We start from the raw sequence: 288,358 nt of genomic DNA, 5'->3' as shown, positions 1-288,358 counted from the left end.
GCTCGGTCACCTGCTCTCTTCGCCCGACGTCCCAACTACCGCTGCTGCATCGGACTGCTTGCTCGATCCCCTACCTCTGCATATAATAAACGTGTCTCCTTGAACTACCTTGCATTTTCCGAGTCCTGCATTTGGGTCCTACTCTCGTTCCGATGGGACGTGACAGTAATACAGATGCTGTGGTGGTATTTGCTGATTGGAAGACCATCATCAGAGAGGCGCCATGGCCGGACCAGGGAAGACCGAGGGCCCAAGAGGTGGCAGTGTCGTCTGCTGGGTCACGTGTATCCTTGTCCTTGGTGCCATGGTCCAACTCTGCTGCGCAATGACGGAGGGTGACAAATTGGAGCAGATCCAGCGGCTCCACATAAGATGGAAAAGCAGTACCCAGGACCGTACTCAAGGAGACTACACCTGTCCAGCTTACCAAGCTTGCAACGTGGTAAACGTCACCAGCAATTGTCAGATGTGGAAGTGCAAAAGGTGCCTTGGAGGAAAGGACATCCCGGTGGTGGAACAAGGATGCAACTTAACCGTCACTTCAGTAGTCCCCATGTGCCACTACAACAGGACGACCGAGACCTGCAATGAGCACAACTGGACGAGGTGGACGATTACCGTAAAAGAAACCATGGGTTTTTTTAACAGCACTGAAATCTCGGGACGGAACACAATTTTGTATATAATATGGGTGTTACCTGGGAAACCTAATGCTACAAGAACACACATAGCACCAGTATTAGATACCTGTACACACATGGCACAAGCCAGGGTTAAAAACCTAGTGTACTGGGAAATAAAATTCCCCGATATACCACACTGTACACGAAGACGTAGAGCTTGGTATGATACTCTCTTAGGAGGAATGGGAACACTGTATGGTGTAGCTCATGCTGCAGATAATGAAGTAACCAGAACAATTTTATCTAACACAGGGCAACATGCATCAGAGGCTATACATCAGGTAGGGGTATGGCTTCCAAAAGCTATGATAGGGCAATTGGAAAACACAGGTGTTTGGAAAAAGGCATTTACATGGGAGTTAAAATTATGGAATGAAACGTATGATGCGTTAAAGAATCTATCACATATAGAAAATTGGACAACCTGTGCATTGCAAATGATACATACGGAAGCTCAAAAAGAGCGATTCCAGAGAATAATGACAACGGGAAATTATCACGAATGGAGATGGGTTTGGAATATTAGTAGCAAACTTTGGTTACAGTTACACTCGGAGCGAACAAAATGCAACAGTACATATTGTGCTGGGTATTGGACTCAGTACAATGTGTCTACTGTTAAAACGATATGTAAGTATCAAGTATTACCGGTGATTACTACCACAGGATTTTGGTTTCTACATCTGGATGGAGAGTGGATGGATGTGGGAACAAATACGACTTATGAGATGAAAATGTGTGACGAAACAGACGGAGGAATGGTGTGTACATTACAACAGGGACACAGCAATCCATGTTTAACCGACTCAGAGGCTGTACTTTGTGATTGGACTAGGGAGCCACGAAGGGAGATGTTGTGGCAAATCGGACCACATGCTCTATGTGTGGCAACAATGCAAAATAATTCACAAGTACCATTGGTTCCTGCTTATTTAGCAATTGCTCAGAGAGCTCGTTTTGTCAGTGTTCTCGCAATGTCTTTAGGTCTGAAAATTATTGTCCGTCATTTGACTGTGTTGTCCTACTAGACCGGCTACAACTGGAGTGAAATTCCTTGTGTGTTTTTGATACACTTGGCAAAGTAAAGATGATTCTTATTCTGATTCATTCCAAAATTAACCACGGTGAACAACTGTTTAGCGCATCTGCCTCACAGTTCTGACGGCCAGCGTTCAAATCGCCTGTGTGCTGTTTGCATGATCTCCCTACGCCTGCATGGATTTTCTTCAGGTCCCACATTTTCCCACATTCCAAAACCATGCATGATCGATTGAAGACTCTAAATTTCCCATAGGTGTGAATTTGAATGTGAATGGTTGTTTATATGTGCCCTGCAGTTGCCTGGCGACCAGTTCAGAATGTACCTCGCCTCTTGACCAAATATAGCTGGGATTGGCTGTTGAAAATCTAAATTGTTTGCGGGCGTTAGCAAATTGGATAACGGGAAGGTACCGGATATATCCAAGATTACATCAGGCACCAATGAGATTCCTAATTCTTTATTTTCCCCTTGATCAAGGCTCGTGTGGACTCACATGCCTGAAAAATCAGTTCACACCATCTCAGGATGTCAAAATTACTGGTTACCGTTTCAACAGCAAGCAAATAACTCTGTGAAAATGTATGTATGTATGTGCCACACATATCATGTTATCTTGTAGGAGGAATATGTGCATGTAATTACTGAACACACGGAACCCTGTTTTGGATGGCGTTTTAGTATAACCTGAAAAAAAAATGCATTGTAATTTAAATAGATGAGTATAATACACACACACATACGCACACGTTTTATTCACAAAAGAGATCTTTACCACACAAGCTTGTGTTGCTGCGCTACTCAATGATAAGAGCCATTACCGTGGCAACACCAAGCATTAAGTGTCTTTTCAAAGGCTGGGCTGCTCTGCCCTGACACCCCCGCCCCCCACCTTTTTTTTTTCTGTCTTTTATCAGCTCTCAAACCATTCTACATAATACAGCTGCAACTGTCACGACCCAAATGCAGGATTCGGGAGATGCAAGGTAGTTCGGGGAAAAACATTTATTATTGGAAGGTCGGGGATCGGTCAGGCAGTCAGGTGCAGGAGCGGTAGTTGGGACGTCGGGCATAGAGAGCAGGTCAGCGGGCAGGCAGGAGTCGGTACACGGGACAACGAGCAAAGCAGGCAGGAGTATCAAGGGAGTCAGACTTACGGGGTCAGTCGGTACACACGGGTTGACGATCAGGGATACTAACTAGAGTGCTGGTACGGGACATGAACCTCAACGACCTGACGGAGAACCAATCGTCATCGGGGTCCTATATATACGGGGAATAATCAGCCCGCATGAGGCGCAGGTGTGTGCCTCCCAATCAGCGCGGCTCCGCAGGCACTCGCACAGCCCGGGCTGGAGCAGCAGGATCATGACAGCAACAGTCATTTGGGACAGAGTTACCACAACATAGGGACTTCCGTCTTTATATCTTCCAGGCTGTCAGTGTGACACAAGACTTTTGGAGAACAGTACATTTTGTCATTTTTACTGCTGGAGGATATCGCTACACACCACAGCATCTGCATCTAGACAGATGTCTTCTGAACAAAAGATTGGGAATCTGTTCACCGATGCCGGAGACCTTTTTTCTGAAGAGCATAATTGGATACAGACAGCCACGCTTTCACACAGTAAATTGAATTATTTTATTTCTTAAATATACAGTAAACTCAAATGGCAAACATGAGATGTGAACAAAAAAAAATCCATTCTAGCGCTGTTGACAGAAGAAGAAATGAGGGAGTCCAAGAAGAAATGCTGAAGCATTTGTTTAAGCATCAAAATGTCAGGGCTGACCTTTTCTCACAGAGAAAAGAAATGCATTGAGAGGGATATTACAAGTACACTGAGCATTTGCAGGACTTCTCCAGATGTCCTGCTTGTAACAAGGACAATGACGAAACCCTGATTCTGCCCTGTTCGCGTACCATGTGTATTCAGTGGAAATCAACGGAAGGGGAGAAGAGGTCAGGGCCATCTCCTCACTATGATCCAAACCCACGTGTCTGCTCTGTGTTGTGTCTGTATGATGTGGAGCTGCCATGTAAGACATGCTCCACTGCTCTGTCCTGCCTCCCAAAATACCCTACTCTTAAGTCTGAATATGTTAGCCAGAAGACTGGCAGACATGAAGCAGCATCAGAATCACACCAACTACTACCACCTATGCAAGTGCAAGTAAGAGTTTTCACTGCCTTGAATTAGTTCTATGTCACATGTAAAACACTATCTGCAGTAATTATTGTCAAAAATCCACTTCCACTGTCAAATTCAGGGGGATGACTACGCTGTGACTGCAAATGAAGAGGATGCACAATGGAGAGTTTATTTACACGTATACGTCTCCAATGCAAGAGCTGCCTCAGGAAGTTTGCCTTTACTGTCCAAAGACAACCCACCCTCATTTAGATTCACTTGGGGTCACCTTTCATACAAAATGGGTTTTCAGGCATGTTTTTTATTTACAGTTGAACCTGTGAAGTTGAAAGCCCCTGAAGTTGTTTAAATCAAGCCAAATTTTTGAGGAAAAGCCTTTAAAAATTGCGCAAAACATGCACAAATTTCAATTCAGTAGTCAAAATATTTATACAACAGTGTAAGTTACGTAAGAAAAAGGCTGATCATTTGATTATTACCTTGAATGATGTCTTATGAATGTGGCATGTTGGTGCAGCTGGAAAGCGTTAGCTTCACAGTTCTGAGGTCCAGGGTTCAATCCCAACATCGCCTGTGTGTAGTTGACATGTCCTGTCCCATGTGATTGGCTGGCAACCAGTTCAGACTGGTCGCCAGTCCTGGGTGTACCCCCCACTCAACCAGTCACTTGGGATGGCTCCGGTTGTCCAGGGCCTGAATGAGGACAAGCACTGTAGAGAATGGATCGAGAATAAGTTACCAGCTATCAAAAAGACTCAAATTTTGTTGCTACTGCTGATGAGGACAGCAAATGGGATTAAATTGTTGACTGATGCTTATAACGGCTGATTTTTGTTGTTGTTTTTTGTCATTTATAGTGTTTTATAATTGATAGAATTGAGACTCAGCGGTTTCTACATCTGCCTCAACATTCTGAGATCTGGGGTTTAATGCTTGACACCTTATATGGAGTTTGCATCTGTGAGGATTTTATCCAACTATTCCTCCCATCTTCCAAAAACATGTCTCCTTTTTTAACTAAAGACTAACCTTTGATAGGTGTGAAGGTTCATCTATACGTGATTGGCTGGCGACCAATCCAGGGTGTGTACGCTGCCTCTCCCCACGGAGCTGGGATAGGCTCAAGCTCACCTGTGACCCAAATGAAGACACGCACTGTCGAAAACAAACGGATTACAGAACGATTTTACCATTGACGTGGAAACAAGTCATGCTGTTGATCAGACTCAAGTGGTCGCAGTTCCACCATATCACCAGATGAGAGCAGTATAGAACTACAGGAGGAGGCAATGGAGCAGTCAGTTTTTGGTAAGAAATCATTGTGATTCTCAAACGTAGACTGCAGTAGATTTATGTATGTGGATTCTGTTGTCGGAAACTGCTGTCATTCAACACTTTTCTTTCAAGGTTTAAAATTTTCTCTGGATCAAGCAACAGCCCCCCCCCCCCCCCCCCTCCTTGATTCCAACTTATGGCCCCGTCACACCATGATGTTCTGGTCAGCGTTCTATAGCGTTTGAGGAAACGTTGGTAGTCGCCCATGGTCGCCGGGATAGCTCCAGAAGAGCGCTGTTTGAACGCTAGTGAACGTCAATGATCGCTGGGAATCGGCAGAGAACGCCGGCCCGAAAAAAAAAAAGTTTTGAACATGCACAAAACGCTGCAGAACGTTCAAGAACATCCGTAGAATGTTTTACTAAGGTTCGCCGAGCGTTGCACGTGTTTGCCTATCGTTAGTCATTCGTAATTCTAGCTTTACTCGGTTGTTACTTAATCGTTTGCTTTGCAGTGAACGACTCACTGGCGACCTGTCAACGACCACTGAACAATCCCCTAGTGCACACAGCGTGTAACTAAAGTGAAACGAACGTCGTTTGGCGTCCATTGAGCGTCATTCGAGCGTTTCCCAAACTTCCATGCTTATGGGTATATAAACCGATGCTTTGTAAACAAGGTGCATTTAATATTAAGCTCCAGTAGAGAGCACCTACTATGGAAGATCCAGAAAACAGCAGTTCGTTTTCGCAGAAAAACTCCACCAGACTATCCTCAACAGCCCAGTCCAAGATCCAGCAATCCTTTCTCTGCTTCTTTTGTCTCTTTGACCGTCCTCACTGGGGTTTGCAAGGTGTTTAGGGTTCCCAGGGGGTGTCACATGGTGTGTGACTTCGTGGACGTGCTCTTCCTCCTGCTCTTGTTTTTCCTCCAAACACATTGTTCGTGATGAAAGAGGCTTAGCTTTCTTACTATCAGCGCTGGTTGCTGAAGTCCGCGCCCAAACTTTTTTTCTTCTCGGCGGCATGATGCTCACTGTTCTAACTCACGACAACAACTGAAGTGACTATGAACTTTCCAATGTTTTAGTGCCGGTTCCACTGTAAAAATTACACACCAGCAAAACGCTTTTCTGTCGTTATTCACCCATTGGTCACACGCTCAACACGCTTGTCTTACATTGACAAATCGCTCGTTGTGCCCCAATGACGCGTTTGCACACGCTAATGGTTTTTAGGGGTATCGTATTTGGTCGCTGTTACAGGCTTTTCGTGCGTTAGACACACGTTAAGTCATGCGTTAGACACACGTTAATCACACGCCAGATGTGTCATCCGCGTTTGAGAACGCTGAAAAATAGAACGATTTAAATGTTCAGAGGACGTTGACCACAACGTCATGGTATGACAGAGCCTTTACCAAGAAGCGATTTCTTTTGGTCCACTTCCAAACAACATCAAAAGGCTAATGACGACCTCTGACGCCCGGGTAATGGTTTACCTCCATCAAGTTCGCGCTGATGTAGTCATTCCACAGGGCCAGTACTTCTGGGAGGTGGAGGTCTACAACAGTTCTGTCTACAAAATTGGTAAGACGGTTTTGTCATTTGTGTTGATTCAGTTTTACTCCATAATCATCATTTGCATACTTTGGGTCACTACTAAAACAACGACAACCTGAGTTTAATTTCTCCTTTGAAACAATAATGTTAGGAGTATCTCAAACTACAGTATCTCAGCAAACCCAAATCTTTATCCAATTGATATTTTTAAATAATATTTTAATTGTAAGTCTACAATCAAATTGATTTGAAATGTAAAAATGATTTTTAATGTGCAACATAAACACATCTGCCTTTTTACATTCTGGATGTTTCAACTACATCGATGAACTCATCTATTATTGGGGATCATACAAGCAATACATCACAAGTTTCCTTCACCTAATAAATAAAAACCTAGCTGTAGTACTACTTATCATCATATTATGAAAGGAATTAACTGTAAAGTCTTATTTTGAGGGGGCATAAATGTCAGCAGTAGATGCTCCTGCAACCTATTCATTGTGTTTGGAACGCAAAACAAGAAAATGTGAAAAATTATGACCATAATTTTCGATCCATCCATTTGGTATACCGCTTACCTTCATTAGGATCACAGTTTACCTGGAGTATGACCTAGAAAAGTCACCAGCCACTCGGAGAGCAGTTATAGACAACCAACCGTTCACACTTCCATAATAGAGGAATTTAGTATTTTGTGAAACTAAGAAACATGTTTTGGTAATGTGAACGGAAACAGGAAGCTGAAGCCCCGATTCGGTGCTCAACCTCACAACTGTGAAGCATAAATGCTAACCACTCCTTCACCGTGCCTGATTGGAGAATCTGAATTTAGTTAAAATATTAAAAAATATTTTACCTTTTATTTTTCCCAATGTTAGATGGAGAGTCAACACTCACATATTCCCCATTTGGCATTTGCAAATTCACTTCCCCGTTCATATTTTCTGTTTTACTGTGCTTCTCAGTCCAGTTTTTCACATTTTAGAACATTTTTGTGCGCAACCACCTCATTATATGACGGTCCCTTGAGATGTGAGTTTAATTAACTCCGTGACCATAATTTTAACTCAAATGAATGAATTATATTGGAAATAATCCTTTACCATTAAATGCATGGAAATTCCATTAATCCGTTCCACCACTCTATAGTATTGTACTTTCATAATAACATACATTAACTACATAATTCCATCCATCTATTTTCTTTGCCGCTTATCCTCACAAGGGTCACAGGGCGTGCTGGAGCGTATCCCAGCTGTCAATAGGCAGGAGGTGGGATACACCCTGCACTGGTTGCCAGCCAATCCCAGGGCACATAGAGACAAACAGTCGCACTCAAAATCACACCTATGGGCAATTTAGAGTGTCCAATTAATGTTGCATGTTTTTGGAATGTGTGAGGAAACCGGAGTGTCCAGAGAAAACCCACACTGGAACACACTCCTCAGAACTGTGAGGCCAACGCTTTACCAGCAGATCCATCGTGCCGCCCAACTACATAACTAAATAGAATAAAAACAGTTAACAGTTTTTGTCACACATCAATAGAATATTTTGTTACTCATTATGGTGTGCCAGCTCTGGCCACCTGGGGGCAATGTAAGACAGATTGTTTTAGACAGCGACAGCTACAGTGAAGAGCTTCTCGGACAGAGCATGGCCCTATGATTTTTGCAAAAAGCTAACTGAACAAATTATGTAGCATTTTGTACCCCAAAAAATCATACAATAATTACTGTAAATTACAATTAGAATAATAACTTATTATTATTATTATTGTACATCCATTTTCTTAGCTGCTTATCTTCACAAGGGTCGCGGGAGTGCTGGAGCCTATCCCAGTTGTCAACTGGCAGGAAGCAGGGTACACCCTGAACTGGTTGCCAGCCAATCGCAGGGTACATGGAAACAGACAACAGTCACACTCACAGTCACACCTACGGGCAATTTAGAGTGTCCAATTAATGTGTTGTTATTATTATTATTATTATTATTATCAATCCATCCATCCACCCATTTTCTTTGCCGCTTATCCTCACAAGGGTCGCGGGGAGTGCTGGAGCCTACCCCAGTTTTCAACGGACAGGAGGCAGGGTACACCCTGAACTTTTTACAGCCTGAAGCCACAATCACACCTAGGGGCAATTTTGAATGTCCAATTAATATTGCATGTTTTTGGAATGTGGTTGGAAACCGGAGTGCCTGGAGGAAACCTACGCAGGCACGGGGAAAACATGCAAACTACACACAGCCAGGTCCGGATTGAACCCAGGACCTCAGAACTGTGAGGCCAACGCTTTACCAGCTGCTCCACCGTGCCGCCGATTATTATTATTAATAATAATAATAATAATAATATGAGTTCATCTCAGATGACACGCTGTGGCGACCCCTAACGGGACAAGCCTAAAGGAAAAAAAGAAGATGAACGCTCTGTCCGAGGACACATTAACTGCCCACTATGGTATCTGACTTAAAATGCACGCAATAAGCAATACATGCACAAATGCAGCAATAATAGGGAATGAATCACTTTGTATGTATTTTACTTCCTAGAATATTTCTGTTCTGTTTGATATTTTCATTAAAAATGCAAACAGGCTTCTGTGATATAAGGAAACAATAGCAATCATCTGGCATGGCCAAACTGGAGGAACCCTTACCTGTCATGCTCCTGGCGACAGGCTGGGCAGGGCCAGGCAATCAGCTCTCACACACCTGCACCTCATGAACACTAATGACTCTCAGTACATATAGGACTTCTGTACGTTTGGACTAACTTGCTGGTAACCGACCTCAGAACAAATAAAAACCCCCTTTGTACTGCCTGCCTGCCTCTTGAGTCGTGCATTTGGGTCTGCCCTCGACCCTCATTCGTGACAGAACGATTTGGCCACAACATGGACCCAGCTGACTCAGAAGCCATCCGCTGTTCACTACAAGTCCAAGGCAGATGCCTGGTTGAGCAGGAGCCTGGTTTCCAGGTAACCAATCAGAGGCTGCATGAGATCTGCGCCCAGCTGGAGCCGTGGTTAGCCTCCCAGGCTAGCGCGGCCACTCCGGCGGTGGCCACTCCGTCTGTAGTATCAGCTCCACCCGTACCACTTGCCACGGAGCTTCCCCGTGCCTGTATAACCCCGCTCTCCCAACTGGAACGATTCTCAGGCAACTCAGGGAACGTCAAACCTTTCCTCGCCCAGTGCGACCTCCATTTCGAGCTGCAGGCGTCTGCCTTCCCCACGGACCACTCCAGAATCGCCTTCGTCATTTCCCTCATGACGGGAAGGGTGGAGGCATGGGCCACGGCGGAATGGAGGCGCAACTCAGAGACCTGCCATTCCTGGACATCATTCGTCTGCGCACTCACCCAAGTGTTCCAGTATGTGGCGCCGGAACGCAGGGCGGCGGCTTCACTCATTACGCTCCGCCAGGGTCGTCGCCGCGTTTCAGAATACGTCATCGAGTTCCGGATCTGCGCAGCCAAGAGTCGTTGGAACAAGAACGCCCTGCAGGACGCCTTTTTCCAGGGGCTCTCTCCGCAGATCCGTGGTCTTCTCATCGCCATGGATCTCCCTCCTTCGCTGGACGCTCTCATAGCGTTGGCCCTCAAGGTCAACCAGCAATTGTTCATGCAGGGGAAAATAGACGCTATGACCGAGGGGGAGACGGCTGTGTCCAGTTCGGTTGCTGCCCGGCTGTCCACGCTGCCTTTCATGGTCGAACTCATGCAGGTGGAGGTTCTCGGCAGACCATCGGAGGAGCGCCTGCGCCGTCGACGGGATGGGCAGTTTTTCTGCTGCGGTCGTCTGGGACACTTGATCGCACTCCACCCGGTTCGACCAAAGCGCTCCGACATCAAGATCTCCACTCCGCACCACACTCAGACTTTTCGTATGGTCTTTCCAGACGCTCAGACGGAGCGCATTAGCTTCCACGTTTTAGACTCACATAGCAGCGATGTTATCTTGGGAAGCCCGTGGCTCAAGGAACACAATCCACACATGGATTGGGCCACGGGTCAGATCAAGGCATGGGGCGAGGACTGTTGTAAATGTTGTTTCGCTGTTCAGGAAGAGTGGAGGGTTCTCGTCGCGCCGGTACGACTTGAGGAATAGAGTACCGCTTCGGCGCTAACCACGGTGCCTGCCTGCTATCACGACCTACGGGAGGCGTTTTCAGTGACTAAAGCAAGATCTCTGCCGCCGCATCGGCTGTATGACTGTGCCATTGAACTCCTCCCCGGCACCTCACCTCCTAGAGGGAAGTTATTTTCCTTAACAGGACCAGAGCACCAGGCCATGAGGGAATACGTGAAGGAGTCGCTGGCCGCCGGCCTCATCCGTCTGTCGTCCTCACCAGCCGGTGCAGGGTTCTTCTTTGTCAAGAAGATGGACACTACGCTACGACCCTGCATCGACTACTGAGGACTCAACGAAGTCACAGTAAAGAACAGGTATCCTCTGTCGCTGATCGCCACGGCCTTTAAACTTCTCCAGGGAGCCCGTAGCTTCTCCAAGTTGGACCTGCGCAGTGCCTACCACCTGGTGCGGATCCGGGAGGGGGGCGAATGGAAGATGCCGTTCAACACCCCGACGGGACACTATGAATACTTGGTGATGCCGTTCGGGCTGACGAATGCCCCGGCAGTTTTTCAGAACTTCATTAACGATGTTCTCCGGGAATTTCTGAATAAGAATGGTTTTTGTGTATTAGGATGACATTCTGATTTTCTCGTCAGACCTGGCCTCCCACATCTGACAGGGCAGAGCGGTGCTCCAGCTCTTGTTGCGACATCAACTGTTTGTAAAAATGGAGAAATGTGAATTTCACCGAGCATCCGTATCCTTCCTGGGCTTCATCCTGGCGGAGGGGGAGATACGTATGGATCCCGGGAAGGTCGACGCAGTGCTGCGGTGGCCCACTCTCACCTGTAGGAAGGACGTTCAGAGGTTCATCGCCTTCGCAAACTTTTACTGGAAGTTTATTCGAAACTTTAGTTCCGTTGCCGCCCCTCTGCACGGTCTTACGTCCCCGCACAACACCTTTGAGTGGTCCAGGACCTGCCAGGAGGCTTTTGACTGGCTATTTTCACCGCCGCACCCATCTTCATCATGCCGGACCCGGAGCGCCAGACCGTGGTGGAGGTCGACGCGTCTGACTCGGGGATCGGAGCCATCCTATCACAGAGGAGTCCCAAGGATGGAAGGATCCACCCTTTGCACCTTCTTGTCAAAGAAGTTGTCCCTAGCCGAGCGACATTGGAGACCGAGAGCTGTTGGGGGTCACGACGGCAATGGAGGAGTGGCGTCACTGGGTGGAGGACTCACAAGTCCCGTTCGTGGTCCTCACCAACCACAAGAACCTTGAGTACCTGACCGGACCACGAAGCGGCTGAACGCCCGCTAGGCGAGGTGGGCCTCTTCACCCGCTTCCATTTTTCTCTGGCCGTCTGCCCAGGCTCCAAGAACGGTAAGCCTTCACCCTCTCACAGATCCAGGAGGGGGTGCGCGCGGAGTCGGCAGGCGCCTCCATCCTATCAGAGGTGTGCTTCGTGTCCGGCTTCACCTGGGCGGTCGAGTCGCGGGTGAAGGAGGCCCTGAGGGAGACGCTGCCCCCCGCGGGTTGTCCGTCTGACCGCCTCTTCGTCGCGCCGTCGGTGCGGGGAGACGTCATCAACAGGGCCCTTACCAACAAGACGGTCTGACACCCGGGCATGGCAAACACTTGTTCGGTAGTCGAACAGGGATTCTGCTGGCCCAACCTTAGTAAATGCGTGGGGGAATTCATCAACACCTGCCCGATGTGTGCGGCCAATAAGACGTCTCACCTACGGCCGGTTGGAGAGTTGCGGCCTCTGTCCATCCCGTCCCGCCTGTGGTCGCACATAGCACTGGACTTCGTCACCGGCCTACCACCCTCACAAAGGAACACAGTGGTGCTGTATATAGTGGACCGGTTCTCAAAGATGTTCCACTTCGTGCCGGTCCCGAAGATCCCTTTGGCCAAGCAGACAGCCCAACTGTTATTAGACGAGGTGGTTCGCTACCACGGGTTCCCTTGGGACATCGTCTCGGACAGAGATCCGCAATTCGTGGCCGTTTTTGGAGGGAATTCTGCACCTCAGCAAGTCTAACATCGGGCCATCACCCGAAGTCCAAAGGCCAAACGGAGAGGGGCAATCAAGACTTGGAAACCGGACTTTGATGCTTGGCATTCAGGGACCAGAGCATGTGGAGCCAGCACCTCAAATGGGTAGAGTACGACGCCCACAATTCTCTACTCTCCGCTTCGATAGGTATGGCTCCACTCCATGTCGTGCACGGCTACCCTCCCTCTCTGTTTCCTTCATTCGCTACGGACTCCACGGTGCTGTCGGCCCTGGCGGTGGTACGACGCTGCAAACGGACCTTGGAGGCAGCTCGGAGGACGCTGCTGCGCATGGGTAGCATCTACAAGTCCGCAGCGGACCGCAAAAGGAGAGTTGCACCAGAACTCAAGGTGGGACAGCGGGTGTGGCTCTCCACCAAGGACCTGTCGCTGCGGATGGAATCACACAAAGTCGCTCCCCGGTTCGTTGGTCCGTTTCCGGTCACCAAGATTGTTAACCTTGTTGCCGTGTCGCTCATATTACCCAGTTTCGATGAGGGTGCACCTGACTTTCCACATCAGCAGACTGTGTCCGACCCGTCCATCTCCACTGGTTCCTCCGGCCAAGCAACCCCCCACAAACCCCCACATGGTGGATGCCGGCCCGGTGTATACAGTGCGCCGGTTGCTTTTCTCTCGCCGCAGAGGAAGGGGGGTCCAGTATCTAGTGGACTGGGAGGGATATGGACCGGAGGAGTGCTCCTGGAACCCTTCTCGTTTCATCATGGACCCTTCTCTCATCAGGGACTTTCACGTAGCCCATCCTGACGCTCCTGGGCCGTCCAGAGCCGGCTGTTAAGGGGGGTTACTGTCATGCTCCTGGTGCCCAGCCTGGCTGGACGGGGCCAGGCAATCAGCACTCACACAATGCACCTCAAGAACCCTAATGACTCTCAGTACATATAGGACCCAGGGGACGACTAGTCCTCCGCCAGATCGTTGCCTTTGCCTCATTCCCGCACTCCTGTTTGCCTGACATCTACCTTCTGTGTACCAACCCTCACCTGTCCCCTGACCACCCTTGTAAGCCTGCCGCTACTAGTACTTCTGTTCGTTTGGACTGACTTGCTGGTCACCGACCTCGGAACAAATAAAGACTCCCCTTGTACTGGCTGCCTGCCTCTTGAGTCGTGCATTTGGGTCCGCCCTCGAGCCTGGTTCGTGACAAGCTACCTAACAAGGTGCCTGATGTAAAACGAGTAATTCAGCATTTGGGCAAAGCACAACAATAACATTACTATCATAATATTCACCGCAATTGCCTCTTCTGAGGCGCCACAGTGGATGACTGGTTAACACATCTGTCTCGAAGTTTTGAGGTCCTGGGTTTAAGTCTGACCTCCCCTGTGTCGAGTTTGTATGTTGTCCCTCTGTATATTTTCTACAGGCGCTTCCGTTTCCTCCCATATTCAAATACATGCATGGTCAGTTAACTGAAGACTCGAAATCGCCTGTATGTGTAAATTATTGTTATTGTACCCTGCATTTTGCTGGAAACCAGTTCGGGGTGCACCCAGAGTTAGCCCTGATAGGAGAGATCACACCAATGACCCCAGTAAGGATGTATGGTACAGAAAATGGATAGATGGACACCACTTAAGAATGCATCATTTTTTTCCCTAGCTTTTTCTGGCTATCCTTTGAAATACAAGAAAGATGATGTACAATCATTACATACAAGGGGATTCTACATCAGTGAAACGTTTTGTGTTGATGTAATACCGAATTCCAGCCTCGGGGGCAGCAGAATTTATGGATTACAGCTTTAAGGCTTCAGTTACTTACTGCACACCTTTGTTGTTCTAGGTGTGAAATCTCCGGATGGCCATAAAGGCTAGTGGCTGGAAAGACAGGGTTTGTCATTTTGTGCACTTTATGATGGGAGAAGAGAGATCCTCAACACTGTTCCTCCCCAAATCAAAGCTATTGGACTGTTTCTTAATTTTGGAGGGGGAGATCTTACCCTCCATAATCCTGTGACCCTGGAACACCCCGTCACTCTGCCTACCCGCTTCAGTCCGTCAGGAGTGTTGCCAACTCTGGGTCTCGGTCAGGGTTGACTACGATTGCGTTGTGGCCTCCCCCCTCCTCAATATGTTTTCCACAGTAAAAACTCCGCCTATAGAGGGGTGTGTGGAGCAAGTAGAGGCCGCTGGCATGAGGATATTCCTTTTCAGTCAGTGCGTAAAATTATACAGGTGTTTGAGGCGATAACTACGTCAAACTGTGCTTTGAAGCCCAAATTTGTGATTCCCCCTGCTCCTGCGGATTCTCTGGAACAAAACCTCCCGGGCAGCACACAGGACAGGAAACTGGGGTTGAAGAAGACAATCCTACTTTACAATAGAGACATGCACTGACAGACCCACAAATCCTCAGAAAGGTTTGAACTATGGGTGCTAGTTGAAAGGCAAATGCTCCATTTTGAATGCCTTTCGGATGCCTCATTCCATTCTCTGTTGACCCCAGACCTGTAATTGTCTATCCCCAGGACACAATTCTTTCGCTCAATCAAACCTCCCACTGCTGTGGGCTTGGATCAGAATGAGTCCTCAATGTTGTGAAGTGTAAGGGAAAGGGTGGGCTTTTACTGGTGTGACTTTTTAATTTGTCTCACTGTGACAGTTGTCAGACAGTAGGGATCCTTACACTCTCAACGGATCCCTGAGTACATTGGAACGACCTCTTCAAATAACAGTGTGTGCTCTTGCCACTTCACTCCAACACTGCTGCTGTGTAAACAAGTGGAAATAATTTGTAATCAGTGAGAGGTGTGAGTACAGTGACACCAATGGTGTCAACTCAGAGCAAAAAGGACAGGTGGGACTAGATGTTTATCCCATGCTCTGCCTTCGATCAGACAGTAGGCTGCCCCTTTCTGACCCTTTGAAAGCCACAGGACTCCTGAAAACTTCAAAAGCAACAGCAGAGCACAAGAGAACAGAGAGGGGGGAAAAGAGAAAACAGCATGCATGAATTAAAGACAGCAGGTGATGGTGAAAATAAATGAGCTGAGGGAGGACAACAGCTTCCAAGCCAAGAATCCCTGAAAGGATCAAATGTCTTTCCCTGAGAATGTATTTTAAACCAGCACTGACTTTGGTTAGTCATTAAATTACATTAAAAGTGCTGTGGGAGCTGTCGGTCTTTATACTTGAGTGTTTAAACTACTCATTTGTAGGTTGTAATTGAGTTTTCAAATATATTCATGTCTGTGGGGGAATACTTATGTCATCCTTTTGAAAGGTTGCTTCATTTTAACATGCCAAAACCTTTATGGTTGATTCTTGATGTTGACAAAAGACAGAATATCAGTTAAAAATCCATCAAACGCACAATTAAAATGTGTGCATTTTATTATGTGTTCATTGCATTATAGTTAAAAGATAAAACGTAAGCTAATGAGCTAGGTCACAACCAGTTAGCGTAGAGTAAGTGCAGTAACAGTTAACCTAACTTGTTCATGCCAGGAATGTGTTTTTAAATTTTTTAAGGACCCTACAGTTATGTGTTTATGTAAAATGTTTTTAAGAGTTCTCTCTGTTTAATGCTATGAATGTGTCAAGGCTAAGTCATTATTTAATTTGATGACAAAGCCAGGGACCATGCGCAAGTGGAAGAAGAAAGGGTATCAGGGTCCAGTAGGCAATTAGAGCAGACAAAAATTAATTGTTGTTGTTTTTTCCAGAGACAAAGATGCTTTTCTTTCAAAAACAACACAGATGATACACTATATTGAAATTGCTGATATAAAACTGTAAACAGGAAAGGCACAGTTTTGAGCCTTGGTCAGATCCTTTATCATGAAAGTCGAGTCTTGCGTAAGTTTTAACCAAGCGAGTGGCATGCCCAAAAAAAAATTGGCAACTTGAATCTGAATTGAGTCAAGTCATGTGGCTCGAGTTTCCACCCGGTGGCAATTAGAACATCAATCACCCACAAGATGGTTGATAAGCTTTTACCATAATATGACTGTAATGCATTTCCTGCAAGGTCCCCCTAGAAGCCTGCCATTAGCTTTGATAATGAAGATATGAGTAAGAGTGTGTTGTGGTCGGACGAAACCAAAGTTGAATAATTTAGGTGAAACTTCTACTTCGGAAAAAATTCCCAGATGAATGCCAAGTTAAAGAACATCTTACACGCTGATCAAAAATTGTTGTGTTTTTGTTGGCAGGATTTGCACTTGATTACAAGGAACTGAGACAACCGCATCATTGTCTCAGGAAAGATGTGTACAAACAAAGGTTTGGGCAATATCTGGTAATCTATCCACTCTGGAATTCTGTTAAAAAATAATAATAATTATATTCGGTCCCTAAACGCCGGCTGCATAGTAATGAAATCTTGAAACCATAAAAATACCTTTTGCAGATACACTATAACCCATTTCTATGTGAACCTGCATCAGGTGCAAATACTGAACGGGCATGGTAAATTTGATCTTCTCGCTCTCACACTCTCTTATACTGATCACTGGAAGTTCAGAATGGCACCACATAGAAAAGAACTCTCTGAGAAAAGTTTGAAGATGGCGTAGGCTATAAAAAGATTGCAAAGAGCGTGGAAGTGAGCATAGTGGGCAAGACCATACAATGTTTTAAAAGGAAAAGTTCCACTCAGACGTCATATCCGAAGATGGTCAAAAAAGATTAGTTTGTGACTCCAGTTTGATCTGCAATATCTGTGGCCTAATGAACAATAAATAATGTGAACACTTATTTTTTTTTACCATTTTTGGGGTATACATAATTACATTTACATTTGGTAGCATTTTCACATGTATCTTTTATTTGTTGAACAATCTCAAATGTCATAAAAATGTATATTTACTACAACATTATAAATCAGATTTAATTTACAGCCTCAATTTACAGATCACAGTAAATTTATAAATATATTTGCCATTTATAAAGCATCTTATTTAAAAAGAATTTTAAATTTACATGAATTTCCATATCCGTCTGGAATTCCTTAAAGGCTCATCTGGTTCATCACAACCTTACAGACAAAGGTGGGAATCTTTCGGAATGAAAGTGCAGTTATCGTCCTGCTTTGTGAATTCATACAGGTTGATTGACAGAGTGAAAGTAAAAAAATGAAAACAAAATGAAGGCATGAGTTACTATTAGCATGCATCAGATTAGCTTGTTACTTACGTCTGACCAAAAAAAGTAACTTTTAACTTTTTCCCCGTTAGCACGCCTCCACAACATGTACATTTAAAATTAATTCACACACACACACACACACACACAAACATGAAATGATACATGTAGGCGCTTCACACACTTACTGCATGTGATTCAGGGCGTGGCCCCGCCGCACTGATTATTTTTCATGTCAAATCATCCAACTTACAACAATTCTGGTTCTGTGTTGCTTGTGTCAAAATAAAAACACACGTTTCAAAAATAAGAGTCTATATGTATAAATGAACCAAAACTTATTTCAAGGGCAGAACAATGTACACAGTCTGGATTGGACCCCCTGGTGAGCCAGTCCTGGTTTGTGATCCATATGTTTGACACCCCAGGTCTACAGCACACCCGTGACCCAAATGAGAATTAGAGAAAATGGGTGGATGAGTTCAAATGGTGGAGAGTGTGTGGCGGCAACTAGGTGAAGAATGTAAAGACAAATTTGTCTTGTCTACATCAAGCCAGGTGATGGAAGCGTGACGGTCAATGAGGAATGACAACATTACAATGACATCCTGAATAAGCGGTTGCAGTTGTCCAACAAGATACTTTAATGACCCCAAACGCACCCTGAAGATGACCAGTTTCTTGCTTTTATTTGTGGGGGGACAGTGCTGCTGCACTTCAGCATAACGACTAGCGTATCTTGATTGTAACATCTCAGAAGTCACTTTTGTGACCAATGGTTTCGTTAATAATCAATGTATGTTGACCTATTTTGAGCGCACAGTGAATTTACTTTTGTTTTACAAGCTGTACATCCAGGGCTGGCGGGTTTAGCAAATGCTAAGAGCGCTGCGGCCTCATCAAGTGCCCGGCAAAAATCAGGGGAAAGAAATTTGGGGAAATCATTTTTTTTTTGAAAACTTTTTGTGGTTTTATTGAAAAAAAAGTGTGGGACATTTTTGGGTGGGTATTCACCTTTAATACCATTATATTAAAGTGAAATTAGAAAGAATTTAATGAAAGAAGAGGAGCGATCCTCACCCGGAAGTTCTCTCCCATTTTTTCCCACAATTTGCGGAGCGATGCATTCAAACCCCTTTGGTATTACCAGTGGAGCCCAACAGGAAACACTCCTAAAATCTGAGGCTGGAGCTTGATATTACAGTTATAAAGTTGTGTATTGCGTTTCTCCACTTATGCTTATTTGCAATAGCATACAGTACGTGCGCTTGTTATTTTTATAGGTATTTCCCAAAATCCTAAATATAAGCAAAATGCATATACCAATGCACCTAGAGCACATCATTCCTAGAGACAAATGTAAGTACTTGTACTTCTTGAGTAACTTTAAATCTTACTTCATGATAAAAGAAAATGAGACAACAAGAAAACATTTCTTGGTCTTTGACTAAAATTCTGATGAAATCTTCCGTCGCTGAATCACTTTCAATTGGGAATGCTGCACATATTTGCAAAAAAACTTGACAACTCGCTTTTAATTTGGAAAACATAGACAACATCCATTCAAATGAAATGGTTGTTGGAGGGGGCACCGTTTAAAATCTCGCCTTCTGCTCCACATTGGCTAGGGCCGCCCTTGTGGACTTTGTACTCTGACTACTTTGAAGCAGTGTCATTTCTTCAGCGTTGTCCTATTAAATTGTATAATACAATAAATTACACTATGAGGCCTCTAGTCACTTTTGTCAGATAATGCTGTACTGTATGTTGATCATTTCATTATAAAGTTCATTTTATTTAGTATTCCAAACAACACACAATCAACTTTTAGTGATAATAGTAAACATAAATGTTAATAATCAACTATTGCTGAAAAGCTCAGAGTCCCCAATTTCTGATACTAAGTAATGTGTGTATTTTTATATTGGACAGTTTTCACATTATCATTTATCACTATTTTTTTTTTCCTTCACTGATGTCAAGTCCCTTCTGGCTTGTTTTGTTTTATTGGCTTTTGTTTTGCTGTTAAAATTCAACCACAGACTTATTTTCTGATGAACAAATGTTTGGTTTAAATGAAAAGCTGGTGCTGAAAAATAAGAAGTCGATTTTGGCCAGTTATCAAGTGAACATCTTCCAGTTTGTGCACAGACCAGGAGACTAGATAATGGCCAATGAGTCAAACAGGCTCTTATTAGAACATCGCCTGGGCCGCCATCCGTCAGCGCGACCGTGTGTTGATGCTTCACGCTCAGCCGACTAAAATGTATGTCTGCCGTGACCGCTTTGGGGATAGTGCGCTTTTATCAGCTTGGTGAAATGCGTAGAAAGCGTGTGCAAGCAATTTCACTCGTGTAAACAGAAATGCAACCAAGTGAAAAACTGTATGGGCTGGTGTGGGGTGGTTGGGGGTCTCTGCCTTACTTGAAAGGTCGCTGAGCACTGAAGATATCATTCTGAATGGATATAAAATACATGAACTCTTTTATTTGTAAAATCAAATGTAACTTTACGTAGGCTATTGCATCTACAGTATGTATCTGTGGACCTAGAAGGTACAATATCCAAGTTTTCATACAACTAGCAATATTTTAATGTAGTCTCATTTCATTCACATTTTTCTTTGGTCACCCCGCCTGTGACTGTAATCTCTAATTCGCTATTTTTGTCTAACCTTGCCCAGTTGTAAAATATGAATTAAAATCCATTTATGGGCTAGAGAGGGGTTATTTTTCATTAGATCATTTTAATAATATAACAGACATTTAAAACATATGACATAAAGTGCAAAAACGCAAATTGTCTCTTTGTGTATGTATTCAGTAACTATTGGAGTGTAGATCTGAATTGTTTTTGTTTTAATTGATCAGTATTTTTCCAAACACTAATCAAATCAGGTCAAGTTAATCAATGCGAGCGACTAAATAGACAAAAATAGAAGAGGATAATTTAAAAATCAAGCGATGACAAAAGATGTGAAAGTCAGTTTCTACTTTCTTCTCTTACATAAAATGTGTTTTGATTTGAAACTCAAAAGTAAGACTTAAAGCAACAATGATTACTTTCACTTTGCATTTCACAATTTGAAAGAAGCATCCATGTTTTTTTTTTTTTCTTGCGGTATGTCACAATCTCATGATTTAATTAATATTCCATTCATGGTATTCATGCAGTACCTGGAGAAATTTTTAACTGTTGTTCCAACAGTATTAAAATGGACCAAGAAGGTCCAAACAGCACGATACATTTTATTTGAATATTGCTGATTCCTTCCAATATCGCCACAATTACACCACTGACAGAAAGCTTTTCAACTGTGAGCAAAATTATAAACTGATGTCTTTTTTTTTTTTTGCTTTCCTTCTCATTGAATTAGAATTATGAAATCACTAACCAGGTTAGAGCCATTCAGTGACTTCCATCGATCCAAAAATAGCTGAGATAGTTTCCAGCATTATTTATTAAGGATTTATTAAGGATTAATACAAAGAGTCAAATTGACCCCACATATGACTCAACAAAACAAAAGCATTAAATTGATCAACTCGACTACATTAAAAGCATTTAGTGAAGACTTGTACAGTTTCCAATTAGATAATTGAAGAAGAAAAAAACATTTAGGGTGGAGTTCAAAGAATTTTGACTTCTGCATCACAAAATAATGAACCACGTTTTCGACCCCTATTCCTCTCCATGATGCTTCTCTTCGGTGAGGAGCGCCATATAGAAAGCTTACCAAACCAAGTCCCTCGACTGCGTCTGTAAATGGATGCCATTTGTATGAATAAACATAGCATCGGCAAGACTCGTTGGATTTGCATATTGAGAGAGGAAAGGCCCATTCGCTTCTTCCCGCCGCATGAGCATCGCCCAAATTAGCTTTACAAGTCAGCAATCCGCCTCTTATTAGCATCATTATTGGCATCAGCATAACAGTGGCTGCAAAGCAACATGCCCCCCCCCCCCTCCCCGCATCCTGCTTGTGATTGATATGCATGCAACGATGGGGTCGGATGAAGGACTGTGGCTCCATGTTGTGATCGGACCGAGCGCCGGACATATTTTTTAATGGCCTTATTCTTAACATTCTTCATACGCCGCAATCTTATCAAAATCAGAGTCAGAAATACTGTAATTACATAAAATTGAATTCCAGGCAGCGAACGTGCCCGCCAGTCTCTTTAGCACCTCAAATGAAGCATTTAGAACGTTAATTGTTTCCCTTTTTTAACTTTTATATTCACAAAAACACCTCTGCGTTCTTTTTGGAGACAAACTTTGCACCAAGAAGCATAGGACAGGGAACAGGTGGTGCCTGAGTCAAGCAGAATCTGGAGGATGGGGGAGGGGCTGGGTGGGTGGGTGGTTGGTTGGCTGGATGCTTGCGCATCTGCCAGGCTATTATACCGAATTCATTGGTTTAATATTCACACCTCCACGATGGAGCAACAAACAGGATGCGCTCCCATGTGAGTGCTGCAAACCGAGCAGCTTGAGGGGAGGCGGCTGGGGTGGGTGGTGATGCCATTAAACAATCCCTATTAACGGCCCCGCAAGCGTCTGTCAGACACTGGCAAATACACAACACGGCGATTGAGAGTGTGTATTCATTCAATGGCACCATTACGCACCATTACGGATGAGAAACCGCCCACCCACGCATGCACACGCGCTCCATTATGTCCTTTTAATTTCCGCGTGGAAATCTTTTGCTACTCCTGATTTCTTGAATGGAACGCTTTTCGATTCATAGATAGATACAGCAGTGTTACAGCAGTATTTCTATCTATCTATCTATCTATCTATCTATCTATCTATCTATCTATCTATCTATCTATCTATCTATCTATCTATCTATCTATCTATCTATCTATCTATCTATCTATCTATCTATCTATCTATCTATCTATCTATCTATCTATCTATCTATCTATCTATCTATCTATCTTTGGCTATTTTAACCAGGGCCCCATAAAGTGTTAACCTCCCTCGCACGTTAAAAAAAAAACCTGAACTGGCCTTCCTCCAATACACTCGATGGTCCTGGTGCTCCGAGTTGGCTGTTTTTTGTTTTGTTTTGTTTTTTGGCCAATTTCGGTGGCCGTCTGTCTAATGAATGACTTTGTGCGAGGAAGGAGAAAAGCGTCGCTTAGCACCCAATAATGAAGTGCAAAGAGGCCATCATCGACTCTCATTGAGGGGGCGGAGGGGGGGGGGCAGCGTGAATCCCAACACCCGGTGGGAAGTGGCTCCCACGGGAGACGTTAAGTGACATATACATTCAGATAACACCTTGCGCTCACACTTCGCCCTGCACTTTTGGCGCACAAAACTCAGTAAAGTGACACATTTGCGCGGCGTTGCAGTTTATAAAGTCGCTTTTTGGAAATATTTCACACAATCCCTTACGTGAAAGATGGAATTATATGGAATGTTGATGTACGGCAGCAATTGCACTCACATCCAGAAAAGGTGTTTATTGATTTTGGTTCAATATGAACTGATGTGACAGATCGTTGGCTCTTTTGAAAAAGACCATTTCGGGTTAAATGGCAACGAATTTTAGGAATATAAATAATAATCCTGCAGATAAATTACACATGCGTCGTGCACTCCACTGAATGACATCATGGCACCTGGGATTTGGACTGCAAAGTGTCCAGGTTTGAGCTCCTGGGCAAGCCAAAAGAAACAATTGGAGGAAAGAGTTACGCAGAGAGTCAGTCCAAATTCAAAACGCTGTCTAGCTATTCCAAATATTTTCATTGGTTTCTGTTAAGTCACTCGGGTCTGAGCAGTTGAAGGAGGTGTGGGGGTTCAGACAACTAAGAGCACGGAATACACTACATGAACTGGAAAATCTCTGATCGCATATTTGACCAGTCATTTGTGTTTTCAATCTTGCCGTTGACGTAGTCGTCTAAATCAGTCATATTTTACACTTTTCGTTTCAGCCACCAGTCAATGTTAACCACTGAAAGGACTAAAACACTGGTTTGGTACTCTGTTTATTGTACATGCAACAACCAATCTCAAGTTCTTTGTCCAATACACATAAAACAGTTGGAATGCAAGTTTGTTTCTATTGTTAATCCAAATATTAGTAAATGGGTCAATAAAATATTCTGACAGAGATTTAAAACTCCAAGTAGACTACACCGAAACCACACTGAAAAAAAGTACTTAATTTTGGGTCGCACATGATTAAACCGTGGTAATACTAACATACAAGTTCTCCTTAAAAATCAACAAATAATGTTGGTTTTAACGCATTTCAATCATCTTCAGAAAATTATTTTCATTTTATTCTTTTTAAATTTGTGGACGATTGGACCGACTTTTAAAGTAGTCCACGTTTCTATGAAATTTGCAGGGAACCAAGGCACTACAGGACATTAATTGCCGGACTAAATTTGTCCTTTAGGGGCCCCTAGCGGTGGAGTGGGCTGCAATTGGTAAATCAGCCCAGACCCACCCCCACCCTCTACCCATCCCACCGATGATCTGCCCCCCTCCTTCCCATCCCAGCCGGTGGCTGCCTGCTTCAAGCTGTCAGGGAAGCAGCCTATAAAAGTGAGAGGGACGCCACTTTGGAGGCTTTTGGTCCACACTGCAGTGAAAGTATCACAACTTTGTTTTAATTGTAAAACGGAGAACTGCCATTGGGCTTGAAGGTAACTTAATATCTACTTGCAGAGATTGCGACTATTATTATTGATAAGAATTTGGCGGAGGGAATCGAGCAAGGACCACTGCGATGCTGCTCGCTGCACGAGTGCTGTGCGTGATCAGCTGCTTGTTTGCGTGCGTGGAGGCCGCCTCGAAGCTCAAGCCTCACTCGCTCCCCATCCAGTCCGAGAGAGAACCTATGCCTTCTAAAGGCTTGTCAGGTAAACGCTTATTCCAATATTATAACTTTATTTCACTGTGCTCATGAGAGGAAAAGAGAGTCGTTTTTTTTCTTTTCCGCTTTTTTGGGGGGCAAAAAGAAAGCCTTTCTTTTGCTTTTCTTGCCAGTCGATGTCCAAGTTTCTTTGTCGCGAAACCCTCTTGTGTGTTACTTCGTGCATGTGTAAACTTTAGGCAAACATGTGAGTCATCACCACATTTGATGCATGTGTGAAATCCCCGTGCGTTCAAAGCCTTTTGCGGCTTTTTTTTTTTAACGACCCGGGAGAGCGCCTCAACGTGTAATTCTGCAATGGAAACTCTAATCAATCGTCTTTCCATTACAAGTCCGTGCTCCTTGCAGATGATTCACTTCAGGCTGAAGTGGCTCACAGTTTTGACTAGATGAAGAGTGCAATTATTTTAACAGGGGACAATGGAAACCGGTTTATTCTCAGCGTGGACAAAACTAAATCAAGATGTCAACATAACAATAATAAAAGACAATAGCACTGAGGGAAAACGTTCTGGCCTCCAACTTGACCCGTTCTCAGATTCTAAGCCTTTTTGTAGTTATTTTGTCCTGTTTTACATTTGAATCCAGCATGTCACAGCAACCCAGAGATAGAAGATGATACTAATTACTACCGCCCATAAAAAACTGCTTTTAAGATCCATGTTATATAAAAACTCGGATAATCGCTGAGGGGAAAGTTGAATGGCTCACATCCAGTGGCAATTGTAGACGAATTTTAATGGGGTGGCAGGGGGGGTTGTGCTGGTGTCAGGGGTTTTGTCAGAGTTTTGAACACATGTCCAAGCACAGACACATACACAATATGTTTGTTGAATATTAGTCGTTTTTATTAATTTTATTCAGTAATGATATTTTTACTGCATTAAGTATAGTCTTTCAATGTAGTCTAAACCCTGACCAGGGACTAATTATTTCAAGTCAGCACGTGATGCACCAATTATAGTGACGTAATGGAACAATTTTTTTCTACAGTCCTGCATTTTAACTGGACAGAGGGGGGTTACAGTCTCTGTGTCACAGAGCACTGCCCCAGCTTCACTCACCCCAAGCGTATATCATTGCAATCAGGTAGGATACAGGAGATACTCAAAACTTGTGGGACATTCTGGGAGTTTCAATCCTTTCCAACATGCCTGGGCATTGAGCTGGGCTAGATCCAACATTAACTAACGCAGGTGTGTTGGATACTTTATGTGTCACACATTTCTTGCACTAAAACATCAGGGACCATGTTGAAAGTGGTGGTGAAGGCGAGCCAAATAGTTAATGTTCTAGCATTACTCACAAATACTTACTTTTCAGGATGCGCATTTGGGGGTCGGTTCTATTCCCTGGAGGACACATGGCATCCCGATCTGGGGGAGCCCTTTGGTGTAATGCATTGTGTCCAATGCCACTGTGACCCTGTAAGACCTCAATAACTTCTTCTTTTTCTGTATGAACCCAATTTGTAATCAAATGTGCTTTGCCTACGTATTGATTTCCAATTATGTGCAGCAAAAGAGTCGCCGTGGGAAGGTCTTCGGCAAAGTTAACTGCAAAAACATAAAGCAGGACTGTCCGGATCCGGAGTGTGATGATCCCATTCTGCTGCCAGGGCAGTGTTGCAGGACCTGTCCAAAAGGTAATAGTGTACACATGAGTGTTTTGTCTTTCAAAAAATTTCTTCAATTACTCTTCTATCATCCAACCCCATCTAATAATAATAATAATAATAATAATAATAATAATAATAATAATAATAATAATAATAAAAGCCTGGCAGCACGGTGGACTAGCGGGAAAGTGTTGGCCTCACATTTCTGAGGTCCTGGGTTTGATCCTTACTGCGCTTGTTTGGAGTTTGCATGTTCTCAGCATGCCTGTGTGGATTTTATATGGCCACTGCGGTTTCCCCCCACATCCCAAAAACATTAATTGAACACTTTAAATTGCAAACTGTGATTGTGAGTACAGCTGTTTGTCTCTATATTCCCTGCGATTGGCTGGCAGCCAGTTCAGGGTGTACCCTGCCTCCTGCCCATTGACAGCTGGGATAGGCTCCAGCACTCCCGCGACCTTCGTGAAGATAAGTGACAAAGAAAATGGATGGATGGATGACAGCCTCCTGGTGTTGGCTACCTTGCCAAGGACCACTGAGCACACACTCACTTACAAAATTCCATTTTATTGCAGGATTCCTCCACTGACACACAAACAAATACACACACTATGTGGATGTTTCTACTGCTCTCATTCATTAGATTGGGCGTTTCTTTTCTGTGTCTTGTAATGGAATGGAAAGACAAGGTAAAGCATTGCAGCCTCAATAAGTAGGAAACTGTGTTTAGTGTGTGTGTTTAATGTTTGTGCACATGTGTTTGTGTGTAAAATATATGTGTGGGTGTGCATGCCATGTCATAATCAGGAGAGGATCAAGACTTTCTATGTGTGTGTGGTCACGTTTTAAGGACAAGGGTGAGTGTGTTTGTCTTAGCTTTGGCACAGAGGCAACTTGTATGTTTGTGCAAGTGATGGAAAAGGTGTGTGTGTGTGTGTGTGTGTGTGTGTGTGTGTGTGTATTTCGTACACATTGGGATTCAGTAGGGAGAAAAGAGCAGAGTGTGACAAAACACAGAAGCAAACAGGTGTTCCCTGAAAATGCATTGAGGAATGTATGTGAGCAAATAAGACGTCAAGACAAAGTGCAAGTCCATTTCCAGGCCGCTTATCCTCACAAGGTTCTCAGGAGTGCAGGAACCCATCCCATTTGATTTCAGGCAAAGGCAGACTACGCCCTGAACTGATCGCGAGTCAGTCGCAGGGCACATATCAACACAATCAATGACCAGGAACCAATTGTCACAAACGAGGCTCGAGGGCGGACCCAAATGCACGACTCAAGAGGCAAGCAGGTAGTATACAGAAAGCCTTTATTTGGTCCGTGGTCAATGATCAGCGAGTCAGTCAGGAAAAGCAGCAGTATCACAAGAGGCAGGCTTACGAGGATGGTCAGGGAACAGGCGAGGGTCGGTACACGGTAGGTCAGGTATACGGGAGTGCAGGAACGACGCATGGAAATCAACGATCTGGCGGAAGACTAGTTGTCTCCCGTGTCCTATAAGTACCGGGTGTAATCAGCCAAAAAGGGGTGCAGGTGTGTGCTGACTAATTGGCTGAGTTTAAGGTTAAGTTTATTGAAGGCCTCCTGGCAGGTTCAGGACCATTCGAAAACATTGTGTGGAGAGGTGAGAGCGTGCAGAGGGGCGGCCACGGCGCTGAAGTTCTGAATGAACTTTCTGTATAAATTTGCGAAGCCAATGAACCTCTGCATGTCCCTCCTGCTGGCGGGGGTGGGCCACCGAAGCACTGCGTCGATCTTCCATCCATATCTCCGCTTCTGCCAAGATGAAGAGCAGAAAGGCCACGGATGCTCAGTGGAACTCGCACTTCTCCCATTTCACGAACAGTTGGTGCTGCAAGAGACGCTGGAGCACCTCTCTGACCTGTCGGATATGGGAGGTCAAGTCTGCTGAGAAGATGAGAATGTCGTCAAGGTATACAAATACATTTTTGTTCAGGAACTCCCATCAGTACGTCATTAATAAAGTTTTGGAAGACGGCCGGGGCATTGGTCAGTCCGAAGGGCATCACCAGATACTCTTAATGCCCCGTGGGAGTGTTGAAAGCCATCTTCCATTCGTCACCCTCCCGGATCCGCATGGATTGCATGGGTTCCCACGTAGTAAGCAGCGTGGGCGGCTGGGAAACGACCGGGCTGAGCCTCTCCATCTCCTCCTCGGTCATGCCGTCCATCTGCCCCTGCACGGCCAAGCGCTGAGCTACCTTGAAGGCCAGTGCGATGAGAGCGTCCAGCGAAGGCGGAAGATCCACGGCAATGAGGTGGCCACGGATCCGTGGGGAAAGTCCCTGGCAGACGGCGTCATGGAGAGCCTCCTCGTTCCACTGGCTCTCGGCGGCCCAGATCCGGAATTCGATAGCATAGTCTGACACGCGGCGACGGCCTTGGTGAATTGTCATGAGTGAGACCGCCACCTTGCGTTCCGGAGCTGCGTACTGGAATACTTGGGTGAGCGCGCAGACGAACGTCGTCCATGAGCGGTAGATCTCCGAGTCGCGACTCCACTCTGCAGTGGCCCACGCCTCTGTCCTCCCCGTCATGTGGGAAATGACAAAGGCGATCCGGGAGCGGTCTGTGGGGAAAGCGGACACCTGCAGTTCGAAATGGAGGTTGTACTGCGCAAGGAAGGGCTTGATGTCGCCTGAGTCGCCTGAGAAACGTTCCGGTCGGGAGGGCGGAGTTATGCTCGCATGGGAGGGCTCCGTAACAGGCGGAATGGGTGGACTCGGAGCGACAGGCGGAGTGACCATCGTCGGCGTAGCAGCCGCGCTAGCTTGGGATCCTAGCCATGGCTCCAGCCGGGCACAGATCTCATGGAGACGTTGATTCATTACCTGGAGAGCAGCCTCCTGCTCAGCCAGGCATCTGCTCTGGAACTGTAACGATCGGCGGATGACTTCGGTGTCGGCTGGGTCCATGTTGTGGCCAGATCGTTCTGCCACAAACGAGGCTCGAGGGCGGACCCAAATGCACGACTCCAGAGGCAAGCAGGTAGTTTACAGAAAGCCCTTATTCAGTCCGTGGTCAATGATCAGCGAGTCAGTCAGGAAAAGCAGCAGTATCAGAAGAGGCAGGCTTACGAGGATGGTCAGGGAACAGGCGAGGGTCGGTACACGGTAGGTTAGGTATACGGGAGTGCGGGAACGACGCATGGGAATCAACGATCTGGCGGAGGACTAGTTGTCCCCCGTGTCCTATAAGTACCGGGTGTAATCAGCCGAAAAGGGGTGCTGGTGTGTGCCGACTAATTGACTGACCACGCCCAGCCTGAGGAGGATGCCAGGAGCATGACACCGATCCCACATTGCCTGCACCCTAGTCAGGGGTGTGTACCACTACACCTTCAGTCATATTTTTGCAAGTCTATTTAATTTCTTTAAAAGAAACAGAGAGAATTGACCCGGCAATTGAGTAAAACAAATATTTTAATGTCAGTGCATTTGCATTTCTTCATGTTGATGGATATAAATACATGGTAGTATACCATAATCCCTTGCGATACCACAATTCACTTAATGTGGTGCAGTTACTCAGCTGCAGTGATCATTATTGCAGTTAGTATTTTTGACTGTTTGACTATAATGCAGTAACAATTAGTTACATAAAAATGAATGGGGTCTTTACTCTCCAGGGAAAGAAACCTTACTCAGCAATTTCAACTCACACATTTGGTAAGTCACCATGTCGTCATGAAAATGGCAGGAATGCCACTATTTGGCGAACGAGCCAGTCAGAGTTTTGTCAAATAAATTCACAATTACCCACGTAGGGTTCAAATCCGACCTCGCTTGTGTGGCATTTACATGTTCTCCCCGTGCCTGCTTGGGTTTTCACCAGGTACTCTGGTTTCCATTCATAATCCAAAAAGGTGGATGGTGAGTTCGATTGAAGACTTTAAATTAAATGTTGTCAGTAATCTAAGCGCTAATGGTTGTTTGTTTATATGTGCCCTGCAATTGGCTGGTGAGTGGATCAGGGTGTCCCCTGTCTCAACCCAGTGATAGCTGAGATAGGCTCCAGTACGCCTGGGGCTAGAGTGAGGATAAATGGTACGGAAAATCAATGTGTGAATAATACTATACATAATTGATCGCTACTTTAAGGATTCTATCTAATGCAGTTTTTTTAATAACCCCCATGATAAATGACACAGTATATACAGTAATTCCTCCAACAAAAAATAATCATCGATATATCCATTTCTTATTAGGGTCGTGAATCCACTTGAAACTAACCCATATGACTTTGGATAAGAGTTGCTTTAGTAGTTATGTAGTTATTTTTAGTTCAGCTATAGAGACTAGCTTTCCTATGATCAACTCAAAAAATATAAATAACTAATCTGAAAAGAAACAATGGATATGAAATGATCTTTAAAAATGGGCTTGTAAGAAAAATAAGTTATATAAGAAAGCTATTAGTTATCATTGCATTCCATTATCTAAGCCGGTTATCCTCACTTGGGTCGCGATAATGCTGGAGCCTATCCCAGCTATCCTCGAACAGCATTAAGTTAACTTCAAACCAGGGCAATCAATTACTAAATTTAAAGCAAACTTCACTTGCTACTCCTGTTGAGATGCTTGGAAAGGAAGGGGCTCTTTGTGATCAAAGAAACATTGGTGAGGGCTTTATTTATTTATTTATTTATTTAGTTATTTAGCTATTTAGTCATTCATTTATTTATTGTCAATAGGTACCCCACTCTGGCATCTCATATAAAGGGTTTTGACGTTAACACGTGTAGCTTTGTAAAGGGTCCAGTAGCTCCTCCATCTGTTTTTGATCCTTCTAGTGGTGATGAAGTGTATCAAATAATCAAGAACTTGAAAATTTCCACGCAAAATTTTAATGGTATTAGAAGCAAATAAACTACTATTTATACAATATGTCCCCCAAGTTACATTTTCACTTTATCATTACAGTGTGGTACATTACAGTGGTTACCATTTTCAAATCTGGTAAAACATTATTAGGGTCTTTGACCAATATCTTATTCATCCTGTTTATTCAAGATCTTTGAAAAACTTGCCCATGGAAGGGTCTTACAGTCTATTCTACTTGTGACATCGTAGTCATCAATATGGCTTCCAAAATATTCTGCCAAGCACGCTTTACTGCAATTGCTTAATCACATGTCTTCGGCATTAGCTAGAAAAAACATGCTGTTGTTGTTTTTCAATATCTAAGTAAAGCATTTTATAATGTGACCATCCAATTCTCATATGATATGGAATCCAGGATATTGCCTTTAAGTGGTTAATGAGGTGCCTCCAAAATAGAGCGATTGTTGATGTGAATGGTGTTTCATCCAGCAATTCTAGTATATTTTTCAAGGGTCCCACTGGAATCAATCATGAGGCCTTTATTATTTTTACTTTATATTAATGACCAGCCTGTGATGCATTGGTTTCCACCCAGATTCCAAAAACATGTATGATAAATTAAATAAACACTCTCAATTGCAGTTTTTTTCAAAGTTGTGCTATATAAATAAACCAAACAATAACTAAGAGTGGCGGCACGGTGGCTCAGCTGGTAAAGCATTGGCCTCACAGTTCTGATGACCAGGGTTCAATCCCGGCCCCACCTGTATGGAGTTTGCATGTTCTCCCCGTGCCTGCGTGGGTTTTCTCCGGGCACTCCGGTTCCCCTCACCCCACAGCCCAAAACATGCAACATTAATTGGACACTCTAAATTGCCCCTAGGTGAGATTGTGTGTGCAATTGTTTGTCTCTATGTGCCCTGCAATTGGTTGGCAACCAGTTCAGGGTGTATCCTGCCTCCTGCTCATTGACAGCTCGGATAGGCTCCAGCACTCCCCACGAACCTTGTGAGGATAAGCAGCAAAGAAAATGGATGGATGGATAACTAAGAGTCCAATTCTTCAGAGTTGTTTGTCAGCCAACTGCACATGTAACCAAACATTTCACAAAGAGTCCTGAAAATGTTTGAAATGTGGGAGATAGTCAGACTCCCCTTTGTATTTTTATTGGAGTTGGAGCCTCTTTCTGAAAGTTCTGAACTTCTGTTTTGATTCAGGAAAAATGGTTTTGGAGTTGTGATACAGCAACAGGATGCACGGTGCCCTACATTCTTAATCCTCTTTTCAAAAGTAAATGAAAAAGTGTCTGATGTCCAAAGTCTCTTAATGCACCTTGTTTTAATATATCTGGCTTTTATTCTTTGTCACGTGTTGCCACACTTCCTCTCGAGCTGCCCATGTTCACATATTTCATGCTCAAATGCAAATAAAGGAAGAAAACAAACAGCTGACACTGTAGTCTCATCTGTCCACCAGACTTTGGGGAACATGTAGCAGGATGTGCTTTGAGAAGTTTATTTGGGCTTGTCAGACAAAAGAATAACAGTGTTCCAATACCCAAATGAGACACAACTATACTGTAATGGATTAAAACTGGGGTTGTGGGAAATTCAGGTGAATTCATGCAGCATTTGTTTCTTCTGTAAGTGCAGGTGAAGAGGAGAAAAAACAGACCGACCAAATACTGGACAGCTTTGAGTATTTCCATGAGAAAGCCAAAGGGAAAGAGGACGACTTGCACAAATCTTACAATGACAGATCCTACCTGAGCTCAGAAGACATGGGCCCGGAGGAGAGCCGGACTGGTGAGCAGGACTGCCCACAAACGGACCACCAGTCCACACAAAAAATACTTAAAAACTGACATCACTCACGGCATATTCATTATGAAAAACAAAACTAAACAGAACAGTATGATGATTTAAGCAAGCGTGTGTTGTTGACTAAGTTCCTGACACTCCATGCAGACTTTGTAGCACTGTTGACAGGAGTGACGGAGTCATGGCTGCCGAGCTCAAGTGCAGTTGCCAGAGCTCGCTTTTCTCTGACCAGGAGCAGCCTGGCCTTCTCCATCACGTACCAAAAGTAAACAATTCCCAAGAATCCGCAAAACGAAATCGTAAATGGTTGCTATGATTTCACTTGTAAAATGAATATTCCTTCTTATTTCAGGATGGCCCGCCCCAGTAAAATCATTTTCCTGGGTACAGATGGTGCCACTGCTTTTGAGTACAAAATCTCCAAGGGACAATCAGACATGGTAAGACTTCATGTGGAAAAAGGAATTCATCTTGCTGTTGCTGTTAGCAGTGTTGTTTTATGACGTACGCATGGCTATGTTATTTCCTGAGAGAGAGGAGCAGTTCTCTTCCCCCCATGATGCATGTGCATTGACTCCATGACATTTTCTGCCATAAGTCACGCTGCAGGAATAAACAGCAGCACACACATAAAAGTCTCTGGTTTCAAGGCATCCCTCAAACACGAGACATCTTGTTTGCAAGCAACAATTACTTTACTCGCTCAAACGCGGATGATGGATGGAACATGTCAGGGAATCTGCTTCAAGTTTCTGACATTGAGTTGCATTCAAAAGACTGAGACCATCCTCATAAATCAGTCAACCGTAATATATGTGTAAGAGTTGTAGCCTTCCATGTATTCCCGCATACTGCCTGATGTTTCTCGGTATCACTAAATCTCACTTCCTGCCAAAATACACGTATTGCCACATTCCATTTCAGGCTAAACACACAGCTCCGTAATGCAGGAGCCCCTTAAACACAGGTCCCAGAAATTGGCCTATTATTATTTTTAGATAAATATCAGTGTCAAACACCAGACAGCCATAGAGAAAACACTCCGGTGGATAAAAGGGGACGAGGGTGTTCGTCGGGGCAAAACTTTTGATGAGAGGATTTTTCACATGTTACATCACTGCCTAGGAAGGGGACGAACACCTTTGCAAATCGGAATGGAGATCCCCCCTGAACTCTGAGTTCTGAAAAGCCAGCACGCGCACACATTTCTTCACTTGCAGTTTGCAGTTGAAAGAAAAGTCACTTGTTTGAAACGTTGTCTTCATGTCTCATTGGATATGCTTAGTGTTGGAAAGATTCCTCTGGAAATGTAGCTGTTTGCAATTGCAAGTTATCCTGTTGAAAATAAGTCATGGTAGTCTATTTCAATTACTTTCTCAAAGTACTATAATAATATTTTCTTACATTTTGATTATTGTCCTAATTTTGAATGAATTCATCATCATGACCTCAGGATATGTCTTATTATAATAGTGGATTAAAACCAGAGATACTGTAATTATTTTTGGATTTAACCATATACAGTAAAACGTGACGAAATGTAAATACATCACCAAAAAATATCTTTGGTACATCATGTGTTTGTGCCATACTATGATAACCTAATGAAAGATGTGCATAATCGAAGGTGGTGCTTTAAAGTTCCATTTAAAAAAAATATGTCACGTTTGAGGCTACGTCGGTAGTAAAGCACATGATCACAGAGACAATCACAAGGTATTTGATTGGTGAAGAAATTTCATGAAGGGATGGCATCCAGGCAGGGGTCGACATCCGTTAAAGCCAGCACTGCCAATTACATTATCTCATGACATACTGGGCTTACGGCTATGCTACCCGAGAACGCCCGATCTCGTCAGATCTCGGAAGCTAACCGGGTTTGGCCTTGGTTAGTACTTGGATGGGAGACCGGCTGGGAATACCAGGTGCTGTAAGCTTCTCTCCCTGGCTAAAATGCGGAGGGGTTGCGTCAGGAAGGGCATCCGGCGTAAAACTGTGCCAAATAAATATGCATTCATCTCAGATGACATGCTGTGGTGACTGACCCCTAACTGGGACAAGCCAAAAGGAAAATAAGTTGGAGAATATCATTATATACTGTATAGTGTACTATACAGTATATATGTATAGTGTATGGTCAGTTGTCTCAGTCAGCTTCAATACGGAGAAAACTGCAGACTTGACATCTGGCCAGAAAACCATCAGTGATACCCTCCATAGAATGGGTAAGCCACAAAGGTTGGCGGTTCACGTGTAGAAGCGTATCAATGGAAAGTCTAGTGGAAGGTCAAAACGTCTCAGAAAAAGATGCACCAGCAAAAGAAACAGCTGTGGGCTTCAGCAGATTATCAAAGTGAAGATTCAAGACTCTAGCAGATATCCAGAAAGAGTGGAATGAGGGAGTCACACCTTAAAAAACCACTACATTCAGACGCAACCGGGAGATGGGCTACAACTATTAGATTCCTCGTGTCAAGCCTCTCCTGACCCTGAGTTAACATGGGAAGCATCTCAACCGGGTCAAGGCGAAGAAGGATTGGATTTTTTTGTCCAGTGGGCCAAAATCGTCTTTTCCGATGAAAGTAAATTGAAGAAAGAACCCAAGCTGCTTGAGGTTCAGTGTGAACTATCCAAACCCAAACTACTTGAGGTTCAGTGTGAACTATCCACAGTCAGTCATGATTTGGGCTCCAATGTTGAGTGCAGGTGTTGGTTAACTTTCTTAAATCCAAGGTCAACGCAGCGGTCAACCAGAATGTTTTAGATGACTTCATGATTCCTTCTCCTGACAATCTGTACGAAGATGCAAATTTTATCTTCCAGCAGTAACTGGACCCTGGCCATGTGGGTTTTGACTAAATTATATAAAAAAATAAACAAACAGGGAGGCCGGAGAACACCCACACAGGTACCGTGAGAACATGCAAACTCCACAGAGGTGGGCCGGGATTTGAAGCCCTGTCCTCAGTTACGTATACTTATCTATAATCTATAATATGAGTCTATAATATATGAAAATTTACCTTTTTCAATGGAATTATGGAAATGACTAACCTTTTTCCTGATATTCAATTTTTTTCAGAAAGGATCTGTTCTGGATAAATAATCCCAGTTTTAACCTTTTCTTCTTTTTCTGTTTTGTTGTCGTTTTGTGTGTATAGATCTGTGGCGTATGGAAAAATGTAGCCAAGCCTCTACTGCGACAGTTGCACAATGAGCAGTTGCGCATCAGCATGAGCACGTCAAGCGGCCGACAAGAGGAAGTGGAAGGGAAGATCATCAAACATAGGGCTCTGTTTGCCGGTGAGCCAATTTTGGACATCATTTTGTCATTTACACTTACCGGTCTCAACATTAGTACACATCCATTTCTGAAATTTGACAATGTCTGTCATAACAGGATGTACCAAAAGTCAAGCATTCTTGAAATGGAACAGAAAGTTAGCTACTTTGATTTGATGCAACTATTTTGAGTGTATTTGTATGTTGTCGAACTCTGACCAGCAATGAGCCAGCCCATCCCACCCACAACCCCCTGATCAGACCCCTGTATCTTTGACAAAGAGCAAATGTAAAATTGCAATATTTTTTGGGCCGATGCCATCTATCTTGTCATGGCAGAGCATTGCAAGTTTTTGGGGGGAGGAAGCCCACTCGTAACTACTTGTAGCTTTAATTATGTTTTGTTGTGTACATAATAAAGTGACCAAAGCACGGGTTAGCATGCTGTTTTCATTTCTGCACTGTAGTTCCTAGTCATCTCAGTATTTATAAAAAGGAAGAATTGTTTGTAAATTTCAAGGGTCTGTCAAAGAGTACAAATATTGAGTTTATGTTTTTCGTTCATCATGAACAGAGACATTTAGCTCCACGTTGACGTCAGAGGAGGAGAACACAAGCATGGGCGGTCTTGCCATGTTGACGCTAAGCGACACAGAGAACAACCTCCACTTCATCCTCATCCTTCAAGGCCTCATCAAAAACAAAGACAAAGGTACGAAAAGACGGTCCAGTAAACCAAAAAGAAAACCCTGTTCATTTTGTTTGGAAAAATAAAGACTCTTATGTTGTTGTTTTCACTCCATTACTAATTCTGTCACATCATTTACTCTAAATATGGGGATTGATTATACTTTCTCTTTATTTATTTATTTATCTATTTATTTATTATTTATTTATTTATTTATTTATCTATTTATTTATTTATTCATTCATTTATTTATCTTTTTATTTATTTATTTATTTTACCACAGAACACCTTTTGGTTCCCATTCGAGTCCAACTTCTTTACAGACAACATACCCTGAGAGAGATCCAGGCCAACATCACATCTCAGGTGAGGAATAGTCACACAACTGATCAGGATTAATTTGACAAATAATACCAAAATATAAATTACAAGGGTGCATTTCAAACTTTCATGACTGCCATGACTGCCACTTATACCCATCTTTTCTCATTAATATTCATGCAATGTAAATTAAATGTTAAAAAGGTGGAGAAAGCTTAATTTATTCATATATTTGTAAAGTAATGGATTCATCCTTGACTTATGCCATCAACATTTTGGAAGCTAACCCCCTTTGCGTTATGTAATGAATGGGGTACTTTAAGGGTTTAATCTCATCTCGAAAATTATAGTAATTAAAGAACAAAAGATACAGCGAGACGCCCTCCCCTTTCCCCCCAGGATTGATGTGGTCTGACCACCACATCACAGCGCTGTTCTCGTCATCACGCTGATCTAAACTAACTACTCTGACACATGATAAGAGGGTAAAAAAATGGATGGAGGCGTGAGAGAAAACAGGAAAGAAGAGAAACAGTTTTCTGCAAGAGTGGGTCTCTTTGCTGGAGACAGATGTGAGGCCAAGATGAGAGACGGAAGACAAGAGATGGACTGCATCCACACTTCTCACACATGCCAGTGGTTAACGGTCTGTGGACTGGGATGGATGGAGAGAAGAAAAGGGGGGAGGAGAATCCATGAAAAGAGGGCCTGGTTTGAATTGTGCCTGGAATGGCGTGAAGGAGCGACGCGTCTCTTTCAGGCCTGTCATCGAGCGTGACCATCTGAAAAGCTCGCACTCTGCCACTTCCACATGACTTCATTTACTGTCCTTGAGCTCCAGCCATAAACGCAGTTCCCTGACTCATTGTGTCTTAAGATAAAGAACTAAGGAATCTAAAAACATGTTGCACCCAAGCCTTCTTTCTCCTGTAATGGGTGTTGTCACCATTGTTTTTTATGATGTGTGTGACGCAACAACAACAATTCACCCAGTTTTCTGTCAGACTTATTGTGCGCATTCCTTCCAGTACATATTAAATTCTTTTGTCTCCTTCCTGCACAACTTTTATCTACATGTACATTTATACTGAAGCGTGTTTATGCTGAACTGAGGTCCCAGGCTCATAAAAGTTACATTTCTTCAACACTTAATGTCATTTGTGTTCTTAATGATATCCGAAGTCTTGATGGACGTGTTTACCAAATTTCTCCTTGGAGATTGTACTGTCCGCTCACTGTTTTGCTTGGCTTGGCTGCCCTCAGTTCATCTTTGTGAAATGTTTTCAAGTTGGAAACAGTTGGTCGATACTTGATATGTTGATAAAGGAATTGATGACTGCGGTTGTATAACAAGTGGAATGCCTTCAACTGTTTGTTGAATCAGCATTTTCGCGTCTGCCAATCTATGCAGGATCCAGACTTCGCAGAGGTGCTGACGGACCTGAATAGCCGCGAACTCTTCTGGCTTTCGCGTGGGCAGCTGGAGATTGCCGTGGCAACACAAGGTCACAATCCCCAGCAGATCTCTGGATTCATTACTGGCAGAAAATCATGTGACAGTAAGTGTAACTAAACCAACCAGTGTACATACTGTAAATTGACTCATGTTGAAACCAGAAGTGTCAATTCCATTTTCGATCAGAGCCCACATTCACCCCAATTTGATCTAAAGTTGACCAAACAAGTTTATTTGTGGACTAATAAGCTACATATATTGAATTTAAATTCTTTCTTTCTTTCTTTTCTTTTTCTGTTTGCAAATTCCCGGAATTAGAAGTATATTTAGAAAATGTTGACATTTTTGGATTGTGATCTTTTTGCCAGTCTTCTTTCAAACTACATAACTGATGTTAAATTTCTCTACAGAAGTTACTGAAACTTCAATATTATAAAGCAGTGTTTTTATTTACTGTTGTACAACTTACCGAACATATACCTTATTGTATGGACCTTTTATGAAACAACCTATTTAGAAGTCATTTAAAATTAGAAGTTATTTGAAATTAATATATATTTAAATGTGCATGTATACATACATGTTCCATCAAGTGGAACTCCAGTGATAGATAAAAAAAAAAATAAACAAAACAAAATTCTTTGACATTATGCTCGACTTTCTTTCCACCCCTATTTTCTACAGAAAGGTCAACAGTTTCAAGAATATTTTGGACAGAATGATTGTCTGTCACTCCACACACATGGTCAGTCATATCAAAATGCACAATATGAACATTGCTCTTGCCACGGTGTGAGCCCCCTTAATTCCCCCCAAATGCTCCAACCTCAAAACACATAGACAGAGAGACACACCTAAAGTTGGCTCCCACACTTAAAGGTTAGTCTGCTGGACCTGATGGCCCACGTCGCTTGTTAATGTTCGTGCTGTGATGTAATGTGTAAAGAATTCAAAGCTAGCACAGTATTTTCACCACTTTTCTCTTTACTTCCTCTTCTTCCTTCTCTTTCAGCATTTTTCTGGCCTTTTTTTTTTTCATTTTCTTACAGTGTTATCCCCCCTCCGCTCCTAATTCCTCTCAATCCTTTTAAACTCGCTGCATTCAGCAAGGGTTACCTCATACCAAAACTTTACCTTGGGTGTGTTTTTGTGAATGCTCCAGAATGTGCGACCACATATTCTATTGTCATATGGGTCTGCAAGGTTTCACGTACAATCACATGTTGTAGGTCACATGTAAAGTAATATGTGCCCTCATTGACTTCATTGGATATGTGTGATAGCGCATGTGAGCATTACACACCCCTCATTACCGTCAACTAAGCAACAAATTTGACAGTAATTATTGCCTCATTGTGCACGCTGTCAGACTCTGTAGCAGTTTTAAGGGAGGATTACTTTGTGGGGAAAGTGTGTCGAACCTCAGAAATGTGAGGGGAAAAAGACTCTTAAGCAGAATTTGATGAAAGTCACTTTGTATGTGGTTCAGCCATCCAAAGCGTGCTGTCCAGCGGTGATGCACTGACTCCGGGAAAGACTGGAGGCATGGGCTCTGCCGTCTTTAACCTCTACGATAACGGCACACTGGATTATCAGGTATGGATAAAATGTCTACAATTTGAATTCACCCTATTTTTCATAGTACACATTTATGATGTTACAAATTGAAAGTCTACCACTAGCTTTGTTGCTTCGATGACATTTTCAACATCTTTTCGATACAATAACATTTTGAAAAGCAGTGCCTGACCAATTAATCGGCCAGCCCATTTATATTAGCCCTTTTCAAACCGGTCACAATTGGCCATTTTCTCAACCCCCCCCCCCCCCCCCCCCACACACACACACACACACACACACACACATTTACACATTACAACATAAAGTCATTCAAACAAAGATGCCCATTGTTATCCCTGTAGGAAAGTTAATCAAATACTATGTGACAAAGTATTGTTAAACAGTCAAATTTTCTGTCTGCAATCCATCCATCCATTTTCTGAGGCCCCTATCCTCACAAGGGTCACAGGAGTGCTGAAGTCTATCCCAGCTGTCAATGACCAGGAGGCAGGGTACCGCCTGTTTACAATTCACATCTTTATTTTTGTCGGTGTTCATAGACCAGAAACATTATTGATTCTATATATTTTTTATTGATCAGGCAATTAATCATTTTTCAGAATTTTATTCTGGAAAAAAGCAAAAATAAGCATCAGCCTTGGCGGCACGGTGGGCCATCTGTAACGTATTGGAGTCACAGTTCTGACAACCAGGATTGAAATCCCAGCCCAACCTGTGTGGCGTTTGCATGTTCTCCCCGTAGCTTGTGTGGCTTTTCTCCGGGCACTCTGGTTAACGCGCACATCCCAAAAATGTGTTTTAATTGGAGACTCTAAATTGCCCCTGTGTCTGATTGCTAATGCGACTCCTGTCTGTCTTTATGTGTCCTGAGATCGGCTGGTGGCCAGTTCAGGGTGTATCCCACCTCCTGCCAGAAGATAGCTGGGATTGGCTCCAGCACTCCCATGACCCTCGTGAGGATAAGTGGCTCAGAAAATGGATGGATGAAAGCGTCGGCCTCAAAAGATACATATCGACCGGGTCCTATTAAAATGTGTTGACTTGAGATTTTTACTCAGCACTGAAGCAATATAAACTAGTCTAATGGATACTTGTGAGAAAATGAAGCTATATTTGTATTTCAACAAAAATTGCAACCCTGTTCCTCACATTCAGGTTCAAGTTGCGGGTCTTACCAGTGACATGGTCGGCCTCACTATGGAGCTAAAACCGCGGCGGCGAAACAAGCGGTCAGTTTTGTATGACTTGACGCCGGAGTACAACAAGGCAACAGGCAGGGCAGTGGGCAGCTGGAATCGCTTGGAGGCCCGAAACATTCACATGCTGCTGCAGAACGAACTCTTCATCAATGTGGCAACAGCTCAAAACCAGGAGGGGGAATTGAGGGGCCAGATCAAAGCTCTGCCCTATAGTGGCCTGGAGGCCCCAAGACATGGTAAGAAACACTGGGTGATGCAATTTCAGCCGTTCTACATTTTCATCCCATTCAATTGTTTACTTCCTCCTTCAGAGTTGCCCATCCCTCTTGCCGGCCACTTTGTGTCACCCCCTATTAGAACCAGTGCTTCTGGCCACGCTTGGGTGTCGGTGGACAAATATTGTCACCTTCACTATGAGATCGTTGTGGCGGGCCTCAACAAGGCCGATGACCTTTCAGTAAATGCCCACCTGCACGGGCTTGCTGAGATCGGGGAGCTGGACGACAGCAGTGTCAATCACAAGAGATTGCTGACCGGGTTCTACGGCTCGCAGGTACATCATCACAAACACTGTGGACAAACGCAGATTTGGGTGGAGGCAGAATGCAAACTCAATCTGTTTGAAACCCTTTCTCATCTCCTCCAGGCTCAGGGAGTGTTGAAGGACATCAGTGCTGAATTACTGCAGCACTTGGACCGAGGAACGGCCTTCATCCAAGTCAGCACAAAGCTCAACCCAAGGGGAGAAATTCGTGGACGGGTATGTGAAGAAAAGTCTTCTTACTTAGTCCATTCTTTGTTTCATGCTTGTTTAGTGGTCTCTGAATGTTTTTACGTTTTTTTATTTGGAAGTCCGTCATTAAATAGAGCTTGACATCTGATTTTTTTTTTCCTTCTGTATTTTCTCAAATATTTATGCTCTATCTTTGCCTCATGGATATGTTAGTATATTGAAATGTAAAACTGCATACTAGAAATGCATGAAACCTTTATTTGATCACTAGACGCATAGCTGCAGTATGTTGTACTTATCAACACAAGTACTCTTGAAAAACAACTATATGATATACTTCACAGCTATGTTTGCTCGCAAGCGCACTCTAGATCACAACACAACATAGCAAAGAGGGAATAGATAGCTTTTGACTGCAATAAACTTTTTTTTGCAAATATTAACTGGCTACGTGTGCAGGTTGTACCCTCTACAACAACATTTAAAGAAATAAGCATGAACAAAGTAGTTATCTTAATATTTATTGACACCATTCGAGACATTATTTTGAAACTCTGTTTATTGTGTTTATGGTTGCGCAGTAGTCAATAACGTGAACCATAGAAGTGCAATTACAAATTTTGGGCATTAAACCACTGCTAAATAATGCATTGATGAATGAAATTCATATGATAGTTAAGAATCAGCTTTAGTGGCCAAGTGTGAAAAACACAGGGAACTTTTCTCCGGCAGTCGGTGCCGCCCTGGTACGACATTCAGAACAAAGAACACCAAAGTAACAGGAATGAAGAACAAGAGACATTTCTGTTTACAGGAACTATTCCTCATAAGAGTCACAGATGTGCAAGATGTAAAATCTTCATTTAGAACAGTTCCTAATGAAGTGGTGGTAGTATCTACTATAAAGTAATGTCTTCGTACCAGTGTAAATGTTTGTATCTCTGTGATAGTTAATTTAGAACTCATAAGCCCAAATGCTCACAACAACTCACTTACACTGAAAGCATCTGATGTAATAAAGTGTTTTTATTGGGGCTACATGCACACACATTCATGTATGCACTCACAAACATCCACAATCACGCCTCTTTTGACTATAAGCCCATTGGCAAGTTTAATGATTTCTTCTGTTAAAAAGAGCACCAGTTGAGTCCACCTGCTTTAATATCAAACAGGCGCAACAATAGTTCGCCATTTGTGGTCGGTGAAGCTCCACTCAGAAGCAATTCACACGTTTCCGGCAACATCTCGCTTTCCTTTCTTTCTATTTTGCAATCAAGTTACTGTGTTTGTCCAGGTCCATGTGCCCAACAACTGTGAGTTTGGGACCACGGGGGACATAGACGAGGCCGAGTTTGATGATATTTTTGTCAAAAATCCTGAGGCACTGAAGAAAGACCCTCATACCTGCTTCTTTGAGAACCAGTACCACACTCACGCATCGCACTGGACTCCCAAATATGATAAGTGTTTCTCCTGCAGTTGCCAGGTAACTAAAAACGCACTGAGACTGCGAAGGATGTTTCTTCTTCTTTTACAAGTCTGTAATTGGGAAATCCCAATTTTCTTTCTTTGTAGAAGCGAACTGTGATCTGTGATCCAGTAATCTGCCCGGTGCTGACCTGTTCCAAAACTATCCAGCCTGATGACAAATGCTGCCCAATTTGTGATGGTGAGACCTCTTTTTCTTTTTTTAACTACATCATGAATACGGAGTTTGCATGTTCTCCCCGTGCCTGCGTGGGTGTTCTCCAGGCACTGCTGTTTCCTCCCACATCCCAAGAATGTGCAACATTAATTGGACACTCTAAATTGCTCGTATGTGTGATTGTGAGTGCAAACAGTTGTCTGTCTCCATGTACCCTGTGATTGGGTGGCAACCAGTTCAGGTTGTACCCTGCCTCCTGCCCGTTGACAGCTGGGATAGGCTCCAGCACTCCTGCAACCCTTGTGAGGATAAGCCGCTAAACAAAATGGATGGATGGATGGATGGATGGATGGATGGATGGATGGATGGATGGATACAGTGTATCCTCTGTTTACAACAGACTTCTGTTCCTTCCAGTGCAATGTAACTGAAATCTGTACGTACTTTAAATCATCTTTTGCCATGTGACGATGTATTATTACATTACTGTGCAACCAATTTTATTGTGCACCATTCTTATCCACAAAACGGCTTGTGTTTATTTCGCTGTAAGCTCAAAGAGCCAATGTAGAGATTTTTTTGTGGGGTTATAAACAAAATAAAAAGGTGACCCCTTTTTATAATGTTGGATCACATTCAAATATGTTGGGAACAGTACTTTAGAAGTGCAAAAATAGCATCTTTTAATTCAAGTTTGATTTCCTCACAGATTTGATTCAAATTAAAAGACTGTTACCAGTTTAAATTGAGTCAGCCTTTTTGTGTAAGGGTATTGTTTTGTTGTACAGCTCTTATAGTACATGCAGTTTATATTGTGGTCACCTTAGTCCATGCCTTTCTAGTGTTTATCTTTGCTACTTTTAGTAAGCAATCATATCATGTGTCTCCATTCCTTTCTTCCCTTTCAGAAAAGAAGGAAGCAAAGGACACAAAAGTTTTGGAAAAAGTGGAGGAAAATACCGAAGGTGGGTGTTTTCTTTCTCTCGTCTGGATTTTGTTTGTGTCACTGGTCTGTTTGCAAGTACACTGCAAATCATTTGGGGATTTTCCTGCCAGCAATGCTCAAGGTAACAATCCAATGTTTTTCTCCTAGGTTGTTATTTTGAGGGAGACCAGCAGATGCACGCCCCAGGAACGACATGGCATCCTTTTGTACCTCCCTTTGGTTACATTAAATGTGCCGTTTGCACTTGCAAGGTACACATGCACCAGCACTCACATCTGGCTTTACTTTGGAAGGCCCCTAATGGCTCATTTAAATTGCGTTAGCTCCAAAAAAAAAAAAAAAAAAAAAAAAAAAAAAAAAAAACAGGCATCTCACTCCTTCATTTCAGTTAAATGTGGAATTACAATGAACATTTTCTCAGAAATGGCAGACTGAGAGCTGAAATGCAGAAGAAAAAAAATAACTGGGGTCTGTAATTGTGGTTAATATGCAACATATCATGATAAAAGCCAGCTATCATGAAAATGGGTACACTTGGGCTGTGAACAGCATCGAAAATGTGATTGTATGCTCAATGTTGTAGGTCCTTGTTTTCTTAAAGTCCCACTAAACGATGCTTCGAGGTGACAAACAACACGTGATGAACTAGTTTGCGCAGTGGCATAGGAGGCCAGACTCAATTATCATCAGACTTATTGTTTAATGTGAATGTAACATATTGATGGCCTAGAAGTGTTATTTATTCAAATGTTTGCAGTAATTGTAACTGTCAAGGGAAAAACTTAACTATTAGTAGGCAAGAGACAACAAGCGCCTTAGGAATAATGAGCGATGCAATGTGATTCAAAAGTTGCCTGCAAGGAGACAATTCAAATGCACCCTGACGGCTGCTTTCAAGTGTATGGTTGTTTCTCCTTTGGCAAGTTAGGTTTGTAATAAATGTGGTGTGCTCTGACTGTTCTAATTTGGTTTACGCTGCAGCTATAGGAACGGAAATTTGTCGTAAACTAAGGTTCACCCGTAATTCCCCTGATTGTCCTGATGCCATCATCGCCACTTTGTGTTTGTCATTTGTTTTCTTGCATTGACTCATCTGTCAAAACAACGTGTAGTATTTCAAAGCTACAACAAATATGCTCATTATTTTAAGGCACGATGTGAGTATAAAGCCTGGATTCTTAAACCGCAATTCTTGAAGTGGCTCATAATTAATTTCACTTCTCACAGGGTTCAACTGGTGAGGTACACTGTGAGAAGGTGACTTGTCCATTGTTGACATGCAGTCATCCAGTGAGACGAAATCCCTCGGACTGCTGTAAAGAGTGTCCTGCAGAAGACGAGACCCCCAGAGACCTGGAACACACTGACATGATGCAGGCAGATGGACCGAGACATTGCAAATTTGGCAAGAACTATTACCAGAACAGTGATAACTGGCATCCTTGGATACCCCTTGTGGGAGAAATGAAGTGCATCAACTGCTGGTGTGACGTACGTATTGTCAAAACTAAAAGATAATGAACCCAGTACATAAGCACAAACGTTAAGGGACTTACTTGTTCATTTCTCATCAGATGTTTGACTAAATGCCGCTGAATCGGGATTCAACTGGACAATTTTATGCCTCCATCTGTGAGAACACTTTGGGGCACAAAGCAAGGTCCACAAACGCATGCTCGGACGAATTTGGTTCAGCATACCTGTCAAACAATAATAGCGGCACCAAACTTTGAAATAATATACATCTCTTTACCACATTTTAATCACGTTCATCTGACATTCATCTTCGATTCAAGCCAGTTGAAAGGAGTTAAATAATTTTTTAGGATTCATCAGAAGCTATTAACATTGCCAACGATTAGAGCAGCTTTTTAATTCCTGTGGTTGCAATGGCCAAGGGTTGGCAAAATGCTTGTCCAAGATCTAGATTTAATACCATGTCAAAGTTATGCTCGTCTTTTTTTCCCACATAGACATCTAAACCCGTTGATGTAGTTTAAGCATTTTCCGATCCAACTCTTGGCTCTGTCTTACATTTCCCATTACCGACGGTTCAGTGAAAGATGAAGCAATATTGGCACAATATTGTGTGCTCCAACATGTGGTTTACACTGTAAGGAACTCAATTCCAACCAAAGCCATCAACAGTGTGGTAGTTGAACGAGTTCAATGAACAAAAGCTCATGAACTAGTTTATATTTTGGGTGAACGTGAACTGAACTGAGTTCATTTCCACCTGATGAACGTTATTGAGATTGCCCTCATTCCTGCATCTGGGAACGGTTTTTGAGCAAAGGTTCATTGTCATTCAAGAGTGATAGGTTATGATGGGGACTTGCAGGACAACAGGGGTGAACACACTACACGACCCTTCATATGTCATGGGGATAAACATCTTTTTTCGCAACCGATATGGTGCGGCCAAGGCCACCGTTCATGGCAGCCACATTGCAGCTGCGTGAGAACACGAGGTTTCGTTCAGGGACATTGCGTAGATGGGTCACTATGTTTTTCCATTGTTCCTTTGGAAAGCAGTACATTTGTATTGCACTGTAGAGTATTGTAAAAACTGAATGCTCCAGTTGAACCTGATCGTAATGTTAGAATATGCGATTGTGTTTTGTAATATTCTATGAGAGCGGCACACTTGGAAAACTGGTTAGCACATTTGCCTCACAGTTTTGAGGACCGGGGTTCAAATCCCGGGCCCACATGTATGGAGTGTGCATATTCTCCCCTTTAATGTATGGGTTTTCTCCAGGTACTCCAGGTTCCTCCATATCTTAAAAACATGCGTGACACTTGATTGAAGATTCCAAATTGGCCAGGGGTGTGAATAGTTGTTTGTTTCCATGTGCCCTGTGATTGTCTGATGACCATTTCAGCCCTGAAGATAGATGGGATGGGCTCCAGCCCTCCGTTTTTCGAGCCACTTATCCTCACGGGAATGGTGGAGCCGATCTCAGCTATAACTGGGCAGGAGGCGGTGTACACCCTGAGCTGGTTGCCAGCCAATCTCTTTCAGACTATCCATCCATCCAATTTCTTAGCCGCTTATCCTCACGAGGATGGCGGGATTGGTGGAGCCTATCCCAGCTATCAACAGGCAGGAGGCGGGGCACACCCTGAACTGGTTCCCATCCAATCGTAGGGCACATCAAGACAAACAGTCACACTCATGATTACACCTGGGGGCAAATTAGAGTGTCCAATTAATGTTGCAGGATTTTGGGATGTGGGAGGAAACCAGAGTCCTCGGAGAAGAACGACACAGGCACCGGGAGAACATGTAAACTCCACACAGGTGGGGCAGGATTTCCTCAGAACTGTGAGGCCAACACTTAACAGCTGATCCACTGTGCCGCCTCTATAAGAATAAGGTTACATAAAACATTTTATTTATATGGTCAGACAGCATTGCGCGCAATGCAGTGTGTTCAGTGTTCTTACACCATCGTTACTGTCACCCGGTGTTGCATGTTTTTGTTTGCAGATTAAGATCAAAAGCAACAAGTTTTTCCTCAGGTTTTTGAGATTGGAGGGTAAAAACTGGAGGTGGCTAACTAGTGTGGACTGAATGAGTGTCAACAATATGGAAATGGGGTGCCAATAATTTTAGGGTACTAGCACTTTAGCAAAATATAGAAAAAAAGAGAACTATGAACTAGTTTTATTTTGCAACAGCGAACTACTTTGCATAGAAAAGGAACTTTTCCAACACCGATCATCAACCAGATTAGTGCACAAGATTTACAGCTATAGCTTCATCCTGTGCACTGTCATAGGAAAGAAGACCTGCTGTATATGTTTCACAAAAGTAGAGATGTCTGGTGCATGAGATAATCTAACAGGGAGAAATTTCCCTTGAGAGCTGTTTGGCATCAAAAGTGAACTCATCGCGCTTAGATTCTTCAGATATCCAATGTATTAGATTGTGCTTTGCTTCTGCCAGATGTGTCGACAACGTTTGCTTGTGTTTGCTATATCAACTTTAATAAATAATAGTGTGTCAGTGTTTTGTTTGGGAACCATGGCCAGTTCCTATGGGTATAATTTAATAAAAGTGAAAAAAGAAGCAAATTTACACCCCCCCCCGGAACAGTTCCAACAAATACTCCTCTTTTATTTTCAACAGCACGGTGTGACGAAATGTCAGCGTAAGCAATGTCCGGTGCAGACCTGCTCCAAGATCACTCGCAGAGAGGGCGCATGCTGCCCTGACTGCATCAGTAAGTGCGAAACACACGTCCAAAGCCTGGTACATGTATAGTTAGGTCTTTTTAAACATGTAACTGCCCAGGTGGCACGGTGGATCAGCTGGTAAAGCGTTGGGCTCACAGTTCTGAGGTCCCAGGTTCAATCCCGGACCCGTCTGTGTGGAGTTTGCATGTTCTCCCCGTGCCTGCGTGGGTTTTCTCCAGGCACTCCGGTTTCTTCCCACATCCCAAAAACTTGCAACATTAATTGGACATTGTGAGTGTGGTTGTTTGTCTCGATGTGCGTGCGATTGGCTGGCTACCAGTTCAGGGTGTACCCTGCCCTGGGATAGGCTCCAGCACTCCCCGAGATCCTTGTGAGGATAAGCGGCTAAGAAAATGGATGGATGAAACATCCCACACGTGATGAGAAAAAGCCCTGTTATTGTGTGACACACTCATAACAATTGTGAATCCCCCCCATCCCCAAAGCAGTGCTCATAGGCTGTTCTGTGAGAGGCAGCATGAAGTATTACTGGGACATTATAGTCACCGATATTGTAGTGGTTTACTCGCCTGACTTTGGAGCAGGCATTGTGGACTCTGTTCCCGCTCAGTGATGGTACCAATATGATTAACTGGGGATCAGTTCGGGGTGTTGTCCACCTTGGAAAATGAATGGGTGGATATGATTGGGACAATAAAGCTGCACTTTTCCCAGCATGCATTGCGCCAAGCAATGTTGAACTGTTACAGTACTAGTATTGAAGTACTAATTCCTTATTGTTATAGTTGTGTTATTTAACTGTCAGGTCACAATTACTCCATGTAGTACTTTTTTGTTTTGCTGTCTGATACAGTGACATTCCAGTCACTTCCAAGATTAGCTAAGCAAAGTTAAGACAAACAACCATTACCTGATGACTTATCAGCCGATGGAGCAGTAATGGTGTTCTTCCTGGAAGCACTCAATTAAGTCTTCTACTTCTTTGGGACAAAAGAGTTTCTTCTTTTTTACACAATACCATATGATTTCATTTTTAATTCAACAGAAGCCACAGCAGTAGGACGAAAGACATCTGACTCCATAGACATGGGTTGCCAACCTCTGAACTAGGCTGACTGTTAGCTTTGTTTATAACATTGCAAACTTGTCACATGGTCACTTTTTACTCCTATCAAAATTCTTGCACTTGAACTTAGCAGCAATGCAATATGCTGACCTCACGCATGATGCTGTTTCAAATAGCATCTGACAACCGCGGTTATTTGTCATATTTGAACTGGAAATGAAATCGTCAACATTTTTTTCTATAGATTTGGGAGATGAAGTTGACCCGAAGATGAAAGCTGCAGACAAACGGCCAAGCCAGAGACCCTGACCAAATACAGAACACTCAAATAAACCTGATGACAACTTTTTTTATGATGACCCCCATTACCCAAACCCAGGACTGCACACTGGGCCAATTAAATTCCACCCCTAATCCCACCCGCCCTTCCACCATTTTCCACCCCTAATCCCACCCGCCCTTCCACACCATTTTCCACCCACCTTGTTGTCAGCTTCATGATTGTAAAGGACAGAGAAGAGCAGAGGTGGAAAATTAGAAGATGAAAACTTGAACGAATGAGAGCATTTTCCTTGCGATTGGTGACCTTGGAGATGATCAAACAGTGACTTCAAACCAGCAGCCTCCTGCTTCCTGCCACGATTTTTTTCCTGGAAATATTTGTTTGCTTTATAGAGAAAACTTATTCAGCAGCTTCACAAGGCAGCTTTTGAATGGAAGCTTTGCATTTCAGATGAACGTCACTGACAGGTCTTCTGTTTTGGACCATACCCTTAGCTACATTTCAAGTCCTCTCACTGGACAACGTAAAGACACATGAATGTGTGAATCTGTGTGAGCCCAGGTGTGTGTGTGTGTGTGTGTGTCTGTGTGCGTGACTTTTGTTTTCCAGTACAGCTAAACAGCTGTACAGACAGACGTGACAGTTAACCATCTGTGTCGCAAGATGAAGTTGAACTTAAAAAAAAAAAGGGGGGATACGGACAATTTTTGTTATTGTTCTTTTTTTGTTTGCAGTCTTTAGCCAGTTTTTAAAATGATTCATAGCCACTCACACAAGTTATCAAAGTCCATTTTCCCCCTCTTTTTTTTTTTAAATAATTATTGAGATCACACCGAGAATCTCCCAAGATGCCGAGTTGCTTCGTCTTCCATGCTAACCTTGAGTATCTTGTTGGTCTCAGTTTTACTCTGCTTCACTTGTTTCTATATTGTCATGTGTCTATTTGTTTTGATTAAGTAATATTGAATGACTTTTTAAATACTGTTGCTTAAGAACATGGAGCCGGTTTGTATTTGTATTTATTGGTGACGTGGTGACAAAATAAAATGGAGATGACGGTAAAATGCAAATTTGTTGTTTTGTTATTGAGGCCTCTAATCCCTGAATGTATCATCATGTTTAATTTATTTGTCATTTTTATGTGGGATATTTCTTTTTAATGTTACCATTCATTGTAGCATACAAGGTGGCTTCATTGTAGAATATATTTAACAGTAGAAAATCAACATTACTACAATAGTTCCATATAAGGGGAAAAAATCTGAACATTGTGAAATTGAATATAAAGAAAAAGTCTAGACAAGACTTTTTTTCTTTTTCAAGCATAATAATAATATAACAAGCATAAATGTGTGTGTTAAAATGGGGACTGTTGTGGATCGTGACAAGTTACACAGTTTCACAAAGGAATCCTTCCTATTTTGTCACATCAAAACCATCATTAGTATAAACAGTTTACATTAGATTTGGAGAAAAGATGTATCCTGTATATCAGAAGTCTAAAATATATTTTTGAAATTGAGGGACAAATATGAAAGGCTGCATGTTTGAAACACACATTTGTTGTAAAATAACACATTTGCTCAAATGGCCTTTGATGAAGTGATAATAATAATAAAGAGTAATAATCGATTATATTTGTCTGTAGAGATAGAGAACATAATTTACTGATTACACAATATGTAGTATATTAACAATGATTTGCAGTTTAAAAGAAATCTGTCTAAAGTTACAACAATCAGGATCTTACAATATTGTACCCACCATATCAGCACTTTTGATAGCCTTTCCTATTACAAATTACAGGTCACATTTATTTTTTTTCACAGGGTCGTGTGTCATGAGCTGTGCCTTGCACTTCTCTTCTTTGAGCTTGGGTGGCGGTGGTGCAGCTGTAAAGTGTTGGCCTCACAGTTCTGAGGACGCGGGTTTGATCCCGGCCCTGCCTGTGTGGAGTTTGCATGTTCTCCCCATGCCTCTGTGGGTTTTCTCTGGGTACTCTGGTTTCCTCTCACATCACAAAAACAGGCAACATCAATTGGAGACTAAATGGCCCCTAAGTGTGATTGTGAGTCTGACCGTTGTCTGTCTCCATGTTCCCTGCGATTTGCTGGCAACCACTTCAAGGTTTACCCCGCCTCCTGCCTATTGCCAGCTGGGATAGGCTCCAGCACTCTCCGCAACCCTAGTGAGGATAAGCGGCTCAGAAAAGCAATGGATGGATATATGTGTGTGTGTGTGCACTCGTGCTCTCTGCTGGTCAAGTGACACATCTGCACTCCACGTGCCAAGTAAAAAACAGCTGGCACCTTGTCGACCTGAGGGATACAGAGGTTTTGGAAAGTCATCAGGACAGCAAGGAGAACAGCAAGGGGTCAGATGCCAAATGGGGGAGGTTAAGCAAAGGTCAAAGATTAAGCATTCTGTGGTAGAGGCTGTGGCAGACCATAAACAACCATAAAACATTTACTGTCCTGCCCCTGCAAGTGTGAGGGTGTTCTGACAGTGCAGTGGACTGGACCAACTGGATTCTCTTGATTTACCGTGTGAAGATTGCACATGAAAAATAAATGATGGGGAATCACTTAATATACATTATTTTTAATTATGTGCTTTTTGTCATCAAATTTTCGGCAGGCTTCAATGAGATTTTAAAATCGTTTTCCTTTGCTCATTTGAATCATTTATTGCAAAATGTACATTTCAATAAAAACTTGGGAACCAATGAACTGTAGTGATGCTTTGTTTTTTGGTGTCAATATTTTATTGTATCGTTCCATTAATACAGTACAGTAGAGTAATGCAGTTTTTCTCCGTAGTGGAACAATGCCCTCTATTGGATCATGATGCATTACATTCTACTTGTGTGTCTGAAACTTTAATCCAGCTCCTGTAAATTGGATCTCATGATGCAGAGACCAGGTAACTCATAAAAATGGATGTTAAATTACATGTATATGTATTTTATTGTGAGATTGCGCTTGTATGTGTATGTATTATGGGAGCCAAGTAGGACACGGTGATTTCTACTCAAAGGAGGACTTTGTCCAAAATTCATATGTACAACAAATCCTTCAATCTGAAGTAATATTATTATACATATATTTTGGACATTAATTTAAAAAAAATGAAAATAAAGAACATTTTTCCAGACATTATTTGAATATGTGCCAACTTTTAAAGCCACACCCTGAAAAAATGTCCTTGACCCCACCATGTGACAGACCATTCGTTCTCGCTAGGCCAAGATGCTGACGTGTTGTGCATCAAACTGCAACAAAACTGAGAAAACACACCCACATTTGTCGCTCTTTAACTTCTCGTAGGGTCAACCTGACAGGAAAGAGCTGTGGCTATCACAGTTGAGGCTCATTCATTAGCCGGGGAAATTTGCCGCCTAGCTATAACGTCTCGTTTCGGTTATAAGCAACAAGATACTTTATGAGGCGGCATGGTGGTGCAGCTGTAAAGCGTTGGCCTCACAGTTATGAGGACCCGGGTTCCCTGTGTGTAGTTTGCATGTTCTCTCCTTGTCTGTGTGGATGTACCCTGCCTCCTGCCCGTTGACAGCTGGGATATGCTCCAGCACTCCCGTGACCCTCGAGTGGATAAGCGGCTAAGAAAATGGATGGATGGATATATATACACATGTAATCACTTTAGCAAAGTCCCTTTTTTTTTTTTTTTTTTTTTTTTGCATTTAATGTTCCGGATATAAATAAACCATTAAATAGTCCCACGCCGTACTCAGAAAATAAACTCGCATTTTTGATAAACTTTGGACATAGCCCATAGCATTCATATAGCTCACATAGCATTCACATAGCATTCCAAGACCGTTAAAAATGTGTACTCACCGATTTTCTACTGGATGTTCAAGTGGTCCTTTCATCAAACTGTCATGGATCATAAGTAAATTGATATGTAACACGTCTTCGTCCAAACAAACAACTTCTAGTATCTATATTATGCAGACATGTTGATTATGATCCATGTTCGTTCCGATCCGCTCCATTTTTTGTTCGACCTTTTCAAACTCATGACAACACTGGCATTCCGCCACAGTTGGCATTAGGTCACAAAGAGAACACGAACATCAGCCTTTCGAAACGAGCCTGTCTGGAACATCTCCGACGTCCATATTTTGTGATCGGTGTGCTCCTTCGTCAGCGTCACGCACCCTCTCCAACATGCCAGGTTCCGCCTGTGTGTATTCTGGCTCAAACGCATAGGTTTGAACATTGTACATTATGTTATATTTGACTTGTTGGTTTGTAATTATTTTTCACAAAAATCGGCCACGAAATGCCAGATAGTGGACGTTCTCTCTTCGGTGAAACATATCCACGAGCAATGGAGGATCAGAACAGGAAGGACTACAAGCGTCGCAAACATGGATTGGGTGTTAGTTACCCAACCAGGGTCAATGTAATGTCTGACCAAGAGAGGAATTTCGATAATAATTTTCCAATTTAGATATGTTTCTTGGTGAAAGCTGTGGATGACTTTAGGATTAAAAGAAACACTGAACCCTTATCTACTAACTTTTAATGTGTGCTCCCATTCCTATGATTTTTAACAAAGTCCTCCTTTAAAAAAAATCACCAGACCAAGACATTTTTTTTTCACAATACTATAAACAAAGTGGCAAGGTAACCAAGTGGTCAGAACGTCAGTCTCACAGTTCTGAGGCCTTGGTTTGAAAATCTGCAGTTTGGCGTTTGCTTGTTTTCTCTGTGCTCATGTGGGTTTAACTCTGTCCCTGCAACATTCTAAAAACATGCACATATGGTTAATTGAAGACTCTAAATTGTTAATATTTTGTCAATATGTCTGTGAGTTTATCTAAATGTACATTGCGACTGACTGGTGACTTGTCCAGAGTCAGCTATTTTTAAGCTCCAGCTCACCTAGAACTCTAATGATATATACTATACTGAAGAAAATGAATGGATGGATAGAAGAAAGAAACGGAAGCTCAATTGCCAAGTGTCTAATTCTAACACGAATGATGATGTCAGCAATGAAAGAACATGTATGATCAACATCCATCCATCCATTTACTGTTAATTTTCATGATAGTCACTTTTGAGCTGGAGCCCATCTTAGCTGACCATGGGTGGAGTTCATCCTGGACTGTCACCGAGTCAATAACCTGAGCTCATCAAGACAAACATCCATTCCCACTCAAATTCAAACATATGGAATTTTGAGTTTTCAGCTAAGCTAACATACATGTTTTCAGGTTGTGCAAGGAAGCTCAGAGAAAACTCACACAAGCAATAGAAGAGTATGCACACACCACACAATATCCAAGATTTTCTCCGGGCACTCTAGTTTCCTTCCACAGCCTAAAATATGCATTAATTGGAGACTCTAAATTGCCCCTAGGTGTGACTGTAAGTGCAACTGTTGTCTGTCTCCATGTGCCCTGTGATTGGCTGGCAACCAGTTCAAGGTGTACCCCGCCTCGTGCCTGATGACAGTTGGGATAGGCTCTAGCACTCCTGTGACCCTTGTGAGGATAAGCACCTTAGAAAATAGATGGATGTATTTATTTACTTTTTATTATCGTTAATTTATACATTCATCACCCATACATACATCCCATTTTGGTGTTTTTCTTAGTTTAGTTTATTTATCCTACTGTCTTTTAGTCATTTTAACAATGAGTTAATGTTTTCATGGAGTAAAACTCCAGCGTCTCCTCCTGGGAGGCTCTACATTGTGAGATGTCCTTGGTCTTCCCGTGGGGACATCATTTTGCAGTTTCCTCATGACCTGGGGGGCTCTGCGCAATGTGGGGTCAAGATGGTCTCTGTGGTAGGATCCTCTTTGGTTGAAGACTGCAAGACTTCCCGGTGTGGATGGCTCCCACTGATTGTTTTTCTCATTTGGATTTCATCCATACATTTTCTGAGCCGCTTATCCTCAGAAGGGTCACATGAGTGCTGGAGCCAATCCTAGGGGGGACTGAAATTACACAACAGAAAAGAGTAGACATATTTTCTAGTTTGGTTGAAAGATTTCAGAGTACTTCATTTTATAGTGCTAAAACCTGATTGTGAAAGTCTGTGACTAAAACGCCATGACTCTTCTTCTTTTCCTTTCAGCTTGTCCCGTTAGGGGTCGCCACATCGTGTTCTTTTTCCATCTAAGCCTATCTCGTGCATCTTCGTCTCTAACACCCACTGTCCTCATGTCCTCCCTCACAATATCCATCAACCATTTCTTTGGTCTTCCTCTCACTCTTTTGCCATTCAGCTCCATGCTCAGCACCCTTCTACCAATATACTCACTCTCTTGTCTCTGTCATGTCCAAACCATCGAAGTCTGCTCTCTCTAACCTTGTCTCCAAAACATCCAACTTTGGCTGTGCCTCTAATGAGCTCGTTTCTAATCCTATCCAACCTGTTCACTCCAAGCGAGAACCTCAGCATCTTCATTTCTGCTACCTCCATTTCTGCTTCCTGATATCTCTCCAGTGCCACGGTCTCTAATCCGTACATCATGGCCGGCCTCACCACTGTTTTATAAACATTGCCCTTCATCCTCGGGGAGACTCTTCTGTCGCGTAGAAGACCAGACCCCTTCCACCAACTGTTCCACCCCGCTTGGACCCGTTTCTTCACTTCTTTACCACCTTCTCCATTGCTCTGTATTGTTGACCCCAAGTATTTGAAGTCCTCCACCCTCACTATTTCTTCTCCTTGGAGCTTCACTCCTCCTCCTCCTCCCCTCACATTCATGCACATATATTCTGTTTTACTTTGGCTAATATTTATTCCTCTTATTTCCAGTGCGTGCCTCCATCTTTCTGAAACATCATGACTGACAAAGTTTATTTAAATGGTGAGCCACGACAAAAGAGAATATATAAAATTTATTAAACAAACACTTGGTAGATCAAGTCACTGATGGTGAAGTGGTAAACGTGCCAGAATGGTGCAGGTAGCATGTGATTGGTTCTGCTCAATGTTGATATGTGCCCTGTGATTAACTGGTGTAGCCTACCTACTGGCCCAAGTTATCTGGCATAGGCTGCAGAGCTCCTGTCACCCTAGTGAGGACAAGCATTTGGAAATGGAATGGAGGATTTTGTATGTAAACCAGTTTGTGTGCTCCATAGTAAAAGTAGCTTCATCTGCTGGTCGTAACTTAAAATTGACAAGTAGATTAAATTGGACTTTTGTGGATACTTTATTTAGAATGCTAATATATCTGGAGTTACAATATTAATGGTATGAGACCTAAGACATGAGACATGAAACATAAAATCACATTATGGAGAATGACTTAGCCTCCAGCAATTCAATGGCAAAAGGAAGCAATCTGTTGGGATATCTGCTTGTTTTAGTTTGCATTGATCAATAGCACATACCTGAGAGATGGAGCTGGAAGAAGTGGTTACAAAGATGTGGAGGTTAGTTCTGCCAACATGCAAGTTCTCAAGGGTGTTTCGGAGTTTACCCACGTTTTGCCCAGCACTCCTGATTGCAGTCAGAGTTTACCCTTTTTTGTGGCAGGACCAAAACAGACTGCTGGGTGAACCCAGGCCTGATTCGATGACTGCTGTGTACAACTGCCTCAGCAACTCCTGTGGCAGGCTGTGCTTCCTCAGAAGCTGCAGTAATTACTTTCTCTGCTGGACCTTTTAAAAGATGAAGTTGATGTTGGTCTCCCACTTATGGGCCTCAGAGACTAATTTCCAGGAACGTGAAGGTTTCAGCATTTAACACAGGGCAGTTGGACAGTATGAGGCGCTGTTGTACAAAAGGATGCTGCCTGGAGTCAATGATCATCTCTACAGTTCAGTTTCAGATTCCATCGGCTACACCCAAGTTCCATGTTCTCTACTTCTTGTCACCATCTTTGATGAGGTCGATGACTGTGGTGTTGACTGCAAACTTCAAGAGCTTGACAGCTGGGTGGATTGAGGTCATTGACGAGTGCTCGTGTAGAGAGATAACAGCAGTGGAAAGAACACATCCTTGGGGCGACCCAGTACTGATGGTGCATGTAGAGAAGGTTGTGTCTCTAGCCTTAACACATCAGGAAGCTGTGAATCCACCGGCAGATGGCTGGTGAGACGCTAAGCTGGAGAAGCTTGGTGGAGAGGAGCTCAAGGAGGATGGTGCTGAACACAGGGCTGAAGTCCATGGACAGGATCCTCGCATAGTACCTTGCGCCATCGAGGTGTTCTAAAATGGTGTTCAGTCCCATGATGACTTCATCATCCAAAGACCTGGTTGTTCCATAGACCAACTGCAGGGTCCCTGTAACAATCCTATGATAGTTCAGCACGATCAGTCAATCGAAGGATTTCATGACTACAGATGTCGGGGTAGCATGTCTGCATTCTTTCAGACCTGAGATTGGGGCTTTCTTGGGGACTGGGATGATGGTGGACCGTTTGAAATAGGATGGTACTTGACATAGTTTCAGTGTATTATTGAAGATCTGTGTGAAGACCGGAGAAAGTGAACTGATCCGCGGTAGACTTTGAATGGGGACACAAGGTCTGGGCCCACCACTTTGTTGATCTTTTGTAGTTTGAAGATGCAATCGAAGGATTTCATGACTACAGATGTCGGGGTAGCATGTCTGCATTCTTTCAGACCTGAGATTGGGGCTTTCTTGGGGACTGGGATGATGGTGGACCATTTGAAATAGGATGGTACTTGACATAGTTTCAGTGTATTATTGAAGATCTGTGTGAAGACCGGAGCAAGTGAACTGATCCGCGGTAGACTTTGAATGGGGACACAAGGTCTGGGCCCACCACTTTGTTGATCTTTTGTAGTTTGAAGATGCAATCGAAGGATTTCATGACTACAGATGTCGGGGTAGCATGTCTGCATTCTTTCAGACCTGAGATTGGGGCTTTCTTGGGGACTGGGATGATGGTGGACCGTTTGAAATAGGATGGTACTTGACATAGTTTCAGTGTAGTATTGAAGATCTGCGTGAAGACCGGAGCAAGTGAACTGATCCACGGTAGACTTTGAATGGGGACACAAGGTCTGGGCCCACCACTTTGTTGATCTTTTGTAGTTTGAAGATGCATCTCACGTTTTGTTCATGAATAGTCAACGGAGAAGTCAGGGGTGCGATGGTGGTTGGTGGTGCAGCTGGATGATGGCTGACGTGAATCCAATTTATTGCCACTTTCATCAGTCTCCTTTTCTCACAGAAAGAAGATAAAAACAGTTTACAGTACAACGCTAATGCTCAGTTTTGATTGACACTTTGGAGAGATCAATTAAACTATGTACTACGTTAATTCTTGTGGCTGTTGTTTGCTGTCGTGTAGAACTCAGCTGCATTCGTGAACATGAGCCTGATGTATATAATGATGAAGAGCAGTCAAATTGAAAATTGTCCCTGTAATCCTCCCATTTATTTAATTTGTGTTTTTTTTTCCCATAAAATCTAAGTTCATTTTCACAGTGTGATGTTACAGAAATATAAGTCAAATGCCAAAGAGCTGGCAGAAAACACCTTAGTGTGCAAACTATTGCCACGTGTGTCTGTATCCATGACGTCCACAGTCACACTCCCAATGCGCCACTTTCATCGCTTAAGTTTTCTCTTCCACCACCAAGACTCTAATCTCCAGTGAGGCCCTCGAGGTCTTCAGTAGTTTTCGCCACACTTCAGTCACTGTGTCTGTTCCCTACATCCTTTGGGTCGCACTCATGAGCCAAAATTTTGGCTTCCTGCTTCCCATTGGAACAACTCAATATCCTCATTGATATAACACAAAGCATCAGTATTGCATGACAAAATGGTTTTAACATTGTGGATGCCAAGAAAATCAAGTCTGACTGACTGACTGACTGACTGACTGACTGACTGACTGACCGACTGACTGACTGACTGACTGAAACGTACGCATAGATGGATTGTTGTCAAGGTCAGGAAGCTTGTGTGCGGTGGTGCATGTGGTCAGAAAGAATACTCCTTGATAGAATTTCAACTGAGTCCTTCTTGTGTTCTCTCTGTGATTTTGTGGTTTTTCTCTGGGTACTCCAGTTTCCTCCCAGTCCCATTGGAGGCTAAGTTACTTGGAGACTCTAAATTGCCTCAAGGTGTCAATTTGTCAGTGTGAATGATTGTCTGTCTGTATGATTTTGAATCTCTGGGGCTCTGGAGCATTTTCTTGTTACCCTTCCATATTTACATTATTTATTTAAGCATTTTCCTTCAAAAACATGAACAAATCCAAGTCAAATTATTGAAAGAACCACAGCTGTATCAGTATTTTGCTAGTCATAGTCTCGATCAGTTATTCTCGCTTAAAGCATAAATAGTGTTCTTATGTGTCTCTAATTTGTCACCCTTTGGTCCTATAAATCAGTATAGAAGCTCTTTGTTTCCACTGGCATGAGTCCTCCTAAAGTTTCCTCATAGCAATGTTGTATAGCTATGGTTGCCTTTTAATAAGACAGAACTAATTGATGTAGCTGTTTGGAGTAAAAAAACATTTACAGTCATTTTACAAGCAAGTCATTACGCTTGCAAGTAGCAGAAGAGTACTTTGTTTGTATGTTTATTCAAAGAAAAGCAAAGTAAATTTATTTGTATAGCGCATTTCATACATAAGGTAACTCAATATGCTTTACATGATTAAAAGGATTTGAGATAAAACATTCACAATGAGAATATAACAATAAAAATTACAAATATATATATATATATATTAAAAAACAAAAATAAAAGTACAATTAAAAATATCATACAGTGTAAAAACTATCATTGAAATGTATAATGTTTTAAAATTAATACATTTGTATTTCCTATTTTGTACTACAACAGTAATAATGATATCCATCCGTCCATCCATCCATTTTCTTAGCAGCTTACCCTACAAGCGCCGCAGGAGTGCTGGACCCTATACCAGCTGTCATCGGACAGGAAGCGGGCGGGGTAACAACAACCTAACAACAAAGAACATTGATAAACATCCATCCATCCATCCATCCATCCATCCATCCATCCATCACTTTTCCGAGATGATTATCCTCACAAAGGTGGGAGTGCTGAAGACAATTCCAACTTTCTTCAGGCAGTAGGTGGGGTACACCCTGAACTGGTTTCCAGCCAATCGCAGGGCACACGGAGACAGACAACTGTTTGCAATTTAGAGTCCTTCAATTACCCTATCATGCATGTTTTTGGATGTGGGAGGAAAGCGGAGTGCCCGGAGAAAACCCACGCGGGCATGGGGAGAACATACAGACCCCACAATTGTATCCCAGATTTCAGAACTGTGAGGCCAACAATCTAAGCAGATGCCCCACCATGTCACTGGTGCTTAACTAATGTTAGCTAAAAATGTGCAGTAAACTTCTTTTTAACACTGCTTGTCCTGGTTAGGGTTGCAGAGCGCTGGAGCCTCTCCCAGCTGACTGACTGGAGGGCAGAAAAATGTAGGATACACTTTAACAAACACACTAGCTTTCGCAGCCTGATGGAAGGCAATCATGGAGTCAATAAAGACAAACATTGCCGAAGTATAGAACAAGGCAGAAGGAATTATGACATCATTGGAGTGGAGAGAGCCTTGATGATAGGCAGCCATTTGATCAGCCTCGGGGTGTTATGATGAGAGCTACAATAAAGTTAACTAAAGCCAGTTAGGGTTTCCTGGTCATTTTCACACTCCACTACAAACTAAAGTTACATGCACCTGAAATCACCTTCCCTTGCTAGATTCACACTCTTCAGGAGAAAAGAATGACAGAGGTGGAATTGCCAAATTCATATACATCACAGTCATATCAGAAATTTTAATTGGCCAATAGCCAAGGAAGTGAGGAATAATTGCTGGCTGGTCTAACCCCAGAACCAAATTACTGTATGTTGCGTTTGTAATGTCTTCGGCTGAAAACAGGGCTAACCTTTTATCGAAATTAGGACCAACATGTGCCCATTTTTTCCAATAATGTCTTCACCACCTATGTAGCCGGGGCACTCCGCACACCCTGACTACACTGCGTTGTGCTCTGGTGCATAGAAGGAGACTGGACACAGAGGGGCGCTGGATGCACAGAATGCTGTCTGACTGGTGTTTTATTCCTGCATCATTTGCATCATGTGAAATGAAATCAAAAGCAGAGTGTGTGGTTCATACCATCCAAAAGGCCACCTCTCGCAGTCAGAGTTAAAGCAGATTCACATTGTGCTCTGCAACCTTACAATTTTATAAAAAATAAAAATATAATTGTATGAATAAATTGTATATAAAATTAATGAAAAATGATAAGCCAGTGATTAATTCACTGAACTGTGGTACTGCATGCGCAAGTCTGGTGTGGCGGAGAAAAATGTTAGAATAGTAGAGGACATGCATGAGGGCAGAAGAACAGCGGTGAGATGTCATGTCATGACCCATCGGTACGGAGGGAGGACCCAAATGCAGGACTCCAGAGACGCAGAGGCAGTTTGGGAAAAGTGTTTATTTGGTCCGAAGTCGGGGATCAGGCAGACAGTCAAGTGGAGCAGCGGTAGTCAGAACATCAGGCGTAAAGAGCAGGTCCGCGGACAGGCAGGGGTCGGGAGATCGATCAGAGAAGGCAGGATTATCAAAGACATCAAGTTTACGGGGTCGGTCGGAGGACAGGCGGAGGTCGGTACACCAGGGTTGATGATCAAGAATACGGGAGTCCAGGAACGGGCTATGAGTTGCGACGATCTGGTGAAGACCAGTCGTCCCCAGAGTCCTATAAATACCGGGGTGAATCAGCGAGGATGAGGCGCAGGTGTGCGCCTCCTAATCAGCACCGGTGTGCTGGGACCCCCCCCCCCCCCCAGCAAGGGCTGGACCGGCAGGACCATGACATGTCAGAAGAATTTAAGGTGGAGATGGGACTGCATCAGGGTTCCTATCAGGTTCACCAATCAGACATTCATTAAACAGGACAAAAAAGGAAGCAAAGACACCAGTTCAAGTCTCGAGAGGAGAGAGGAGAGGAACTGTCTCGTACAATTCACCACTGCACTCTCTGATTATCCTCTCCTCAGCACCTCTATTTATTTAGTTTTAAGATGCCCCTTATTTACATGGATGTTACAAAAAGGAGACGACAAGCAAAACATTTTGAAACAAGGTGTACATGTTTGTTCATGTGCGTGTGCATGTGTGGAAGATTCCTGAATACATGTGTGGTCATCATTTCTTTAACAGGCAGCAGTTCTAACAGTTCGCATGATTAGATGTTTTTGTTCTTGCTATCTCCTGCTAGGAGGCTGCCACATTATCTAGGGCAGAGCAAAGCATTTCTTTATTGGAAGCAAATGTATGATCATTATGATCACAATTATTCCTACATTCCCCCCCTGTTTATCCTACATTTGCTACCACGTTTTCTAGAGCAGAGCAAAGCATTCTTCATTGCAGGCAGAGACAGTAACTGAATTGGAGCAGAGCAAAACATTTCTTCATTGCAGGCAGAAACAGTAACTGAATTGAAGCAGAGCAAAGCATTTATTCATTGCAGGCAGAGACAGTAACTGAATTGGAGAAGAGCAAAGCATTTCTTCATTGCAGGCAGAAACAGTAACTGAATTGCAGCAGAACAAAGCTTTTCTTCATTGCAGGCAGAAGCAGTTACTTAATATTATTTACAATTATTTCTATATTATCCTCCTGTTTAGCCTACATTTGCTCAAATCCTTAAATCATCTAATAGATCACCCTTTCGGCTTACAGTCGGAGGAAAATATAGCACTAATTACTTGGAATCTTCTGGATCAGAGAACAGGTCTGGAAGAGAAGTCAAAACGTCATCATCCTGGTCAACAATATCACTGTCAATACTCTGTTGTGCCAATAGTGGATATATTTCTGCAAATTTTGAATTTGTCGGGGCAATAGCAGTGGTTATATGTTGGTTAAGTGATGCCTTTATGCAGGGAATACAACAACATCCACAGAATGCAAGAATAGCTGCAAACAGCAATAGAAACTAGGACAGAGAACACAAAATTTTTAGATTTGTCAAACGTTTTTTTTTTTCCACCACTCAGACCTGACTGATGTGGTTACACCAGAGTGCTCCTTCATCTTGTGGTTCAGGGTGCGGAGGCCTTGAATGGCCCTTGTGCGTGAGCCATCAGGTGCTTTGATATTTCGAATAAACAACACTGGTCACTGAACATTGAGCAGTCGCCACCCTTCTTGGCCGGGAGTATGTCGACCGCTATGTGAGGTTGCAGCTGGTTGTTCCCTTATGGCAATAAAGCCTGCTTCCGTATAATTACCTAGTTTCTGTACATTGTAATGTATGTAGTTGATTCTGTCAACGTTTTTATTTAGAGTTATCCATAGCAAGATGGATTCCCATCCTGCAGCAATCCCGTTAACCAATTTATACTCATCTGGTATGCAGTTGGGATGCCATTTGCATCAATGTATGTCAGATCTCCATCTTTCCAAGAGGACCTTCGCCTTCGAGAGAACCCAAGGGGAGGTCCAAAGATGGATGCGGCCTATTGTATATCCTCTGCTTTGAATGGAAACACAGTCACAGATAAGAGCAGTGATACCAGTGTACACGTTCCTGCTGCATTTATCAGTGTGTCATACAACTTTTGACCAACACACCACCACAACAAATCACTGCATGGGAGCAGTGGGGCAGTTTGCAGATGGATATCATGACACCATGTTTTGTAGAGACTTCCCACTTTAAAATCTGTCCCTGTAAAGCTAACACAGGAGATATTAGCCAATGCAACATTAGTAGAAAATATCAGTTTATCATTTACTGCCTTAGTTGTTGGATAAACACTTTTCCATTTCTGACAAGGGGTTTTAGGAGTTGTTTTAGTCATTACCTCCAGGGTACATTGTGTTGGGATTTCTGTTGGAATTACACGTATTAGTGGCCCAGGGCCCATGCATGTGATGTAACTATAGTTTACCTTGTTAGCTGCATTCTACATTAATAACAACCAGTTTTGTTTCCAATTTGTAAAAATGATAATCATAATAATGAAAAAATGTTCCTCAGGCTTTTTCGGTTAAAATACTCCCTCCATAGTATACGTACTCTTTTGTGTGGCATTCGGGTTTAAGGTAGCATTAAATTGGCAAATGGTGAGAAGAAAGTGGGGGTTTCATTTAGCATAAGCCCAAGGATGGAATCCCCAGCAATTAGACTCTGCCAAGGAATTGAAAAAGTGCTGAACTGATTCACTGGAAGGCACACATGGAGTCCTCCTCTCATGCCTCATGCCTCCCGTATAGTTGTTTACCAAAGTAATTTGAAATGAGGTTGCGCTTCTTTATCTTATGTGTAGTAGGCATAGTTGACTGAGTATAATTATTGGTTCTGTTGTTATGTATTTTTGTCAGCTTTACAGGTGTCCAAAAGTAGCATATGAACAAAAATATCATTACGGCTGTCAATGTTGCAGCCCAACATGCTATCATATTATTTAGCCATTTTGAAGTCATGTCGACCAAGTCACCCCTAAATGAGTCAAGTGTCTTTTAAATCTTCACCAGCCTTCAGGTATTTTCAGATACTATAAATCTGCACCCACAGTATGCTGGTCTTTGCTCACCTTTCCCCTTGGGTGACTCAGCTGAGATGACCTTTTACCGTGTGTAAGGTGTATCCACATGTTTCTTTCTGCTATTTTGTCCATGTCATTCAGCTCTTGCTCAGTCTATGCCAGTGTTCGGATAAAACTGCATGTACAGTAGATGTTAATTGATAAACAGACATAGGATGAATAAACAAATGGCAGTAATAAGGTTATTAAAGCACAGTAACTTGTTACTTTTTTTTTTTTTTTTTTGATGGTGTAGTGGAGGGATGATGCACTGATTGGAGACGGTGGCACTAAAGAAACAACAGGAAGCAGAACTGGAGGTAGCAGAAATGAAAATGCTGAGGTTCTTGCTTGGTGTGAACAGGTTGGATAGGATTAGAAATGAGCTCATTAGAGGGACAGCCAAAGTTGGATGTTTTGGAGACAAGATTCAAGAGAACAGACTTCGATGGTTTGGAGTGAGTAAATTGGTAGAAGGGTGCTGAGAATGGAGCTGAATGGCAAAAGAGCAAGAGGAAAACCAAAGAAAAGTTTGATGGATGTTGTGAGGGAGGACATGAGGACAGTGTGTGTGAGAGAGGAGGATGCACGAGATAGACTTGGATGGAAAAAGATGACATGCTGTGGTGACCCCTAACGGGACAAGCTGAAAGAAAAAGAAGACAATAATACACCTGCATCTGTGACTGGATTAGCAGAAATAAAGTAAATACAAAAAAAAACCCACATATATACAAATAATAAAAAAATCAAAAAGACATTTCTCACAGGAACACTTCCATGTTAGTCAGCAATAGATTTTAAATATGAACTCTAATAATTGTAATCTCTGAATCCAAACAATGGTGCACATACCTGCATCATATGAAATGAAATCAAAAGCAGTGTGAGCTTCATGACATCCAAAAAGCCACCTAGCTTAAAAGTTACAGGAGAGGTGGATGTTTCATCTGTAATTCCATGTGCTTCCATAGTTGGAGGGAAAATACTTGACGCCTTCTCTTTCTTTATATATAGATATGTTTATTTTTGGAATAGACACACAGCGAACAGAGTAACAGTCTTTCCAGTATAAATCAATACATCCCATAATGCATCAGAACAAACAGAAACGCGCCGTTACAGCTTATTGGTGTTAGTGGATCACGTGACCACCCCACTGCATATCTAGTTTCAAAACAAAATCCATATAATAAAAGAAAATATGAGAACATAATTCAACAACCCACCATTTATTACCCATTTATTTTCCCTTCATTGAGCATATTTCTTATAAAATGGTATTTCACATCAATGTGTTTAGACCTGTCTATTCTCTGGATTTTTGCACAGTGCTATAGCACCCTAGTTGTCTCCATGAATCGTAGTACTGTCACGTAACGGGGCTCAAGGGTGGACCCAAATGCACGACTCCAGAGACAGCAGACAGTACAGAGGAAACCTTTATTCGGTCCGAGGTCTGAGATCCGGTAGACAGTCCAAACAATCCGAAGTACTAGTACGAATGGGCTTACGAGGGTGGTCAGTGGACAGGCGTGGGTCGGTGCACGGAGAGCAGAAGTCAGGAAAACAGGAGTGCGGGAACGAGGCATCAAGCACAACGATCTAGCGGAGGACAAATCGTCCCCCAAGTCCTATATATACTGGGAGGCATTAGCCGGGACAAGGTGCAGGTGTGCGCTGACTAATTGGCTGGCCAGGCCCAGCCTGTACAGGAAGCCCGGAGCATGACAGTACCCCGCCCCCCCTCAACGGCCGGCTCTGGACAGCCCAGGAGCATCAGGGTGAGCCGCATGAAAGTCCCTGATGAGGGAGCGGTCCACGACGAAGCGGGAGGGGATCCAGGAGCACTCCTCCGGGCGATATCCCTCCCAGTCCACCAGGTACTGGACCCCCCTTCCTCTGCGCGGGAAGACAGCAACCGGCGCACAGTATACACCAACCCACCGTCGACCATGCGGGGGGGCGGGGGGGACTTGAGCGGAGGAGCCAGCGATTCGGGCGAAGTCTGCTGACGTGGAACGTAGGGTGCACCCTCATCGACCTGGGCAGTTTCAGCGAGACGGTCGAATAAGTCCTATTGCCAGGGACTTCTCGATGTACTCCCTCATTGCCTGGTGCTCCGGTCCTGTCAACGAGAACAGTTTCCCTCTGGGTGGTGAGGAACCCGGGAGGAGTTCGATGGCACAGTCGTAAGGCCGATGCGGCGGCAGAGCTCGTGCTCTAGACTCCGAAAAAACCTCCCTCAAATCATGGTAGCAAGAGGGTACTGTGACTAATTCGGCCGCGGTGCTAAGCTCGGCAACTTGGATCCCTCTGTCCTCCCCGGCGACGCCACACTGCTTGCGACAGTCCTCACTCCAGGCCCTAATCCGACCCGTGACCCAATCAATGTGCGGATTGTGTCTCTTGAGCCACGGGCTCCCCAATATTATGTCACTGTTACAAGAATTGAAAATGTGGAAACTTATACGCTCTGTGTGCCCCTCCGGAAAGTCCATACGTATAGTTTGCGTGCGGTGTGTTACACGGCAGAGGAACTTGCCGTTGGCGGCGTACGCAACCCGAGGAAGCTGCGTGGGGAAGGTTGCCACCCGCAACGCTTCGACTATCCGCGGATGTATGAGGTTCACCTCCGAACCAGAGTCAATGAACACGGTCACCTCGCAGGAATGAGCCTCTGTCCCGACTGTGAGGTGCAACAGTGATCGCTCCGTCTTAGCGCCAATATACCGCACACTCACCGGCGTCGAGATCCCACGGTCGGGGCGCTTCGGCCGGGTCGGACAGCGGGCGATTATGTGTCCCAAACGACCACAGTAGAAACAGCGCCCCTCTCGTTGCCGACGTAAGCTCTCCTCCGCTGAGCCGCCAAGCCCCTCCACTTGCATGGATTCCGATGAAGCCGACAACACGGGTGGCCGGGAAGCAACCGGGCTGAGACTCTCCCTCTCCTCCTCCCTCAGGCCTTCCATCTGCCTCTGCACGGTGAGGCGCTGGTCCACCTTGAGGGCCAATGCAATGAGGGAGTTTAGCGAAGGCGGAAGATCCATGGCAACGAGGTGGCCACGGATCTGTGGGGACAGTCCCTGTTAAAACGCGTCATGGAGGGCCTTCTCATTCCAACGGCTCTCGGCAGCCCGGATCCGGAACTCAATAGCGTAGTCGGACACCCGGTGACGTCCCTGGCGAATTGTCATGAGTGAGGACGCCGCCTGGCGTTCCGGAGCCGCGTACTGGAAAACCTGGGTGAGCGCGCAGACGAAGCTCGCCCATGAGCGACAGATCTCCGAGTTACGACTCCACTCGGCGGTGGCCCATGCCTCCGCCCTCCCCGTCATGTGGGAAATGTCGGCTGGGTCCATGTTCTGGCTAGATCGTTCTGTCACGTAACGGGGCTCAAGGGTGGACCCAAATGCACGACTCCAGAGACAGCAGACAGTACAGAGGAAACCTTTATTCGGTCCGAGGTCTGAGATCCGGTAGACAGTCCAAACAATCCGAAGTACTAGTACGAATGGGCTTACGAGGGTGGTCAGTGGACAGGCGTGGGTCGGTGCACGGAGAGCAGAAGTCAGGAAAACAGGAGTGCGGGAACGAGGCATCAAGAACAACGATCTTGCGGAGGACAAATCGTCCCCCAAGTCCGATATATACTGGGAGGCATCAGCCGGGACAAGGTGAAGGTGTGCGCTGACAAATTGGCTGGCCAGGCCCAGCCTGTACAGGAAGCCCGGAGCATGACAAGTACAACTGTACATTTTGTTATCCATCCCATTTATCAACTGAGTAAGATAAATGCTTTCTTGAGTAGCAGAAGCCAATGCAATATATTCTGCCTCACAAATTGAGAGAGCAACTGTTGGTTGCTTCTTTGACTTCCATGAGATTGCAGGACCATTTTGTAAGGCTGAAGCAGTACCCTGTGGTACTTCGTCCATCTTCAACTGAAGCTGCCCAATCAGTTACTGAAGGCTATTAATTTTAAATCCTCATCATTTTTCTTGAACTAAAGCTCATAATCACTTGTACCTTTCAAGTACCTCAAAACATGTTTGGCAGATACAAATTTTTCTGCTTTTGGTTTCGCCAGTGCTTGTAAGCTAATGTCTGGTCTGGTACAGGTCGTGGCATAAATCAAAACTGCCAACAATTTCACGATACTCTTTGGGATTCACAATCTCATTTGTATCTCTCTCATTTGTTTCTGGTTTTGGTTCACATGGCGTGTAGCGTGGTTTACAATTCCACATTCCAAACTTTTCAAGCATTTTTAAGATGTACTTTTTCTGACTCATTTTGATTTGTTCACTATCATTTTCAAACTCAATACCCAAGAAGTATGATAGATCCCCTAAATCTGGAATCTGGACTTCATTGTCTCTGGAATTATTAGATCATCTACCCAATTGATCACTAAAATCACATCATCTTCAAACTGTTTTCTATATACACAGTGGTCAGATACATTTCCTACAAAGTTATCTTTTTCCAAATGATCATGTAGAAGCTTATACCAATTTCTCCCAGATTGTTTCAAGCCATAAAGGGATTGTTTTAATTTGTACACCAGCTTCTCTCCTGTCTCAGATGTCATTTCAAAACCCTCTGGTTGGTCTAAGAAAATCTTTTCCTCTATAGGTGCATGTAAATATGCTGTTTTGACATCCATTTGGTAGACGATGAGCTCATTTTTGTACACTTATCTGCATCAACGCTCAAACTGATGTAATATTTGCTGTTGGGGCAAATGTTTCGTGATAACTGATACCCTCTATTTGACTATAACCTTTCGCGACATATCTGGCTTGATAGATTTTTCCCCCTTTCGTGTATTCTTTGATGGCATATACCCATTTTCCTCCTGCTGCATTGCGACCTTCAGGAAAAGGGGTCAAATCAAATGTTTCATTTTCTTGAAGTGAGCGTAGTTCTTCCCTCATAGCGTTTTCCCATCTGGACGCCTCAGGTGACGACCGGGCGTCACAATAAGTTTGGGGTACTCCACACACAGACCTGAAGCACTAATCAATATTTGTGTGAGTTCCATCATTGTCTTGAAGGTCTGTTATAGATTCATCTCGGTATTTTGGAGCTTTTCTCTCCCTTCTTGAGTAGTGATGTTTCTGACTATCCTTCGATCCTATGTTTGAGCCGTTTTTGTTTTCACCACATACCTTTTCTGTGGTGTTATCATGTAGTTGCAGATCTTTACTGACACTTCCTTCATTTTTATTTAGGGATTGGTGTTCTGTCCTTTCCTCATGATTACAGTTTCTGCCTCTGTGACTTTGAATTTCTGAATCCTCTTCTTCATCTGTTTGTGTCTGTTGTTCAGCACAGTTCTTTTTGATCACTTTTACCAGTCTGTGTTTTGACACTTTCCCTGTTTGTGGATCATACACCAGGTATGCAGGGCTGTTTCTACTACACCCGACAAATATTCCTTTCTCACATCTGGGGTCTAATTTCTTTTGGTCATGTTTGTATGCATAGAACTCTGACCCAAACACCCACATTTTGGAGAGGTCTTACTTTCTTCGTGTCATCAGAAAATATGGGGTATTTTTGGTCCTGTTATTGTAACATCTGTTCCGAATATGAGCTGGATTTTGAACGACATAAGGCCATAGTGTCTTTGGTAATGCCTTTTCAAGTAGCAAGCACCTTCCCATCTCAAAGAGCCTTCACCACTGTGTTTCAGCAGTTCCATTTTGATGAGGAGAATGTGGAGAAGATTTCTCATGTCTAAAGCTTTTTTCTCTCAGTAGTGACTGAAAGGTATTGCCTGTATATTCTGTACAGTTATTAGACCTAATGCATTTTACGTTCCCAAATGGCGTAATGTCTGCAAGAATTTTTTTTATTGCTAATGTGGCATCATTCTTATATTTAACGAAATATATTGCCCCTGAAAAATCATCTGTGAATGAAATGGCATATCTATAGCCGTCTTGACTGGGCGGTTCGATGGGGCCAGACAAATCTGTACGGATCAATTCAAGAGGTACAATAGCTTTTGGACCAGCTTTCCTGTTTCTGTTGTTGGTAAATTTTCCCTGTGTACAAACATTACAGTCTATTTTTGTGTTACCTGTAATTTTCATACCATCTACCACATTTGGTAATTTTAATACATCATCCACATTGCAGTGTCCCAATATCTCGTGCCATGTTTTAACATCACAAGTTAGACTTACTTTGTCTCTGCGCATGATATCATTTACAGAGTCATCAACACCTTGTTGTTGGATATTTACTGTTCTTACGAAGTATAGTCTCTCGTGTTCCTTGATGCAGAATACAGTTCCGTCTTTGGTGATAAGTTCTTTTTTGTCCATCTTGAAAGATCACTTTGGCTCCGTCAGTCGTGGCTGCTTTCATAGAGACAATGCTCTGGGGGTAGGTTGGGATGAGTAGTGCTTTCTTCAGTGCGATAGCGACATTTGTTCCTTTAATGTTCTGAAGAACTACTTTAGCATCACCACATTTTAATGCCACATTGTGTCTTCTGCTCCAATCTGCAAATCCCATGTAGTGTTTTTCTGGATGAAACGTCTCATCAAATCTTGTGAATTTGTGGATCTCATTCATAATGTCTGATGTAGCACCACAATCTATCATCACTCCATTTTTCTTAATGTTATCTGGGAGATACTGTTGACTGACCTTAAAAACAAATGTTTCTTCCTCTTCATGTTTCTGTTCTCTTTCTGCAGTTTCTTTGGTATCATCTTTGTACTTGGATTTTCTTCTGCATGTATCATCATTGTGTGGAGAGCTCCTGTGATAGTGACACCACTTTGGTCGTCCTTTTTGCTGACAGTCTCTGGATATGTGGCCACAGTTTCCACATCTATAGCAGGTCACCTCCACTTTCATTACGTTGTCCAGTTTAGGTTTGGTGTCAAACGTTTCAGTATCCACGTAACATCGCAACTTACTTTTGAACTGTGTAAACGTTAATTCTTCACTCTGTGTTTTGTGAACGACAAAAGGTTGGTATGATTTTGGAAGGCCCTTCAGAATCATGGCTATTACCAGCCCATCACTAATTTTCTCCTTTGCACTTCTCAGGGAGATAACGGTCTTTTGAGCACGAATAATGTAGTATATATAGTTTCTTCAGACTCTTTCTTTAGGGAAGTTAGCTCGGTGTATCGGGCAATAATTCTGGGTTTGCCCTGACTTGCGTAATGTCTTCGTAATATTTGAAGCGCCTTTTTACCGTCATCTGCCGCCTCCCTCATAACCAGCGGCATGCTTGTGTCGTCGAGGAACTGTATTAGCTTTTGTCATGGATATTTTTTGCTCCTATTGGAACACAGAGTGCATAGCACTTTGCCCGGAATGTCCACTTTTTGTATGTGATCGGTTAGACATGTTGATACCGTTTTCGGTCCTATCTGCACGGTTACACTTTTTTCAAGCCATGCCCGTCTGAAACAGTTTTTGATTCCAGCATCCTTGTCAATTGCCCTCGCTCGGTCTTCATCATTTTTTTCTAACACTTTCACCATCGTAAAACTTTGAACACACCGTCGCTCAGTTCGCGCTATCTAAGTCCCATGCGCCATTACTTGGCTAATTAATAAGTTACACTGCGATTTCTGAGAACCGAGTACACATCTACATGGCAATGGTGAAACTCGATTAACCACTAATACGATTGGATCGTTATACTGTATAACTCTGTTGTCCAATCGAGTAATCTTCCGCAAACAAGTTTTAATGTTAATGTCACAAAATGCAAATATTTACACTACCGAGCAAGTTAGAATGGCATATGATAGTCGTGCTTGTGCTAACACTAAGCTGAACTTGGAGCTCGGAGCCCACCACCGAGAGGCAGGCGCACGATGGTTTTAGTGGATCACGTGACCACCCCACTGCATAACTAGTTTCAAAAGAAAATCCAAAAAAACAAAAGAAAATATGAGAACATAATTCAACAGTGGATTAGCACCTGCGCCGAGGCGCACCCCTCCACACCCACGCCCACACTCACATACACACACATGCAGGATGCAGGAAAACCTGCATGATAAGCCAGTTTGCTTCCTTGCTGAAATACAACACAGTTCGTTATGTGAATTATAACTTTCACAATGTGTCACCAAACAACAGTACTCGAACGTTTTGACATGAAATGATTAATAAAATTTATGAAAACAACTTTTTGTTACCACGGCCTCAGGTTCACAGGTATCGCAGTCAGGGTCAAAGCAGACTGACAAGAGACGGGCCTGACGTTACATCACTTCTACCAGTTTTCAAAACAAAGGGCTGACTTTGCAAATAAAGAAAATATTAAGTATAAAGCCAAAATAAATAAACATGTCAGATTACATTAGTGAAGATAATCCAAAACACAATGTGAGGGATTTTGGTGACATCAATAAGAATTTTATATATATATCTTATACACACACACACACCACACACACACACACACACACACACAAACAACCCTCTTTTCTCTTGTATGTTACACCCTAGTCAGATTTCATATTCATTCTCCTTGATTTATTAACTCAGAGAACAATACAAAGAATATAAGTGAAATATGGAAAAAGTTCGAGCATAATAGTCTCAAGAGAGGTGTCTGCGGCCAGTTCGGCAGCTTCTGGAGACTGACGATCATCTTCTTATGTTCCTCAGTCATCCTGTTCCATTTTTTTAGAATTGCACATCTTCCAGTGATGTCAGCACACCCTATATAAGTGGGGGACAAAGGGCTTCTTCCTCAAGCTCTGCTCATCCAAAGAAAAGAAAAAAGAACACATTCTAGTCAGATACTACCAGAGTATCAGATACAGATACTCTGACCCCCATTGTCTTTTACATCATGATACAATTTTCTGACCACAATGGAATGGTTATTGATCAATTTAACCTGTGATGTCCCTGACTTGTACAATCAATCAATGTAAACTTACTTAATGTTTAACAAAATAAAGTACATAGAGTTGATGTTGGTATTACTCCTGTATCTAACATTTGTTAAATCAAGTGGAATAATAATAATAATAAACAAAAATCACGCACACAACTGGTTTAGTTAAAAATAAATTTAGAGGGTGTCCCATAAGTCTCCATACATAGGAGACACAATACATTCCATATGTCTCTGGTTCTAACATGTATTTCTTCGTATTGCAGACAAACCAAAGAATGCATTTGACCAAAGAGCAACAAATTGAAATTGTTCTGATGGTTGGTTAAGTAAGTAGTCACATGGTTAGAAGTGCATTTAACAGAAAACACCGGACGAGTATCAAACAAGACATTGTGGCAAAACCTCTTGTCAAAAGTCAGTTTCTTTCAGCTTGTGCCTTTCGGGGTCGCCACAGGAACATATAGGATATACCGATGTCCTTCCTGACACAACCTTTCTCAGGGAGTGGAGGATCCAGTGGGATATGAACCCACAACCCCTGGTTTACCAAATCAGTGGTCTAACCACTGAGCTACGGGGCCTCCTGGCTAAACCTTTTGTCAAGTTAAAAAAAAAAAACTGGAAGTATTTTGGATCAAGCCAGATGTGCCCAAACATGTAAAATCAGCATATTTTAGAAGCAATAAAGCATATTATATAAATAAAAATGGCTTATATCAAGAAACTTTATTTTTCCTATGTCTGGAGGCTTATGGCACACACTGTAGAACTAAACTAATGGTATTATCTCTTTGTGTTAACAATAGTAAAGAGCCACTCGTGGTCAGTGGTCATTGTTGTGCTTCAATGCTACTAAAATATGTTTTAGCAAAACCATGGTCAATGCAATTAAGTGCGATTGCAATCATCAAACAGTACAGTATGACACGACATAAGTGTTCCATATGCTCTATATTCGAACCCAACCATCTTTAAAAAAAAAACAAAAACAAAAAGAGAAGATATTTAGGTACTTGCAACAAATGTCGTACAATACCATATCGACCATTTAGGAGTACACGAAATAGTCATTTAGATCCCACAGCCTGTTGCCACCCAGACAGCGCCCAGGGTCTGCAGCGCGTACCCTGCTGCACCACCTCCCAATACCGCACCTGCATCGCACTCTTGTCTAGCAGTAATGTACTCCGCTACAGCGTGGCTAGAAGTGCACATCTGGAGCAAGGACGATTCAAAATGTTGTTCTCACGGCCGCAGTCCGCATTGCAGCGTAGGAGCGATGTTGACGACGCGGAGATCTGAGAAGCAGTTCTCCCATATTTCAATTTCTCATAGTTTAATATTTGAATGTCAGAGTACTTGCTCCATTGTGCATGTGCGGCGAGGGTAAAACGGTCAATTATTATTGTACGTGAGTGTGTGCGTGTCTGTTTGTGTGTGTACTGGTCGTCTTTTGACACGATCACAGAGAGGGCGTGTCGTCGGATAATAAATTGGAAGTTGACGTTGCACCAATGAGAATTGAATCCAGCCCTCCTCGGATCTCCTAGTGAGGAAGTATCAAGACCCACATTAGGTTAGTAGGCTGAGATCTGTGAGTGTTATGACACGTGGAATTGTCGCCATGGATAAAAGTTTGTTTTTGAACTTGCAGGATTTGCACATGGAGGACTGCAGGTGACCGATCGCGGCTCCCGGACCCCCTGCTGGATTTCTCCCTTGTGGGCCGAGCGCAGCATGGTGAGTCTGCAACGAATTGCGCGTCCGTGTGAACGTGCACGAGAAATCCGCCAATCAGCAGGACATCCTCAATTTGCAACTTGTAGCTGGGGGATGCTTGCAATGTGGAAGTGTTCCAACTAGGGCACCACGGTCACGGTTGTCTTCATTGCATGTGGGGTAGAGAATCACAAGACCATCTCTTTGATATTACAGTGATCTGTGTTTTGATTTGATGTGTGTGTGCGTGTGTGCGTGTGTGTGTGTGTGTGCGTGTGTGTGTGTGTGTGTGGTGTGTGTGTGTGTGTGGGTGGGTGGGTGTGGGTGTGTGTGTGTGAGGAGGGGGGGTATTGAGAAGCCAGAAAAGTTGTTTTTAAAGCAGCTGACACTGATCCTCAATCACATGGCGCAATTTAAATCAGGGGCATTTCTACACCCCATGTAGAGACCATATTGGCCTCACAACAATATTGTTAATTATTATGACAATCTGAAATTTGGGTACAGATTTTAGCAAAAATCATAGATATTGATGATTATGAGCTACATTTGCAGGCCACATAAAATAATGTGGTGAGCCGCAACTGCTCCCCGGGCCCAGAGTTTGACACCTGTGATGTATAGTAGTCCATGTAGGTCACCTGGAAATACATACACCAAAAACAAAATTTGTATTAGTTCAGACATGCCAAACTCGGAGCAGAATTGAGATTGGAATCAGTTTGAGAATAAGTGTTTTTGTTTGTGTTTTTTTTTGCTCATAGAAGAACTTGCAAGATTGAAAATAATGTCATACACGTTTGTAAACAAATTCAAACAGAATAACGCACTATATTGTTTGGTCTCAGGTTGTATTAGTTGTATTAGTGACACTGGTGCTTAACTATCCATCCATCCATTTTCTGACCTGCTTATCCTCACAAGGGTATTGGCAGTGGTGAAGGCAATCCCAGCTTTCTTCAGGCAACAGTGGTTGCCAGATAATCGCAGGGATTATAGAAACAAACAACTATTTGCACCTATGGGCAATTTAGAGTCTTCAATTACCCCATCATGCATGTTTTAGGATGTGGGAGGAAACCGAATTGCCCAGAGAAAACCCATACAGGCATGGGTTGGGACAATATGCCAACTGCACTATGACTGAACTGAACATGCAAAAATTGTTTCCCCGCTCTCAGAACTGTGAGGCCAACGATCTAACCAGATGTGACGGCGCTGCTTAACTAATATTAGCTAATAATTTGCAGTTAACTCCTTTAATGTTTGATGGGACTCAGACAAATTGGCATCACTGGCACCACCTTTCTGGACCATGAACAAGATAACCAGTATCAAAAAAGGATGAATAAATATACTCAATTAAATGAATTGTAAAAAAAAATAACTTTTGAGGATATATAACTAGGACTGACAAAAAATAGAAATAAAAAACAAAAAAACATGCTGTGTTATCTTACCCTTTTGTTGTGCCTTTGCTTTGGATTCTAACACAGTATTTTATTATGGTGTGGGATACTCTTCTTGCAGACTTCCATTTTTTGCTGCCTCAGAATATCCTCAACAAAATAAAAAATAACAATTAGATTTGTTTGATTTGCAATGTTACTTTCTTTATGATCCTCTTTAGCAGGTAAAAGACTTGTGTTTTGATTTGTCTAAAAAAAAAAGAAAAAATCTACATCTTACCCCTGATAAATGCCTTTGCTTGAACAGTGTGTGATAAAGACCCAAGTCCTTATCACACACTGTAAATTAAAGGATCCCAGAGCATGTGATATAGTTTACCTCACACTTCAGTATTCAACGGACAGTTTGACAATGGTTGGGAGAGATTGATTGATTGCATTAATGGATTGTCACAGGGAGGTAGGATTTTCTGTTGCACCCTTTTGGCTGTGTGAGAGTGAAGGAAAGTCTATGCTGTCGAGAAATATGATTTTATATTTGTCTTGCCGGCACGGTGGGCACAGCTGGGAAGCGTTGGCCTCACAGTTCTGAGGACCCGGGTTCAATACCAGCCTTCCCTGTGTGGAGTTTGAATGTTCTCCTCGTGCCTGTGTGGTTTTTTTTCTGGGCACTCCGGTTTCCTCCCACATCCCAAAGACATGCAACATTAATTGCCAACTCTAAATCGCCCCTCGGTGTTATTATGAATGCGACTGTTGTCTGTCTCTATGTGAAATACGGCTGGCTGGCAACCAATTCAGAGTGTACTTCGCCTCCTGCCTGTTGACAGATGGGATAGGCTCCAGCACTCCCCGGACCTTTGTGCGGATAAGCGGCTAAGAAAATGGATGGATGGATTTGTCTTGCCATGCGAGATTTCAGCCACCCAATGCAATTTATGGTACGATATGTCAATATGTTTCCAAGAAAGCAGGACATTGCCAAATGTGTGCACATTCACAGAACAGACACAACCTAAAATTCTGATTTGTCTGGAGTGGTGTATACAATATTTTGTCACAAGTATTCAGAATCAATTGCAAAATAAACATTTAAAAGATGTTTGGGATAAAACTGTCACTGAAGGTTATCTGTTTATTTCACTACTGAATTTCCGTTTATTTTTTTTGCCCATGTATGATTGCTTGATTGATTGGTGCCCTCTTGTGTCCAATTGGCCCCTAACAGTCTTCATTTGTCACACGCTTTTTATTTATTTATTTTTAAATCTTTTTCATCTCCCAGTTCCTTTTGTAAATGCTGCTCGGTTTCCGCACTATCCTGGCCGAGAGATGTTAACATTTCAGATGGACAACCACAGCAAATGAACTAAGAGGTGTCAGGAATTTGGCTACTCACAACTTTTATTTCCATTTATTCCAAAAGAGAAAATGTGAAGACCCCCCTTCCCCATCCACACGCACACAATATAAAAATACATTTTCATGATTATAGTAGCTACCTCTAAGCATGCATTCTTCACCCCAAGTTTTGATTTTATTTCATGATCAACATCTTTTAAATCACTGACAGTGGAGTGGCACACTCCCCAGACTTCTGTGCAGGGACCATTGCTCCAGTTGCCACTCACTGTTGGTGTAAATGAGAGTATGAATGTTTTTCCCTGTCCCGTCATAAACTAGCGATCACTCAGAGGTTTAGTCACCCAAAGTCGGGTGTGATAGGCTCCCTCCTTCCCTGAATAAGATAAGCGATATAGCAAATGGACGGATTTTGCATTAGTCTTCCAATATTTATTGATTTAGTTTAGTTTAGTATTTTTGTGTTAGCTGCTCTGCTTAGCTGCACACAAAAGTCGGTATAGCTGCAAAAGCGTTTCCTATTACTTATTTGTAACTTAATTATTATTTGACTAATGTATCCATATGGAATGACTTGAGAACAATATTGTTGTGAATTTGAGGTCCGTTACGTTTGTAAATGATTTTTTTTTTTTATTAAAGCTCAAACTTTTGGAATTTACACGACATTTCAGTATATTGTATTGTTGTTGTCTCGTTCCAATATTTATATGAACTCTACAAAATCCGTAGATGAAATCGAGACCCATGACAGCCATGAAATAAAAACTTTGTTAATGCATCCCTTGAAATGCAATGCACAGGGACAGCCAGTAGATAGCGCTCTGTATTATTTTCAAGGCAAATGTCTCAAAGCGGTTTTTGGTCCAGAAGCTTCAATTTCACCGCCAGTACTGACATGCAATTCTTGAGTGTGACGATCAAGAGACTGGCCACTCTCTACTATGTCAAACAGATGGTGTTATACTGTATAGTGTGCTTGTTTTCTACCTGCAATCTGTCTAAACAGGAAAATTATACAATCTGTTGGTGCAAGGTTAGTATTCAGATGGATGAAACAGAATATCACAAAATACATTTTTAATTGCTCATTTGGCAAGACAGTGCCAAAACGTTTTGGAAAAGAGGCCCTTCTGACAGGTACTTTTGTGTGAATCAGTTTTGCATCTGCTTTGTGAAAAAAAAGTGAGTTTATGGGAATTTTTGCCTATCCTTCCAGGAACATATTTATGAGATCACACACTGATTTGGACTAGAAGGCTTGGCTCACTGTCCATTCGAAATCAACCCAAAGGGTTGAGGGCAGGACTCCGTGCAGGCAAGTCAAGTTCATCCATGCAATATTCTCTTATATCTCTTGGCTGTGAGGCAATTGAGGGGGTAGAAAGTGTTATAGTTATTGACAAAACTTTACAGCATAAATAATATAAATATATGTAGAAATAAAATGTGCAGTGCAAGGGGTTTAATGGTAGCATCCAAGACGAGCTGATCATGAAGTTTTAGTCCATAAGAATGGTCACTGGTCATACGTTTTCTGTCAAATGTTCCAAGTCATATTCTCAGGTGATATCATGCTATATCGTATAATTGTGTATAACTGCTTGAGAGCCTCCTTGGTATTATGAAATGGAAAGAAAGTGCAAAGCAGCAGAGATTTTAGGAAAGATGATGGAAAGTTGTGACACATCCACTCAGTGGCGTCATTAGGCCTATTGCAGGCTGAAACCCCCCCCCCAAAAAATTGTCAAAATTGTTTGGTAGTATGTGTTTATGACAGATTTTTTTTCAAACTGTCCACTTTTGATGTTGGACATTTTTCACACCCCCAACCATGCCCTCCACAATTTTTTTTTCCAGTCAGAGTCACGAACGGGGCTCGATGGTGGACCCAAATGCACGACTCAAGAGACAAGCAGACAGTGCAGAGGAAACCTTTATTCGGTCCAAGGTCTGGGATCAGGCAGACAGTCCAAACAATCAGAAGTAATAGTACTGCAGGCTTATGAGGGTGGTCAGTGGACAGGCGTGGGTCAGTACACGGAGAGCAGAAGTCAGGCAAACAGGAGTGCGGGAACAAGGCATCAAGGATGACAATCTGGCGGAGGATAAGTCATCCCCCGGGTCCTATATATACTGGGAGGCATCAGCTGGGACAAGGTGCAGGTGTGCGCTGATTAATTGGCTAGCCATGCCCAGCCTGGGCAGGAAGCCAGGAGCATGACAGTCAGTCAAACCCAAGCCAGCAACATCTCTGGAGAAGCCAACAAATTTCATCCATCCATCTATTTTCTGTGCCGCTTATCCTTATGATGGTCACAGGGAATGCTGGAGCCTATCCCAGCTATCCAGGAGGCGGGGTACACCCTGAACTGGTCACTAGCCAATCGCAGGGCACATCGAGACAAACAGCCGCACTCACAAATCACACCTCGGGGCAATTTAGAGTGTCCAATTAATGTTGCATCTTTTTGGGATGTGGGAGGAAACCAGAGTGCCCGGACGAAACCTACCCAGGCGCGGGGAGAACATGCGAACTCCACACAGGCGGGTCCCGGACTTCAGAACTCTGAGGCCAATGTTTCATTTCAATGAAACACTATTACCTACTGCATTCACAAAAAAGATAGGGACCATGGTTTCTGTTTCAGGCAGCATTCTTAACTTTTAATAGAGCACTTTAAATCGATCATCACACAGTGAAGCATGCTAGACGTGGTACTTTGGATTACAATACCTTAGTTTGCGTTAGAATGGTTCCAGTGTTTGCTCAGGAAAGGGCTTTCAGCCATGTGACATCAACCACCCCTTTTCTAGACAGCAACATTTGTAGGTTGGATATGATGTGATGGCAATGAAGAGTCTTCAAGAAGGTCACTCATACTTAACTCTCCCTGATGACTTACTATGCCGTTCGATTAGTAAATTGATCCAGCCTCACTGGACTTCTCATGGAAAAATCAAAGACTTTGTTCCCGTTGTCCCATCCTTGCTGAACCCAGGAGTGGCTGATATGAATAACCTAAAAATGATGTGACAAAAAGAGACAAAAACTAAGGTTGGACACAACGCACACAGCATGCCACAGATTCAACCAGCATGATTGCATGTCAGTCAAGGATAAGCTGGTGAGGAACAGTTTTCTCCATGGACCTCACAAACTCAAGGGCACTTTGCGGAGATCTGTCCTCAGCGACCTCTGGTTCACCAGACACTTCTTCCAACTGTCAATATCCCTGAGACAGCCCATACAATCACACTTGCAGGCCAAACATGACTCTGCAGAGCAAACTCCACAACAGGAGGGCTACGACTTTTGTCCTCCTCCCACATACTGTATCTCACAGACTTTGTTTATTCATAAATACTGAATGAGCACTAGGCCAGAATAATGTCTCTGCTCAGCTGTAGGCTTTTGGCTAGTCCAGACATCCTCCAATGCAATAAAAACAGAGGCATGTCATTGTTGGAAAGGTTATTATAAATGTCTGTTTTAGTTATAAAAATAAAATAAATGGTGATGTTCATTCATTCACAGTGTACATGTGTCTGTTATGGAAAATATGCTTGTTGTGGAAAGAAAGGTACGAAAGTGCTTGATGTCTTGCTTAAATACTGAGCAATGATTAAGTAATCCAAAAAGACAAAGAGCCTTTCATTTAAAACATTGAAAATTGGTTATACTTATTTCTCTTCAGAATAGTTTGGTACCTTCCTTTGAAATTTTTTTTATCATAAAAAAAAAGGTCCAAACCTTGCTATGTGTTCATGTTTCTTCAAAGGACCTGTTAAAGGATACTTCCTCAGCAACCAAATACTTTTTCAGCCTGGTGAAAGGTGAGAGTAGATTAAAAGGTTTGGGAAAGGCTTTTAATGTCGATTCATCCATCAGTCCATCCATTCACTTTCCATGCTGCATATCCTCACTATGGTCCTGGGCATGCTGGAACTTATCCAGGCTGGCTATGGGCAAGAGGTGGGGTACACACTGACCACACAGACAACCGTAGGGCACCATTGGCACTCAAATTTCCACTCAAATCGACCTGTGGGCACTTTAAAGTGATCAATCAAAATAATACGCATTTTTTGGGAATGTGGGAGGAAACTGGAGGGCCCTTAGAACTGTCAGGCAGATGTCGTCCACCATGCTGGCCTGGTCATTGTAAATATAGATTACATGAGTGTCACAAGCCTAATAATATGAACTATCCTGAACTGACAAAACTGCTGTGTGTATTTAATCCTTACATTATTTGTTTTGCATTGTGATTAGATGTGTCTCTCAAACTGGTTTGTCTCCAATGATTTTCTTATTCCTACAGCGAACAAAACATTCATAAACAAGAGCATAATCACCAAACCATGTATTCACCCAGGGTTAAACTGTGATTCCAGCCAGGATCATTTACCAATAAACATGATAAATAAACAATTGCAGAAAATGATGAAAACATAGTGAGTCGCAAATATGAAAAGAGATAACTGCGTGTTTCTTTGTTAAGTAGCCTGATTTTCAAAAGGTCATGGAACCTCCTTCAATTGATACTGCTCTTGCTCAAAGCTATCTGGGAAAGGGTTCGTCTTTCCCCAGACTATGGAGAAGAAGCATGATAGAAACAATGGGCTCACGGATTAATGGGTCTTGGAAAGAAACAAACTTAAACCAAAAAGATTGGATGTTTGGTAGATAGTTTCTTATTAAGAAATGCTTAAGGGAGCCCCATATCTCAGTGATTAGAACATTGGTTTGGTAAACCAGGGGTCGTGAGTTAGTTTCTCACTGGGGCCCCCACTCCCCAAGTGGGGTTGCGTCAGGAAGGTCATCCGGTGTAAAAACTGTGCCAAACAAATATGAGCGTTCATCTGAGATGGCACACCATGGCGACCCCTAATGAGACAAGCTGAAAGAAAGTTTATTAAGAAATGATTCTGTAATGGAAACGAATGATGATGAGTGGCCTAATTTTTACAGTGTTGGAGACCAGCACGCTGGCTCAACTGTAAGGTGTTACTCTATTCTATTCCTTACCATGTGACTCGGGCAAAACTTATCACTGATCACAGCATTCCTACATATATTCAGGTTCCAGAGATTTGCTTCATAAGGTCTCGTCCGACCTAATGTTCCGAAATACTGAAAGGGTGAGGAACCTTGAACTGTTAGATCCATGGGAGTCTAGTTCGACCAATCTCTTATACCCCCCGTTTAATAAAACTTGGCCTTTGGTATGAAGATCATACTAGGACTCACTGAAAATGCATGTAAAGTTTTACATGTATTTAATAATTCCACACAAGTGGGCCAGGATTTGAACCCCAGTCCTCAGAACTGTGAGGCCACCCTGTAATCAATACAGCTACATAGAAAAAATATAAAATAAATAGATTAACGGTGTGCGTTGCTGCTGGCAGCGTAAAAACCTTTGCTCTGGAATTGCCCCTTGAAATGATCCATCTCATTGTAAATGGGGTCCAAGACGCTGGTACAAAGTATCCACTGATCAGCATTTGTGTAGATTCATGACTTTACTTGGGCAGTGTAAAGTTTGGAGACAATTTATTTTAGGCAGAATGACTACGTCTTTCAGAATACCTGATTTTTGCTCAACTGAGAGTGTAGTTTGTTCCTGTGAAATTTTTACAGCAAATGCACACGTACTGCAGTCACATTGAGTGTGTGGGCAAATATGCAGATAACATGCTTTTAAGAGATGGTCATCAGTCAAGCCAGCTTCTTTGGTGTCAGCTGTCGAAGTTTGTATTTAACTAATCAAACAATTTGTAAGTCATAAATATTTTGTATTTGCCTGATGATTCATTGCATTTTCTTCTAATGCTATTTAACAATTAATATTTTAGTTTAGTATTTACAATAGTTTCTTCTGAGGTTTGAACTTTTTTAAAAATTATTATTATTTACCCGTGGCACTTAAGGCACTAAACGATTTCTGAGATTACAAATAACTTTACCTCACCTTGAAAAAAGTACAAATAATTACACTGGAATCTTGTAACTAAGTCAATGGATAGAGGGCAGATTCTACCGTGAGTAAAAAAAAAAAAAAGTCTCCTATTACAGCCCCACCATGAAATATGAACTTATTTGTATTTCCTTTAATTGACACTGTACATGATCAAATATGTATTCTATAAATGAATGAGAATAAAATTAAATGTCCCCTCCTTGAGCTGTCACCTTATTAATGTCCCAATGATCATCTGTTCCACTCTGGAGTTGCCCGAGGTGAGAAGGTGCGGGTATACTTACTGCCCCCCCAGCTCGATGCCTGTACATTGGGTTCACCCTGGTGGCTGAGAGGGTAGCCTACCTCCGTCTTCGGGTGGGGGGATGCGTCCTGACTGTTGGCTTGTGGCTATGCACCAAACAACAGTTCAGAGTAGTTTGTTGACTTCTTGAAGTCCTTATAGGGAGTGCTGGAGAGCATTCCCGCTAGGGACTCGATCATTCTGGTGGGGGACTTCAATGCTTACGTGGGCACTGACAGTGAGACCTGGAAGGGCGTGATTGGGAAGAACAGCCCCCTCGATGAGAAACGGAAGAGAGTTCTGTTACTGGACATCGGTGCTCATCACTGTTTGTCCAGAACAAACAGCATGTTGAGGTTTTAGGGTGTCCACTTGTGTATTTGGCACCAGAATACCCTAGGTTGCAGTTCGATGATCGACTTTCTGGTCATGTCATCATACTTGTGATAACATGTCTTGGACACTGGGATTGGACCCAGCACTCCCGCGACCCTCGTGAGGATGAGCATCTCAGAAAATGGATGGATGGATGAATTCAATGGAGTGAGTTTGCCACTTCCATGGAGACAGCAGGGCTGCAAACACAGAGGAGCTACTGTTCTTTACAAAAGCTCAGACATCCTTGCCAACCTGGTGATTTCTGTCACAAGTACTGAGTTAAATACTTGCTTGAGCACAGATAACATGAGCAAAATCATTAAGAAATTGTGTGCTCATTCATTCATTGTAAAAGCAATGATTTATTTGCATTTTTGACCCAGCGTCATATCCTTACAAACTGCACATGTTTTGCAGAGGTTAGTTTACTCACTTAAACAATTCTATGTGAGAAAAGCGTGTGAGAGAGCTAAAAATGCAAATCATGGGCAAACTTTAGATTGCCCTGAAGACAATGTCGAGATGAATAATTGGTTTGGTATGTTTGTATTACTGGGATGGTGGTCCCCATATGTAGATATGAACTTAAAAATAGAAGATGCAAAAATGATATTTTAGTGAGAATAATGAACTACTGCATATAATTAAGGGCGAGCATTTGAGAGCCACATTGCAAATGTGACTTGGCTATTTGGTTTATACATTAAAAAAAAATTTCAGCAAATATATGTGGATTCAACAGAGAAACAAAACCTGCTCTTTTCTTCTTTGTTGTATCCATCCATTCATTTTATGTACCGCTTATAAAAACAATGGCATATTTAGGCATAAAAAGTGGAAAATAAAGGTAATGAAATACGAGAGTTAAAAATAAGTAAAGGATGGGATGAAAAAGATTCTATGAGACACGAAAAAAAAAAATCACCACTACAGGCAACTAGTAACAAGAAGACATGATTTAATGCATAACAAGTCACAACAGTCAGAAGATGAGTGAGTTAAAAAGAGGTAACAAAATACACAAATACGAATGAGACAAAAAAGCACACTTGGATAGGTCACAATGGCTGGTCAGTGTTGATTGGTGGAGACAAAAGGAGAAAAGGTGAAGACACCGGCATATTGTACAGACAGGAAGGGACAAAGTGGAGACATGCAGGAAAACAAATCAAACAACGAAGGAAACTCAAATGATCTGTAAGAACACCAAATAAAAAAAACAAGTAAAAAACAAAAGATATAGAAATGCAGGCACATGGAGAACATACAAACTCCACCCAGGCACGGCTCTGATTTGAACCCTCGTCCTCTCAACTGTGAGGTTAACAGTCCACATTTGCTCCACTGTACTGCTGCCAAACAAATAACGTTTTTCATTTTTCAAACAAAACATTCATTATCTGAACCGCTTATCCTCACACTGAAGAAGAAAAATCCTTTCAGCTTGAGCTATTTCTGAGGACTATTTCTATTCTGAGGACTGGGGTTCAAATCCTGGCCCCGTCTGTGTGGAGTTTGCATGCTCTCCCGGTGCATGTGTGGATTTTCTCCAGGCACTCCGGTTTTCTCCCACATCTCAAAAACATGTATTATTTGGAGAATCTAGCTTGCCCTTGAAGTGTTATTGTGAGTGTAAATGGTTGTTTGCCTCTACGTGCTCTGCGATTGGCTGGTAGCCAGCTCTGGGTTTTTCCTGCCTCCTGCCCGATGACAGCTGGGATTGGCTCCAGCACTCTGCAACCCTCGTGAGGATAAGCGGCTCAGAGAATATTATTTATATATTCTCTCTCTCTCTCTACATATTATTATATTTAATATAATTTATCCATTCATCCATCCATTTTCTTAGCCGCTTGGCAATTTACAGTGTCCAATTAATGTTGCATGTTTTTGGAATGTGGGAGGAAACCGGAGGACCTCGAGGAAACCCACGCAGACACGGGGAGAACGTGCAAATTCCACACAGGCGGGTTCGGGACCAAACCCGGGAACCTGTGAGGCCGTTTTACAGCTGACCCACCGTGCCACCACATATATATTTAATTGGGGTTTAATGATACACTTTCATATTTAGATTTTTCATGACATGGCATGGCTTTGGCATGCTCCAAACTCTTTAGAATTAAACAATCAAAGCAATAACAAACATCATGTTTTTTGTTGTACAATAATGGACACTGAAACAGTTACTGTTGTACTTGGATGCATTATTCATTTCCATAAAACAAGACAACTATTGCATTAAAGGTGTAGTGCTGGACTCACCGGACTTTGCTGCAGGCAGGATGGTTTCAGTTCCGACTCAGTGACAGGTGACGTGCCCTGCGACTGAGTGGCAACCACTTCAGGGTATAGTCCGCCTTTCACTGGAATAGGCTCCAGTGCCCTATGACCCTAACTGGGATAAGTGGCTTTGAAAATGGATAGAAGACAACTAAATTACACTATCCAAAACAGAATCATTCAATAGCTAATGCAGTACTGTATGGTATTAAATATTTGTAACATGATCCTGCCGCTTCAGCCCGGGCTGTGCGGGTCCCACCACGGTTGCGCTGATTGGGAGACGCACACCTGCGCCTCATGCAGGCTGATTATCCGGTGTATTTATATGACACCGATGACGACTGGTCGGGGCCAGTTCGTTGAGCTTCATGTCCCGTTCGAGTACTCCCGTATCCCTGATCGACAACCCGTGTGTACCGACCTTCGCCTGTTCTCCGACCAACCCCGTAAGCCTAACTCCTTTGATCGTTCTCCTGTGTACCGACTCCTGCCTGCCCGGTCACCTGCTCTCTTCGCCCGACGTCCCAACTACCACTGCTGCACCTGACTGCCTGCCTGATCCCCGACCACGAAATAATAAACGTTTCTCCCCGAACTACCTTGCATCGTCCAAGTCCTGGATTTGGGTCCTACTCCCGTTCCGATGGGACTTGACAATTTGTATGTTTTTGGAGAAATTATTTTGTCATTTTAATAATGTTTCTTTGATTGGACAATTTATTCCTACCTGTCAATCCATTGTCAATTAAATATATTTCTATTTGCACAAAAGATAATAATCTTTCATTTTGCATTTTATTGTCTCAATATTCAAAATATAAATTGTCATTTTTATTGAACTATATTACATGTTATGCTCCTCTCAGCTTGTAACAATGTATAGCAGGTAATGTGCCATACTTCAATGAAACACAACGGCATTGAATTATTTATTAAAAACCAGTGTACTTTACAGTTAAATTGGAAAATTTTGCCCCCTTGTCTTCACCCGTACATATGAATCGGACTTGATTAATTGGAAGTCTTTATTGTCAAGCATCTCCTTGACACATTAGTCATAATTTAAATTTGTTTTAGCTTACGTACTGTATGTTGTGTCTCAATGAATGCCATCAATCGAAAATGAATGAAGGAGGCGTGTCCTAAAACAGAAGTGCCTGTTTGACAAAGATTAAATGGAGACAATAACACATTTGAACAGATTGTTGGACTACATATTTTTCCATAAAGGGGAATCCCCAAAACCTAATTATTTTATGTTTAAAGTCAAAATCTTGACACAGTTTTAAAATGTGATTCATCAAAAACCAGTGTTGCAACTTAAAATGCTCAAAATCCTTTTCTTCAAAATATTTAATTTTGACCATTCATATAATTCTTTGAATGTCATTCATATTTTATTTCACATTTAGAAATATAGAACTTGACAATTAACTGGAAACTAGTAGCAACTAAATATTTGTGACTGAATATCAATATGCATAATTCAGTCACTACAAGGTGGCATAAATGATAAATTGCAGACATTAACTTGAATAAAAGTTCCTGAACCAAACCTTTTTAACAATAATTTTTAAAAACATATGCCACTATTGATCACATGACCTTAATTACTCCAACTGATTTGTTCACAGGAAAACAGACATTATATTTTGATGACCGTTTGTCAATTATTCAGTTAGTTAGTTTATTAGTTTATTCTTTCGTAAATTTGGATGACTGTTAATTGAGATTGTTTTGATAACAGTATGAGAGAGTCAGTCAGTGGTATGCTGAGGTGGGTAATTGTTTGGTCAGTAAGACCAGTAGTTAGAGGACGACAGATAACTGGTAAAATGCCACGGAGGCGCAGCTGTAAAGCGCTGGCCTCACAGTTCTGAGGACTGGGGTTCAAATCCCAGCCCCGCCTGTATGGACTTTGCATGTTCTCCCCACACCTGCGTGGGTTTTCTCCAGGCCCTGGGGATTACTCCCACATCCCAAAAACATGCATTTATATGAGACTCTAAATTGACCCTAGGTGTGATTGTGAGTGCGGCTGTTTATCTCGATGTGCCCTGCTAATGGTTGGCAACTAGCTCAGGGTGTACCCTAACTCCTCCCTGATAACAGCTGGGATAGGCTTCAGCGCTCCCGCGACCCTTGTGAGGATAAGCGGCTCAGAAAATGGATGGATGGATATGTTATCATTATTGTCATGACAAGCTAAAGTAAAACAAACATTTTCCCCATTACAAACATAAAAACATCGAGCATGTTTGCAACAAGTAGTAACCTGGGGACACCTCAGAACTCCCGTCTATGACGGGGTGCATTAATTTTCATTGAGAACTGGAGTTTTTGCTTCATATTTACTTCCAGTCATTTTCCATGATCTGACCCAGAGCCTAGTGGAGCTGATTTCTGGCAATCAATCAACTCACATTTACACCTCTGAGCACGTTAAAGCATTCAGTGAAACTAACATGCGATACTGGAAATCAGAGTAAACTATACAAAAATGTTGAGAGAGCAGTGTGAGGCAGATATGCAAACCAAATGCCTCAGAGTGCCGCCCATAGTTTCCAACATGTTGAAATGAAACTATTATGACTTACAAGAAAGCGGCCCTCTGTTTTAGCTTGACTTGAGCAATTCGCATTCACATAGTTTAACTACAAAGGCTGCCGTGTTCAAACGAAATCCAGACAACACAGGTTTGTTATAATGATTAACCTTCTCTACACAAGTTGCATTAAGTGGAGAATACCTTTGACATAAGACTCAAAGTGTGTATTTCTGATGTCTTCTATCCTGTGTTGACACTCCTGTTGACAGCTATGAACTTTTTTTTTTTTAAATCCTTGAGCAGAAAAAGAACATCAAACACTTCAGTTTCTCAGTATCACATTTACTAAGGTCAAACAAATCATGTGTTTGAGCTCTTTAATTTAGTTTGTTACACCCGATGATAAAGATTATTAATAGTCTTACTTGTCGCCAGGGGTCTATTTCTTTGCTCGTGCCACGCTGACGGTCAAAACATTCCAAGCATATCAAAGTTTGGCTTACTATGGAGGATGGAAGATGGCTTTTTTAAGCTATATTCTTGATCAATGTTCACCAGTGTATAGTATACTCGTCTGCTCTTCCACCATCAAGACACTTTTGAGTCACAAACTAAACGATCAATATTGTTTTGTTGTATTATTCTACCCATATTAGCTATTTGCCCTGGAGTTTATCATTGTTGTTGTTGTTTTAAGTGTATTAATTGTTTGCTTAGCCCAGAGTCCTAAAGCAAATGCTAGTGAAATCCTGGCCACATCTGTGTCAGTCCAGGACAAATACAACAAGGTTTTGGTTGTAGTATACTTATGGAAACATTTTGCTTAAATGGCCGAAAAACTGTGGTAAGCCAAAAAAGCAGACAAAGTCTGCTAAGCCTGATATAAGGCCGCACAAATGAGAGTATCGCTAGCCATCTCGCTTAACTGCATCATGGATGAAAGAGTTCAAAGACTGACAAATTGGTTAAAATATTGCGATGCCTTGAAATAATTCAAATTTAAAAAGAAGCCAAGCGAGTGTGATTTCCAGTGTTGAGGAGTAACTAATTACATGTAACTAGACTATGTAATTTAAAGGTATTTGACATAGATTTTATTACAGGAAGAACATGTGAAAATAAATCCACAATATATATAAGTGACCAATGTGGAGTATGGGATAGCTGACTTCCTTTGTATGCTATGCTAAGAAAGATAGCAAGGATAGATGACATGTTTTTTTTTTTTTAGACAAACTTGATAAAAATGTTGTTTTCTTTCTGGCTGGTGTCATTGGACAAAAGCTAAATAGATGAATATCATACATACAGTTGGCACGGTGGATCAGCTGGAAAGCGTTGGCCTCACAGTTCTGAGGTCCTGGGTTCAATCCAACATCCCAAAAACATTTGACATTATTTGGAGACTCTAAATTGCCCCTAGGTGTGAGTGTGACTGTTGTCTGTCTCCATGTGTCCTGTGATTGGCTGGTAACCAGTTCATGGTGTGACCCTGCCTCATGCCCGACCCGCCTGTGTGGAGTTTGCATGTTCTCCCTGTGCCTGCGCAGGTTTCCTCTGGGCACTCGTGTTCTTGCATGCAATTGTGATTTTCCACATGTAATACAACTAACAATCTTTTCTGATATGTTTGCATTTCATCATGTTTTGTGATAAGTTTATTATTTGTTAAGAAAAAATATATGTGGTTGATACCAAAATCATGATCTATGCTTTTAATCATTTTTTAGAGGAAAATTCAGTGTCCATACATTCAAAATTATGAAAAGTAATCAATTTGTAATCACATGTAATTTGGTATATTACTTTGAGATAGTAATTGTATTTTTGCGATTATAATTTCAACAGGGAAACTTGAAATTGTAATCAAAAACATTTGTAAAGTAATCATTGCAACACTGATGATTGACAGTATTTTGCTCCGTGTGAAATCATTTAACTGTGTTTACTCTTTTAGTTGTGACATTTTTTTTGTGGATTATATTGGTGTTGTTGTATGCGCGGAGAGTCCCCAGTCCATCAAAACATCTTGGTTAATAATAACTTATTTTTCTTTTGGGAGAAAACTGGAGCTATTTATTTTTTTCCCCACCAGTTGTTTACAACGTGGTGACACAGTGGGTGACTGCTTAGCACAGTTGGCTCTCAGTTGTGATGATCTGGGTTCAAATCCAGCCTCACCTGTGTAGAATCTGCATGTTTTCCCTGTCCTTATGTGGGTTGTGCATATTTCAGAATGCCACTGCATTTTTTCTAACTGGCAAATGTACATTTGAGCACATTTCGGCCATTTTAGCCTCGGTGCACTCTGGGATTCATTTTAGATTGTACTTGCTTTTAAATCATAAAATACTGTTGCCTTGCCCTAGCTCTCTGAGTTTCTGCACCCTTATAGTAGTCCAGGTGGTCGTGACTGTGCCTAAAACCAGGCTGAATCTTAGAGGGGATAGAGTATTTGCTGTTCCTGCTCTGAAACTATGGAACAAACTGCCTCAGCACATTAGATAAGCCTCCTCATTACTTGTTTTTAAATCACTTTTTAAAACGTATGTCTTCTTATTGGCCTTTAACACCAGAAGATTAAGTAATTTATCATTGTTAATTATTTATTCATTTCAGTAATTTAGTCCCCATTAATCTTTTTGCTTATTGTGCTATTTATAATTTGATTTGTCCACAGACCGTTCGGCAGACCTCAGTCTTAAGAGGGCCACATCAAATGCATGGGGGGGCACACTTATTAGTACCCTACAGACATGATCACAAAAGATTTGAGTGTCCAACTTATGAATTGCAAAATCTGAAGCATCTCTCAAACAGAAAAAGCACCATTGCGGGTACAGTTTAAGGGCTTAGCAGAGGGACATTCAAGGCACAGGCACACGCACTTGAGTGTGCACAAACACAAAAAAGACTACACGCATGCACGCACGTTACGATTTAGCACATTGGCGCACTGTGCATGCTTTAATCTTTTTGACAAATAAAGTTGGATTGCATAGGACAATACAGTTTCAAGGAAAACAATATTAGAATTTAGGTTGTAAATGCAAAGGTCACTGATGGCGCACCACCTGAAATAACATTGCACCTGATCACAGGTACTTCATTTTTAATAGCTGGCATTTAAGTTTTTTTTTTGCAGTGTTTGAACTGCTAAGATTAGAATTGAATATAGGCTCATTTCCCTAATGCCCTCTCTTAAGTCTCTGACCAAAGCCACACACCCTTCATGACCACAAGTGTGATTCGCAAACGTGGCCAACTGTATTGGCACATTTCATTATCAAAATACCTAGTTGTGGTAAATAGTCACAGGAAACACTTGTGAAGCTTCAGCAAGATATCAGCGCTAGCAATACTAAACAGTATTAGCTCAGTAAACGAGTCAACAATTAGGCCCAGCTGTCACATTGGTTGCATGACTTATTCGTTGTTATTGTTACTACCACAGGGAATGTTATACATTTTAAATTGTATATTTTGGAATCTACAGTCAATTTAAGGGACAGAGAAAGAGAAAACAACAGCTTTTTGTCATTTACTCTCTGTTAAAAGTAATTGTAAGACCTGAGAGTAGAATATTTTCAAAATGTACAGTAATATATGTGGTTCTGTGTAATAGAAGCCACGTCTATTCATGCATTCTAGGTTTGCACTGATTTTAATGGACATGTAACATGTAATGGAAAAAAATCCACCATCTGACATTACCACCATGTCTACATTGAACAGCTGCTTGGTGCACCCTGTTGTATTACACGCCTAGCCAGCCAATGCAGGAAGGGAAAAGTACCCTTTGGGTCTGATGTCAATGCATGGTAAATCAGTGACCATCGCCTCCATGATAGAGAACGGACTACACTTCTGACCATTTTTTTTGTCACGAGGGCAGGCAAGTAAATGGGGGGATACAGTCAAGACTGTTACAAGCTGTCACAAAACATCAAAATAAATGATTAGGGTTAGCTGTCAATGAGCAGGAGGCAGGGTACACCCTAAACTGGTTGCCAGCCAATGACAAGGCACAGAGGTATAAACAGCCGCACTCACATTCACACCTAGGGGCAATTTAGAGTATCCAATTAATATTGCATGTTTTTGGGATGTGGGAGGAAACCGGAGCGCCCGGAGAAAAGCCGCGCAAGCACGGGGAGAACATGCAAGATCCACACAGGTGGGCCCGGGATTGGACCTGGGATGCCAGAACTGTGAGGACAACACTTTACAGCTACTCCACCGTGCTGCACCCAAATCAATCTATGATTTATGTTGTTTGTCAAGTACCGTGTTGAATCTTTTTGGTAATTGAGATCTGGCAACGGGAATCGGAATGTGAGCCTTGAATACCCTGCAAATGATTAACACCAAGTTAGCCATACCCTCGCTCTCAAGTTTGTGCTGCTCAGGCACGATAATTTCTTAAAAGTCAAATTATTGGATAAAGATAGGGCATGAGGACTGATTTTTTTTTTTCTCCCACGGATCATTTTACTCATATGCTACTATCAGGTTAGACTGACAGATTCAATAAATATATTTTATTGCACACATCGCTTTAAGTACTACTACAATGACTAATAATAATAATAATATAATAATAATAAAATAGAGTAAAAATGTATGTATTTTTAAAAGCAATACAGACTTGATGGGAGCAGGTAATTCTGATTTGATTGGCTGACTGACTAGCTGGGAGTGTCGAAACCACCTCAGAGAACCAAAGTCCCGCCTCACAAGTGACTCTCCCCGGCCGGGACTTGAAGGTCTAATAAATAAAGGAACTTCTCTGTGTGGAGGAGGCATTGCGGAGTTTGAGTTCATTTTCGAAATCATACAAGGCGTATAAAGCTTGTCAGATTGTCTCAACGCTACGCGCCCAGTGAGACGTCACTGTTTGTTTTCCCTCAATTCCGACCACCAAACTTTCACCCGGTCGGGCGGCAGCATTGAGCTCACCATGGCTGGGGAAGGCTCCGACCAGCGGGCGCTGCAGTATGAGCAAACTCTGGTAAGTTGCACCGCTCTCACCTCAATTCGAGTTCCCTGGTCACACACGTGAATGCCACATTCTATATGCTTTTGAGAGAAGCCGAACTTTGCCGAAGACACCGTTAAATATTGCGAGTGGCAACAATGTTAAAAGCAAAGTAGATTGATGTTCGAAATGAGTAGCAACACAAAAATCTAGTCGTTTTTTTAAGCGGTTCGCCACCCACAGGCGAGTGCATTTCGCTGGTGCTTCAAATGAATAAAGGGTTTGAAGCGATGAAGTTTGAGCTGTCGTACTTTCTCATTGTGTCTACCCTTACGTTTGGCATGTGACTCTTGACCCCACTAAATAAATCAGTAAACATAAGCATAACTAGCATAACAGTGCAGGTAGCAAGCTAAATGCAAACATCTGGATTTGACACTTTCACATCGATTGTATTATGATAAATGACGCTGTTATCAAATATCCCTTTAATAAAGATAAAACATCCAAGGCCAGATTTGAACTTTACAATACATGTTAATGTCTATAATAAACCAGTACTGTTTATAAAATATTTTGTCATACGAGCATTGGTTAAACTTTTTGGTTCCTACAAAAGTTAATACATGCTCTCGGAATTTATGTACAGGTTGTGAATGTATGATTAATATTTTCATTGAAAACATTACTGGCATATTCTGTATTCAGTTTATTGCTTGAGATACTGTATGTTAAATAAGATATTTTTTCAGAAATTTTGTTTCCATATTGGGACAGCAGTATCAAGAGGTTTGTTCTTCTACTTGTCTTCTTTTTGAATGCTAGTTCATGAAAACTTCATATGCCTTGTTATCATGGTACCTTTTTATATTTTATCTGCAGCCTTTTTCTTGACTTTGGATCAAGGGATTGGCCCCTCAGAAGGGTAGAGTGGATCTGAGTCCATTGACTGTGTGCATATGTGCACTTACATCTCATAGAACTTTTTGCAACAAAACCTTTGTCAAGTTCAAAGAATCTTCTTTTCCAGTAGACTCATTTTATGGACCAACACAGGACCAATTCAGCAATAGTAAGACAAGCCTTTAAATGAAGAAACACCACTATAATACTTCTGTGGCCTCTGTTTTATTTTCTTGAACTACTTGTAAAAAACACCTCTAATACACACACACACGCACACACACAAACACACTACCCTGTGTGTCATTTCATCTGCGTGTGTGCGTTTGAAGGATTACACAATGTGCTACCTGCTGATTCAGCAATGGACACTCTGTCACCCTGGCGGGGTCTCATGCTCTGACCAGAACAACATGCACAAGCAGCTTTCTCTACCAAAAAAAAAAAAAAAAATCTGCACCTCCTCACTGTTTAATTGCAAGACAAACAATGCATATAAATTTAAAAAAAAAATCCATTGCCAGATTAGCCTCATATTATAAATGAGCTCTGTGGTGGCCTGTCGTCAGCTGCCCGTGGGTTGGTAGTAGTAACATCGTTTCTTTGTGTGAAACTGGCAGTTTATGCGTTTGTTGTGGGCAGCCGAGTCAAGGGATCCACTGTAGTTAGACTATTACTATATGGCTGGCTGGAGAGATGTTGATATTGACAACCTGTTGAAGATTGAAGCCGTTGGGACAATACTTGGATGTGTTTTTTTTTTTTTTTAAAGTGTTGTGGCAAGTCTTTTTTTTTTTTTTTTTTTTAAACCAAAGAGGTTGCTGTAGAGCAGACATGTCCAAAGTCCGGCCCCCGGGCCAATTGCGGCCCGTGGACAAATTTTTACGGGCCCGCGGCCTCTATCATGAAATCAATAATATGCGGCCCGCCAGCACTGTTGACCACAGTATAAAATACATGTGTACAAAAAGCTATTTTTCATATTTTTCATTTCACCAGAAGATGGCAGTAGCCCTGTGGCCGCACTCTGGCCGCCGTGACCCTTGACCTTGCGTGATCGTTTCAGCCCAGCCCATTTCTAACATGGCGTCTGTAAACAAAAAAAGGAAAGTTGACCGCGAGGGCCGCCGCTTCCAGGACAAGTGGAAATTTGAGTATTTTTTCACTGAAATACGAAACAACTGTGTCTGCCTAATTTGCCAAGAGACTGTGGCTGTTTTCAAGGAATTCAACATCAAGAGGCACTACCGGACGAAACATGCTAGCTACGACAAGCTAACTGGGAACAAACGCGGTGAAAAAGTGAAGCAACTGGAAGCTGTTTTCACAAGAGTCCGTGAGTCAAATGAAAATGCCACAAAGGCAAGCTACGAAGTGGCAACGCTGATTGCAAAGCACTGCAAACCTTTCACTGAGGGTGAATTTATTAAAGACTGTGTAATGAAAATGGTTGAGAAAATTTGCCCCGCGAAGAAGCAAGAGTTTGCCAATATTTGCCTGGCTCGTAATACTGTGGTACGGAGAATTGAAGACGTTTCATTAGATATTAAGAGACAGTTAGAGGCAAAAGGAACTGAGTTTGACTTTTTCTCGTTAGCGTGCGATGAAAGCACGGATGCGTCCGACACCGCTCAGTTACTGATCTTTTTAAGAGGAGTGGACAATGACATGAACGTGAGTGAAGAGCTTCTGGACCTCCAGAGTCTGAAGGGCCAAACAAGAGGAACAGATTTATTTGTTTCTGTTTGTTCCACCGTAGATGACATGAAACTACAGTGGAATAAAGTCACCGGGATTATTACGGACGGCGCACCTGCCATGGCTGGCGAGCGGAGTGGATTATCAAGCCTTGTCTGTAACAAAGTCAGCGAAGAAGGAGGCAGCGCTATTAAACTCCACTGTATTATTCATCAAGAAGTTCTCTGTGCCAAATATATGAAATATGATAATGTTATGAAACCGGTGATAAAGACTATTAATTATATTCGCTCCAAAGCGCTGTGCCACCGCCAGTTTCAACAGTTTCTTCTCGACATCCAGGCTGAATACGGAGATGTTTTGTATCACACCGACGTAAGGTGGCTCAGTCGGGGGTCTGCGCTGCAGCGCTTCTTCTCTCTCAGGGAGGAAATTGGACAATTCTTGACTAAAAAGGGACAACCCATGCCACAATTAAATGATCCTGTTTGGCTGGCTGATTTGGGATTTTTAGTTGACATAACGCGACATCTGAATGCGCTGAACACAAGCCTTCAAGGGCAAAATGCAGTGGTAAGCCAACTGTATTCACACATCAAAGCCTTTCGGACCAAGCTGCTACTTTTCCAAAGACACCTGTCACAGGCGCAGCCCAATACCGCACATTTCCCGTCGCTGCAGGAAATTGTGACCAGTTTCCCACAGATCAATATCAGTGCGCAAATGACAAAGTATGCAGCAGACATCTCATCTCTGGTTGAGGAGTTTCAGCAGCGCTTTCGGGACTTTGCAGCTATTGAAAAGGAGATCACGCTTTTTTCCTCTCCTTTCTCCGTGGACCCTGATGACGCTCCAGACCACCTGCAACTGGAGCTCATTGAGCTGCAGTGTGACGCCGAGCATCACAGTCGGCACCAACAGCTCCCTCTTGTCAACTTCTACCGCCAGCTGGATGAAGGCAGGTTCCAAGCAATTCGGACATTTGCTAAGAAAATGCTGAGCTTGTTTGGCTCCACATACATGTGCGAGAAGACATTCTCCGTTATGAACATTAACAAGCGCCGCATGAGGACGAGACTGAGTGACTCTCACCTGCGTGACGTCTTGCGCATCAAAACCACTGCTCTTGAGCCAGACATGGACTACATACTGCAGTCAAGATCCCAGTATCACCCTTCACATTAGTGCAGGCAAGACCTTTGTTAAGTCCTATGAGTTGAATAAATTCTTAAATCTCAGTTAATTAATTTTTTTGTGATGGTCAAAATCACAGTTTGAATATGCAGTGATCATTGTTTTGTTTTCAGCACTTTTCCTACAGTGAGCATATAATAGTGAATAATATGTAATGTTTCACATGAACTTAGATATCCTTTATAGTTTTCTTAATTTTTTGTGGTTTGTGATTTCGGTAAAAACCTAAATGTAAAAAAAAATGTAAAAGTATGCCATTTGTAATTAAATTTAAAAAAATCCCAAAAAGTTAATTTGTATTTAATGTTAATGGTTCAAAGAATGTCAGGCTAAATAGTCGGCCCCCACACATTTTCACCTTACCAAATCTGGCCCTCTTTGCAAAAAGTTTGGACACCCCTGCTGTAGAGCACTTGTTAACCCTAAATCTTCTTCCCTAAACCAATCCATGGTAGACTATTCTATACTTTTTGGCCCATTTTAAGGCCAAGTATACCCCACTGCACAAAGCAAGGTCCCGAAAATCATAGTTGGAGGAGTTAGGTGTAGAAGATGAGATCCCGGATGTCAGACTATCAAACATATTTGGGATGAAGTAGAACTGAGAAAGTAAGGCAGGCTTCTTTTAGTTACAATATCCGTGACCTTTAACCCTACCAACGCCTTTCTGCTTGCATGGACAGAAATATCTCTTCGGTGGCCTACTAAATCTTGTTAAAGCTCTCTAAAAGAGAGGAACCAATACACTGAGGACATTAATTTGTTCGTAGACTGGTTGGGTATCGTAATACTCTTACCTTGGAGTGTTTTTTCTCCGGGTAGGTAGGTACTCCGGTTCCCTTTCATACTCCAGAAATGTGTGGTAGGTTAATTGAAGCCATTAAATTGCCCAGAGGTGTGAATGTGAGTGCAAATAGTTGTTTATATTAGCTCTGCGATTGGCTGGTGCCCATTTCAGAGTGTCCCCGCCTCTCACCTGAAGATAGCTGGGAAAGGCTCCAGCATACATGTGAGCCTGTGGAGGTTAAGTGGTACAGAAAATGGATGGATTTTTATGAACAAAACAAAGAAAAATCAAGGCTCTAATGTATTTGAACCTATGGTAGTTGCAATTATTTTCCGAATGTTTTGTTTTACACTGAACTGCAACTAGAGTGTCAAGAAACTACTTTCAGCAAGAAACATACTTTTACTCCTTACGTCAATGTTGGCACCTTAGCAACCTGTTGTTGTGATCACATGGGCTTTTCATGCCATCTAAGGGCTGTTGAATAGAAGTACTGGAGCGGAGCATGGAATGAATACTTGTTTTAGAGTGGTAAAACCAGAGATTTAAGAACCAGTCTGATCCAATCCTTGATATGTTTTTTTTTTTTTTTTTTGCTGACACCAGTCCGATTTCCGACTAAAAAGACCTTATCGGGACACCCCTACATTGTAGTGTTACTGTGATAAACATAACGGCCAGTCTGTTCAATTTACATTACACATATTGCCTCTCAATAAACAAGCCTGCAGGCTTAATGCTGCTGAACCAAAGCATTTGGTCTACATTCACTTATCTCTATCAAAACATATTGTGGTAAAACACTTGCAAATGGCTTCAAGGAATTTTTTTCAAGTGTTGTACATTTTGTTGATTGAATAGAATAGTGTTGGTGAATAAAATCCAAACTTGGACTGCTGGGTTCTGTTTTGTAGCAAACTGACAAATGTGTTTTCAGCATTTATCCTGTTAAAAATAAATTATGAAAGTCATTAGACAAAGTTTTGTAACAACAGGCAATGTATAAGTGGTATAGTAGAAATAAAACCACACCCCGTGAAAACAAGTAGACAAATGTATTCATGCAGCAATTGCTGCTGAGTGAGACTGAAATGCAGGTGTAACAAATCTAATTGTCACTTAATGTCACAAAACTACGATGACTCATCACCAAAATTTATATGGACATCTCTATCTACGCCCCGTTCAATTTTTGAAAATATCCGTAAGATCTACCCAATATTTTGGATATTATGGATATTAACCATTTGCCTCTCCATAGTAACTCACTGTGGAGAAAAAGCTTAACGTTGTAAAACTGAGATTAGCTGACATCAATTTGTGTGTGGACATCTCTACTTATGTTCATTTACCCCCTGAAAATATCTGACCGATCGCCCTAAAATGGATTTTATGGACTGTAATCATTTTCATCATTGAACTTTTTTTTCTGTGCGGTGAGTCTTTGACAGCCAGCCTAAAAGAGACAAATAGTTAATGTAGCGGCTTGACATGTAATAAAAGGTTCGGCCTTTAAACACTTTGACACGATACAATGGCTGGGAATAACATTTCCTTGTCACTCATTGATACATAAACAATGTTTAACTTGCTGCTGCTTAAAAAATAATGAAATGGCAGGATGTAGCAGTACCTTTTTAATTTTATGATTTTAAAACATTTGGATGTAAAAGGTTTTCTTTTGTCCAGAGAGATGGTTAGTCCTCATTTGCTCAGATTTCAGCTCTTGCTTGACAACAGTTTTGAACTTGTCTTCCAACATTATTGCCTTAATTGCTTCAATAACATCCTTAAACAGTCACCCTTCCTCTTGACTTTCCTTGTCAGAGCGGCAACATACTGTGTCAAAAGTAATCATAACACACAAACAGGACCAAATGTAATATTCTGAAGCCTTCTTTGATTTATTTTAGGAATATGCCCATGACCAAAAAAAAAATGAGCAGTGAAATATAAATGACCCACAGGCTGGACTTTGGACACCACTGGCTTCGATGGTCTGCATACCTACAAGTGGATTACTTGTGACAAGTTGGTACAATGGGTACCTTTGAGTTACCTTGCATATTCTGCATACTGAACCAACATTGAGATTTTCATGTGGTTCCATTGACCCATGGCCACATGAAGCCTGGATTAGTCGAGTGCTGATGAGGAAAATTAACACCCTTCTATAAAGTATTTGGTAAAAATGTTGTACATGTTATATATATTTTGTCTTGGTTGATATATTTGGTTAAGTTTTGTTTGTCTCATCTCCCTCGACCACATTGTATTTCATTTGACTGAGTTAGTTGTCATTCCTCTCAATTAGTTCAAAGCAGGCCTCACAATATTGTTAAGTCGTATAACCATAATATTTAATGTCCTTCTCGTCCTGGACATTGGTCTTTCTGACTTTGGGAATGTTGATACTGTGCAGTTGCATTTTAATTCTTATCTCACACATCTTTTAAAGAAAACACAAAAAAAGTTATAGATTTTGCCTTACTATTTTCTTGAACTAAGCAGCAGTCACAAACTATGCAGCAAAGAACAATGGAAAATAATAATTCATTAGCCTTGTGTGTATGTGTGTGTGTTGTGTGTGTGTGTGTGCACGTGTGTCTTAATGTGACTCAAGGGCATCTGTTACTGTTATTGACCTTGCTCTGGTAATTTTATAACACTCTTTCCACAATTGTTTGGAGATAGATTTTTCAATTTTTAGATTTTTGTTTTTGTTTTTTTGGTGGCTTGTTTTTGTTTTTTTGGTGGCAGATATGGAAATAGTATGTCCTGTGAGTCTGGCAAGCCTTATTTGTTTGTTTGAAGAACGGAGGACCGCTCAACAACTACTTGACCCAAGGTTTTAGTGTGTGAAGAAAAATACTTTTTGGATAATATTTGTTCAGGGCTGAGCTGTGACTACACTGGCACTCAGCAGATAAGCATCAAAAGTGTTCAACTTTTTTTTTAATAACAAAAGGACGACCTTGGCTGTTCTTATTTAGCAAAATGATCCATCCAGCTGTACTTTTATATTATCTCTTGTGAAGTGTGAATAAATTGCAAGGGTTGATCACAGATGTTTACAAACAAAAAAAAAACAATTTAAAAATGTAGCTACGAATTAGCTAACAAAATATTTTGACATGTCTGAATTTAAAACCTAAAGGAGGAATTGTTACATGTGCTTTGATAATGATCAAGCAGTTGAGAGAAGGATATAGAGCTTAAGCATTTGGGCTCAATAGATTTGCACGTACCTGTAATTAGATTTATTTTTCAAGTGTGCTTTTATGAATATATGATCCATCTATCCATTTTCTGAGCCACTTATCTGCACAAGGGTTGCGTGAGTGCCCGTTCCTATCCAAGCTATCATTGGCCAGGAGGCGGGGTACACCCTGAACTTGTTGCTAGCCAATCCCAGGACACATACAAATGGATAACCATTTGCACTGAGTATCACGCATAAGGGCAATTCAGAGTCTCCAATCCATGGATGTTTTTTGGATTTGGGAGGAAACTGAAGTGCCCGGAGGAAAACCACGCAGGCACGGGCTAGCACTGACTTCAAAATACTTTTGAAAAAGTCAGATAATATTGAGTCAAGACAGCTCGATAATGGTTTCAGTACCTGAAGTGTTTTCTCTACATCTTTTTTGGTCAACTGTATCAAATTATGACATGGTAAAGTTTTCCCTGGGTGACTTCAGCTGTAGTATCATTTTATCATTTTGTTGATTTGTGCTCACATTCCTGAAAAAATAGGAAAATTCATTGCTTTCATCAGGTCGTTAAGTACTGGAACTATCTGATTTGGGAGGGTCGTGAGCTTGTCAACCACAGCAAACAGAGTGCGAGTATAGTTGAAGTTCTTACTGATAATTTCAGAAAAGTGTTGCTGTCTATCCCTGACTACTTGTTGGTCAAAATTACAAAGGCTTTGTCTGTAGAAGTGATAGTCAATTTGGAGTTTAGTTTTCCTCCACTTAGGTTCTGCTTTCCTACACTTTGATTTAGAGCTCTTGACCCTCTTTGTGCTCCTCCATGGTATTTAGGTCGCCTCAACATGATAAAGTGCAGTTCCAAAATTTTAGATCACAGTACTGTTCATATTTCGTGGTCTTAAGTTCAATATGTTGATGGCTCTAGGGAAAAAGCTGTCTTTGAGTCTGCTTGTCCGTGTTTTGTGAGACCTGAAACTCTTGCCAGAGGGCAGCAGGTTAAACAGGTGGTAAAAAGGATGAGAAGAGTCCTTAAAAGTCTAGTGTCATCCTTATAAACATTCTAAAGTAGATATTGAAATGAAAAATACATGTAACATTATTCACTTCACTGTCTATACGAAAAAATAAATATGAGCGGAGAGCGTGTCATCCCTGCGCAAAGTTGCGGAAGTGTCATTTGACGACGTCAAAGTGGTCGCCATATTGACTGCAACCCCTGTCGGTGATGTCACTCCAGACATACGCCATTAAAAAACACGTGGTGGACCCTACTATGGGAGACAAACACGCACCTTCTGACACGTAAGCTCTTTTTGAAGAAGAGAACATCACACAACCGAGTGAAATTACCGGGGCAATATTATCCTATTGTTTCGAGCCATATTCAGATGACATGCGATCACGGCCAAACCACCTCCCCACCCTATCCACCTCTGCGCGGTGATGATAAACGCCCACTTCCGCGGGGGAGATGAGCCACCGAGGCAACAAGCCACCCCGGCTGACAAGGCCGGCGGCAGGCTCGGCTAAGGCTTGCCCTGGTCGACAAGGCCGGTAGCGATCCACAAGTCCTGCAGAGGCCATCTTTCAGCGGCTGCTGCACAGAAGACTTCCGATGCGCACATTGACACGTTTAGCAACCCTGATTTATGGATTACGCCCCCCCCACCAACAATTTATTTATTATTTTTGTTTTTAGTATCTGTATACACACCTACCTGTAATTTGGAACCCACGAAGCTCTTGTCCATTGCAACCATGCAATCCATTTTTCACTACAGACCGGGTCTCTTGCAAATTTATGAAGGGTAAATCCATCCTCCAGAGTGTTCAAGCAATTCAATGAGCCGGCATTTTGGCTAAAACGAAGGAACAACGAGCAACCTTCACGGAGGTAAAACTAATAGAAACAAATGAGTCCACTTTGTCCTTTTCTTCGCCTCTTTTTGATATGTTACATGGGGCCACCTAGTGTTCCAATTTAGATGCCCCAATTGGATAAAATTGTACCTTTTTCTTACAAGATTCAAAACTTTTTTTTTCCCCCGTTTTTGTAAATCATTGCCTTGTTTTTGATACTCACAAAAAATACTTAAACTGAGATTCATTTATATTTGTTTGAAATTGCCTCACTCTAAAATGTTGGTAGGCAAGAAAATTCAGATTCTTAGTATATTCACAGTGTATATTTAAGAAAAATGCTGTTGATTATTTGAGAGTGTCATATTTTCTTTTGTGAATTCATTTTTTCTCTTTAACCAAGCAATGATACACTTGACTAAAACATATATTTTAGTTTGTTGGTGAAAGGCGTTGAATCTCAGAGTAAGACTTAAATTTCTCGACATGGGACATGACTACGTACTTGACGGCAAAGACTTGAGACCTACATGTGACTTGCAAAGCAATGACTTGCTCCCATCTCAGAAGCCCCAAAAAACTATCTTCTTCTCTAATTACTTTGTGTAGTTGATATAGACAAGGTGAAGAGGTGCATGTGTGTTTGTATGGATCTGTGTGTGTGTTCATGTTGCTTGACTCAACATTAGCCATTACCAAGGAGAAATGGATGCTAATGAAAGAAAGCATATCCTCTGTGAGGAGGAAACGCTCAGACTCACTCAGGGCAAAATTGTTCACTGTGTGTAGCCGTAAATGTGGCTCATTTGCACTGAACCAATCAATCAGTGTGTTTTTCTTCAGTGAGTGCAACATGTCCTTCTGTCACAGTGAACAAATCAGTCGGGACAAAGTCATTCACTGAGTGATACATGTTAGGAATCCAACTCACAATAAACAAACAACTCGGTAAAATCAGTGGGTGTGGTCTGACTAATGTAAGTCATTAATTCACAGTGAACGAGTCATGTTCGCTCAAGCTGAATGGCTTCTCACCAACTCACACAATGGTGAGGTTGAAACCAGCATGTCCATTTGCGGACAGCAAACCAGCATCTGAGCTCAAGTGATATTATCCGAACTGAAACAAAACAAATGAATCAGGTCATAAAGTGATTCCATTACATTTACTCAAAGATTTTATTTCAAAGAATCTTTTGTGTAAGACACATTAACTTGCAGTGTTCTTCAGTTTATGCAGCTCAACGTTAACGATTGTCATTTTGGCAGCGGGATTTTCTGAAACTCAAAATCACCTGAACTTAAACTTTTCTCATCATTTAGCCTTTCTTGAAGCTGTCACTCTGGTTAAGGATTGACACCTGGTCACCTTGAAGTCACTGCATGACATTCAAAGTTGTCATATCATGGGATGTTCCGTTGATGATCCGCTGTTTATGTTTTCAGTGTCTTGAATTGGGAGCTGCTTTTGTTGAAAAAACATTTTTGATCTTATGATCTTGTTTACATACTTACTGAACATTGTGGAGGAAAAAAATCCAGAAGGGAATATTTGGTTATTTAGACATATTTACGCAGTTTTTCATTTGTTATGCCATACTTTTGCAGCAATATTTTTTTTCTACTGCTGCTAGTATTTCTAACAGTTAAACATGATAAAATACTCAGAAGATCCCACAAACATGCTCCTAAACCTTCTGAGAACCCTTTCCGGAGGAATTTAAACTGTTATAATTGCACAAGGAGCACCCATGTCATATTGAGTGTGTGTGTGTGTGTGTGTGTGTGTGTGTGTGTGTGTATAGCCACAATATTCTTATATTGTATATTATTCATTTAGGTTTTTACAAGAGCAATTTTTTTAAACCTATTTCAGTCTCTTGTATAAGAGTTACACTGTTGTGGGGCTTCTCTTCCTCCAACAAGCACACACTTTGTTTGAAAGAGTTCCCATTGGGTCTTAGTTTCGTGCGTGTGTGACTGGATTTTTAACTTGGTTGTTTTGGAGTGCATTCACTTTTTTTTTCTTTCTATGGATTTGCCTTTTTGGCTCACTTCATTTACCATTTTTCGTCAGTGTGGTTTGTGTACATACTGTATATACAATACTAACATCCATGTAGATTGACATATTGTCTGGTTTATAGATTCAGCTTTATATTTACAGATTAACTTGATCTTTGTGAATACAACACAACTTTCAGCGTTTTCTTTCAGTACTGCTGATATTCCCATGAGGAAAATTGTTATGCGGTTGGTTGCACAGCCAAAAGACAAAACCGTGTCTCACTGAAGAGCTGCAAACAAACAATTTGTGATCAGAAATACATCCATCCATCCATCCATTTTCTTCACCACTTATCTTCACGAGGGTCGCAGGGAGTGCTGAAGCGTATCCCAGCTGTCAACGGACAAGAGCCGGGGTATACCCTGATCCGGTTGTCAGACAATTGCAGGGCATATGGAGACAGACCTAACCCAGCCGAATCGCAATCACACCTAAGGGCAATTTAGACTCTTCAATCCACGTACCGTGCATATTTTTGAGATGTGGGTGGAAACCAGAGAAAGCCTACACTGGCACGGGGAAAACATGCAAATGCCGCAGAGGTGGGTCTGGGATTTGAACGTCGGTCCTCATAACTGTGAAGCAGATGTGCTCACCAGGCATCCACTGTGATTTTATTTTGGTGAAAATATTGGTGATTCACTATTGGGGATTTACTAATTATTACTGTAATACTGAGTGTATCATAGCCAGTACTACTCACTATGTATCCAAAAGCCAAGCCATCATGCTTCTGTTTATGGAGGCCCCTCTTTAAAGGTCAAGTGTTATAATAGATATTTAAAAAAATAGATATTGTAATGAAAAATACATATAATATTATTCACTTCAATGTCTATACGAAAAAAATAAATATGAGTGGAGAGTGTGTCATCCATGTACAAAGTTCCAGAAGTGTTATTCGACGACATCCAAGTGGTGGCCATATTGGTTGCATCCCCTGTCCGTGATGTCACTCTGGACATTCGCCATTGAAAACAAGCGGTGGAACCTACTATGGGAGATGAACACGCCCCTTCTGACACGGAAGCTCTTTTCGAAGAAGAGAACATCACAGAACCGAGTGAAGTTACCGGGGCAATATTACCCTATTGTTTCGAGTCATATTCAGATGATATGCGATCACTGCCAAACCGCCTCCTCGTCCGATCCACTTCCGTGGCGGAGATGAGCCATTGCGGCCCGGCGCCGCCACGAGCCACCCCGGCTGGGGTGGCTCATTTTCGGTGCTGAGGTGGCTTATCATGGCGCCGAGCCACGCCGCTTTTTTGGCGTTTTTCATAGCCGCTGCCGTCCACGATTAACAACTCTGCCGGACTGGAGCGCTTTAAGGCGTTGTCGTTGCATTTCGCTGACTGTGGCATTGTCGGCAGTGTTGTTCACAGCCGCCACCAACTGCGAGCCCGACGCGCAGCTTTCGCCGAAGCCGCGACCGGCGGACGCGGCGCTTCGGCTGGGGTGGCTCATTTTCGGCGCCGAGGTGGCTTATCACGGAGCTGAGCTGGAGCGCTTTACACGCTGAGTGCGGCATTGTAAGGAGCATTGTTCATAGCCGCTGCTATCCGCGAGCCGACGCGACAGCCTTCCCTGGTGAGGCGATGCGACAGCCTTCCCTGGTGAGGCGATGCGACAGCCTTCACTGGTGAGGCGATGTAGCAGCCATCGCCGGTGACCCCGACGCCGTCTGATGTGCACATCGACACATTTAGCACGCCTGTCATATGTACGTGGATCTTTTGTTACGTTATGAGAGTCTGATTACGTTGTCTGCCCCAAACTATTATCATTTTTTTGTTTTGTTTTTAGTAGCTGTATACACACCTGTCATTTGGAAACCACGAAGCTCTTGTCCTTTGCACCCGTGCAATCCATTTTTAACGACGAAACAGATCTCTTGCAAACTTATGAAGGGTAAATCCATCCTTCCGAGCGTTCAAGCAATGTCCTGCAGTGCAACGAGCCGGCATTTTGGCTAAAACGAAGGAACAACGAGCTACCTTCCCAGGGGTAAAACTAATAGAAACAAACGAGTCCACTTGAGGGCAGTCCTGCCATATACGTCACATCCTGCTTCTTCACGAAAACAAATCCCTCCAGAGGATTTTCATGGCGGGAGTTACAAAAAACTATATATGTCAAAATCACGTTTTGTGGTGGGGAAAAAAACGCATGGGTCCATGTCTGCTGCCGTTTTTTTTTTTCATTAATAACATACTAAAAATCATCCATTTCATGACAGTTGGCCTTTAACTACATATAACTAAGTGTCTTTGTTTATCTGCTCATGCCAGTGAGCAAAAGCATAGCCAGCGTTCCGGTGACCTGGAAGTGGACAAAGAAATTAGTAACTAGTCCCACCACCACCAATTTGCTGCTGCAACCTAGGTTTTTGAAACTCTTCATACAGTATTATTTTTATTGAACCAGAAAAAACATGCTGCGATTGTTAAGAGAAAATCGATTTGCCTTAGCTTTATTCTTGTCGATGGAGAATACAAAGAGGAAATGGGTGAGAAGAATGGGGAGATTGTTCATATTTGAGAAACTGCTGACAGCCATAGTCACACTCATTGATTGTATGAACACTGTGTGTGTGTGCCTGGCTTAATAGGCGGAACAATTAAATGCTCTTCCATGGGATGAGAGAAAGTCCAGTTAACCTGTAGATCCACCTGCTGCCATTCATGCAATAGAATAAAGTTTTCAAATTCATCAAACTGGTTTGTAAAATGTGTTGGCAAATTGAGGTAATATCTTCAATACTGTGTGTATATATACAGTACTTTTTGTGACATTTTTGTGTGGTATTATGCCGGAGAGTTTTCGAATGTAAAATATGTCCATTGGCTCAACAAAAATTTATGAAACACTTCACATTAGACTTTCAGCATTTTTACTCATTGCACATAAATTGGTATATCACTAGAGGGTTTGTGTGTGCCTTTTAGGCCAAATTTTCCATTACATATTCAAAGTGTGCATTCACACTGGTGTTGTGGCTCTTTTCATGACTGTAATTCGACATCATCTTTCAACAAAAACTGATGTTGACAGTGAGTAACCAATGTTAAACTTCAATATTTGCGGCTAGCAGCACACCATAGTTTGGAAACTGGTAAACTCCCGGCTTCCTTAATTGGTAAGGGCAATAACTTGGGTAAAAAGCAGTGAATGTTTGGCTAAATGGCCACTGTAGAAGAGACTCGTTTGTGTATGGGCATTGCATCAATAAAATAGGTTCTTTCATTTGTTTATTTGCATGTAAACTATTCCCATACGTTTTCTTTTACCATTAGAATTACCATTTATAGATTATAGTTGTGGACAGAGCTACATTGTGTCTTTGTGGATCTAGAGAAAGCCAGTGACAGAGTACCAAGAGAGGAACTGTAGTACTCCAAGTGTAAGTCTGGTGTGACAGAGAAGTATGTTATAATAGTACAGGACATGTATGAGGGCAGCAGAACAGTGGTGAGGTGTGCCCTTGGTGTGACACAAGAACGTTAAGGTGGAGGGGGACTGCATCGGGGATCAGATCCAGAGCAATGGTGAGTGTGGTAAGGAAGTGAAGAAACAGGTCCAAACAGGTTGGAAGAGCTGGCAGAAGGCGTGTGTGATGTGACAGAAGAGTCTCTTCCAGAATGAAGGGCAAAGTTTATTAAATATTGGTGAGGCCGCCCATGATGTACGGATTAAAGGCTGAGGCACTGAAGCGACAATAGGAAGCAGAGCTGGAGATGGCGGAAATGAAGATGTTGAGGTTCTCTCTACGAGTGAGCACGTTGAATAGGATTAGAAATGAGCTCATTAGAGGGACAGCCAAAGTTCGATGTTTTGGAGAAAAAGTTAGAGAGAGCAGACTTTGATGGTTTTGACACGGCCAGAGGAGAGGGTGTGTATATTGGATGAGTGTGATGGGGATGGAGCTGCCAGGCAAGATGGTTGTTGTGAGGGAAGACATGAAGACTGTTGAAATTAGAGAGAAAGATGCAGGAGATAGGCTTACATGGTAAAATATGACACGTAACAGGACAAGTTTAAAGGAAAATAAAAAGATTTGTAGTTGTTCAATATATTTGATAAGGTGCCAGGGTACCTGAAATTTCAACGTCGTCTTCATTAAGGATGGAGCATTGACCTTTTTGTCCCATACTTTTAGATCTCTGCGTGTGCGTGTGTGTGTGTTGTCTTTGTCTTTCTCTCTGCTTTTTTCATACGTCCATACCTTCAAATATGCTGTCCTTTCATCTATTTGTTGTCCCATTGCTCCTGGCTCTCCGAGGTACTTTTTGTACACTCAATACCACCCAGTGTTTCAATGAAGCGTTTGTACAAATCACTCTGACAAATACATTGGCTCAGGCATCAGCAATTGAACAACTTTCCCATCACGGGAAGAGTAAGGAAGTGTGGATAAGAAAACAAAATGCTGCAGGGTGACACATTGTTAAACTTTGGAAGACTCATATGAGGCATGTAAGAGTGCTGACTGCAATTTTAGATGCAGACATTCTCACACTTATCTCTTTTCCTACAGTATGAGGCATAATACGCCTGATACATAACCTGAACCCGCACTAACTCTTAAGAGTTGACTTGCTGATGAGGCAGTATTACAACACACAGACAGACCTACACGACGATATTAATGTGGACATTGCTCTCTGGTTGGCAAGGACCCTGACTCATAGAGATTAGCAATTGTTAATGTCTGTATGTTCAAATACTGCACTATTGTCATCTAACATCAAATAATGAACACTTCCAGCATAAAAGGTGCTGTACCTAATTTGCCAAAATCAAAACATCTTGTACACTCGAAAGCCATCCATCCATTTATCCTCACTAGGATCGCGGCCTGCTGTAGCCTATCCAAACTATCTTTGGGTAAGAGGCGGGGTACATCCTGAACTGGTAGTCAGTGTTTATTTGTATTATTCAAAATGTTTACGCCAATTTTTACACTTTTCCTCCAAATTAATCTTCTTTTCCTTTCGGCTTGTCCCGTTGGGGGTCGCCACAGCGTGTCATCTTTTGCCATCTTAGCCTATCTCCTGCATCTTCCTCTCTAACCCCAACTGCCCTCATGTCTTCCCTCACCACATCCATAAACCTTCTCTTTGGTCTTCCTCTCGCTCTTTTGCCTGGGAGCGCCATCCTCAGCATCCTTCTACCAATATACTCACTCTCTCGCCTCTGAACATGTCCAAACCATCGAAGTCTGCTCTCTCGAATCTTGTCTCCAAAACATCCAGCTTTGGCCGTCCCTCGAATGAGCTCATTTCTAATCCTATCCAACCTGGTCACTCCGAGCGAGAACCTCAACATCTTCATTTCTGCCACCTCCAGTTCAGCTTCCTGTTGTTTCTTCAGTGCCACCGTCTCTAATCCGTACATCATGGCCGGCCTCACCACTGTTTTGTAAACTTTGCCCTTCATCCTAGCAGACACTCTTCTGTCACATAACACACCAGACACCTTTCGCCAGCTGTTCCAACCTGCTTGGACCCGTTTCTTCACTTCCTGACCACACTCTCCATTGCTCTGTATTGTTGACCCCAAGTATTTGAAGTCGTCCACCCTCGCTATCTCTTCTCCCTGTAGCCTCACTCTTCCCCCTCTACTTTTCTCATTCACGCACATATATTCTGTTTTACTTCGGCTAATCTTCATTCCTCTCCTTTCCAGTGCATGTCTCCATCTTTCCAATTGTTCCTCTGCATGCTCCCTGCTTTCACTGCATATGACAATATCATCTGCGAACATCATGGTCCAAGGGGATTCCAGTCTAACCTCATCTGTCAGCCTATCCATTACCACTGCAAACAGGAAGGGGCTCAGAGCTGATCCCTGATGCAGTCCCACCTCCACCTTAAATTCCTCTGTCACACCTAAGGCACACCTCACCATTGTTCTGCTACCATCATACATGTCCTGTACTATTTTAACATACTTCTCTGCCACACCAGACTTACGCATGCAGTACCACAGTTCCTCTCTTGGTACTCTGTCATAGGCTTTCTCTAGATCCACAAAGACACAATGTAGCTCCTTCTGACCTTCTCTGTACTTTTCCACGAGCATCCTCAAGGCAAATAATGCATCTGTGGTACTCTTTCTAGGCATGAAACCATACTGTTGCTCGCAGATACTTACTTCTGTCCTGAGTCTAGCCTCCACTACTCTTTCCCATAACTTCATTGTGTGGCTCATCAACTTTATTCCTCTATAGTTCCCACAGCTCTGAACATCCCCTTTGTTCTTAAAAATGGGAACTAGAACACTTTTCCTCCATTCTTCAGGCATCTTTTCGCCCGCTAGTATTCTGTTGAATAAGTTGGTCAAAAACTCCACAGCCATCTCTCCAAATTGCTTCCATACCTTACCGGTATGTCATCAGGACCAACTGCCTTTCCATTTTTCATCCTTTGTAGTGCCTTTCTGACTTCCCCCTTAGTAATCATTTCCACTTCCTGGTCCTTCACTCTTGCCTCTTCAACTCTTCCTTCTCTCTCATTTTCTTCATTCATCAACTTCTCAAAGTATTCTTTCCATCTATTTAGTACACTACCGGCACCAGTCAACACATTTCCATCTCTATCCTTAATCACCCTTACCTGCTGCACATCCTTCCCATCTCTATCCCTCTGTCTGGCCAACCTGTAGAGATCCTTTTCTCCTTCTTTCGTGTCCAACCTGGTGTACATGTCTTCATATGCCTCTTGTTTAGCCTTTGCCACCTCTACCTTTGCCCTACGTCGCATCTCGATGTACTCCTTTCGCCTCTCCTCAGTCCTCTCAGTATCCCACTTCTTCTTCGCTAATCTCTTTCCTTGTATGACTCCCTGTATTTTGGGGTTCCACCACCAAGTCTCCTTCTCCCCTTTCCTACCAGATGACACACCAAGTACTCTCCTGCCTGTCTCTCTGATCACCTTGGCTGTTGTCGTCCAGTCTTCCGGGAGCTTCGGTTGTCCATCGAGAGCCTGTCTCACCTCTTTCCGGAAGGCCGCACAACATTCTTCCTTTCTCAGCTTCCACCACATGGTTCTCTGCTCTACCTTTGTCTTCTTAATCTTCCTACCCACCACCAGAATCATCCTACATACTACCATCCTATGCTGTCGAGCTACACTCTCCCCTACCACTACTTTACAGTCAGTAACCTCCTTCAGATTACATCGTCTGCACAAAATATAATCTACCTGCGTGGTTCTACCTCCGCTCTTGTAGGTCACTATATGTTCCTCCCTCTTCTGGAAATAAGTGTTCACTACAGCCATCTCCATCCTTTTTGCAAAGTCCACCACCATCTGCCCTTCAAAGTTCCTTTCATGGATGCCGTACTTACCCATCACTTCTTCATCGCCCCTGTTTCCTTTACCAATATGTCCATTACAATCTGCACCAATCACAACTCTCTCGCTGTCTGGGATGCTCAGAACTACTTCATCTAGTTCCTTCCAGAATTTCTCTTTCAACTCTAGGTCACATCCTACCTGTGGTGCATAGCCGCTAACCACATTATACATAACACCCTCAATTTCAAATTTTAGTCTCATCACTCGATCTGATACTCTTTTCACCTCCAAGACATTCTTAGCCAGCTCTTCCTTTAAAATAACCCCTACTCCATTTCTCTTCCCATCTACTCCGTGGTAGAATAATTTAAACCCTGCTCCCAAACTTCTAGCCTTACTCTTTCCACCTGCTCTCTTGGATGCACAGAATATCAACCTTTCTCCTAATCATCATGTCAACCAACTCCTGTGCTTTTCCTGTCATAGTCCCAACATTCAAAGTCCCTACACTCAGTTGTAGGCTCTGTGCATTCCTCTTTTTCTTCTGACGCTGGATCCGGTTTCCTCCTCTTCTTTGTCTTCGACCCACAGTAGCTGAATTTCCACCGACGCCCTGCAGGTTAGCAGTGCCGGGGGCGGGCGTTGTTAACCCGGGCCACGACCGATCCGGTATGGGATTCTTTAGATGAACGCTCATATTTGTTTGGCACAGTTTTTACGCCGGATGCCCTTCCTGACGCAACCCTCTGCATTTATCCGGGCTTGGGACCGGCCTACAGATTGCACTGGTTTGTGCCCCCATAGGGCTGCATTTTTTCCTCCAAATTAATATCTGCTCCAATTATCAGTTGTGCGCCTTCTTAACTACTAATAATCTGTATCGGACTGGAAAAACCCGTTATCTGTCGATCTCTACTTTACAGTATCGGACATTACTTTATCCACAGTATACAGTGTCTCCAGTATGGTTTTTTTTGTTTTTTTTTTTAAAACCTAAAGAAACCTGGCAGTGGATACTGTACTATAATACATTCATATTTCTCAACCGACCATATAGTAATTTTTGTTTTTTGGCAATGTAAAAGAGACACTCCAGTGGAGAGTTATTTATTTTGCAATTGCTACCAAATGGATTGATATAATGGACCTTTCCGACTGGAGATCTTCAACTCCGCCCCGCCTTAGCTACAGTTGCCATCCCCCATAAATCTTCTAAAATGGCGACTGAACATAATAGGTTTGAAATGGGTCCTCTATCGCGTATTCCATATAATATTGGGGTGTGTTTTTTGCCAAATGCATCAGACTTGTCCAAGAGAGTTCTACAGAGAGGTCTCGAATATTCCACGCAAGGATATTTACATGGAATGAAGATTTTGGCCGAAGCAGGACGCAATGTCAGACTTACAGCGAAACGTTGGCGATCGACGCAAAAAAAGTTCTATGCGTCACAAACTTCATATTGAAATGCAACAGGATAAACTAGTGGAATCGTACTGTGCATATAAAGCAGAGTGAGTACTTTTTACTTGGAAAGATCACGAGTAATATCATTGTAGTCTTTATAAGTGAGTGGGTGTATTCATTTGACTTGGCTCATAATGGAACCCAATGCCCTGTCTTAAAAGTCCAATGCAATACAAATAGGCAAATAGACATTTCTCTTCCATGCCATAGCGCATTTATGTATCACAAATCTGACTCTTCGGCATAAAACATTACACTGTTCATTCAGCAGGTCAGTGATACACTAACAAAGTGAAAGTTGTTCTCCTGGAATGTATAAAGCACTGATAATAATGAAATCAAACTCAGAGAAGATACTTCTCCCTCACTTACCTTGGAACATACAGCCTTGTGTTTATTGATATTTTTCACACTGAGTTGTAGGTGAGGTCTTCTGCACGCTTTAATCCATCTGAGACACTTCGCCAACTGTGTTTTAGGCTTTGGAAAATGAATCAACCGGGCCCCTTGTAACCTAGGAGGATATCTTTCGTCAGAATTGGATGTTCCCCAAGTGCATCTGAGGACCATTTTCTTCCCAACATTAACTTTTCAAACGCACCGCTACCGACAAACTGTGTTGTTTGTGGGACATGGCTGCGGGAGGGGCGGGACAAGCCAGAGGTTAAGACAATACTGCTATCTGATTGACTGTTATTGTACGAGTGATTGACATGTTAGAAAGGTCCATTGTAAATGACTTAGTTTTCCTTTTATTGAACAAAACATACATAAAATGTTGGTGAATAATGGACCATGAACCATATAATTCCTTTTAAGATTTCAGTTTGTTGAGACAGCCACAATCAAATGGATGTGTAAAGAGACAGGACAAATACATGAATATTTTTGTGACCTTCAATTTCTGTACAATAATTAAAAAGAAAATGTCATTAATTTTGTATATTATGAAAAATCCTTTATTTTCTTTGACTTATGCCCACTGATAATGTACGTGTCATCTTGTTATACATTTACAATGTAGAGTGCATCTCAGTATGTTAGCGCAGATGTATAAAAATAGAGATTTATCAATGACAGTGTGACTTGCTATCTTTAATCCACTAACTTTTTCCACAACAACTGACCATGTGCTGGAAAATTTGTCCACTTGTGACAAAAAAAAAAACCCCAATAAATCATAGTGACAAACAGACCTAACCACACAAAGAAGTCATCAGACAGGCTTTATTATTGTTTTTTTATAACCACATTTTAGTCATGCCCGTGCTGTTTATCTCCCACCAGTGTTGCTTACGGAAACATGTGATCTTGTGTTGCTAACAGTTCCTTAAGTTCACATTTGTCTACATATTTTAAACATTAAGCAATACTAAAGACCAAATTCCAATGAAGTTGCTACATTGTTAAACATAAATAAAAACAGAAATGAATGCCATTTATTGTCATCATATAAACTGTACAATTATATTCGAGAGCCTCTCTTGCGCTCAGTGCATACATAAAAGCAATATAAAAAACAAATAAAAATAAGAAATAAAAATAAGAATACAGATAAAGACCTATCCATCCAATTTCTTACCCGCTTATCCTCATGGGAGTGCTGGAGCCTATGCCAGCTGTCATCGGGCATGAAACTGGGTACACCCTGAACTGGTTTCCAGTCAATCACATGTACAAATAAAAATACATATGTAAAGTGGAATGTATAAAAAGTATTGCACAGTATGTTGAAATCACCATGTCTTTGCATTAACAGCGGAGCTAGAGGAAAGATGAGAGTTCAGGGTGTTTATGGCTCTCAGAACAAAAACTGTTCTTTAGTTGACTTTTGCGCATCTGTACTGCCTTCCAGATGGCAGAGGCTTTAACAGTTGATAACTGGGGTGTGTACCATCCTTAATGTTCTGAGCTGTGCTGAGTCACTGAGAGAAATAAATGTCTGCTACGGAGGTAGGAGGCCAGTCAACGATCTTCTGTGCTGCTTTGATTGTCCTCTGAACCCTTGATCTATCTGCTTCAGTGCAGCTCCCATACCAATTGGAGACACAGTATGTCAGCAGGCCCGTGCTAGATGAGCAGTACAAGGCCAACCACAACTTTGTATCAAGGTGTTTTTTCCTGAAGACTCAGGAAGTGGAGACACTGTTGAACCTTCTTGATGTTGGCTGTCCAGGAAACGTTCTGAGAAATCAGGACTCCCAGGAACTTGAATGTGTGGAGTCTCTCCTCACACTCAACATTGAGTATGGAGCTGGTCCAGGTCTGTTGCTCTTGAAGTCCACAATGATCTTCTTTGTTTTTATAGTGTTCAGTTCCAGATTGTTGTCTAACCAGGTTGTGAGCTTCTGGACCTCCTCTTTGTAGGGTGCTTCGTCTCTCTTTGAGATTACACCAATCACTGTTGTGTTGTCAGCGAATTTGACAGTTATTTTTGTGGACTGAGCTGCAGCTGGAGGTGAAGAGATAGTACAAGAGGGGCCTTAGCACGCAGCTCTGTGGTGAGCCAATGCTCAGTGTATAGGTGGAAGAAAGGTGGGGGTTGATTCTCACAGTCTGGGGTCTGTTTGTCAATAAGTTCTTGATCCATGTGCATGTGAGAGGAGGGAGGCCCATAATGTCCAGTTTAATCATTAGACTGTTTGGACTGATTGTGTTAAAGGCCAAGCTATAATCCACAAAGAGCATCCTAGTGTAGCTCTTCGATTGTTTCAGGTGACGCAAACAGAGAATGTAGATCTATGCTGATGGCGTTCTCTGATCTATTGACCCGGTAGGCGAACTGGTAGGAGTCAAAGTTGGGGGAGAGGCATTCTGATGTATTTAAGAACCAGCCTCTCAAAGCACTACATAATGACATGTGTGAAGACAACACGGTGATAGTCATTGAGGCTAATTAAGGATTTCTTTTTGGGGATGGGAATTATTATCATAGATTTCAACCAAGTGTGGATGACCGCTTGGGCCAGTGAGAGGTTGTAGATCTTGCAGAAGATGCTGGACAGCTGGTGGGCACATGTTCTGAGCACCTCGCCTGGTACTCCTTCCTTGCCAGCATTCTTGCTCGAGTTAACTATCACAACCACACACCTCACATTGAGCTCCTGTATAATAAGTGGAGAGTTACTGAAGCTTGGTGGGGGTTGGAGGAGCACTGGAGCCTCTGAGTGTCATAGAGATGTTTCAAAGCGAGCCAAGACGCTGTTGAACTCCTCTGCCAATGACTCGTTTGTGTCTCCTGATGTCACATTATGGCCTCTGACTTTTGTGAGGCTCTGTAGACCCAGCCACATCTCCTGAAATCTGTTGCTGGTAAAATGGGATTCCATCATTCTTTTGTACTCGTTTTTGGCATTGTTTATCACATTTATTCAATTGAGTTCGAGCCATGCTGTAAACAGCTGTCATCTGACCTGAAAGCACTGTTGTGGACCCTGACGAGTGGATGAACCTGGGTGGTCATCCAGGGTTTCTGATTTGGGGAAAACCCCTGATGATTTTCCCCCCACACACAATTTCCAAACAAAAAAATGTGTTTGCGGTGAAGGTTGCTTGAAACCGCTACTTTGTGTTGGTATCTGAAGTCCAAAAGTTCCTGGCAAGTGTAGCAGTGTAGTGCCAAGGCGTATGTGAGCAAAGTGCCCCCCAAAAACAGGAAAAAATACAAATACCAGCACTGATAGCGAGAGCCATAAACCCGCTGCGTCCATGCGTGCTGCCATCACAGGTAATATTCCATGCAACGATTTGCAAATCATGTTCAATCTATATTTAATTGAGTACACTACAAAGGCAAGCTGTTTAATGTTCTAGTAGATGAACTTTGTTTGTAACAAATAATGGAGAATTTTATGGCTACAACACATTCCAAAAAAGCTAGGACAGGTGGCAAAAAAGACAGACAAAGTTGAGGAATGATCCTCAAACACCTGGAACATTCCACAGGTGAACAGCCTAGTTGGGACCAGATGGGTGCTATGATTGGGTATAAAAGCTGCTCATTTACAAGCAAAGATATGGTGAGGTTTACCTCTTCGAACAAGTACATCAAAATTGTCAAACAGGACAATGTTCCTCAACGTACAAATGGAAAGAATTTAAGGATTTCATCAGCTACGGTCGGTCCATTCAGATAATATGGAGTAATCACTGCATATAAGTAGCAAGACCGAAAACCAACTTTGAATGGCCATGACCTTCGATTCCTCAGGTGGCACAGAATCAAAAAGTGACATCAATGTGTCAAGGATATCACCACATGGGCTCAGGAAGTGTTTAGAAAATCAATATCAATAAATACAGTTTGGCGCTCCATCCGTAAGTGCAACTTAAAACCCGACTAGCAAAGCAAAAGCCATTTATCAACAACACCCAGAAACACTGCCAGTTTCTCTGGGCACAAGCTCATCTAAGATAGATGGCCAGACAAGTTCACATTTGAAATTGGAAAGAAAGAGGAAAAGAACCAGATGGACTGTCAAAGGATGCAAATTTTTAAAAGCTAGGATTTGAGATGGTCTGAGGCTATGTTAATGTCCATTGCATATACAATTTACACATCTGTGAAGGCACCATTAATTCTGAACGGTACATACGGGTTTTGGAGAAACATATGCTGCCATCCAAGCATCATATGGGTGCCTCTATTTAAGCAAGACAACGCCAAAATACTACATTCTGTCCTTGTGACAGTAGCATGGCTTTGTAGTAAAAAGTGCGGGTACTCGACTGGCCTGCCTGCACTCCAGACCATTCTCCCATAGAAAATGTGTGACTCATTTTGAAGCATAAAATATAAAAGCCGAGACCCTGGACTGGTGAACAGCCAAAGTTCTACATTGGGCAAGAATGGGAAAGAATTCCACCTACAAAGCTTCTGCAAAGCTTCATCAATTAGTGTTGTCAGTTGTCAAATGTTTATTGAATGTTGTGGTACTGTATTATGCATGCAGTAACCACAGTTTATCTGTGGCTACTCTTTACTAGGCTTTCTCGAGCTCCACATATACACAATGTAACTTTTTCAGACCGACTTGTACTTTTCCATCAATATGCTCAAGGCAAATAATGCATCCGTTGTACTCTTTTTCGGTATGAAATCACACACTTGCTCGCAAATACTCACTTATGTCCTGAGCCTGTTTTCCACTGCTGTTTCCCATAACTTCGTGTGTCATCAACTTTAGTCCTCTCAAGTTCCCATAGTTCACCCTCTCGATTAAAAATGGGTACTCAGCACACTTTTCCTCAATACCTCAGGCATCTTTTCACCTGCTAGAATTGTGTTGAACGAGCCTGTCAAAAACTCCACAGGCAGCTTAGTTGCTTTCACATCGCCTTTCAATTTGTCCCCTTCTTTATTAACTTCCCACTTACTAATCATTGCCACTTCCTGATCAACCATACTTGGCTCCTGTGCACTTCCTTCTCTCTCATTTTCCTTGTTCATCAACTCCTCAAATTATTCTTTCCATCTATCCAGCACTCTATTGGCAGCAGTCAACACATTTCCAGTTCTACCCTGAAACATCCTAACCTAGAGCATATCCTTACCATTTCTATCCCTCTTTGTGGGTAACCTGTATCGATCCCTTTTCCCTTCTTTTGTGTCCAACCTGGCATACATATCATATGCCTCTTTTTTGGCCTTTCCAAGCTCTACCTTTTCCATATGTCATATCTCATATATTTGTTTGGCAAAGTTTTAAGACCGATGTCCTTCTTGAGGCTTCTTGCTGCCTGAACAATGGAGGAACAGAACATTGTTCACTCAGACTCAATGTTCCTCTCCCGGGAGGTGGGCAAAGTTCTGCCAGAGGTGGGAGTTGAAACTCCTTCTGATAGCACTCTGTTAAATATTTCCTGCAGAGCCTCACAATGTGTTAGGATCTTCCACATTGGACTACCATCTTCCCCAATCATCATAACCAACCAACAGGTGGCTTCTTGTCCGAATATTGCAAGTCCTATGAGAAGACTGCAAAGTTGATCATTGAATTGTGGCTCATTGAGGATCAACCTTTCTCTATTTTCAACCCTTTATTTTAAAAACTAGTTTGGAAAAACAAAATGCTTCACACCTCTAAATGGTTTTAACAATAAATACAATTTTCAAATATGTAACAGATTTTTAGTGAGGAACATGAAGTAGATCTATATGATTTGCATTTGCAGGCCACATAAATTGTCATGGTGGGCCACGAGTTTGACACCTTTGCTAAATTAATCATAAAAGTGTGACTAGTAGTCAGTTTCCATGTCTGCTCTGTCAAGGACGTAAGCTATTTATTTACACATTGCGTGTGGGTGTACGTGCATCAAGATAATCTGATGGCACATTACAAAGTTGAGAAAGCTTTGAAGTTTTTGAGAGTGCAATTATGCCTCCATGTATGTGTGTGACCCCGTTTGACGAAGTAAGACTATTGATGAAAATTTAAAGCAGTGATTCCCAACCACTGTACCATGAGAGTTCTTTTGGTGTGCTGTGTGAAATTATCAAATTTCACTTGACTGATCATAGTTATTTATTACAAATAATGTCTGTCTATGCCAGTGGTATTTACTGTAAGGAAAGACAACAAATAAATGCTCTTCTATGAGATGGTAAAAAGTGTATAATGGACTTTTATATCTTTTTTTCCCCACATTTTTGTTGATGCACTATGAGATTTTTATAATTAAGAAGTATTGTCAGATTATCAGGTTCAGACATTGGTGCGGTCAACAAAGTTCTGTCAGGCTCAGCATTTGAGGACAAAACAGTGAGTTCATTCTAATCCATGTTGGTTGAGGTGCTTTATCATCAACCTGGACCCACCTTTGCACGGTATAACGACATTGCATGTGTTGCACTGAGCCAAGTTGTTGCCTTTTTATGAAGTTGAGCCACACTTTGGAGCAGTGCTGTGTGTGTGTGTGTTTTTGCTCACTGCTGTGTGTCTGTTGCCGCACGCACACGGTCCCTGTGACAATTTTTTTGGCGTGTTCCGCCGCATGGGAGTCATCATATATGAACACCATTTTTTTTTCTTTTTCCAAGTTTGAACAATTCCAGGAGAACTGGAATGTCAGTCCTGGTTCCAATCGATTCTTGATGCCCAACCCTAGTTTTCCAGTGCGCGGCTCACACTAACCTGAGAGAGTTGGACAGCTGTGTCATTAGCTGGTGGTGTGCTCACGGGCGGTGCGGGATGTGAGGCAAAATATGATCTCCAAGCATCACCCTGGGTACAATCCATTGGTTTGTCTGAGATTTTGATAAAATGGTTTCAAACCATAGCTTTTGAAACCACTTTTTTAAAGGAAGTCTTGAGCCCAGTTGATGCATTTATTCAAAACTAAGGAGATTTAATAAAAATGTAACTAAATGTAATTACAGTACATTGCTTTATATGATTGAGAAATGAATTGAAATAGCTACACTACTGTTACATTTTCGAAACTGTAACGTGTTTATTTCACAATTAATTTTCCCAACAATGCATATAATATATTGTACTAAGTAAGTAAAGCATAGATATTGCTGAGCTGACTTGCTTGGTGATGTTTTAATGCCGTTAATCCATCCATCCATTTTCTTCTGTTAATCCGAGGTGGGGTCATTCGGGCATCATCTTAAGAAAGGAAGCACACATTTCCTTCTCCCTTACCACTTCATCCAGCTCTTTTGGTGTGATCCTGAAGCGTTCCCAGGTCAGCTGGGAGACGCAGTCCCTCCTGCATGTCCTGGGTCATCCCCGAGGCCAGTTAGAGTGTAGTGTTAGAGTGTAATCTCTTTGGACAAAACCAGATTTTGCAGATTTACTATGCAGCTGTCCATCTACCGCTTTTCCGGGCCAGGCCGCTGGGGCAGTAGCTTCAGCAGGGATACCCAGACTTCCCTTTCCCAAGCTACTTCATCCAGCTCTTCCGGTGATATCCCAATATGTTCCCAGGCCAGCGTAGGGACATAGTCTCTTCAGCGTCTCCTGGGTCATCCCCGGCGTCTCTTTCCAGTGGGATGTTTCAGGGACACCTCACCAGGGTGGCATCCGGGGGGGATTTGAACAAGATGCCTGAGCCACCTCATCTGGCTCCTCTTTTCAGCATTGGTGACTGTCTGGATATAGTCCAGTTATAAATTTCTTGGGATACACGTTACAGACACCCTCCCCTGGACTACAAATACCACAGCTATTGTAAAGAATGCCATGTGATGTATTCACTTCCTCGGGATTTTAGAAACGAATAATTGCGGTAAAAGACTGCTATTAGCCTTTAACCGCTCTGCTGTTGAAAGCAATTTTACATACTGCATTAATTTGTGGTATGCTGGGTGCTCGTTTGCAGACAAAAAAAAAAACAAACAAAAAAAAACACTACAGAGTTGTCAAAACTGCAGAAAGTCATTGGCCTCCCTTTTCCACCATTACAGGACACTGCCAAGGTCTGTTATCACACTGGTGCCTGGTCCATCAGTGTAGACACTTCTCACCCCAGTCATCACCTTTTCACTCTTTTGCCCTCACGGAGACGATACAGATCAATTAGGTCACACACTACGAGATTCATCAGCAGTTTCTGAATCACCTACATGCATCATAGTCATCAACATGTCAGGGAAAGGAATCTTTTTTTTTTTCTTTTTTAAAATGTGCATTTCTATTGCCTGTGTTGTCTGAACACAAAGATGATTGCACTTATATATATTTTTACCAAAGCACTTTTAGATGTCACGTCATTTTCCGTGTGTTTCCTATGGTTGCTGATGAATGTTGTGATTTGTATGTGGAAGGGGGGCATGTGCATTTTGTTGTATATATACAATGATAAAACAAAAACTTGAAAGTTGAACTTGATGCGGTGGGGCAGCAGCAGCTCAACTCTTAGATCCCCTGGATGACCGGGTTTCTCAGCCTATCTCAAAGCGAGGGCCTGGACACCCTACAGCGGAAACTCAGTTTGTCCACTTGTATCCATGATCTTGTTCTTTCAATCACTACTCACAATTCATGACCATAGGTGAGGGTAGGAACGTAGATCCACCGGTCTAGTCTCACTTTTGGAGTTGCTGATGACCTTAACTATTTTAAATAATTCATCACATCTCACTCTTTCTGTTTGTCTCTCTTTTCTCTCTGTACTTTTTCTGACACACACACACACAAAACCTTCCTTGGTTTTGCCCAGTACCCCTCCTTCTCCTTCTTCATGTCTGAGTATGCGTGAAAACTTCTGAGCCTTCAATTAGAGTGCCTTATTTTGTTTATACTCTCACCTGGTTTGGGGATTTCACTCAGTCTTTTTTTTTTCACTTTCTCACTCCATGATCTTCTAATCATGTTGTGACTCTCAGATTTCACCACCTCCCTCACCCATATTGTTTGTCAGAATATATCCATAAGGAGCTCAAGATTATTCACCCATTTTTGTCCATCATTGGGGTTTCTTTTGAGTATTGGACAAGAGGTTCATCTTAACAAGTTCTTTATCACTTTCTGAGGCCTGATATTGTCACAGCTGTGTTTTTGCAGTCTGATGTGACCGATGAGTTTTACACAATGTGGGTCCCCAGGCCCTGTGCGTGTGTGTGTTGGGGCCAGTGCAGGGCAGTGCCATGGCTGTGCCGTCCCACATCCTGATCGAGGACATGCGAGACAGAAAGAAAGAAACACTGGGAGTCATTGTGTGGAAATGTCTCTCCCTCTCCCACCTCTTCTCCCTCAGTCACACGCCTTTCCTCACTGGGACTCTATTGTCTGTCCATGTTTGTTCTCTTACTTTTGTTTCATTTAATTTTATGGTCAGAACAATTTATTGATGAAAAACAATTTTGTGTTAAAAGAATCAGTATGTACAATCCATCTTTATTCCATTAATGAAATATTTCCTGGCCATTTGTGCCAAACCCAGGATATCACAAAAGTGATAAATATCACTTCTGATGACTTTTCACAATCATACCTAGGGGAAACTTAGACTGTCCAACTAATTTTGCATGTTTTTGGGATGTTGAAAGAAACAGAGTCCCCGGAGGAAACCCGTGCAGGCATGGGGAGAACATACAAACTTCACACGGGCGGTGCCAGGATTTGAACCCCGGTCCTCAGTGTGAGGCTGACGCTCTCCAGTTGCCCCCTCTGTTCCGCTGCTCTGCATTTTAAAATTGGTTTGTGTGTGTGTGTGTGTGTGTGTGTTTGTGTGTGTAGTGCTCTCAACACAAACAGCGACACTTTACCGCCAAGCGGATGGTGTTCCTTTCCTCACGTGATTTTTATTTTTATTTTAACCTGAAACTGTGTTATGTTTCTAAAAAATAAATCCACATAACCGCTGAACCACAAAACGCACCAACAATTCACAAGCAAAAATGTTATACGGTATATATAATAAAGTACGTTTATTTAATCTATAATAAAGTCATGATAAATGCAGCCACAATATCAATAACTGTGTAAATATGATATATTTTTGTATTTAAAAACATGCCTGTTGTTTGTGCATTTGAAAAAGGTGTCAATTGTGGATTTGAAAAACACGTGGAAATAATTCCTCCCACATCCCTAAAACATGCTTTCATTTGAGACTCCAGATTGGCCTGAGGTGTTATTGTTAGTACAACTGCCAGAGTCTCCACGTGCCCTGCGATTTGGCTGGAAACCAATTCAAGATATACCTCTCCTCCTGCTCAAAGATAGATGGATAGGCTCCAGCACTTCCCTGACCCTTGTGAAGAAGGATAAGCGGCTCAGATAATGGATGGAACTCTCCGCATACAGATCTGATATTTACACTTTCAGAATTCATAGCAGTGACCATTACCACTGTATTCTGCATTAATACTTGTCCATAAATCACTTATTTTTATTGAACAATCTTGGAATGGTAATGTTTAGAGTAGACTACTGTACGTATGCACTTTTTTTTCTGATGCGTGAGATCTCAATCAGTTACCGGTAGTTAATTCACTAAAAATAGGTATACATAGTTTCATTGTACAGTGTTAATACAGGACTGATTTTATGATCATCTCCTTTCTCAAGGAAGATGGTTCATCTTGGATCAACAAAACCAAAACAACAGGCTCATCGGCGGATATACACAACAATCCCTTTGTTCTGGTTGGGTTTGATTGTTTTTCCTTCCTTTTCAGATACAACCTTAGAGGGATTTAATGTAACCAGAATAGGCCTAATTGAAGAAAGTGAAGTACATTATTTAGATCCATTTTCTATTACTTTGGATAAACTTGCTGAACATTCCCTACAAATAAGGTAGATTTTCCCAAACTACGTTGCGAGATCAGAAACACGAACACCATCCATTAGTCATTATTTTTCCTTCTGTTTATCAACAGTGACTAAATTAGGCTACCTAATAAGACCTTCACTTCCACTTTTCATTTTGTTTGAAGCCATATACCGAGGGCTAATATACAGCAAAAATAAAAAAGACACATGAAATACTGATTTATGCAGTGGAAAATCTCCATGGTGTGTGAAAGAAAACACAACTGACTGTTGTTGAACCTAAGCATAGCATTTTTGTTTCAAAATCTACTTAACTGAGAGTCCAGTAAATGGTGTTCCTGGTCACTGTGTGTTGGCAGCTGCTTAGCTTGTCTAGCTTTCATAGCTCTCCTATTGATGGTTGAATGGATACAAGATCTGATTCGCAAGGCATCCCAGGAGTGAGGCTTGCAGACAGCCGGTTTTGTGTTCCATTGAATCTGTAGTTGCCAAACAGCCTTGCAATTAGGGATAAGTACAGGACATTATCAACTAGAGACCACAATTCATTTACGTTTTTCTTACATGGAAATCAGTTTGCAACGTAACTGCTCAATCGAGAAGACAGAAAAATGAGTCTGTCGATTTTTAAAATTCTGTTCCAGTTATTTAAAGAATTTATTCGGACAAAAGTCTGATTATATGTCATAAATGTAACTACCTATTTAATCACAAAAGCTAGAAAATATTCCCTGAAAGTGGTGACATTTTATGTTTGTATCAGAGCCTCAGGAAATCCTATGCTACTGAAATCAACCTCAGTCACCTTGTTTAACCTTTTTGGGTATCTTGCTTTCTGTTATTGTGACTGGTGCCCCTCTTCCTGGCTTCTAGCACTAAGGTAGGAGGGGTGGACTAAGTGGAGTGCTCAACATGGTACTTCCTGTCTATTACTTTGCTGACTTCATGAGTTTTGTACTCTGCGTATTTTTCAAGGCTGTGTGTAATTTGGAACTGATTGTCGGTCTATGTGTGCTTTTATTGCCCCGTATTCTGACCTCTGACCTCTAGATAAGGCAATATTTTTAATGGTTCACACGTCTCTCGAGCCATTTTCTCTGGTCCTTTTCTATATTTACCCAAAGCAGCAAAACTGCACACTATTTGTATTTTCATGGCCCATACTTGCTTTTGTAATGAACTCACATTTATGGTAATTTATTTAATGAGGTAAGTGAATGATTCTTTTGCCATGTTATTCCAATACTACTGGCAACATTTTTGGAATTTTGATTTTCACACTTTACAACAACCTGTGTCCTATATCTATTGTATATTTACTTTTATTATTACTTTTTCCAGATGTATGGGCGCTACACCCAGGAGTTGGGGGTGTACGCTAAAGAAGAGGCAGCTCGATTGAGGGAGAGTGGGCAGAGGCGTTCGGTCAGTGAGCGAACCAGAAACTTGGACCTGCTGGAATATGACAAAGGACGCTGTGCCAAATGTCGCAGTAAGTGTTAGAAATAGAACTAATGGTTAATAAATAAGAGATTTTACACATTAGTCCTATATCGAGGATGCTGTATTTATTTATTTTTTTTTAATCCAAGTTCAATGTTGTTTGTTTGAAATTCTGAGCAGTATAAATTTCAGTTTTCCTTCCCGGTGGACATCATTTACTTGTATCTTTTTTGGCTTTCCTCCTAATTAGGGCTGGTCGAAATCCCTTTTTTCAAACTGATACCAGTGCGAGTATTCGTTATTGCAATGAAGTGTAGCACCAACTATTGATGGGGAGGACTTATTCAATTTCATATATTTTTTTTTTTTGTTCCTTAGCAGCACTGCCAAATGTGATGGAATATCCATATTTGGTTATGCAAATCACTGTACGCAGACTTGTTACACCCATGAAACCGTTTTGTTTCAGATATTGGGGGGCAAAGGGGGAATCCAGCGTCTGAGATTCCGACTAGTGTTATAAATGAATCGTGTGCGAAAACACAGAGTCAATTGACATTTTTTTAACTCAGTATTGCAAAGGATACAGAATCTACTAGCAGTTAGAACTGGTAGAATGCCAATTAGTCTGATAGTCCACTGTAATGACCATTGTGCAAAGGGTGTGAAGACTTCAAGGAGTGTATGCAGTTTAAAGTGACTTGTCGAGCGATAGTGTATAAAATTACAAACTCGAGGCAGAAAATTGCAGAAGAATTGTACGTTAGCTGCTAAAGAATTTAATTGCAAGAGGGAAGAAGCTATTAGAAAACCTGGTAGTTTTAGTTTCCATTTTTTGGAAGTAGCTACTAGAGGAAAGGAGCTAGAAAAGCTGGTGGCCAGGATGTGGAGAGTCCGATAGGATCTTGCGTACTCTTGTCCTAGTTTGGATGGCGAGCAAGTCCTCTAGGGTGCCTATGGTGATGCAGACAATCCATTCAGTAGTTTTCATTGCCCGTTACAATCAGTTTGTCCTTTTTTGTGGCAGCCTCAAACCAGACTGTGATGGAGTTACACAGTATTGAGTCGATGGTCGCCGTGTAGAACTGTTTCAGCAGCTCTCTTTGCAGGCCGTGTTTCATCAGAAGCCGCAGGAAATGCAACCTTTGCTGAGCTTTTTTGAGGATGGAGTTGTTTGTTTCCCACTTCAGGTTCTGTGAGACTTTAATTCCCAGGTACTTGAAGGTCTCGACAGTTAACACAAGGCAGTTGGATAGCGTGAGGGGCAGCTATCGCGAAGGATGCCTCCTGAGGTCCACAATCATTTCTACAATCTTAATTGCGTTCATCTCCAGGTTGTGTCAGACTCTCCAGCTCCTCGTCACCGTCTTTGAGTGCAACTGTGGTGTCGTCTGTGAACTTCTGGACTTTGACACCTGGATGGGTTGTGGTGCAGCCTTTTGTGTAGAGTGAGAAGAACAGCAGGGAGAGGACATAACATTGGGATAATATGTGTTGATGAAGTAGTGTCCCCCAGCCTCATGTGCTGATGTGATTTCACATGGTCTACCTGTACTGTGTCTCCAACCTTGAAACCACTGGTTCGTTTGTTCTCCCGTTCATCAGTCCATCAAACATCCGCCATGGAGTGAAACAGGGCTGTGGGCTTGCTCCCATACTGTTTCACATAAATTTTACTGTTTTTTTAAGCAAATTTTAAGCAAACTTTTGTGTTAGTTTGCTTTTGTCACTTGAAACGATCGCATCTGTTTCCATACAAGGTCAACTGCCAAAATTTTCAACAGATCACGTTTTTGCCACAACTCCACAATCTGGAAAGCATCCATCAGTGAGATGCTATTTGCTGATGATGCAGTGTTCGCAGCTCACTCAGAGTTCGAACTACAATCAATGCTCATTCCCCTCACCAAAGCATACAACGAGGTTAGTCTGACCATCAGTCAGCAGAAGACAATGTGCTAAGGCGTTTTGAACCCACTGTCGAAAAGTATCGAAAACCACTCACTCGATCTGGTTCATGAGGTTACATACCGTACCTCGGATCCAATATATCAGCTGTCTTACTCGATAATGCACACGGCAGAAGAATTGGTTTTGCTGCATTGACCTTCAGAAAATGATCACAGAAGGTATGGTTAAATAAAAAATGATCAAGACATGCAAAAATCACTATATCTCTCTCCTGGATTGGCCACGTCCATCGGATGCCTGATGGAAGAATATCAAAAAGATTTTCTGTACAGAGAGTTTGCATCTGGAAAATGAGCTCGAGGTCGGGCCATCTCTGTTTCAAAGATCTATGCAAAACAGACATGAAAACGCTGGGTTTGGATGTGATCAACTGGGAGTAAACTGCAGGTGACCAAAACCGATGGACTCAGAAGAGGAGAGCAGCACCTCTGTGAGTCTGTCGACGCAACGCAATCGTCTCAAAAAATGCATGAAAGAAGATACCACGACCACACACCTATATCTGCAACCGCTGCAATCATGCTTGCTTCGCAGCCACAAACAGTGCTGTCGTAATCCTGTTCTCCGAGCTTAAGGCGTAAAACCATAGTCTTCCAAGACTGACGGATGCCAACAACAGAACATTTAAAATGGTTCCAAATGGTTTTCCATCTTCTCTTAACTTCACGTTTTTGTTTTTCCACACACAGATGCCTCTAATGTTTTCAGGTTTCCTCGCAAACAAGTTTACGCACACGCATCTCTGTAAATAGGAGCCGAGAAGTGCTGTGTGCTAAGAGCCAATAAAGCGAGTATAAAAGTGAGTCGAGGCTCCGTGCTATTACTACTCCTGCCATTGAGCAAAAAAAAAAATCAATGGACAATGATCAAGTCTGTGCACTTGATCCAGAATACAGATGCGGAACTTGATGTGTTGGAGAGGGGACGTGACGCTGATGACAAACCATAACAGTCAAAAAAACATGGACCTTGGAGATGTTCCAGACAGGCTTGTTTCGAAAGATTGGTGTTCATGTTCGCTTTGTGACCTAATGCCAACTGTGGCAAAATGCCAGGGTTGTCGTGAGTTCGAAAAGGTCAAACAAAAAATGGAGAGTATTGGAATGAACTTCGATCACGATCAACGTGTCTGCATAACATAAATACTAGATAATAGATGCGAAGTTGTTTGTTTTGACAAAGATGTGTTACATATCAATTTACTTAGGATCCATGACAGTTTGAAAGGACCACTGGACCACCAAAATCGGTGAATACACATTTCTAACAGTCATGGAATCCTGTGAATGCTATGTGAACTATATGAATGCTATGAGCTATGTCCAAAGTATGGGCGTAGGACTATCTAATGGTTTATTTATATCTGGAATATAAAATGCAAAAAAAAAAACGTATATATCCATCCTTCCATTTCCTTATTTACTTAACCGGACGAGGGTCACAGGAGTGCTGGAGCGTATCCGGGCTGTCAATGGGCTGGAGGCAGGTTACACACACGCAGACACGGGAGAACATACAAACTCCACACACGGAGGTCTGGGATTGAACCAGAAAAAACAAAGGAATTCTATCATCCTTCTAACTTAAATATGTTCTTAGGTCAGTTAGTCACACTTGATACCAAATACACAGTCATATTTTGATTTGAGACCATCTCATGTGATCATGTGACTTAATGGTGGGTAGTGACTTATTTGCATAGGGCCCACTAGATTTGTATTAAAAAAGTAAAATTCCAAGATATAAATTCAACATTTATAAATCGAGAGGTATTAATATAGGCTTGCTGGGTCATTCACCCATCCATGTCCAGCACATGTTGTGAGGACTGGGGTTCAAATCCCTGATCTGCCTGTGTGGAGTTTGCATATTCTCCCTGTCCCTGTGTGGGTTTTCTCCAGGTCCTCTGGTTTCCTCCCACATCCCAAAAAAATGCGTGGTAGATTGATTTGAAGACTCTAAATTGCCTGTAGGTGGAAATGTGAGTGCAGATGTTTTTTTTATATTTATATCTATCCTCTAATTGACTGCCAACCAGTTCGGGGTATTCCGAGTCTCTCGCCCAGAGTCAGCTGGGATAGATTCCAGCACGCCCACAACCATAGTGAGGATAAGCAGTCCATAGAATGCATGAATGGATAGTTTTCAACTCCCATGTTGGTTTGAGCCCTGAACTAAAAATTTCCCCCGTTGGTCTGTTGTACCAGTTGGCCAAGAGGGTGCAGCATTGTACTGTAGCGCTTCTCATTTGTTCAATGGCACTTTGTCAAACTGTTCTAATTATCAACATTATACCCTGTTAAATAGTTCTCATGTTAGTCATTTTATTTTCCCATGATTTAATTAGATGAAGCAAAAAACAATAATAAACATCTCTTGATTGACTGAGGCTGAGAAAGACCTTTTCACCCCCCTGACTGAATCTGAATCCATCTGCTCAGCAAAACATCTTGGTTTGCTATGGAAGAACATGACTGGCCTGCACAGAGATTTTCCCCTAAAAATCCATTTTGAACTACTGACAACCAATATTTTGAGTCAAGTCATGTCTCAGGCCTCTGATTTAGTAATTGTCCTGAATGAATAGCACAAAATCCAGACCTAGAATAGTGGAAGCCATGAAAATCTAATCTGTGGGTGTGTGTATATCAACAGTATCTCTCTCTGTCTCTCTGTCTCTCTGTCTCTGTGTCTCAGTCTCTGTTTCTCTGTCTCTGTGTGTGTAGTGAAGAAAATAAGTATTAGAACAGCTTGCTATATTGCAAGTTCTCCTACTTGGAAATCATGGAGGAGGTCTGAAATTTTCATCGTAGGTGCATGTCCACTGTGAGAGAGATAATCTAAAAAGAAAAATCCAGAAATCACAATTAGTGATTTTTTTTTTTAACAATTTGTGTGATACAGCTGCAAATAAGTATTTGAACACCTGAGAAAAAAAAAAACAACAATGTTAATATTTGGTACAGTATCCTTTGTTTGCAATTACAGAAGTCAAACGTTTCCTGTAGTTGTCAACCAGATTTGCACACACTGCAGGAGCGATTTTGGCTCAATCTTCCTAACAGATCTTCTCTAGATCAGACAGGTTTCTGGGCTGTTGCTAAGAAACACAGAGTTTCAGCTTCCTCCAAAGATTTTGGGTTTAGGTCTGGAGACTGGCTAGGCCATGCCAGGACGTTGATATGCTTCTTACGGACCACTCCTTGGTTTTCTTGGCTGTTATCTTTGGGTCATTGTCATGTTGAAAGACTCAGCCATGACCCATCTTCAATGCTCTGACTGAAAGAAAGATGTTGTTCCCCAAAATCTCACAGTATATGGCCGTGGTCATCCTCTCCTTAATACAGTGCTGCCGTCCTGTCCCATGTGCAGAAAAACACCCCCAAAGCATGATGCTACCACCCCCATGCTTCACAGTAGGGATGGTGTTCTTGGGATGGAACTCATTATTCGTCTTCCTCCAAACACGTCTCATCTGACTACAAACCTTTCTCCCGTGACTCCTCTGTATCATCCAAATGGTCATTGGCGAACTTAAGACGGGCCTTGACATCTGCTGGTTTAAGCAAGGGAACCATCCGTGCCATCCATGATTTCAAATCATGACGACTTAGTGTATTACCAACAGACACCTTGGAAACGGTGTTCCCAGCTCTTTTCAGGTCATTGACCAAGTCCTGTCGTGTAGTCCTGGGCTGTTTCCTCACTTTTTCCAAGGATCATTGCGACCCCATGAGGTGATGTCTTGCATGGAGATCCGTGGACCTTTTTTCACCAAGCTGCTTGGCAATTTCTCCGTAGCCCTTTCCAGCCATGTGGAGTTGTACAATTTTTTTCTCTGGTGTCTTTGGACAGCTCTTTGGTCTTGGCCATGTTACAAGTTTGAGTCTTACTGATTGTATGGGGTGGACAGGTGTCTTGATGCAGCGAATGAGCTTACTCAGGTGCATCTGATTCAGGTTAATACATGGAGTGGAGGTGGAGTTTTATAGGCGGACTAACAGGTCTTTGAGGATCAGAGTCCTAGCTGATGGACAGGTGTTCAAATACCTTTTTGCAGCTGTTTCAAACAAATAAATCATACATTGTGATTACTGGATTTTTCTTTTTTAGATTATCGCTCTCACAGTGGACATGCACCTATGATGAAACTTTCAGACCCCTCCATGATTTCTAAGTGGGAGAACTTGCAATATAGCAAGGTGTTCAAATACTAATTTTCTTCATTGTGTGTATGTATGTATATATATATGAAGAGTTTGTTTTCAAAACGAACATAGGCATTTTTTTCAGATTTACGAAACTCGCGCCAAAATTATCCAGCTCCGAATGGATAATTTTGGCGCAAGTATATATATATATATATATATATATATATATATATATATATATATATATACATATACACACACACACACCCACACACTGGTACCCTTGTTTTCGTACAAATCGGTTTTTGAGCAAAAATTCCGAGATTTTTTTGCTTTGGTTTTCAAAAGAAAATCAGTGTTCGAACACCCCAACCAGGTGATCCACGATGATTTTCTATTGTGCTATCGAACGCACCCCAGAAAAAAAAACGTAAAAGACGTAATGCCCACGAATGCACGCGGTACAAACTGTTGACTCACACACTCCTCTGCTCGCGGACGTTTCCCAGTACAGTAGTGAAGCAAGTGGAACTGCTGGTGCTGAAAAAAGGAAAGTGGTGCGTAAAACTGTCGACTTCATGAAGGATTTGATATCTGAGCACGAATCTGGTCTGGGTGTTTCTGAGCTATCGAAGAAGTATAGCGAAAATGATGACCAGCACCATTCTGAAACATAAGGATGCCGTCAAACCAAGTCATGTTTCTAAAGGAGCAACCGTGTTGACTAAGCAGAGACCACAAACCTTGGAGGAAGTCGAAAATTTGCTTCTTATTATCGTGAACGAGCAACAGTTAACTGGGGATAGTGATAGTGAAGAAGGGAGGAGATATCGTCTGAGGCTGAAGCCAGGAAGAATGTCTCAAGTGCGGATATTAAAGCTATCTGCGATAAATGGAACGACATCCATAATTTTGTATTACTTCATAACTTGAATAAAGCTGAATGATGCAGACCACTGCAAAATTTTAATGATGTTATGAGCTACTTTAGAAAAGTGCTTAAATGACGCCAGAAACGAATATTAGATTCCTTCTTTGTGAAAAAGGGGCGAGTCACCCCTACCGAAGACCTTTGAAACTGTTGTTTTGCATTGCTTTTTTCTTCTGTTCCATTAACCCTACCTCTAGTTTTTATTATTTTATTCATTATTCATTTATTCATTATTTTATTAGTTTTTCACCTACTTGACTCAAAGTTTGCCACTCACATCATGAAAATAGTGACTGATCTGAGCAACACTGTGTGGTTGCATTGTACTGTCCTTGGGGAACAAAAGGACTTGACAATACTCATGATTAAAAACAAGACTCAGCATTCTGCGGCACTCACGTTTGTGAAATAGAAGAACCTTAAAGTCTATGGAATGTCTAATTTTTAACAAATTATCTTTTCTAGATAAAAATATGTTAAACTGTACCATAAAATGCGTAACCTTTTTGATTTTTTTCTTTTACCAAAAAATATAAGTGTTTATGAATTCAAGTCTGCAAACTTGGACCTAGTTTCCCATGTCTTAAAAAAGTCCTCCTTTCGTGTGGCTGACCTCTGACATCACTACAGGTCAGCATCCTGTTGCTGGACTATTATTAACCCGGAGGCTTTCGTATTTACTCCGAAGAAAACCCATTCATTTCGAGAAGTCCTTGGTCAGCCGTCTGATATATCCAGTGAACATTTCATCCTGGACTCTTTTACTGGTGGCAAACTTGGATCAGCCGCTGAACCCGGACACACTTCGACAAGGATAGCCATTCCCAGAACGTACCAAAACTGCGAAGAGCTTGTGTTAAAAGACATTTTGCAGAGGTATGTTTTTATTTTTTTCTGAAACCTTTAACAATGTTTACATGGTTGAATGATAGAAGCACATGTTGTTCTTAGCGAAAAATATTTCATTTCCACAAATCGTTTGACCACTCTCAACTAGGAAAAACAGGATAATAATGTGTACAAATGGTGGCACGGTGGAGCAGTTGGAAAGCGTTGGCCTCACAGTGCTGAGGACCCGTGTTCAATCCCAGCCCTCCCTGTGTGGAGTTTGCATGTTTGTCCTGTAACTGCGTGGGTTTTCTCTGGGCACTCCGGTTTCCTCGCACATCCCAAAAACATGCAACATTAATTGGACACCCTAAATTTCTCCTAGGTGTGATTGTGAGTGTGGCTGTTTGTCTCTATGTGCCCTATGATTAGCTGGCAACCAATTCATGGTGCATTGTGCCTCTTGCTCATTGACAGCTGGTATAGGCTCCAACACTCCCACAACCCTTGTGAGGATAAGCGGTTAAGAAAATGCCTCAATGTATTGTGCAGGGTTTTTAATTTTAATAAAATACTACATAGTATTAAAACAGTATTACATACTAGTCACTCACAGAATAGGAGACCTGTTTGCAATTTAAAAAAAAATAATTTGTGAACCATGAAATAGATTGAAATGAACCTGTGCTTTATCTCACATGTTTTTTCTTATTTTATGAACTTTGAACTTTATTTTTCTATATTAATTACAGATGTTCCAGGAAGCATCTTCGGCACAAGAAGTTGACATAGAAACCAGCAGATGCTAAATCTCCATCTTTGATCCATTCCAAAAGTTGCCAGACTGATTAAGTGCCTATACATGAAAATTAAACATATCTTTCTGACAGCAGAGAGAATACTGCAACCTCAACCTCAGGTGTTGTCAAAGTACTCTTATTGAAAGACCAAGTAATAATTCTATGAAAATGTTATGTCACATATTTATACAAAATATAAGCATACAGTTCAATAAATATGCTATGAATCTAGTTCTGTCGTATATGTTTACTTCATATACATCAACATTTACATAAAGAAAAAAAAATCAGGATGTAGACCCTCTGGATTTGGAAAGGTGTCACGAATCTTTGACGCACAGCAGGATGGAAGTGGCACGCGGTTATTTCTGCCAACTATTCCCCAACACCATCTCACAAGCTGCTTATAAGCAATAAGTCGGATTAACCTGAAAGTAAGAAAATATGACAATTTCCCAGAATGGGACTTTGCTTGACCAAGCATTAATTGGACAAATGCTGCTTTGAGCAGGATCAATAATAATATCAATAATTCTTCATTTTGAAAAATCGTAATGTAAATGGGGCGGCATGGAGGCGCAGCTGTGTAGCGTTGGACTCACAATTGTGAGGACCCAAGACAACACCTAAAGTGTATCAATAATCAAACGGCAATCCAGCCCTTCGTCAGTCTTGATGGATGTTTTAAATAAACACCAGTTGGCATGTTGAATACTTTTTCTGTCATATGACATTATTACACACAACTTAATTCTGATCACATTTGTTGTACTTTCTTTGTATGTATAGACTACTTTTGTTGTTCCCAACTTGAGAAATGTTCATGTCAAGAACATCCCTTGGGATATATTTAAATACTTATTTCAGCCACTGTGTATTTGTCTGTTGGAGTTACTGTGGGTGAGGTGGTGTGAGCCTCTGTTTATCATGTTTAGAGCCCTATGGGGATGGAAATGCATGTGGAAACTTGTTGAAGTGAATGATAACAGCCACAAATGCATGCACATCAATACATACACCCCAAGGTGATGAGCTCCAGATTAAACTTTTTCTCATTCCATCTCAGGGTGCTCCCTTTCCCTTTTCATTCTCCATGTTCACTAAATTGGCTCTCCATACACATGTATTTATCACGTCAGGTGTAGGAGCTCAACGTGGTGCCTGTTGTTGCTACGGAGAGATGCAGGCGTTTGCCAACCAACAGTTGCTTCATCTTTCTTCTTTTCATCTTTCATCATCACTTCCTGTTTTTCTTTCTCTTGTCATCTTCAAAATTCACCTTCTTGGTCTCATGCCCTCTTCCTTGTTTCTTCCATTCACCCTCTTACCTACTTATTTTATCCCAACCCTAGATTTTCCTGAAAAGACACACAGGCATTTCTTGCTGATTACTAATGTGTGGGAAATTTTCGGAATTAAATCTAATCTATCAGGCAAGTAAGACGATACTGATCGATAGTTGTACCACTTGAGAATTTATGAAGTGTTTTATGTAAGGGGTTCTGGTGCTATAATTTCCTGTTTATACTGTATTTAATCCTATTTGTCAGCATTGAGGAAATCTTTCATCAACAGTGTTGGCTTAATTGATTTTGAAGTTATCAGGTTGAGCCAAGATGCACCTATAACACTGCTTGCTGTGAAGATTTACATGATGGTCATGGCATTTACTTCTTTCTTAAGTTCAAAACTGAGGTGTATTTTCCATTTTACAGTTAGTGGAGCTAGATGTTGGCCAAATAAAAAGTGCCATGTTATTTCAAATGTTCCTTGAGTAAAAATGCACAACTTAAGTATACTACCATCCCAATATAATGCAGTATATAGCTTCAGGGATTAAAAACTATTTTTTTTTCACAGGCTACATTGTAGCTATGGATTTCCTCAGAGGACTCTTGTGACTGAGGGGACGGGGGGATTTTGTCAAAAGAATATTTGCGCTATCTCAATGCCTTTGTTTTTTTTTTTAAATAGGATTGATTTTACGATTGAATACGATTTTAACAAGAATTTTGCAAGTCGACTTGCATGATTTGCTTTCACAGGCCACATAAATTGATGTGGCAGGCCTGATCTAGGTCTTGAGTTTGACATCAATGTCTTCCAAAATTATTGGAACAGTGAGCACAAATTGTTAATTATTGTTAGACACCAGAGGTGTACAAAGTATCGGCTGCAGGTCGCCTTGGTACAGAATTACCCAAATTATACCAAAATCATCACTACATTCATTGGACCTCGTCTGTAATGCTAACTGGTTCCACCATGTTCTGCAGCAGTGCCCACTGGTTCCACCGAGTGGTAGGTCCCGTAATACATCGAGTTGACTTTGGCTAATCTGTTTCTACTCTGCTTCAGCACTGAACACTTCAACCACCAGGAGTAGACCAAAGAGAAGAAAGTCAACAGTGAATGCTGAACCGTGATTCTGCTACTTAAGGAAATCAGTGCAGTGATACATTAATTGCGCCAACAGACTAACTAGAATGCAATTACTGACGTGTTTACATTTCTCAGCAAAGCATGTTGGAATGCTGATGATTTGAAGGTTCAACATTGTAACATTTGCAGACATTTAGCAATCCATGGTTTGCAGATATAAATATAGTGGAAAGATGGGGAATGGGAGGTGATTATTGAAACTATAATGCAAAGTGATGGTGCAACACCTTAAAAGTGTATATTAATCCACAATTTCACTCTCGCCACAGTATTTTTGTGTATTTTAAAAATTATTTTAATTTACACAAAGAACAAATTTTAGTTGGCATGTTAAAGTGCGACTGTCATGAAATGGATGATTTTTTTGTATATTGTTAATGAAAAACCCACAGCCAATATGGTCCCATGTGTTTTTTCACCACAAAACATGATTTTGATGTATACAGCTTTTTGTAACTCCCACCATGAAAATCCTCTCAGGGATTTGTTTTCGAGAAGAAGCAGGAAGTGACGTACAGAACAGAGGCGCCCCCTAGTGGACTCGTTTGTTTCCATTAGTTTTACCTCCGGGAAGGTACCTCGTTGTTCCTTCGTGTTAGCCAAAATGCCAGCTCATTGCATTGCTGGACATTGCTTGAACACTCGGGAGAATGGAATTAGCCTTCATAAGTTTGGAAGAGACCCGGTTCATTGTGAAAAATGGATTGCACGGGTGTAGAGGACGAGAGCTTTGTGGGTTCCAAATAACAGGTAGGCAGTAATGCGCCCCGGCTTGACGGTGTTCAACAAGTACTGCGGCGGCTTTGAACATACCCCTAAAAGCAGCATGGCTCGGCTCCATTATATGCCACCATGGCGCAGAAAATCAGCCACACCGGCTGAGGCGACGCGTTCGGCGATCACTGCTTCTGCGAAAGCTGCGTGTCAGGCTTTGGGGACGGGGCCGTGTGCGCGCATAAAGCGCCCCGGCTTGACTGTGTTGCTCTTCAGTGCGGCATCTGTGAACACCACCCTAAAGCAGGCCGGCTCGGCTCCGTCATAAGCCACACCAGCTGGCTGCGATGACCCGCGATGGCTCATCTCTGCCACGGAAGTGGATAGGATGGGGATGAGGTTTGGCCGTGATCGCATATCATCTGAATATGGCTCGTAACAATAGTGTAATATTGCCCCGAGGGCTCGAAACAATAGTGTAATTTTGCCCCGGTAACTTCACTCGGTTGTGTGGTGTTCGCCTTTTCGAAAAGACCTTCCGTGTCAGAAGGGACGTGTTCGTCTCCCACCGTGTGTTTTCATTTGACGTTACGGACGGAGGACGCAGCCAATATGGCAACCACTTGGATATTGTAGAATGACACTTCTGCAACTTTGCGCATGGATGACGCGCTCTCCGCTCACATTTATTTTTTCGTAAAGACATTCAAGTGAGTAATGTTATGTATTTTTCATTACAGTATCTATTTTAGAATGTTTATAGGGATGACACCTGGGCTTCAAGTGTACAATACATTGTGGGTCATGGAAGTTAAGGACTGTCTTACTGAAGGATTTGCAAAACTTATCTTAAATAATATTTACAATATAACAATAACAATACAGTACAATACAGTGCGCTACAGTACAATGCTGCACCCTCTTGGCCAACTGGTACAACAGACCAACGGGGGAAATTTTTAGTTCAGGGCTCAAACCAACATGGGAGTTGAAAACTATCCATTCATGCATTCTATGGACTGCTTATCCTCACTATGGTTGTGGGCGTGCTGGAATCTATCCCAACTGACTCTGGGCGAAAGACTCAGAACACCCCGAACTGGTTGGCAGGCAATTAGAGGATAGATATAAATATAAAAAAAACATCTGTAGTACAATAACCTTTCAACTTAATTGTAGTCTAGACTGTGAGCTCATTTAATGCAGTGCACAGCTGATGTCACACAAATGCTACTCTCCCACAGTTTTGCTAGTTGAACAGTTACCTAAATTTGTCACTTTAACATGCGCTTCACACAGTGATGAAAGTCCTCCGGATTTTCCCGGAATTACGGATTTTTAAATTTTCATGAAAATTGCTCCGGAAAATTTATGAAAAATTGCCTAAAATTAATCCGGATATTAGTTGACAACATTGAACGAACATGCGTTTGAGTTCGTTGTTCTGCTTTCACGAGCAGTACCATGTTGAGGCACTAACACGAGTAAGAGTAACGCCCCTCCCCTCCGCTCTCATTCTCTCAAGACGTTGCTTATTTATGTGTTTATTTCAATAACTTTGTTAACTAAAGAAGTCTGCTCCGAAACAACCGTTATTCACCCAGAAACAGGAAATGGAAGTTAACCGTACTGAGCATGTACGGAACATATACGAAAGCGCATGTTCAGAACTGCTTCACGTAATCCGAGCGTATTTACGTTGACAGTCATCAACATCATGAGGCATGTCAAAGGAAATTCAGTTACACCAGGGGTGCTCATTGCATCCATCGCGAGGCAGTGTGACGGCGTAAAAAAACAAACAAAAAAAAAACAGACTATCATCCACCTCGCCGCTTGATTCAGGTGTGGCCAATACGTTGAGCACATGCACATAAAGGCGCGTTCTAGCAAGCTGGCCTACTATTTACAGTCCCGTGGTGCGTGGCCAGTCCATTTAACTTTTCTTCAGATAGTTTGTCGGATCAAGAATTTTTATTGATGAAAAATTTTAAATACCGTTTTATATCATGTTCTACTAATATCAGTTGAAATTGGAAATGATCATTTCTGAGTTTTCTATTTTAGTTATGTCTTTGTTTATTTTATTTTTAATTTACAGTTACATTATATTAATCCAGTAAGTTATTTTAAGGCCGTCCCTAATCACACTCGCAACTTTATCTGCAAGCATGACTGACCACATCTGTTTATTTTTCAAATGTGAGTGACTGTGTGTGGCAGCTGATTATACTATTAGTATTACTAGATCTATATCCAAGATAGTGAACAATGTGGTCGAGTGTATCAGTACAACGCGACGTCACAAGTTTGAGACTTAAATGTCAATAGTAATTACAACAGATCAACTTTAACACGTTTTGCTGTACGGTGTAGAAATTCTTGGATATATTTCCGTGTATATTCTATATATATACTATAATATGTATAATGTGGGGAAAAGGACAATTTTAGATGTCTTTTTACTGAATAGTTCACTTAATTCATTTGTCTTGAAATAATATGGCATATTTTAAGCATATTTTAATGACAAATGGGATTTTGTGCTATCCAGTGATAGGGAGATGGGGGGCAAAAAAATCTGGACTTGGGCCTTTGGGAACTTCTTCCCAATTTTTTTTTGGTCAGGACTTGGAAATTTTACTTTCAATTTTTGTCTGAATTTTGGTCACAGACAATGCCAGTATGCACCACAGCCATCCATTTTTTTTTCCCACGGGGGGGGGGGCATGCCCCCGGACCCCCTAGTGCTCGCATTTTTATTTTCAGGAATTTTCACGAAAGTCCACTTTCATTTCTATTTGATATCGGTGGAGGAACAGAATATCTGTGTGTGTGGTATCCTGTATCAAGATTTTCGGCACCTACCACACACAACACAGCCGCAACTGTTAAATTCCAGATCCAGATATGTATTGTTGAGTAGTCAGTGGAATAGGACCGGCAAAAGAAAGTACAAGTACTTTTATTCAAGAAAAATAGCTGAGATCTTATATATGTATCGTCAAATACAATTTCACCTGCTTAGTTTACTGAATTACCCACCATTTCAAGTAACAAGGCACTAAACCTGTTCTTGCTGGACAAATTTACGATTTCGAAAAAGGGCCATTAAATTTTGTGAGAATATTGTAATGTATTTTAAAACATTTATAAAACATCATTCAATTGGATGCAGAAGCACATATGTTCCTGCTAAAGAATCTTTTGTAATTCAGTAGAGCAGTCTTTTTCTTCCGGATTCTTCTTCCAAATTTTCTCTAAAATGGCATTCTTTCTTTTTTTAACACTGCGTGAAAATGTTTTGGCTTGCTATTTCTATAACATGCTGATATTGTCCTGATGGTAGAAGTTAGTGATGCTTCATCGAGGTTTTTTTCCGTCCACCACAGACAAATTAAGTTAAATAAATGGAGCCTGTTTATTAGCGCTTGATCTGCAAGGTGGTGACCAAACTGAGATCATAATGATGGCACACCCTTGCCTCTCATAAAATACTGGGTCAGTGGCTACAATAAAACTGGGTTTATATGATCAATAACTGTGGATTCATAAAAATCAGTCCAAGAAAACGTATAGAGTAGTAAGCACTTTTTCTTTATTGTAACACTACCCTCTCATTCGTCAGATATTTTTATCATTTTTTTTTAGATATTGGCATTTATGTCAAGATTTTTTTTTTTTTTGGTTTAGTTTTACCTTTTGCTTAAATGTGTGTTCTTTTAAAACTATTTTAACATTTATTTCCCTTGATCATTATTCATTTATAGCTACTATATATTTTTTGATTTTACTCCATATTTTTCCGTTTTTTTTAACCCTTTTCCATTAATTTGGTAGAAGACTAAAGCTCCAATTACTCACTAATATTCAGTCTTGAGAAATGTACAAGTAAAATAATATATAATCTGAACTATATTATTTTAGACATTATGGTCTGGACACCATGCACCTTCTCATCTGAAGCATATTTTACTGCTTGGGTATTTGGGCATTGAGGAATTTGTGCGCCAGATATACAAACGTCTGAATAGAGCTGCAGGATATTTTTCTTGAGCATCATCATTGAAATGTGTGTGCAATAGACACATCGCAGGGTCTGCTGCAATGTTGGTGTACGCTAATATGCAATGAATCAACTGTGATATTAAAAGTGGCTCCCAGAGTAACCTGTTTGGACACACTAATAAGATTAGCATTCATATTACAGTAAATTATAACACTTCTAATACACTGAGCAGCCCAGAGTGTTTACTTATTTCCTTGCATGATACTCATGAATAAGTACACGGAAAATGTGTGGAGGTCTGACGTGCTTCCTCTTGCTCCGAGCCTCAGCCTATACTGTGCGGAACTTCAGTAAGCTCAATTGGATGAGTGTGAAACAATAAAATATATCGATGCCATCTGTGAGGGAGCTAACAAGTTAAATAGTGGGTTGCACGAAAATGTAAAAATAAAGTATAAATTATTTTACCATATTGTAAATAAAGAAAGTCTGATTAAAAGCTTAAGATTAAGGTAAAACTGGCAAAGTTCAAACTACCAATTGTACAGTACAATGAGTTGGAACAAAATTCACAAACGTTCTCCCAAAGTATCACAAACACAAAACTGGTGCCTCGTTTGTGGGTAGGTAATCAACATTTTACAAAGCATTTTCTTCCATTCATCTCTTGCTCTTTCTCATGGAGTCTCATTTTGCTTTTTTGTCGTAGGAAGCTATTTTTGTGCTGAAATACTGAGCTCCAGTGCATACCGTTCAAAACAAAAGGCTACATGCTTAAACAGGAAGTCGAGTAAAAACTACCACATATAAAACTTTTGATTCACTGTTTATCTATTATCATTATCATTAATTCACAGATATGAAGTCAGTTGAGTTAGTTAGACATAAAGTACATAGCTTTTTATTTCATAAGTTTGATATTCATAATGATTATAAAGAACCCCAAGTCAAATATTCATTTGCCAATGGCTACCAAGGAAAATGATGTTCATAACTTGGACGCCCCTCCTTTTTTTGTTTTTTATTTTTAAAACCATGCAAACCTTTTTCAGGGTGGATCAAGCAAGGATTCACAAAGCTCACGTGCATTAAGCATCCAAATACTATACTTTGATGTAGAAAGATGTTTGGACACATGATAGATTGTATGGTGTCCTAACCCTTAAACTCAGGTTAGAAAGAGGTATACAGCCCATTCAATTTGTTCAGACTTTTTTATTTTCTGGAAAGCAGAACAGATGTAACTATGAATGCCAAAGTTCCAAAAATACATTGATTTCAATCACAAGAGATCAATGATTTAAAAAAAAAAAAAAGAAACACTCTTTCTTGAAGTGGTACTTCTTCCGATGCTGTTCTAACTGAAGAATATTTTTTTTTTGCGGGGGGTTCTCTGTGCCCTTGTGTGGAAAGATCATCAGGTCTGCCTACTCTAGATTGAAGATCAAAGTCTCCAACTCTCTTGACTCATTAGCTATCTGATGAAGTCTTCATTGCATGTAGTCGAGACACACCACTGAGGCTGCAGTTATTGTTATTTGAATAACTATTTAGTTTTATTTCAATTAATTGATTAATTGAAAATATATATAGATGTGGTGCAATTGGTTAGAGCATTAGCCTCGAATCCTGGCCCCCCCTGTGTGGAGTTTGGATGTTCTCCCTGTGCCTGTTTCGTTTTTTTGCCAGGAATTCCGGTTTCCTCCCATATCCCAAATACATGCCTTAATTGGAGACTCAAAACTGCCTCTAGGTATGATTGAGAGTGTGAATGGTTATCTATATGTGCCCTGCAATTGGCTGGAAAGTTCAGGGTGTACCCTGCTTACTGCTCGTTGACAGCTGGGATAGGCTCCAGCACACCCCACGACCCTTGTGATGATAAGCGGTGAAGAAAATGGATGGATGGATAGGACATTCAAAATTCATCAACTATTATTCAGTTACTGGTTCAGTCCAAAACATGTCACTGAACACTGAAACCTGTGGCTTTAAGGGCTTTTTTTCCCACAGTCTTTGGATTTTTGTCTCTCAGTGTGGTCTCTTGAACCTTCTGTTGTGTACCCTCACACCTGCAAGCAGGGCATACAGTACCCGTAGCTTTTTATGGTAATGGCTCTCATATCCATCTTCTATAAGTAAGACAAAGTGTGCCTGCATTAAGCCTTCAAATACTTTGAGCACCAGAAATTATTCATTAGTCGTATAGCAGACACCTATATCCAAGTCAAGTGTATCCTTGTAGTCGACCTGTCCAAAGGCATCAAATGTAGATTCTGTAACACTGATCCTGTGGTGTCTCTAAAAAGCTAATCCTTGTCAATTTTAAGTTTCTGGTCCCTCTCATTTTCCTTTTGATAATTGCCCTTGATTCACAATTGGGTTTCAATCTGGCGAGTTAGCTGGCGAGTCAAGCACTGAGATGGCATGGGCATCGAGCCAGGATTTGGTGCTTCTGGCGGAATGGGTACCACAAATTATTGAAATTGTTTAAAGCCTAGAATCTGTAATATGGGAAATTTAAACTTTTTTAATGGAATTAATTTTCCATTATATTCTACCTTTTTTGGAATGGGGGTCTGTATGTCAGATTTGATAGAAACTGCACATGAGAACAGGCTCTACAGTGCAGTCCACTTACATTTCCTAATTCCCCCCCTATGCTAACACCCCACGAATTAATCCCCCCAAAACTACATCTTCGGTTTAATTTTCTTTTTTTATGTATATATATTGGATGAAGTAACTAAAGTCCTGGAAATTATTTTGCTGAATTATTTGCTATCTGTTTTGTTTACAACCACACATATCTGCTTATGATAACACTGGTCTATGGTTTATATGTTCTCCAGGGTCAGGGTATCCATATGTTCTGGAAGCACCACCCCAGGACTTTATCTCTGGTAAACAAGTGAGAAAAGGAATGTTCCTTTAACTTTCAACCCCTCATTAAAACTGCATCGCTGCTCCCGCATTATTAAAACTTAATATGTTGGCTTGAGAAATGTTCCTTTCCCACTTGCTTTGGGAAATAATAATAAGATCCTCACTTTAAACAAATTAAATGTCATTTATATTTAAATTTAAATATCAACAAAATTTGAAGTTTGAAAATAAGAAAGAGTACCACAGATGCATTATTTGCCTTGAGGATGCTCGTGGAAAAGTACAGAGAAGGTCAGAAGGAGCTACATTGTGTCTTTGTGGATCTAGAGAAAGCCTATGACAGAGTACCAAGAGAGGAACTGTGGTACTGCATGCGTAAGTCTGGTGTGGCGGAGAAGTATGTTAAAATAGTACAGGACATGTATGATGGCAGCAGAACAATGGTGAGGTGTGTCTTAGGTGTGACAGAGGAATTTAAGGTGGAGGTGGGACTGCATCAGGGATCAGCTCTGAGCCCCTTCCTGTTTGCAGTGGTAATGGATAGGCTGACAGATGAGGTTAGACTGGAATCCCCTTGGACCATGATGTTCGCAGATGATATTGTCATATGCAGTGAAAGCAGGGAGCACGCAGAGGAACAATTGGAAAGATGGAGACATGCACTGGAAAGGAGAGGAATGAAGATTAGCCGAAGTAAAACAGAATATATGTGCGTGAATGAGAAAAGTAGAGGGGGAAGAGTGAGGCTGAAGGGAGAAGAGATAGCGAGGGTGGACGACTTCAAATACTTGGGGTCAACAATACAGAGCAATGGAGAGTGTGGTCAGGAAGTGAAGAAACGGGTCCAAGCAGGTTGGAACAGCTGGCGAAAGGTGTCTGGTGTGTTATGTGACAGAAGAGTGTCTGCTAGGATGAAGGGCAAAGTTTACAAAACAGTGGTGAGGCCGGCCATGATGTACGGATTAGAGACGGTGGCACTGAAGAAACAACAGGAAGCTGAACTGGAGGTGGCAGAAATGAAGATGTTGAGGTTCTCGCTCGGAGTGACCAGGTTGGATAGGATTAGAAATGAGCTCATTCGAGGGACAGCCAAAGCTGGATGTTTTGGAGACAAGATTCGAGAGAGCAGACTTCGATGGTTTGGACATGTTCAGAGGCGAGAGAGTGAGTATATTGGTAGAAGGATGCTGAGGATGGAGCTCCCAGGCAAAAGAGCGAGAGGAAGACCAAAGAGAAGGTTTATGGATGTGGTGAGGGAAGACATGAGGGCAGTTGGGGTTAGAGAGGAAGATGCAGGAGATAGGCTAAGATTGCAAAAGATGACACGCTGTGGCGACCCCTAACGGGACAAGCCAAAAGGAAAAGAAGAACAAGATTTCAGTTAAGTTTTTAACCATCAGGACAGGGTAAAAATAACACTCAGACCCTAAAAGGTCTTGAAATTAGGTTATTATAACATCTTATAACCACACATGAAAAATTATACCGCATCATTATTTTATTGACAGAAGCTTGGCCAAAACACAGAAGCAGTTTGTGAAATCAGTCACATTAGTGTAATTTAGACCTTAAGTTGCAGCCAAATGTGTCAAATGTGACGCTATTACTCTATGTCCACTGAGTAGTACAGTTATATTCAATTGAGTTTTAATTGGTGCACACTTTTTGTGGTATTTCCATTGTAATCCCTTTTCAGCAATTACTTAATGTATTATCATCTCCTCATTCAAGGTGTCTTAATAACATTCCAAGACAGGTGTTACAAATGCGATATTTCAAACCCAAGCAACTGTGAGTTTTCCCCTTGAATGTGGGCAAGCCGATTGAGGATGTTTGCTTCATTTAGTGGGTGAGAAGAGGCAAGAATTGTAGCAAAACATCTTGTTGGTGTTTCACCAACCCATGGCGATCACTTTCGAAGAGTAAAACTTTATTTCTGATTTGAAATCCAACATGTATTGATGTATGGATTTGAAATGCATCTTTTGTGACACCAGTCTTGGAACTTTTTTGGCACATCTCCTATATTAAACCTGGCAATACAATTTGTATTAATTTACTAATTTTGTTTAATTTTATTTTAGTTTAATAAACTGTGTTGACCTAATTCCTCTTCCTGGCTTTATTACAGCTTGCCCCTACCTCTAATGGAAAGAAATAAAGAACTCTGTGTTTTGTGTGGAGAGAGAGAGAGAGAGAGAGAGAGAGAGAGAGAGAGAGAGAGAAGAGAGAGAGAGAGAGAGAGAGAGAGGAGAGAGAGAGAGAGAGAGAGAGAGAGAGAGATCGAGAGAGAGAGAGAGAGAAGAGAGAGAGAGAGAGAGAGAGAGAGAGAGAGAGAATTAAGTCTAAGTTGCAGACAGCCATATTGATCAATGCATTCCTTGTCTCCGTAGTATAATAACAGACAAATGTTCCACAGCTTTACACCAGAATGTAAATTTATGCTGTATTTACAATAAATCCACTAAATAAATGTAATGTAGTCTCTTCCATTAACTATATCCAGAACCTGAGAAAATGAGTTGGTAAATGCTTGTTTTACGATGTTGTGAGTCCCACCACCCACCCTCTCTTCCATATTTATGTAATTACATAGGTTAGATATTAGTACCAATGTGTACAGACAGCAGTCATACAATAATGGAAGGCTTTTAAAGTTGCTAAGGCATGATAAGCATCTCATATTTCAACCCACACACATCTACAGAGGCTTGTAAGTGCTGACACTGCAATAAATGAGATGAGTAGTTCAGATTTGGTGTGTGGGTGGGTAAGAGTTTAAGAGTAAAAGAGAAGGGCGCAAAAATGGCTGTATGATTTGATGGGAAAAGAGGGGGTAAACAAAGAGTGTGCAACGGATGAGAGTGCAATAAAAAGAAGAGATGGGTCAGTTGATAGGAAAGGTCTGAGAAATTGAGGGATAAAAAAAAATGCTGGAAGAAAAAGATGTAATGAAAACAGGCCCTTGGCCTTTTGGTCCACCAGGCTTTCATCCAGGAATAAATTTGCTTACTTTCCAACATTATGATTTGAGTGTTTTTTTTTTTGTTTTTTTTTTTTTGCACATTAATCAGTAACATTTTCATCAATCACATATACTGGGAACCTTTATGAGATGGACACCCATTTTTTTCTGTTTTGTCTCACATGTTGTGTGGCTTACAAAGCATTCTGGCAGATGTCAATGGTATGTACACTCTGACTGTAACTAGTGTAATCTCTTTGCACAAAAACACATTTTACGGATTTACTCTCCAGCCATCCATCTTCTACCGCTTTCCTGGGTTGGGCAGTAGCTTCATCAGGGGTACCAGACTTCCCTTTGCCCCCTTTTGCGACTGAGGACCACGGTCTCAGATTTGAAGGTGCTGATTCTCATCCCAGCTGCTTCACACTCTGCTGCGAACCGCTCCAATGAACGGCTTGATGAAGCAGACAGAACCACATCATCTGCAAAGAACAGAGATGCAATGCTGAGGCCACCAAACCGGACACACTCTACGCCTCGGCTGCCCCTAGAAATTCTGTCCATAAAAAATATGAACAGAATAGGTGACAAACTCTCACCGGAAACGATTCCAATTTATTGCCGGCAATACAGACCAAATTCTGACACTGGTTGTACAGAGACTAAACAGCCCATATCAGGGGGTTCGGTATCCCATACTCCTGAAGAACCACCCACAGGACTCCCTGAGGGACACTGTTAAACGCCTTCTCCAAATCCACAAAACACATGTACTCTGGTTGGGCGAACTCCCTAGAGGATCCTGCCGGGGGTGCAGAGCTGGTCCGCTGTTACGTGGCCAGGACGAAATCCACATTGCTCTTCCTGAATCTGTGATTTGACTACCCAATGGACTCTCCACTCCAGTACTGCTGAATAGACCTTACCAGGGAGACTGAGGAGTATGATTCCCCCTATAGTTGGAACACACACAAAAAGGGCGACAACCACACCAGTCTGCCAATCCAGAGTTACTTTCACCGATAGCCATGTGATGTTGCAGAGGGGTGTCAACTAGCCCCACAACATCTAGTGCCTTTCTGAACTCTTGACGAATGTAATCCACCTACGGGGTTCTGCCACCAAAAAGCTGTTTAACCACCTTAGTGACCTCAACCCCAGGGATTGAAGAGCGTCCAGGCAATGGGAACCGAGATCCAAGATTTGTATTACTCATAGGGATTATGGAGTCATACTTTGTCTCGTCCCTCACCGAAGAACCTTTTTGCCACGGGTGACCCTACCAGGGGTGTGAAGCCCAGACAACTTAGCTCCTAGGATCATCAGGACACACAAACCCCTCCACCACGATAGGGTAACTGCTCGAGGAGGTGACTGATCTACTGCTTGAGATTTTTTTTTTTTTTTGTAGATTTTGGAAATTCCTCCAGGGAATTAACAATATATGAAGCAGTGGAAAAAATATTTACCACCTTCTCAATTTCTTTTTTTTTTTTTTTGGGGCAAAGATTCCCCACTTTAATGTTTAAGATCATTAAACATGTATATACTACACTTGAATAGCCCATATAACATAAGACCGTTTTTAAAAGGTAACTGTTTTTATTTAGTTCACACTAAATGTTTTAAAGCTGTGGGTGAACAAATAATTGCCCCTTAAACAAAATAACCACCCTGAGCAGCAACAACTGAAGTCAAGCGTTTTCTATAACTCAGTCTAAATTAACGAGTCTTTGATATCTCTGAGATATTTTTTCCCCACTCTTCTTTTCAGAATTGTTGGAATAAGCTGGAAGAAGAATAGTCTTTCTAGGGTCATGTCATATATTTATTAACTTAGGTTTAACATGAAAAGCTCTATATTCGAAGAAAAAAGAATAAATGGACTTTTTTAAATTTATATATGATGTAAAGTTCTTTGAATGTTAGCTGTAATCTTGCTCCTGAGCCATGGATAGAGGCTGCAGTTTGCATCTCACGCAACTGACTCTTTGAAAAGAAGTTGTGATCAGATGCACGGCCTGACCTTGTTATTTCTGACAGCTATTGTATAATCAATAAACACCATTAAGCCATTTGGAACAGCCAATCTGCTTTCATGCACTTCAGATGTCTTACTGAGTGATACTGCTAAAATCAACTTGATACTTAAGAATTGAGAGCAAAGGGGGAAAAAAAACTTCAGTGGCCAACTGGGTATGCAAGTGTCCTTATCTCAGAGCAAGAGAGGATTCTGTTAGTTCTGCACAAAAGTATAGATGCACCTACATCCACCCCCAAAAAAGAAGCATCTGAATAAATCCATAGATCTGTATTCTATACCACTTACCCTTTTGAGGGATACAGGTCAGCTGGAGCCCATCTCAGCTGACTTTGAGCAAGAAGTGAGAAAATACATGAGGAATGGAGGAAAAGTGTGCTGGTGCCCTTTCTAAGAACAAGGATGATGTGCAGAGCTGAACTAAAGATGATTAGATTTTATGACCTTTACAATTAGGTTATGGGAAAGAGTTGTGGAAGGTATATTCAGGTACACTGTATTTTCTGGACGACAAAGCGCACAGGTTAATAGGCCAGGCCCATTCAGTGGAGTGTTTTCTTTCATACACGAGCCTTGTGAACCATACACTGTACACAGTGGTACGTTGTAAAAATTAGATATTAACAATGAAAGCCTTTGTGCATGGCCAAACCTTAGTGCATTGTAGGGAATGGCAACAGTTGAACAATTTTATTAAAAAGTTTTTTGTTGTACTGTTAAACCTATAGCTGCTTGTGGGGAAAAAAGCAAACATTTTAACTGCATCAGAAATCAGCCCACAGGGTTCATGGCGCCCGAAAAATGTAGCAGCTTGTCATCCGGAAAATACAGTAGGTTCATGCCTAGAAATAGTAGCACAGATGCATTTTTGGGGGCTTGTGTGTTGATGCAGAAGTACAGAAAAGATCAGAAGTAACCACATTTTGTCTTTGTAAAAGTGAGATCGCATGAAGTGAACCGCGTTGTAGCGATGAAATACTGAATAACATGCATGCACGGCCTATGAGTTATCATCAAACTGATGTTCCAGCAATTCAACTTCATTAATAATTTTTGTGTACATGTACTAGCTATGGCCCCCTCCTGTTGCCTTAAGGTGATTTCATTCAATGCCAGTGGACTTCTTACTTAAGATGGGAATTTGAAATATTATTATAATATATATATTTTTTTAATTTTGTGAAGAGATTCACATACAGGAAGACGGTTGGTGTGTCTTGCCAGTGATTATGAAATATTGTATGGGCCGCTGTCTATTATGTCCCTTATCCCTCTTTGTGTCTAAAGATTATTAGGGTTTTAGGGTTTAAATACGGCATGTGCATACGCAGCGGCTGCTCTCTGTCTCAAACAAATGGTGTTTTCGTGTTTTCTATCGTATATGTTCGAGTGTTTTGGTCCATCTTCGTCATGCCCACAATTTCCAAGATGCATATAAAGGCGTAAACTTCTGCTCGACATCGGCAGAACTACTTTTATGCAATTAATTTCTACTCTCACTGAGGAGCTACGGAACTGCCGTCTCCACAGGAGCCCTACAAATCTGACCACCACTCCTGCGTCTCGCACCCAGAGTGGAGGCACCACGAACAGCAGTGTGGAATTTTAGCGGCTAAACCACACAAGCTGGCTATTCTCTCTTTGGCGTTAGCCGAGATACGCTCTGTGGACAACAAGCTGGATTTCACTGGTCTGTGGGAGAGTGCTGTGTTTTTGTGTTTGTGGAAACATGGTTTAACAGCAGCGATCCAGTCAGTCCCTTTCAGATCGACCAACTTACATGCTACCAAGCGCACAGAACTCTCGTGGGAGGTAAGGCCCTTCTTCCCCTCCTCCACCTTGGTGCCTCAGACCATTTCACTGTTCAGCTAATGCAAGTATACAGACCAGTGCTTAAAGTCTCCCAAGTAGTTGGAAAACTAGTGCTAGTGTGCCAAATGGGTCTCCTGGGGTACTTAGACTGGCCAACATAGACCTAGACCATGTTCAAACAGGCTGCCATCTACAGATCCATCACAGACCTTCAGCAGTGCACAAAAACTGTTACTGCCGAAATTAGTTAAACAAGTACATGGACAATGTCACCACCTCCTAGTCCATCACTGTCTGTGCCAATCAGAAGCCAATGCTGTTGTGGGAGGTCTACAGAATACTGAAGGTTCAAAGTGCAGTATAAGGAGGGCCTGAGGACACCCAGGGCCAGTCTGTCCAGTGGCATCAGGGTGGCCAAGTGGGAGTACTCCAGGAAGATAGCCCACCCATTCGTTGACAACAGTGACATTGAGTGCTTCAAAGCCACCACCATCCTCCTGGTCCTGTGCCTCAATGACTACCGTCCAGTAGCACTCACTCCCATCCTGATGAAGTGCTTCAACTGGCGAGTTATGCACCGCATCAAGTCCTTTTTCTCCTTTTATTGGACACCTTCCAGTTTCCATATCAGTTCAACCGGTCAACCAATGATGCCATCTTCACCTCCCTCCACTCTGCTCCACACACTTGGACTCTAAGGACTCATTTGTCAGAATGCTGTTAAAAGACTTCTCCCATCAGGTATAAGTGTGTGGGCCAGGACAAATCAACTTCCAGTTTTATTCATCGGCTGTCAGGAATCTGAATTCTGTGCCAGCTCTGCCCCCTCTACCTGTTCTTTCCCTGCCCACCTGATCTTTGATCTACAACACCCCTCAAATATGAAGTTATACCCACACATACACCAGACTCAGGGAGCACCTGTCAATTTAGCAGTCTTGGGGTTTTGTAATCTAATTTCCCTTGGTTATTCTCCCTTCCTCCCTAATCATCCTTGGTTCTCTGAGCTTGACTGTTGCACACATCACTGAACCTTTGATATTTCCATATTCAATTAATACTGTTTATCCTATAGTTTCTGCTTACGGCCGGCCATGTTCCCCTGAGAACGCCTGATCTCGGAAGGCAAGCGGGTTTGGCCCTAGTTAGTGCTTGGATGGGAGACCGCCTGGGAATACCAGGTTCTGTAAGCTTCTCCCCCCGGCTAAATGCAGAGGGGGGTCGTCAGGAAGAGCATCCGGTGTAAAACTGTGCCAAACAAATATGCGTGTCACCTAAGATGACACGCTGTGGCGACCTGTGATGGGACAAGCCGAAAGGAAAAGTAGATACTAATGTTTCTTTACCTTTCATATTTGTACTGTCTTTTGTGGAAATGCGGGTCCTTCAATAACATAACTTCCTGCCACTGTATGTGTTACGCATTGAAGAATTGACATTTTAAGGTACCTTGTACACTGCCCACCATGACTGGAGTTTATGACTCTGAAGTACTGGCCATTTTATTCACACAAATTCACTGCGATACTACTTGTCTGTATTGCCCAAACTCCAAAAATAACAGGATTGAGGCGCCTCCAGGAGGACGCAGACTGTTAAATCTTACATTTATAAGGGCATGGAGGTTATCACCATCACAAAGTCCATCACCGTGCTGCTAATCAGAAGCCATGATGGTCAGGGGAGGTCTACAGACTGCTGAAGCTCTGTATTACTGGTTTTAGACATGTGAATGAGGAGGGTTTGAGGACCGAGAGGGACAGTTTTTCCCGCAGCATCAGGCACGCCAAGACTAAGTAGTCTAGGAAGATCCCCCACCGCTTCTGTGACACTAGGAGTCTGTGGTGTGGTATTCAGATCATTACAGATTGGAAACCCTCACCACAGACCTGCCACAGCTCCACCTACCTGCTAAATGAGCTGAATGACTTTTTTTGTCCGCTTTAAGGCACACAATAGCACCCCTGGACACAGGTTTACACATTTTCCTGTTGACACAGACTCAGGATAGCATGGAAAGCTCTCTCGACATGATCAACATGTAAAAAGTTCTGGCCCCAGACAACATACCCGGTCGTGTTCTGAGGGGCTGCCCTTGGCCTCACATGACATGGACATCTTTAACACCTCCTTGAGGCTTAATGTTGTCCCCACGTTTTTTCAAAGCTACCTCTATCATCCCCGTACCAAAGTCCTCTCCCTCCTGCCTCAATGACTACCATCAGGGAGCACTCACCCCTTCCAGTTTTCATTTCAGTCCAACTGGTCCACCAATTACGCCGTCTACACCGCCCTCCTTGCTGCCCTCTCACACCTGAATTCTAAAGGCATCCTTATACTTGTGCATGCCGCGACCACACTGACATCACTGCAGCTCTCGTGTGAGTAGTTTGCCTTTAAACTTGAGCACCACCCACGTGCTTCATTTTGAAAATCCACTGCAGTTCTTCTCCAAATCGGAGGTGTCGTTACGGCTGATATTGGCTAGGGTGCCACAGGGTGTGGTTTCCAAAGCACATTTTGGTCATTTCCGATAGCCGTTTTTAACTTTCCTTTCCATAACAAGGAACAAAACAACAACATTGGTAAACGTGGAAGCATGTCTGCTTGAACAAATGGACCTAAATGGGCAGATGATGTCTTTTAATTATGCACCAAAATCGATGGAGAATGCGGCGTTCTAAGTAGTATATGGAGATGGGAGCAGTGGTGAGTACGTCATCACAGCATGTGATTAAAATGGGCCAATCCCAAGAGATGAACGCCACAGCTTTCCCCTCGCAGCAACATTTTTTTTACGTGTGGGCAGTAGGTAGGCTACGAACAAGATATGCACTGGTGCTGCATAGGGCAATGCGTAGGCCACGTGATGTAGTATGGATGTTGTCATCCGCACGACCACAGGAATGTCAAGTGGCCTTAGGGACTCTTATGTGAGACAGCTGTTTATAGACTTCAGCTCAGCATTCAGTACTTTCATCCCTCAGCTACTGATCTAATATCTGGACCAGACGGGGCTCATATTTATGATGTGTAAATGGCTGGTGGACTTTCTGAAAGGGAGACCACAGGCAGCATGGGTCAACAACAACGCATCCAGCACCATCACTCTGAACATGAGGGCTCCTCAAGTTTCTGTTGAGTCCCTTCCCTTCCTCTTTACCCTATTAACCCATTCTCTTGCCTCCCTGCGGGACATTGAGAGAACCTGCCTCACCTACAAAGCCCATTGAGCTATATTAGATATAAAAAGTAAACACACCCCTGTTGAAATGTAACTTTTTTATGTATGACTTTTTTTTTTCCACAATGGTTTTGAATAATTTGTACTGTATGTCCAAGTTGTTTGTACTATATGCAGTCTTTGAGGCAAAGCATGCTGTCTTCTTATCTTGACTATAGTATGCACAGTCCGCTGCCAGAAGTTCCTGATCTCGAGGGTCGGGGAGGACTGGATCTTCCTTATCCTGTTGGGTCTCCTCATGGCATTGGTTAGCTGGGTAGTGGATTTCTGCATTGCCATCTGTCTTCAAGGTGATACATGTTGAACATAAGGAGCAATAGTGAATTTGTTTCCTTAACGTGTACATGTTACTGTAAGTCCATTGAGTTATCACTTTGTCATGATAGTCTTTGTAAATACCATTAATAGTCTTTGTTTTATAATCCATTCATCCCCTTTCTATAATTTTGTTTACATTTGGATGGCTGGTGTGTGTGTTTCAACAGCACAAAAGTGGATGTATGGTGGCCTGGACAGTAATGTTTTCCTGCAGTACCTGGCTTGGGTCACATACCCTGTAGTCCTCATCACCTTCTCTGCTGGCTTCACTCAGATTCTCGCGCCGCAGGCTGTTGGTACGATTAATTAAACACAAATATCGGGAAATGTACGAATAAAATCAAATGTCTGGAAAATGTGCGTAGAATACAGCATACTGTTTACTATTGTGGCATGGCAGTTTACTGAGGCTATGTAATTCAAGATCTTCTGTATTGCTGATTGAGATGATTCATCACAGTGAAATAAGGAATCATCCCACCACACACTAGTGCTGACATTAGGCTGACTGTCACATCCAGTTCTATCTGCTACTTGTTGCATGCATCCTTCCTTCCAAGGGTGTTGCACATATAGATAGAAACAAACTCCGATATCATGTCACTGCTGCCATGTGCCTGTATACACCATAGCAGACTAGGACAGGTTTAAATAAAGCAAGGAAGAAAGAAAGAAGGATTCTGGAATAACACTATGAAATTCACATGACTATATATATATACTAGGAATAAGGCTGGGTTTGTTTGTGACCCTGAAGTTACGTTTGTTTCCAGTGTGAATTCTACAAGATCAGCACAATTCTCTTTTACTTTAAAGTGCAGTGCAATATAGGGTGTCCAGGCTCTCCCTTGGAGATAAGATGAGAAGTTTGGTTATCTGGGACGAAGTCAGAATCAAAACACTGGGGGTGAGTTTTTATTTTTCCACATGCTCTGCTCCCTCTAGGTTCAGGTATTCCAGAGATGAAGACAATCTTGCGAGGTGTGGTGCTGAAGGAGTACCTTACCTTCAAAACCTTTGTGGCTAAAGTCATCGGCTTAACCTGTGCCCTGGGCAGTGGAATGCCACTGGGCAAGGAGGTAACACTTAAAACACTGAGGGAGACTTGTCAGCCCTAAATAACAACTGTTTGATGAAGTCTAGTTGTTATAAATTGATGTAGGGGACAGTATAAACTGTGTAAGAGCAACTATTTTTGGAGTAACTACACATCGGACTATAATGGCACTCCACCTTAGGTGAACAATTCTGGACATTATCTCTCTGTCTCACTTGATTGGGAAAAACTCATGTGGTGGGTCATCTCAAGTTCGGAAGCTTCTGGAAAAGTAATCCCCTATCAGAATTTGCCTTGTAGTGGAAGTGTGATGTTGTTTGTTTGGCACTTTTTGAATTTTCATCCATGTATCCATCCATTTTCTTCCCATTATTCGAGGTTGGGTCACGGGGGCAGTAGCTTTAGCAGGGATGCCCAGACTTCCCTCTTCTCAGCTACTTCATCCAGCTCTCCCAGGGGGATCCTGAGGTCTTCTCAGGCCAACCTAGTTAGTTTTTGCAGTGTTTCTTGGGTCTTCCCTGGGGTCTCCTCCTGGTGGCACATGCATAGAATACCTCAGTAGGGAGGCATCCCGGAGACATTCTAATCAGATGCCCAAGCCACCTCATCTGACTCCTCTCAATGTTGCGGACCGGTGGCTCTACACTGAGCCCATGCCGGATAACTGATCTTCTCCTGCATCCCGCAGAGGAAATTCATTTCACCTGCTTGTATCCAAGATCTTGTACTTTCCGTCACTGCTCACAGCTCATGACCATAGGTGAGGATAGGATGACGGATCGATTTGTAAATTGAGAGCTTCAGCTTTTGTCTTAGCTACTGCTTCAACTCAATGGACTGATGCAAATTCCATTTCACTGCAGACGCTCACTGATACGCCTGTCAATCTTCTCTCTTATGAATCAGACCCCAAGATAAATGAACCACTCTACTTTGGGCTGACTTAAAGGTGCCAATTTTAATCCCACCTGCTTCACACACTGCTGTGAACACCTCCAGTGAGATAATGGCCAACAGAGCCACATAATCTGGAAAAATCAGAATTGCAATATTGAGGCCAGCAAACCAACTGCAGCCTTTCTCACCACTGTTGTCCACAAACTGGTTTGGGGATTTCTGCCACAATCTGTGATGAACACAGAAGTCTAGTTACAATACACAGCTCGTGTTCTGGTCCGGAGACCCGTTCCTCTCAATTGCAACCCTCCAGGTCTCACTGTAATTGCCCATGTGAGCCTTGAAGTTCCCCGGCGGAACAACTATTTGATAGCTAAGGCATAGACATCATTTAGGACCCCCCCCCCCCACACACACACACCTGAAGGGGGGAAGGGGGAGGGAGGCTCCCTTCTCATCTATGCACAAACACCAACCCAGAGGGTAGTAAGTATACACATAGCTACTCAGCGCTCCTCACTGTGAGCAACTCCAGTGGAATAGAGCCCCTTTTCAAGATTACTGGGACCAGAGGCCACGTTACAGTAAAGAAAATACGTATTTGAACACCCTGCTATATTGCAAGTTCTCCCACTTAGAAATCGTGGAGGCATCTGAAATTTTCATGGTAGTGAATGTCCACTGTGAGAGGGATAATCTAAAAAGAAAAATCCAGGAATCACAATGCATGATTTTTTTTTTTTCAACGATTCATTTGTGTGATACAGCTGCAAATAAGTATTTCAACACCTGAGAAAACCAATGTTAATATTTGGTACAGTAGACATTGCAATTACAGAGGTCAAATGTTTCCTGTAGTTATTCACCATGTTTGCACATACTGGAGGAGGGATTTTGGCCCACTGCGCAGATCTTCTCTCGATCAGACAGGTTTCTGAGCTGTCGCCACACTTAGTTTCAGCTCCCTCCATAGATTTTCTCTTGGGTTTAGGTCTGGAGACTGGCTAGGCCATGCCAGAACCTATACTTCTTACGGAGCCACTCCTTGGTTTTCCTGGCTGTGTGCTTAGGGTCATTGTGTTGTTGAAAGACCCAGCCATGACCCATCTTCAATGCTCTGACTGAGGGAAAGAGTTTGTTCCCCAACATCTCACAATGCATGGCCGGGGTCATCCTCTCCTTAATACAGTGCAGTTGTCCTGTCCCATGTGCAGAAAAACACCCCCATAGCATGATGCTAACACTCCCTTGCTTCACAGTAGGGATGGTGTTCTTGGGATGGACCTCATCTTTCGTCTTCCTCCAAATAAGGGTATTGGAATTATATCCAAAAAGTTCCATTTTGGTCACATCTGACCACAAAACATTCTCCCATGACTCCTCTGTATCATCCAAATGGTCATTGGCAAACTTAAAACGGGCCTTGACATGTGCTGCTTTAAGGGTTAGGGTTAGGGTTGCTCCAACAGTGGACCTTTTTTCACTAAGCTGCTTTGCAATTTCTCCGTAGCCCTTTCCAGCCATGTGGAGGTGTACAATTTTGTCTCTGGTGTCTTTGGTCAACTCTTTGGTCTTGCCTATGTTACAAGTTTGAGTCTTACTGATTGTATGGTGTGGACTGGTGTCTTTATGCAGCTAACGACCTCACACAAGTGCTTCTGATTCAGGATAATACATGGAGTGGAGGTGGACTTTTAAAGGCGGACTAAGAGGTCTTTTAGGGTCAGAATTCTAGGTGATAGACAGGTGTTCAAATACTTTTTTGCAGCTGTATCACACAAATAAATCATTAAAAAATCATACATTGTGATTTCTGGATTTTTCTTTTTAGATTATCTCTCTCACTGTGGACATGCACCTATGATGAAAATTTTAGACCCCTCAATGATTTCTAAGTGGGAGAACTTGGAATATAACAGGGCGTTCAAATACTTATTTTATTCGCTGTATGTGTGAATCCGAGTGTAACTATTGAGTTGGAACTTCACAACCTCACCTCAGAATGAATGACAAATGATTTAGAAGTGGCACACCATGGGCACCTACAGTACAGTACAGTACAGGGCCACAGAAATGACCGAGACCAACAAGGAACACTTTTTGGTAGAGATACTTTTTTTTAAACCAATGGGGAGGCAAACTGATGTTTTGGCAGAATATGCAACAATGTCATGGAAATGTTATATTGAGAAGGTATTTTTTTCATAGATTCTCTTGTCTGATGAGTTCCCTCCATATTTGTTGGAGCAGTGAGGTAATTTTATGTATTTCTGATGAATACTAAAAGTTTTAGGCAAACAAAACTGTTTGGATTCAACACCAAAATTTCATTTTTATTACCAGGCAGTAACACTTCGCATTGTTCGTAACAAAGATCACCTTTCTAGGTGAGCAAAAGCATTTGAACAAATAGACCTCAAAGAGTTAGTACTATTTTTGTTACTCATTTTTATGGGCCAATAAGTTCTCCGATAGTCAAACAAATTCTACTTCATGCTTCCCCCCCCCCTTTATTTATTTTTTAATGTGAATCTCTTTATACTTTTAATCCTTATGTAAACAGTAGTTTGTGATTCTTGCACTCCTGCCACCTGGAGGGGGTTGCTGATGTCACAGTTCTGGTTTGGTTCACTACTGACCTGAATCTTCCCCCCACCCCCACCCCATTCCAATTTGCCTCATTTTCCCAATAGTTTTGGAGGGTAGTATACAACAATCTCTACTATTCTCATAAATTAAATGCACCAATGGCTTAAGCCCTTAAAATACAGGCAACCTTCTTCTAATGCTTTCACACATGCTGTTATTTTAATCTCCTAGTATTCTCGTATCTGTTGGATTTTTTTATGCCCTTTTTGTCTCTAGGGTCCATTTGTCCATATCGCCAGTTTGTGTGCAGCTCTCCTCAGCAAGTTTATGTCTTTATTTGGAGGAATTTATGAGGTAACTGTAGTCAGTGTTTTTTTCTAATATTCACAAAATACATTTTTAGACTGCTCCATGTTTAGATTTGTTGTATGAACTCTTTCATCTGTTTCATCATGTAAATAAGGGTGAGCACACTGGTTTTGTAGTTTTCCCCGGGAAGGTTTTGAATTTTTTTTTTCCTATATAGATTACTGATACAAAACAATCATTATAAATGTTTGCTACTGTATTTTCACCATCATAAGGCACACTTAAAAGTCTTGAATGTTCTCAAACATTGACGGGGGTGCCTTAAACTGTGGCACGACATATGTGCAAACCAAGTTCCAAAATCTGTAAATGTTGTAGCATGACTTTGATGAGCGCTCCGCTTGACTGACTGGCAGCATTTCCTCCCGACACACTACTTTTATAGAGGAAAGGCAGACGTGACTGAGGACACCATGCTGATGTTAAAGAGAGAAGGGTAGGTGTTAGAGAGGATAAGGGTAGGCCCGCCAGTAGGAATATAGTACTGATATGTGCATTGTGCATAATAACATCAGTTTAACTAATGTCACGGGCCTCAGGTTTTGAGGCCGGCGTCACAAGTTGAATATTTTTCTTGTTGCTTACTATTTTGTTTCCGCTGCCTTTTTTAAACAGCATGCATGGATACTACAGTATATTTGATGCTAGTGTATTGTAACATCGCTGGGAGGCTGGAGGCACTGCCAGCATGCTTTGCGGCACTAAACGTACATAAATAGTGTTTGAAGTGCATGTTTTATGTCAATTATTTGTTCGGTTATCATTTTTGTTCTTGTTGTTCTCTGCTGATTGTGCTGTTATGTTTGCTGCAATGTGATGTTTTTGGTTAGGTGTGAAACCATGATTGTGCATGGCGTGTTGACTCGTGACTTGCATGCATCTGTTGTTGTGTGAGAAAAAAGTAGGCTTGTTCTTCTGTTTACAAAAAAAAAGTGGAATAATTGTTCCTCACTGCTTCGTGAGTGCCACTGTATGTTTTAAGGTAGCATGTTTTACCATGCCTGGGCCCAATAACAGTGCACCTTATGTAGATCTGTTAAATGCACAAATAGCAACTGTAACTGAGACTGTGCTTTTTAATACAGTGTGCCTTACGGTCGCGAAAATACGGTCTTAATTTCCTAATTTCTCAAGTGATCTTCGTAAATGGAAAATTAGAAAATTTTCTCTCAGGCAAATGCTTTGTAACAAGAGAGCAGTAGTTTCTTTTTTCTTTTTTAATACTTTTTTAAAGAATTTTCTTCTTCAAAAACTTTAACAAGGGGCGTTAACCTAACCAGTCTGTTTGTCTCATGCCCCATGGCCATTTGCTCTAGAATAATATAATTCACATTCTGTTTTGTTGTTTCGCATGTTGTGCGTTACACTGCAATCCATCATTTGGCATCTTAAAGCATCATGGAGCATTTGAAATCTTATGGGTTGCATTTCCAATCTGCTTTCAGTAATTACCGACAACCACCTTCTCGGTCAAAAACTGACTAGAATTTACAATAAACTTTCGGTTTGTGTGTGTGTGTGTGTGTGTGTGTGTGTGTGTGTGTGTGTGTGTGTGTGTGGTGTGTGTGTGTGTGTGTTTGTCTGTGTGTGATTCAGAATGAGTCAAGGAACATTGAGATGCTGGCAGCAGCCTGTGCAGTGGGAGTAGGCTGCTGCTTTGCAGCCCCAATTGGAGGTGAGTTCCTTGACAAACAAAGATTGCCAATGAAAACCTTTATGGATTAAATTGACTTTAATAATTGCCAAACATAATACAAAAACCGGTGCTCCTGTTGCTTTTCTTTACTTTCTTGCTTGACGTTAAGCTGCAATTATGTTACCATGTGTTGGCTCAGAGCCATATTCCAATTGACAGTTATATACAGTGAAGAAAGTAAGTATTTCAACACCGTGCTATATTGCAAGTTCTCCTACCTAGAAATCATGGAGGGGTCTGAAATTTTCATCATATGTGCCTGTCCACTGTGGGAGAGATGATCTAAAAAGGAAAATCTTTTTAACGATTTGTGTGATACAGCTGCAAATAAGTATTTGAACACCTGTCGATCAGCTAGAATTCTGAACCTCAAAGACCTGTTATTCTGCCTTTAAAAGTCCACCTCCACTCCATGTATTATCCTGAATAAGATGCACCTGTGTGAGGTCGTTAGCTGCATAAAGACACCTGTCCACCCCATACAATCAGTAAGACTCAAACTTGTAACATTGGCAAGACCAAAGAGTTGACCAAAGACCAGAGACAAAATTGTAAGCCTCCACATGGCTGGGAAGGGCTATGGACAAATTGCAAAGCAGTTTAGTGAAAAAAGGTCCACTGTTGGAGCAATCATTAGAAAATGGAAGAAGCTAAACATGACGGTCAATCTCAAGTGGAGCACCATGCAAGACATCACCTCCTGGGGTCTCAATGATCCTTAAAAAGGTGAGGAATCAGCCCAGGACTACATGAAAGGACTTGGTCAATGACCTGAAAAGAGCTGGGACCACCATTTCCAAGGTGACTGTTGGTCATACACCAAGACGTCATGGTTTGAAATCATGCACTGAAGGTTTCCCTGCTTAAACCAGCACATGTCAAAGCCCGTCTTAAGTTCACCAATGACCATTTGGATGATTCAGAGGAGTCATGGGAGAAAAGTTTGTGGTCAGATGAGACCAAGATGGAACTTTTTGGTTATAATTCCACTAACCGTATTTGAAGGAAGACGAATGATGAGTTCCATCCCAACAACACCATCCCGAGTGTGAAGCAAGGGAGTGGTAGCAACATGCTTTGGGGGGTGTTTTTCTGCACATGGGACAGGACGACTGCACTGTATTAACGAGATGATGACCGTGGCCATGGATTGTGAGATTTTGGGGAACAACCTCTTTCCCTCAGTCAGCGCATTGAAGATGGGTTGTGGCTGGGTCTTTCAACATGACAATGACCCATAACACAGAGGCAGGAAAACAAGGAGTGGCTCCGTAAGAAGCATATCAAGGTTCTGGCATTGCCTAGCCAGTCTCCAGATCTAAACCCAATAGAAAATCTATGGAGGGAGCTGAAACTCCGTGTTTCTCAGCGACAGCCCAGAAACATGTCTGATCTTGAGATCTGTGTAGAGGAGTAGGCCATAATCCCTCCTGCAGTGTGTGTAAACCTGGTGAACAACTACAGCAATCGTTTGACCTCTGTAATTGCAAACAAAGGCTACTGTACCAAATATTAACATTGGTTTTCTCAGGTGTTCAAATACTTACTTGCAGCTATATCACACAAATAAATCATTAAAAAATCATACATTGATTTTTGGATTTTTCTTTTTAGATTGTTTCTCTCACAGTGGACATGCACCTAGGATGAAAATTTCAAACCCCTGCATGATTTCTAATTGGGAGAACTTGCAATAGAGCAGGATGTTCAAATACTTATTTTCTTCACTGTACTGTGTTGAGCTTGCTTGCTTTTCTGTCAAGGTACAGTTACTTTCAATGCAGTGCTTTGTTGAATGTCATGTATGAAGTCATTTCATAATTCTGCTAAACTGATCACATCCATATGTTATTGATATGGATTTTATGTGTGGTTTTTAGGTGTCTTATTCAGTATTGAAGTAACATCTACATTCTTTGCGGTGAGGAACTATTGGAGAGGTTTCTTTGCAGCTACCTTCAGTGCCTTCATCTTCAGAGTACTTGCTGTTTGGAACAGAGATGAAGGTAAAACAGACAAGTGTATTGCCTGTTGTCTAGTGTACATTACGAAGGATTAGCCTTTTCACATTTTCGATCATCCATTTAGTTTCAGATATAGATGCCAAATATACAATGTAACTGGCAGTGAATAGGTTAAGTTTTTTTTTTCTCAATGTAATTACAATTAGCTGTTGGGAGGTCCACGTAATTATCCAAATCATCAGGGCAAGAATTTCAATTGTCAATGTCAATTTTGTTTCTAGAGTGGAATATAACATACTTTGAAAGATATAATAAATAAATACAAATCAAAAAAGTTTTATTTAGTTTAGTTTTATAACTATGATGATGATATAGTATTCTTAATGCTCTAGACTCAGCCTATTATTAAACCAGATAGACAGGACAGCTGTGCAACCTTCTTGTATAGCAATGATTAATGAATGATTCTGATGTCTCCTAAGATTCTAAACAAACAGACATTTTAGATGTAATGTTTAACCTTCTCATTTAGCTGAATTTGGAGTTTGGCCAAATATTATCTTCATGTAACAGAACACTACAAGGATTGTTTCACATAAGGAATGTAACCTATTGAAATTGCTGACGAACAAGTGATTCTCAATTTCAGACCCCCAGGCAATTTAATGATTGCATTATTTCCTCTGCTGATGAGACAGAAATCACTTATGAGCTGAACTTTTTTTTTTTTTTGTTCTACCACTTTACAGTTTAGAACCAAATGTTGAACCACATCTGATTGTAAGATGTTTTTCTTTCGGCATGTATTTTTCCACTTTTGATGATTGCTGACTGTTTCCATATTTATTTATTCATCTCTTTGTTTGTTTGTTTGTTTTTTTCTAGAGACCATCACAGCCCTTTTTAAAACTCGGTTTCGGCTAGATTTCCCATTTGACCTCCAGGAGCTTCCTGCTTTTGCTGTCATTGGGTGAGTTTGGCTGGATTCGTATTGTACAGTATATAAATTGGATGGATTATTTAGAATAGTTAGTAGTCAAAATCAGCAAGTTAATCTTTTTTACAATAATCTGTACTGGAGCAATATCTTATCTCAAGTAGATGCATTGAATTTTTAAACATCTTAACTGTGTTTTTAGAGCACCTGCACAACAATAAATCATATTTTTGTCCACGTGAAAGAATGTGCATTTTTCTTCACACTTTATTACATGTTGACCTTCCACATTGTTGACTGATTCAGGCCATTTCATTTTCTACATATTTATCTTATATTGGAAATTATAGGCTAATATTTTTACTCTTTTCGCAAAGATACATTTGTCCAACAATTGAATATGTTTAGCATTATGTGTAATCCTCAATGTGCAAACAAAACAAACACACTTAACACAGTATGACAGGAACAATGACAAACAATCATTGATGACTTTGTACTCCCAGCAGTTCTGGCCATCTTATTTTCCTTTCGGTTTAGGCCATTAAGGATCACCACACACTCATCTTTTGATCAGAAACCCAAATGTCTTCAGTATACAACAAAAACAAAGACATCGGGGTTGCCATGCCAATACTTTTGGAGGGGACTTTGGGTCATCAGGGCAAAGTGCCTCCTTTGTGCCATTGTAACTTCCCCCCAACTAATCATTGCTACTTCTTGCTCCACTTGCCTCTTTTTCTCTTTTCTCTTTCATGTTCCTCATTCATCAACTCCTCAAAATATTCTTTCCCGCCTATTTAGCACACCACTGGCCCAATCAACGCATTTCCAGCTCTATCCATAATCACCCTAAGATGCTGCACATTTTCACATCTCTATCACGCTGTCTGGCCAATCTGTGCAACCTGGCATACATGTCATCAATAGTTTGACCTTTGACACCTCTAACTTCGCCCTACGTTGCATCTCCATGTATTCTTTTTTCCTCTCCTTGGTCCTCTCTGAGGATTTTTTGGTTTCATAAATATATCAGTTGGCAAGTACTGGTCATGCAACTATATCAGTGATCGCTTCACCTCAGTTGCTTGAGGCAACTGTTTTTGAGAGAATACTAAATGACCACATTGCTGAAAATATGAAATACTCATTTTAGACTTGGTCTCACTCTTTAGTCAATGCATTGGGTGCTGTCAGACCCTATTAATTGTTGTAGCTCTTGCTGACACCCACATATCACCGTGTCTGTCTCTTTGCAGCATTGCCAGTGGTTTTGGTGGAGCTTTGTTTGTGTACCTGAACCGTCTTATTGTCCAATTCATGAGGAATCAAAAGGCCATCAATAGATTCCTCATGAAAAAGTGAGCATCACACCTTATATAGTGTCAAAGATCTACATCTGAAAACAAGGCTGTTCTCTTTTTAAAATGCATGTTTTGCCGTTATTGTTAAACAACCATGGAGTGGGAGAGAGATCATTTTAGCATTAACGACTGAAGTATCTGAAGTAATAAGCCAGACTCATATCATTGCTTTGTGTGCCAGATGCATATGAAAATGATCAGTTAATTTAATTATAAGTTGCAATACATTTGCAATTAATCTAAAATAGCTGTTGGTTTCTAAATTAGTTTTTTTAGGTTCAATATTGTTGTTGAACTTTTATGAGTATTACCTTTTAATTGAATCATTAAATATTATTTTCAATTTAAGTGTAGTGTAAATGTTCCACTTGTGCATAATACTGTATAATGGTTATTTTAACCATCGTTCAAGACATTATGGTACTTTTTGTAAAAATAGTTTTCATGTACATTTTTTTTTTTTACTTTTCAGGGAGTAACATAGATTACATTTTAAAAGTACTGTTCAATTTATTTAAGGTTCAAGTACATTTGCATTTAATCATTTAACTAATCATTTAAAATCTAATTTTTCAATCTTGTATTTAAGCACTGTGTTGATGTTTAAATTGCAAATAATGTTAGTGGTGTCCAATAAGTATTAAATATATGTATTTTTAAGACTATAGCCGCAGCCTCCTTTTTGATAGGCTTTCGATGCAACTGTATTTTAATGTTGGTTACCATTTTGCTACCTGGTGAGGTTATAATTTTTCTATCTTGAACTTTGTGAAAAAGGTTTGAGACCCACTGATGTAAAGTGAATCTGTCACATGACTTTTAAATATACAGTAAAGAAAATGGGTTACACCCTGCTATATTGCAGGTTCTCCCACTTAGAAGTCATGGAGGGGTCTGTAATTTTCACCGTAGGTGCATGTCCACAGTGAAAGAGACAAAAAAGAAAAATCCAAAAATCACAATGTATGATTTTTTTTTTAATGATTTATTTGTGTTGATACAGCTGCAAATAACCATTTGAACACCTATCAGCTAGAATTCTGACCCTCAAAGGCCTATTAGTCCGCCTTCAAAAGTCCACCTCCACTCCATGTATTATCCTGATTCAGATGCACCTGTTTGAGGTCGTTAGCTGCATAAAGACGCCTCTCCACCCCATACAAGCAGTAAGACACAAACTATAACATGACCAAGACCAAAGAGCTGTCCAAAGACACCAGAGACCCATTGTACATCTCCACATGGCTGGAAAGGGCTACGGAGAAATTGCCAAGCAACTTGGTGAAAAAAGGTCCACTGTTGGAGCAATCATTAAAAAATGGAAGAAGCGAAACATGACGGTCAATCTCAATCGGAGTGGAGCCCCATGCAAGATATCGCCTTGTGGGGTATCAATGATCCTTAGAAAGGTGAGGAATAAGCCCAGGACTACACGACAGGACTTAGTCACTGACCTGAAAAGAGCTGGGACCACCGTTTCCAAGGCGACTGTTGGTAATACACTAAGACGTCCTGGTTTAAAATCAAGCATGCCACGGAAGGTTCCCCTGCATAAACCAGCAAATGTCAGGGCCCGTCTTAATTTTGCCAATGACAATTTGGATGATACAGAGGAGTCATGGGAGAAGGTTTTGTGGTCAGATGAGACCAAAATGGAACTTTTTGGTCATAATTCCACTCACCATGTTTGGAGGAAGACGAATGATGAGCTTCATCCCAAGAACACCATCCCTACTGTGAAGCATGGGCGTGGTAGCATCATGCTTTGGGGGTGTTTTTTCTGATGATGACCACGGCCATGTACTGTGAGGTTTTGGGGAACAACCTCTTTCCCTCAGTCAGACCATTGAAGAGGGGTCGTGGCTGGGTCTTTCAACATGACAATGACCCGAAGTACACAGCCAGGAAAACCAAGGAATGGCTCCGTAAGAAGCATATCAAGGTTCTGGTGTGACCAAGCCAGTCTCCGGACCTAAACTCAATAGAACATCTTTGGAGGGATCTGAAAATCTGTGTTTCTCAGCGGCAGCCCAGAATCCTCTCTGATCTAGAGATCTGTGTAGAGGAGTGGGCCAAAATCCCTCCTGCAGTGTGTGCAAACCTGGTGAACAACTAATGGAAACTTTTGACCTCTGTAATTGCAAACAAAGACTACTGTACCAAATATTAACATTGGTTTTCTCAGGTGTTCAAATACTTATTTGCAACTGTATCACACAAATAAATCGTTTTAAAAAAAATCATACATTGGGATTTCTGGATATATATTTTTGGATTATCTCTCTCATCGTGGACATGCACCTACGATGAAAATTTTAGACCCCTCGATGATTTCTAAGTGAGAGAACTTGCAATTTATTTATAACTTTATTTAACTATTTTCTTCACTGTATGAATTGATAAATTCACTTAGCCTAGTACGAAATTAATTCAGTCTAACTACTTATTTTCTGTATTTTGGTTTTAATTTGATCCTCAGGCTTCTATTTCAATGATTTTTTTTCAAAACTAAATCTTTTTCCTAGACGTCTTCTGTATCCAGCACTGGTTACTTTACTAGTTTCCACGCTAACGTTTCCACCTGGCTTTGGACAGTTCATGGCTGGCAAGGTAGGACAATCATCAAATGAAGATATATTCTAGATATATTGCTTGTTGTTGTAACTGCACAAAAGGTCAGTACTGTACATCTAATCAATCCAGGCATGTCCAACTAGATGAACTGGATTGATTTAGTACATTAATTTAAACGGAGAAAAAACATGATGGATTCATATTGTAGATCCCTATAAATTGTGCTGACATCATCTCCAAGAAGTGACCACAATTCTAGACCTTTTAGGATGAACATACCTGATTTATTTGTCAGACAAATCATGCAAACTTTGTATGTTGTCCATGTGAAACTGTGTTTAGGAAATCTGTGGACACAACCACCCATGCACACACATACACGAATACACACCCACACTCTTTAATTGTCATTGAAATGCACTGAGCATACCATTTCAAAGTTTAATTGTCACGAAACGGGGCTCGAGGGTGGACCCAAATGCACGACTCCAGAGACAGCAGACAGTACAGAGGAAACCTTTATTCGGTCCAAGGTCTGAGATCAGGTAGACAGTCCCAACAATCAGAAGTAATAGTACGGCAGGCTTACGAGGGTGGTCAGTGGACAGGCGTGGGTCGGTGCACGGAGAGCAGAAGTCAGGCAAACAGGAGTGCGGGAACGAGGCATCAAAGATGACGATCTAGCGAAGGACAAGTCGTCCCCCACGTCCTATCTGTACTGGGCGTCATCAACTTTAACACGGTGCAGGTGTGCTCTGACTGATTGGCTGGCCACGCCAGCCTGGGCAGGAAACCAGGAGCATGACAGTACCCCCTCCTCAACGGCCGGCTCTGGACGGCCCAGGAGCCTCAGGATGAGCCGCGTGAAAGTCCTTGATGAGGGAGCGGTCCACGACGTAGCGGGAGGGGATCCAGGCGCGCTCCTCCGGGCCATATCCCTCCCAGTCCACCAGGTACTGGACCCCCCTTCCTCTGCGGCGGGAAGACAGCAGCCGGCGCACAGTATACACCAGCCCACCGTCGACCATGCGGGGGGGGGGGCGACTTGAGCGGAGGAGCCAGCGGCGAAGTGCGATTCGGGCGAAGTCTGCTGACGTGGAACGTAGGGTGCACCCTCATCGACCTGGGCAGTTTCAGCGAGACGGCCACCGGGTTAATGATCTTGGAAATCGGAAACGGGCCAACGAATCTGGGAGCCAGTTTGCGGGATTCCGTCCGCAGCAGGAGATCTTTGGTGGAGAGCCACATTCGCTGTCCCACTCTGAGCTCTGGCGCGGCCCTCCTCTTGCGGTCCGCTGCGGCCTTGTAGGCGCTGCACATGCACAGCAGTGTCCTCCGCGCTGCTTCCTAGGTCCGTTTGGAGCGTCGCACCATGGCCAGGGGCGACGGGACCACGGAGTCTGTGGCCAGAGGAGGAAACAGGGACGGAGGATAACCATGCATGACATGGAGTGGAGCCATACCTGTTGAGGCGGAGGGTAGAGAATTGTGGGCATACTCCACCCACTTGATGTGCTGGCTCCACGTGCTCTGGTCCCTGGAGGCCAGGCATCGAAGACCGGTCTCCAGCTCCTGATTTATCCTCTCAGTCTGGCCATTGGACTCCGGGTGATGACCTGATGTCAGACGAGCTGACGCGCCGATGAGGTTGCAGAACTCTTTCCAGAAGCGAGCGCTGAATTGTGGCCCCCTGTCCGAAACAATGTCCCGGGGTAGTCCGTGGTAACGGACGACCTCGTCTAACACCAGCTGGGCTGTCTGCTTGGCCGACGGGATCTCCGGAAGCGGCACGAAATGGACCATCTTGGAGAAACGGTCCACTACAGACAGGACCACTGTGTTCCCTTGGGAGGGCGGCAGGCCGGTGACGAAGTCCAGCGCGATGTGTGACCACGGACGAAAGGGAGTGGACAGGGGTCGCAACTCAGCAACGGGCCGTTGGCGGTAAGTCTTATTGGCCGCACACACCGGGCAGGCGTTGACGAACTCCCTTACGTCCTTGCTGAGATTGGGCCACCAGAACCTTTGTTCCACCACTGTGTCTTTGCCATACCCGGGTGACAGACCGTCTTGTTGGTACGGGCCCAGGCTACGACGTCTCCCCACAGAGATGGGATGACGAAAAGGCGCCCGACGGACAATCCGCGGGCGCCGGTGTCTCTCCCAGGGCCTCCTTCACCCGTGACTCGACCGCCCAGGTGAAGCCGGACACGAAGCACGCCTCTGGCAGAATAGGAGCGGCCTCCGATTCCATGCGCTCCCCCTCGTGGATCCGCGAGAGTGCACCCGGCTTGCCGTTCTTGGAGCCTGGGCGGAAGGACAGAGTAAAGTGGAAGCGAGTGAAGAATAGGGCCCACCTGGCCTGTCGGGCGTTCAGCCGCTTCGCAGTCTTCAGGTACTCTAAGTTCTTGTGGTCTGTGAAGACAACGAACGGGACTTGTGAGCCCTCCAGCCAGTGCCGCCACTCCTCCAACGCGCTCTTGACCGCCAGCAGTTCCCGATCTCCCACGTTGTAGTTGCTCTCTGCCGGGGTCAGCTTCCGAGACAGGAACGCGCACGGGTGGATCCGACCGTCTCTGGGACTCCTCTGAGACAGGACTGCTCCGATTCCTGAATTAGATGCATCCACCTCCACCAGAAACTGGTTATCTGGGTCCGGAAGAATTAGAACGGGCGCAGCGGTGAAACTTTCATTTAGTCTGCTGAAGGCCTCCTGGCAGATCCTGGACCACGAGAAGGTGGTGTGTGGAGAGGTGAGCGCATGCAGAGGAGTGGCCACGGAACTGAAGTTCCTTATGAACTTCCTATAAAAATTAGCAAATCCCAAAAACCTCTGTACGTCCTTCCTGTTGGCGGGGGTAGGCCAACGCCGCACCGCGTCGACCTTCCCGGGGTCCATACGTATCTCTCCCTCGGCCAGGATGAAGCCCAGGAAGGACACGGATGCCCGATGGAACTCACACTTGTCCACATTAACGTACAATTGGTGCTGCAGCAGACGCTGGAGCACTTCTCTGACCTGTCGAATGTGAGAGGTTAGATCTGCCGAAAAGATGAGAATGTCATCCAGGTATACAAAGACTGATTTATTCAAAAACTCCCGAAGCACGTCGTTAATGAAGTTTTGAAAGACAGCCGGGGCATTGGTCAGTCCGAAGGGCATCACGAGATACTCGTAATGCCCCGTGGGAGTGTTGAAAGCCGTCTTCCATTCGTCACCTTCCCGGATCCGCACCAGATGATACGCGCTGCGCAAGTCCAACTTGGTGAAGATCCGGGCTCCTTGGAGGAGTTCAAAGGCTGTAGCTATCAGGGGCAAGGGATACCTGTTCTTGACCGTGATGTCATTCAATCCTCTGTAGTCGATGCAGGGTCGCAAGGTGGAATCCTTCTTCTTAATGAAAAAAAACCCCGCGGTGGCTGGTGAGGATGATGGTTGAATAAGTCCGGTTGCCAGGGACTTCTCGATGTACTCCCTCATTGCCTGGTGCTCCGGTCCTGTCAAAGAGAACAGTTTCCCTCTGGGGGGTGAGGTACCCGGGAGGAGTTCGATGGCACAGTCATACGGCCGATGCGGCGGCAGAGCTCCTGCTTTAGACTCCGAAAAAACCTCCCTCAAATCATGGTAGCAAGAGGGTACTGTGACTAATTCGGCGGCGGTGCTAAGCTCGGCAACTTGGATCCCCCCGTCCTCCCCGGCGACGCCACACTGCTTGCGACAGTCCTCACTCCATGCCCAGAGCCACGGGCTCCCCAGGATTATGTCACTGTTACTAGAATTGAAAACGTGGAAACTAATACGCTCTGTGTGCCCCTCCGGAAAGTCCATACGTATAGTTTGCGTGCGGTGAGTTACGCGGCAGAGGAACTCGCCGTTGGCGGCGTAAGCAACACGAGGACGCTGTGTGGGAAAGGTTGCCGCCCGCAACGCTTCGACTATCCGCGGATGTATGCGGTTCGCATTCGAACCAGAGTCAGTGAACACGGTCACTACGCATGAATGAGTGTCTGTCCCGACTGTGAGGTGCAACAACGACCGCTCCGACTTAGCGCCAGTATACCGCACACTCACCGGCGTCGAGATCCCACGGTCGGGGCGCTTCGGCAGAGTCGGACAGCGGGCGATTACGTGTCCCAAACGACCACAGTAGAAACAGCGCCCTTCTCGTCGCCGACATAAGCGCTCCTCCGCTGGGCTGCCAAGCCCCTCCACTTGCATGGGTTCCGATGTAGCAGACAACGCGGGTGGCCGAGAAGCGACCGGGCTGAGCCTCTCCGTCTCCTCCTCCCTCAGGCCTTCCATCTGCCTCTGCACGGTCAAGCGCTGGTCCACCTTGAGGGCCAATGCGATGAGGGACTTTAGTTAAGGCGGAAGATCCATGGCATGGGGACAGTCCCTGGTAAAACGCGTCATGGAGGGCCTCCTCATTCCAACGGCTCTCGGCAGCCCGGATCCGGAACTCAATGGCGTAGTCGAACACGCGGCGACGTCCCTGGCGAATTGTCATGAGCGAGGACGCCGCCTGGCATTCCGGAACTGCGTACTGGAAAACCTGGGTGAGTGCGCAGACGAAGCTCGCCAATGAGCGGCAGATCTCCGAGTTACGACTCCACTCGGCAGTGGCCCACGCCTCCGCCCTCCCAGTCATGTGGGAAATGACGAAGGCGATCCGGGAGCGGTCAATGGAAAAAGCGGACGCTTGCAGGTCAAAGTGGAGATCGCACTGCGCCAGGAAGGGCTTGACGTTGCCGGAGTCGCCTGAGAACCGCTCTGGTCATGAGAGCGGAGTTATGCCGGCACGGGGAGGCTCAGTAGCAGCCGCGCTAGCTTGAGAAGCTACCCACAGTTCATGGATCCGTTCATTAGTACCCTGGAGAGCAGCCTCTTGCTCGCCAAGGCGTTTGCCACTCCACTTGCAGCGCACGGCGGATGGCTTCGGAGTCGGCTGGGTCCATGTTATTGCTAGATCATTCTGTCACGAAACGGGGCTCGAGGGTGGACCCAAATGCACGACTCCAGAGACAGCAGACAGTTCAGAGGAAACCTTTATTCGGTCCAAGGTCTGAGATCAGGCAGACAGTCCCAACAATCAGAAGTCATAGTACGGCAGGCTTACGAGGTGGTCAGTGGACAGGCGTGGGTCGGTGCACGGAGAGCAGAAGTCAGGCAAACAGGAGTGCGGGAACGAGGCATCAAGGACGACGATCTAGCGAAGGACAAGTCGTCCCCCACGTCCTATCTATACTGGGCGTCATCAACTGTAACACGGTGCAGGTGTGCTCTGACTGATTGGCTAGCCACGGCAGCCTGGGCAGGAAACCAGGAGCATGACATAAATGACAGGTTATGGGGTTCTTTTTAGTTTTTTGTATTGTGTTTAGATGAGTCGTACAGTGTATTCAATTGCATTGTGAATGCTCTTCTTTGTAGTGCACACACACGGTGTCCTTTTTCAGTTTCTTCCTTAGACTGGAGGAGACATCTACTGTATCTGAAGCTTTAATCTGGCATTTACTGAAATACTCTTTGAAAAGCCCATTACATGTGTGCATGCAAAATATTGTCAAATCCTTTTTTTGTGTCCAAATATACCTTTTTTTTTAAGATCAACTTCATACAGTCTTTATCTAAAGCTCTCTGCATGGGATTTTAAACCGTTGACATTTATTTGCACAATAACAGCAAATCATACCGTACCATCCCAAGATTCCTAAAGTCCATTGCACAGCAGTTTTGATTTACTTTAAAAGACCTACATTTCAGAAAGTCTGAAGCCCCAGGAATGACATCAGGGACGGGAAAAAAACCACCCACCATATAGATGTAACTTCTGGGTAAAATTCTAAGAAATCTAGAAATCCATATGGAAAATATAGCACAGTAAATATGATAATACCTTACAGCATGTAGTGTCCCATTTTGGGATGTGCAAATTGCACACCGCTGCAGAACGCACCGCTCAGTCTGACACACTATATTTTAAAGGCTTGTGTTAAATAAAAACAAATGATTCAATATCTGTTTTTCAATCTTTTTTGAGCCAAGTCACACTTTTTTTCATTCAAAAAAATCCCACAGCACACCACCAGCAGAAAATGTAAAAATGAATCAATGTGGGCTATGTGAACATTTTTTGCTTTTCAGCAAAGCATGATGAATAAAATTCAAACACGAACAAAATACATAATCACATTCTTCTCAATGTGACACTTGGGCCTGTTTGGATGAACATAGAGCTGATATTCTGGTAGGAATCAATGAAAGTCTCTCCTCAACAGCTCTTAATCTCTTTGATTTGACTTTTTTTGTAGTTGTCAAGCTTGAAAAGTTCATTTCACAGAGATGTGAAAAATGGGATCAGTGTCAACATAGCTTTATTTGGCAGAATGGGGCACTCTTGGCAGTAGCCACCCAAACACTGTCCGAAGGTATATCAGCAAAGCTTAGCTTTAAAGTAACATCTTGTATCGGTTCAGTTACTTCCTTCTGTTCCTGTAAAGTCATGTTCCTTTCACCAACTGATGCTGAACAGCATGGGCCCATCACCTCGTCAAGGGATCGAATGGAGGCTGAAGAAAAATAAAATTACATCTTGCAAATGTTTTTAAATGTTTCACTATTATCCCGCATAATGTTGCTGTGTTGATATTTTGCCATTGCATGGTATGAACATTTTTCTTTCCTTTTTCCACATTGTTTCCAGAATTACAGCTTTTATCGGAATCCAATTTTTTAATCTGTGCTTGTAAACAGGCTTTCATTTCAGCCGTCCAAACACGTGTTAAGTTCATTCAGATGACGTAAAATGTCAGCAGGGTATTCCAGATTTGCACACCACTCATCAGGTGCAAGCAGTTTTGTGTAATCGGACCACTCATTTGTCATAAATGCTTTTACTTCTCCAACAGTTCATAAACACAGGCCAGTTACTTGCCATGAGACAAAAGCCGTATGAAACAATAAGGCTTTGTGTTCCGAGCCCATTTACTCACATTAAGATGTAAATATGTGACTTTTCACGGGTCGTGATTTTACAAAGTTCACCATGTGCACCAAATCATCCAAGACAGGACCTAGGTCTGCTGGTAAGGTCTTTGCTACAAGGGCCTCACAGTTTAAAAAGCAATGTGTAACAATTGCATTGGCCCTCTTGCTTTCATTCTACTTACAAAGCCTTTGGTGTGTCTGACCATAGCTGCTGCTCCATCCCTACAGACACCCGTGCAGTTTTTCCATTTATGTCTACTTTGTTCAAGCTATTCAGATCAGAACCAAAAAATTTTCTCTCCTGTTGTTTTGTTTTGTTGCAATGGCTTGGAAAAAAGTTTTCTCGTTTAACATATTTATCCATAAACTGCCAATGGCCAGGAATTGGGCATGTCCACTAAGATCGGTAGATTCGTCAAGTTGCAATGCAAACTTACTCCTGATACAGACTTTTTCCTAAACTAAACTTTTGATGTCTGTAGACATGTCACCAATACATCTGGAAATGATGGTAAATGAAAGCAGGACTATGGCTATTTCTTCATCCACTTTAGGTCCAAGCATCTAATTTAGAATGGCTTTACACAAATGGAGAAAACTGGGAACAGTGGCAAACCTTCTCAGGTGTGGACGATACATTAAAATTAGTCCAAGAGTGCAACGGCAACTCATCTAGGAGTTCACAAAAGATAATCGACCAACATCTAAAGGTCTGCAGGGCCTCACTGCCCTCATTTAGGTCAGTGTTCATGACTTTACCATAAAAAAGACATTGGGCACAAGTGGCCTCCATGAGAGAGTTCCCAGGTGATCTCGATGATCCTCAAGACTTTTGGGGAAAGATTCTGTGGACTGTTGAGTCAAAAATTTGAGTTTTTGGAAGTTCCGCGGCCCGTTACATCTGGTGTAAAAATGGCACGGCATTTGATAAAAAGAACACTATGCCAGCAGTCAAGCATGGTGGTGGCAGTGTGATTGTCTACGGCTGTTTCGCTGCTTCCGGACCAGGACAACTTGCTGTGATTGATGGACCAATGAATTCTGCTGCGTACCAGAAAATCCTGAAGGACAACATCCAGCCATCACTTTGTGCCTTCAAACTCAAGCGTGCTTGGATCATGCAGCAGGACAATGTTCCAAAACACATCAGCCAGTCCACCTCTGAATGGCTAAAAAAAAAAAAGCAAAGTTATGGTTTTTGAGTGGCCGAGTAAAAGTACGGATTTAAATCCAATTGAGATGCGGGCAATCCATGATGGACAACCCTTCAATATGTCGGGGTTGACCAATATTGAATAGAAGAGATAAGAGTGGGACAAAATTCATCCAGAGGAATGTGAAAGACTCTTCACCAATTATCACAAAGCCTTAATTTAAGTTATTGCTGCATAGCGTGGAACAAACCGTTATTAGGTTCAGGGGGATATTACTTTTTCACAGAGGGTCAGAAAGGTTTGTTGTTTTTGTTTTTGTGCCTTAATAAATTTAATTTTTATTTTTAAAAACTGCATTTTGTTTTTCCTTGTGTTGTCTAACTGATCTTAAAATTGATTTTAAACATTTGTGTGATAGATATGCAAAAAAAATAAAAATAATCACGAAGGGGGCGAATACTTTTTAATGGCGCTGTACATGGATTCGATTGAATCTTCATGGCAATTTATAAACCACCACTGTGTTTTAATTTGTGTAACATAACTTTATTACACTTCTGTCGTACAGTATCCAATTACAAAAATGTAAACTAGAAGAGCATTTAGACACTTAACCACCTTTGAAGTCTGCATTCCATTGCATTATTAACATGAATACCCATGTCTTTTTGTATGATGATAATTATAGCAGTTATGATTATAACATTAATTCATGTGGCCCACAGCTCACCCAGAAGGAATCGCTGGTGACATTGTTTGATAACCTCACTTGGGCCAAACAGGGCATTGCTGAAGAGTTTGACTACATCAGACACTCTCAAGCCTGGCAACATCCGCAGGTCAACGTCTTTGTCACGCTTGTTATCTTCATTGTCATGAAGGTAGGTGATAAATGGAGAGAAATGTACACTGAGCATTATTACTTCATGAAAATGTTATTAAAACTTGAAAGCTATTTTTAAAAGCAACATTTCACAGAATTAAATTTCTAGACCAGTATTTTACAATAAGAAGGTCACCTACTATTCTCTCCTATTACTCTACAATGCTTCTCTGTGCTCTTTGGTATGGTACAAAGTTTGACGTTTGTCAGAGATTATCAATTGCATGACGTTAGGGTTAAGTAAAACAATAGCTGGATACTTTGACTCAAATTCTAAACCTTTTAAAACCCCGTTTATTCCTCTTTAAAATGATGCTCTATTTAAAGCCCAATTGTCACCCCTATAAACATTCTAAAATAGATATTGTAATGAAAAATACATATAACATTATTCACTTCAATGTCCATACGAAAAAATAAATGTGAGCGGAGAGCGTGTCATCCATGCGCAAAGTTGCAGAAGTGTCATTCTACGTTATCCAAGTGGTCACCACATTGGCTGCATCCTCTGTAAGTGACGTCACCCAGACATTCGCCAATGAAAACACGCGGTGCACCCTAACTATACGAGACGAACACGTCCCTTCTGACACGGAAGCTCTTTTCGAAAAGGACAACACCACATAACCAAGTGAAGTTACCGGGGCAATATTACACTATTGTTTCGAGCCCTCAGGGCAATATTACACTATTGTTTCGAGCTATATTCAGACGATATGCGATCACGGCCAAACCGCATCCCCGTCCAATCCACTTCCGTGGTGGAGATGAGCCAACACGGCTCATCGCAGCCGGCCGGTGTGGCTTATGATGGAGCCGAGCCGTACTGCTTTAGGGGGTGTTCATAGAAGCCGCAGTACCATGAACAACACAGTCAGCCGGGGCGCTTTATTGCGCACACAAGGCTGAGTGACGCATTCTCGGCTAGGTTCTTCAGGGCCGCCCCCGTCCACAAAGCCCGACGCCCAGCCTTCGCAGAAGCTGTGACCGCACGGTGTGGCTGATATTCAGTGCCGTGGTGGCATATAATGGAGCCGAGGCGTGCTGCTTTTAGAGGGTTGTTCACAGCCACCGCAGTACGCGATGAACACTATCGACCCGGGGCGTATTACTGTGCGCATGAGGCTGAGTGAGATATTATTGGCTGAGTTCTTCAGATTCGCCGCCATCCGCACAGCAGCCCGACGCCGTCCGACGCGGACATCGACATATTTCATACGCGGATCTTTTGTTACGTTATGAGAGACCGATTACATGTTCCGCCCCAAACTATTATTTTTTTTTAGTAGCTGAATACACACCTACCTGTGATTTGGAACCCACGAAGCTCTCGTCCTCTGCAAACGTGCAATTCATTTTTCACAACAAACCGGGTCTCTTTCAAGTTTATGAAGGGTAAATCCATTCTCCCGAGTGTTCAAGCAATGTCCAGCAATGCAATGAGCCGGCATTTTGGCAAACACAAAGGAACAATGAGCTATCTTCCCAGAGGTAAAACTAATGGAAACAAACGAGTCCACTTGGGGGCGCTGCTGTCCTTTATGTCACTTCCTGCTTCTTCTCAAAAACAAATCCCTCGAGAGGATTTTCATGACAGGCGTTACAAAAAGCTGTATACGTCAAAATCATGTTTTGTGGTGGGAAAAAAACGCATGGGCCCATATTGGCTTAGGTTTTTTTCATGAATAACATACTAAAAATTATCCATTTCATGACACTTGACCTTGAAGAGAACTTGCATTTGTGGGATGGCTAGCACAACAATCGCTACTGCCTATGTCTAGCTTTTTCTGCTGTTGCTAATTACAGGTGTTATTTGGCAGACTGGATTGAAATCTTATCATAAAAGAAATGGTACATATAGGAAATTAATGCTTTTAACAAATTGTGGAATAACCATAAAAAACACAATAGCTTGAAACGTCTACCTCATGTTACTGTCGTGCAAATAGCGACCCCAAGCATAACACACAAGTGTTATGATCTTTAAGGATAGAGTTGAGTCCCAGACTGTAATTAGGGGATTGGAGAATCCCCATGTACATTAAATTATTCTAATCTTATTGCTTTGCATCATTCAAATATGCATTGCTTTCAATGTTGACAAGCACTTTTTTTCCAGCATTTGAAATTTCACTCAACACTACCACACTATTACTCAATGGCTGCTTGTAACCACTCGGGGTTACGGACCAGCAGTGCAAAAGATGAGTCAGAAGCAACAGCAGAGTAAGATGTGTGTCATAAACACTGACCATTCGGAACATTTTTTGGAGCGCAGTGCACATACTTATAGCTTCTCAATCTATACACAGATGTTTTTTACAAATCAACATTTAAAGTGCCTCACTGTGTGAGCCACAAGATACAAAGGATATCAAGAAAGCATAAGTCAGTAAAGAAAAAAGATATAACAATGTCAAAGAAATGTTCACGTGTGATTTCCAGGTACATAACAAATATGATTGGTTGGGTTTTGTGTAGAACCTCAATGGGCCCCATAAAGAGCTGAACTAAGTCACAGCCAGGTTGCATAAATCCTATCCATCCGATACCTGCACCCAGTGTGGTTGAGAACATAATTATACATGAGGAAAAACACAGAACAGGCATTTTCCCTTTTTTTTTTCTTCCATCTTTCTATTGTGCCATTCTGCGCATATCCATCTGACTATAGGTGGCTATTAACTGACTCACCTGCTTACCAAAAGTTCAGACAAGTGCCAGTTCCCACACATGTGCACACACGCACACACACAGGCACACGCACGCACACACACACACGCATTTCTCTCAGAAAATCTTTAATGTCTGACTAATTACATCTGTTTTCTTGGATTCAGCATGGTGATTTGCAAGGTGAAATTGCTCTCACTTTCATTTCTGTTATGAATAGTTCCTTTATTCATCATGGCAGTCCTCATGCCCCTTTCCAATCAAAGAAACTTTCATTCCATCTACCAAGTTTTGGCAGAAAGGGGGTGGGGGGGCTCACCTTCACATCTATTGTACGGAGCATGCTGAATTTTTCAGTCATTGTAACTGTAACAAATACTTGAAATAATGTGATCAGAAAGCCAGATTTGTGCACACACTCGGACAAACCTGCAAATCACTAAAGCATACCTTGTAGCTGAATCCCATTATCGTGGTCATGCAAATGTTTGGCTCTCATTGAAAGTGTGTGTCTGTGTTCTTTTAGTCCTTGGTTATTTATTACTAATTGTTTCATCTTATGTGGTACAGAACGTAGAACTGACTTTCTTACAGTTCCATTGGGTATTCAGACTTACACTCGCCAGTGAAATACCGTTTTGCCAATGTGCGGGCAGAACAATCACTGGCATACAATTCTTCTGAGGAACACAATAAGAATCTAAACTTCATCTGTCTCATGGGTACAACTGTGAAATCATCAGAGAATATTTAAAAAGAGTTTTTTGTCAACACATCGAAGTGGCACAAGAGGGCCCAAAATTTGGCAGGTAAATTAAACGCGCTACAGGAAAGAGTAATGTAAACAAGGCTGCCAAATTTGAATGAATTAAAAAATAAGCTTAAATGTAAGAACTCTCGTTTCAAAACTTGAATAATAAGTGCAATTTCTCAGCTCTCAGATGGTGTTGTCGTGTCAAGTGGATATGCCAAAAGGAATCAAATATACTGAGGGGGTGATGGCTTATACATTGTAAAATCACATTAGAAGACAGCTTCAAGATTGAATGGTTATCGGCTTCTTCTTTTTCTTTTGGCTTGTGCCGTTAGGGGTCGCCACAGCTTGTCATCTTTTTCCATCTAAGTCTAGCTCGTGCATCCTCCTCTCTAACACCCATTGTCCTCGTGTCCTCCCTCGCTCCATCCTCAGCACCCTTCTACCCATATACTCACTCACTCGCCTCTGAACATGTCCAAACCATCCACGTCTGCACTCTCGAACATTTTCCCCAAAACATCACACTTTGGCTGTCCCTCCAATGAGCTCATTTCTAATCCTATCCAACCTGGTCACTCCAAGCGAGAACCTCAGCATCTTCATTTCTGCTACCACCAGTTCTGCTTCCCGTTGTTTCTTCAGTGCCACCGTCTCTAATCCATAAATCATGGCCAACCTCACCACTGTTTTATAAACTTTGCCCTTCATCCTAGCGGATACTCTTCTGTCACATAGAACACCAGACACTTTCCGCCAACTGTTCCATCTCACTTGGACTCACTTCCTTCCCACACTCACCATTGCTCTGTATTGTTGACCCCAAGTATTTGAAGTCGTCCACCCTTGCTATCTCTTCTACCTGGAGCTTCACTCTTCCTCCTCCGCCTCTCTCATTGATGCACATATATTCTGTATTCACGCACATATATTCTGTGAATGGTTATCGGCGATAATCATAAAAATAATTCAATTCAATTTATTATGAATGAGAGCTATTTCTTAGCTCTCTTTTGATTGACCACTCCTAAAAAATAAATGTTATTTGATTTTTTTTTTTTTTGCAAGTCTGACATAAAATCAAGGAAAGGAAAGTGATCAAACGAACTATTTTAGGAGACTTATCTTTTATAAAATTATCACATACAGTCAACTTTGATTTTGATGTGACAAGTCATTTAGATAAATAAACCTACCCAACTACCAGCTGCAGATTAAAATCTGTTTTATTGATTGTTTCTTCAAAACCCATTTTGGCTCACCAACTTTTCACTACTAGCATGGACAAGTTTTTGAGCGATATTAAACAGCAGGTCATGTATCAACAAGCAAGCCGACCAAGGCAAAGACATGGAAATATGTCAATGCCCATCTTTCCCACGGCTTTAACTGTACAACAATGGGTAATGAGGAGCGACCACAGTGTGTACTGTGTCTCGAAGTACTGGCCGCTGACAGCATGAAGCCGAACAAGTTTAGACGTCTGGAGACATTTGGAGACTCAACATCCCTAGAACAAAGGTAAACCCAATGATTTCTCAAGAAAAGAAATTAGTGACTGTCGTTCGCAACGCTTACTTTACTAAATCAGCATCGGTGTCATCTAACCCCCAACATTCCCCCTACAAAGTGGCATACAGAGTTGCTTGTTGTAAAGAGCCTCACACATCACTGATGAGTTAATACGTCCCTCTGCTATTGATAAGGTTTCCATAATGATCGATGAAGCTACAGTAAGTAAGCTAAAGGCAATTCCTCTGTGAGACAACATTAGTCTGAGGCGCATTCATGACATGTCAAAATACATAGAGGAGCAGCTTAATAACAAAATATGAGATGTGTGTTTTGCTTTGCAAATGGATGAAGCGACTAACAGTCACAAAGATTGCTTACTGATAACATCAGATTTATTAATGACGACTTGAAGAAAGATTTGCTTTTTTGCAAACATGTAACTGACAGAGCAACTCTAGACGAGTTGCTTAAAATTGTAGATTCATACCTGAAAGAGGCTTATCTGAACTGGAAGGACTGTTGGGATTTGCACAGATGGGGCTCAGGTCATGGCTGGGAAAGGAGGAGGGCTGCAAGCGCTTGTCAAATTCGTTGCTCCTGATGCATAGTTTACTCACTGCGTTATCCACAGAGAAGGACTTTCGTCCAAACAGCCAAGCGTGGAATTGTACAATGTAATGACGGAGATAATTGGCGCAATAAACTCAATTAAAATTACTTCTTTTTCTTTCAGGTTGTCCCGTTAGGGGTCACCACAGCGTGTCATCTTTTTCCATCTAAGTCTATTTCGTGCATCTGCCTCTCCAGCAGCCACTGTCCTCATGTCCTCCCTCATAACATCCATCAAACTTTTTTTTGGTCTTCTTCTCGCTCTTATGAATGGCAGCTCCATCCTCGGCATCCTTCTACCAATATACTCTCTCGCCTCTGAACATGTTCAAACCATCATAGTCTGCTCTCTCGAACCTTGTCTCCAAAACCTCCAACTTTGGCTGTCCCTCTTATGAACTCATTTCTCATCCTATCCAACCGGTTCACACCAAGCGAGAACCTCAGTATCTTAATTTCTGCTACCTCAAGTTCTGTTTCCTGTAGCTTCTTGAGAGCCACCATCTCTAATCCGTATATCATGTCCGGCCTCACCACTGTTTTATAAACTTTGCCCTTCATCCTAGCGGATACTCTTCTGTCACATACACCACCAGACACCTTCCGCCAACTGTGAAGAAATGGGTTCTGACCACACAGCAGGTTTGTTTCACAGCGAGTCTCAGTGGCCGTCAAGGTACAAAGTTTTATCGTTTCTATTTGAACTTCAGGAAGGAGGGTAATGGTCTTACCAACAAGTTTAGAGAGAGAATTTTTTCATGAAACTCTCATATCTCAGTGACATTTTTCAAAAACCCTGAACAAAAATCTTCAGATACAGGATACCCAAACACACCTTCCACACCTTGCAGATAAAATCATATAATTTACTAGAAAACAAGAGATGTGGGAGCAGTGAGTGAAATGTAGTATGTGAATATAGATTCCTTTGAAAGCCTGCAATCCATCATCAGTCCCAACAAGCTGCAAAATACAGGGAAATTATGCCTCAAAAATCATATCTCTGCTCTGCAAAAACATTTCCGGTCCTACTTCCCAGAGCAGGATCTTCCAAAATATAACTGTCTTAGGTCTTATCTCGAGCAGGGTTAAGAGGTAGGACCCAAATACAAGACTCCAAGGTAAGGACGTAGTTTAGACGGAAGGTTTAATTCCAGGCTCAGGTCACTACACATGTAGGCAGTCCAAAAAAGGTGACAGTTTCAAAAACGTGAGGCAAAAATCAAGGTCCAAAAACATGAAACTTGAGCATTACTTCAAAGCAAAAAAGAGTCAACATGAAAATAGGACAGGAACGCTCGGATGTGGCAATGAGCCACATACATTCAACACAAGAAGCCCGTGTACTTACGCAACAAATTGGCAATTAATGACAAGACAGCCAAGGCTTAAATGCATGACATAATTAAGATCAACAAGGCGTAGGTGCAGAGGCTATTGCCAGAAGTAGACACGCGTGAGGCAGTGGCATGACCACCTCCCTGACAGATCCCTTCAATGCCATAACAGCTGCTGACTTCAGTGCTGCAGAAGAGGCACAGTTTATTGATGTCCCTTCTGATTCATCTTTGAAGCTGCAGTTTCAGTCCAAGACCTTGGCTTCCTTTTGGATTTGAGTGGAAAAGGGCTACTCACTGCTAGGCAGAAGAGCCATGGGCACACTGCTGCCTTTTGCCACATACTGCTTGTGCAGGATCTGCACTTCCTCAATCAAGACCAAATACAGCTCAAAGATGAATGATAAAATTAACTTTGAATGATTGTATCATAATTGACCCCTCCGTACAGGGGACTTAACCACGCCTCCTGAAGTGACGTCACGCCACGTGCGCTGACGTAAGACAAACAGTAAAAATGGCAAATACAATACAATACATTCTGAACTGAGACAGACTCCATGCTTCTCATTTCATTCAAATCAACGATATATTATAGATTCTAAATACAATACATTCTTAACTGAGAGAGATGCCATGCTTCTGATTTCATTCAATCATTCACACGTAGCAGTGTTATGCTAGCGGAGAACGTCTCATTCATTTATATGAGACGTGGATTAAAAATCAAATTTAGGGCATTTGTTCGTGCAAACACAGTCTGGTTAAGCTTCTGGCCGCGAGCCAGCAAGAAATCAATACGTTTGTGCAGTTCGATCATCGCTAAATATCGCTCAACACAGATCAAGTGTCTCAATCATTCACACGTAGCTATGTTATGCAAGCGAAGAACTGCTAATTCATTTATATGAGACGTATTGAAAATCAAATATAGGGCTTACCTTCGTGCAAACATATGTGTTCCGGTTGATATTAGATGGATTTAGTTAATGGTGCGGTCTTCCACAAAGTTTGATCCATCGGTGGCATTTTTCGTACTGGGTCTTCGGTTTTGGAAAGGGTACGAATCGAACTCCACCAACTAGCCTTTCAGGATACCTGTCGTCACTATTACAAAGTCCGTGACTACACCTCTTAACCATATTTTTTGTTAAATAACCCAAATACGCGATAAAACGCTAACTAACCCTATATTGGACCATGCAATGTTGTCTGAGAAAATGGCGGGAGCAAAAACGGGCTTTGGTTTATGCAGATCTCTGGCCTCTGATTGGTCAGTGACGCGGATTGCGCAATATCCACGGAGGGGTCAATTGTGTCCACAATTTGAAGAAATCTGTAGCAGAAAGCAAGCCCACACCAGTCACTGAAATGACTATAGGAATTCAAGTAAATTTTAGCATAAAATAATACATCTGGCTGGCTTGGTAAACTCGTCAGTGTAATTTTATGCTTGCTGTTCATGTTTGTTCATGTTTGCAAGCTAAACATTTGTGTATTTATTGAAAAAATGTTTGTCTGGGGGGGTGGGGAGTGCAGGGGGCATTGCAGGTCAATATGAGCATCTGTCAATTGTGGCCTACGGTGCTTTTTACAAGTGTTATCTGTGTTTGTTTGATTGTTTGTCCCAGCAAATAAACAGCATTGTAGTTCCTTAATTGCTTCAGTTATTTTCCTTTCACACAAGCAATGGCATATCTGAAGCTTACTCATAACTTAAAATTTAAAAAAAAAGACCTAATGACAGCTCATACCTCAAACTAGCAAATTGGTGTACTCATACCTCACAGTACCACTCTACCTACAATGAAATATACGATACAGCTCCAAAATATTAGCATTTAAATAACTCATCCCATATTTGCATAAATAGAATTACATAGTATAATTAATTAAAAATGAGCGTTGGATTTCAAAATCCTACTCACAAAGTGAAAAGGTCATTGAACTTAATAATAATAATAATAGTAATATAATAATTATATTGCGAGGATGTAAGATTTTGATTAAGATGTGTTTAAAGGGATCACCAACCTGTGTACTGCTACCAGTTTGATACACATTTATGAAAATGACAAATTTGCTCAAAGTACCTTTAATAATATTCTTATTAGCAATCAATGATTTATGTAAACTCTTCTCTACTTGAGTTGTCACCTTATTGTAGTGAAGGGCTTTGTGTGTCCCAATGATCCTCGGAGCTAGGTTGTCTGGGACGTTATGCCAGTGGCAGGGTCACCAATGACAAACGGAAATTAGGTGGAAAAACCTCATTTGATGAGAAAAACTGTTGGATCACATTTTCCCTTGCCTGGACGGTGGCAACTGAGGCCTCCCTCTGGACCCAGGCCTGGATGTGGGACTCAAAAGTGAGCACCTGGTGGCCAGGCCTGTACCCATGAGGCCCGGCCGGGCAGAGTCTGAAAGAATGTGGGTTCCCCTTTCCATGTGCCCTCCATCTGTGCTAAGGGCCAGAAGGGTCACGTGCATTGTGACCTTGGCGATCTGATCCCTGGCTACAGATCCTGACATGGAACGTCACATCTCTGACAGGAAAGGAGCATGAGCCCGCTTGGTGGCTATGCACCAGACAGCAGTTCAGAGTACCCACCCTTTTGAGTCCTTGAAGGGGATGCTGGAGAGCGCTTCCACTCCGGATTCCATCGTTCTGCTGGGGAACTTCAATGCTCATGTGGGCAATGACAGTGAGACGTGACTCAGATAAGGACGAATGCCGCCCCACCTCGATCAGAACCCGGGTGGTGTTCTGTTATTGTGTTCACCATGGGTTGTCCAAAGCGAACATCACATTCAAGCATAAGAGTGGCCACATGTGTCCTTGACACCAAGGCATCCTACATTAAAGTATATCGATCGACTTTGTGGTGATGTGGTGTATGAGGTTAAGAAATTCCGACAAGATATAGCTGGGCACTCCTCCAGAAACGGCTTGGGGGGCCTCCAATCAAAACCCTTCTGTGCTCACCACGGATTGTCCATAAAACACATGTTCAAGTATAAGGATGCCCACACGAGCACTTTGCACCAGGAAACCTGAGGCCTTGACCCAAAGTTCAATAAGTGGCTTTGTGGTCCTGTCATCAGACTTCTGGCTCCATGACTTGGACACACTGGGAAAGAGAGGGGGGAGGGGGTCAACTGATCACCATCTGTTGGTGAGTTGGGTCCGATGGTGGGAGAAGATGCCACTCCAACCTGGCAGGCCAAAATGTGTTCTTGAGGCTTCACCCAACCAGTCAACATGTGTTTTGTCGACTTTGAGAAGTCATTCAACAGTGTACCTTGGGTGCTTTTGGAGTAAGGGGTGCCGACCTCCCTGATACGGGCTTGCATAGTTCCCTTTACCATTAGTTTGTTCTGCATTTCAAACAGTAAATTGTACTTGTTTGTGGTAAGGGTTGCTCGTTTTTTTTTTGTATTTTTATTTTTTTTACCAATTCTGTTAATACATTTTATGGACAGTCTGGGCTTCCTTGCTGAGGCTAATTCCCACAGAACCTGACCTTTGATAAGCAAAGGAATCCTCCTTGGATGGATGGCTGGATGGATGGAATGGAATTATGAAACTAATAAGTATCAATGGCGGCACAATAGATCAGCTGGTAAAGCGATGGCCTCACAGTTCTGAGATCCCTGGTTCAAACCTGCACCGGCCTGTGTGGAGTTTGCATGTTCTCCTCGTGCCTGTGTGGGTTTTCTCTGGGCACTCCAGTTTCCTCCCACATCCCAAAGACATGCAACATTAATTGGACACTCTAAATTATGATTATGGGTGTGGCTGTTGGTCTCTATGTGCCCTGCGATTGGCTGGCAACCAGTTCAGGGTGTACCCTGCCTCCTGCCCGTTGACAGCTGGGATATGCTCCAGGACTCCCCGCGACCCTCGTAAGGATAAGTGGCAAATAAAATGGATGGATGGATGGATGGAGGGATAAATATTAATAGGCAACAGTTCTATAAATCTCTGTCAGTTGTTACATTTACAAATGACCATTTCTCCAATATTGTTGATGTTCCATCACTAATGAGCTATTTTTAGAACAGGTCTGCAGGCTACTTGTGTGTTCCTTCTGAGCTACTTGGTTCCAGCAGGCACCACTTTGTGAACCCTGGTTTAAAGGGTTCAAGGTTCATATTGGGTTTCATCCCAGAAACGATACATACCTTTGACCATTTTCTGTGTGGCATTTGTGAAATAAAGCTTTAATTCTAAGAAATCTACAATGTATAGAAATTTCTTTCCAAAAGTCTTATAGGTGTTTTTATTTGTATTTTTTGTCAAAATCCAAACTGATTTACACTGTAGTCTGTCTCATTAAGATTAAACTTCAAGTAGTATAATTCTGAAATCCCTTAACACACACACTTGCACCTCAACTCATCTCATCTCAGACGAGTTTATAATCACTGCAATAAAGCTAAGATGATATTATGAGTTTCTAGATACTTTTAAACTGTCCTTTGATAGTTTAAAGATATTTTAGTGGCTAAAGATTGTGTTAAAGAGAAAATGATGAGCTCATGAGGATGGTCAAATGTGCTTTATTCTTTGGGAGGTCTATATTGTTTACCAATTTATCAAATTACCCAGTGCACAACAAAAGCTTTATATTTCGTGTGTGAGTTTTGTGTGCGCACACTTACACTTCCTAGTGGGTACATGTACATAATGTATGTTTTGAAAAGCCTGCAGTGTGGGGTCACAGGAGATGATCTGATGTTTTGTGGTGACAGTCGGCCATAATTACATCTTGCTATGTATAGACAGCACAGGGAGCGGAATAGTGAGATGATTGGAAGTGTGCAGGGATGTAGAGACTCCAACTATAAATAAGAAATGTATTTGAAAATTTGAAATTAGTGCATTGATGAGAATCATGTGACGGATTACTTGTACACAAATTTTTAAGTATGCATTTATGGTTCCAAATAGGAATGGCATTTATTCTCAAAAAGATTTCACTGTTTTTCCTGTTTTGGCCACTGGAAGGCAGTGTCGATACAATCTATGGTTTTTCTGTAGAAATTAACCTCATCATCAAATTTTTAAAATTCTTTTGTGTGAGCGGAATTTATGTGACATTTGTAAAAAGAAAATAAATGTTTTGATTTGAGGAGCACACCTTAAACTGAGCCGATGGAAGATTTTTCATATATAAACAAATGCAGTGATTCATTTCCTAATACTAAAATCAAAAGGCCTGCACACATATCCAGAACAGTATTCATTTTAAATTTTTTACTTCTTTTCTTTTTAGCCTTATGTAGTGTTGATTAATCATAAATACCTGCTCATTATTCAGGGATCAGCAGAATGTCACATTAATAGGGACTGTGACAACTTTATCTAATTTGAGCAGTACTGTAAACCCCATACAGCATACATACTGTACATACTCCATGCATCCTTATTGCTGGGAGAGGATTCGACTTCCAGCCATTAAGATAGCAGGCAGAAGATTACGGAATAGAACCCATTTTGTAACTCTTAATGTTTGGCTTTTTTTTGTATGTTTTTCTTCCTAAGTTCTGGATGTCTGCCCTGGTCACAACTATTCCAGTACCCTGTGGGGCCTTCATGCCAGTATTTGTTATAGGTAAGGTACTACCACCCATGAGTCTGTTTGTGTGTTAACCTTTAGAAACATAGTAGTGTTAATTTGGTGTATGTTTCAAATTAAATTAAAAATAAAATGTTCGTATCCTTGATTACTGGGCGAAAAATCAGTTGATTGCATTCACGGAAAGTACTGGGCTGAAAAGACAAGTTCATAGTTCACCTTAACACCTGGTGCTACCTGCATGATTGTGAAAGAGAATATATATTTTTTATTTGACATGCAACTTTTCAAAAATGACATCAAAACTGCAGGTGATGAGAAACCTATGTAGTTCCAATGTAATCCCACGTATTCTTGTCTAGAATGAACCAATGTCCATCTGCTGTTTAACTCTTCGCAAGAGCGGGAGAATGTTGCAAAAGTACAATTACATGGCAAGGGTTTTATTAATTGCGTCATTAAAATCCAATCATTTAGGGGCAGCATTTGGTCGTCTGGTTGGTGAAAGCATGGCAGCCTGGTTCCCAGATGGCATAAACACAGATGACACCATCTATCCCATTGTACCAGGAGGCTACGCTGTTGTTGGTAAGCAAAAACATGCTAACTTTCTTGTATCGAGTGCAGCCCCACCTGCTTCTGAGGTATCCGACACTCCCAATTTTCTAGAGGACTGTATTGGAAGTCCTCGGTCTATGACTGAGATCCGTTCCCACAGTACCAACTTAACTCGAATTTCGACATATGTCAGATGGTTAAAGTCAAAATTTACGATGACTGCTGGGATTGGCTTCAGCATTCCCATGACCCTCGTGAGGATAAGTGACTCGGAAATGGATGAGTGTTGGTACTTCATATTAAAAAACTAAAATACAGTTAGGTACAATATATAAGCGAAGAATGAAGGGAGACTGCAAACAATGAGTAATGAATAGAACCTGCTAACAAGGCATTTTTAACATTCCATTCTTATTGTAGCACCGCTGTAAAAATTCAATTTCAATTAACAGGTGTCTGTGCGTCTCACTCGTTTGATACACAAAATGACTTGCGTCTTCCCAATAACTGTCATTTTTACTTGTCTGCAGCGGAACTAAAGTCAGAGGCTTTACAGATGAGCTCCTGCTACTCTATATGCAGTTAACTTGATTGGCTAAATAATAAGAGGCTGCAGGTTGTGTTTGTTCTTTTTGATTATACTGATGTTGTGGTGTACTCCAACAAATGACTCAGGCCTTGATAGTTTGATGAGCCTCTTGAATTCCACAGAGGAGCTTGTGGTGCATTCTAAATATGAAGATAAGATGTAGTGTCCATCAGAAACTGGGAAATGGACGCACTCAGGCAGTCTTACTCAGGTTTTGTGAGAGAACAATGAAACCATCTCTAGAATCCAGTTATTTTACCTGGTTTTGTAACCCCTTTTAACTTTATGGCACTGCTTTCATTTTTCTGTTATTCTCACCTCCAATTATTCATCTTGATCTTTCAACTGGTCTGATTCATTTTGTGGGTTTAGCAATGACGTCACTCTCCGCTTTTTGCTTCTGTCATTCAAATACAGATTTTTGTATTGTTCTACCCGTGCCTTTATTGGTTGAAAATTTGATAATAATGAAATTCACTTTTCACTTAAGTAATTGAGAAGAATGAGTCCTTCCTCAATGAAAATATCAAAGTGAATTGTGCAGAAAGATATGGTTTGAGGAAAAAAAGAGTGCTGGGTCTGGTCAAGGAAACGGCAATGCCATTTTGAGGAGTTTATACACCATGCTACTTGTATACATTACTTTTTAATCAAGGTTATTCAATAACTTAACTTATTTTTGGTAATGTTATTCATAAACGAAGAGCAGTATGAATTGAAAATGATGGGGCAGAACAAACAATACAAAAGATGCGTGGCATGCTGTGTATTTCTCCACCTTTGATTTTGGACTCATTTACTGGAGCTTCTCGTGTATCATGCACATTTTTAGTCCCCAAAATATTGTCAAAAGTCAATGGTATGCATTGTCTATTGTTATAGGGGAAATTGAAAAAACTGTTTATAAATATATGCCGCCATCTCAAGGTTATGAAAAAGCTGTACTCTTTCATTCTAGTATGGCACAGCCCCAAGAGGTTATGAAAAAGTTATAGCCTACACTTTCATGTGAAAATGACAGGGATACATATGGCTATATATACAATTGTGCTCATAAGTTTACATAGCAAAGCACAATTTTTGAAAGTTTTAAATATGACTGATTTCTGAACAACAACCATTATTAATTTCTTTATGCTTATGTTTCATTTAATGATAGGGGTTTTCTGAAATGTTTCACAGTTTAATTTGAATCCCATTAAAATAAAATTCTGTTTTGCTGAGGCTCTCATACCTGTCTCCCATTTGAAAATATATGGTGCATTATTAAGCATAACATACGACAACGAAACCCCGGACTGTTGAACAGCTGTAGCTGTACATCAAGCAACAATGGGAAAGAATTTCACCTATAGAGCTTCAACAAGTAGTGTTTTCAGCTCCCAAATGTTTATTGAATGCTGTTAAAAGACAAGGTGATGTAACAAAGTAGTAAACATGACCCTGTCCCAGCTTTTTTGGAAAGTGTTACAGCCATAAAATTTCAATTTAATGATTGTTTGCGAAAAACTGTGTTTAACAGTGTCAACATTAAATATCTTGACATTGCTGTGTGTTCAATTAAATATAGCTTGAACATGATTTGCAAGTCATTGTATTTTACCACAACATACCAACTTCATTTGAATTGGTTTGTATATGTTCACTACTGAACCTTCTTATGCTCACTTTACTGTCCTGCTACCCACTTGCAGGTGCAGCAGCATTGTCAGGAGCGGTCACCCATACAGTTTCCACTGCAGTGATTGTGTTCGAGCTGACTGGGCAGATCTCTCATATCCTGCCTGTAATGATAGCAGTGATTCTCGCCAATGCAGTGGCACAATCCCTGCAGCCCTCCCTCTACGATTCGATCATCCGGATCAAGAAACTACCTTATCTCCCAGAGCTAGGATGGGGACACCATGAGTAAGTAAAGTTGACATTTTTCTGAGGTTGAGATTGCAGAGGTTGTTAAAAAAACCTTCTCAGTGGCCCAGGACCATGGGGTAGATGACATCCACCGGAAATGGATCACTGGGTAGATAATTGGAGACTCTAAACAAACTTCAATAGCTGTCTCTATATACAGAATTTAATGCATGCATCCTCACTCCAGGGTTTACACCACCTGACACCTAAGTCAACCGGGTTAAGTTCCAACTCACTGGTGACCAAGAGCAGAAAAATTTAAAGCAACTGCTCGATTACGCATACTGTAGTTTTTGTTGCTCGATCAACTGAATGAAAAATACTGTCTGACCAAATTCTCTGAGGAATATGTTATTGTATAAATTGCGCCTGCCATTGACTGGCGTAGAGTTTAACCCACAACTGGCTCTACATAACCTGGAATAGGATCTAGCTTCCCAGTGAGATGGAATAGGATAAGAAGTTTTGAAAATGGATGGCTCGATGTTTGAATGACATAGTTTTTGTCCCTATTTTAACTGAAAGTTAATGTTGATCGCTGCCTTTTACAGTGTCACTCGTGCTCTCAACTGAAGTTGTGAATGAAATGTGTTTTACAACAAGGCACAGTTTTAGATATGCTTGACTCAATAGCTGTGTGTTGCATTGTTTTTAATGGCCTTTACTCCCATTAATAGTTTGTAGCAACCAAACAAAACTAAATAACACACCAAATCATTAGGCCACAAAGATAGCTTGGATCCATCATTTACAAACTGAGACTAATGAGACTTTTTTGTTTTTTTGCCATCTCTCCAAATTGCTTCCATATCTCTACCGGTATGTCATTAGGACCAACTGCCTTTCCATTTTTCATCCTCTTTAGTGTCTTTCTAACTTCGCCCTTACTAATCATTGCCATTTCCTGGTCCTTCACAGTTGCCTCTTCAACTCTTCCTTCTCTCTCATTTTCTTCATTCATCAACTTCTCAAAGTATTCTTTCCATCTATTTTGCACACTACTGGCACCAGTCAACACATTTCCATCTCTATCCTTAATCACCCTTACCTGCAGCACATCCTTCCCATCTCTATCCCTCTGTCTGGCCAACCTGTAGAGATCCTTTTCACCCTCTTTTGTGTCCAACCTGGTGTACATGTCTTCATAGGCCTCTTGTTTAGCCTTTGCCACCTCTACCTTTGCCCTACGTCGCATCTCGATGTACTCCTTTCGCCTCTCCTCAGTCCTCTCAGTATCCCACTTCTTCTTCGCTAATCTCTTTCCTTGTATGACTCCCCGTATTTTGGGGTTCCACCACCAAGTCTTCTTCTCCCCTTTCCTACTAAAAGACACACCAAGTACTCTCCTGCCTGTCTCTCTGATTACCTTGGCTGTCGTAGTCCAGTCTTCCAGGAGCTTCTGCTGTCCATCGAGAGCCTGTCTCACCTCTTTCCGGAAGGCCGCACAACATTCTTCCTTTCTCAGCTTCCACCACATGGTTCTCTGCTCTACCTTTGTCTTCTTAATCTTCCTACCCACCACAAGAGTCATCCTACACACTACCATCTTATGCTGTCGAGCTACACTCTCCCTACCACTACTTTACAGTCAGTAACCTCCTTCAGATTACATCGTCTGCACAAAATATAATCTACCTGCGTGGTTCTACCTCCGCTCTTGTAGGTCACTATATGTTCCTCCCTCTTCTGGAAATAAGTGTTCACTCCAGCCATCTCCATCCTTTTTGCAAAGTCCACCACCATCTGTCCCTCAAAGTTCCTTTCCTGGATGCCGTACTTACCCATCACTTCCTCATCGCCACTGTTTCCTTTACCAATATGTCCATTACAATCTGCACCAATCACAACTCTCTTGCTGTCTGGGATGTTCAGAACTCCATCTAGTTCCTTCCAGAATTTCTCTTTCAACTCTAGGTCACATCCTACCTGTGGGGCATAGCCGCTAACCACATTATACATAACACCCTCAATTTCAAATTTTAGTCTCATCACTCGATCTGATACTCTTTTCACCTCCAAGACATTCTTAGCCAGCTCTTCCTTTAAAATAACCATTCTCCATTTCTATTCCCCATCTACTCCGCGGTCGAATAATTTAAACCCTGCTCCTAAACTTCTAGTCTTACTACCTTTCCACCTGCTCTCTTGGATGCACAGAATATCAACCTTTCTCCTAATCATCATGTCAACCAACTCCTGAGCTTTTCCTGTCATGGTCCCAACATTCAAAGTCCCTACACTCAGTTGTAGGCTCTGTGCATTCCTCTTTTTCTTCTGACGATGGATCCGGTTTCCTCCTCTTCTTTGTCTTCGACCCACAGTAGCTGAATTTCCACCGACGCCCTGCAGGTCAGCAGTGCCCGGGGCGGGCGTTGTTAACCCGGGCCACGACCGATCCGGTATGGGATTCTTTAGATGAACGCTCATATTTGTTTGTCACAGTTTTTACGCCGGATGCCCTTTCCTGACGCAATCCTCTGCATTTATCTGGGCTTGGGACCGGCCTACAGATTGCACTGGTTTGTGCCCTCATAGTGCTACATTGGTGCGTCGGGGCATATGCACCTGTCAAATCACAGTGACTGGTTCTTTGTCTGTGACATTCCCGTTTGAGCCTCCTTCTGGCCTCCTGGTTTATTACCTCAATTGTTTCTTCTCCACCTCCATTGAACCACACAATCTATCTCTTCCTTGGGCACTCCTCTCTCTTCAGTCTTCTCATCTACCTCCTTATTATACTTAAATTTGTGACCACATGAGCTTGCTTTATGTCCAATATTTTAATCTACAAGAACATTAATGTATTTAAAGACATACACAAACGCACACACAGGATCACAGATAATCAACACCATTACACTACATGATCTTACTGACTGACTGTAAAACACAAAGCAGTTCCTAAGTTTAGGTAATTGTTTTATCGTATAACATTAATAGTTCAAACTGTATTCTGTGGTACTCATTGACAACTCATGAAATCTTGAACTGTAAAGGCATTGTTTAAAGTGTAATTATCTTAACTGATTTAAATAAAAATACACATCATTCAGGTTTTGTGACGTCCGCCATAATCTATAGACAATACAAAATGTAGATTGTTGTACACATATTTCAAACCACGTTGGAGTTCTGATAGTTTTAATACTGGAAATTGTCCTCCAGATGATACAAAGAAAGACTATGTATACCTTTCTTATTACTTTTTTATGAAACAGGGTGTTTTTATACAGTATCCTCATCAGAGATGCAAAAATCAATCCAATAAATTATCAAAGGAACTTTTAATGATCAAGTAATTGTTTGGATCCAGTTTAACTTAAAAGGCCACTGACACCTAAAACACAAAATTTTGTATGTTTTTAACCAAAAATACATCCGGAATGGACCCATCCATTTTTTTCACAGCAAGTCAGAATGTTGCCGTGTTTTTTTCATCTCCCGCCAGGGAAAGTCTCTCTAGTATTTTGTGTTAAGGAAGAACCAGGAAGTGAAGTTTTTTGCAGTAGTGGGGTCGAGTGGTTATATTGGTTTATACCTACTGTACCAGCGGTAAATTACCTGTTTTTTCAGCGTGTTAGCCAAAATGCCAGCTCGTTGTATTGCTGGATTTTGTTCGAACACTTGGGAGGATGGATTCACTCTTCACACTTTTCCAATACACCCGGTTTGACATGAAAAATGGATTGCACAGGTGCAAAGGACAAGAGCTTTTGTGGGTTCTAAATGACAGGTGTGTACAGAGCTATTAAAAAAAAAATAATAGTTGGGGAGGACGAATTTGTCTCAGTTTATAGCATATGTTACGTGATAATTTAGAATAAATCCCCTTGGTCAAACCAGCAACATATAACAAAAGCACGTTTAAGACAATTTAATCACACACAATACAATACAACACAAAACAATAACAAAATAGAAGTACAAAGACAGTTTAGTAGCGTGTAACACGAGCTAACTAGCCAAACGACGTATAGTCACTACTCCAACTCAAACAACTTGTCCAATATCGGCAGGATGAATAAAAAGTTCTGTCTACGTATGACGACGTAATCTTTCTCTCAGAACGTAACAAAAGATCCACGTTATATCTGTGGTGTCCGTGTATTTGTCGGTAAGAAGCAAAATGAATAAAAAGCTCAGTCTGCATCTGACGACATAATCCTTCTCTCAGAACGTAACAAAAGATTTGCGTCATATCGGGGAACTCCGTGCATTTGTCCGCAAGTGGTAGGATCAATATAAAGCTCCATCCGAGTCAGACGACGTATTCCTTCTCTCACGTAACCAAAGATCCGCATCATATCGCCGTTAGCCCTGACGCCGAGGTGGGTCGGGCCGGGAGGCTTACTATTGCACTGCTGGGGAGGAGGAGAAAGACCTGTTTTGTGGCTCGCTGGCAACTTCAGAGTAACCACATTCTGCTTAAAGCGTACCAGGTCCTAACTGCTGTGATTGCCTACCGGTTGCCACAGTCAGCTGGGAAGCCTAGTCCATCCTCATCTTGGGCTCTCGCGTTGACTGAGCCCAAACAAAAGAATAAGGGTTGAGGGGTGGCCGATGATCACTCAGCTGGTGTGCTACCAGCAAGGACCAGAAAACACTGCCAGAGCAACACACACAGACACACACGCATACTCACACACAGACAGAGAGTGTGAGCGTTGAAGTATGCTGAGAGCAAATCCAAAAGTAGGAGGAGCAGATGGGAGGGGGGAAGATCACACCCATGGCTGGCTCAGGTCTACAATTTGAACTATTGCAAGTGTAAGATCATTAACTAAATCATTCCCAGTATTGCTTCTCTGCTGCAAAGAATAAATATTTAACTTTGGTCGTGGCAGATCAGTTGCTTACTGTTCAAAATTACATTTGACTCCACTTTAGGAGAAAATTAAGAAACAATTAACAAAATCTGTTATTCAGAAAAAGTTATAAAAGCTTAGAGTTGACACACTGAAATCGAGATCAAGGCATATATTTAGAATATTTCTGCAGTGTTTATGAACTATTAAAACGTTTTATCTGCCATTGCAACTGATCCTGCCGCTTGCAGTTCCTCCAACGCCAGTGGGTGACTCCTTGCGTCTGTGTTCCAGGAATCAAGATATGACAAGTATCTGTTAATTAGCTTAAAGGTCAAGTGTCATGCCTATAAACATTCTAAAATAGATATTGTAATAAAAAATACATATAACATTATTCACTTCAATGTCTATACGAAAAAATCCATCCATTTGCAAAGTTGCAGAGGTCTCATTCGACATTCAAGTGGTAACATATTTCCTGCAACGTCATCAGCAGATGTTACACCAGGACATTAGCCATTGAAAACACGCTGTTCCACCTACTATGGGACACAGAAGCTCTTTTCAAACAAGAGAACATCTCACAATTGAGTGAAGTGACCGGGGCAATATTATCCTATCGTTTCAAGCCATATTTACATGATATGGGGATCACTTCTAACTATCAACAGACTCCCAGACAGTATGTATGAGCCTGCCCAACTGAAGCCATGCTTGGTGGAGGAGGGGCCAGCAAAGCCGTCTGCGGTGCCAATGGGTACATCAACACATTTAGCACCCCTGACTCATGTACATGGATCTTTTGTTACATTCTGAGAGGATCATGTCCCCCCTCCCCCTTAACGATTGTTTATTTTAGTCTCTATACACACCTACCCGTCATTTGGAACACACGAACCTCTCGTCCTTTGCACCTGTGCAATCCATTTTTCATGACAAACCAGGTCCCCTAAAGACTCAGTTGTTAAAAACCAAGGATGGGGCGAGGTTCACCACTTTGTGAATAACTGTGTGAGGAAATGTTGTCCAACAGTTTAAGAGCAATGTTTCTCGATGTACTATTGCAATCATGAATCATATTCAAAATGAGTGGATACTGTAGTTGCAAAAACAGAAAAATGTCAAAGAGCTTCAGCATTTTTATCATTAAACATTTCTTTATAGTGTATTCAATTAAATATAGGTTGAGCATTTGCAAGCCGTATTCTGTTTTTTTGTTTGCATTTATGGAACATCATAACTTCATTGAAATTGGGGTTTGTAGGTAAGTTCTGCAAATACCGAAAGCTATTTTTTTGTTTTTTTTAAATATTGATCTAAAGATAGTTAGTACCTCTGTTGAAAATCAGACCAAGATCAATCATTTCGAAACTTTTTTCACCATTAATGTGACTTAAAACCTGTTATGCTCAATATTTTTAAAAAGTTTTCCCAGAGGTTAAAAAAATAAACTGCTGTGAAGTAGTTGCATACGTAAGTAGTCTAAGACCCTAAGACTATAACAGATCAGGTGCATTTATACGGAGACTTGATTACACACAGGTAGATTCTATTTATCATCATCAGTTAACATTGGATCATTCAGAGATCCTCACTGAACTTCAGGAGGCGGTTTGCTGCAGGGTGTAACCCGCTTCCTATTTCATGCTTTGGCAAAACACAAATGACCCTTGTCTTCAGTGATACCTTTGAACAATAAGATCCCTCTGGCGCTGTGGAATGCGGCTCTTGCTGTAAGATGTGGCTATAAAATGTCAAAAAACATACACTAAAACAGGAACTTTATTTGTGTTACATCAGAGTAACTTTATAATGTTTGTGATCTGAACTCCAATTTAACATGAGTTTGAGTGCGATTAATTAAATCTGAACACAGCCAGACCCTATTTGTCCACAGTTGTAAAACCACATTATCTCATTGTTTATTTTTGCATCCTCTCTTTCATTTTTTCTCAATTGAGTTACACAGGCTGTAGGTTATCTTAATGATTTTTCTTGTTAATGATATATTTTGGTCAATTTTTTTTTCATAAAAATCTAGCATTTAAACGCGTTTGCATACTTTTTATATCCATCCCCAGGACAATGGGTTTCAAAAGGACATAGGTCATCAAGTTTATTTTGTCAAGGTGATTACCAACATTTTTCAACCTCTCAGATTTTGTATTCTAAAGCGACATGTGTATATAGTCATTAAGTTGACTTTGTATTAAAGAGAGGTTAATGTATTGAATTGTAAGTAACTGCAAGGAGAGCAGAGCTGGCTGGAACCTCTTTGCTGGCACAACTAGCAGGCTTGGCAGCAGAGATGTCAAGGAATTGCTGCCTCATTTGTAAGTTTTGGCAAGCTAAGCCAGGAAGGAAGCTGAGTGTTTGAGTGGTGTAGAATTCTGCTGAAGCAAGTGTCCACATGGCCATGCCGTCACTGCCGCCACCCTCCAGAATGACGTGTCAACACACCAATGTGTTTCTTGATGGACCAGCTAACGCATGGAACGTGAAGCTGTCAGGTTATCAGAATAAAAACTGATCAACACAAGATCAGTCAGTGAATATACTTTGCAAAGTTAAAACTCACTATGGACTTGGCACTCTTTAATAATTTTCTTAATTTTGTTTCCTTTGCACATATACTCATTCTTGTAATATTTCCCTTTTCAGGAAGTACAATATTCGTGTGGAGGACATCATGGTGAGGGACGTGCGCTATATTACACTCAACTGCTCTTATAGAGACCTGCATAATGTCCTGCTGACAGGCAACCTCAAAACTCTGGCACTGGTGGAATCAGCTGGTGAGACAGCTTCTCGTTCAATAACTTAAGTTAATGTGCCTGAATGTTTCAGTAATACAACATATAATTTAATCACTGAATGGGTGTTATTTATAAGTGAGTTGAAGTGAAGCTGTTTTTGAAGTGTGCAGTTTGAATTCCAGTTGCATTTGTAGATACATTTGTACCTCAACTTACGAAATTAATTTGTTCCGGAAGTCATTTTGTAATGTGTATTTTTCGTAAGCAGATGCACTTTTTACGTGTAAACAGGCTAATCTGTTTCAAGCCCCCTGACCACCCCCACCCAAAACTCACGAAAATGTTGTACTTTACCAATCTGTGCTAGCATGCGACAGCGTATGAAAGTGCTGGTGTGATTTGGTGACAGTCGAGTGTCCAAAGGAAACAAAAAGTATCACGAATAAAGATCGACACCCCTCCTAGCTCATGGGATGGCAGGATAATTCAACGATGATAGGCAATGGGAGAGCAGCTCAATCGTTCAACACAAACCCAGATACAGGATATGCATCTTGGGTAAAGATTGGCATCCCTCCTTGCCAGTGGGATGCCAGGAAGATGCGACAGCCATAGTGGGAGAGCAGCTCAATCGTGCCACACAAACCAAGATACAGGATTTTTAAATTTGGTGGAATATGGTGCTGCGAATCCAGTGTCTATTTTTTCCTTTCATATCCTGAATTTTCCTTTGTAACTAGAGAATATTTTTCCGAGGAAGCGTTTCGTAACCTGAATTTTTCATTGTTAGAGATGTTCGTAAGTAGATATATACCAATGTATTTAAAAGATTTATAATACTTATGTGGACTATAAAATGCTTTAGAATAGCAAGAAAAGGCAATTCATCAATAACTAATCTCCTTTTCTACAATCAGATGTGTGCAACACGTGATCATTCAGTGATGAAAAACCATTACACAAACATTTTTCGATTCTGGCACTTATGTAATAGTGAAAAAATAATTACCGAATGCAGAGCATTTGACTTTTTTTCAATTGAAGCATTCTTTTTACTTGAGTAATGTCATTTTACTTCATAAAGGCATATATTTGTACCTGTATTCAAATTCAGTTAAATGATGAACGTTACTTTATGAATAATAGCAATGGAAATAAACACTCAGATTTTAAATGTCATCTCTTACATTGAATCACGTTATTGCTTACATATTCAAATATAATCTGAATGAAATCATTATACATGCCATCTTTTTTCTATACCACTTATCCTCACGAGGGTGTGCTGGAGTCTATCACAGCTCACTAACGGGAGGCGGGGTACACCCAAAACCAGTTGATAGCCAATCACAGGGCACAGATAAACAAACAATCCTTCACAGTCACACCTATTGTCAATTTAGAGTCTTCAATCAACATGCAGCCCTATGGGGGCACAAACCAGTGCAATCTGTAGGCCGGTCCCAAGCCCGGATAAATGCAGAGGGTTGCGTCAGGAAGGGCATCCGGCGTAAAAACTGTGCCAAACAAATATGAGCGTTCATCTAAAGAATCCCATACCGGATCGGTCGTGGCCCGGGTTAACAACGCCCGCCCCCGGCACTGCTAACCTGCAGGGCGTCGGTGGAAATTCAGCTACTGTGGGTCGAAGACAAAGAAGAGGAGGAAACCGGATCCAGCGTCAGAAGAAAAAGAGGAATGCACAGAGCCTACAACTGAGTGTAGGGACTTTGAATGTTGGGACTATGACAGGAAAAGCACAGGAGTTGGTTGACATGATGATTAGGAGAAAGGTTGATATTCTGTGCATCCAAGAGAGCAGGTGGAAAGGTAGTAAGGCTAGAAGTTTGGGAGCAGTTTAAAATTATTCTACCACGGAGTAGATGGGAAGAGAAATGGAGTAGGGGTTATTTTAAAGGAAGAGCTGGCTAAGAATGTCTTGGAGGTGAAAAGAGTATCAGATCGAGTGATGAGACTAAAATTTGAAATTGAGGGTGTTATGTATAATGTGGTTAGCGGCTATGCACCACAGGTAGGATGTGACCAAGAGTTGAAAGAGAAATTCTGGAAGGAACTAGATGAAGTAGTTCTGAGCATCCCAGACAGCGAGAGAGTTGTGATTGGTGCAGATTGTAATGGACATATTGGTAAAGGAAACAGGGGCGATGAAGAAGTGATGGGTAAGTACGGCATCCAGGAAGGAACTTTGAAGGGCAGATGGTGGTGGACTTTGCAAAAAGGATGGAGATGGCTGTAGTGAACACTTATTTCCAGAAGAGGGAGGAACATATAGTGACCTACAAGAGCGGAGGTAGAACCACGCAGGTAGATTATATTTTGTGCAGACGATGTAATCTGAAGGAGGTTACTGACTGTAAAGTAGTGGTAGGGGAGAGTGTAGCTCGACAACATAGGATGGTAGTATGTAGGATGATTCTGGTGGTGGGTAGGAAGATTAAGAAGACAAAGGTAGAGCAGAGAACCATGTGGTGGAAGCTGAAAAAGGAAGAATGTTGTGCAGCCTTCCGGAAAGAGGTGAGACAGGCTCTCGATGGACAACCGAAGCTCCCGGAAGACTGGACGACGACAGCCAAGGTGATCAGAGAGACAGGCAGGAGAGTACTTGGTGTGTCATCTGGTAGGAAAGGGGAGAAGGAGACTTGGTGGTGGAACCCCAAAATACAGGGAGTCATACAAGGAAAGAGATTAGCGAAGAAGAAGTGGGATACTGAGAGGACTGAGGAGAGGCGAAAGAGTACATCGAGATGCGACGTAGGGCAAAGGTAGAGGTGCAAAGGCTAAACAAGAGGCATATGAAGACATGTACACCAGGTTGGACACGAAAGAAGGAGAAAAGGATCTCTACAGGTTGGCCAGACAGAGGGATAGAGATGGGAAGGATGTGCAGCAGGTCAGGGTGATTAAGGATAGAGATGGAAATGTGTTGACTGGTGCCGGTAGTGTACTAAATAGATGGAAAGAATACTTTGAGAAGTTGATGAATGAAGAAAATGAGAGAGAAGGAAGAGTTGAAGAGGCAAGAGTGAAGGACCAGGAAGTGGAAATGATTACTAAGGGGGAAGTCAGAAAGGCACTACAAAGGATGAAAACTGGAAAGGCAGTTGGTCCTGATGACATACCGGTAGAGGTATGGAAGCAATTTGGAGAGATGGCTGTGGAGTTTTTGACCAACTTATTCAACAGAATACTAGCGGGCGAAAAGATGCCTGAAGAATGGAGGAAAAGTGTTCTAGTTCCCATTTTTAAGAACAAAGGGGATGTTCAGAGCTGTGGGAACTATAGAGGAATAAAGTTGATGAGCCACACAATGAAGTTATGGGAAAGAGTAGTGGAGGCTAGACTCAGGACAGAAGTAAGTATCTGCGAGCAACAGTATGGTTTCATGCCTAGAAAGAGTACCACAGATGCATTATTTGCCTTGAGGATGCTCGTGGAAAAGTACAGAGAAGGTCAGCAGGAGCTACATTGTGTCTTTGTGGATCTAGAGAAAGCCTATGACAGAGTACCAAGAGAGGAACTGTGGTACTGCATGCGTAAGTCTGGTGTGGCAGAGAAGTATGTTAAAATAGTACAGGACATGTATGATGGCAGCAGAACAATGGTGAGGTGTGCCTTAGGTGTGACAGAGGAATTTAAGGTGGAGGTGGGACTGCATCAGGGATCAGCTCTGAGCCCCTTCCTGTTTGCAGTGGTAATGGATAGGCTGACAGATGAGGTTAGACTGGAATCCCCTTGGACCATGATGTTCGCAGATGATATTGTCATATGCAGTGAAAGCAGGGAGCATGCAGAGGAACAATTGGAAAGATGGAGACATGCACTGGAAAGGATGAAGATTAGCCGAAGTAAAACAGAATATATGTGCGTGAATGAGAAAAGTGGAGGGGGAAGAGTGAGGCTACAGGGAGAAGAGATAGCGAGGTCGACGACTTCAAATACTTGGGGTCAACAATACAGAGCAATGGAGAGTGTGGTCAGGAAGTGAAGAACGGGTCCAAGCAGGTTGGAACAGCTGGCGAAAGGTGTCTGGTGTGTTATGTGACAGAAGAGTGTCTGCTAGGATGAAGGGCAAAGTTTACAAAACAGTGGTGAGGCCGGCCATGATGTACGGATTAGAGACAGTGGCACTGAAGAAACAACACAAAGAATCTGAACTGGAGGTGGCAGAAATGAAGATGTTGAGGTTCTCGCTCGGAGTGACCAGGTTGGATAGGATTAGAAATGAGCTCATTAGAGGGACAGCCAAAGCTGGATGTTTTGGAGACAAGATTCGAGAGAGCAGACTTCGATGGTTTGGACATGTTCAGAGGCGAGAGAGTGAGTATATTGGTAGAAGGATGCTGAGGATGGAGCTGCCAGGCAAAAGAGCGAGAGGAAGACCAAAGAGAAGGTTTATGGATGTGGTGAGGGAAGACATGAGGGCAGTTGGGGTTAGAGAGGAAGATGCAGGAGATAGGCTAAGATGGCAAAAGATGACACGCTGTGGCGACCCCTAAAGGGACAAGCCGAAAGGAAAAGAAGAAGAATCAACATGGATGTTTTGGGGATGTGGGAGGAAACTGGAGTGCCCGGAGAAAACCCACGCAGGCACGCGGCGATCATGCAAACTCCACCCAGGCAGAGCCGGGATCTTTACCCCCCGGGCCTCAGAACTGTGAGGCAGTGTGCTTGGCCAGTCTTGCCATCAAAATCTAAATCAAAAAAGATTAATTAATTAGAAAAAGTAAACATTTCTGTCAAAAGTTGTAATATGCCAAACGTGTTAAAGACATATTTTGATAGACTTTTTAGTTTACTGTGCAGATGTGAAAGACATGTACAGTATTTGATATTCTGCAGCAAAAATACGTTCAGGCCACGCAGGTGCCATTGTAATTGAATAATTCATTTCCTGATGTTACCCCAACACTGCAGTGCATTTATCCGGGCTTGAGACCGGCCTACAGTTTGCACTGGTTTGTTCCCCCATGGGGCTGCATTAAAACAAGTAAGATCTGCAAGGTACTAATTGAGCACTGGAAACTAAAAAATTTTTACAACTTTAAGATGGTTGCTTAGGAAAAAAAAATACACTACCTGTGTGGATATCAATACGGATGGTGTTTACGGGGGATGGATGAATGCTGAATTTTTGCACAAAATATTTCAGGGTTGGGTTGTTTTTTTTTTTAAATTAGTTTTAGAGCTCCTCTTGCACAATTGGTCATAAAAGATAAAAAAAAGTGTCTTTCTAGGCCTTTTTATGATGCTCTTTTGAATGGATCATTTTCATCTTAATTTTCCTCAAGGGATTAGTCATGCTATCTAATTTTACTAATTTCAAGTGGTCAGGCATCGCTTGAGAAGTATTGGACAGGGGGAGAGGTGCAAATATCTCCGCAAAGTTGAAATTAATTTCTCAGTCAGTCACGTGTTATCTTTGACTTTCCCTTTCAGGCAAATTACTCATTTAGTTAATCCAATTAAGGGAGTCAGGGGTGAGGGTGAAGAATCCTTTCTATTTTATTATTCTTTATTTATTCATAATTATTACAGTAATTGTTGTCAATACTAGTTAAAGTAATGAATAATACTATTTCCCAAATACTGACCACAAAGACACACACACACACACGTACATATACTGTACATTTGAAACCATATTTTTTATATCTTCTTTTCCTTTCGGCTTGCCACATGATGAGTCTCCACAGCATGTCATCCTTTTTCATGTAAGCCTGTCTTCTCCATCCTCCTCTCGAAACAAATTGCCCTCCTGCCCTTCCCTCAAGACATCCATCAACCTTCTCTTTGGTCTTCCTCTCGCTCTCTTGCCTGGCCGCTCCATCCTCATCACCCCTCTACCAGTATCAGTCACTCACATTTGAAAAATGTACGGGTGTGGTCAGTCATGCCTGCAGATATAAAATTATGTGTGTGGTCCACCAGTCATGCCACAGATATAACGTTGCGGGTGGAATTATGGATGGAATCTGAAGACCTTAAACTAACTTACTGAGTCGTTATACCCAAGTATGTAGTTGTTACCTAATACCATGATCATAATTTTTTGACACTGCACAGACTGAGACAGACATTTTTAAAGAGGTCAATGGACATTCAATTTAAAAACTAAATATTCATATAATCAAATCATTTTATATCATCAAGATTGGTTTAAGTATTAAGTATTGTTATAATCTCGCGTAATTTATGGTGCTATCTATTATCAAGCCACTGATGAAAGCTAGCAGTAGATGATCTATAACATCCTAAAGCATGGAGAATGGAAAACTTTTCAACTTCAAGATAACGCGGTACCACGGGGGAAAATGACCGTTCGCATTTAGATATATGGACAGACTAGTCTAACATGAGAACTTAGATCAAGTCAAAGTAAATCACAATCTCATACTTATTATAGTTAGATACTGAAACATTACCTGTGTTATATACCAGAAATGTTTTCAATGTAACTCAGGGGTGTCCAGATTTTTTTTCCACCTCAAGATCTACTTTTCAAGCTGCCAGCCTCTCGTGATCGACCATTTGTGCACGCCCGCATCGCCATGACTGCCGTAAATAGGAGGCCAGCTTGCTAAAACGCGCCTTTATGTGCGTGCACGCAAGGTATTGGCCACACCTGAATCAAGCAACGAGGTGGATCTTTTTTTTTTTTTTTTTTTACGCCGTCACAACCAAAACTGCCTTGCGTTCGATTCCCGCCATGAAAATTCTCTCAGGGATTTGTTTTCGAGAAGAAGCAGGAAGTGACGTAAAGGAGAGCGTTGCCCCCTCGTGAACTCTTTTGTCTCCATTAGTTTTACCTCCGGGAAGGTAGCTCGTTGTTCCTTCGTGTTAGAAAAATGCCGGCTCATTGCATAGCTGGACATTGCTTTAACACTCGGGAGAAAGGAATTACCCTTTATAAGTTTGAAAGAGACCCTGTTCATTGTGAAAAATGGCTTGCACGGGTGAAGAGGACGAGAGCTTTGTGGGTTGCAAATAACAGGTAGGTGTGTATACAGCTCTAAAAAAAAAATAATAGTTTGGGGCGGACCACGTAATCAATCTCTCTCATAACGTAACAAAAGATCCGCGTATGAAATGTCAATGTGTGCGTCGCCCAGCCAACAATGTCTCGATAGTGTTAATCGCATACTGCGGCAACTTTGAATATACCCCTAAAAGCAACACAGCTCGGCTCCACCTCCTCCTTATATGGCACCACGGGCGCCGAAACTCAGCCACATCCACATTCTGCGGTCACAGCTTCTGCGAAGGCTGCGCGTCGGGCTTTGCGACGGGGGCGGCTCTGAAGAACCCAGTCGAGAATGCGTTACTCAGTCGCGTGCGCGCATAAAGCGCCCCGGCTCGACTGCGAGCACCACCCTAAAGCAGCGCCGCTCGACTCTGTCATAAGCCACACCGGCCGGCTGCGATGAGCCGCGATGGCTCATCTCTGCCGCGGGAGTGGATCGGACGGGATGTGGTTTGGCCGTGATCGGATATCACCTGAATGTGGCTCGAAACAATAGTGTAATATTGCCCTGAGGGCTCGAAACAATAGTGTAATATTGCCCCGGTAACTTGACATGGTTGTGTGGTGTGGTCCTTTTCGAAAAGAGCTTCGGTGTCACAAGGGGCGTCGGTAAAATGCGAATATCTGTTGTTCGGCTTCTATAGTAGCAGGCACTGCGCGTTTTCAACGGCGGAGTGAGGATGACGTCAAGGATAGAGGACGCGACTAATATGGCGACCACTTGGATGTCGAGGGACACTCAATTGCACAACTTTGTGCATGGATGACGCGCTCTCCGCTCACTTTTTTTTCGTATAGACATTGAAGTGAATACTGTTATGTATTTTTCATTACAATATCAATTTTAGAATGTTTATAGGAATGTCAGTCCCACTTTAATTTGTTCTGTCTGCCACCCTACCTCACTCGGATAAACAGATGAACAAAGATACATTATTTATTGTAAATGTATTTTTTTTAGGTATTAAGTACACAAATATATACAGTAAATTAACAGATCATTTAAATACAATAATTTCTGGCCTATAACCCGTGACGTTTTTCACACGCTTTCAACACTGCAGCTTATTCGGTGATGCGGGTAATTTGTGCATCTTTTCTTAACGGCTGCAACCTGGCACTCGAGCAGAAAACGGAAAAGTGAGACTGGTGGAATATATGTGCCGAGGAAGTGACTTTTACCAGGATGTTTTTTTATTTTGTTTTGTTTTTTTACCGGCCCTGTTACCGCTGCTCTAGCATTAGCGCTGTGCTAGCGTGTTGTTATTCTTTCTGTGTACCGTCTGTCTTTTTAAATATCTCTTGTTTCAATGTGGGCACTTGCGGCTTTTACACAGGTGCGGCTTGTGTATTTACCAAAGGGTATTTCCTTTACAAATGTAATGGGTTTGGCTTATAATCAGGTGCGCTCCGTAGGCCGGAAATTACGCTACTCATTGCTCCATCTTTGCTCAGATCGGTGATTGGTTATCATTTTTTAAAACGCTGTGATTAGCCCCAAAAATCCCGATCGTGTAAAGCTGAATTACTTCCTTTCCAGTGCCTACTTTCACCTTTACAAATGCTCTATATACTTCATCAAAAGTTGCTTTTTTTTTTCCTTTTATCAGTGTCTGACATCAAATCAAACTAAACCTTATTGTTTTAGGTCAGTTTAGATGACCAAAATTGCTCTTGCTAAAAAATAGCCAGAATAATAAAAGTATTCTACCAATGCAATTTCCTTCTTTAACATCAAATAAACATTTGATGAATATTTGGTCATTGCCATTAACTATGTGAGTCAAATGTTTTGGATTTTCTTCTAAAGGCCTCTAACAATAGTTGTCAGCATTTTTGGCCCATTCCTCCTTAAAGGACTGATGTAACTGAGCCAAGTTTTGATAAATACACAGAGAATGTGTTCCAGCGTCACCGAAAAAGCAGCTGAAACAATACTAAGGTAGCATTAGCACCATAAACTACCCATCATTAGTCACAGCTGCTTCTGTTTGGACCATGACTTGTTTTTAGTAGTGCGTTACTATAACCCTTTGGGACTGGTCGGCGTGCTTTGGTTGAACTGGGGGAACTGTCCTAGGTCTTGAACAGTGGTTGGCATCCCTCCGGCTGGTTCCCCCCGGGATGAGCTCACTGGCTTTCCCCCACTTTGCGGGTGTAGGGGGCCAGGTCAGGCCTACGCTCCCATGATATGAGCGACACTTAACTGGTGTGGAGTTGCCAAACATCAATGTGATATGGCGTTCATTCACGAATAAGTTCCATAGGTACACTATAGGCTTGAATTGCTTCTACTGGGACCACTTAAAAATAATGGTTGTATTAACATAACACACAGATGATTGATAACCCCATTAAACTTGATTTCTGATTCCAATACTAGTTCTTAAATTTTATGTGTAAATATGATGTGGCGATTCAGGATTTCTATGGTTTTACCATAACGGCCCTGTGAGGGAAATTGTAACTACAATGTTGCCCGTGACAAAAAGGAGTTTGACATCCCTGGTTTAGACACTAAAAAAAGCATCCTACCGCACCACACATCAGTAGCACCGCCTTGCTCAATTACCACATCCTGTCTTATCCTGCCCTTTTCTGTCTTCTCTCATCTTGTCCTCTTGGTTAGTTGTTGCTTGCCCTCACCATAAATAAGAAGACAATTTGACTTTTGTACCATTACTTGTGGTTAAATATCAAAACTAAGACTGACTGACTACTGTGTTTTGCATCCCCATTCTACTTGACTGTTTTGTACCGCTGTCTGTCCCCTAAAGCTCTTTTCTGTCCATCTGCATTTACAATAAACGTCAGAATAGTGAAAACATTAAAGAAAATAAGGAGCGGGAGTATTTCAAACTCCAATTGCTTGCGAAAACATCCAACATCCTGCATGGTAATGTAGCTGAACAGGACAGGTTTAAAAAAAATAAATACAAAAGGCTTGTGTCATGAAACGAGACGAGCTGGACCCGAGAGCAGGCAGAGGCAGATGTATTTTGAGGAATAGTTTCTTGATGACAGATGTGTTGGCAGGTGCCAAGCAGTGGACAGAACAGTCAACTGGCTTGGTGGCAGGAATGGCGTAGGTCAGGAACACAGGGGAGCTCTGAGAACGATGAGACACCAGCGTTAATGAGGGAACGAGGTATTGTGAGACTTACTGGAGTAAAGTGGGCCGTGGTACCGCTGTAAGTAACTAGAATACTTTGGTGAGAATCTCAGGAAACAGGCAGGTTGATATGTAACTGTCATAACGAGGTGACAGATGACAGTGAGGGGAGAGAGAGGACACAGATGCGCCCTCCAGGCTCCAAAAGCGGAATTCCATGCTAGAACATGACATTTTGTACATCCATCCATCCATTTTCTTCGCCGCTTATTCTCACGTGGGTCACGGGGCGTGGTGGAGCCTATCACAGCTGTCAACGGGCAAGAGGCGGGGTACACCCTGAACTGGTTGCCAGCCAATCGCAGGGCAAATAGAGACAAACAGCCACACTCATAATCATAATTTAGGGTGTCCAATTAATGTTGCATGTCTTTGGGATGTGGGAGGAAACCAGAGTGCCCGGAGGAGGAAACCAGAGTGCCCACTCAGGCACGAGGAGAACATCCAAACTCCACAGAGGCGGTGCCGGGATCGAACCCGGGTCCTCAGAACTGTGAAACCAATGCATTACCAGCTGACCCACCGTTCCACTCATGTTGTACAGTGAATGAAAAATGTTTAACAACGGTGTAAAAATATAACCATTGCAGCGATGCTGCTAATTCTGCATCACGGCAAATCCACTCGGCTGCCTGAGGTCCCTTCCCTCGGCTTCTGTTTTCTTTACCTAGTTGCCAAAAAAAGTTGTTTTTTCCCCCCAAAGGTGAATATTCCAAATGAGATGTGTCCTACAATGCACAGCAAATTATATGTACCTCATTAGGCACTCCTTCTGTCTATGTTGATCTGACTTGAGCTTGGTAGTTTCTTAAAAATGAATAAATAGATAAATAAATTAACACAAACCTCATGTTGAAACTGATACAAATTCACTACATGCTGAACTGTTATGTACCTACTGTATGTAACTGATGCAACGTTTCCCTTTCACACCGCTCACATCTTTTTAAAATATTTTTCTCATCCTCTTGAGACCTCTCCTTTCTTTTCTTCCCTTAAAATGCCACAAGTTTCTTGCATCAGATCCTTCTTCAATTACACTTATTGTTACAATGAAGTCTCTTGGTTTCTTTCATTCAATTCACATGCTCTATACTTCATCAACCTGCTTGTTACTCCATTGCCTCTAACTTCATTTCCTCGCAACCCCTCCATTTACCAACTGTCTTCACCTTTTTCCGTTATGTATTTCTCACTCAGCGTCCATGATTCTCCTGGGCTCCATTGAGCGTGCTCAGCTTCAGTCACTGCTCTCAATGCAGTTAGGGCGCCGTCGACGCCTTGAGTTCATCAGAGAGCGGGCAACAGCAGAGAAGAAGCGCCTGTCTGTTGTCTCCACCAACTCTGCCTGTGAAGATAACCACCAGAGAACAAGTCAGGAGGTCCGCTTCCAGGTTAGAAACCACAGGCAACATTAACCTCCTTGGTTTAGTCGTTTTCTTGATGTTTACCATGTATTTACATTTTGCCTTAGAGACAAATAAACCTGACTTAAAACTGAGAAAAGGCTACCCAATTTATGAAATCGATTCTAATTTTATCCACTCTCCAAATATCATATTTAGTGTAAATTCTCTGAAAGAATTTTGGAGTCTTCAGTATTGAACATCCATCTATTCATCCAACCATTTTCTTCCACTTATCCAAGGTTGTGTTGCGGGGGCAATTGCTTTAGCAAGGAAGCCCAGACTTCACTCTCACTGGCCACTTCAACCAACTATTCTCGGCGGATTCTGAGCCACAAGTCCAATGACATGACCACAAGGTCGATCATCGAACTGCCAAGTGCGCTTATGGACACCCTTATTCTTAAACATGTTATTTGTAATGGACAATCTGCTGTTTGGTCCAAAGACCAGTCAGAGCACATCTCCCCACCAGAAGGCGGAGGGAACCTACCCTCTCGTCCACCGGGATGAACTCCAATTTTCATTTGGCGAACCGGGTGAGCAATAAGTATACCCATATATGCTTGGTGTCTCTCGCCTTGGGCAACCCCAGAGTGCATGAGAGTCCAACCTCTGTTGAGAGTACTGGTACCAGAGCCCAAGATGTGTGTGGAGGCAAGGCCAACTGCTGTATATCATGTTGGAACGTCTCGACCTCGCACAACAGCTCGCACTGTTTCCCTGACAGAGAGGTGACATTCCATATCCCTAGAGTCTGCTTTTGTAGCCGGGGATCAGATCCTCAAGGTCTCCATCCAGTTCACATTTCACCAGACCCCTAGGGCCCCTTCCACAGGTGTTGAGCCCCTGGGAAGGAAGACCCATTTTACCCTTTTGGGCTGCCCTGGCTGGGCCCCATGAGTTCAGGCCTGGCCCCCAGTCCATTACTTTCAAGACCCAACTCCAGGCCTGGTGGCTCCAGGGGTGGGGTGTGGAGGGCAGTGACCAATGTCTGTGAGCAGGACAACATTTTCCAATGTTTTTATTGGGCATAGGAGACTTCTGATCCATGGTCTCTCACCTAGGACCTGTTTTCCATGGGTGACCCTGGCAGAGGCATAAAGCCTCAGACAACTTAGCTCCTAGGATTATTGGCTCATTATCTTATAAGGTGACAGCTGAAGGGGGAGGGAGTATTGAACACATTGTGTTATATAGATTGTGATGTTCTGTCATTGCTGTGTGAAAATTTCAGTTTTTAACAGGCTGGTTCCCTTCACATGATCTAGCTGTCTGGTAGTAAACAGCCTTGTTTGAATAAGTGATATATTTATACATACTCTACCCACAAAACTTCGGCTTTCACGTTAAATTTTAGGATGTACTATAAACTTCAGAGGTAAACTTAATAAGACCGTCTCTTAAGTTTTAAATGCACGTCCAACTCATACTTTACTATTCTGAGCTGAAAGGCAAAAGTTTGTGGTCATTTGGAATTGAAATTTAAACAGCCCTCTTCATGAGACATTTCCTCACGGGGCTGTATGTCTCAAATGATAGAGTGGTCATCTCCTAAGTTGAAAGTTGTGGGTTAGACCATAAGTTCTTTCCATTTCAGAATCGTATTCATTTAATGGTCAAGTATGTAACAACACATGAGAAATTTCTCTCCAGCAGTTGGTGCCGCCCTGGTACGAGACTCAGAAAAAACTAACAAGAACAAAGAACAAGAGACATTTAGTTCCGTTAGGTTAGAGTCACAGATGTCTAAGAGGCAGTCTTCTTCATATCATACAGATCATATCAAGGTGTCCTTGAGCAAGATACTGAACCCACAATTGCTCCTGATGCATCACCATCAGGAGGTGAATGAGGAGACTGAGTGGGAGTACTTTGAATGTATAAAAGCACTACAAAAATAAGTCTATTTACAATTTATCATGCGGTGCACAAAATGACGCCTAACAATTGATCAACAGTACCTCGCTATTGTGATGTTAAGCAAATTGTTCTTTGAGGGGAGTGGTCACTGAGCTCAGTGTCACAGACTGTCATTAGCATTTTGCAGCAGAACTAGAGACAAAAATGAGCACAAATGTTTTTATAATAATTTATTTATAATTTAGAGCCCTGCTGCAATTAATGCAATTATTGGAAGATGTTTTCTTTCACCCAGATGTGTGTCACCAGGGCCCCCCATCTGTATTAAATAAGAGACAGAGATCAATCATGAACACCTAATGGCCTGGGCTGCATCATGGGATCCATCCAGTCTCCCTTCCCATGGGTTAACCAGCTACGGGAGGCCCCAATGGGTCCTGTGCATTGTGAGTTTAGTGGTGCCTGAAGGCGGGGACCTGAGCGGTATCCCCTGTTTCTGCCTATCAAGAGTAGCGAGGTGGGTCAGTTCCACCATCTGGTTAGGATGCCTCCTGGACATCTCCCTAGTGAGGTATTGCAGGTTACTTCCCAGATGGAAGCAGGGCAGGGGAGACTCTGTCATTAGGCTGGTCTGGGATTGCTTTGAATCCCCATGCAAGCACTAGACCCTGGCTTAGGAGAGAGAAGTCTGAGCTTCTCTGTCAAAGTTGCTGCTCTCGTAACCCAACCTCAGATAAGATGAAAAAAAATGGATAGACGGATGTATGCGGGGGATAGTTCATTACTTCATGCTGCACAGTAGTTGAGAGGTCAAATTATATAATTAGATGAGTTTGTGTATGTGCGTTTGCAGATCTCAACTGAAAAATCATCATTCAGTCCTACACATCCAGTTACTCAAAAGCCCCTGAAACCTGCTCTAAAAAGACCCTCCGTAGTGGAGCGGCCCACTGATATCCCCATCGGTAAGTTACCCTTTTACAACCACCTCACTTTCTCAATATGAGATTATAGGTATTCTTCGGATTTACAACTTCATTGTATCTACTGAGCATTTTAACTAGTTTTTGTAAATACTACTGTTCATTAGAGAATCTATTCAAGATTAAGATTGTGTGACTGCTGGACATTTTGTCTCGTAGGCTCGCAGGATCATTCGAGCAACTCTAGTCTAAAGAACTTGTTTTGTGTCAGTCCAGATGCAGAAGTAATGGAGGTGAGAGAACCTTGTTCTTGAATACACTCAACTAGAACATACAAACACCACACACACAGTGGCTCATGACATGTTGTTCACACATACTTCACACTCTCACATACAGGCTTTATGTGCTACAGTGCAGTACCTCCCACACAAGCAGATAAATCCAATGAATAACAATGCTGTCTCAGCCAAAATTCAGTACAGAGATTATTTTTGAAATGTCTGAGTATTGTATCCAAAATTTATAATTGAAAACATGTTTTTCCTCATCCAAACTACAACAGTAGCTTACTTTTCACAGCATTGTGGTCCAGTCGTACGGCATATTAGGCCTTAAAGGAAAGTTTGTTTTTGTTGTTTTTCATTTTTTCAGCTTTTATGGGTATTGTTAATGTTGTGTGCTTGTCCTTGGTTGCTGGAAGAAAAACAACAATGTCGAGAGCCCCATGTCCCTTGAAAACAGGAGGCCATCAAAACGAGTCCGGATATCTGTTGTGGTAAGAGTCATCATTTGGGACAACCCAAATGCCAGTATTCCGCCGGGGAACAGGTTCATCACCCAATCAACAATTTTTCACCCTGCCATTCCATTCCGGGGCTAATTGCTTATGCCGATGGCCTGTGATCTGGGCAATGCTGACCCCAAGCCCTTCTTTGCCATTGTGCCAAGAACCTTTGAACAGCCGCTTCCTTGTTAAACCTGCAACATGCTTGCTGACCTCCCACCTCCCATTGCTAGTAGTTGCTTGCTTCCATGATTGGCAAAAGTTAGATCCATTTTACTTAACATTTTTTCATTGGTCCAAAGGTCAGCAGAGGTTATAGAGAACATTTGACCACTGCAATGTTCAAAATTGTTTATTGCTACCTGGCAACGTGTCGAAATGACCATTCTAGCCAGTCGGTGCCTGTGTCAGAAACTTTAGTGAGTGCAGACCGGACTGCTTACAGTAATGAGTCAGTGCAACTCATGGAATCCCACTTCTAATTATTGAAGTTTTTTTTAAGTAAAGGAAACTTTGGTATTTGGTAAGGCAGCATGGTGGGGCAGCTGTAAAGCGTTGGCCTCACAGTTCTGAGGTCCAGGGTTCAATCCCGGGCCCACCTGTGTGGAGTTTGCACATTCTCCCTGTTCTTGCGTGGGTTTTCTCCAGGCATTCCCGTTTCCTCTCACATGCCATAAACATGCAATATTAATTGGGCACTCTAAATTGGCTCTAGGTGTGATTGTGAGTCCAACTGTTGTCCGTCTCCATGTGCCCTGGGATTGTCTGGCAACTAGTTCAGGGTGTACCCTGCCTCCTGCCCAATGACAGCTGAGATGGGCTTCAGCACTCCTGCGACCCTTGTAAGGATAAGCAGCTCAGAAAATGGATTGATGCATTTTTGCTGATGCTACACATTTATTTGTTCTCATTTAAGCACATTATTATTATAGGGAACCTATCATAAAGGAACACATAACCTTTACAGTTCATAACTAATTGCTTAATCACATTTCATCCGCTAAGGCCTCAATTACAGTATAATTAATGATGAACACTTGTGGCTCCAAGTCTTCTGCTTGCATCTAACATTATCTGAAAAACAAGTGGTCAGATGTTCTACAAGTTTGTGGCTGTTCAAACCTGGCATGCTCTTCTTTCCATCCTCCAACTAAGTCACCCGAGGTGTCCAATCAGTGACAGCCTCCCAGAGTAAATATCGCCTTTCTGGAGTGACCCAAAGTCCAATTGTGTTTTGGGAAAGTCATATTCTGAATGGGGAGAGTGAGTTCTCCTGTGCTGCATGCAGCCATAACACGTTATGAGGATCATGTATTTTTATTAGAAAATCAGCATCGTTGAACATTAGCATACAGTATATTAGGAAACTGCTAAAGTGGAAAAAGAGAATGCATGGGAAGTGCACTGATATTATTCTTTGAATTGGGAGCTATTCTGCTGTCAAATGATCTACTCAATTCACATTATTGGGCTTCAATCATTGATACAAAGATGTGAATAGAGAAACAATGTAGGAATGTGCTTTGATAAAATAAAAAAGAAAATCGATGCTAAATATAATCAGGACAGCATTGTCTAGTTTTGGTTATTACACATAAATTGTTTCACACCATAAGTAATGGCATTCCCTTCATCAGAAGACACCACCTAGCCTAAGGGAATTCATTGGGGTGAGCTGAATAGTATTCACATTTATTCTAAAACTTGAATATATAAGTATGATAAACTCTTAAATACAGTGATGAAAGTCCTCCGGACTTTCCTGGAATTCCGAATTTTTAACTTTTCATGAAAATTGCTCCGGAAAATTGAGAAAAAATTGCCTAAAATTAATCCGGAAATTAGTTGACAACATTGAACGAACATGCGTTTGAGTTTGTTGTTTTGCTTTCAGAAAGGGTAGCCATGTTGAGGCACTAACACTAGTAACAGTAACGCGCCTCCCCTCGCATTCTCTCAAGACATCGCTTATTTTGTGTGGTCGAATTTATGTCGAAAGTCATCAACATCATGAGCCATGTCAAAGGAAATTGTTACACCAGGTAGGGGTGCTCTTTGCGTCGATCGTCAGGTAGTGTGACGGCGTAAAAAAAAAAAAAAAACACTCTTACTATCCTAGACTTTCGTCCACCTCATCGCTTCATTCAGGTGTGGCCAATGCGTCGAGCGCATGCACATGTAGGCCCCTTTTAGCCGACCTCCTATTTACGGCAGTCCCGTGGTGCGTGCCCCCCCCCCACACACACACACAACGATAAGTCACGATTGCCGACAGAAATGTTTGTTCCAATGTATCGCTAGTATGTTGCCACGAACGCCAATTATGTTGAACTAAACTTTCAGCATTTTCAAAACATTGCGAGTATAGACCGTTTGTGTTTATTCCTTGACAGGCTAGTGCATTTAACTTTTCTTCAGATAGTTTGTCAGATCAAGAATTTTTATTGATGAAAAATTTTAAATACCGTTTTGTATCATGTTCTACTAATATCAGTTGATATTGGAAATAATCATTTCTGAGTGTTAAATGTTAGTTTTCTCTTTTAGTTATGTATTTGTTTTATTTTTTTAAAACAATATATTTATTAGATTTTTCATATATAATTTTACATAAAAAAAACTCAGTATGCACAGACGTAGTGTTAAAAAAAAAAAGCACACAAATCACAAATAATTCACTTTTATTTTCAAAAACTCTTCTAAGGGTCTCCTTATGTCCTCAAATTCCTGAGCTCTTCCTTTCGTAATATACGCGAGTCTTTCCAGTGCAACACAAGATGCTATTTCCAACATCCATACTTTTATTGGAGGAACGTCCACTTTTTTTTTTTTTAAATAATGCAATTGTTCTCCTGGACTGCAGGAGACCAAAGTCTATAAGTGTGGACTTCTTTTTATTAACAGCAAAATCCTTGGGATATATACCTAAGATACACAGTGTTGCGCAATGCGGAACTTGAATTCCAACTATTATAGAAATTGTCTGAACAATAGATTTCCAATAATCTTTGACTTTCCAACAATCCCATAAACAATGATATAAAGTACCCTTATCATTAGAGCACTGACTACACGTGTCTGGAATGTCAGGGGTCCACTGATGAAGTTTAACAGGCGTCACATAAGTCCTCATCAGCCATTTATATTGTAATAGCCTCATTCTAGTATTTGTTTGTTTTTGTGCTTTAAGGCATGCATGTTCCCAATCAAGTACTTCAATGTTTTCTTTAATATCTAGTTTCCATGCCTCCAATCTATTTTTACTTGATTCTGTATCATGTGAGACAAGAGATTTATAGAACATCTGCTTACATCCATGCAAACCTGACTGGGCAATATCTTCTAAACTGGACAAAGGGGGCTCATACATTATGTTTTTGATTTGTGCTGACATAGTGTTTTAACTGCAGATATTTGATTTTTTTTTTTATTGGGAATAGAAAATTTTTGACATATTTGAATGAACGTGAGCATTTCACCATTTACATGAAGGTCACCTATTGATTTTATACCATTATTTGCCCATAATTTAAAACCCCCCATCTGCTCCTCCAGCTTTAAAAGTCCCATTACCCCATATGGGAGAAAAGCATGAAAGTAAAGGAGTGTCCCCTATATGTTTGTGTGATTTAAACCAAATATCTATAGTGTTTTTAAAAAATAGATTCTTGGTCTACTCTATTCTCAGCAGAATATAAATAATATTTTAATAGAAGGTGTGGTGCTGTTGCTTGCTCTATTTTTACCCAAGAGGGTAAAAAAAATGTTGATGTAGAAAAATAATACATAGCTGAGCGTAGTTTCGCAGACCAGTAATACCATTTAAAGTTTGGAAATTGTAACCCTCCAGTTTCATAAGGCATCTAAAGCAACCATAGTCTTAATCTGGTTTTCTTATTATTCCAAATAAAATTCGGGAGCATTCTGTTGAGTCTAGTGAAAAAGATGTCAGGTAATGGAAGAGGTATGGTTTGAAAAAAAATATAAAAATTTCAGCAAAACGCTAATTTTAACTATGTTTATAGATCCCAACATTGAAATTGGCATAATCATCCACCTGTTTAATAACTGTTGTACCTCCAAGATTAAAGAAAGGGTCATAATGAACCTGTACTATATTGTTAACATCAGGGAAAATTTTGACCCCCAAATAAATAAATCCACCTCTCGCGTTCAAAAAAGGAGTGTTAACCACAGGATTAAGTCTCTCTTCAGTACTTAAAAATAAAATAGATGACTTATCATTATCATTAATCACATAACCTGAGAAACTACCAAACTTTTTAATTTGCTCCAATGAATTTTGAAGGCTCGTGGATAATTTAGTTAAAAAGAGAATGACGTCATCAGCATAAAGAAAGATTCTGTGATTTTGATCACCAATTTGGATGCCCGTCAAGCCTCTATCCATACGAATCGACATGGCCAGGGGTTCTATGGCTAAAATGAACAACATTGGGGAAAGAGGACAGCCCTGGCGTGTGGATCTTTCCAAAACAATTGGTTTAGAAGAAATACTATTAGTGATAATACTAGCAGTAGTGTTTGTATATAAAATGTTTAACCATTTAAGGAAATTATTGCCAAATCCAAACCGCGGTAGAACATTAAATAAAAATGACCATTCAATTCTGTCAAAAGCCTGACCTGCATCCAACGACAGCAGTGCTGTGTCTTTACACTCTGCCTTTTCATGTAATATATTCAAAACTCTTCGAATATTGTGAAATCCTTGACGTTTTTAAAAAAAAAACGTTTTGATCATTATCTATTAAACTAGGTATATACTGATCCAATCGTATTGCCAGGGCTTTGCAAAGTTTTTTTGTATAGCATCCCATCAAGCTTATTGGTCTATACGAGGAACATTCTGTGGAAGGATTATTAGGTTTAAGGATCAGGGTAATCGGCGCAAGTCTCATTGTAGGAGGAAGAGTGTCCTTATTATATGATTCTTTATACATGTCCATCAATGGAGTCAATGATTGTTTTTGAAATGCTTTATAAAATTCTATAGTCAGCCCATCGGGCCCAGAAACACGGTTAGTGTTAATACTTTGAATGGCAGCAGAAATTCCTTCTTCTGTCAGATGGTTATCTAAGTTTTGCTTTGCCTCCTCTGATAGCACTGGAAATATAAGTGAATCAAGAAATGCATCCCTCTCCAACGAAGTCTGTTGTATCTCGGATTTATACAATTGTTCATAGAAATCCCTGAAAGTACTATTAATTTCTTGAGCGTCAACAGTCAAAATCTCCATTAGATGTCCTTTTGCTATTAATTGCCCGTTCTGTTTGTAATTTCCTAATACTCCAAGCCAAAAGTTTATCCGCTTTTTCACCTTGATCGTAAAAAGGCTGCTTAAGCCATAATAAACTTTTGCCGCTTTATCTGTAGATAATTTATTATATTTACTTCTTAAAAATAGCAATTCTTTATGTTTAAGTGGATCATCTACCTGATCTAAATCATTTTCCAACTCTTTTATTTGCTTCTCTAAATCACACATCTCTGCTTTTTGTTGTTTAGATTTAGAACTTGTATTACTAATAATTTCTCCTCGAATGTAAGCTTTGAATGCTTCCCATCTCGTACAGGCTCACATTTGATCTATATTAATTTCAAAAAATAAATCAATTTTACTTTTTATGAAGGAAACAAAGTTCTTATTCTGCAGCCATATAGATTTAAATCGCCACTTGCAGGGGCAGTGACAAAGTTTGTCTATTTGAATATTCATAGATATTGGTGCATGGTCGCTAATCACTATACTGTCATACCAGCAATTTTTAACCTTTGACAGAAGGTTTTGAGAGACAAAAAAGTAATCAATGCGCGATTGAGATTTCTAGGAGCCTGAATAACATGAAAATTCCATTTTAGAAGGATTAAAATATCTCCAAATTTCAACTAAATTTAAATCAACACTATATTGTTTTGAAATTTTCCTTGTTTTCGCTTTACTTGGATCTAAACCTGTAGTACGATCCAACACTGGATTTAGTGTGCAATTAAAGTCACCGCCAATTATAACTGACCAATGTAAAGCAAAAATTGTGAGAAAAGGGTCTTCAAAAAATTTAGGATTGTCCTCATTTGTACCACATACACATACCAAATTTAATAAGATAATTTAAGAAAATAGTACCCTGGACTGCAGGACCCTGAATTGTATTAGTGATTTGTAATGGTGTAGTTTTGTGATTAAGAATTAAAACACCTCGTGCATAATTACTACAGGCCACCTATTTCGAACCTTTTTGATTTCTGAATCAGTCAAATGACTCTCCTGAAGGAGTTCTATTTTAGCGTTCAATAATTTAATTCTATTAATTAAGTTTCTTTCGGCTTGTCCCTTTCGGGGTCGCCACAGCGTGTCATCTCAGATGAACGCACATATGTTTGGCACAATTTTTACGCCGGATGCCCTTCCTGACGCAACCCTTCTCAGGGAGTGGAGGCCCCAGTGGGATACGAACCCACAACCCCTGGTTTTCCGAACCAGTGGTCTAACCACTGAGCTACGGGGTTAAACGTAATAGGTCAAGCTAACTAAAAATGGCCAATTTTGACCAAGCACACACTGAGGAATAACTATATAATCTAAACCAAAAACCGGTAGAGGGGCACAACTTATAAAGGTCTGACATAAGAGTGTATCATGAATCTCACCATAACGTTGAAATGATTGATAAAAGCTCTCAGCTTCTCTAGGCGTGGGAAAACAGCTGCATTCTTCCTTGTAGAACTCTCAACTTGCAGGGGTAAATCTGGAATTCACGGTAAAGCCCTTTCTCCACAAACGTCTTTCTCACCACGTTGAACTCGTTGCATTGGCGCATGGTTTCGACCGACCAATCTGGTTCAAATGTGAGCTTGTTTTCTTCATGGGTAATGTTTAGCTGCCTAGCGGTGCGTAAAACAAATTCTGTCTTGAAACTTCAGAAATCAAATGATCACAGCTCTACACTGCCCTGGTTTTGGCCGCGCCAGAGTCCGGTGTACACGCTCAAGAGTGAAGCTCCTGTCACCGTCTAGTTCCAACCATGTTGGTAACTCGTGCTCCACAAACTCCAACAAGGACCGATTCATTTCAGCATTTTCACGTAAGCCAAACAGACGGAGGTTTTTGCGGCACTCTCGGTTCTCTAAATCATCCGTCTTGGTTAAGAGCGATGCGTTTAGCAGCATTAGCTAGCTCCGCTTTAGCCACCTCCAAATCATCTTCCAGGGATGATATACGCTCCTCAGTTTCAGTTACACGTGCTGTGTTGGAGGCTACTTTGTTCCTGACCTCAACCATGCTTTGCTCCAAAGCATTGATAGAGTTGTTCATCTCTTTCAAATGGCAGTTTGTGGTGTCAAACTTGGGGAAAAAAATCAGAGCAGAGGGCTTTTAGCTCCGTTAGCACAGCTGCCATGTCTGCCACGCTTTCACAGGCCTCTTTGCACTCTTCTCCGTGCTGCTGATTAGATTTTGGTTTTTGCGTGCCACGAGTCCGTCCAGAGCTTTTTCCACTGGTCGTTGATGTGGTCTCAGACATTTTTCAAAGTCACTCTTACACCTTTATTCAGGTAGTTAAATGTTTTTATGCGGAGTTGAGCGGAGCCTCAATATTATGCTGCCATCTTGTTGTACGGGCCTATTTATTTATTTTAAGGCCATCCCTAATCACACCCGCAACTTTATCTGCGAGCACGACTGACCACACCCGTACATTTTTCAAATGTGAGTGACTGTGTGTATCAAAATATTAAAGGCAACTTATTATACTATTAGTATTACTAGATCTATATCTAAGATAGTGAGCAATGTGGTCGACTGTATCAGTACAACAAGTTTGAGACTTAAAGGTTAATAGTAATTACTACAGATCAACTTCTTTAACATGTTTTGCTGTACGGTATAGGTTGGCCCTTGGAGTACTTCTGCCCAATTTTTTTTTTTTGGTCAGGACTTAGAAATTTTACTTTCAATTTTTGTCTGAATTTTGTTCATAGATATCACCAGAACGCACCACAGCCATCAATTTTTTTTTTTATTTCCCCGGGTGGCATACCCCCGGACCCCCATCGTGCTCGCATTTGTATATTCAGGAATTTTCATGAAAGTCCACTTTCATCTTTATAAAAATTATGTTTCTACATTGAGGCAATTACATAATACATATAAATTTGTTGGCCTGAACAGTGACTATTGGTTAGTGCATCTGACACAAAGTTCTGAGGTTGAAGGTGTCGATCTCAGCTCCAGCCTCCTTATGTGGAGTTTGCATATTCTTTGTGTGGTTTTTCTCATGGTACTTGAGCTTTCTCCCACATTCCAGAAACATGTATGTCAGATTAAAATGAAAAAAGTACATTTTCCATAAATGTGAAGTTGTGAATGGTAGTCTACGAATGTGCCCTGCGATTGGCTTGTGACCAATCTAGGGTCTGCCTCACCACTATAGAAGTCAGTTGGGATAGGCTCCCAGTCACCCAAGAGTCACGTGAGGATACATTTTTATTTCTTGTTTCTACAACTTCAAAACATACAATAACATTTGCTATCCACATAACCTGCAAACACAGAAAATCCCTCTACAGTCCTAATGTATAGTTCTCCAGTGAGGTGTTTTGGCAGTTGGTAAAAAGGCTTAATGGCACATTCCCCCCACCAATTGAAAATCTTCTTCCACTAGAAGGAAACCAATTTAAATTGATGGTGGCCAGATGTTGTGAAGTGTGCTTCCGCCTTCCAGCAGACGGGTCTGAAGCTCAATCTTATCACAAGTTTTTCCTTGGTAGCTCATGAGAAAAAATAGGTGATGAAATAGTTTGTATCCTGTAGTTAAACCACATGTTTTCAAGCCACCCCTTTGGATTATTTCATACCTGAGTAAATGTAAAAAGACAAATAATTACATTTTGTTCTAAACAAAATGAAAATGTAGTGCAATTGTTTTGGTTTTTTAAGTCTGGAAGAAATTTTATCTTTAGTCATTTTAATATCTTGGCAGAGAGTGCGAGTCAAATGTTACAATTGGTAAGGATTGATATTGGTAATCATCATATCGAGAGATTACAGTTGCTTGAGGTCTCTGTGCGTCTCTCCAAACATACCGGAAAGCAATGCATAGTAAAACAAAAAATGCGAGGGAGATGAAGAAAGAAAGTAAAAAGACCTTTTTGGCATAGTTATCTTGTCCTTGAGAGTAAAGAAAAGTTGGTACAACCACTGAGACAGAATGAGAGAAGGGAAGAAAAATTTAAGCTCCTAGCTGCTGTACATTTGAAAAAGTCAAGATATTGAAGTAGCAAAAACACACAAATCCATGGAATAATAGAATAAGAGTATAGACTATATTTTGCTATAACACAATACAACAATAAAAGTACTTATTCCTCAGAAAATGAATAGCTACTTCTCTGCTCTGCTGGGTGACGTAAAGTATTGTCTGAGCAGAAATGGGGTGATTTTAGCCATACTAGTTACCCATGTTATCTGCCACAGTCGCACGTTTATATTAATTTCACTAATTTTAGTAATATTAACTTTCGTACCTTGCCGCATGAGTTCATTGCAAGATATACAAAACCCTTATTTCAATGAAGTTAGGACATTGTGTTAAACGTAAATTAAAAACAGAATACAATGATTTGCAAATCATTTTCAACCTACATTAAATTCAATACACGAAAAAGACAATCTTCAAAACAATCGTCATATTTTGCACTTAATAATGCAGCACATGTTTTCAATGGGAGAGGTCTGTCCTGCTTTTAGTCCAATCTACTACTTGCTCTTGTTTACCACAAAGGCACGCGCTTGTAACGAACAGAATGTAGCTTGGCATTGTCTTGCTGAAATAAGTACTGACATCTCTTAGAAAGATGTTGCTTGGATGCCAGCATATGTTGCTCCACAACCTGGATCTACCTTTCAGCATTACTGGTTCAATCACAGATGGTACCCATGGCATGGGCACTTACACACCCCTATAGTGTAACAGATGCTGGCTTTTTATCTTTGAGCTGATAAGAATCCGGATGGTTATTTTCCTCATATGCCCGGAAGATACGATGTCCATGATTACAATAATCAATTTTAAATTCTGTTAAGAGACTACAGTTTCCTTTCCACTTTGCATTAGTTCATCTGAGAAAGCAGTGCTTCTGAATGTTGTGGCGATATTGCTTTTGTTTTTCATGGTAGAGTTTTAACACACATTTGTAGATGTAATGACGAACTATGTTAACTGATAATGATTTTCTGAAGTATTGCTGAGTCTACATGCCAGTATCAATTGCAAGGATACCAGTTGTTCATGCTGTTTCACCTGAGGAATTGAAGATCACGAGCGTTCAATGTTGGTTTTTCGCCTTGTCTTTTTACGTTCCCTTTCCAATTTCATGCAGAGATTTCTCCAGATTCTCTCAATCTTTTGGTATTAAGTATCCTCGATGATTCATTTATGGGATTCCTCGCAAGTGTTCATTGAGAAACATTGTTCTTTGAGCTGTTGTACTAATTCAGAGGTGTCAAATGCATTTTTGTCATGGGCCACATTGCTGTTCAGATTTTTCTCAGAGGGCCTTTATAAACCTTTGTAAACCTATATAAATGTTTCATCTTTATTACATCTGGAACCAGGGATAATATTTTGATAAACTATTGTTTAATATTTATTAAAGGGTTTTGGTAACATCCTTTTTGTGTTGGAATGTCTTGGAGGTGAAAAGAGTATCAGATAAAGTGATGTGGCTGAAATTTGAAATTGAGAGTGTTATGAATAATGTGATTACCGGCTGTGCCCCACAGGGAGGATGTGACCTTGCGATGAAAGAAATTCTGCAAGGAATTAGATGGAGTAGTTCTGAGAATCCCAGACAGACAGAGATGTGATTGATGCAGATTGTAAAGGACATGTTGGTGAAGGAAACAGGCGTGATGAAGAAGTGATGGTTAAGTATGCCATCCAGGAAAGGAACTTTGAGGGACAGATGGTGGTGGATTTTGCGAAAAGGATGGAAATGGCTGTAGTGAACACTTTTTTTCCAGAAGAGGCAGGAACATAGAGTGAACTACAAGAGCGGTGTTAGAAGCACGCTGGTGGATTATATTTTGAGCAGACGATGTAATCTGAAGAAGGTTAGAGTAGGTAGCGGTGGCAAATGCTAAACAAGAGGCATATGACGACAAGTACACCAGGTTGGATAAGAAAGAAGGAGAAAAGGATCTCTACACGTTGGCTAGACAGAGTGATAGAGATAGGAAGGATGTTTAGCACGTAAATGTGATTAAGGATACAGATGGAAATGCGATGACTGGTCCCAGTAGTGTGCTAAATAGATGTAAAGAATACTTCGAGAAGTTGATGAATGAAGAAAATAAGAGAGAAGGCAGAGTAGAAGAGGCAAGCGTAAAGGACCAGGAAGTGGCAATGATTAGTAAGGGGGAAGTTAGAAAGACACTAAAGAGGATGAAAAATGGAAAGGCAGTTGGTCCTGATGACATACCTGTGAAGGTATGGAAGCAATTTGGAGATGTGGCTGTGGAGTTTTTGACCAACTTATTCTACAGAATACTAGTGGTCGAGAAGATGCAAGAAGAATGGAGGAAAATTGTGCTAGTTCCCATTTTTAAGAACAAACACGATGTTCAGATCTGTGGGGACTATAGAGGAATAAAGATGATAAGCCACACAATGAAGTTATGGGAAAGAGTAGTGGAGGCTAGACTCAAGACAGAAGTAAGTATCTGCAAGCAACAGTATGGTTTCATGCCTAGAAAGAGTACCACAGATGCATTATTTGCCTTGAGGATGCTAGTGAACAAGTACAGAGAAGGTCAGAAGGAGCTACATTGTGTCTTTGTGGATCTAGAGAAAGCCTATGACAGAGTACCAAGAGAGGAACTGTGGTACTGCATGCGTAAGTCTGGTGTGGCGGAGAAGTATGGTAAAATAGTACAGGACATGTATGATGGCAGCAGAACAATGGTGAGGTGTGCCGTAGGAGTGACAGAAGAATTTAAGTTGGAGGTGGGATTCCATCAAGGATCAGCTCTGAGCACCTTCCTATTTGCAGTAGTAAAGGATAGGCTGATAGATGAGGTTACACTGGAATCCCCTTGGACCATGATGTTCGCAGATGATATCGTGACATGCAGTGAAAGTAGGGAGCAGGTGGAGGAACAATTAGAAAGATGGAGACATGCACTGGAAAGGAGAGGAATGAAGATTAGCCAAACTAAAAAATAATATATATGCGTGAATGAAAGGGGCGGTGGGGGAAGAGTGGCGCTCCAGGGAGAAAAGATATCGAGGGTGGATGACTTCAAATACTTAGGGCCAACAACCCAGAGCAATGTTAAGTGTGGTAAGGAAGTGAAGAAACGAGTTCAAGCAGGTTGGAACAGCCGGCAGAATGTGTCTGGTGTGTTTTGTGACAGAAGAGTCTCTGCTAGGATGAAGGGCCAAGTTTATAAAACAGCGGTGAGGCGGGCCATGATGTACGGATTAGAGACAGTGTCACTGAAGAAACAGGAAGCAGAGCTGGAGGTGGCAGAAATGAAGATGTTGAGGTTCTCTTTAGGAGTGAACAGGATCGATAGGATTAAAAATTAGCTCATTAGAGGGACAGTCAAATTTGGATGTTTTGGGGACAAGGTTCGAGAGGGCAAACTTCGATGGTTTGGACATGTCCAAAGGCGAGAGTGAGTATATCCGTAGAAGGGTGCTGAGAATGGAGCTACCAGGCAAAAGAGCGAGAGGAAGACCAAAGAGAAGGTTGAGGGATGTTGTGAGGAAAGACATGAGAGCAGTTGGGGTTCGAGAGGAAGATGCAGGAGATAGGCTTGGATGGAAAAAGATGACACACTGCGGCGACCCCTATTGGGATAACCCGAAAGGAAAAGAAGAAGGTAGCATCCGTTTTGGGTATCCTTTCTCAACCAAGGTGCAGTCCAAAACTAACACTGTACACCTGTGTGGTTCTGTTGCTGTTATTTTAAGATAAACTCATTATCACTATTGTTTTTAAGTTAGACATCGTGGTAAGTAACTTCCACTGATGGTAAAGAATAATAGGTAATACGTAGTCAAACAATATATCAGGAGAGTACCAGTTGTAGGCACACTTGTCAGTGCAGAAAAAAACACATTAATTTTTAGCTGTGACAAGTGGGCTTTGAAGCGTATTAGTCATCACAGCTTGACAGTGAAGTGATACATAGCAAAGCCCTGTGGTGTACGTGTGTGGGTGCATTTTATTAGTTTTTGGCTTGTGTCCCATCATAACCATTTTTACTTCATATTGTTAAACAGTGATGCTGATTACAGCCTTTTTATAGACTTGTTTAATGTTAAGGTTAATGTTATGTAGACCAGGTCAAGAATATGGATGACTGTCGAAATATATTTTTAAAATCTTTCGTACCGTCGATCCCCTGTGACAGAGGATAAAAGTTAGTCCCTCACAGTTCCTCTATTCTCTCTTTGTTTGTTTAGGAATCTGAATGCTTCCCTGTTTCACAGTCTTCGACCATTTTTATGAATTTACAAAAGCTTTCACACCTCCACCCCCCCCAACCCCCTGCCCCATCTTGGGTGTGAAATATTGATGCAGAGTAGTCTGTTTCAGAGAAATGATGTCGCCCAGTCGCAGTCTTTCTCATTATTTCTCCCCTTTTTGAGTTCTCATAATGCCGTTGTGCTTTATGATGTCTTGAGGGCTCCATTTTTTTATGCCGTTTTCTTTTTTCATTTCACATGACACTTTGGGGAAAATCTCCAGGCAATATGCATTGTTTCATTATGTAGCTTTTTGAATTGACACTTGCAGACAAAGAAGCAATAAGTTGAATAGTGTGTCGTTTTACCACTGGCTTAAGAAAGTGGTTTATGGACTAAGCACTTTTTGAAAGTTTTTATAATCACTTGTATGTTTTACACATCACTACATTACTATCACTCAGAGACAAAAATGAAAATTAAACCTCTGAGATGAACTAGAATTAGAGATAGTTAAAATGTAGAAAACGAGCAATGTCAAGATTGATGTCAATCGATGCTGTTAGATTTGTCAAACCCAGTTCTCTCAGAACAGTATTACAAATAATCTTACCCAAGTAGATTACCATTTTTTTTTAAATTCAGGCTAACCTCACCCTAAAAAGCCTCAGTGTGTTCAATAGGTTAACATGGGGTTGACAAAATATGACCTAAGAACAACTAATGGGCCACTGGTTCTTTCAATGCAGACCACTTAGCATTCATATTATCAAGTGTCCTGTAATATTATATATATTACATATTATCAAGATTCCTGCATTTATCTATTCTCCCTGAAATTGTTTTTAGATCACCCCCCCCCATATGTTTAATATCTCATTTCTATCTTTTGTTTAGTGTCAATGTTTTTAAGTCCTGGCTAAAGACCTTTGATTGAGGATTGAGTAGTTTTTTTTTCCATTTTTTGATTGATTTGTCTTGCACTGCATGCTTTTGTAAACAGTATCTTAATGTTCTGCATTCTTAATGCTTTAAATCTTGTAAAGCACAGAACTGTTTATTAATTGTGTATAAATAAATTTTCCTTGTCCACAAGTGCGATAAGGAGTAATGGGATTTATATAATTATATACCATAGTAAAGTCCAATTTTAGGAAATAGGGAGAGGTGACAAAAGCTGTTTTTCAAGTGTTTATTTCCTGAAGAAGCTAATGGTAGCCTTGCGCTAACAGGGCCGGACCGGTAAAATTCACTTCCTCCGCACATATATTCCACCGGTCTCACTCTTACCTTTTTCTGCTCGAGAACCCCCTTTTGACCATTAGAAAACATGCATAAATTAGCCGCATCACCGCACAAACCGCAAAAGTCGCATCTTATAGGCTGGAAATTATAGTACTTTTGCATTTGAAGCATCCATCAATCCATTTTCTTCTTCTTATCCGAGGTTGGACCTCAGGGGCAATAGTTTTAGAAGGGATGGGGCCACCTCATCCAGCTCCTCCTAGGAGATCCTGAGGCATTCTCAGGCCAGCCAAGAGGCTTGCTCTCTCCAGCTTGTCCTGTGTCGTCCTTGGTGTCTCCCCCTTATGAGACACACCCGGAACACCTCACTGGGGAGGCATCGAAATGAGATGCCCAGCCACCTCATGTGGGTCCTCTCAAAGAGAGGAGCAGCTACTCTATTCCAAGCCTCTCCCAGATGACCGAGCTTCTCACCCTATCGCTAAGGGTTAGCCCGGACACCCTGTGGAGGGAACTTATTTTGGGAAATTGTAACCAGCATCTTGTTCTTTTGGTCATGAACCACAGATCGTGACTGTAGGTTAGGGTGGGAACTCAGATCGACCGATAAATTGAGCGCTTCACCTTTGGCCTTAACTCCTTCTTCACCACAACAAACCAATACAAAGTACGCATCACTGCAGATGCTCCTCCAATCTGCTTCCCTTACTCATGAACAAGATCCCGATATACTTGAACTCATCAGTTGAAGCACAGATGGGAATTTAAAACATCAGTGTTGTCCAATTTTGGAAAAACTACTATAATAAATTACACATTAATTTTATCCATTTTAACTGTTGAGCCTTGTAATTATCACTTGATTCATGCATATCATCCATCTATCCATCCACCCATTTTCTTAGTCGCTTAGCGTCAAGGGTCACGGGTGTGCTGGCGCCTATCCCAGCTGTCAATGGGCAGGAGGCAGGGTACACCCTGAACTGGTTGCCAACCAATCGTAGGGCACATCGAGACAAACAGCCGCACTCACAATCACACCTAGGGGCAATTTAGAGTGTCCAATTAATGTTTCATGTTTTTGGGATGTGGGAGGAAATCAGAGTGCCTGGAGAAAACCCACGCAGGCACGGGGAGAACGTGCAAATTCCACACGGGCGGGTCTGGGATTGAACCCCAGACCTCAGAACTGTGAGGCCAACACTTTCCAGCTGAGCCACCTTAATGCACACTATCGCTTACTGAAAAGTTAATTATTAGGGAGACCCAAGGTGCCCTAAAGTGTGAATGTGATTGCGATTGTTGTCTATCTCCATGTCCCCTGCGGTTGGCTCGCAACCAGTTCAGGGTGTACCCTGCCTCCTAAGACTCTTGTGAGGATAAAGGACTAAGAAAATGGATCTATGTATTTTTTTTTCCCCCCCAGAATCAGTCATGTAAAAAAGAACTACGGCAGAGGTGAACATTATCATTCTCCACACCATTTTATTGATTACAAAACCATGTACAATGGTTTTAAAGCCTTCCTCCTAATCAGATGTAGTGGTAAGGCATTAATAGAATTTGTAAACGATGAGCAAAGAAGTTATTAGTAGCAGGAAACTCAGCAGTTAATTGCCTGCATGTGATTACTATTGTAATGTTCCCCTTTTGCACCATTTAGTATCTCACAGTCACTTGGAGAGACATCATTATTAGAAGTATGAACACAAGAGAGAAAGTTTGAATGTCTTTTTTTTTTGTTGTTGTTGTTTTAATTGCTTTAGCAACTTAAACGGGAACTCGGGCAACAAAGAGGGGTATCCATATTTTGTAACAGTTGCTTCCTTACACGATAGATTAAAACCATTTATTATGTAAATATACATTTATACATTAAACAAAATATCACACGCCCTGCAAAGCATTCACATTCAAAGTTAAAGAAACCTCTCATGTCCAAAAAACTAATTGCTGCACCAATTACATTCTTGTCGTCAAAGTTAAAAAGCCTTCTTATCATATATTTATGATATACATTAAGTGCCCCAAAGTTTGAGGGCCAGCTTGTGTGCGTTGCTATTGAAATGCATTCATAGTGAGTCATGTGCATTATATAATCTTCCAACATTAAACTCTTTTTTTCTGCTTCCATTGTTCTTTGTGACAGTGTCATTACCAGTACTTTTAGTATATTCCTCGTGACTCAACTCAAAATAAGTGTTAAAATAATTGTTTTATCAATGTGCCATTCATTTTAATTTTCTGATTTAATTACCATACTGTTGTTCTCTATTTATGATATAGTAATAACTACTTGTTGGATTTTTAACGGCTACTGCTAGATTGACAGAAAAAACAGACCAAAATTGTGACAACCTTTTATGCTTCCCTATACTGTTTGCTTTTGCTACAAATTAGCGTACGGTGTCTGTGTGTGGGTGGGGTGTTTGTTTGTTTGTTTGTTTGTTCCCTTTTAACCCAGCCATGCATGAGTGCCAGTAATTGGAAGATTGTGTCTGGATGTAAAGATGGATAGCTGATGAGGGTGGGAATCACGAAGGTAATGAAAAAGCAATGAGGCTATTTGATCACAGGAACTCCATAGGAAGAATTTACGGTCTTTTGTCAGCACTCTGGGATACAACTGCCGCTAGATACTGTACATGAATACATCATCTTGTCCAGACAAAAGTCACTTTCACTTTTCAAACAAATTCAGTAAATAATTATTACATCATACACACACACACATACCCCTAACACTTTATGCTGCAATATATAGACACCATTTGTTAGCTTACTTACATCTAGGTATGACACCTACAACACCCTGTATTAACTCCTATAGCTCGAAGTATAACATTTTCCAATCTTCTGAAATGGTGTCTGAGTTTTTCACCCTCATTCTTTCCATTTGTGAGCTCAGCTCAGCGTGGATTTGTTCAGACAGATTGTTAGACAGAACTCCATGCTTGTTGTCAGTTTTAAGTATCTCCATTTATTTTGTGAATGTCCTTTTTTGTGTGTGTTTTAGTGTCTGTATGAAAGCTCTTAAGATATGTGTGAATACAGGAGAATTCCCCAAATGCTAAAGATTTTATTCTAAGAGGAGCAAATCTTTCTAAAATGCATCTCTCTCTTCCTCCTGCACAGTCTCTTGCTAATTCTTAAAATAACTCATCTGTAAACATATTTCCGATCTTCATATGTTCCCTCTTGAAAACTGTTGGTCATTGTGGCATTTAGCATGGCTATATGTTGCGTGACTGACAAACAACATTGATAAGTGAAACAGGAGAAATGAAGCGTGCTTGCGCGCATACTTGGTTATCAACTCCAGTCAAAACTGTGTTCTGCTTGCATAATGCTACAGTATAGCAGCTCTTTCTACCCCATGGCTGTAGTTGCTAGGGTTACCAACAGGTTGTCTATTGGACGGATGAGGATGCACGAGCTCTGCCTCCCATCAACCCCAGGGTCACACTTTTTTCCCCTCCTTTTTTCCCTAACAGACACATTAAGTTTTGGGAAAATTCTCCATCACATTTTCTTCAAGACAGAGGCTTTCCCAGCTTGTCAAACAGCATTGGGAAAGCGGAATACAAAGTTATCAGCCGGAGGTGACAATCCATCACTATAATGATCATCTGCTGCAAGATCTCATACATCAAACTCCTTCACTCATTATATGCACTGTAGTCACTTTTTCAGTCACTCATTCTATTCCTGTCCATCTGTTTGAGGGCAGGCATGCCGTGTAACCCTCATGATGTGATGCATACTGTAGATGGCTGCCCATTTGTCTGTAATGTCATTTAACTTGATATCATGAGAGAAGGACTGCATTTTAAAAGTACAAATACAAGCCAACAGGATGTCTTCCATTAAGGGTCACCAACATGGTGCCCGTGGGCAATGGCTCGCCCCTGAGGACCATATGAGCAGCCTGGTAGCCTGATCTAAAAATTAGCTCAATGATGATGGGATGGGATTTACTAGGATGGTTGTACTTAGAGAGTAATATTAGTAGTCTTGCATGTTGACTATTATCAGTTCCCTATTTTGTTAAATAATCATTGGTAATCGTGGGGAAATATTTACTTGTTTAGGGTTTTCAAATAAATTAATATAATCATGAGTTAAACACTGTACAATTAAATGTAGTTTAAAGAAATCTGTTATTTCAGAAGCACATATCAAGTTGGTCGCCTTTGTAGTATTAATCTGCAAGTAGCTCTGTTTCTAAAATGGTTGATTACCCTAGTCATGCATCAGACCATACTGACAATACATTTGTTTTATTCAAATTCCAATCTGAACAAGTGTGTGGACTCTATAAACTTACGGAATGTTTTTCTGGGCCTTTGTTTCTGCAGGATGATGGTGATGTGGAAGATGATATGACGATCAGAGAGGTACGACTATGGTTGTTTTGCACAGAGTTTAAAGCCATTTCCCACAAGACAGCATGTATTCTATTTTCGCTCATATCTGTGCAGCCCAAAAGACTCAATGCAGCTTTGCTTACCTTCTGATTTTATGTAGTATTTCACCGCTCTATAATGTGAATGATTGTTGCTTTTGTGATGCCACCACTGGCTAACTTAACCATGAAAGTAACTCTGACTATCAGCTAGCCTCACTGCCAAGACAGAGAAATAAGGTGTTTTGGTGGTTATAGTACACTATATTAGCACCACTGTCACATAACATCTCTCTGACTGTATAACAGGACTCACTCACGGATTTTTAGAAATTGGGAGGTATATTTACCTTTACCTTGTTATGCAGGCACACCAGAGAACCATCAATTTGTATACAGTAATCCCCCCTCCATTGCAGGTCTTGGGTTGTAACAAATTTTTAGAAGACAGTCGAGAGTGCCTTCTGTTTAATGACTGACAGGAGGCATAAAAGTTGCTTCTCCTCGGAGCATCTTTCAATAGTGCTGCTGCTGCTCCAAGTCTGTCGTTCAGCTTCAGAATCTAAACATGCCTTTAAGTGTCACCTTGTAGTGGCCTGCAGGGGCTGTTCTACCAGCTGCATAAAGATGTCTGCTAACGTTAAAGTAAGTTTCAACTAATTTGAAATACCGCTTCAAAGCTTTTTACAGTGTGGAAGCCAAAAGAAACGCTACTTTTTTCTTATTTACTATCCCTTTAAATCTGTTATGTTTTGCTGTTCTTAGTTACATTGCACATCCCTCTCATTTGTGTATTTTATAGATTGCAGAGTGGGAAGAGATGCAGCTTGATGAGCAGGTCAACTTTAACAATTGCAAGATTGACCCTGCCCCATTCCAGCTCGTGGAGCGCACGTCATTGCATAAGGTCTGATTATAAATACAACTGTTCCACTCTTAAGTTCTTATCGCAGCACTCAGGTTGTACAAACCCTAATTCCTATGGAGCTGGGTCACTGTGTAAAATGTAAATAAAAAATAAAATAAAATCATTAAAAAATAAAATCATTATAAAACACATTGATGTGCTGCGTAAGTACTGTAACATTTGTAATTATGAGCGTACGTTTTTAAGAGTGGGCGGCAGGTGTAAGGTAAACAAGGAAAAAGAGTGTGGCAGAGCAGCGGATGTTGTTAGAGAAAGTTCCATTTGCTTTCCAAAAGAAGTCAGTGGCTTCTTTTTATTGTTTACAGTACATATGTGATTTGTGCCATTGGATGTTAACAACCACTCATCCCTTACTCATTGAATCACATTGCAAAATGCCACAAACTGAATAGCTCTATGGTATACTTTCAATTTGTGTTGGATTATAGTTTTTTTGCGCGTAACGCAGAATATCTGCAGAGAGTGCACAATTTTGTATGCGCACAGTTTAGAGGGAACATTGGCTGACTTTTTTTTTTTTTTTTGCATGGCGTCCGACGATCGACACATTGAGCAACTCTTGAGTTAGCCTATGAGGTAACATTTAGCTTGCATTGAATGTTTTCTTGCAACATGCTGTAACAAACACTCAATAGTGTGCCTACACACGTATGCGCCCACGCACCTACACACACGCACACACACATGTACGATCGAGTATCGTTTCCAAAAATGCCACTGACTAAGTCTTCGTCGGTTGCAGCTATGAAAGTATCTAATATGCTCCATTGAAAGAACTACCTTCTCTCTGACCTCTATTGTGTCCTGGCTGGGTGAAGACCCTTTAAACATTTAAGAGATCCCACGTACCATCAATCTCCTCCTTCTTCTGCACACTACTAAAAGCCAACACCACAGACACCCTCCTTCAGCATAATAAATGTTGCTCAGGGCAACTACCTACAGTTGAAGCCAAAGGTTTACAAAAACACATTTTTTGTTTCACTGTCTCAAAGAGAAAACTAAAAGTCTTAAAGTAAAACCAAACCTCTCCTGTTTCGGGTCAGTCAGGATCACCAAAATAATTTTATTTTGTTAAATGCAACAGTAATGACAGAGAATTTCCTAGAAAATGTTATATTTCCTTCAACGTTAAATGTTTACATGTGCATAAAGTACTATGTCTTTAAAGAACACGGGGAAGCCCAGATGTTGAAGTCATGGCTTTCGAAGCTCCTGATAGAGTAACTGACAACCTGTGAGGTTAATTGACAACACATCTGAGGATATATTTAAGACCCCACCTCAAACCTTTTGCTTCCTGATTTCAAATCATGGGAAAAATCAATAGAAAGGAAAGGCCAGGAAATTATCAAAGCTATAACAGCGCTCAGGATGAATACAGGGTCTGTGTCCCAAAAATGAACATGTTTTGGTCAGAAATGTGTGAATCAACCCCGAAACAAAAGCTAAAGACCTTGTGAAGCTGCTGGATGAAGCTGGTAAGAAAGTATCATTAACGAGTCAACGAGTTCGAGTCCTGGACTGACACAGGCTGAAAGGCTACTGACCGAGAATGAAGTCATTACTCCTAAAGAAACGGAAAGATTACACTTTGCAAAAAAACACCAAGACAAAGATCTTAACTTCTGGACACATGTCGTGTAGTCTAAATGAAGCTAAAGTGAAGCTGTTTGGCAACAATGACCAATGTTACATCTGGAGGAAAAATGGGGAAGCTTGTGGACCTGAGAACACCATACCAACTGCGTAGTATGGAGGTAGCAGGATTATGCTTTGGGGCTGTTTTGCTGCAGCAGGAACTGGAGCTCTTCATAAAATAGATGGCATAATGAAGAAAGAATATTAGATGGCAACCTCGAGACATCACCCAGGAAGATAAACAAATGGGTCTTCCAAATGGACAATGACCCTCAGCATAAGGTTAAAATGGTTGAAAAAGAAAAATGGGTTGAGGATAAAGTCAATGTGTTGGAGTGGCCATCATAAAGCCCTTATCAGAATCCCATTGAAGATTTGTGTGCAGATCTGGAAATGCATGTGCGAACAAGGCAACTGACAAACCTTACTCAAGTCCACCAGTTCTGTCAGGAGGAATGGGCCAGGATTCAAGCAGCGTACTGTCAGAAGCCTGTGGAAGGTTGCCCAAAATGTTTGACCCAAGTCATTCAATTCAAAGGAGATGCTCCTCGATAGTAAGGAAATGTATGTAAACTTTTGACCTTAACAAGAATAAAATAGAATTCTCAGAGAAATTTTCTCTCACATTATTGTGTCTTTAGAATAGATTTTAAAGTTCTAATCCTTGTCTATAAATCACTAAACGATTTCGGGCTTGAATACATGAAAGAAATGCTCATGGAATACAAACCCAGTAGGGCTCTGAGATCGACTGACTCAGGTCTAAGAATGGAGTGCAGGGTCCAAATCAAACGTGGTGAAGCACCATTTAGATATTGTGCTGCCAAAAAAAAAAGAAAAAAAAAGAAACCAGAATAAGTTGCCAAAAGAGGTGACGTCAGCCCCAAGTGTGTTTTCAAATCCAGATTAAAAACTTTTTTTTTTTCTCATGCATTTTAGAGTACTCCTACTTCAGTGATATTTCTTGCACAAAAAGATGTTTTAATTATACTTTTTATTTTTAACTTTTTATTTTTGTATTTGAATGTTTTTATTCATATAAAGTGCATCGAGTTACCTTGTGTATGAAATGCACTATACAAATAAATTTGCTTTGCTTTTAACAAAATTAAATAAGTTTGGTGATCCTGATTGACCTGAAAAAGGAGATGTTTAGTCGGATTTAACTTCAGACAGTGAGACAAAAAAAAGAAGTGCTTTTGTACAGTGTATGTAAACCTCTGGGTTCAACTATATGTTCTTTACAGACATGGATGGTTCTACTCTTTATGCACTGTGCATACTGTTTATGTGCCATTCATTGTCTTACACCCTTTTTTACCTTTTTGTAGCATACTTTTTCTCTCCTACGCCGTATCCATACAAGAAATCGGTTCTTTTTTTCCCCACAACTGTCGTTGGACCAGTGAGAGCTTGTAGCACATGTGCGCCGCATTGCAGCAACATAAACATGGCAGATTCAATAAGTTATTTTTTCTGACAGGATCTTGATAAAATCCAGGAATAAAACATAAGATTAAAGTATAGATGGCTTTTCTAATCTTAATTAATATGTATGTGCTGTTCTTTTCTCATGATTACAATTTGCAAGTCAAGGTGTTCAATTAAGGATTTAGTGTGATTTCTTGATTTGAATCTTGATCTTCTCTAAACCATTTTTAACAATTCATTAAATATGACGTGTACTACAAAAAAAAAAAAAAAAAAGATTTTTAGCTTGCAGTTTTAGGGCTTGTATTTCTTTTCCTCAGTTTCTCACTTTTCTACGAGTCTCCTCAACAGTTTTTTTCACGAGGATATGTATTAATAATATAGCTTATTTACTGCTGTAGAGGTAATGCTGAACAGACTGGATTCGATTAATTGCTGCAATAATAATACAGCAGCCTCTTAGCCTCTCAGATACTCAAGCTTCTTCTCCACAGCAAAAATACTGCACTTTTACATTCACGAGTTTAAGGCAGAATTCCATTCCTCTGAATTTATACGCATGGTAGAACATACTGGAGGTTAAGGCAAAGCTAAGTTAATACCATAGTAATTAATTAAATTAAATATTTGTGTGAAAAAGACTCTAGGCTATAATACAACAATAAAAGGGAGACCAGTAAGTGTAATACGAACCGAATTCATTTCATTTCAATTTATCGTGCGTTGTTTTGCAATGTTGGGAGTATTATGTCGAAAACTTTGTTGGTTACAGTCACAAGTTAGGCTGTTGAAAATGTAATGCTAATGTCACTATTTTATTGACTTAATTACACTTCATTTGATTACATTTTGATCAGTTTTCTTAATTTTGAAGGACTGCATCAACAGATGTGGCATGGTGGATGACTGGTTAGCACATCGGCCTCATATTTCTAAGGTCCCCTGTTCAAATCTGGCCTCACCTGATGTGTGGAGTTTGCATTTTCTTCCCGTCTGCATTTTTATGGCGATTGTATGCAAAGTTGACTGCTTTTGTTGGGTTTGAAACTTGATTACTAGAGGCTTTTTTATACATGTATAAAGATTACAGTAGCAGTGCAGTAATTTGCCAGCTGGTTGAAACTCAAGTATCCCCAAATGCCTCCTCCAGTTCAACAGAGAGTGCAATTAAGTACTAAAAATGTCTGGAACGGACAGCATCACACCAGTAACCTATCATCTGCCAATAAAGTTTTTGACCTTGTGCTCCCAATTGCTTTTAGCCGGATGCATCCAGGAAACTGTAGCAGTGAGGAGACAACTAAATGCAAGTTTAATGATCCATGTGGAAAAGCAAAATATTTTTTTCAGCAAATATAGAACTAGTAGTCACAGAGTTTGGAAGTGAAAAACCGGGTTGTGTAAAGAAGTTTAAAATAGTTGAATCACGATGGTTTAGTGACAGGCAGCACTCTCATTTCTTGGTTGTACTGCAAAATCACACTGGAATATTTTTCTCTTTCCAGCAACCCAATTGATTTGCCTACGTGTCTGAGTTTGTGTCCATTGGATATGTTTTTGTTAAAGGGATGTAACAAAATAATAACATAATGTAAGGACCCTTGGTGGTTTAGTGGTTCAGATAGCGACCTTTTGTCAAATGTCACTCAATGCCCCATTGACAGTAACCCTATACAATTGACATGACCAGTCTAAGGTGTAATCCCCCTTTGGCTCTAACTCTGTAGTTCTAAAGCAATAATCATCAAAAATCATTTATACAAGCCTACTTTACAATCCCCCCCTTAATTATTTAGTTATAAATCTGAAAGTTATTTGTCCTTCCACATTTTGACTATCAGTACGTATGTAGCAGTGTATCCATTGTAGAGTTTGAAGATTTATCAAGCATTGAAAATCAGCTGTTGCTTTTTCCCTTACCAGATGGTTTCTATAATGCAGATATTTGCAAAAGCATCGCAATAGGAAGAGAGAGAAGCTATTTGGCTGTTTATGTTTCCCAAGTGTTTAAGCATGAGCAGTCTTTTCCACATTAACACTCGAATACTAATTCATGTAAAAAAAAACATTTAAGATTTCCGTGCATATAGTAGCTTTTACTTTTGTTTTTTTTCCTCTTTTCATTCTTTTTCTTATATGCCATTTTTTCCTTTAATTCATTATTTGATGTTTTTACTGCATTACATACAAATGATTTCAACGATAGTGTTTGCCCGAATTGTGGCTGCTCTTCGAATAAAGCCATCTTCTTTTTGGTAAAGAACTGTCTCGGTGTTTAAATTGACTGGTATAACTCCATATAACAAGCAGCAGGAAACGCATTGAGTGTCCTTGTTTTCACACTGAAATGAACCAATTTTTATTTGATTGGCTCCATCACACATGCGGATGTTTTTGTTTTTTAGATAGGACTTTTTACTACTCTTTACTTTTTTTTTTTTTTTTTTTTTTTTTTTTTTTTCTTCTTGAGAATGGACAAGCAAGTGGCTCATCCAGCATGCTTCATGAAGTGTTTTCAGTCTTTTCTGCTGCTCCTTGCAAACGATTAGCATTTTAGACAATGCTTTCATCTGTGCTTTGTACAATTTTTTAAAATAAAACATTTTTTTAAAAAAATAGTAATTTTATCCAAGAATGCCCGCTGTGTCTATTTAGTGTATTTCTCATCTCTGCTGCTGTTGTCCTTTCAGACCCACACTATATTTTCGCTGCTAGGGCTCGACCACGCCTATGTCACGAGTATTGGGCGTCTCATCGGGGTGGTTTCCCTGAAAGAGGTAAGAATATTACTGCTTTTTAGAGCCTCGCACTTAAGTTTTTCATCAAATCTCAACCTACTTTGTGATAAAAGTTGGGGTTTCCATCACTTACCAGCAGAATGCGTACAGGCTTCATAATTCCAAAATTACAGGCATGCACATACACACTTCAGTCAAAATAATGGACTCCTCCCTCTACTTATGTGAAGTGACATACAGAAGGCTGTTTGATACTGCCATCTCTTTTAGATGTCCATTTTCAGTCTCCACACCCTCCCTCTCAATCTCCATCACCAACAAGTCCTTCCGCCCCTCCGCCCACTACTCCTACCCTTTGTGAATTGCACAGAAAGTGGCAAGAGAATTGTTGCGCTTCGCAGTTTGTCCCTGACATTTAGGTGTTTTTGTTCTAAATACCACCAGCAGACAATAGCCCATTCAAAGCAGATAAAGCCCAAGATTTCCCTGCCTGGTTTGCTGGTCTTTATGGATATGGAGCAACATTTTTGTTCATATTCATAACTCTGCTCAGAATTGAATTGGGACATGCTGATTGGTGGCGATCCGTCAAATAAAAGACCGCCAGTACTGTATATTATTTGTAACAGATCACTTTTAGGAAAACAAAGAAGTACCAGGTGCTTAACAGACATTAAAGATAGGCAATACATTTTTCCTAACACATTTATGATGCTACCTGTCTGTCAAACAAAAAATCAAGAAACCAGAAATACTGTACCATCATAAAGTGGTTTAATGCAGATGTTCCCGGCTTGGAAAATGGATGGATGGGTGGTTTTCAATTTCCTTGAGCTCCCAATGTTTTACCATTTACTGAATCACCTTTTTAAAACCAAATTCAAAGCGGATCATTATGTTTCTTTAAGAACTGAGAAATAACTGAACCATTAAAATCAAACACTAAAAATAATTGGTCTGTTTCAGAATGTGATATCATTTTCGATCTTAATCAACACATATGTAGCTGACAATATGGTCTGTTTTGTTTACTTTAAAGGTCAAGTGTCATGAAATGGATGATTTTTAGTATGTTATTTATGAAAAAAAACGTCAGCCAATATGGGCCCATGCGTTTTTTCACCACAAAACATGATTTTGACATATACAGCTTTTTCTAACTCCCACCATGAAAATCCTCTCGAGGGATTTGTTTTCGAGAAGAAGCAGGAAGTGATGTAAAGGACAGCGACGCCCCCAAGTGGACTCGTTTCTTTCCATTATTTTTACCTCCAGGAAGGTATTTCGTTGTTCCTTCGTGTTAGCCAAAATTCCGCCTTATTGCATTTCTGGACATTGCTTGAACACTCAAGAGAATGGAATTATCCTTCATAAGTTTGAAAGAGACCTGGTTTGTTGTGAAAAATGGATTGCACGGGTGCAGAGGACGAGAGCTTTGTGGGTTCCAAATCACAGGTAGGTGTGTATTCAGCTACTAAAAAAAAAATAATAGTGTGGGGCGGACCACGTAATCGGTCCCTCATAACGTAACAAAAGATCCGCGTATGAAATATGTCTATGTGCGCGTCGGACGGCGTCGGGCTGCTGCGCGGACGGCGGCGAATCTGAAGAACCCAGCCAACAATGTCTCACTCAGTCTCGTCCGCGCAGTAATGCGCCCCGGCTCAATAGTGTTCATCGCGTACTGCGGTGGCTGTGAACAACCCTCTAAAAGCAGCACGCCTCGGCTCCATTATATGCCACCACGGCGCCGAAAATCAGTCACACCGGCTGAGGCGCCGCGTTCGGCGGTCACAGCTTCTGCGAAGGCTACGCGTCGGGCTTTGCGGACGGGGGCGGCTCTCAAGAACCCAGTCGAGAATGCGTCACTCAGCCGTGTGCGCGCAGTAAAGCGCCCCGGCTGACTGTGTTGTTCATCATACTGCGGCGTCTATGAACACCCCCCTAAAGCAGTACGGCTCGGCTACGTCATAAGCCACACCCGGCTGCCATGAGCCGCGATGGCTCATCTCCGCTGCGGAAGTGGATTGGACGGGGATGCGGTTTGGCCATGATCGCATATCATCGGAATATGGCTCGAAACAATAGTATATAATTGCCCCGAGGGCTCGAAACAATAGTGTAATATTGCCTCGGTAACTTCACTCGGTTGTGTGGTGTTGTCCTTTTCAAAAAGAGCTTCCATGTCAGAAAGGACGTGTTCGTCTCCCATAGTTGGGGTGCACCATGTGTTTTCATTGGCGAATGTCCGGGTGACGTCACTTACAGAGGATGCAGCCAATATGGCGACCACTTGGATATCGTTGAATGACACTTCTGCAACTCCGCTCACATTTATGTTTTCGTATGGACATTGAAATGAATAATGCTATATATATTTTTCATTACAATACCAATTTTAGAATGTTATAAGGATGACACTTAGGCTTTAAATATAATTGTCAATGTTAAAAAATAATGAAATAATTTATTACAATATTTATATGCATTATTATATTTCTACATTACAATTATAATTTTGGTTAAAGCACTTACCAGCACTATATATATCATTGATGGAAATAAGTATTTGGACGTTAACACACTTATCTCTTACATGTTCTAAATGAAGAGTTTACATCTTGCACGACTTATAAGGAATAGTTCTTATAAACAGGAATGTCTCTTGTTCTTTGTTCTTGTTAATATATTGTTCCTTGTTCTTTGTCTGAATGTTGTACCAGGGCAGCACCGACTGCCAGAGAAAAATTCCTTGTGTTTTTATACACTTGGCCAATAAAACTGATTCTGATGGAATACGGAACCCCTTGTTGGCCAACGCAGTGGTTAAATGTTTTTTTATAGTTGATAGCATACACACACAAGGAGGAATCTTGGACAACTCAAAGCTTCAACTCCCGCCACAAATTTTATATCGTATTTAGGGCACTCCATGACACCAGTGTGCTTCTTCTTTAGCCGGTCTTTCATTTCCTTGGATGTGTACTTTGGGTCATCGTCATGGTGGAAGCCCACCCAAAGCCCTATTTAAGTCTCCTAGCTAAGAGGAGGATTTCACCGTACAACGCTCCATCCATATTCCCCTCGATGCATTGAAGCTCACCTCTCTCTTTTGCAAAGGGGGAAAAAAACAAAGATCATAGTCTGAATTTCTTTTTATCCAAAGACAACTATTCTAATTTATTCCAAACAGCTCAGTTTTTGTCTCAACAGACCACATCATTGTCTCTCAATCATTCTCTTTCACTCAGGTGTACAATAGCAAATTTCAGATGGGTCTGTACATGTACCAGAGGGACCTAACAGGCGCTGCAGGATTAGAATTTTTTACGACAGCGTGTTACCCATGTTTTTCTTGGTGGTTGTTTTCCCGTCTGCCTTGAGATCAGTAACAAGCTCTTCCCAGGCAGTTATGGGCTCATGCCTCACTTTTCTCACGATTACTCATATGCCACAAGGAGAAGTCATGCATCCGAGACTAAGGGAGATTAACAGTCATTTTCTGTTTACTCCATTTTAGAATTATTGATACTCCAGTTGTCTCCTGCTAACCAAGCCTCTTGCTAGCAGTCTTGAAGCGCCTTCCATCCTTCTACAGGTCTACAGTCTTGTGCCCGATGTCCTTAGAAAGTTATTTTTTCCAGCCCATGACAGATGAGGGTTTTGTCTGATTGTGTAAAAAGGTGTGTTTATAGAGGTAACAATTTAAAATGTGTCATTTTCATGCAGGTCATGAGTTTAGTTCAGATACTTTCTCAAAGTACACTGAACAAAAATACAAACACTTGTTTTTGCTCCCATTTTTCATGAGCTGGACTCAAAGATCTAATGCTTTTTCTGCATACACAAAGTCATTTCACTCAAATATTGTTCACAAATCTCTCTAAATCTGTTAGTGAGCATTTCTCTTTGGTTAACACATTCATGGCCAGGTTGGCAATTTTTTGCCTTATTGAGATAAAAGTCTCCTATCAGGTCACAATCAAGGAAATAACACTTCTTTTTGTCATTTATGGTTAATTTACATGATAACTTTACTCATTTATAATCTCGTCCCGAAATCGGGACGCTGCCCGCAAGAGGGTACTTGGGTTTTCTTGGATATAAAATTATGGCTTCAGATTAAAACACTTAAATATTTTGATATACTGAAGGATATAATGCATGAAAAACATGATGTCCCAAAAATGGGACACTGCCCACGAATGGGTTAAGATCATCCATCCAACCTCACAGGTGTGGTTACACCTGGTCTGTGGTTGTGAGGCCCGTTGGATGTACTGCCCAGTGGCTTGAAACTCCTTTGGAGACAGCTTGTAGTACAGAAATGAGCATTCAATTCACGGGCAAGAGCTCTAGAGGACTTTCCTGGAGTCAGGATGCCAATTTCTCGCTCTGTCAGAACTTGCAACACCTGTGGCATTGTGCTGTATCCTAAGACTGCATGTTTCAATTCACATCTTTTATTGTTTCTGTGACTGTCCAATCAACATCTTCACCTGTGAGGTGGATTATCTCGACAAAGGAGAAAAGGTAGAAAAAGTTTCAGATCAGTCCAGCTCGTAAAAATTGGAACAAAAACAAAAGTGTTGTATTTATATTTTTGTTCTGTATGAGATGACTTCTTTATTCTTGATAGGGGATAAAATACTTATTTCACTCAATTAAATGAAAATGCCTTTTTATTTTTCGGATTTTCTCTTCGATATTCTGTTTCTCACTGTTAATATACACGTAAAGCTACCATTAAAATATTAGAGCAATCCTGTCTTTGTCATTTAGTGACCTTGAATAAATCAACGAGGGCTCAAATAATTGTCTCCACTCTATGTACAGTGTGAAATATAATGCAAGGGCAATTGAAAATTTCCAAGGAAATTAATCAAGGGAAATGCTTCACAAGCCACTATGTTCCACTTAAAAAGCAAGTGTGTGTGCGTGTGTGTGCGTGTGTGTGTGTGTGTGTGTGTGTGTGTGTGTGTGTGTGTGTGTGTGTGTGTGTGTGTGTGTGTGTGTGTGTGTGTGTGTGTGTGTGTGTGTGTGTGTGTGTGTGTGTGTGTGTGTGTAAGGAGTTGCGGGAAACTAAATATGAGATGACAAAAGTGTGGGTGACAATTACCAAACGTTATGAATTCAGAAAAGCAGGAGTGGATTAGATAGTTATTTACTTGGCTAATCAGATATAGTATTTAGGCCTTAGCATATCCAACCTGAAGGCAGTTGAGTGGAGGTCATTGGGATTGGTAGAAGTAGCTGGTCTCAGAGGTAAAATTATATGGTCGAAAGTAAAAAAAAAAAATTAAAATCAGAGTCTCTCAAAGGCAAAAGTCACATGAAGGTAAACAGTGATGAAAAATCAAGAACCCGACATTACACATGGAACCTTTTCATATGACACAAGAATGAAGCAAGCCAACACTGATACCAAAATTGAATAAATGCAGACACAACTCTGGACACAAACAGCCATTTTTTTATTAGTGGGGGGGTTGTCATCAACATCAGATCTCAGACATCTTAGCAGGTATCCAAAAAAACTTGACTCAACTTGTGTCTGTTTTCTGTTTGTCCAGCTTCGCAAAGCAATCGAGGGTTCTGTGACGGTGAAAGGCGTGAAGGTGCGTCCACCTCTGGCTAGCTTCCGGGACAGTGGGACAAGCAGCAGCGAGAATGAGGCTACAGAGCTTCACAAGCTATGGGATCACCAAAAGAGCACATCGCTGCCCGGTGAACTCACCCCATCCGAGTCCGAGGAAAAGTCCCAGTAATGCCTGTAATAGAGGGAGGAAACATCAAAGGGGGATTTGCCGACGTCCGGAACTAAATAGTGGAAAGAGTTCTACTGCTCTGCCAATCTTCTTTTGTCATCCTCCCACACTGTTTCCAAAATTCTACAGGAAACTCACAAGCTCTATTCCAGACACTCTACAGAGTAGAATACATCACAACCTGTGCCCTCTCATGGTCAAGTTTTTTTTTTTTTTTTTTAAGGGATGCTTATGCAAACGTCGTTTGGTTCATATATCTCATATTGTCGTGAGAATGGTGACCCAGTCTTCCATTTGGTCTTCCATTGTAGGTACTGTAAGTATGAAAGCAGAGCTGATACTGTATGCATGTTTGCTTAGGGAGGCAGACATGCTGTATTTTTGTTGTTGTAGTTGTTGTTCTATTGTCTCACTCTACTTTTTTTCTTTTTTTTAATGGCACTATTTTTCACACTGGAAAGGTGAATTGTTGGCGTTCTCACCACTACAAGATTATGAACGACGCAAGCTGTCATGCCCAAGTTGAATAATGTACACTCCTTTCCCGTGAGTCGCCACAGACATATGGTACACACAAACATGACTGCGGCAATGCTCTGTCTTTCATCTAAATATAGCTCTTACCGATCGCCGACGGTTGAGAGGACGATAATGGGAGGAAGTGACCAAGGGAGGGAGAGAATGAGTAACAGGAAATAAATGGACGGCGGTAAGATTGAACCTGTCATAACGCAACGAGGTGCTCGAAGCCTCCCTATCTATCCATCTTTGATCACCATATTAGCTAACGTCCATTACTATGTGAAGGCCCCACCCTAAGATACAGTATAAGACATGAAGCAGCTCACTGAATACAATCGAAGTTGAAACACTAAATGAAATCAATAAGTAATCAATGGAAAAATTTTGTAAGTTCATTTAAAAGAAAAAAAAATCACCTTTCATTGCCACTAAATTATTGCTCCAGCTATCAGCATCAATGTTTTGTCAGCATGATTTCTGACATGGTCTGTAAGTAATGTGTATTTAATATTTAATGTGGGCCAAATGGAAAGAAAACACAGATTTGTCTTTCTTGTCCTCTATGGGAAGGACAACCCACAAAAATGTTGTTGTTGTCAACAATACACGGTTGTCCTCCATACCGTAATTTTCGTTTGTTTGCTTGTGTTCATGGTGGCCACTGAAGGCAAAACACCATCAGTGTAGATTTGTATGTGATGAAGTGTGCTTACAGTATTTGATTGGCGTACTCCGTCCATCTAATCAGCTTCATTTTCTGATTCAGAAATCGTCCGATTTTTTTTATTTTATTATTTTTTTTAAGAAGCAGGTGTTTGTGGTCTAACATTTTGATACTCTAAGATGAAATCGGAATTTTTCTTACCCAATCCATAATATTTGACTGTTCTTTTTTTAAGAGTCTTGGGTAGTTTTATATTAAATGGTCTAATTATTTTAATGTTCTGTTGTCTTTTGATGTACTGTACAAAAATACCTGTGGTTGCTGATCAAATGGGGCCATCGCGCTGGCAGCTCAACCCGTTATTGTTTAATATTCCCGATGCCAAGAAAAGCTCTTTTCGAAGGGACCAGCATGGTTTTTGTCTGTGTGTGTGTTTCTGTGTGCGTGTGTGTGTGTCTGTTTTTGTGCATGTCCGTGTGTGGGTCTGTGTGTCGGTGCTCTTCACGTAACAGTAGTTGACTGTGGATATGATGGAGGAGTTATGTACATGAGTTACTTCACAGGTGGGGAGACTCCTCCAAGAGTTGCACAAATAGACAAAGCAGCCAGTGTCTTACACGTCAACCACAGAAACTCCAAATCCACTAGCAGGTTTTATTTTATTTTTGATTCTATTTTTTTTCCCATTCAATGCATTAAACACTGCAAAAAATGCTAATTTTACCAAGTGAATTTCTTTTTTTATTTTCAACTGAAAGCGTCTTATTTTAGGACAGAAGTTTTCAGCAAGACAAAAAAATACTGGTTTATAGAACCAAAAAAAATCTGCCAATATAACCCACACGAATTGACCTATTTTAATGTCTCATTTTGTGTGAAAAAAAAAACTGCCAATGGAACTAATTTAACCTGAAAATACACTTAAAATAAGATTTAGCATCAACAAATGTTTTTCTGCTGTTGAAAACTTTGAAAACAGGAAAATCTGTCTTAAAATAAGTATGTTTTCACGAGAAACAAGAAATTCACTTGGTAAGATTTACTTTTTTGCAGTGTAGTGTGCTTTGTTAGCCTTAATCTCGTAAACATTCAACTACTTTTCATTTGACCACACAGATGCAGACATCGATAGATGTGTATTGATTAGTCGGGAGTAATCAATCAAAGTCGGTCTGGATTGTTTTATTGTTTCCATTTCTTATGGATTATCTACACGTAGATAATCAAATTGTGTAATAACTTGTGCATCTCACGTAACCCTGTTTTGATCGATGACATGAATGCCAAGATAACCTTATTTTTACTTTTGAAAAAAACAAAACTTTGAAGTGTAAGAATATATAGCATTGGCAGTGAGCCACACATGAGCTTGTGACCAAGTTTGACAATTGCAAGGAGTTTCCTCGAACCTTTAATAATACCAGTAAAGATGTTACTAAAATCAACATGTATATGACTGTTTTTAAACTTTCAAGTACGTTGCATGTATAAATACACCAGATTGGCAAAATGTGCTGATGCCTTCATCTCTTCGGCGCTGTACAACACTCCACTCCATTGGGAATACTGTGGACGAGTTTTTGGAGTGAATCTGTGATAGTTGATGAAGAGGTCTTTCCCAGGACTTCTGTCCATTATAGTAGTGTATTGCAGTACCAGGTCTTTGGGGAAACAGTCATGGTTTGCTTTTATATTATAGGACCTTTGGTTACACGTCCTGCACAAAGAGTAGTTGACACGCTCACACAGTGATGGATTTTTTTTTTTGTCATGGTCCAGCCAAATTCTTCCTGAAGTCAGCTGATCTTTGATTTAAACGTACACATGAGTTTTTTAGAGGAATCTTAAATCCACCATTTCAGGCTCTTTGGGAGAAAACACACAGAGCGAGAGCAACAATATCCAGAGATATTTTTCACAATGGAAAAAAAAAAAGTTTTGTATATGAGGGATGAATAAATGAGATTTTAAAATGTAATCAATGTGTCACAATGCCTTTTTTATTCAATTCATTCAGCCAGCTACCAATTAGCACTGCTTACTGGTTTCTATCGGGTCTGCTGCTCATTGTCCTAATGAGAGGAGACTGTAACATTAAAAAAAAATTAATCAATTCACAGCATCTTATTTTCATCAAAGTGGCTTCTTCTTTGGCCCTTTAGCCACACTTTAGAGTTAAATTGTGTTTTGCTATTATGCTCACCAATCAACCAAAAATGATCAGCGCATAACCTAGTACATTTGTTTAATCATCTTTCCATTTTCTGCACTGCTTTTCACTGGGGTTGTGGGTGTGTTGGAGCGTATTCCCACTATCTTTGGGTGAGTTTTTTTAATCAAAAAAAAAAAAAAATTACAAACAGTTTGACAAAAAGGGTTAAATCAGTCACTTTTTTTAACGGATGAAATAGTACATAACTCTAAAGGTAATGCCTGTTTTGGATGGTTAAATATTTTATACAAAAGAAATGGTGATCTGCCATTAATGATGTAGCTGTTCCACTGGACAGTCATTCATTAAAAAAAATGCACTACAAATGCCAACACTGTAGTAAAGTGCGTGTTTATTGTAAGTAGTGGCAAGTAATGGTCGTGAGCTTGAGTCATCCATCAATGACTTATAAGAAGCATAATTAAAAAAGACTAAGTACTACAAAAAGTATTATTCTCTCAACATGGCAAAAGCTGAGATCAAGGCCGAATTTTGAGTAAATTGTTAAAGGTGAGCTTCACTTCAGTACATAGGAAGTATAGGAGGATCCTTTCCAACTAGAAGGTCGAGCCGGCTGACTCTCACAACCAGGATGCCATCTCGGTTAAAGGTCCCACGGACAGAAAGAGGGTTCATGTCCTTGGGGAGCAAGGATTTCTGTGTGAATGTGTCACTGACGTGTCCATCTTCTGTCACCTGAAGGACAAAGAACAAGTGTCCCCTGAAAAATATGATACTGTGCAGGCGGACTAAGAGTTAAGAAAAATCTTTTTCTCAAAACTAAAATTCCAGAGGCGGCACAGTGAAGTAAATGGTTAGGGCGTTGGCCTCAGTTCTGAGGACCGGGGTTCAAATCCCAGTCCTCCCTGTGTGGAGTTTGCATGTTCTCCCCATGTCGTCATGTTTTGTTTTGTTTTTTTTTTTTTTCCCCTCAGGCATTCCGGTTTCCTCCCACATCCCCAAAACATGCAACATTAATTGGACACAAAATTGCCCCTGGATGTGATTGTGAGTGCACCTGTTTGTCTCGATGTGCCCTGTGATTGGCTGACAACCAGTTCAGCGTGTACTCCGCCTCCTACCCAATGACACCTGGGATAGGTTCTACTACTCCTGTGACCCTTATGAGGGTAAGCAGCTCAGAAAATGGATGGATGGATAAAAGCGCATTATGAGTGTACACCTATTAAATTAAAATCAATATACCACTCACCAAGTACAGTAAAATATGTGGTATGATCAGGGCTGGTGTGGCACCCTGGTAATTTACATAATATATGTTTACAAAAAGATTTGATTTTTTTTTTTTTTTACAGCTATCCTTAGGTGAAAACATCCTCAAATATATCCATCATCAGTTAAATATCTTTCATTTCTCTGTGCTGTTCTTTACTGTCAAACAAATCAAGCGAGTGACTTCAGTATAAATATATATCCATGAATCCATTTTCTTCACTGTTTATCCAAGGGTCATGGGAGTGTTGGAGCCTATCCCAGCTGTCAATAGGCTGGAGGCAGGGTAAACCCTGAACTGGTTGCCGGGGGGTTGGTCATATTTTTTGAGTATTGCAATTTCTCGTGTAAAATGTGTCCCCCCCCCAAAAAAAAATACTCAAAAGCCAATTGTGTGCATTATACACACATATAGGGGAACGTGCTTTCACATTTTCATCTATAGGTTATAGAAAGGCTGTACAGTTTCATTCTAATATGCCACAGCCATCTAGAGGTTATGATGGTCAAGCATAGACTTTCATTCCAATATGACAGGGGGTTCAATTGTATATATTTAAATCAATAAATATAAAGTTGTGCTCATACGTTTACATACCCTGAAAAAATATGCAAAGTTTTTTTTTCTTTAAATATGACTGATAACTGAACACCATCCATTTTCCAAGCCACTTATCCTCACACGGATGGAGGGAGCCTATCCCACCTAACTTCAGGAGAATGGTGGGTTACATTCTGGACTGGTCACCAGTCAGTCGCAAAACACATAACACCATCACTGGTGGGAAGCGATCCCATGCTGGCTGCACCAAATTATGGCATGTGTATCACTATACCATGCGTGTGCAATCATACTCGAGAAATTACAGTATTTTGATTTGTAGTAATAATTGTAAATTCCATTTGAACCTATATCCATCCATCCATTTTCTTCACCGCTTATCCTCACGAGGGTTGCGGGGAGTGCTGGAGCATATCCCAGCTGTCAACGGGCAGGAGGCGGGGTACACCCTGAACTAGGTGCCAGCCAATCGCAGGGCACATTGAGACAAACAGACTCACTCATAGTCACACTATTGGCAATTTAGAGTGTCCAATTAATATTGCATGTTTTTGGAATGTGGGAGGAAACCGAAATGCCCGAAGGAAACCCACGCAGGCACAGGGAGAACATGCAAACTCCACACAGGCGGGCGGGTGTGGGATTGAACCCGGGACCTCAGAACTTTTTGAACCCATAGTGCCATGAAAATGTATTAGCCCTCCTTCTCAAATTCATATATTTTTACTTAGTTTACCCACTTTTTTTTAGTTCACTAAGCGTATATAAATATCAATTTGCATTTAATGCATTGATATTATCCTTTGAATTAGATTTAAGATAATAATTATGGGAAACGTGCTTTTGTCAACGACTGTAGAAGCATAAAATACATATCATCCTTAAAATAATCTCATATTTCACCAGAATAAATGTAAATATTCACTGGTGTTTTAATATTCAATTATTAATGCATATCTACTATATATTCTTATATTATTATTATTATTATATGCTCTTTTTTTTTTCAATACGAAGTTATTGTTTTCGAGCACGCACCTTCTCCGCATGGATGACGACATGTTGGTGATACGCCATCACCACAACATCATGCGGCTCAAACTGGCTGAGATCAGCGGACATGGAGTAGCCATCTCCGACACACTGCACACATTCAGAACCTGTCTGAGAGATTGGGACAGCGCCACTCACTGGAGCTGTAACATAAAAAGTGACAACAAATAAACAAGCATATACTGTGTACATGCAGGCGGAGTGCAAACTACGTCCCGGGTGCAGTTTGTGACCAACTGAATTAATGTGGTTGCAAAAGTGTGCAAACCACTGCTTCTTTTTAAACCTAAATGCCAATGATCTATTATTTTATATGTCCTAACTGATGTTATTTTTTCCTTATATCAGCCTGTATTGTCCCAACACTAACTGGTATTTCAAGCTGTTCAGAATTCCCACCAACTTGGCTAAGGCCCTTGTTTCATCTTTAAAAAAAAAAAATGAAGAAAAAAAGCATCATGCTGAGACCACCATCACGGGAAATTGCATTCGGTGGTAAGCAGCTGCTGCAATTGGCTGGCAACCAGTCAGGGTGTGCCCCGCCTCCTGCCCGTTGATAGCTGGGATAGGCTTCAGCACTCCCCGCGACCCTTGTGAGGATAATTGGCTAAGAAAATTGATGGATGGATGGATAAGCAGCTGTCAATGTAGCACTCACAATTGTCATCATTTCAAGATTGGGTTTGCTGGCCTTCTAAGTGATTCTGTGAGAGACGTTAATTGTGACTGTAATTGTGACTAAAATGTTCCATTCTCAGTGGCCAAAACACAAAAAGGACAGATGCCGTATCTGAGATAGAGGGATGCAGTTTTTGGGCTTAAGGTGGTCTGGTCACTGCCTTGCTCAAGGACACTTTGACAGTAGTCAGAAATCAGAGTCAGATCACTCCCAATATTAGTGGGAATTTGTATTTGTCTGCGGCTTAACTTGATGAGAATGTGAGGTTCCAGTTCAAAAATCCCAAGTTCTTACATACAGTATATTACAGTCCAGCATATGCAGTACTTATGTTATGCAGTTTATAAGAATAGCTCTATATACTAATTCTCCCATAGGTTCTGTGACACTCCATTTTTAGTTGTGCATCACATTATAATTATTATTCATCATCTTTGTTAAATGATTGAAGGTCTGTGCACTAATGGATCAGAAAGTCCAATTTGAACCAGTTCTATCCGTCGTGAGCTTCAGCTGACTTACCAGTGAGGCCATAAGAGGATCTGCTGTGCCTGCCGAAGGGGGACTGGCAAGCGGACCCACCGTGGACTTCTTGACAAAACAGGCAGGGTGAGTTCCCCGAATCAAGAAAAGGCTCTAAAAGTGCCTCCAGGGAGTCACACGATCCGGACTGTGAGCCCTCGGACCGAAAACTACTGGAGGAGCTATAATGGGCCAAGGAGCGATAGGAGGAAGAGGATCTGCCACGAGATGAATTCAGTGATTCCATGATACCAAAAACAAGTTCTTCTCGACTACACACTCTCACTTGCCTTCAAAGACAAGACCTCTTACTGGGGTTGTGTCCTTATAAAGCCCAGCTGGATTGTGGGTCATGGGAGCACACCACCGGTTCCGTAGCCTTGTTCGTTTACACATAGATGGCTAACGGTCGACCACTTGTGCTAAAAATGTAATGGACCAAGTGATAAGGAGTGAAGACCTACTTCCATTGAAGCCTAACCCAGACGAGAGATAACGTCCAGCGGACTCTGCGATACCTCTGGCATGTGGGCCGAAATAGAAGCATGCTGCGAGGAAAGGGATAGATCGTCTGTTAAACTGACCCTGCCCACAGCCTCAAGTCTTCATCAATAACAAAAGAACATTTTCTTCCTCAAATACATAATGACAGTTTTGTACTTAACAGGGTTTACGCTTCTGGGTTTTAATTAACAGTTTCCAAGAGGTATTGAAAGGAGATTTGTCCAAATGTACGCAAGTGGGTAAGGGGGGGCAAGGCTAGAAATAGACTGGGTGAATCAGACACTTGGGTAAGAAATAAATGTATAACTAAATTAATCTAAACAGACAATGAATTGCAAAAGAATGTTCTGGAGAAACTAACATTGAAATGAAATCTTATGAGGTGCTAAATACAGTACATCAAAGAACAGGATTATTATTACCATCTTATAATGTTGATCCTCTTACTCATTTGTTTCTTCAGTAGTAAGGTCTCGGAGAAGATGCCCAACATATCTTCCCTTGAATAAGATGTCATTTAATTGTTGTCAAACTTTGGCAAAGTTGCGCAGGTAGTTGTTTTGCGTCCCTGCCCTCTGGTTGGTTGCAAAGGGGGCCTCAGGCAAGAGACAGCGAGACCTCCTTTAAGGGTAAACAACAGATGGAATGAGCGGTTGGGAGGAAGACCCGAGGGACAAAGCGTTTCTGGAAAATGCTCAATTCATTACAGATTGCTATGGCGCAACACCAAGGGCCACGAACACAATTTCAATCGACCAATCAATCGCTGTGAGGCCAGAAGGTGATGAGAACTGGAGATTAACAAAATAATTTTACTTTCCACTAGAGCTTGCTCGACTAGAGATTTTTTTTTTTTTTGGGGGGGGGGTCGACACTATGATTTACATTGAGCTTGATTAGGCGATGATGTAATTGAGACTTTTTTCGTTATTATACAAGTGGTTCTAAACCTTTGTATGGCACAGACAGAACTGTTTTAGAAAATGTTGTGTTTTGGCAGTGAAGCAAATGAATACAACTGATTAAAAATACAATCCTGCGGTAACACTTAATATAGTTGTTGTAAATATTGTGAGCGCTGGGGCTGTGAGTTACCACACTGTCACTCTACAACCTGTGAATGTGAGCGTTTTATAAGGGGGTCATCTTAGGGCTGCTACACACAACGACTTTTCATGATCATTTATCTATGACAGACCACCAAATGCAGATGGAAAAAAAAATCCATCAGTCAATATCTTGCCCATATTGTGTGTGGTGTGCTCCAGTAACCCCAACACAGAACCTCATATGCATAGACTCCAGATTGTCAGGTGTTTGATCGCCATAAAAACAGGCTGTGTGTTTGTACCAGGTCTTATTTCATTCTCCATCAAACCACGTATGTGTGTGTGTGTGTGTGTGTGTGTGTGTGTGTGTGTGTGTGTGTGTGTGTGTGTGTGTGTGTGTGTGTTGTGTGTGTGTGTGTGTGTGTGTGTGCGCGTGTGTGTGATCTCCTCCCATCATAGTGCTGTCACTTTTCTCTTTAATCAGGCAAATGGAGGTGTGTGCACTCGCTTCCACCATGTCAGAGCAAAAATGAAATATACTTACTACAATATTACCGTGTGGACCTTGACGGTATGCTTCCTCATTGATGGCTGCACCTTGCTACTGTAATAACTGAATAATGATAATATTGTCATCACAGCAAATGTTATGATCTAGACTACTTGGATGGAGTCTATGGGTTTCAAATGGCACAATTGTAATAAAAGGGGGAAAAAATGCAAATTTTCAATTGCATTGTGATCATCAGTTTGTCATTCGCAACAGTGAATTTCATGCTACAAATTGCCAAGAATAGTTAAATAAATTGAGAGTTTAGTTACTGCAGTGTCACCGTGTAACGCGATGGGACTTTCAAACATTTCCCATCTTGTACTCTTTTGAGGATATGCCATTAAGATTAGTGTTTTGCAACTCGTCTAGCAACTATTTAATCTTTGCAACAATTTCAACCCAAACCCTCAGCTCCCACTCAGTGGCATTGTGATGGTTGTCTGTCTCTGTATTTCATTGTTTTTTTCATGATCAGATCAGGATCGTAACATTTTTGATGGAACTTGTCGCTCTAATAAATTGCATTCTTTAGTCATGCATCCATCATCTGCTGCATATTCTGTTCAGAGTTGGAGGCCGTCCCAGCAGACTGTAAGGAAGGGGTGCGCGACCACCTAGAGTATTAAAATAATGGTCATGACATCCGGAAATGTTTTGTTGCAAAGAACAATAATATTTTTATTAACTTATGTCAGATGCAGCAAACAAGATTATCAAATCCAAGTTTGCAATGATTATTTAATTACATTCAGCCAAAACAGGAAGCAAATAACTAAAGAGGGAAAAAGGGGGGAAAAAGGCAGGCTGAGATTTCAGAGGGAGTTGAAGGTTGGATGTGTGCTATACTTGATGGCTTTGTGAGGGTGAAGATGGGACAGCACATTTATTTGAACTTCATTGACTTTCTTATACCCTGTGGGTGGGCAGGGGGGTGTTGTTGTTTGTTTGTTTGTTTTTGTACGGTTTTGTCACATGCAGCGACCAGGATCTTTTGCTATAAATTTCATACATTCAGTTTCCACATTGAAGTGGCCTTTAAGGATCGCGGCCATCAAGTATGCAACAACCCCGTCTCGAAAGTACTGGATCCGTCTCTAAAATTAACATTGTTTCATCACAACATCACTCCCTAAACTGCTTGTACGGGAGGAAGAAAATGAAGGCAGACTGTCGACGACGTGATAGACATCAGAGTTTCATCAGTTGGTTTTATAATGACAGGCTAAATGCCTATCAGCAAAGGTAGCAGTTAGAAGTCCTCATTGTTACACAATGAGGCCTCTGTGAACCCAGGAGGATGAGGGGAAAGAACAAGTGGCAGTAGAGATGAAAAGATGGAGACAAAAAAGAGTGGGAGAAAAGGAGATGGCGAAGGATAAGGAAATAAGGGGAGAGGCCACGGTGAGGCCGTACAGCACACTGGATGTGTGTGTTCGGGAAAGTTCTGAGTTCCTCACTGGAAGGACAAATAGCTGTCAAATGAGACAAATGAGGCAGAAAATGTAGTACACTAAGACGCTGCTCAATGAATGTCTGTCTCTCTCTGTCTCTCTTTCTCTCTCTCACACGACACACACACACACACACACACCACACACACACACACACAGGCCTTGAAGAAGAGTGATGACACAAAGAGAGACGGACGAGGTCCGCAGAACACAGTCATTTGACAGATTGCGAGAGGAGGAGGAGGGGCCAGTGGTGTGGTCAGGTCACCACGTCCGGACAAAAGCGCAACCTCACTTCGCCTGCATCAGCCGTCACCAAAAAGGACGATGACATCAAAATGCTGCAGCTACAGGAGATGCAAGTAGATATTTGAACTCCCGAGAGGCCGCTGACTTTGACGACGTGATGGTAAGGATGGGAGGTGAAAGGTTAAGAATGAAAGGCACAGCTTCAGTGTTTCCCCCTGAGTTGTTGCTTTTACTTACGACGATGCAGATTCCCAAATATTTGGCTCATTCTGTCCTCTCAACATTAACCCCCAGTAAACAATGCTGTCATTATCCATAACATATTTTACTTTACTCTTTATAATATCCAGCACCATGAAAACTTCATCCTCTCACTCCAGTTCCGGACATTGTTTAAAGGGAATTGTTAGATTAAACAGTGCTATCTTCAGGAGTTTGCTGACATCTTACAATACTTTACGTTCACACACACGCACACACACAAATGCACCTCACCCATCTTGCTGTCCTAACAAATGAATACGTGCAAAGGGAACCAAACCTGCTCGTGAAACATTTGTACAAAAAATAAAATAAAATAAGCCTGCAAGGCACCCCCTTTACAAACACTAACACAGGCACACAGAAAGAGACGGAAGGAGACATGAGCGGCGTTAATGCATGCTGGTGGGATGCGCTGATGGAGTGGACTGATTGAATTTCCTGAGTTGTATGAATGACATTCCCTCTGGGAGAACTTGAAAAGATCTCTCGCATGAATCATAGAAATGTGCCTTTTGCAAACATTACAACAGCAAGTTTAAAGAATAGTACAAAGCTTTTCTCAAGTCATTGAGAGAGGAGGAGAGTGTTTCAAAATGCTTTGAAAGTAAAAATGCGAGCTCTTTCTGAGTATCATGACATACGGCCATGACCGTGAAACACTCAGCATCCTCTTGAAATCAAAAATAAAATACTGTTTTGTTCACATGTGTTTTTTTTTCTTGCAGTAGACAATATCACACAGTGATAACAAAGAAACGGAGAAATGTACAGACACAATATAGCTTCGTGCAAGAAACCACATACACCGCATAGGCATAGAGATCAAAGCAAGACGACGGTTACAAAAATGTAGAAAATGTCCAAAGCAAGTCATATCGTCCCAGAAAACAAACACTTTTGTCTTTTTCAGCCAACCTGACTTCCAAATCATCACCAACCAGCAGAATCACTTCAGTAACATTCTCCTTGTCTGTTGTCGCCACTGCTGCTCAGTGTGTGTGTGCATGTGTGTTTTATCTCAAAAAGTTCTTCTGTCTTCCAAGCAGGAATCCACACAGTTCCAATCTAGCTATCATAATAACATTTGAAATATAATATGAACAACCAATAAGTGATAGAAAACTAGTACAACAAAATCATTTCATTTCTTTCATATCCTTTGTGATATTTTTTTTCTTTAGCAATTCAAGATATGGTCACTGTCACTTTAAAGACATTGTAGCATTTGCTTATAATTGGTAGTAACAGAAATAAGTCGTTTGGCATACTCAGCAAGCCATGCCCAAAAAGGATGCTCTAGTTTGTCTCTTGCAAAGGGTAGGTGAGAGTGGAGGTAGGGGGCGTGGGATTGGGGGGTCGTCATACACAGCAGTTGAGGTTACAAACCGTGCTCGGATGGGACCGTCAACTTCAGCATTTGCAAAAAAAAACATGCAAAGAAAAATTGAGAGTTCTGGACTCAGTCATTGTGTCCGTGCTCTCGTTTTTGGGAAAGTTTTCAGTGCAGGTGAGAGTGGTGCCTGTAATTGTGAGCGTCAAACCCGCAGTGGTAATTGAGCCATGGCCACCGTAGCAAGTCCAGAACTCGTGTTCTCATGCACAGAAAAAGATTGTTTAGACGCTTGCAAATAAAAAAAAAAAGAGAGAAAGCTGATGCATTGAACGAGTTTCTTGAGAAATGATCAAATGGGCTTGGAATTTTGCAAGTAAGGCAAAGACGGATGGATGATGAAGAGGAATACAGTGGACCTCTGCTATCCACAGAAGATATTGACCTGACCTGACCTGACCCGGCCGGAGTGCGAATAGCAAAAATCGATCAAGATCAAGCAATTGACAGCTATTATAATTGCATTTTCTCTTTGTTTTTATTTTTAATCCCAACCAAAATCTTAAATAAGCGGGGACATACAACGTTTTCAGTCTTGGTTCCTCCTAGAAAAAAAAGGGAAAAAAATAGATGATTTCACGAGTGCCCAACGGCAAGTATGCGGGGTCCACTGTAAACAATCAAACATTGGCCTCACGATAGAGGGTGTTTAAAAAAAAAAAAAAAAAAAAAAAAAGAGCGTCAAGTAACACTGAGGTCAGAGGAATCATTGGTCTATTGACTTGCCCTGATCTTTTCCTTCATTCTCCTCTTCATCCTCATCAAGCGAAACGACCCCTGAAGAGGCCACATCGGACATCCTCCTGCGAGGCTCGGAATCTGGCGCAAACTCCTTCGCATTGGCCTCCGCCTGGCATAAGGTGGCCTCGTAGTCCTTGCAGGGCGTGTCGTCATCCTCTCCGGGGGACAGGTATGTCTCAGAGTATGACATAGAATATGCAGGAGACTCCTGACCACCGCCAGGCCTGATGCCAAGCCTGCTCCCCCCTAGGCTATGGAAACCACAGTCCCTCCCAGTGGGCCCCATCTGCGCCCCCCTCTGAAATCGGGTCAGAAGAAGCTCCTCCCCTCCCTGCAGCGCTGACAGAATTTTGGCGGCCAGCTCGGCGGCGTTGCCGTGTCCCTCGCGGTAGCCGCTCAGGTCGCGCAAGAGCGGGTGGCGTTCGTCGAGGCTGCACAAGCTGGAGCACAAAGTCTCCGGCGAGCCCGCTGTGGGGGACGGCTCCCTGGCGCTTCCTCCGCCCCCTCCCTCGCTGCACGGCCCACGCAGGCCCAGGTGTTGACAAAGCTGACTGTGGATCAGGTCTTTTAAGTACAGAGGATATGACGGCACATCTGGAAGGACGGAAACACATTACAAGCATGACCAATAGTGAGGAGAATTTGAATTCAAATGAGATTTTCAGAACACAGATGGGAGTCAGCAAATGAATGAACAGAATGTTTTTAATTTTTTTTTCAGTTTTTTATGAACAGAATGTTCGGAAAAACAACAACAAAGGGCTCCCATTAAATAACTACTAGAACTCCAGATGATTGTCTTTGTGACTGTCAAGTCAGGTTTGAATGTAACTTGCCTTGAAGCTGACCTCAAGCAGATTTCTCATTGAAAATACGTGGGGAACACCGAGCGGGGTGTTGTGATCTGCAGTTATGGCTGAATGTAATCAGGATGAAAGCTTTGCTAAACACACACCACGTAGCTGTGGCCACACATCGTGTGACATACACTGCCTCTACAGTACAAGAAATCATCTTAAAGTTGGAAGACGATATTACACAAAGGAACAAAAAAAATGTTGCAGGCAGATGAAAAGTGGGGCAGTGGGACACAGAACAATGCAGAGGGACAGCTGGATGGACGCTGATGAGGACAGGAAGTGGCAGTGTGGGGGAGGGGGGTTGAATACCTGTGCTCTGTGTTGCAGGCTCGTTGGCGGGCAAAAAGTCTTCATCGTATGAGTCATCGTTGGAATCGTCGCCATCTACTGACGACCAGGCCCTCAGTTTAGCCTCGGCAATGGCGAACTGTTCTGCGACACCTGCAAACGCACAGTCCACATTTGTCAGGTACACGTGCGAGCAAACACATAGAAGGCACGGCAACGCCTGTGTGTCCATGTTACACAGCTCTTTTTGACAGGCAGGAACAAAGTACAGTCATTAATTCCCGTTACAGCCGATGCACAATCGTTCTTCCATTCTTTCTCGTAGCTTGGGATATGCTTGTTCCCAATTACACATGCCCGTAGAATACTCGGGAGCACGGTGCACAAGTGGTGAGCATGTCTGCCTCACAGTGGTTCCATTCTCACCCTGGGCTTTCCTTGTGTGGGGTTTGCATGTTCTCTCTGTGGATGTGGATGTTTTTTCCTCCTACAAAAAAAAATGAATGGGAAAGCCAGAGGAAACTCTGGTGGAGGCCCGCAGCGGTCCTGACGTGCAAATCGGTCATCCGACCTGGGTATAGGGGCGAAAGACTAATCAAACCATCTAGTAGCTGGTTCCCTCCGAATGTGTGGTTCACTGAAGAATTTTGATAGGTCCATAAGATTCATATGGAAATCCTTTATCCATTATGGAATACATAAGAGTATGGAGTATTTTGTTGGTGCACATGCAATTTGACATACGACACTGACTCTACAAGTCATTTACAGTACCTCAGTTGGAAAGTCCGTGACGCAGCCGAAGGTCCATGAAGTTTTTTGTCATGAGTTTTGTGCAAGTCTACAAGGAAATTTTGGACTCACTCATTCTCTCAGACTCAGTCTCTTTTGGGATGTGCAGCAAGCAAGGTCATCTTTGTTCATTCAACATTTTATGTGAAGTGTATGATGTATGTACACCGGAAGTTTGTCCCTTGAATAATGCCGTAGCTTCTCCCTTCCCTCTCCCCCAAGTGTAATCTTTTGTAACAGACATTCGTTTATTACATTCGGAAAACCTTTACAGGGAATGGAGCCGTCTAAATGTTTCCCGAGTCCTCATTAATATTTGGCATACAAGAAAATAAGAATATAGCTGGGTTAGTCAGTGTGTTTTTTTTGAAGGGGTTATAATTTACCGCAATTTATTAGCTCTCTGATGGTCGTGGATCAATATTCCAAAAGATTCACTGCAGGTCCTTACAGCAAGCAACATTGCGGGACGCTACAATATTTGCATTGCGCACACGTACGTCGCGATGACGATGCTCAAACAATACATATTCTGCAGTCCTAACTCTGCCCATTCTACACAACATTGCATCGAAAACTTTGGAAAGCAAACCCAAAAACTACTTTAGAAGAGTACAGGACCAATTGCTGAAATGACCCAGACATAAGAAAATGCAGTTGAAAGGACTTTTGTTATTGACGATATGACATGGCTCCTTCCTCAGCCAGCAAGCTCCAATTTTTTATTGCTTGGATAAATGAAATCTAATTTTTCTTTCGTACATTTCTAAGAACCATAAAGAGCCATTCTCCCTGTTGCCTCTAATTTTGCCTGCACCTTGTGGTGTTGGTTTCCACCTGCCTGTAAGACACCGTATTGAAAGAAGCCAACTCAGCCACTGCAATTCTTCTTTGGCGATGATAGATCACTTAGTGTGTTAAAATAATCTATTTGCACCGATTCCACCTGATCGCACAAAAGAAACTGCGTGACACTTTTACCAGTAATGCAGACACAATCCTGAGTGCACCTACGGTGAAGAAAATAAGTATTTGAACACCCTGCTATATTGGAAGTTCTCCCACATACAAATCATGCAGGGGTCTGAAATTTTCATCATAGGTGCATATCCACTGTGAGAGAGATAATGTAAAAAGAAAAATCCAAAAATAATAATAATTATCATAAACAATTATACAATTATAAAAAATATTTTTTATTTGTGTGATACAGCTGCAAATAAGTATTTGAACACCTGAGAAAACCAATGTTAATATTTGGTACAGTAGCCTTTTGTTTGCAATTACAGTGCCATTCATGATAGGATTTCAAACCATGACGTCTTAGCGTATTTCCAACAGTCACCTTGGAAACGGTGGTCCCAGCTCTGTACAGGTCATTGACCAAGTCCTGTCATGTCGTCCTGGGGTGATTCATCACCTTTCTTAGGATCATTGAGACCCCACGAGGTGATATCCTGCATGGGGCTCTACTCCGATTGAGATTGACCGTCATGTTTAGGTTCTTCCATTTTCTAATGATTGCTCCAACTGTGAACCTTTTTTCACCAAGTTCCTTGGCAATTTGGCGACCCATCTTCAATGCTCTGACTGAGGGAAAGAAGTTGCTCCCCAAAATCTCACAATACATGGCCACGGTCATCCTCTCCTCAATACAGTGCAGTCGTCCTGTCCCATGAGAAGAAAAACACCCCCAAAGCATGATGTTACCACCCCCTTGCTTCACAGTAGGGATGGTGTTCTTGGGATGGAACTCATCATTCGTCCTCCTCCAAACACGGTTAGTGGAATTACGACCAAAAAGTTCTGTTTTGGTCTCATCTGACCACAAAACTTTCTCCCATGATTCCTCTGTATCATCCAAATGGTTATTGGCAAACTTAAGACGGGCCTTGACATGTGCTGGTTTAAGCAGGGGAACCTTCTGTGCCATGCATGATTTCAAACCATGACGTCTTAGTGTATTACCAACAGTCACCTTGGAAACGGTGGTCCCAGCTCTTTTCAGATCAAGTTCTGTCGTGTAGTCCAGGGCTGATCCCTCACCTTTCTAAGGATCATTGAGATCCCACGAGGTGATATCTTGAATGGCGTGCCACTCTGCTTGAGACTGACCATCATGCTTAGCGTCTTCCATTTTCTCATGATTGCTCCAACAGTGGGCCTTTTTTCACCAAGCTGCTTAGCAATTTCTTTGTAGCCCTTTCCAGCCGTGTGGAGTTGTACAATTTTGTCTCTGGTGTATTTAGACAGCTCTTTGGCCATGTTACAAGTTTGAGTCTTACAGATGGTATGGGGTGGACATGTGTCTTTATGCAGCTAACGACCTCACAGAGGTGCATCCGATTCAGGATATTACATGGAGTGGAGGTGGACTTTTAAAGGCGGACTAACAGGTCTTTGAGAGTCAGAATTCTAGCTGATAGACAGGTGTTCAAATACTTATTTGCAGCTGCATCACACAAATAATATGTTAAAAAATCATACATTGTTATTTCTGGATTTTTCTTTTTTGATTATCTCTCTCACAGTGGACATCAGCCTGTGATGAAGATTCTAGACTCCTCCGTGATTTATAATTGGGAGAACTTGATATATAGCAGGGTGTTCAAATACTTATTTTCTTCACTGTAGTTAGTAGATCAGATTACACATCACATTTGTGTGCAATATTCAAGTTTGTGGTATTTTTTTGCCTCTCGCAAATAGTTATTAATGTATTTCAATTTAGAATAGGCTGTTGTTAATCTGTTGGAAGAAACATTAAAATTGTACCAAAGTGGAGTAAAAGTGCTCATGCACGATTGGGAGTTTGTGGGTGATTCTACCATTGTGCTGCATTGTTCAGAACTGTCCCCTCAACGGTGAACCATTTCCTGTTGCCTCTCACAATAAAACCAATTTCTTCCATTGGCTTTTGTTTCATTGCATTGTTCCTCGCATCTCCCTGACTCTCTTTGTCTCTTCGTGACAGGTTGAACGATCCCAATTTCTCCGCGCCATCATGTTCTGTTCCTGTCATTTCTCGTTTATCCATCATTTGCTGTCATTCCACACCCCATCACTCCCCCATGCCTGCTGCAATTCTACTTGCATGCACACATCCTCGATCTCTCTAGAAATCAGCACGGCCTGCAACTCATTTTCTTTTCTACTGCCTAGTCAATATGTCCCAGCCTGCTGCCTTGATTCTCAATTAAGTCTGCATTCTCACAAAGGACTTCAGATTTATTCCACCTTTCCCCTCATTCCTCTTTGTATCCTCAAAGACAGCCTTTCCAAAAAAGAACTTTTTGCTTGGTAAGTGTTGCATTTGATTTTGTCTCTGATTCTTTCTCACATCCACTATCCTGATTGTGTGTCTTTTCATTCTCCTTTTTTGCTTTTCATTCTCCTTTGTACTGTATTGAAGTAGCGAGTGGTGAGTTTCAGACGCAGACCTTCAGTGACCTATTCCACCTTTTACTAATATAATCACACCACAAATATACAAAAATGCTATGCATGTTGTATGCATGTTTTATGTATGTATGTACGTATGTATGTATGTATGGCTATGTATGCCTTTAAAGAAAAAACTGAGGCATTTCGCCACTTTTAGGTAGAATAGCATTGTTAGTAAAGCAAGAAACACACTAACCTTTATTTCTAATATATCACCTCCAAACAACTCCAGACCTCGATAGCCGTCGCACTGTACAAAGTACACTTTAGAAGTTCACAATCAATCTCCGGTGTTTATATCCTGCCAGGGCAGGAGGCATCCTTCACCACAGCTCCCCCCCACGCTGTCCAACTGTCTTGTGTCAACCGTTGAGACCTTCAAGTTCTTGGGAATTACAGTCTCACAGGACCTGAAGTGGGAGACGAACATTGAAAAAAAAACCAGCAAAGGATGTACTTCCTGCAGCTTCTGAGGAAGCACGGCCTGTCACAAGAGCTGCTGAGACAGTTCTCCACAGCGGTCATCCAATCAGTACTGTGTACCTCCATCACTGTCTGGTTTGGGGCTGCCACAAAAAAGGACAAACTCCAACTGCAACGGACAATCACAACCGCTAAATGGATTGTCAGTACCACCCCACGCACCCATTGAAGACTTGCACACCACTCGGACTGGGACCAGACCGGGCAGGATCCTTTTGGACATTCCAAATCCTGGCCACCATCTCTTCCAGCTCCTTCAGACAATCAAAACTAGCAGGCATTCAAACAGTTTTTTTCCCCTCTCGCAATTAAGTCAATAAATTCTTGATCACCTTGACTATATTCTCCCCTCCACTATTGCTGGGACACACCCTCACATCTTGCTGGTCAAATCAGTGTTAGTATAGATATATATACATATTTTTACTCGAAGATCTACTTTTCAAGCAGCCAGCCTCGTGATCTATCAACGGTGTGGGGGGGGGGGGCACACACATCACCACTACTGCCGTGGAGAAAGCAAAAGAGAGACTATAAATAGGAGGCAGGCTTGCTACAACGCGCCTTTATATGTGTGTGATCAACGTATCTGCCACACCTGAATAAAGCTAAGAGATGGATGATAGGCTTTTTTTTGGGGGGGCATGCCATCATGCCTCGCGATCGACAGATTGACCACCACTGCTCGAGACTAACACACTTTAAACTTATCCCTTTACACAATTGTCATTGCACTGGTCTATAACGGAAACTGCGAACGGGTAAGGGTAAGGGATCCTGTATAAGCTTAACATAATGTGGGGCTCTTAACTGCTCTAAGTGAAGAAGACTCTGCATCTTACACATCTATGAATCTTATAAGGAATCGTTTCTATGAACTGAATGTTTCTTGCTCTTTATTCTCGTAAGTTTGTTTGTTCTGAATGTCGTACCAGGAAGGCACAGACTTCCGGAGAGAAATTCCTTGTGTGTTCTTACATACTTGACTGTTCAAGCTGAGTCTGATTCTGAGATTTACCCGTCAATATTATTGGGAACTTTAGATGCGAAACTCAACCTCAAATTCCCTCAATACATGCAGCACAATGACTGTCCCACCATGGAGAACAACATTTTAGATCACTGCTGTACCACGTTGAACAATTTGTACCACGCTATTCCGTGTGCAGCTTTGGGCTCGTCTGATCATTGTTTAGTCTGTCATTGTTCTGTATGTCGTACTAGAGTGGCTGCAACTACTGGAGACAAATTCCTTGTATAAGCGATGCATAAATGAAAATGTCTCCTTTAAATAGTTTTAACGATTTCTGTTATCTCTGGGCGGCACATTGATACAAAAGAGTGTTGGTCTCACAGTTCTGAGGTCCAGGGTTCCATCCCTGCCCTCTCTATGAGGAGTTTGCATGTTCTCCCTGTGCCTGCATGTGTTTTCTCCGAGCACTCCGGTTTCCTCCCACATCTCAAAATGTGCCACCTGCGACATTAATTGGACACTCTAAATTGCCCCTAGATGTGATTGTGAGTGTGGTTGTTTGTCTCGATGTGGCCTGCGATTGGGTGGCAACCAGTTCAGGGTGTACCCTGCCTCCTGCTCGTTGACAGCTGGGATAGGCACTTTAAATTTTTTCAAACGTTCATCTGCACTTCAACAAAATGGATCTTCTGCATTTAACGCATCACAGTAGTGGCGATGGCCCACACACACTAGAAAAGTGTTTTTGGAGCACTCAAAATCACCACAGCCATGAGTGTGAACAGAGATCGCAAAGGTGGCAGCGCATATAGTCCTCCATGGCCGCCCTTCGAGGTTTGAGAGCTGCACAGAAAAGGTTAAGTTAACAATACTACAAGTAAAGTAAAAAATTAAGAAGGATATGAATTCTTATAAGGGGAAAGAACATCAATGATACTTCTTAACCTTGTTGGAGGTATTGAACCCCACATGTTTCATATGGGCATTTGCTGAATCCTTCATAATTACAAAAATAAAATATTTTTTTTCCAATTCAAAGTGGAGTCTATATTTTATTTGGGAACAAAAGGAACTAATGGACCAATTGACATAAAATCACTCTTCAAAGAGTCGATCCAATAAAACACAAATGGAACTCTGACTATTTACAGCAAATCAACGTGATGTTTACAATTTTATTTTATTCCACAATCGAGGTTTTGTCGCGGCACTTCACTCAAACCACAAAAAACAAACTGAATGCCATGACCAAGCACTTGGCAATGGAGGAAAAACTTTGTCTCGGAAAAAAAAAAAACCTTAAACAGAAAGAAGGCTTTGTGGGAAAACTCTCTGTCTCATCTTGTTGGGTTGAGGTTGAGCCTGAGAGAGGGAACCTTCCAGACAAGTTCCTCATCTCAATTCCATCCATCCAAGCCATCTATTCATCCATTCATCCATTTTCTGCTTATCCTCACAAGGGTTGCGGGGAGTGCTGGAGCCTATCCCAGCTGTCAACGGGCAGGAGGCAGGGTACACCCTGAACTGGTTGCCAGCCAATCGCAGGGCACATCAAGACAAACAACCACACTCACAATCACACCGAGGGGCAATTTAGAGTGTCCAATTCATGTTGCATGTTTTCGGGATGTGGGAGGAAACCAGAGTGCTCGGAGAAAACCCACGCAGGCACGGGGAGAATATGCAAACTCCACACAGGCGAGTCCGGGATTGAACACGGGACCTCAGAACTGTGAGGCCAACGCTTCACCAGCTGCACCACTGGGCCGCCTCATCTCAATTCATTTTCACAAAATGTTTATTCTTTTTCTTGCTTTTTAGGGTTAGTTTTAATGATTTGCAAGCATATCCAAGAAAAGGATAAGATCTCAAATGATTTGAAACAAACGGCATGAGTATCCCAAAGCTTTCTTAGCTATAATATCTTGACACCAAATATAATGGCCAAGTGATGTGGATGTCAATCATAGGACTGGGGTGAATGGAATGGACACACACATAAACAGTGAGTGTCTTGATCACCACTGAACCTCTGAGACTGACACATTGAACCTTCTGGGGTTCCTTCAAAGCCAGGTTAACAACCACAAGGACAAACAGAGTAAAATGTCAAGTATATAAACAATTTCTGGATTTAGGCAATGGCTTTTGTAGATTATTTAAAGTTACACCAAAGTAAATGTTTCATGAACAATTTAAGTTTTTCAAAGCAGGGGATGGGAAAGGAGGGCTGAAACACCAGCAAACCCCACCCACCCCCACACAGCACTCTGAACAGGCAGCCTCTTGAGCTACACTATGAACTTTTGTGACTTGCCCATCCTATGGAAGGTATCAATGATGGTTTTCTACCTAGTTCTCAAGTCTGACGTCTTCCTCATATTGAACCCAAGTCCATGTCGATTTCCCAAGCTGCTTATACTTACAAGGGGCACGGGAGTGCTGGTGCCTATCCCAGATAGTTTCGGGTGAAAGGCAGACTACACCCTGAACTGGTCGCCTGTTAGTTGCAGGGCAGATACCAACACCATCACTAAGCGGGACTGAGACAGTTGAACCAAATTGGAAGAAATTCATTACACCTGGGGAACCCTGTGCACATGCTTTGAGTTTAGTACTCAATTAGTGTGGGACATTCAATTTAAAACATTGATGACCGGCAAAATTTGTTCTGATTTCTTCACAGTGTTCTAATTTTTTGGGGAATTCCTGATTTCATGGGTTTCATGAGCTGGAACACCAAATTATGTAAAAATAAACAAATAAATACTTGGAATTAAGAGGATTTGTGCTGGCTTTTCACTTAACTTTGTAACCATGGGTATACCATTGTACAGTAAGTTCTATTTCATTTTCTCCTGTTTTCTTGTTGTTGTTGTTGTCAACGCTTATAAGTATTCCATCTTACTGTTTTATTTACATAGGTATATATTTTCTTTGCCTTTGTCCAAAAACATAAGGTGGGAAAAAAATTTAGATCAGTTCTGGATTCTGCACCCAAAAATGTGTTAAAAGCAGCTGTCAGACCTAAACTCAACGAAAATTGTGTTCCCATTTTTTGAGTGGAATTATGGAAATAAACATTTGGATGACGTTCCTATTTTTTGGAAAGGGTCTGCGTATCCTGCTGTAACATTTTTGTCACCTTTCAATATGGCGCTGCAAATCCAATGCGACATACACAGTAGTACAGAGAGTCCTAGAGTTAAAACTGTCTCGACTGAAAATGTTTCGGCTTTACAACGCACGTCCCCCGTCGGCCATTTTGTCTAGATAATGTGCATAATGCTTGTCCGTGTTTGTGCACCGTGAGTACCTTCGCATTTTTCGCCCTCCTTTTTAGACATTACGGCCCTAAAGAAGAAAGCTGTGTCTTTTAGCAATGCTTCTGCAGCCAAAAGAAAATTCATTACCATGGAAATTAAGATCAAGATCATAAAAAGATCAGCAAAAGGAGAGACACCAAAACATCGGTAAAGAGCTAGGCTTCAGTTGGTCGGCCGTGGTGACAAATATTAAAGACAAAGCCCTTATTTTAGCACACGTGAAGGGTTCCGTTCCTATGTCGGATACAGTGATCACAAAACAACGTTCTTTGATACAAGATGAGATGGAGAGGCTACTTACGTTATGAATTGAGGACCAGATTCCTTCACAATAGCTAAGCAGAGCCTCCCCTTCTTCTTCTCCAACCACCACTCAGCAGTAATGGTAAGTACAGCATCTTATTTGTTTATTTCAATGTATTTGTTTTTTGATACTAAGTATTTTGATGTAAATTCTGACTTTCATGGTGAAATATGACTTACAACGTAACCCAAGGACTCCCTGTATACAGTTCTATTACAGTGTTCTTTGTGTATATACAGCATTCCCCTCAAACACGGGAGGCCGCGTTTACTTTCTCTGTATTGTTCCTCTAATGTGTACCAGAAACTCATAAAGAGGTGCCACACCAATCTGCAGAAACAGGACGGCACACATTTGTTCTTTCACAGATTAGCTCTCTCACTCTTGCTGTCTGGCATTGAGTCAGATCAACACACACCAACACTTGGTCAAACAGTTGTTGTCACGTACACACTGCTACATGAATATGCGTACATGTGAAGAGCTATGCAGGATTAACTGGATATGCCTGTAAATGTGTTTGTTGGTGGTGGGGCGGAATCTAAATTCTTAGTTTGCCTACAACAAACATGCTCCTTCAATCATGTTTTCCATTTCCCATAAACATGGTCACGCTTCACACAAAACATAACTACATGCTAACTGACATTTACACAGTGTGCCCAGCCACCCACGTGACTCCATCACCAGACTACAAGTGGACTGTTGACAAGGTAGCAGGGCTCACCACATCCTGTTTTATGCTCATCTGGATGACTTGATTATTAATCTACCCATCCATTTCCTAGGGTGTGTATCCTCACAAGGGTCATAGAAGAGCCTCAGCCTTTCCCAGCTCACTTCGGGCAAATGGCGGACTACACCCTGAACTGGTCGTCAGTCAGTCGCAGGGGCAGATATCAACACCATCTTTGAGCGGGAGCCCATCCCACGCTGTCCGCACCAAAGCCGGGTGTGCGTGCCACTGCACCATCAGTGACTCATGACTTGATTATTAACAGAATCGAAATATGTGTTGAACACCCCTCTCATAGAGCCATTCGAAGTTCATAAAACAACGTTAAAAAGGTTTATTTTCATTGCAGAAGCCTTTAAAGTGGGCATATTTGCATTTCTACAGTTCGGAGGGACATTTTAAAAATACTCATTCTTGGATGGAAAGCTCCCATTTTCACAAATTTATGCTACTGGACAGTCCTTATATAGGTCTGTTGATTTAACAAAATATTACTGATACAAAGTGTTAAAAACGACTTGCTCTGTTTGACGATGAAACGTTAATGGCTCAAAAATACATGCTGTTTTTAAGATGCGCAGATTTTAACTATTGCTATGATATTGACTACACAGTACAAGCATTTTAAGGAAAAAAAATCAATACCAAAAATAATACTTTTCATAGCCTGTATTCGAATACTGTAGTTCGAAATGACTGCCCAAGCATCACGTGTGACGTTAAACAACCAACTTTTTGTTATTTCTAAAGTCATTCTGGACTTTACAGAAGATACGGTAACCATCCTCAGAAAAAGCTTTCTTTGTCCATCACTTGGCATCTTGGAAATTCAGTGAGACAGGAACCTTAAAATATAATTATTTATCATCGGGGGATTGGGATGAAAATGTATCGGAGACGTTGTTAAATCACTAAGCAGGTCACTTAACATTTATTTGGTTTTCTGATATCAATATTTGGGACCAACTGCTTATAAAAAAAAAAAGCAAGTAAAAAGTCTTTTTTTCATATTTGTTTCAATTCAGGAAACAAACACCAGTGAAGAGGAAAAGTGTTGTGAATTGTAAGATGGAGGAGGAGAACAAAGAAGGAAAAAAAGCGCTCAGTCATTGTGGTACACGCCACGAGCAAAACCTTACTGAGCAAATTAACCTTGAGAGTCTGCATTGCGGGGAGCAACCAAGCAAGTGGCGGTGGAGATGGGGTGAAAAATGGATGAAAGGATGAGATAAATAAATAGAGGTCTGTCAGAGACATCGGAGTGTGAAAGTGGGGATAATGGATTCAAAGGAATAAATCAAGGAAAAGAAGAAATGAACGGAAATGAGTATCAACCAGGTTTAGTGATAACGTCTGACATTACACAGTCGTAATCAGGTTTGTTGTTATTTCGGTTCTACTTGTTGCACTTTGATTACAAAGGGAAGGACACAGAAACCAACTTAGCCTTACTCGGGTTTTCATTTATTTATCTTTTTATGTATTTGGGGAAGATTTGATTCTGCAGCTCCCGAGAACTCAAACTTGGACGCTGCACATTTGCAAAACTGCTTACATGGCAACAGCCAAGCAGATGCTGCTCATTTGAAGGCAACAACACTACTACTACGGTTGCATGTTACGCAAGTCATGATGGATTAGTTCTTATGGATTTAGATTATACTAGAAAGTCATTCAGGATCTATAATCCTGCTGTGGTTCATTTTTAAGACTTGCAATGTGCAGGTGTGATCCCTGTTGGGATTAAAAACTAGGAACTAGTCATTATGTATGTTGTGTTTTTGTTAAATCTTGTTGGTGGCCACCTACATAATTTAGGATGCTTTTGCACTTCCTGTTCCAAAGCCCCCTCCAGGCTCATATGCCTTTACACTGCAATGAGATCACTGTGAAAAGCTCTCTTATGGTGGATTCCTATTTGAGCTGTTGGGTGAAACATAGCAAAATGCATAACCACAAACGTGGTCTTCTTACCAGCAGCGAAGCGGGCCTCCTGCTCTCCCTCGGTGAGATCGGAGTAAGAATTAAAGTCCGATTCCAGGGCTGCAGGCGTTTCCATTGGCTTACACCATCCCTTCCACTCAATGAGGTGGGCTACTCTGCCCTGGGCCATGGCTGTGGGCTTCGTCACATGGTCCTTCACTACCTGCGAAATACCTATGAGGCAAACATTACGGCTTATGTTCGGGGTGCACGTAACCCACAGACCTCACTTGATCAACTTTAATGGTCACTGTCGGTTCCTGGCATGTGGGAAATGTGTGATCGGCAGTGGCATCATTATGATTTATAGATGGGGAGGCTTAGCCCCCAGAAGAACAAGATGTGAGCCAGCAGACTTGGGCTGTTATTAGCGGGAAGCTAGGTACATAGCGTGTCTCCAACAGCAGAGATCCAGTAAGGTTTACAACTCTCTGGGGAAACGTAGCGTCTGCACATTGTGCCCTCATGGCTGTAACTGAACTGAGGGGGAAACTAATGAGCTCATAAGGTGATTCCAGTACAGTACATACATGTACGTTCAGAAAAAAAATTTTGATACTTGAATGGCATCTACTGGTCTGCTACCAACATCACCCCCCCTCCCCTTCCCCCCTCACGCACACAAAGAAAATGTTTGATGCACAAATGCACACTGACACATCTGAACCTGGTGCACTTTTAATATTTTCAGTGTGTTTGCGCATCTGTGCGCCCGATTATGTTACTGCATTTCCTACTCGTTAAAATGTGGTGTTGTCATTACAACGTGAAAACTACATGTGACAATAAAATGGAAACTCAAAATGAAAATGTTGTTAGGGTTCTCCAATTTTTAAATTAGATAAAATGTTCACGGTAAAGAAGAAAAGAAGTCTGACAATAAAAACCATAAATATGACTTCTTAGAGATCTCTTTCTTGGCCCCTCATAGAATATAGGGTAAATAAAAGAGACAGTAAGTTGACGTCCATGAGCTGTTTAATGTGAAGCGACTCCGCTCCTAGTCACAAACAGCAGTCTCGCTCTGCATTTGTCACATTGATTTTACACCCATAGGTTTTCTAGCCTATTTTATGGCCATGGGTGCTGAAGATCCCCTAAAATTAAATTTAAAAAATTGTTTTCAAAAACTACAGTACTTGGTCATATTGTAATTTTTTTGTACAACAACAATAACCCCCCCCCCCCAATGGCCTCAAAAATGGTTTGCACCAACAATAATCCCTGGTTATAATATGATATGTGCCAGACTTATTAACGTCAATCACGCAATACCAATGCACAGTTATTGTTACTGGTCCTCGTTTTTGCTGCATTTCCTCTAACATTGTTTATAGTGTAAGGTAGGAGTTACAGTAGATGAAAATGTTAATAGCTATAATAAATAATTCAAGTGATCAGACAAAACCACAGTCCCATGTTTGAATTTGATTGAGAAAAGTTAGGTGTTGTGTCATGTAGATGTGACAATTTTAAAACTGAGGTGCGTCCGAATAGTTTACAGACGGCCCCATTTTTTGAATGATAAAGCACCCTTAAAATGAATCCCTGGAAATTCTAGAACTCGGATCCTAGAAGGGGCCCTGCTTTACATGTGATGAAAGTAAATGAGAATGACACAAATAATTGTCATATTTTACGATAAAATTGGCATGCTTACGGGCACGCTATCCTGAGAACGCCCGATCTCGTCAGATCTCGGAAGCTAAGCGGGTTTGGCGATGATTAGGACTTGGATGGGAGACCGCCTGGAAATACCAGGTGCTGTAAGCTTCTCTCCCCAGCTAAAATGTAGAGGGGTTGCATCAGGAAGGCATCCGGCGTAAAACTGTGCCAAATGAAAATGTGTTCATCTGAGATGACACGCTGTGGCGAACCCTAACGGGACAAGCCGAAAGGAAAAGAAGAAGACTATAAAACTGACGTTGCATCACAGTTGAGAATATTAAAATGTTACTTATAGTATAGTATAGGTATATGTGTGCGGAAGCGCCATTTATACATTTGAACTCACCATGTAGGGAGGATCGCGCCAACGCTGCAATCTCTTGAATGGTCAACGCTCGCCTTGATTTTGGTAACATTTCTGTGGTGTCATCAACATTCACCTGGAAGGATGAGAAAACAGCATCGCTCAGAGGGGCGCAGGACCGTCTCTTTCAGCTCAGTGTGAATGCAATGGAGCTGACTGCTCTGTGTGGTGACTCAGAAGATAATACAGTTTGTCTTCCTTTTTTTTTTGTCCTGTTCATTACATCAAAGAGAATGGAGAATCTGCATCCCATTCGTGCAGTTTTTCCCATCTCAACATCGGCCAGGACAACCACTAACGAAGAGGGCCACCAACCCTCGGATGCCCCCCGCCGCGCACACACACATACACTTCTGTTTGTTTCTTTAACTGAAGACAATATTTGTGAGAATATATTGCAGACAAAAGGGCATTTTCCATAATCCCCATGAAATTTCAGATAATCCGTCCATAAAATACAGAAACATGTATTTCTTATGTAAATTATAATTTTCATAAGACATAATATAAGTAGGAAAAGTGATCCTTAAAATACTAAATTCAAAGTTCTTCAGCATCCCCATATTTTTGTCATCACTCCATCTTAATGACCAAGTTTTTTGTAACAATTAAAAGAGATAAAATGACCTGAAATAACATTTTGTTGGGGAGGTAGAATTTTTTTTTGAAATGTCTTACATATATTCATTATACACTTAGTCTACTACTAAAACATTTTTATCAATATAGAGAAAAAGATAAAAGGGACCTTGAGTCCACTCTTCTATTTTTCATAGTCGTCTGTTACTCAAACCAATACAACCTTGTTACTCAGATTATTGGAAAGACATATTTTTTTTCCCTACAGTATTTAAATAATATTGTTCCGAGAACAATATGTTCCTTAGGCTAGTAGCTCGAAAAGCCATCACGTACTTTTCAGCAAAAAATTTCCAATATTGGCAGTGATTTGCAAACCTCTTACTTGAACCCAGTGATACCTCGATTTAACAGACCCAGACACAACGTACTTTGGATTTAACGGAGAGATTAGCAGTGTCCGGTTGGAACTCAAAATGCCCCTTTGCATTGGACAAAGTCTATTTGTACCAGAATTGGCTGCTGTTGTTTACTGCTACAAGCAACACTCACCGATTTGTACCTTCTTTTTCCTTGGAATAGACGCTGTTATTGACTTAGATGCTCTCTGAGTACATGTCTCTTAAACATGTTATGCAGATATTGCAAGAGTATAGAGCTGTTTTTTTCAAGTTCTTCACTATGGGATCCAATCGTAACAGAAGTGAGAAACAGAAGAGCACTATTCTTGCGGCTCATGAAAGCAACGCCGACTCACCACCGTGAGACAACAACTTTCTCCCCCCCCAGTACATCATTATCACCCTTCCCTAGCACCAATGATCGCAGCACTTTCACGGGTTAGGGTATTACACAAGCCAGTCAATGTTTAAAAGTATTTTGAAGTAAACCTGCATTTGTTTGCAATACTTTTGTACTGTTTTGGGTGTTTGTTTGTTGTTTTCTTAATCCAAAAGTGTCTTCAAAAGATGACTTCAAGACAGCTTCAAGGAAATTCTGGTCTACCGTCCGGCGTCTCAGGAGGGGGAAGCAGTGCACCGTCAATACTGTGTATAGTGGAGATGGGGCACTGCTGACCTCAACTGGGGATGTTGTGAGTCGGTGGAGAGAATACTTCAAAGACCTCCTCAATTCCACCAACACACCTTCCCATGAGGAAGCTGAGTCTGGGTTCTCTGAAGCAGGAGGTTGAGGTCAATGACATGGTCAAAAAGCTCCTTGGTGGCAGAGCCCCAGGGGTGGATGAGATTCGCCCAGGGTTCCTAAAGGCTCTGGATGTTGTGGGGCTGTCCTGGTTGGCCCGCCTCTGGAACATCACATGGACATTGGGGACAGTGTCTCTGTATTAAGAAGGGGGACCTGCAGGTGTGTTCCAACAATAGGGGGATCACACTCCTCAGCCTCCCTGGTAAGATCTATTCAGGGCTGCTGAAGAGGAGGGTCCATTAGGAAGTCGAATCTCAGATTCAGAAGGAGCAATGTGGTTTTTGTCCTGGACCAGCTCTACATCCTCGGGAGGATCCTCGAGGGTCCATGGGAGTTTGCCCAACCAGTCTACATGTGTGTTATGGATTTGGAGAAGGTGTTCAACCGTGTCCCTCGGGGAGTCCTGTGGGGGGTGGGGGTTCTTCGGGAGTATGGGGTACCAAACCTCCCTTACGGCCATGTCAGAGTTTAGTCTGCATTGCCGGCAATAAGTCGGACTCGTTTCCGGTGAGAGTTGGACTCCGCCTGCCCTTTGTCACCAATTTTGTTCATAACTTTTATGGACAGAATCTCTAGGCACATCTAGAGGATGTCTGATTTGGTGGCCTCAGCATTACATCTCTGCTCTTTGCAGATGATGTGGTTCTGTTGGCTTCATCAAGCCATGATCTTCAGCGCTCAGTGGAGTGGTTCACAGCCAAGAAGCAGCTGGAATGAGAACTAGCCCCTCCAAATTTGAGACCATGATCCTCAATCAGAAAAGGGTGGCTTTCCCTCTCCGGGTTGGTGATGAGATCCTACCTCATATGGAGGAGTTCAAGTATCCTGGGGTCTTGTTCACGAATGAGGGAAGAATGGAGCAGGAGGTCGACAGGCAAATTGGTGCAGCGTCTGCAGTGACTCGCACGTTGTATCGATCCGTTGTGGTAAAGAGGGAGCTCGGTCGGAAGGTGAAGCTCCCAATTTACCAATCGATCTACGTTCCTACCCTCACCTATGGGCACGAGATGTGGGCCATGACTGAAAGAACAAGATTCCAGATACAAGCGGCCAAAATGAGTTTCCTCTGCAGGGTGTCTGGGCTCTCCCTTAGAGGTTGGGTGAAAAGCTTAGTCATCCGAGAGGGGCTCAGTGTCGAGCCGCTGCTCCTCCATATTGAGAGGAGCCAGATGAGGTGGCTGGGGCATCTGATCGGGATGCCTCCCGGACGGATCCCTGGTGAGGTGCTCCAGGCATGCCCAACCAGAAAAAGACCCTGGGGACAACCCAGCACACGCTGGAGAGACTATGTCTCTCGGCTGGTCTGGGAACACCTGAGGATCCGTCCGGAAGAGCTGGAAGAAGTGACTAAGGAAAGGCAAGTCTGGGTATGTCTGCTGAAGCTACTTCCCTCGCGACCCGACTCGGAGAAGCAGTAGAAAATGGAAGGATGGATGGATGGTGTCTTTAAAAGTGGCAGATAACAGCTTTAATGGACGACCCCTCCCCTACACCCCATATTAGTAAATTAAATTGAGAAAACACTGAGCTGTAATTATCGTGAAAATAAAATTTAATTATTAGTCAAATTAACTCTTCCTTATTTCATGAAATTGTAAAGGATTTTTCAAGTCCCTGAGTGTCTTTCACAAGGTTGCACTAAACGCAGCAAAATATAGTATATGTTATTATAAATTAAAAATATACTTTAAAAAAACTTTTTATCTTTCAGTCAGATGAATCTAACTGTATGATGTTTACTTGTTGTTGACATCAGATCTGGTCAGCTTCTAATTTGTTTTGATTTCCAGTTGGAAATAATGTACATATGAACAATTTCAGAATCAGAATCAGCTTTATTGGCCAAATGTGTAACAACACACAAGGAAATTGTCTCCGGCTGTTGGTACCACCCTGGTACGACATTCAGAGCAAACAAATTATGAACAAAGAACAAGAGACATTCAGTTAACAGCAATGATTCCCTATAAAAGTTACAGATGTGCAAGATGCAGAGTCTTCTTCATTTCGACCAATTGACCCCTCTGTAGAAATTGCGTCATCCGCGTCGCTGACCAATCAGAAGCCAGACATCTGCATAAACCACGCCCCCTTTTTTGCACCCGCCGTTCCCTCAGACAACGTTGCATGGTCCAGTATAGCTTTTGTTAGCTTTTTATCGCGTATTTGGGTTCTTTAATAATAGATATGGTTAAGAGGTGTAGTCACGGACTTTGTAATAGTGACGACACGTATCCTGAAAGGCTAGTTGGTGGAGTTCAATTCGTACCCAGTACGAAAAACGTCTTCGATGGATCAAACTTTGTGGAAGACCGCATCATCAACTGAATCCATCTAAAATCAACTGGAACAGAAGACCAAGTACGAAAAATGTCTTCGATGGATCAAACTTTGTGGAAGACCGCATGATCAACTGAATCCATCAACCGGAACAGAAAATCCCTATATTTGATTTTCAATACATGTCTCATATAAATGAATTAGCAGTTCTTCGCTTGCATAACATAGCTACGTGTGAATGATTGACACACTTGATCTGTGTTGAGTGATATTTTGCGATGATCTGACTGCACAAACGTGTTTCTGTTCGGTGGCTCCCGAGCTAAGCTAAACTGGACTAGCGAGTCCTCAAAGCCTTCGACATGCACCGAGACACCAAGACTGAACGAAGGATGTTTGAGGACACTATAAAGTAGTGATTGTCGTACTCGGTCGGGACTTACGTAGGTTCGGCACTAATTCAAGAATAATTATTGAGGGGAGCGCGTGATGTTACACAAAGAACACGAGAGAAACAACTCGTAAATCAAGCTTCGCCTTCTTCTTTTCCTTCATACGGCGGTTCACAAACGGCTATACAGATACACATACAGATTCTGCACACAAGTGTGATAGGTAACACGAATATAGGAAACTGTCAATGACGAATTCGTCTTTGGGTTATGATATATTATATTATGTGGCTTCTCGGTCTTCCTCTGACTCCGGAAAGATCTCGTGCTAATATCAATGGTTTCTCCGTCGATATGCATGGAAATACGAATGAATGTTCCCTTCATTTCCCATGCGGGTTTGTTGATTTTACAAATTATAGACCAATTTAAAGTGTTGAAAATAATGTCTCTTGGACGATATAACAATAAAGGCTCAACAAACATGTTGGGTGGGTTTTTATTTCCTGAAAAGTTTTGCAGATACAACGATTCCACTTGACGCCAGCGATATTTAGTCTTCACCAAATTAATAACCGTTAAATCAACATAATATGTGACAGTGTCAATCAAAACTGAGCATTGTTAAATTTTAAAAGACAAAATTAAATATACTGACATCATATAAAATACTTAGTCAGGTATAATGCTTTAAGGCAAGCCTGGATAATGGTTTTACTGTTTACAATAATGTAGAGCATTTTTTGTGGACAATAGCTCTGGAGAAGGAGCTGTTCAGTTATTTATTTTTTTTTTTAATCAGGGGGTTTAAATCCCAGTCATTCCTTTTCAAGATAGTGTAACCCAGTTTGCCTCTAATGCTCCATAAAACATTTTTGAATGGCTTTTCTAACGTGATTGGACACAATGTCTCATTTCTGAATGACAGATATTGGTGCCAGATAAATGTAGGTCATTTTACAAAGGACCAATTGGATCTCTCTCTGAGCTTGCCACGAGCCCTCCATTGGGATGGAACTCGAGCTGCTGTTAAAAATGTTTCAGAAAAAAAATAGTATGCCTGTGTTTCTTTTTGGTGACAGCCGGAAAGATCATGTGTTGCCGGAACGAGTCAGTAGACAAAAAATGGATTTTCTCAAATCCCACAGAGAGTATCGAGTCATGACAAGATCTTTCATCTGTCACTTCTCTTTATGGTCCAACCGGCATTCACATGAGAAACAGCCACATAGGCGCCAAAGACCACATGCAGAGCTCAATTGACTGTACTGATACTCAATATGGGTCAAAACAATTGGCTGATTGAATGGCGGCTATGTTTATGTCAACAGGTACACTGTTGCTTTCAAATGCTTCCCTTTAAGCCAGTCACACATAGAGGAACAAAGCCAAACCCATCTGAACTGTTGTCCAGTGCAGGGTTCTATAAACCAATGTAAGCCCCTAGTTTTAGTGCAGTTTCTAATTGGAATTGCTGGAGGATGATGACATAACAGTAGATGTAACTGCAAATCAAAAATACACAAGCTTTCACCCCCCCCCCCCCCCAAAAAAAAAATGAACAAAACGTTTTGGGGTGGGGGGGCAAGACCCAGTCAGTCAGACCCTGGCCACTACAGCACTGCCAAGCTGTATCAACACAGTAATACGTGGATCCCTGCTATTCGCTAGCGACAGGTAGCACACCGGAACACGAATAGCGAAAAACTGACAACCAATATAATTCACCGTGATTCATCTATCCATTTTCTTAGCTGCTTATAATCACAAGGGTCGCGGGAGTGCTGGAGGCAATCCCAGCTGTCATCAAGCAGGAGGCAGGGTTCAACCTGATCTGGTCACCATCCAATCACAGGGCAGAGTTTCCAATGAAAGCAAGTTTTTGGGATGTGGAAGGAAACTGGAGTACCCAGAGAATACCAACCTAGGCATGGGAGAACATGCAAACTCCATAGAGAGGGTGGGCGGGTGCCGCATTTGAGCCCCGTTCCTCTGAACTTTGAGGCCAATGCTCTAAAACTGCACTACTGTAGTGCACATTGTGAGTCAATGAAAAATAAAAAACAGTATGTACTGTGACGTCTCAAACCCAATCGTGGGTCATAGAAATCCATTGCATGGTCTCAATAGATGTGCGGTGCTCAATGTCTTGATGTGCGAGTGTGAATAACCAACTGTCATGGTTTTTGCAATCGTCCATTTCTGTCACCTTCGGCTGAGTCGTTTAGTGTATAGACGGCTTGGAAAAACATTGATGTGCCACAACATCTTGAACTTTTGATGACTCTGGTAGGTCTTTAAAGTAGTTCCTGCACATCACACTAGGCTGTGGAACCTTGATAGTCATGATTCTAAGCGAGATAGGTGGTCTACAAAATGGATGCTGTGATTTATTTACACCCTTACAATAAAAAAAAAATCTAAAATTCATCGCTGTTCTCTGAAGCACATGTGTAAATATCTGTGAAGAATAATTCATGGAAAATAGTTCTGGGATGGAAAGTAGGGGGGATAAAATGTAGAGATACAGGCCTATAAAAAAAAAGGGAACCACCAACCAAGTCTGCCAATGCAGAGGCAGCATCCCCGATGTTCATGCGATGTTTGAGAGGCGTGTCAACCAAGACAGCACCACAACATTCAGAACCATAGGCACTCCGGGCAAATCTCATCCACTCCCAGGGCCTTCCCACTGAGGACATTTTTAGCCACCTCGGTGATCTTAACCCTGGAGATTGGAGAGCCCGGCTCAGAAAAGCCAGACTCTTGGGAAGCATGTAGATGGAATTGAGGAGGTCTTTGAAGTATTCTGCCCACTGATTCACATTCTCCTGAGTTGAGGTCACCAGCACCCCATCCTCGCTATATACAGTGTTGACGATGCACGGCTCCCCCCCACGACACCAGATGGTGGACGAGAATTTAGTTGAAGCCAACAAGAAGTCTTTCTCCATGGCCTCACTGAACTCCTCCCATGCCCAAGTTTTTGTTTCAGCGATCACCAAAGCTGCATTCTGCTTTGCCGACCGGTACCCATCGGGCCCAATAAAAGTCCTTTTTCAGCTAAACGCATCCCTCATCATTGATGTCCACCAATGTGTTGAGGGATTGCCGCCACGTCAAAATAATGAGCACTTTTCCACAAGGTGCTTGCGTGAATAAAATAGAATGAAATAAAAGAATGTCTTAGGTATGAGGTAAAATAACAGATGAAAACACAATCAAGGCACAGTTATTGCTAAAAGAACCTAAAAATAAATAAATGCATTCTTATTCCCCCCTTTCCAGGCCTTGGTAAAATTATTAAAAACCAAGAAAAGCAAACAAGAATTGCAGTTGCATAATTTTAGTCATAGTAGTTATGTTTATTAGTTTTAAGTCCAAGGAGTTGATGGCGCTAGGGGAAAAGCTATCTTGGAATCTGCTAGTCTGTGTTTTGTGGGACTTGTAACGTCTCCCAGAGGGCAGCCAGTTAAACAGGTGGTGACCAGGATGGGAAGAGTTCTTAATGTTAGTAGCGCTCATGTGATAGTCGGAGTTGGCAATGTTCTCTAGGGAGGGGAGAGAGCAACCAGTGATCACTCTTTGCAGAGATTTCCGCTGTTGTACATCCAGCACACCACCCTCATCCTTGAACGTGGTGCTCGTTACGGACAATCCCTGATGAGCACAGACAACACTGCTCAGGTTCTGATCGGGAGGCATTCCTCGCAATCACAACATTCTAGGTCTCACTGTCATTGTCCATGAGAGCATTGAAGTCCCAGCAGAACAATAGCGTCGCCAGTGGAAGCGTTCTCTGTCAACCTCTCTAAGGACTCCAAAAATGGTGGGTATTCTGAGGTGCTGTTTGCTGCATAAACACAAATCACAGTCAGGACCCATTTCCCCCACCCAAAGGCCGTGGACCGAGACATGGGCGGGAGGCAGGCGTGGATCGGTCGCCGCCATGACAGGAGTGGGAGTCGACTGCAGATCGGTCACCACCAAGACAGGAGTGGACGTGGACATGAGGCGGTGTCACGAACGAGGCTCAAGGGCAGACAAGCAGTACAAAGGAGGTCTTTATTTGTTCCGAAGTCGGTTACCAGCATGTCACTCCAAACGAAAAGAAGTACTAGTAGCGGCAGGCTTACAAGTGTGGTTAGGGGACAAGCGAGGGTCGGTACACAAAAGGCTGAAGTCAGGCAAACGGGAGTGCGGGAACGAGGCAAGGCAACGATCTGGCGGAGGACTAGTCGTCACCCGGGTCCTATATATACAGTGAGAGTCATTAGAGTTCATGAGGTGTAGGTGTGTGAGTGCTAATTGCCTGGCTCCGCCCATCTTGGCTGGGCGCCAGGTGCATGACAGG

General features: G+C 41.8%; 4 protein-coding genes, 3 long non-coding RNA genes and 1 pseudogene across 9 annotated transcripts; 5 read left to right on the top strand and 3 right to left on the bottom strand.

Annotated features, from left to right (window-relative positions):
• The first annotated feature begins 24,469 nt into the window (after window positions 1–24,469).
• chrd (chordin) lies at window positions 24,470–51,621 on the top strand. Its single transcript, XM_061827114.1, has 22 exons — window positions 24,470–24,593; window positions 24,669–24,862; window positions 26,200–26,303; window positions 26,395–26,521; window positions 32,997–33,149; window positions 33,312–33,429; window positions 33,517–33,604; window positions 36,326–36,467; window positions 37,021–37,158; window positions 37,418–37,500; window positions 38,867–39,014; window positions 40,401–40,507; window positions 41,648–41,927; window positions 42,003–42,244; window positions 42,338–42,451; window positions 43,722–43,913; window positions 44,003–44,096; window positions 44,981–45,037; window positions 45,166–45,269; window positions 46,246–46,509; window positions 49,154–49,247; window positions 50,532–51,621. Exons 2-22 carry the CDS (start codon window positions 24,730–24,732, stop codon window positions 50,594–50,596), a joined length of 2,847 nt encoding a protein of 948 aa, XP_061683098.1. The 5' UTR covers window positions 24,470–24,593; window positions 24,669–24,729; the 3' UTR covers window positions 50,597–51,621.
• On the top strand, window positions 34,984–35,101 carry LOC133505406 (5S ribosomal RNA; annotated as a pseudogene).
• A 25,428-nt stretch (window positions 51,622–77,049) lies between the features above and the next one.
• LOC133504787 (uncharacterized) lies at window positions 77,050–88,904 on the bottom strand. Its single transcript, XR_009796078.1, has 4 exons — window positions 88,437–88,904; window positions 82,430–82,545; window positions 82,261–82,336; window positions 77,050–77,393 (listed from the first exon to the last, which is right to left on the bottom strand). It is a non-coding gene; the product is annotated as an uncharacterized LOC133504787 (long non-coding RNA).
• A 6,824-nt stretch (window positions 88,905–95,728) lies between these two features.
• LOC133504875 (chloride channel protein 2-like) lies at window positions 95,729–253,819 on the top strand. 3 transcript variants are annotated; one of them, XM_061827576.1, is made up of 23 exons: window positions 95,729–96,016; window positions 129,049–129,199; window positions 158,106–158,237; window positions 158,433–158,561; window positions 159,211–159,344; window positions 163,085–163,162; window positions 164,774–164,852; window positions 166,754–166,879; window positions 167,723–167,807; window positions 169,034–169,135; window positions 171,664–171,748; window positions 180,580–180,735; window positions 193,177–193,246; window positions 193,688–193,798; window positions 196,052–196,265; window positions 203,738–203,871; window positions 215,247–215,440; window positions 218,169–218,280; window positions 218,458–218,531; window positions 238,126–238,164; window positions 238,975–239,079; window positions 244,863–244,949; window positions 250,484–253,819. In XM_061827576.1, exons 1-23 carry the CDS (start codon window positions 95,966–95,968, stop codon window positions 250,676–250,678), a joined length of 2,643 nt encoding a protein of 880 aa, XP_061683560.1. In that variant the 5' UTR covers window positions 95,729–95,965; the 3' UTR covers window positions 250,679–253,819. The 3 variants fall into 3 exon arrangements, with proteins under 3 accessions (XP_061683560.1, XP_061683561.1, XP_061683562.1); XM_061827577.1 differs by lacking the exon at window positions 163,085–163,162; XM_061827578.1 differs by lacking the exon at window positions 169,034–169,135.
• A 609-nt stretch (window positions 253,820–254,428) lies between these two features.
• Window positions 254,429–258,372, bottom strand: LOC133505329 (heat shock protein beta-7-like). The gene is made up of 3 exons (XM_061828472.1): window positions 258,126–258,372; window positions 256,910–257,067; window positions 254,429–254,772 (listed from the first exon to the last, which is right to left on the bottom strand). The coding sequence occupies exons 1-3, from the start codon at window positions 258,370–258,372 to the stop codon at window positions 254,599–254,601; spliced, it is 579 nt and encodes a 192-aa protein (XP_061684456.1). The 3' UTR covers window positions 254,429–254,598.
• Window positions 258,373–261,002: 2,630 nt separating this feature from the next.
• LOC133505167 (uncharacterized) lies at window positions 261,003–264,715 on the top strand. The gene is made up of 3 exons (XR_009796164.1): window positions 261,003–262,091; window positions 264,352–264,495; window positions 264,577–264,715. It is a non-coding gene; the product is annotated as an uncharacterized LOC133505167 (long non-coding RNA).
• On the bottom strand, window positions 262,504–279,623 carry fam131ab (family with sequence similarity 131 member Ab). The gene is made up of 4 exons (XM_061828162.1): window positions 279,530–279,623; window positions 277,507–277,689; window positions 265,496–265,627; window positions 262,504–264,920 (listed from the first exon to the last, which is right to left on the bottom strand). Exons 1-4 carry the CDS (start codon window positions 279,597–279,599, stop codon window positions 264,292–264,294), a joined length of 1,014 nt encoding a protein of 337 aa, XP_061684146.1. The 5' UTR covers window positions 279,600–279,623; the 3' UTR covers window positions 262,504–264,291.
• On the top strand, window positions 264,784–269,176 carry LOC133505168 (uncharacterized). The gene is made up of 2 exons (XR_009796165.1): window positions 264,784–264,957; window positions 265,514–269,176. It is a non-coding gene; the product is annotated as an uncharacterized LOC133505168 (long non-coding RNA).
• Window positions 279,624–288,358: the final 8,735 nt, after the last annotated feature.

This window comes from Syngnathoides biaculeatus, chromosome 8 (assembly GCF_019802595.1).
Source record: "Syngnathoides biaculeatus isolate LvHL_M chromosome 8, ASM1980259v1, whole genome shotgun sequence".
In the NCBI taxonomy this organism is placed as follows: domain Eukaryota; kingdom Metazoa; phylum Chordata; class Actinopteri; order Syngnathiformes; family Syngnathidae; genus Syngnathoides; species Syngnathoides biaculeatus.
This window is presented reverse-complemented; position numbering and strand designations above follow the sequence as displayed.

Excerpts from the sequence above, each read along its gene's own strand:
- chrd (XM_061827114.1), top strand. The coding sequence starts at position 24,730 with ATGCTGCTCGCTGCACGAGTGCTGTGCGTGATCAGCTGCTTGTTTGCG. Across the intron at positions 26,522-32,996 it reads TTGCAGGACCTGTCCAAAAG|GTGAAGAGGAGAAAAAACAG; the intron begins GTAATAGTGTAC and ends CTGTAAGTGCAG. Across the intron at positions 43,914-44,002 it reads GTTTCTCCTGCAGTTGCCAG|AAGCGAACTGTGATCTGTGA; the intron begins GTAACTAAAAAC and ends CTTTCTTTGTAG.
- LOC133504875 (XM_061827576.1), top strand. The coding sequence starts at position 95,966 with ATGGCTGGGGAAGGCTCCGACCAGCGGGCGCTGCAGTATGAGCAAACT. Across the intron at positions 171,749-180,579 it reads GACAGTTCATGGCTGGCAAG|CTCACCCAGAAGGAATCGCT; the intron begins GTAGGACAATCA and ends TGTGGCCCACAG. Across the intron at positions 239,080-244,862 it reads AGCGCACGTCATTGCATAAG|ACCCACACTATATTTTCGCT; the intron begins GTCTGATTATAA and ends TTGTCCTTTCAG.
- fam131ab (XM_061828162.1), bottom strand. The coding sequence starts at position 279,599 with ATGTTACCAAAATCAAGGCGAGCGTTGACCATTCAAGAGATTGCAGCG. Across the intron at positions 277,690-279,529 it reads GGCGCGATCCTCCCTACATG|GTATTTCGCAGGTAGTGAAG; the intron begins GTGAGTTCAAAT and ends TTTGCCTCATAG. Across the intron at positions 264,921-265,495 it reads GCCTGCAACACAGAGCACAG|ATGTGCCGTCATATCCTCTG; the intron begins GTATTCAACCCC and ends CCGTCCTTCCAG.
- LOC133505329 (XM_061828472.1), bottom strand. The coding sequence starts at position 258,372 with ATGGAATCACTGAATTCATCTCGTGGCAGATCCTCTTCCTCCTATCGC. Across the intron at positions 257,068-258,125 it reads ATCCTCTTATGGCCTCACTG|CTCCAGTGAGTGGCGCTGTC; the intron begins GTAAGTCAGCTG and ends TTTATGTTACAG. Across the intron at positions 254,773-256,909 it reads TCGTCATCCATGCGGAGAAG|GTGACAGAAGATGGACACGT; the intron begins GTGCGTGCTCGA and ends TTTGTCCTTCAG.